A 239,059-nucleotide genomic window follows, 5' to 3' on the forward strand; every position below is an offset into this window, starting at 1 on the left:
ACTGAGCTTTCATCAATGCCTTGGTCTGGCTCTAAGAGACATCAAATCTCAGTTGAAGACTGCACCATTTTCCTGGTGAAAGATGTTCCAAGAGTTTATGACACCTGATGCTTGCACTGAAAAAATTGAGAAGATGAGGCAGAGCTCTGCACAGTCACTGCTCCTGGAGCTGGGCTGTGCTACAACACATCTGAATCACTTCTTACTCTGCAATGGAAGTCCAAATATAAAGGTTCTCAAAGCTGAACCAGCTTGTTTTGTCATAGCCATTCTCTAAAAGCTTAAGGTGCGTTCATGGTTTAGAAGCAGACAAGTTATGGTAACTTCTCACCTTCAAAGGAAGCTGTGGAGGAATGAATAAGGTGCACATTGGTCTGATAATTCTGTCTTGATTGGAACATAAATTACACAACTTGTGAATCAGCCAAGAAGCTGATTGGAATAGTGCAGGCCCACACAAGGATGGTTTGCACAAGGAAGAAGAAGCCACACCTATTTCTGTATAGCAACTGTAGTTCCCTCCATGCCTTGGTTTTATACAAGGCAGCCACTGAACCAACCAGAGCCTCTTGAGTCACCCCTTGACTCAATGCCCTGAGTCCATGGTTTGCACATCACTTGGGAAACTCACTGTGAGTAACCTCAGGAATGAATAAAAGTCTTGTTGGGAACTGATCATCTTTTCTGGGGTGCAGGGAGGTGAATAATGTCAGGATGCAAAAAAACTTTGCTAACTCCATCTCTCAGGTCTCAGGGTACTTCTGTGATCAAGAGTCTTGGCTGTTAGTACTCATTAATACAGATTGTACAGCTAAGGACTGCCTTTCTTCTCTCTTTCTGGCCTTATATAGCATTCCACATAGCTTCTCAGTGCAAACAATAAGTAACAATATTTATAATAAAGTTATACCTTCATTTTATGGAGTATTATAGAACACAGTTTCTCAACAGTGCAGGACAAACTGAATTGTACTGGCCCAGAGAGATGGGGCTGGACTGTTCTGCTGGGGCACAGTAACTGGGAGGAAGTTGCTGAAGACTTGGGCTTGCTGCTCTTATTATCGCCATGTAGACAGGAGGAGTGGGTCTTTCCAGCAGCTGTAGACAGCTGTGTACCTCTGCTCAGAGACAAGACTGTACAGACACCAGGGCCTTGGTGCTGCCATGGTGCTCTGCAATACAATTGCCTAAGAGTTACTAGCAAGCAGCCCAGCCCAAGGACAGGGGATGGACATGTGCATTGTCTTGTGTCTGGGACTGCTCCTGATAATGTAAGTTTTGGGGACAGACAGATCCAAACAAAACACACCTCTCAGAGGCCTCCTTGTCCCCCATGCTGCTTTTTATGCACATCAATGCTTGGGCACATTTTACATCTCAGTACAGGTCAGGCTGTACAGCAGGAGTTGGCTGGCAGAACCAGGCTTATCACCCATGTCAGACTCACCTCTAATGGCATCAAGGCTGCGATGTAAACAGATCTGTGTGCAAAGGTGACCTGCTGTTATCTCCCCCTCCCCCTACACCCCACCCCACTGTCCCCATAGAAATAAGGGAGCTACCCCAGCTGTCCAGCACACCACAGCATCTGCCAGGCAACAGGGCTGTGAGGCAGACGAGTCTGATCACTGCCTCTCTGAGGGGTTTCACTGCAAGTTTAAGTGAAGTCATTTGCATCCATAAGATTCTTCTCCTTCTCAGTGCTGGTATGATGAATAATCCCTTTCACTTTGTCCTCTAGGTAAGAGCTGCCTGCAGCCCATGCTGCATATGGCAGCACACTATGAGCTGGCTGAGGCTCTTGTTTGATGCTGGTATTTATTCCCAATGAGCCCACTGCCCAATCTGCTGGGTCAAAAGGAACCAGTCCTTGACTATTTTACTTACCACACTATGCAAGTTGCATTCACAGAATCAAATAATTTCCTGTCCCCTGGCTTTTAGAGAACTCCTGCCTGTTTGAAAGTCCACCTGTGAATCCTTAAAACAGTTTTAGCACCAGTGCCTTTTAGACAAAATCTATGTGTGCTAACCTCACACATTGCAGGGCTGTGATACAGCACATTTGAATCACTGAATATCTGAATATCAAACATTTCAGGCAGACAGCAAAGGGACACAACCAGTGCCAGATAACCTGGCTGTGGTGCTGCCAATACACACAGTGGAGAAAAGTCAAAGCAAGCTGTTTACAGAAAACTGTCACCATGGGAAAAAAAAAAACCAAAAACCAAAACCCAAACAAAATATTTAAAAAAACGTCTTTCTGGCAGCTCCAAAGAAAATAAGGTATGGTTTGTGAACAGCTCACCAGCACACCCATGATTGAAATTTCAAGCAATTAGTATCTCAAACAAATAATTCTACCAGTTCTACCTGTGCCAGTCCACAGCCTTCAAGTTTAAGCACCCTTACAAAAAGCAACACAGGGAGAATTGCAGTGCAAACTGCATACAGGACAAAAGCTGGAGACAAAAGCTGGACAAAAGCTCTGCTTATCTTGGAGATCTGCCTCAGAAAATTATGGGTGTTGGCAAATAAGCATGATTTCTGTCTGCAATCTTAACAGAAAATTCAAGGCACACACTGGCAAAAAAAATCCTGATGAAAAATTTCAGGCAGGCTAAGCTACAGTTTGTAGCAACTCACCTCCTATACAGAGAGATGGATTCTTGTTAGCATGAAGGCAAATGCAGGGGATGGTGCCTGAAGGGTCTCTGAGAGCAGTTTTCTTTTGCCTTCCCCTTTTCCAGTCCCAGACATTCCTGTCCTGCAAGTCCTTTTCCCTGCTAAATTTCAAAGTGTAATTTTTGGATCAAGGATTAATTCATAATCCAGGAATCTCTGAGAATAGAAGTGTCACTGATGCTGTGACACTTGGGTGAGTTTGTGCATAGAACAAGAATATCTCCTGGAAGTACCTGGGCACTGAGAAGAAATGAAACACAAGATTGTGCTTAAAGCCCAAAGCTCATACCCAGTGCAAGGAACCTGGCCAAGCACCTGGGACCACTGCTGGGGAATAAGTGAAGAAAGCACCAGGCCTGCTGCTGCAGGGACAGTTGAACGGCAACCTTAGTCTGAAATCTACAACAAAATGGAAATCAAAACACTCTGATTTTTTGTGGAGAACCGAGAGAAGGTAATCCCAATGGTGAATACAGTCACTTGGGACATGCAAACATGTATTGTACAGTGATTTAAACTGGTGATTTTTGCATTGTTCTCTCCAACCCTGTGATAAGACAGTCTGTCCTGAGCTGAAGGGGCTTTAATGAAATGCTTCCTTTAAAATAATGAGGTTTTCGAGGAAATTGTCAAGCTTAGGTGCAACGTTTCTGAGGGAGGGAAAAAAGGGGGGGGCTGTACAAACATGTTAGAACATATGTCCTCTATATATCCTGAGAAGTTTTGGCCACCCCCCATGAAAAATAAAGACTGAGGCCATTCAGCAAATTTCCTGAGTCGGACTTTGAATGGAAGGCTGCAGAGTTCTATAAGACTTCTGTCCAGAGATGGGCTCCGTCAACATCATCCTTCTTCTTTGCTAGGAAGGTACTTCCTGTGATTAGGCTCTCAAGCATTTCAGGGTGGTGCTCACTTTTCACTGCCAATGTAAACAACAGAATGAAAAGTCCCTGCTGGGCTACTATGGCGTTCCCTCTAAGGGAACATGCTCTGCTGTAAGCCCTGTTTATTGCCACTGATCATTATGGATTCATCATGGACTGGAATTTATCACAGTACAGACTGGTGTTATAATTAGGGATGGGCATTTCAGCTCACACCAGCTTTTTTTCTCCTGGGTTCTTCACAACCATAAATCAATTTCCAAACATATGCTTATCTGAGTATTGCAAAACAGTGTTAAATCAAGAACTTTGCTTCCATTAGCATAAAGCTGGATTGGGCTTGTTCCTGTCGCATTTGTTTAGATCTGGATTAATAACACACAATAAAAGAGCAATCTGGACCATATTTTGGTTCCAAAGGTGACATAGCACTTGTTATAATTGCTCATGGTAAGAAAGTGTGCGAAACTGCTTTTATTCCTGTTTCTACTGCTATTTATTTGTTGAACTGGTCCTCAGAAAGACTTGAATCCTTCTTGGCTGCTGTCATGCTGCACCTGCTTTTCCTGGGGCACACAGGCTCAACCTGCCATGTGCAGGCTTGCAAAGACCCAATTTAAATGGCACTCCTTTATTAGAGGATACATTCCAGAGGCATAAAATATTATTATCCGATACACATGACTAGAAGACTGCTGATCTCCTGCAGGACTGCAAGCACAAGATGGGACATGAGACTGGGTAAAATCGCTCTCCAGAGCACACCTCACGTGGCAGCTGGAAGCTTCGGATGTGTTGTCAGTACTGAAGCTGAAGACCCTTCTCTCTCAAAATGCAAAAATGAGTCAATCTCATTGAGACAGCAGCTGTCACTTATTCAGTTGTCCCTTCTGTGGAAACATTGTCCTACATTGTCGAAATTATGTTTCCAACACTCTTCTACCTCTTCCGGTCTTCAGGAATTTCTCAGTACCCTCCTCAAGACAGAGATACTAACAGTCCTCTTTCTACTTCCACAAATTTTCCTCATCTTCTCTTTTCAGCAAGTAGTTATGGGAATTTATTAATTCCTAGGTTTTATGGTCATAGGAGAGAAGCTGTTATCTCAATTCACATTGAAACAGAGACATGTGAGTTTTTCAAATTTAGTACTTCAACTGTGCCTGTATTTCCATAGGGAAGTTATAGGTATCTTCACCAGAACATGCTTCTGTCTTGACTTGTTGGGTCAATTGGTTGTTTACAAAGAGACTCCTTTATATGATGTTTGCAGAAAGCAGTGTTCTTTTTTCAATTGGTGATTGAAAAAGTTTGGAGAGAGTAAAATGTCTGCAGTGTGCTGCCTGCTCCCTGATGGTTATGCTGGGGATAACCCAGATCTTTGCTCTGTTCATAAGGAAGCTGGCACAGACTGAAATTGGAACCCTTTTTTTCTCTGCACTAGGATTTTTTTTTACGATCTTGGCCAAAAGGTGCAAGGTCTATCTTGCTCAAATTCTGCTGTTAAATATGGATTTTTATAAATAGTAGTTATTTATCTCTTTCACAGTGTCTTTCATCTGTATCTTGTGTTAAAATTATAGCATTTGTGGACTTGCTTCTATTTTGACACACAGCACTTCAACAATCTTGATCAAGTTTCTCATCTACATCCGTGACCCTGGCACAGAATTCCTGACCATACAAATGTCCCCACAGAAAAGAACAGACCAGATCCACAGAGAACAGTCACAACACAGACTCAATACTTCTCTTCAGAAACCATTTGAAAAAAAAAAAAAACAGATACAAGGGTTAAAATAAGCCAGACGTCACACTTTCTCTTTTGCCTTGACTCTGAGTCAGTTAAGAACAGACAATTGTAAAAGCTGGAAACTGTGGCTGGAGTCACAATGTAGTTAGAGACACACCATTTATCAATAGTTAGAATAAGAATAAATATTTGAGCAATATTACAGAAGCAAAAAGTCATGCCTTACAGCTCATTAACAAGTATTTTCCAATTTTTTTACGATCTCTCACTATTCTTTAATCTAGGACAATCTCTTAGATTGCAGCTTTCTTCTCATGTCGGTTTAAAGCAGTTTTCAGCACCATTCATGGTTATTTTGTTTATGCTCCCATTCTCTCAGAATAGGAAACTTTCCAAGTTTCTCACTTTTCATTAGAGATCATGCTTCTGCAAGCAAATCTCTAGCCAGACACACCTTTGCCATACAAACCACAAGTGATATGCTAATTCCAACCCAAAAATGTGTGTTCAAGAATAAACAAAGAGGAGATTTTTGACCCAGAAGAGAACAGATGAGTGTGAGCCCTCTCATATTATTTCCTTCTGCCTTGTAAGAACAGAGGTAGAATCCTAGAATCACAGAATGGTTTGGGTTGGAAGAGACCCTAAAGACCCTCTAGTTCCAGCCCCCTGCCATAGGCAGAGACCCTTCCCACTAGACCAGGCTGCTCAGAACCCCATCCAACCTGGCCTTGAACACTTCCAGGGATGGGGCATACACAGCTTCACTAGGAAACATGTGCCAGTGCTTCGACACCCTCACAGGAAAGAATTTCTTCCTAACATCTGATCTAAGCCTGCCCTCTTTCAGTTTGAAGCCATTCAGCTCTTGTCCTGTCACCACCTGCACTTGTCATAAGTCCCTCTCCAGCTCCCTTATGGGCTCCCTTCAGGTACTTGAATGCCATCATTAAGTCATCTCACAGCCTTATATTCTCGACCATGCGGTCTCTGAAATATCTGTCCAAGTCTGCTGGTATAGTAGTAGTAAAAAGAATAGTAATAATAACATAACAATAGTAAGACCTAATATTATTTGTTTAGAAATCATGCAGCTCTTTCATGCATGGCAGTCTTACAGTTAGCTCACCTGTAGTAGGAACTCAGACAATCCTAAGTTGATGCATCAATCACAATTCATTTAACTGAGCAGTCACTCTTCGCCATGATTAAAACGACAATGTTAAGATGACAACTGTAGGACCAGCTCTCCAATATGCCAGAGCCTATGGAGATCTTTTTTCTTTTCATCAAGACTCATTTTTGTGCAGTTAGGCAGGAACACTTTTTCATTTTCCCTCCTGACTTCTTTCACTCATTTCTCTGGATGATCCCAAGCTGGCTGAGGGTCACTCTGCCATGCACAATGGGGGTTTTCCTGGAATAGCTCACTATTTTTGCTAAACAAGTATTACATTTTGCTAAACAAGTATTACCATTTCAGTTGCAATGAGCAAAGCAACAAACACATAAACAAGGAATATTCAGAGAAAATACAATAAGCAGCAGCTGGCTTTACTGGAAAAGCCTCTACATAATCTGGTTCCCAAACTGCAAGCAACTCTTTCACTCCTTGCTCTCCCCAGTCAGGGACAGCAGTGGTTCTATCACTCCTTCATACAACTTCACCTGTAAGAGGATCTCATTTTACAAACCAGCTTTTCTCCAGTACCAAGAAGGTATTTAAAATCAAAAGTAAAAGGATGAAAGATGGCATGATGGCAAACGCACTGTGTTCCAGCTGCTCAGCTGGAAGGGCAGAACCCTGGTGAAAAAGGAAGCTTTCCTTTCCAGGACTTGATCACTGACTTCAGACTAGCAGATTATTTTTTGTAAATAGTTCTGAGGAAAACATTTGGAAGTGAACACTCAAAACTTGCTTCCAAGCTATTTAAGTTGCCTCTGCTTCCAGTTTCTGGCAGGTTTTCTGACTTGGCTCTGAACCTTTTGACTGTGCCCATCTCTATATTCATGTCTCTGCTTGAAAAATCCTGTTTCTTATCCAAAGCACTAAAGTATTGCCTTTTCCAAAAGCCAGGTCTGTTGTTTGTCACTTCTTCTCAGCAAGATGACTGGCTGGAAACTTAGTTGTTACTCAAACTTTTCATTTCACAGCAATTCAGATTCTCATTAATTTGCTTCCATCAGAAATTTGTCTTGTGAGACCTGTGATAACACGCAGCTTTCTCTTATTAAAATCAAGGCATTCTGGGCTCATCCTCACTCCATATGTTGTGTATTTCAGACATTCCTGCTGGCATGGAGCCTTTTGGGTATTTTTATTGTTATCACAGGGTTGCCAGATGCATGGTATGGTGGCTGCTTTCCTTACTCAGTGCCTGCAAAGGTGCTTTTTGGATTCTACTTTAATAACATCCATGATTAAAGATGTCAGCTGAAGGCCTTGTAACTACAACACCTAAAGGTGTTTTTAGTTTTCAGCATAAATTAAAGAGTTCAGAACAAAATATTTACACCTCCTCTCCAAATATTAAGATTTATATTAAGAAATCATTCTGTTAGGCACAACAGAAATATAAAACTAATAGATAAAACACAGTATAGGAGGTGATCTGAAGTGAAGTACCCTCACTAACAAGTATTGTAGTACTGAATTCCAAAAACCTACAATAAGCTTGTATTTTTTGGAATTCAGTACACTGACTTCACTGAAGCCATTTCATTTTGAAAGACGAGGCCAAATAAGAGCACTGATCCTCTGTTCCCACTTCAGTCAGAACAGCATTTGTCTAAGCCTACAAAGAAGAACACTGTGAGAGTCTTATACACTTACTGTGATGGTACATGTGAAATTTCAATTTAAAATCACACAACTGTGGAAATTAGGGCTGAAAAGGCCTTCAATGAGGTTTCTTATCCATCTCTCTGTCCTAAGCTTACCTCCACATTAATTATTCCTTACAAATTTTTATTTAAAACACTTTTAAAACTTTCCATGAGGTTTCAGAGCCTCCTGATGTGATCTGTTCTGTAACTCCCATACTTGCTGTTAGAAAACGTCTTGAAGTTCCAAACAAGTATCTTAGCCAACAATCACTTCCTTTCTTCCCTTTTCAGTGTAACTCATCTCCTTTCTTGCTGTCACCTTTTATGTATTTGAATGCTGTTGTCACATATGCCATGAGAGTTTTCAACACCAAACCAAGCTTCTCCTGTTCCTGCAGCTTTCCTCAAACATTGAGTTTCCCAGACCTCCCAACTACCTCCAGCCTTCACAGGGAGTACCCATGTACTTAAAGCTACACACCTTTTAAGTACTGGTCTGAGCTGGGGACTTCATTTCTACTGTTGCCCAAGGCTGTCAAACACATGCTGGTCTGGTTTAATTGCATGACATTTCAGTTAATTACTGTTTTGATGATAAATCTGGCAGTTTTGCAAATGACTAAAATTGTAACTGCAGGTAAAAACTACCCTATTTTGCTAATGAAGGACAAGCAAGCAGTGCCAAACTGTTGTGAACCTTATCTACCTGACCAGCAGGCAGTGCTTAACTTCTAGTTTTGTAAGGTATTTCCTTAAAAGGGTAGGCATGAACAGTGTGTATTGGACACTGGTGTTCTTAAAATGTCTGGAACCAAATTCATTTGCTAATAAACAGCCATGCCCAATACCTATTGCACAGTGAGACACTGATACACACACATATCCTCATCCATGAAGAGGTTCAATCCCCTCCATCTGAGTACCCAAAATGTAGCAGAACAGCATCTGTGGCAGCTGACACATGCCAAGTGTATGCAATCAAGCAAAACATAAAGAAATCAACAAGCCAATACATGTGCATAAAATATTATAATGAAAACTCAGGCAGACAGAGACCAAGTGGGAATAAGATGGAATGGAAACAGAGACTAGGCAACTGCCAGAGTCAAGAGCAATTAGCTCACAGGTGGGAGGGCAGTGAACCATGGCTGGGCTGGTGTTAAAGGGGCTATTAGAATTACACGCTCCTACTTCTGTTCTGTTTACTTAACTGTAGCTATTTCCAGTGTCAGCAGAATCCTTCAGCTTTTCCTAAAACTAATGCATAGTGTTTGCACAATGAATGAACAACAAACAGGTAAAAAAAGACCAGCATCTAGAAGCAATAGAAGTCAAGTGCATGATAAAAAATCTACAGTTCCCAACACAAAAACAACTTAGCAATAAGCAAATGTATGATCCAACACAACAAAACTGCTTGTTGTGCATTGTGTGAATGTGCAATATTCATAGAATATGTCTGTGTCAAGTATTCAGGAACTGTCAGGGACAAATGCAAACAGTATTTTAAAGAATTAGGAAGAATGTACTAAGAGTGTCCCTTCAACACATTTTTTAATACTTTACTTAGGATCTCCATTTTGTAAAATCAGTGGAAAAATACACTTAACATTCCTTTGTGGAATATATTCTAAAGATACTCTGAACACACACCCATCTTTTCATGAAAACCTTCCTGATCTGGTAACCACCCCTTGGGATTCCTCCACCTAAGCTGATGAAGTCACAGTTTAATTACCTACAGCACAGTTTGAACATGGCTGTGGGACATAATTGTGAAGGGAATAGTGGAGTACAGCTGCATTAATTCTAGCAATGGCTTTAACAGACCAAAACACTGAAGAAGGCTGAATCTCCTACACAGCTGCTTCCCACAAAAAAAAAAAGCACTTGAGCATTCAATCTTACCTCCCTTTACTTACCCTTCTTCTGCCCAAATTATGCAGGTGAACAAAATTCTTACAAATTAATTAATGAAATTAGTTGTTGATATAAAATCATCATCTAAGCTAAAGATGAAAATGGCCCATGTGGTTTTGCTGTTTAAAAAACTAAATGCGGCAATAATTAACAGCTGCAATAGAGTTTGTCATGGTAACCTCAAGAGTGCGAGGTTTGATCCTCCACATTTGGATGGTAAATCATTGCAACTTCTCCATCGTATCTGTGGGGATGGTTCTTGCACGTAGGTTTACCTTAAAAAGTAAATACTTCTTTGTAAGGAATATGTATGAGCCACATCTTTTTTATCATGTTCTTCCTCACTGGTATTGCTCCCATTCTCTTGGTAACACACCCAAATTATAAAAGTGCATCACTGAATGACTTCACCCCTCTGGCCTGCTCCTGAGGCTTGGCAACATGCATGGCAATCAATCTTTGGTGGACTAGAACTTAGATTAAAAGGAAAACTTATTGATTATTTAGCTTCTTGAGGTTCTTTCAGCCTCTCCACTGCTTGGTGGACTCTTCAGAGCACTGTACTTCAGGCTGGCTGGCATCAAAATCAGACTGCAGGTTTGACTGTGAAAAATCTAGAATAAAGAGGCTGGCAGAGCTGATGAAGATCTGGCTGCAGCACTGAGCAGAAAGGGTAATTTCTTCATTTGCAGTTTTCCTGGCAGTGCTACGCAGCGACTCTGACAGCATAAGATTGCAGCATCTCTCTCAGTGTTGGCTTTTGAGATGTATTTATACTTCTTGCCTGCAAGATATACCCATGTTTATCTGAGAAGCTGGATATAGGTAAGGAGCACTATTTATTTGTACTAAATGGAGCCTGAAACTCCTTGAGAAGGTAAAACACCAAGACCTTTCAGTAACAGATACTGGCACAAACAGTCTCTCTGGGGAAGAGATCCTTCTCTGTTGTTATATTATTGCAGGGGTTCCATACTGTTATCCCCTTATCACAAAGGTTTCATAGCTTCTTGGTGGTTCTTGTAGGTAGCTCCTCAGAGCACCAACTCTTTAGTCTTCATAAAGCAGCCAACTGACTCCAGTTCCCTTCTTGACCACCCAAACCCACTCTTTTATAGCACTCTTCTTCTCATTAGTTACAGCTATGGCCCATTAAAGTCAGGCCTGTTCCTGATCTTTGATAATTGGCCCAGCTGCAACTCCTTAGGGGAAAGATTAGTTTCTACACTATCTTTATTTTTTTATATTCTATCCCCCTACACTCCTCTCATTGTACTTTCTTAGCTCTATCTATTGCCCTTTTTTTGTTTGTTTCTGCTTTGTTTTTCCTGCTGTGTTGTTAAACAGATCTTTTGAAAATCAGCAGTTACAGCCAGGCACATTAACTGGTTAGGTAAAGCAGAAGTAGCTCTTGCATTGTAGTGGTATTTGGGAGAAAACCTTAGGACTAGGAAGTGTTAAGCCAGAGAGTTTCACAGCTTCTAGGCTTGATTTTACATAGTTAGAATCCTGCTTTAAGGAAAAAAAGTCTGACCCAGAATTACTCACTGAGATGGAAAAGAAACATGTCACCAAACAGAGCAAACTGTAGGGAGGAGATGATGATATCCATGATTAATCTTTGCACCCACATGTCACACATGATTAAGCAGTGTATACCCATATGTGCACTGTTGATCCTAGGAAAATGAATCCCACATAAGACTTCCTATCCAGACATCATGTGAACAGCTTGAAGACTATCCATGCCCAGTTTCACAGTCTCAAGAACAGGCAGGATGTACACCATGTAAAAATTAAGAGTGATCTATCTGCCCATCTAAATCCTGAGGAGCCTTTCAAGAAAAAACTTGTCAGTGCATACCCATGTGCTGAGTTACCACCATGCATTTAACAGTGATGAAATTGCTTATTCTGGCATATGTTACCCATGAAATGCTTGTAATTAACTCAAGGAAAAAATGCACTGAACTTTAAAGCATCAAAACCAGAATAACTCTTTCAGCTGTGAATGAACTGCAAGATTTCTCATTTCAGGAGTGTCATGTAATATGGTATGGCATGGCTGTCATCAAAGAGGCTGATGACAAAGAGAGCTTGTTCAGTGTCTGTTGAAGTGTGTGGTGGAGGTCACTGCAACCAGGACAAAGACTTGAAGTTACCTGGCATACTGAAGGGAAAACATCCCATCAGTTAAAGCAGGTGGCATTCCCTAGCTTGGTTCACTTAGCACCAGTTCAGTGCTCCTGCACTCCACTTAAGACAAATGTTCTTCACCCAAAATACTGTTGTGTTAATGTGTTGAGACTGGTGGCTTTCCCACACAGTGTGAAACACACTCATGAGGCAGCTGCAATTCCAGTATCCTCAGCACCACATGAAATAATAACATTAGCTGACTCCATATGCCACGCTTCCACTAAAGCTCCATCAGGACAACAGATTCTGCTTCCCTTCAGTTCAGCAGGAACTTTCTCAATGACTTCAAATGTCACAAGGGCTAAGCTGCCTTTCCGCAGGAAGACAACACAACAACAGTAAAAATAATATGACAGTAGTCACTTGAACCCCCAGAGGTTGTAAGAAAATATTACACACTCATCAGTAAAGCTTTCTGTATATTTCTGTATACTTTCTGTACACTTCTGTGTAGAGAAAAAGGCTTAAAACACAGTTATTTCAGATAGGAATATGAACTGAATTTGCACTGAAATTGCTTTAAAAAGCAATACAGGTCATAAAAAATTTATTTTTTAACAAGCCATGACGAGCATAAACAGCATATTTCACTCAAGAAAAAGGCAGAAGTCAAAGAAGCTTCACTGTCCATTTTACTTGCTAAAGGAAATGGCACTGAAGACAATTATGTTGTCTTCCCTTTAGCTGAGTATTTTGGGAGAAGGGATGATAAAAGAGTATTTATTGAGTTCCTATTGGTTTTGAGTATCTTAAATCTTTTGAATTTTAAGAATTTGCCTCAACCTTTACTTTAAGAAGTGACAGTTTCATACTTGCTCACAAATTTTGGTGAATTGCCAGCCTCACAATTCTGAGGCAGCTGTCCTTAGACATGTGATTTGGTTTGCATAAATATTCGACAGACATATCCCCCATCTCACAACAATCATGCACACTTGAAACGTTACACTGGTCATTAACTGTATGGAAACCAGGGGAGAGCTTTAAGCCAGCTCTCACTCACTTGTGAGCCTGATTTGCCACATAAGGTGGTGGTAGTGCCCAATAACACTGCCACATTGAAATCTCAGCCCTCTAGATATGACTTCATTCTCAGCAGTATAAGAGATGGAAAACAGCCACGACGAGCATTTTAATATTTCATCCTCAGGAAAAGACTCCTAAAATTTTACTTTATAAGGCTTTCTCTAGCCTCAGGTAAACGATCTAATTAATTTCCAGGGAGGAAGTTTATTTTTAAACTTTGCCTGCTGATGCTGCAGTTTGGTAGGGTGTGCTCAGTAGAATGGTAATTCTAAAACAAAAAAATAACCAGTGGTGCTGCTGAGGTGATGACGAACACTGGTCACTCATGTCTGCACTCAGAGCAACAGGGAAACCACCAGAAGTTCAGGAAACAGGAGAAGTCTCCATCTCTGCTTACATGCTCACTGGACGACTTATTTGGTACACCAGTTTAATACACTGGGTCCCACGAAGGCCTCCAAACTACAGGTAACTGCTCAAAGCAGCTTGTCTGCGCTTGCAAATAAACCACGTTCACTTTTTCAGCTTCACCAATTCCAGCGTACAGATAAATGTGAGCAACCCAAGAGTTATGTGCACACAGCACAGAGTGAACTCTTATAACAGGTATATGAGAAAATGAAACAACTCTTGAAGCTCTGTTACAATTAAAATACTTTTAACACAAAAATGTACTCAGACCATCAGAGATGGCAAAAGCTGTACTGGGGACTAGTTGGGGCAAGGGCTTAGATTTAAAAGGCTTGAATTTTCTTAAAATAATGATCAACCAGTTCTCCAGCAAAGACAAGAACAATGAAGGTCTGTTTATTGTTTCCTTCGTCTGCTACAGTCTCATAAAGACTTCACACTGTAATCTTTGACTTGTTATGTCAGAGAAGATCCCACAGGCACAGAAATAAGAGACAATCGTATGCTGACCCCTTTTATTAGCACCGTGCCTCACCCACTTGGTTATTCACACACGCAGCAGTGAGAACTACACTGCTCATCTCATCTGGCTCTTACATTATCTTTTGTAATGGCAAATTGCTGTGCCCCTCAGCTACAATAAATCCAGGCAGTTTTTCTTTTCAAGACAGGTACCTCAAGAATTGCAAGCCACAGATGTAAAGCAGACCAAAAAAATTTACTTTTGGTTTAGCTTATGCTGATGTCATTCTAGAGACTTCACTTTTAGTTACTGGCCATTTGCACCATTATGAGAGCAGAATCCATCTCCCAAGGACAAGTTTTGTTATAGTAAACTGGTTTTACTCCAGCTGGTCTATAAAGTCCTTCCCTTGGTATATCTACGTGGCTATAAGCAAGTCAGAACATCTTTCAGAGAAGTGAATTGCAGCCAGCAAAACCACAGCCCTAGGCTGATGCAGAAGTAGGTAGGGTTTTAAAACTCTCTGCAGCAGTTGGTGGTTAGGCACATAAAAGCACCCCACCCTCCTGCCCCAGGCAAGGGAGAATATGCAGACAGTGCAGAGTGTACCTCGTGCATCAGGATACATCACTTGGCTTTAAACAAGATCAACAGATTTCAGAAAATGAGAGAAGGGGTAACACATATGTGCCTTAAGACGTGTTGACTAACATCCCAGATACTCAGTGGCAATGTTTAGGGGGAAAAGGCCTGGTTGTTGTGCCCAGCAAAATGCTAAATGGAAGTCTTGTGATGCCCCTGACACTCTGGAAGAGAAGGACCCATAAAGCTCAAACTGGAGTTTCTAAACTCAAAGCCAATATCCTTTACTATTACTTCCCATTTTGGCTTTGCTACTACACAGGATGCCCATAGGGGAATTAAAACATGTCATTGTCCTGAGAACACTGATGTGTCAGCCCCAGTGCTCTTCTGGTACCACAAGATAATTGACAGGGTACATAGATAATATCTTTCAACTGTGCAGCCAGACTGGTGTACACTTGGAAGAAAAAATAATCTGATCACTAAAATGTCAACACAAAAATACCAAAGAAAATAAAACCAAGGAGCACATTTTCCTTTTGGTTCCTTGGGGAAACTAATTTCTCTGACGGGAAGTGGTATGTTCAGCAAATAGAGATCAATAATTTTATTGCCCAGTGCAGAATTTCCTACACTTTTTTCAATTATTTTGCTTACCCCAAACTATTCTGTCACAAGAGAAATCAAAGAAATCAAACAATAGCATTACAGTGCTTAATAAACACTGTATTGCTATGAATGTTCTACTGTGTGCACATACCGATGATCTTAGCTGAACAGCATGAGAAACACTCTGCAGAGGGCCATAAACATGCCAGAATCAATGACACATGGATAATCTGTTTTCCTCAAGGGAAACAGATGAGCAGTTTTTGAGAGGAAGGTTTCAGTCTGAATCTGGCTTGCCAATTGAAGAAAACATAATATCCATCACTATTATGTTTCTGCAATAGAAATACTGGATAGTGCCTGATGAGACTCCAGTTGCCAGCTCTGTCAGAGGCTTCCAGCCAAATGTTGGGTGAGCCATGTTTTTGCAGTACTGTGTAAACACCAGGTAAATTCACAAGTAAATGGAGTAAACACAGCTAAACACTTAATACCAACCTGAACAAGACCTTTTCCTAGAGTCACTGCCCACTAGTGAATACTGATGACAATATTTCCTTTCCTCTACTCTAGATGTAGCACACTAAACTCACACACCCAACATGTGGCACCATTGCTCTGTATTCCCAGTCCCAAACAATCTGTCATCTCACTTGGGGTGGGGCACACGGGCGTTGCTCTAATTAAGGGCAATGATAATGCACAGGATGACTTCTTCATGTGTTATGTTCCTGTAAAATCTTACTGGAATCTCACCTGGCAAATGATCTAAAATCTCAAACTTGCTGTTTTTCTTGTGCAACTCATCTGTTAACATGTCTGTACAACAGAGCATGAGTAATTTAAAGTAGGGACCATCCTTGAGATTGAAGGAAATACACTGTGAACTTGGAGACATGCCATCACAAAGCTCCAGAGTATCTGAGATCCAGCCTTCTTTATAAATTTGCAGCAGAAGTTCTATTAGCACTTTTGCTGTTGCAACCAGGAGTCTATTTTTAACATATTTAAAAATTAAAATATTTATGACACTAAATTAAAGGGCTAAAAAACAAACTCAAACCCCAAAAAGAGGCAGATTTAAAAAATGCTTCCAAACTGCCTCAACACGTGGGGTATTGTTCAACAGGGTTTTTTTGGTACATGGTTACAAACCATAGTACAACACCACATAAGGTAAATTCCCACATTTGCTACTGAGATTTTTTCTAAATCAATTTTACCCACAGATAAAATCTTATACAAGGTGTAACCTTGAGGCCTCAAGTTCTCAGATTTCCCAAACCAGCTTGTTGCAGATGGGCTTTGAATGCTTTAATACCCTTTACTGTAGGTAAGTAAAAGGGTGCTATCAACCCTGTCAAATCCTCTTTGAAGTGTGTGAATCTATGAAAACTCATGGTAAAAACCTCAGCAACTGCTAACATGTTATCACACCTACAACACTCAATGCTTACTCACCTCTCAGCTCAAGACTGTCTCTGGTCTCAATAGACATAGGGTTTACACAAGGTGAAGAGAAAATAGAGTGTCCTCATTTGCAGCAGTGAGGACGAACCAGGCAGGAAATTAATGCAGTCCTGACACACAAGCCAAGGGCATGATCCAGGCATGTGGGTGCCTGTACCCCACGTGCAGCTCTCTGCACAGCTGCGTGAGGCATCGAGGCACAGCTCGGGGCTGTTCGGCTGTGGGCAGTGTGGAGGAACCACTGGGACACCATCCCTAAGGGCTGGGAGCTGTCGTTGCTATGGCTTCCTCAGCTCATCCTATCAGTCCTGACTGTTACAACTGAAAAACATTTTGTACAAATCAGTTTTGAGAAAAGTAAATCCACATGGGCAAGCCAGGTGTGCAGCTGATAGAGATGGAAGATCACTCTTGCTTCAGCAGCATCTTTGAGTTTCAGGGAACTCTCTAACCCTGAACTGCACAGCGCAGCCACAGCTGGGATTGCTCCTTGTCACGGTCACAATCTCCCTGTTTCTCCAGTCAAATTTCTTCATTTTCTCTTCTTTCCCACAACCATGACAGTGCTACTCAGGTCACACATCTCCCAGTAAGTCCCTCAGTTACGCTTTTTCCACTTATGTGAGGAGACAGTTCCTGGGATAAAGGCTTTTGCAGGTTGAGGTGGAGAGCTGTAGTTCCATGGCTGTGACAAAAGGGCCTATTGTGCTATCCATGCTGAGCCAGAATCCCCCTCCTTGGCACAGGGACACTTCCAGGGACATTGTCTTATCGTCTTCAGCTAGGCCAGGGAAGGTTTAGGTTGGTCACTAGGAAAAATTTCTTCACAGAAATGATAAGTGGAATTGGAACAGACTGCCCAAGGAGCTCCTGGAGTCACCACCCCTGGAAGTGTTTAAGACTGAACAATGGCATTTGGTGCCATGGTCTAGTTGACATGGTGGTGCTGGGTCATAGGTTGGATTCGATGATCTTTTCATCCTAACTGATTTTGTGAGGTGACATCTGACCTCGGCCCAGACCTCAAACATGGGTGGCGGGCCCACGCTGGCCTAAGAGACACAGCACCACCTGGCAAGCCCAGATGCAACACGAAAGCCTACGAGGCCCCAGGGGACGCTCCGCGTTTGCCACTCGCGGGACCGAGACCGGGACCGGAATCCCCCTAAGGCTCCGCGCCCGCCCCTCAGCCCCACAGCGCCTCCCGCCGCGCGCAGGCGCAAACAGCCCGTGCCGCCCGGGCACGCGCGGTGCGCACGCGCGGGGCCGCCCCTGCCCGGCAGCGGGAGCTTGAAGCGCTGAGGGGAGCGGGGGACGGAAGGGCGGTTCCGCCGGGTTCTTTCCTCTTTCTCCCGGCTCCTTTGGGGTTTGTCCTCCCCCAGGGGCCTCACTTTGCTCCTCAGCCCTGCGGGTCGGTGTTGTGGCTGCGTTTCTGGGGTGTAGCACCTCAGCACGAGCTTCACAGGTCTGTGGCCGAGCCTATGGTCTGCCCAGCGTTCATCCTGCTTCTCTGCGGGTGGAAAACTAGCAAGGCAAAGCTTTAGTGTTAATAGTATTGTGTTAATAGAGTGTTAAAAGTATTGAGTGTTAATAGAGCCTTTTGTTGTTGAGACAGTAAAAGGAGTGAGTGCCTTTATATGACGTAGCTATAAGCAAGAAAACAGAGGACGTAGTTACAGACTACTCAAAGTGCAAAAGTCAAGTAAGTACTGAAAAGCAAAATTGTCTTTTCCCCTTCTAACTCAAATTTTCTTGCCGGACAGAATTTTTTGTGTGGTGAACAGCATTACTGGTTGAGAATGCCAAGGATTCTTAGCCGAAGATACAGGAAAAGGATTTTAAGAGTGCAGGAGATGTGTGTGAATATGCTGCCAAGTAACAGCATTAGCAAACTAGTGGAAAAAGTATTAGTTATGGTCATTTAAAGACGAATTTGCAGAGAATCATAGGATTGCTTGGGTTTTTAAAGCTATCTCTTAGGCTTAAAATAATTTTGCTCCTTGGAAAGACTTACAACATATTTGTGATATACAGTGTGCATAAGAATGATGTTGCTTTTTCTAGGCTCTTCCTTAGAAAAATAAATAATAGTATTAAACCTCTATTATATTTAATGGATGCTGTGGGCTTCCTGTTTAATTGATAGATTGCTAAAATACCCAATTAACTAGACTCTTTGCTAAGGTCTGTGGTTTTTTTTAAATCAAGTACCATATGTTCAATTTTGAACAGCTGGGGAGGAATGTTGACTTCTAAGATAAATGAGGACCTCCATCCTTTGGTATCAAGCCAGGAAGACCAGGGTTGCTGGGCTATTAAGGTTCTGGCATACTGAAGCTTTGGCGGTTTTCACCTGTGAAGAGGCAGCCCCTTGTGCCGGCCCTCTGTTGCCTAGTTTTGGTTTGCAGGATTTTATTCTTGAGAGGCTTCTGTTTCAAAACTTGTAATTGCAATTTGCAGGTGAGTGGAGGTATAGCTGTTGATTTTCCAGCTGCATTCTGGTCATTAGTAGGTGGTTCACAATTGCTAAATGAAATTAAGCATTGCCAAATTGATTTGAAGTTGGTTCGTGCTGGGAGGTGTGACTTAACCATTTTAATTAAGGAGCCTTTCTGAGTGAGCTTGGGATGTTTCCTGTTAATCAAAACTTCCACCTGTATGAGTAATTACTTTTTTAAGCAGCACCCCCAGAAGGATCAAATGAGACTGGATTGTTTTCAGAGACCTGGATACCCAAGTATATTGTTCTATAGAAAAGATTAATTGTTTATATTTGTGGACAACAAAAACCATCCTGGCTCCACAGAGCTTTAGGAGTGAGGGAGATAATAATATATAAAATGGATAGTAAAGGATTTTGTGGCAGTTAGTAGTGTCATGCATCCTCTCAAAGAAAAGCTGTTTGCAAAGCAAGATGTTACTTAGCACATGAAACAGTTGTGTAACTTATGCAGATGTCCTTTTTGAACATGCCAGTTAGAAAATAAGCCTTAGAATTTAATATTAGAGCTTTTTACTCATTTCTGCAACCAAGGGCTCATTATAATCAGGTGACAATGACACCATAATTCATTCTGTCATTTAACAGAAACAGCTATTCATCTTGAGATGGAAGAGTCAGTGCTGGATAAATTGCCATCTTTGTGCAGTACTCCAAAGGATTCTGGGGCACCACCTGCACAGGGGACCAGTTCAGGGAAACAGGTATGAAAACGTCTTACTTTTCCAATAATATGATTGTTCATAGTAACAGAAATGCTTGTGAAATCATCCAGGAGTCAGAAGTCACTGAGATGCTGCTTGCTGGAAGGCTAGAGACAGGCACCTTACACCTCTAGCTAGGAGGCTGTGAAGGTAAGGAAGGCACCTGGGGTACTTTGCTGTGAAAATGCAGATGCTTGCTGTGAATACAAAGTGATGGAGCAACATAACCCAATGTCATACTAATAAATTTAAATACTATATAGGGTGTGGGGTGCATTTTTTTGCTTTTTTCTTTTAACCTGTCATCTTCAGTTTTCTCAAATCCTGGTTTTCTGTGTTGCTGTGCATGCAGGATGACTTTCTGTGACTTCTGCCTGAGTGGAACAAAGTACAATGCTTTCAGTTTGTATATTCTCCATAGTGCTGAGCTCTGCTTTGGTCTTATCCTGGGATGTGAAATGGTGATACTGTCACACTCAGCATCCAGATCTATGCAGGACAGGCCTGGTTTGAAAGTATTCCATAACTAATCCCTCACTCCAGTATTTTAGTGCATTTTTATAAATAAAAATGTTAGACACAGATTATAAAAAATAGTTATTTTGAAGAACAAAAAATCTTTTTAGATGGTTGTGAAGTATCTCAAAGCATGAACAGGTCAAAACCATACAGGTATTTCTAATATATTCTAGAATACAGAACATACCTCCATTAAACCCTTATCTCCATTAAACTAGAGGGGAAATTGATAGCATATTTCAACTTGGCTAATTTTATTCTATATTTCTTTTACACAAACACTAGATGAGTAAGTTTGCCTCAGTAGAATACAGGATTTTGTCTAAGAAAATATGGAGCTACACCTTTCCAGATCTTGCAGCTGTGTGTGCAAATACATGTGAGAGGAAGAAGTTGACTTTGTTCAAGTTTGTGAAGGCTATACAGAGAATTAGGAAGTCTGGCTTTACAATGATAGTTAAATATATTACACATTCTATGTAAATAATAATGATTGCTAAACAGTTATTTGAGATTTGATGGAAATTTAAGAATATTCTGACCGCCTGGGTTTTCTGAGTTTATTGATTTTGTTTTTTCAGCAAATGAGTGCAGCTCTGAGGGAACGATTAAGGAAAACAAGACGTTCATTTAATGCCAATTTTACAGTGGCAAAGCGGCTCAAAATAGACACTGAAGAAAAAGACACTGCTGGTGCTGCCACTGAATGCTTGCCAGAGACAAGTGCAGACTGTTCCAGGTTACAAGATGGTTCTGAAAACCTGGAAGGAAATGGCACTGGACATACATGTTTCAAAAGTCCCTCACAGGAGAGTGATCCCTGTGGATCAGCAGAGAATTTGGATGTGCTACAGATTGATCTTGGTCAGCAACAGTCCCTTGAAGAGAAAGTAAAGCTAGAGAAACAAGTGCAGGAGAAGGAAGAGCTGCTTCGTAGGCTCAAAATGGTGAAGATGTATCGATCCAAGGTGAGGCAGTACTCACTGGTGTTTACTGTGGTGCTTGTGTATTGTCTCAGTTTAAGGCATTTTGTAAGAATATCTGCTGTCAGCAGGTGAATACTCTTTTTCTGTCTGTCCCAATTTCAGAACAACCTGTCTGAGCTGCAGGCTTTGATAGTGAAGTGGAGGAGTAGCACCCAGCTGATGCTGTATGAGCTGCAATCGGCCTTTTCTGCAGATGGCAAGAAAGTGAGTCTCACTCAGCTCATCGACACTTTTGGGTTAGAAGACCAGTTACTGCACTACAGCAGAACAGAAGAAGATTTTGTAGATGCATAATCTACAGCTGCAGAGCTTTCTTTGCACCAACACAAAAGCAGAAAAGACTGAATAAATTCTGATTGTGTCAGAAGTGTTGGTCAGACAATGGACTTTATGCTTTGAGGTTAGGAGGTTTTCTCCAGAGATACTTGTAAAGCTGTGTGCATACATACAGTAGGCACTGTAAAAGGCATTACTTAATGGAAAAGAAATCAAACTGGTGATGTTTTGGAGAATCTGGCTTAATGACTTGGTCAGTGAATTTTTATTTAATAAAAATAAAGTCATCGTTTAACAGGTAGAAAGAAGTCAATTTTTTTATTAGTCTCTGCATGGTTACTTGTATTCAAATAACTCAAATTGTCAATTCTGTTTATGTTCAGATGGGGATGAGTGCAGTTTGTTTATAGATACACCCATTTTACATGTCTTCCTGGTGCTAATGACAGCATTTTGTGAGTTAAGTGAAGATAACTGATTTTCATGATGGTAATATTCCAGAGCTGAGATAAGATGTTTTCACTAGCTTTAACTCCTACTGAGGAAAACATGTCATAATGCAGTTGCTTTCAGGTTCTGGTCCAGACAGTCTCTGCAGAGCTGCTGTCTCATAAGCATTCTGCCACAGCCTGAGGTAATAGAAGGGAAGGCAAGAAAATTGAAACCAGCTTTCTATTCTACTACATCTAGAGCCAAGGTGTTTTCTCTCTTCAAATAAATAAGAAAAACAAGGCCTTGTTTAATGGGATTGCTTCAAATACAGCATCATAAAGCTGAATAAATCTTTACAATTCCATTTATTCTCCAACAAATGCCTTTTTTGAAAGTTGTTTTTATTTAACTTGAAATTGCTTTTTTTCATTATGGTACCTTTTGTTTTTTATTTGCCCTAAAATCACTGCTTCTCAAGTGTAACAATACATAAATCTTAATGACTATACAACTCTCCCTGCTAGGACTCTTGTTTTCTTACTGGTTATACCCTACCTTTTTTGTTTGCAGGTGCTATATCCTGTTACCTTTATAAGGGAGTAATTTCTTAGACAGCTCAAGAGAAAGAAAATCAAAGATCATACAGAACCTTTTAACCATTGGTAAGGCTCATTAGACTTCAGCCTGTACCTACAATTTGCTCTTAAGAATACTGACTCTTGCTGTCCAGGAAGAATTAATGCAGAACAGCCTTTATTGCAAATCACATTTTGAGTATTAAAGCACTGTTTCTGTGCCTTTTTAGGCATGTGCAAAAAGATGATGGTGCCTGGTGAAGAAGACAGTTATCTTCCCTGAAGTTGGAATGATGCTGCTTCTTTTTCAGCAGAAGACAAAAGGTCTTCTAGTGAAATGTAATTAGAATCCTTACAAATCCCAATTAGAGATGGCAAAGCAAAAAACATGTACAGGATCACAACTGACATAGTAGAATTTTAAGCTAAGATATCAAAGCTGTTGTTGCTCTCACAATGAAATGGGTTAAAATGTCATGTGACTTTTATGAAAGGAGGAGGATTGACCCACACCATGGAGCAGAGAAATAAAAAGCAGGGGGAATGCCCGAGAAGGTAGATCAGGCTCCAGCAGTAGTTAACTTTATCATGGGTTCTTTATTTTTCTTAGCTGTCGTGGAAGGAGCTGGCAGGAAAATACATTGCACCACAGTGTAAATGGGTGGAAGATGCCAGCAACTATTTCAGGAGGCCAGATGCTTCCAAACCTGGTTTTCCTGTGATTCTGCCCATGGCAGCAGCCACAGTTCCTGCTGGCTGTGGGTGATTATACCACAATAAGGCACAGCTGTCTTTGGGATGGGGCCAGCTTGCATACATGGCTGTTTTCTATAATGAGCTATATGGTTTATATAATAAAACCAGTAGAAATAAATCTCATCAACTGAAATATAACGGGGTTAAGATCAGGTGTAAAAAATACAAATCAGACAACTATGCATCTTTCAAATGGAAGTTATTTAAAGGAATTACAGAAGAAACAATTTGTGGAAAGAAAAGTTCAGGGAGAAGAATCAGCTGTCAAAACTCTTTTCCCTTAGATAAGACCATGTTATTATTAATCTATTATTAATCTCTGATTTTTAAATAATATGGAGTGTTCTTGGATTCCAACTTTCAAGTTCTGACTGAAGAACTGCAAGCTGTTTTTCCTGTTCCCTTATAAGGTTCCGTAGATATTTCTGCTTCACAATCTCTCGGTAACGCTGCCTTGTGATCTTTTCAGAAATATCCCGTGTGTCTGCAGAAAACAAAGTGTTAGTGTTAGCCTGTGCTCATAGGGGATGTAGTCCACATGGGACCTGTCCTGGGGTTATTCCAATTTCTGTATAAATAGGCAAGCATTTTAAAAAAGGCTCACAGTTGGGCTTAAGAGCCTTTATAGTACTGAATAAAGCAAAGTATTTCTAAAAGGCACTGGGCATGCTTTCTTTAGCTTCTAGCAAGTATCCACCGTGTTGCAAATCTGTGACTGTTTTCCACTAGTGGAAAGATCTCTGTAAGTTTTGCTAATAGTGAATACTACTCTTAGGTACACATTACTTTCTCTGTTCTCTTGGAAGGGTGGAAAGAAGCCCATTGAACAGCTCTTAGAAAAAAATGAAATCATTTGCCTAATGAAGTCATTATTGACTGTAATATTTTGACTTGAACATTTCCAGGAATTCAGCTAGCTTTGGTTACCAGAGCCACAAGAGTCTCCAGGTAACTCTTCAGTAACCATGGTAGGTTTTGGCAGGAAGGACTCTGCTCATTGTGTAAATACATAACAGACAGGCATTCCTTGTCCCTCAGCTGATGGTGGAGAACAGCACTGTCCAGCCTTGCAGTTATTTTCTGAATGTTCTTTGCTTGTGCCTTAAGTGCCTCACTGGACTCACCAGCTGCCTCGAAGATGTGCATCCTTTCTGACACAGAGACAAGCATTTCCTTCAGCTGCAGGCCGAGTTCGTAGTTCTCCTGCTCTTTCAGACGGATGCACTTCTTCAGCTCTCTGACTTTTTTCTGGTGGTTTTTCACATTCTTCTTGTGCAACTGTCCATTTTGAGATGAATAAAGCAAATATATGAGGTCATACAAAAACTGTTCAGACAAATTTATAATTAAAAAAAATTACAATTTTAAGCACTGTGTCACACCTTGATAAACTCTAATGTATGTTGAATTGACTAGTAGCACATGATAAGATTTACTTTGGAAAGTGTCTTTCACACATGGTTTCTCAGTTAATGGAGTTCTAATTTAAGGAGCAGCCAAGGAATAAAGAGGTATAGGTCAGGAAGAAAGAGATATTAAAGATAAAACTTGAAAGGCAAAGGGAGAAAAGGAAGTCACTGGAATCAGTGAGTTAAGGACATGCTCTAAGCTGCTGAAGCTGATGGATGGGCTGTAAAGGGACAAGATAAATACTAAAGCTCGAAGAGGAAGCTGATGCCAACTAGCACAACTTGGAGAAAATTCAGTGAAATCACTTTAAAAAAAAGACAGTCATAATTTGAATGATGAAATACATGAAGTAGCCAGCAAATCAGATTGTTGTGTCTCTTATTTTGAACACAAAGGGGAAGGATACTTTGAACAGGCTGGTGCTCCTGGAGAGAAACATTAAACACTGAAGATGGAAAGAATGCTTCATTAGAAATGGAGGAGTGACTTTTATAGGCAGTGCTGTGTAAGAAATGATTAGCACATCTGCATTCAGATGTTCAGGGTAGGAAAGTATTTAATTCTAGTAACAGAGCAAGAAGACAGGCTTCATCTCTGCAGCAATCCACGTGTGATGACTGCTTCCAAACACTAGAGAGCTGCTGCTGTAGACAGCACAGCTCAAGCTGAGGAAACTATTGAAAGCCAGATGGACAAATACATGATATATCTATATTTATATCTATATATCTATGTGTCTCTCAGATGTGGTGGTTCCCTTGGATTTACCTTATCCATGACGCTGAGGCTCTGCTCCATCCCTGCTAGGTGCTGAGCAATGTGGGTGTCGTAGTTATGCACAGTTAGGAACTGAAAAAGTAAAACCAGAAAGAAATGATCTTATGCCTGGTAATTCACAACAATTCCACCCTTCTATGAAGAACATCATACTATGTGGAACTCAAAACACTGGAATTCTGCAGTGGTAAAGCTTACTAGTGATCATAAATGGACCTTGTAAGGATATGCTTGGATGCTGTGGGAGTACTAGACTGTGCAGCTGTTAAAAAGGATGTTATCTATTATATATTTGTAATGGAAACAAGGGCCAAACAAGTTCGCTGAGGCTGTCAAAAAGCCCAAGCTATGCTTTTGCTTGTAATCTAAGCTAACATAGCTGGAGGCCTAAGACAGTCTGTCTTTAGGCTACAGAGGAAATTTATTATTTTCTGTCTAGTGGCTTCCTAATCATTTTTACTTCTGTTATTGTTCTATTTGCATAGCAGCTGACATATCAGTGAATTTATTGCTTTTTTTGCTTGAGCACACTGATACTAAAATACCTCTTTATCAAATGACAAATGGTAAACCCCATAATGTTTTATGGATCTTTAACAGCCAGTAGACAGGTTTCTGTAGATGTAGATTCATCCTTCCAGAGTACTGTCCCACCAAAGTGACAGGGAGAATCCTGTGGACTGTTCTAGTTACAGGAGGAGAAACAGGAAAGGCCCAGAAGAGGCTCCTTGCCTACAGGATTAAACTTCTTTCACTCACTGCTTCATTAACAGCCCTCATTCCAAATGGTCTCAAGTCCTTGCTCACACACATTTTTATAAGCCATCTTTCTTTCCATTCCTGTTGTTGGGGCATCTGTTACCTTGTCTTTCCCACTAACTCCATATTTCTAATCCAAAAGTGACCTAAGGCAATTCCCTCAGGGCATTCAAATTCTGATTAAACTGGTAAATGCCTTTACTATGGGCAGTTCAACTCTGAAGGGCAAGAGCTCTGCTCATCAGTTTACTGAATGGAGCTAATGGCAACACTGGTGATAAATTCACCACAAGAATTCTTCCATGCACTAAAATAACACCTCTTTGGAAAGCTGTTCTGGTGATTGGCGTTAGTCATGAAAGTCCTGTGGCTGTGATTCAGAACAAGCATTTTGTAGAGCAGCAATACAAATGAAGATTAGGCAAAACATATGTTTTGAATTTTCTTCTAATCCTTTGATTGAATGGCAATATCCTTACCTGCTGTCCAACACTTTCCTTTTCCTCTGTGCTTTATAGCTGTCCCCACTGCTGTATCTTCAGCCTACCCATCCTTCAACATCCCTTACTCCAAACCTTTATGCCACCCACATCATCAGCATATGACTGTAGGATTTCCCTACAGTTTTCAACATCCCATACTGCAATACCCCCAGGCTTTCCCTACAACTTTTCGTCTTCCTCCTTTCTTCTCCCAGTGGTATCCTTGGCCGTGTCCCACAACCTTTACCTCTTTCTCCTGGCCTGCCAGCTGGGCTTGTTGGAAGATGTGTAGGTGCTGACATGCTGGTGGCTGCCCCTCCTGCCTGCCGGGCAGGGCACAGCTCCCTGCTCTGCTGCTGGGCCAGCGAATGGCAGCGAGAGGGTGGGACCCGCTGAGGCTTCCGCAGGAACGCTCAGGCCCCAAGCAGGGCAAAGTTAAAAAATGTCTGTGCGATAGCAGCTGGGGGCACCTCAGGCTTCCACTTAAAAAGGACTGTTCGATTTAAGAGATCTGTTCCTTGTGGCTGCAAAATTCTGATTCCTTATTCAACGCCAATTTTGAAACACTAAGAGTTAGGACTAATTTTGCCTTAATTTAACACTCTAACATCCCAAAGAATTTCATCACTGCTCAATCTCATGAGTAAGACTTCCCTTTGAAAGCTGAATTGTTGACCTATTAGGAATCATGTTTCTCTGGTAATAAGAGATTTATGAGGTATAAATATAAATGATCTTTCTTAAAGGTGTAGGCAGTATAAATTTCTGCATTTGAAATATAAATCAGAAAAAGCAACTCACTAGCTGGCAATCTTTTGAAATTGGTAGGATTACAATATCCCGAGCCTTCTCTTTCAGATCTTGTATCTGCATTTTCATTTTCTTGTGTTCCCATTCCAGCTGTATTATCCCTTTAGAGAAGTCCTTAAATTCTACCATGGCAGTAATTTTTTTTTCTCCTTGAGCCTAAAAAAATAGATCAATCTTAATTAACACACTTAACAGATTATGGAATAATTGTTTGCAACAAGATGGGCAAGTTTCCAAAGTCATAATTTTAGTCAATTAAACATGCTATACTGCATGCCTCTTGCCAGACTTTACTCCAGATGGTTATCTTTTAAGGAAGTTCGTTCTGTTTTATGCTCTGTGTCACAGCTTTAGATCACAGAAATAGATGAAGAAAATGACAACTAAGCTCTCCCTCCATCTATCTATCTTACATAACAATGGAAAGGTATTTTAGGTGTACAAAATACAAGCTTGCTCTGTTTAAGGTATTTTGCATATGTTACTGAAGGCTTTGTGCAGTATCAGTAAAAGACAATTTTTGTACAGGTAGAATGCCTTAAAAAAGAACATTTCATGAGGGTATGAAAAACTGTTTTAAGTATCATCACCAATTTCACCTTACATAAGAAACTATGAATTTTTAAATTTAATGTGAACCACTATTTGAATGCTTCTTAACATGGCAGTAAGTTTGCCTCAAGGGAATTTTTGGACTGGTGCCCATGATATTAGCATTTTCTAGTTACAATGTATGTGTAAGTGATGGTGTGTCTAAAGACTGTCACCATTTCATTGACCTGAACTGTATTGATCAAACATCAAGAAAGCAGTCTGCACTGCAATCTCTACATCGTGAGAAGAGACATTAGAGAATGCTTAATAGCTTCTAGATTACAATTGAGCCTGCTGGTGTGTTGTAATGAATTGAAACTAGATGCCAGACTGGAGAAAAAGCTGAGCCCCTGAAGGACAATACATTTGTTTAGGAAGCTTAAATATCCTCTAGATAATGTAAATTACCGCAACAGTGCGATTCAGTTCCTCAACAATGCTCCTATCAATGAGAACAGCATCACTGTACTCTGGGATCTGAGTACTATCCAATTCCACCTGTCCTTGTTTTAGCAAAAACTGGACAATCAAATTCTGCTGAAGCTTCATCTTTTCCTCCTTCAGCCTAAGATGGCAAAAAACAAAAACAGTGTTTAGTGATTTCAACAGGATTACAGAAATCCTCCCATGATTCCCAATGTTTATATTTATTACTGGCAGGTGGTATGTTCATGTAGGGCTTACTCTTTTCCAGACTCTGTCTTCTGTTTGCTGCTGAAGTGACTACAAAATCTGGAACTTATGGTATATATATACATAAAGTTTTCAAGCACTGGATTCAGTTTAACATACACTAGCAATGTTCTGGGGAAAATGTCATTAACTGAAATGAAATCTTAATATCAATTGGAAAGAAAACAGAAGAGACTTCCAGCCAGGGTCCATTTTCCTTTATATTTTACTTTGGAATTTATGAAACCTAGATAAAAGAGTGCAGAATAACAGAAGTGAATAATTTTGTTTGTAACTTTTGGTTCTGTGTTAGTGGAGTATTAAAGATCAGCTGAACATAGGAAAAGATAAAAAATTACCAAGTGAGTTCTTGGAAAGTTTTCTCCAATTCTGACTTCATCTTATCATTTTCCTCTGTTCTTCTATGGAGACAGGCCTGCATCTCTGCCAGTGCTAGGGCCTTCCATTTCACCTAGGCAAGCAACATTGTGACATTCCCAAGCTTTTCAACTTTGTCCGTATGTCAGGGCAAGCTTCTTTGAGGACAGAAAAGCCAAGTTCTTAAGAAGATATCTTTATATATAAATATGCAGCCCAGTATTTTGAGAATCTCAGTACAGCATATAAGACATAAAGGTTAAGCCTTATACTGTGCTCAGGAAATTATTCGTTCATATATAAATATTCATGTGGAGGGAAATCATATTTTCTTCTCTTTTGGTCAAATTTCATGTATATCTGTCTCTGGATAATTCAGATTTATTCATTCATGCTTTTATAATTAACAAATACATCTCCAGAACCATCTTTTGTTAAGAATTGCTCTTTATAGTCTAGAAAATATTGGAATGCATTGGTGCAAGTGTAGAATGCTTATGGGAGAGGATGACTTCAACAGGTAATGGGAATCAAATACCTTATAGTTTTTTTTGGTATGGATAGAGAAAAGGAAAATGATGGGTTTTTATTTTTAATGAAACCATATCAAGGTCACAATCATTCTGATCAAATCCATCCATATTAATATGCTAATTTTTCCTCTGAAGAACTACAGCTAGAACTAGAGAACAGGTTTACCTGTTATTCTGAATTGAATGTAGCCAGAACAAACTTTCAAAGGCCAATGGAGTATATGTACCCTGCATTGTTATTTCACCACTAGCTTGACTCTACATGAGAACTCCACTAAAGTTTAAGACTCAAAAATATCAAGAAGTATATGGGCAAAATAAAGAATTTTACATACCAGCTCCTCACTCTCCATTTTATTTCTTCTAGCTAGACAAAAATGTTCCCACATAGACTGGTCTAAGCCACTAGGCATGTGCTCAGGACGATCCAGTTCATCCATGGCTTTCATTAAAAGGGAAACTGCACCTTGGTAATCCTCAGGTGATCCCTTCACATAGGGGTTAGCTGTGTCAAGGAGGATTTCTGTATCTGGGGTCCTAGAGCACACACAGAGCACAGACAGGATGTACTTTGTATTTTCTGTTACATAGCAGAAGGTCACAAAACACTAAGAATGTTTCATACTCTCGATCTCTTGCAAAAAGCAAGAGATAAGACTATACCAAATAAGAATATCGTCTTGGAACCTGATGATTGCTTAGATTGCATTTAAAATAGATTTTGTGGAGTAAATAAGGAAATGTATATTCAAAATAGCAATTTTTAGTGTGACAGGAAATTATCTATTGTTAACTATTCCATAAAAAGCAGGCAATACAATTTAGACTATTAGAATAAATAGTATTCTCATTCTTGACTCACAAGGAATATCAGTATGTAAATAATGGAATCAAAGGGGATCTTACTCTGGTCGATGTTTGTAAAGTTGTAAAAGCTCCTCAAAGAGATTGCCAGGTGTATGAGCAAACTGCTTCATAAAACCATGTTCCAGGTTCTGGGGGTGGGGAAGAAAGCTTTCTTGTTACCACAATATTATTTTTTAAAAAAGCATCAACTTGCCCATATCTTAGAAATACAGAATACAGTGCTTTTGCAAGTGCTCCCAAACATCACAGGAATCTGCACTATTTCATAAATTCTTCTATGCACACACTGTCCTTTACTGCCTAATTTCATTGATCAGTGAATTGGCCAGAATTCTTGCTTACAGAGCAGTACATTCTTCTCATTATGAAGATATAACATTAACTTTTAATGAAACTATGAATTCTGAAACTCCTTGTGTTTTCAGAAGTCTCACCTTCTCTTCATGTAATGCCTCTTTATAGGGGCCTGTGCAAGCCTCAACAGCATGTTTTGCAGCCAGGATTTTTCTTGCACCCTTGACCTATAGTAAAACCGAGAGATTTCAGGAATGAAAAAGCCAGCAGAAGCAGTGAATGGCTATTCACATACAGTGATGAAGCTCACACCTTCTTATTTCTAGAGATAACCTGGTGAGCTATTTTAAGTAACCATACAGTGCCTTCTTCAGTGGTCACTTACAGGTACTGCTAGAAGATGAAGAGCTGTAAAATTAAACTACCTGCTGCGTAAGAATGTAACAAATTTCAAAAGGCTTGTAAGAAATGCTTACAAGCCTTTTGAAACATTGAATGTAATTATGTATGTTGATATCTTTTTTTCTATAGAGATTTCTCTTTACTTTCATGTCATCTCAGGTAAGACCAGTCAAAAAATCCCAAATGTTGTTCAGTGGAGAGTTCTTAACTTTAGAATGCAATTTCCCCATTGTCATGGCAGAGTTCTGCTATGTATAAGGATACTAAAGTCATGTTTTATAGAGGCTGTTAAATGCTAATACTTTGCTGGGGAGACAGTTCTGTTGTATGACAAACTTCTTGTTGTGACAGTTTTTGACGGTTTCCATGGACCAAAAGTTGTACCAATGGGACCATTTAGAAAATGAGGGGGAAAAAAATTTGAAAATTGTAAGCTGATATACACTTGGCCTCAGATGGCTTTAAAACTAGTCCAGCCAATTCAGTGGTGGGGGCTAGATGCCCGTTTGGAATCCCTCCCTGCAGCTCACAAGGGGTTGCTGGCAGCTCCAAACACACACAGGCTGAGCAGGAGAGCTGACATGTGGAGGCAGCAGTATATTTATTATCTGAGGACTCATGAACAGCTCCATGAAGACAAAGTGGGCAAATGGGATAATATTGTCCCAAAAGCCAGAAGCAACCTGCAGACTACCACAGTAAGAGACTTGCAGTGAAACATAGAGCTACTGCTGTACTTTCAGCTTGATACCAGGTAGAAAAGAATATTCTTTGTAGCAAACAAATGGCAGCATGCCCTTCTGAATGCATGAAGCTTTACCAAAGATGAACTGAGCTAAGACCCTATCAAGAAAACCAGAGGTATTTATAATGTATGTCACCTGTACAAATTGAAAAAAAAAAAAGATTGTAAATTGTCAGAAAGTCCTTTATGGCAAGAGGCAAGATTTCGTTTTGGAAAGAACAGACTTCACATGAAACTGTACTTTAAACATTACATTACTCCTAACAACAGCATTCCAAATGACAACTTACTTTTTCTTTCTTCTTTTTCATAAGGAATTTATGAAGTCCAGCTTCTCTGGTGTCCAACTCTTCATCCAACAGTAAAGTGTAAATGAGATTGACTATTTTGAGTTCTTCCTGTGAAATGATTGTAATAAAAAAGTTTAAATTTCTGCTGCACAGAGGTACAGATGAAAAATTAATGCTTTTTGCAATACCTGGTAGATGACCATCTGTGATTTCAGTCTCTTTTCAGAGAGTTTGCGGACAATCTCATCAAAATTTTGTGTTGTTTCCTTGATGGAAGCTTCAATTTTGTTCCATTCATTTCTCAGAAACTGGGGAAGGCAAGGACAAGAGCAGCAATATTACATCTGGAGGAATAAGTAATTTTTTATGTCTCTCTCAATATATATCTATATATATGAGATGATGAAGAATGCACAATATAGAAATGTATAACTCAGCCAAAAAGCCACAGAAATTACTTGTTTGGAAAGAGAATTCTGCCAGGCTACAAAGTTATGTTGTTCCAATACCACTTTGAAGAATAAATATAATTTTATTATTTTTGTATGGCATCAGCAACTCTGGGAATGAACCTGAAAAACACATTTTAGAAATACTGGTACATTTGTGAAGGAAAGTTACCTTCTTAGGATATCACATCTTTTACAGGTTTTTGCCCATAGTAATTGTTATAAGTGGAGACTGCCTGATTCTGTCTGAGGTAGGATTTATTAAATATGCCATATGATCTTTGATGATAATTTATTCTTAGTTTATCCTATTTATTAGCATTCATTTTTAGAAGTTGTTTCTGAGAAAGACTGGAAGCTTTAGTCATGAGCACTGTGAACTAACCCATCTTTTCCTCATTTTAATTTACCTGTCTATAATCTTCTTTTTCTTCATTCAATTCATTGACTTTTTTTTCATATTCTTCAAATACTTTTTTTTCTTCTTCAGTCCAAAGATCCTCAGGTCTGGATAAAAAATCAGGTGGAGGAATATCCTGGAAGTATTGAAGAGTAAAATGCTTAAAAACAATATTAAGTCTGCATCAGCACACTAAGAAACTACAGCATGCACTACATTTAACAAAAGGTATTTCTTAGTAAGATTCAAGTCTTAATTCAAAGTAACATATATATTCTGTTGCTTTGGTCTGTTACTTGCACCAGTAATTTTACGTATATATATCATATATATATATATATATATATATATAGACTCACTGGCTTACAGGAATTCACTACTGGATCTTGCAAATTACAACAATTTGGTACTCAAAAACTACTGTCAGTGTGAGATACACCACATTTTCTGTTTCAGAACCCCAAACCTAACTCCATGCTCACGTAAGCTTCTATGTGGAGTCCTATTTTTCCAAAACAGATTGATTTCAGAGGACTGCTTGGGTCTGCCACACCCTTTTTCTGTGGCCCTCCTTCACATCTTTTCCTTTCTCTATTGCCGTAATATCTATATTTGGTAATTTAAATGAAACACACTGTTTTTCTGTAAGATCACAGCCTTCCCACATCAATACAGTTGTTATAATGGTAATATATTAGATGTACATTAAATAGATGATGTTCCTACAGTATTCCACTGGGATAGGAATAGGTGTTGATAGGAAATTCTACACAGGCAGTAGAATCTTGTACTATTTTTTGTGTATGCTCTCTTATGGAGTCTCTCTGGTCATAATGCAATTCTACAGTTCTCCAGCTTTCTTTGGTCACTGAGGTTGGAGATTTTTGCTGGTTGAATTTCACATTGCCAGAAGAGCCCACAGGTTTCCTAAAGGACATGGCAGAAACACATCTCACCATTTTCAAAATGTCTTCCCTCCTAAGTTCCAGTACTCCGCCCATCATGTCATCAAGAGCACGCAGTCGTTCATCATCCTGGGAAGAACCACAAAAAATACTTGAAAGTACAAAAGGAAATGTAGCAATTGCTAGTTTTGGGGATGATAACAGTGTTTACCTCTGGATTATTCAGCATGTAAAAGCAGATTGATGCTTTTTGGGGACATGTGTGGAACATGCTAAAAGTTTCAGTTTTTTCTGGTAAAGTTACTCATATGCCAAATAACTTACTGCCATTTTGGCAGTTTTGGAAAGAACACAGGCATAGGTTACTCCTGGCCAACTGACAAGCTATGACGAAGGAAGTTGTAATTCTGCATCTGTTTTGGGGCCAGAACCATCTTAGTTTTTTTACAGATGCATTTTGAAGCCAGAGGAAAGCACCACAGTCTTCTAGTCTGAACCATGGAGAACAGAGGCTGCTGAATCAACAAACACATATCAAGCAAGAAGACCTTGGTTGAGGAGTAACATGAATTTGGACATGTATCTACTTCCCAGCCACCTGATATGGTATTTTAAATTGCCCCTAAGCACATGTTTAAAAACTCTGAGTCTAACACTCTATCTATTCTTCCCCCAGCTGACCTATGTAGTTCTGATTGTAAATAACAATAATAATGAAGAGGCACATATCATCAACACCTACCAGTTTAGATTTATTCTCCTATACTACATTACTGGAATGTTTCAGTGCTGCAATGATTAAACAGCCTAAACAGAGACAATGGGGATGTAAAAGGGATGTTTCTTTACTTACTGTAGCACCAAGGCGTCTTTCCCTTTCAAGCTTAGCCAGCATTTCTGCCTGCTCTTTCTCCTCTTGAGTCATGTATTTCTCAGCTTTAATCTGAAGGCAGAAAATGAAGAAGTTTGTATCAGGGTTCTTTTCTCCAAATGTGATCACAGGGACTAAGAATCTTTGGAAAAATGGTAGTCCTGGTTTTGGCTGGGATGGAGTTAATTTTCTTCCAAGTAGCTGGTGTACAGTGCATCCCACAGCCTGGGGGTTGCTATGTTGGTGGTGAGCAATTGTTTTTCATTTGCATCAATTGGGGTTTTTTAGGGTTTTATTCCTTTCTCTTTTCATTATTTTCCTCTTAATTACATTTATGATTATGTTTTAATTGCATTAATTACATTATGATTATCATTGTTGTCATTATTATTATATTTTATTTCAGTTATGAAACTGTTCTAATCTCAAACCATGAGTTTTGTCACTTTTACCCTTCCAATTGTTTCCCTCATCCTGATGAAAAGGGGCAGTGAGTGAGCAGCTGTGTGGTGCATAGTTGCTGACTGGGGTTAAACCATGACAGTGGTGTAATATAAATTCTCAATGTTTGCTGTATCTCTGCTCTATGACAGTATTCCTCAAGTTGAAAATTCTCCTTTCGAACAGCAACAGAAACTACATTTAAATATCCTAAAATATAAACCACCATCACTTTTGTTGCTATTAGTTGTCTTTTGTGTATGCCTTCTCTTAAAGTGGGATAACATGGACTGGTGAAAGAGCACAGAAAAATGGGAAAAGATTGATCACGAGCAGATAAGATCAGTGGAATTTATTGCATAAGAAAAACGCTTTTTCTTTGTAAATAATTAATTGAATTTATAAGTACATTACTAAGTATGCTCTAATACTTAGATTTTTAGTTTAAAACTACTTTGTTTCATAATGGCACTCAGAGAAAACAGACAAACCCTTAACTATGGAAGCAATTCCTGAAAGCCTGGTTTGAATGTCAGGAACAAAGAACTTTTATCTAATTTATGGGCATTTTGAAAACTTTTAACAGCAATAAATTAAGTTTGCATACATTTTTCATTTCAGATCGACTTATTCAGGCTTTTCTCCCTAAAAAGGAAAGGGAAGAAAATGGGCCAAAAAGATGATTTTAAGTATACAGACATATCTGCTTGAGGGTTTTTCAGTACTGACACAATGTGTGGAAATGACAAGAATTAGAAAGCTAGGTTTGAATGGGTCAAATACAAAGATGCATTTTTCAGACACCTCTGAATCCTGAACGGTGAGCACTCGCTCTGGCATCTCATCATCTGTAAGGACTGGCTCCCACAATTCCACTTGAAGGTCAAGCTGCTCCAAGATTTCTTGGATCTTTAGGTTTCTTTCTTTCACTCGTGCTATCTCCTGCTCCTTTTTTTGTACAACTATGTTAAATTCCTCATTAAAAGCAGCCTTCACGTTGTAAATGACATTCTGGAATACCAAAAAAGGAAACAGTACTGTTCAGGTCACATCCATCCATGTTTACATACTACTCCTCAAGCCATCAGAATCATGAATATATTTGTGTGTGTGACAAGGAAATAAATGGTAAAACCTTTTTGTGAAAATTGTAAGCATAGAGTTCAAGTTTGTTAAATGGACTTGGGTAGATGATGTCTTTTTTCTTTTCTTTTCCCTAGAAATTTTTATTCATTTTCTTCTACACATTTGGCATTTAAGAAATAGACTGAAAGGAACATGCTGCTTCCAAAGCTAGATAAAACATTAGGCTGTCCTGTATTTGCCTCTTTTTTGGCCCTCTCCAGGTGACAGAAGGAGAAGCTTCAAAGAAAAAAACATGTGCCCTGTAAATCTAGAGACTAAATCACAGCTGCAGGGAGACAGAGCAGAGGGTATACTTTCCTGATGCAACCTGCAGTTTCAATATGCTTACATCTAGGTAAAATGTGCCCAATAAACAAACAAACATTGGAAACTGTCTTTTTAAGAACACTTCAGACCTTACAATCATCTAAAAAAGCATGTATTCTTAGTGGATAAATTCTTCTTTTAGCATAAAGAATTTATCTCAACAAAGAAAAGCAGAAATTTAAAGAGGGTAAAGCGTATGTCTCTCTTAGTGTGTCAATTTACTAAAATGCATGGTGAAAAGGATACAGATACCCTGAAACTGGATAACCAATTTCATAAAATCTTGTTCTTGCACACCCAAACTGGCAAAGCCACAGCAGTTTGTGCATGTATCAGCTTTTGTCTCAGTTACTCAGAGACTGGTGCCATTCTCCATTGTTTAGTGTCAGTATGTCCAAAATCTAACAGTGGCTGTAACTGGTGTAAAAACCAACAGATACAAAAGTGTCACTGCAGTAGGACAGATTTCAGAAGATACCACCTTCAGTAATATTATCTGATTGAGTTTCTGCTCCTTTGTGTGCAGGTCACACTGGCGGTAGAGGATAGATGTGTCCCCACCATACTGAGAGCTCAGGCTTCCATTTAGACAGAGAGGTGCACCATCATCAGTCACTCGCCCTGCTGCCCCCTCTCCTTCTTCCTCAGATAAAGCAATCTCAGAGTCAAGATTTGTCTTCTGAGCCTGCACATCAGAAACATGGCAACTGTGTTAAGTTTGTACACAATCCAGTGGCACACAATGAAGAAAATTCTAGAGGTTATATTCTTCAATTAACTCAGTGATCAAAATAATCCAAGTTGAAATGATCATATGTGGAATACTGGGTCCATTTGTAGGCTCCTCAGTACAACACTTGGAATACTGAAGTAAGTCCAGTGATAGGGCACTAATATCAGTAAAGATTTTAAACATTTTATATGTGAGGACAGACTGAAAGAACTGGAATTGTTTACCCTCAGGAAGGAGAAGGCTTGGAGGGGGTTCTTTCTCCTGTGAGGGTTGCCAAACATGAGAAAAGGTAGCCCAGAGAACTTACGGATTCTTTCCCTATAGAGATATTCCAAGCCTCACTGGACATAGCCCTGAGTAAATGCTCTAGGAATGCTGGACTAGATAACTTCCGAAGGGCTCTTCTAACCTCAGCTATTCTGTGATTATTTATGACTGATACATTTTTTTTAACAACATTTCACCTTGATTTATGTTTTTAAAATTTTTTGGCCAACTTCTAGAGCAAGAAAATGGGCCTTAGGAATGTAACTAGATAAAGAAGTGATAAAATGCCAACTGAGAAAATCATGATCTGTACCTGAAGATCAGCTGTCCGCTTTAACTGGCAAACTTCCTTCAAAGTTTCCAGCTCTTCTTTACTACGCTCCTTCAGTGGAAAATTCCTCACTTCACAATCCATATGGAAGCACTGCTCAAATTTAAAATAAAAAAACCCAAAGTAAGAAGTTCTTCATCATGCTTCTATCAGTTCATTTGTTCAATATCTGAAGGCTGAACAGTTACAGACTGCTTCAAATCAGGAAAAAAATTGAGGAGCTATTAGTACAGACAATGTATTAAATACATTGTATTTAATACATTGTTTTGTGATGTTTCCATCTTCTTCTATCGCCTGTGCATTAAAATTGTATTTTAAAAAATCACCCATGGGTGTGGCCTCTTTATCCACCTTCATTCACAGAATTAAACCAGAATTAGCATGCTTGGTTTTTTTGTAAAATTACTTGGTCTTTCACTACCCTTGGGATAATTCAGTATCATCAGTTTGACTCATCTCCCTCTATTTAAAATAGGCAAAATCTGGGGTAAATTTTGCCTTTGTGTTCTCTGTAGCAGAAGTCATGTGGGCTGACAAAGAAAAATAATATTTACTTCTCCTTTTAGCAATAATGTGTAAATATATTGTCTGAGATCAAGGAATTAGAGTTCCCTATTTGCTTATCAGCACTGCTTTCCACTTTAGAAGGTAAAATCCATCAGGCTCAGACAAAATTAACAGAATAAAAGATTTCCCCAAGCCTTGGGAAGAAGTGAAGTTTTTCCCACACCATAAGCAAATCAGAAATGTGTTATTTTGTCTCTGTACCTTAAGGAATAAATAAACTACTGCAGAAAATGTCTTAGAAAGCAGAGGTTACCTTAACTGCACGTTCTTTTACACACATGTTATCCCAGCACTCAAATTTGATTAAATCCTGCAAATAGCAGTAGGATAAAATCTCCATCTCAATCTCCCTTCTCGCCTTTCAAGACAAAAAAGAGAAAATAACAGGATGTGGTGCAAAGTAACAAAATATGGACAATTTGCACTGAATTACTGAAAGAAGACTAACAAATGAAATGAATTATCAATATTTCATCATCTTAGACTATCACTGCTATCTTCTCCAAAAACTATCTGCATAGTACTGAAGGCATCATTTTCTAGAAGAAAAGCATTCTAGAACTTAGGCAACAATCCCAAGGCCACAGTGTGAGATTTATAGTTTCTGGCATAAATCATATTCTAATTTGCCTTGTCTGCCTCAGCAGTTTCACCTGCTTCAAAAAGTGACTTTAAATACTTTTCTGGTTTTCTGCTTCTCAGCAGTGAACAGCAACTTTGAGCTAATCCTCTGTTATTTAATAGCTTTTCTCCTTTCCACTGATAGTTTTAAAATGTTCCCCCATTCTGCCATACCCTGGCCACATCTTCTTCAGCCTCTGCTTGCACTTGTTCCTGTTCTTCTAAATCCAGGTTGAACTCCCGGAGCTCAAGTTTCTCAATGTCTGGCACCTGCTCATTTTCATGCATCATTTTCTGAATCTAAAAAAAAAAAAAAGGAATAAAAAGTAATTTGAATGTGAATAGAGGAACTGCTATTTTTAACTTGATATCAGAGAAAATTATTTTAATTACCTGCAGTTTTAACTGCCTTATGGGAAGAAACAGAAGAAAAAGGAGAGGGCAGTCTTTTTTATAATGGAAGGTTGTTAGACAGGCAGAAATTAGCTTGCTGAGGGGGCAGATAGCTCAAGGTACGAGGCTGGCACAAAATATTCATTTGGAGCAAAGGAAAATGAGAAGCAGACAGTAGCTCCTGGCAGTTTCAGCACTGGTCCCTGAAGAGGCACATCTCTTTAATACCTGTCTGCTCAGAGTCTATGACAAAAATGTAACTGAGCACTAGAGCTCACAGCCATAAAGGAAGTGTTCTTGTAAACAAAACTGGGAAGCTGAGCCATTACACTGATAAGAAACTCACAGTTTCACGCAGCTTTCTAATTCCCATTTGCAGCTCTTCCTTCTGGTTAGCAAACCTCAGAGTCTCTTCTCTCATAACCTGACATAAAACAAATGCATTGTTGAAAGCCAAAAAAAAAAAAAGGCAAGAGAAAAAAAAATCAGAAGTAATCTAAAGGAACATTATCTGTACAGAAAATAAAATGCCAGAGGGGTTAATAACTGAAACAGACACAACCCTAATTCAATAGGATGATCCTCAGAATTGCACAAGAGAAAACAGGTTTTACACCCAGGTCACATTGTAAACTGGTTGTACAGCAATAGCACTTGAAAAAAAGAAAATACTAAAGAAAGATGTAATTACAACTGCAATGCTTACAGACACATTAAACTGCATAAAGCCTACTCCCAGAATTTTTTAATCCTTAAATTTTTCATTGTGGAAAATTTTCACTGTTTTCACTTTTCATTGAGTAACCTGCTTGGTTTCTGGTAATAATCTCCTTGACAACTTTTTGACATATAGTATAAAAGTCTTTTAAGTTTCTAAAATAAGTGAATTTGTCAAGCATTTTCCCCCTTGTTTTTATTTGCCTTTTTTTTTTTTTGTATACTCCTTGTATAGAACTGTTCTTCTGGTCTTCAGAGCTCCTATTGTGCTAGGCACCTTCTCTGATGTGTTTATAACCTTGGCCTTTGGCCTAGAATTTCTACAAGTCTAGATCACAATGGTTAAAGAAAGGGTCACGTGAGAAAAGCTTTTGAAACTAGATCTGTTTACAACAAATACTTTGGTACCCCAAGAGACTAATGACCCTTGAAAACTCTGGCTTTGATTAATACTTTACATTTGATTAATATTTTTTGAAAGTACCTTCTGTATTTTCTGGCCTATCCATGTCATGCCATCAGTATCTGTGACATCTCCATCTTCTTCTGTCACCTGTGCATGAAAAGATTTCAGTGGTGCCTCCTGATGTTTATATTATGGATATAAACATCTAGCTCAGGTACTATAAGAGTGAGTGAAAGAAAGATGGAAATGAAAGAAAAAGTGGACTCCCATGAGAAACACCACCACCACCACCAAATTAGAGGGTGCTACAATTTTGTTGCCTAACTAGTCCCCAGATCTGATCCTGCAAACTCTTGCTATTATGAGCAGCCTTTTGACTGAAATGATTGACTGGACTAATCTCTGTAATCCCTATTTTGATTGGTTTCAATGAAAAACCATACAGTTAGTAACACACAATGTATAGCAGTAACATCTTACTGGGAAGGACATGTAACTTCACATGAGGAGAAACTGACTTTCACAGATTTTTCTGTGGCTGAGGAAACCAAGTGAAACTCAAGATGTCAATGTCATCTTCACATAAATATCCTATTTCTTTGATAGTACTCTTTCACAAAGTACTATTTAAGCATATTCAGCCTATCCTCAAAGGTATTCTTCCACTTTAACAAAAGGATCAGTGTATTAAGGACAATTTTTATCAAGTAAAATTTTAGGATAATGATCAAACCTTCCCCCCCCCCCCCATAAAAATAAGGAAAGCACTTTAAATTTCTTTACTGAAAGTGATTTTGATGTGGATTCTGGGTCAAAATTCCATTCTGCCATAGATTTTAAAACAGCGTCTTCAACTGAAGTAGACTTTTTCAGTATATCACGTAGAGATTGCCAGTAAAGAGCAGCTTTTTCAATTTCAGTTTTCTTTATCTCCCTGGTAAACAGAAAGGGAACTGATGTATTTTTTGTATATTATGAAAAAGGACAAAGTATTAAATATTCTTTATAACACAATTATAAACTTGTTAAAAAAGGCATATTCAATATTTTTGTATTGTTTAAGTTCTAGAATTGCACAGAAATAAAAATTCTGAAAGATGGATTACCCATATTAGAAATATTAGATGCTCTGACAGAGTCATCTTTATTAATCTACCTGAACAGTTATTTTCCTGCAAGAAAGCTGTACTTTCAAGTGCCTCTTACTCCTAATGTCTGCTAAGAGCTCTCTACAGCCACAGTAGAATTTCCATTAAAGCTGTGATGCCTCCTTTTTGCTGAGTTAAAATAGTATCTCAGATTACATCCCTTACATGTCCAGAAAGCCCTTTCCAGAGCTGATGTGAGAATGATAAGAGGTATCAGGTTATGTTTAGTAAGTCCAAGTGCCAAGTCCTGCATTTGGCCACAGTAACCCCCTGCAGTGTTACAGGCTGGGGACGGTGTGGCTGGAAAGTGCCCAGGCAGAAACAGACCTGGGGTGCTGGTTGACATGAACGTGAGCCAGCAGTGTGCCCTGGTGGCCAGGAAAGCCAATGGCATCCTGGCCTGGATCAGGAATAGTGTGGCCAGCAGGAGCAGGGAGGTCATTCTGCCCCTGTTCTCAGCACTGGTGAGGCCACACCTTGAGTACTGTATCCAGCTCTGGCCCCTCAGTTTGGGAGGACGTTGGGACACTGGAGCGTGTCCAGAGGAGGCAACGACGCTGGAGAGGGGCTGGGAACACAAACCCTGTGAAGAACCACTGAGGGAGCTGGGGGTGTTTAGCCTGGAGAAAAGGAAGCTCAGGGGTGACCTTATCACCATCTACAACTCCCTGAGAGGTGGTTGTAGCCAGGTGGGGGTTGGTCTCTTTCCCCAGGCAGCAACTGATAGAACCAGAGGACACAGTCTAAAGCTGCACCAAGGGAAATACAGGTTGGATATTAGGAAAAAGTTTTTATGGAAAGAATGATAAAGTACTGGAATGGCCTGCCCAGAGAGGTGGTGGAGTCACCGTCCCTGGTTGTGTTCAAAAAATGATTGGATGTGGCGCTCAGTGCCATGGTTTAGGGCATGGGTTGGACTTGATAATCTTGAAGGTCTCTTCCAACCCAGTGATTCTGTAATAATTCTCAAAAGATATTCCTGTATGTTGTGCTGCAATCAGACCCAAAGTGTAAGACTTTTCCTGAGCTAGGGAAGTCAGGCTGCCTCAAAAGATGAAAGGAGTGATTTTATTTCTAGCCAATTCTTCTCCTTACTTTGAGACTAGGAAAAAGAAGTCTAGAATCACAAGTAGAGGCAAAAATTTATCAGGATACAAGAAATGACACAATCAATATTAGTCTGCCACTTTATACATACTTCCACTTCAGACACACCAGGGCACAATCATTTTCACCGTTAACTAGGATGAAATTGCCATCCAGGGAGAATACCATGGATCTGATTCCCCCTCCTTGATATGAGTGACAATGGTTTTGAGCAAGAACATCCTAGAGAAGTTATAGAAGCAGTATCAGCAAATATGTTTTTTATAATGGAATATGTCTTTAAAATATTTTTATTACTTAAATTTAAAAAATATTTAAATGTTTCTTTATTTTTAGAAAAAATTCAATCCAAAATGGCAGTACAAAGTACATAAAATACTAGGGTTTTTAAGTTTAAAAGGTTTGACTACACATGGGACAAGTTTGTAGTATATTGATTTTGCAGGAGGTGAGAACAGTAGCAAAATTATCTATGCTAAAATTTACTGAAGAAGGAAGTAAGAGGTTTGTATGCTTTTTTTATGTATACACACTCATTATAAAAATAATTGTCTTGTATAATGCTATGCCAGTTCATTTTCAACATAAATTTTTCTCACACACCTTCTGTTCAAGTGAGGAAAAGTTTACAGTTCAAGGAAGTAATTTCCACACTTTTGTCTCACGTAAATCAAACAAAGCCTGTGCCCAGATGCCCACCTACCAGGGTAGAAGTATTGTAGATAAACAAAACACCATCCTTGGCTGCTGCTGCCAGCCACTGGCTGTTGGGTGATAAACAGAGCAAACCTGATCCAAACTGTCTGCTAGGAATCGTCTGTTCTGATGAAAATATTGTTGGACCTCCGAATGTAGCCTGCCAAACAAGCAAAAGGTTAGCAGCAGTTCAGATGATATCTATGCCATTTTGAGAAAATTAATGAGACGTTTGTGGGTTACCACATGCATTGCCGTTTAAACTGTTGTTGGATTACTGAGCTGTGGAAGTAGTGCCATCACTGTGCTGCTGATTGCTTCTCATGTCTGCAAAAGGGTCTGGATTCAGTACGTTCGAGCCTGAATTTCTTGGCTCAGAAAGGATGGGACATGTCAAGAAAGAATCTGACCTTAGAATTCACCTTTTTACCTGCCTTGACTCATAAACTCTGGGAGACCTATGAGCTGCAGAGAGCTGCAGCTCTCAGCAGGCAGTGAGAGTGGCTTCCTGAAGCCCCCACTGCTTCCTTGTGAGGCTGGGCTGGGAGTGCATTTGAGAGTCCTGGGCTGATGTTGGCTCAGTCCCTTTAGGAGCTGCACGTCCTCAGAGCAGACTGCACAAACCCACAGCTCCAGCACAGGACCCACTTCTAAGTGCCTGCAAGCTGTGTGGATTTTAAGAACCAAATAATAGAACAAGGACATTATTTTTGCCAGTTTTCTGAGCAAGTGGTAGGATACTGGAAGTTGATGAGTATGTATGGAGTAGGTATTTTGACCAGAGAGAAGATTTCTTTCAGATAATATCCTGCTATATTAATTTCATCTGCAGCCTTTGTTTATATTTAGCTGGTATTTAACCACCACCCAAAATAATGGAACTTCAGAGAATTACCCCTTCAGAGAGGTGGTATTTACAGATGAGAGGTGCACAGGAGCAGTAGCCATACACAATGTTACTCTTCAGTCTGACTGCTGAGCTCAAAGGGTAATCCATATCATATTGCTTCTTTTTCAGGTCACTAGCATTAAACATTCCTTGTTCATTCACATACTTATCATTATCTAGAAGATTGACAAAAGAAAGAGAGAGGAAGAAGAGGCATGATTACCATTAATACAGGTGCTTTGTCTATCATGTAGTTATGAAAATGATCCTCAGCAAGGAGTGAGCATGAGGTGAGTTTTCAGGGAAGTGACTGGAAATTAATTAATACTTAGATTTAACACCAGCTCAGTGAGTTGTGCTGGTGCAGGACATTGCAGCGAAGCAGAGCAATAGCTCTACTGGCTCTAAAGAAGTACTGGAAACAGTTTAACCACCATGATGTGACTATTTGCATGCACTGATTCGCTCTGCTTCTTGAGTATTACGTCAACATAATTAGTGCTAATTAGTTTGCATGCAGGTTCATGTCACCATTGCCTTCATCTAGAACTTGTTTTAGGAATCTCTGCCATGAGGAACACACAGCCTGGGTGGTATTGGTTAAAGAACTGCAGTTCACATCTTCAAAAGGGCATTTTATTTGTTGAGAAAATTGATATATTTTATTAGTTAATAAAAGTTAGTAATATAAAGGTAATATATTTTATTAATTCCCTAATTTGAGCTTTAAAGGGACACCAGAAATTAAGACTGACAAGGCACCTGATATAAAACTGAAAAGAAGACAATAACTGTAGCTCTTTAGCAGCTTTGAAAATAAAGTCCCATTTTATATATCTACACAAAGGCACAAAAATAAGTCCAAAATTAGTGAATATTTAAAGAAAATACTAACTTTGTTGAAAGCTACAAAACTACTTTTTGAAAAGTTTGTAAAATGTAAGGCCTTTTAAAAATTAAATGTAAATAACTTGAAAATCTGACACTAGCCTTAATTGCCCTAGAAAATGTAAGTATCTATTTCAATTTTTACCTGTTATCATTTCTGAAGACAGATGAAAAATTTCCAGTCTTGCTTGTTGGACCTCTGTTACATTAGGAAGTATCATCACTTTAACTAAGTCAGGCTTTAAGTCAGGAGTTACAGAAAGATGGAGCACTTCATCTTCCAGTACTGAAGCAGGTAAGGAACATCAATGGAAATTGTTACTGTGGCGTGGTAACATTGTTTTTATTAAAATATCCTGTGACAAAAAATGAGACCCCTGTTGGGAACACAGCTCAGGAGTGCTGCATGCACTCAACTCCCCTTGAGGCATTGGGTGCTGGGAATCCCTAAACACCAGCACATTATTATTACGTTAAATAGTCAAATCTGAATTTACCTCAAGCTTGAATTGTAGCAATTTTGAGGCTATCTGCTGATAACTGCCAGATAAAGAACAGAAAAACCCTCCTCTAACAAGTCCTCCAGACAATGAGAATATATATGATCAGCCAAATTACATAAGTTATTTAGGGAGACATAGTTCTGTTTGCTAAACCAATTAAAATGATAAAATAATGTCCTTTATACTGAAAATTATGGTGAAGATCTATACACACAGATATGATCTGTAAGAATAATGCTTTTGGAAAAATACATTCACAATCTCCATTTTTTTTTGTGTGAATTGAAATTCATCATATTTTATTCCTCACTATCAATCATCAAAGCTGACAATTTCATAAGTTTCCATGTAAAAGATGTCTGTGGTAGAAATTTGAAATAGGAGATTGCACAGAATGATTACAACCTACAGTATTTTAGTCCAAATTCTCACAAAGTTCTTTAGTTCTTTGCCATCACTATTAATTTTATGCTGGAGCTGTGATCAATTTGTCAGTTTGTCCATTCTTTTCCCTGTGAGTTATACATACTCTGAAAGAAAGGTAATATTGGTACATTTGCTAACTAAAATTACAAAGAGGAAAACAAAAGCAAAAACCAAAACTAACCAATCAAACCCTCCAGAACAAAAAACCCCAAAAAGAACTCTGGCCCTTAGAAAATGGGTAGGAAGATTATGTTTAGTCCTCCAAGAAAATAAATAGAAGGAAGGTGGATGGCTTAGCCTGACTGACAAGTATACTTTAAATGCAGAAAGTAGAGAAAAGAAAATGTAATTAATGTTGTTGCATGTATTACCTGTATATCCCAGAACCTGGAATAATTTTGATGGACGAGCATCTAGAATAAAGATGTGTCCTTCTGTAGCTCTTGCAATGAGGAACTGGCCGATCTGATCATAACTAGGTAAAATGCAAATCCAAGGAGAAATCAATTCAATACAGTCAACAAAAAGAGTCAAATAATTTCACTCCCATAACTTGCCTGAATGCATAAACATAATTTCAGCTCCTGGGTTTACAGTTTAGGGTCAGATATAAAGCCCAGTACTATGAGTGCAGTTTCTAATTGAGTGGGAGGTCAATTTAAAGCTGATCATACTCCACAACAGTCTGCATTAACAACTTCGTTAAGTCGAAATTTATTTTACATTCCCTTTTTTGGAAATAAAACTATTACACAGGTCTTGACATTATTTTGAAAAAAAAAATTTGCATTGATTTAATTTTGAACAAGTTGCTTTCTGTATTTATTTTTAAAGTTCTGTCTTAGGTAGCTGTGAAAAGAGATACATCTGAGTCTCAAATAACAGGCAGATTTATATTAAAGTTTAACAGTTCAAAATCCATTCTATCTTTTGCAAAGTAGAGTAAAATACTCTCAGATTTTTCAATAATTGTGGGGGGGGGAGAACCCCAACCAACAGAAAACCCCAACCAAACACAAAAAGCCTGTTAGATAACTAGAGCTAATTACAAGAGGACTGGTAATCTCCAGAATTTGAAGTAAATTAATAATTAGCAATAGTAACAAAAATCCACCATATAGAAAGAGATGACCAAAAGGCTTACATTTAACTTCACAAAACCTTAAATTTATATTCAATGAGAAATAACCCTCCAAAGTCAGATACATGGTATTGTGCATAATTACTGCATATGGTGATTTTTCAGAAAGGATCTTATACATCAGTATCTTCTGTGTTCAGTTAAACCTTCTTAAAATATAGATTTATTACATTTCTCTCATATAAATCCTGCTACTGCCTCTTGCAAGCAATTCAGAATATGCTGAAAAAAACGTAGAAGCTATTAAAATATTTTAATTTTTTATTTGTAGAATAAAAAAGTAAAATTTTTTTGTTCAACTAGTATCATTACTCAAGGAATAAACTGACAATATCCCTACCCTACTACATACTTACTGCAAAGACAGCACTGGAAGTTTGGAAAGAAAAGTTCTGTGAACAACTCGTGGAGCTTCAGCTTTGGTTACATCAAGGAAATAGATTTGACCTCTTTGGGTCCCTACAGCAACACTCTTGGAAGAGGGACTGCAAGCCATAGAAGTTGCCTAGTTGAGAAGTAGAAGATACTTAACAATTCAACATATTTTTATATATTATGCTATTTGTTAGTATGCAATTTCCTTTGCTATTTAAAAGTCCCTAAAATTTGAAGAAGAAACCACAAGTGGTTTATTTAAAAAACATGTTTTTAACAAAGAAAGTATTTAGAGACATAATGGAAGTTTTATCTATGCTTTGTAGCTACACATCAAAACTTAATTCTGTTCTTTACAGAGAAAAAACAACCATTATATCCACTCTCCAGATTTTAAGTGAAAGAAGTTTCATCTAAATAAAACAGTGAGCGCACTGTTGTGTACAGCTGTTATAGAAAGGGGTTTTTTTCTTTACTATGTCAGATTTCAGGGTCTGAATGCATCTTAAATCAGGACAAAGCATTACCAGTTTGAAATACTTTTATCAATTCTATTCTTAAAACCTGTTTTTCATTATCAGTCAAGGCATTTAGCTTTTATACTTTTGAAACTTTTCTGTTACTCATTAAAAAGAAAAAAAAAGGAATACCATAAAAATTTAGATATTTTTTACAAAGATGTGCTAAAGATGCATCATGAGGACATTTGGCTGAAATGTTTCCTCTGCTTTGAAGTCAAGATAAAAACATGACAGGATTAGCTCAAGGAAACATTCTGAAAGATAATCTTTAAATCTCATTGATGGGTTGCTCAAAGAAATTACTGAGCTTTCCTCTGCACTGATTGATGCAAATCTGTGGAATATGATGCTATCAATTTAAAAATATAGAAATTTTTAAGCATCAGTCATGATATAAGCTCCTGGTTACTTGTACCTCAGTACCAAGGTTTATCTTGCTGAGGAAAGTTCCATCTTCCAAGGACCAAACTTGTACTTCACCTGAAATTGTTACAGACTGTTGAACAGAGAAAAACAGAGTCAGAAGAGGATGAAATAACCAAATAGTCTGGAAGTGATTAGTGATCTCCTATAGAATATAGATTCAAATAATCACTGAGCATGGCAGATTAAGGGTTACTTGGGATTATTTAGCTTTTCATTAAATCCAGGTGCTGCAAGGTACACCAGCTTAAGGAATACTTTCAATAATTTTTGTGCATTCCTGCAGCTTCTAGCAGAATGAGACAATTTAGGGCAAAATTTGTCAGCTTGATCAATATTAGCACTCCTGCCATCCTGCCAGCAATAGAACAACCTGCTTATAATTTTATTTGCAAAGGAAGGGCCTTGAGGAGAGGTCTCATTTTCTCACAGGAAAAATGATGGGTATCAAAACAATTGAGTTCTTCCTATATCCAGGTAATTTTGTAATTCCATAATTACAAGGAGTAAGGCTTACAAGAAGTAAGGCTAGAGATCACTCAACCTTCACACTACTCATACACAGTCAGGTAAAATTTAGCATTCCTATGCTAATGGTGAACAAAGAGATTCAGCCAATTTAAACTCCAGGTTTTCTAGGCTGGCTACCTGGAGAATTCATGGCCTGGCAATGAATTGGTGGCTAAGATATATTTCTTGTAGGAGTAAAAGACAGTGAAAAGCAAGGAATTTCTAAGAATGGACAGGTGCATGAGTAAAGGTCTTCTTTGTCCCTGGACTCAGCAGAGAAGTATCCCTCAGAATGTTCTAATCTGTGCAGAGGGCTGAAAAGATCAGTAGCAATTGTTGGACAACATCAGTTCTCTGAACTGAATCCATCTTTTGCTCAGCTATCTTCCTGAACAATCTAAGTCACACAAATCAGCATCAGAACCAATACAACAAGTTATCCAACCTGAAATCCAGTATAAAAGTTCTGACCCTTTTATGGACTATAGCTGAATGAATGCCATTGACTTCCTTAATGAGAAATTACACAACTGTAACAAATATCAGAACAATCTGATTTCTGCAAGGCTTTTCATTTTGTGCCTTACAACATATTGGTTACCTGAAAAGAGCTATAATTCTATATTAGAAAGAATACAATTACTTACCACACAGTAGTTGTTCCCTGGAGTAAGAAAATCAGCTGCCAGAAAACAACTGCTGGACGCATCCAAGAGTTTGACAGCTTCTCCACTATGGGCAGGTCTGTAACTATAGACTGTCCCCTGACAAATACAGAGAAATAATCCATCACTGGCATATAAAACTCTTCATTAGAAGCTTTTGAAGACTTCAAAAAAACCTTCCCATCTTTCTGAGCTTCACTCTTTGAACTTTTATATTTGACTCTAACCTGAAGTAAAATGTGCCTAGTAGGATTCACCAGTTTGGTGGATTATATTAATTTACACTGGCTAATGTTAGTTCCTTTTAGAGCACTCCAGCTAACCATATTTGCAAGAAGTTTTGTTTCTCAAACTTGCTTTAATAAAGTAATTTAAACACACGCAATTGCATGTTACTCAAGAAATGAATAAATATTCTACACCAACACAAAACTTCACAAAACTTTGTCTGTAGAGAGAACAACTCTACTGAAGAGTCACAGGAGGTCTGATACACCAAGCTACACTTTTCTCCCTCTGCAGGCACACATCAAGCCTGCAATTCATGCCCAGCAGATCCATGACTTGGACACATGAGAGCCCCTGAATATGTACTCAACTGAACACACACAAGGATTTCTGATGGGAAATCTCAACATTAGGTACTTTATATTCCACCACCTGTAGGAGACAATTGTTCTGTGCTTCATTAAAAGTCTTTCACATTTTCAGTAAAAACACAGAATGGACTATGTTCACTTCTGATATAATTTGTTGATTTGTGTGATTACATTAAACATTTTGTACTTGTGTGATTACATTAAATATTTTGTACTAGTAGTATCAGCATATTCATACAGAATCCCAGGAACATCCCATTATGTAGTGCTGTTGTCTCAAATGTTGTACCTGGTCAGTGACAAGCAGCAGACTGGTGTAATCAGGAGAAAACATGAGGCTGGATATGGGCTGTGAGATATCAGCACAGATTTTTATCTCATACTGCAGATCTTTGATGTGATAAAAGATTAAAATGCCCTCCTGTGCAGAAAAGTACAAATCCACATGAGGTCTATGTCAGTTATACTATCTGGCAAACTAAACTGCAAGATCTTCAGAAACTCACTAGAACAGCACAGTTTAAATGCATCCCACCACCAATGGTGTCATTTGTCTTTAGTTAAGTTTAAATAAAAAGCACTCTAAACTGAGATAATAAATCAATTGAACATAAGGTGTTCTTTAATACAATTCTTAGTGACAGTCCATGTTTGATAACAACAGACTCTCTCATTAGATAATGCTTTTGATTTCATATTGTTGTTTTTGAGACTGTAAAAATTTGTCTCCCACTTGAGCAGGAACGTACAATGGCATTTTCAGATTGGGTTAGATATTGAGTTAAATTTTGCACAAAATAATTTGGCAATTCTATTGGCCATTTTCTCTCCTTTCCTATTTTTTACATCCTTCATTTCTGTTCCTCTACAATATTCTTAAATAAAACCAGGATTATCTTTTATTGCTTCTTTGAGTACAAAAATGGAATCCTTTCACACTCTGCTCCCTTGTGTCAAGCCCTCACAAAGTAATATAGTCAACACCAGAGAGGAACTTTATGGTCCTGCAGCCCCTCACTTTTTCCTAACTCTTGTCTTTGCAGTGAACTCTGCAAATATACTCCATTTGAATGCGCATTTTCACACACTCAGAGTAAATCAAAAGCACAAAGAATGCCTTACATGTCCAGCTGCATACAGTCCCTCATTACAAAATGCCATGGCAAGTAAAACTGGTTTTTCCAGATTGCTTGGTTTGCGACCTGAAAGCACAAAACCAACATAAAATATCAAATTTAATTTATTTCAACCATGTGTTGCAACTCCAAATCTGGGATAATTTACTATTTATTTGTGAGTAAAAGCATCATAGAGTCATTTAGATTGGAAGGGATCCTAGAAGTCCTCTAATCCAATCTCCTCCTCAGCACAGAGATGATTTCAGACTCAGAACCAACATCAAAGTTGAATTATGCTGCCCAGACTCATATCAGCTAAGGTTTGAATATACCCAAAAATGGAAATTCCATATCTTCTCTTTGTTCCAATGTCTGACTACCTTCACCGTGAAAGTATTTATTTCCTAAAATATACCCAGAATTCCTGTTGATGCAAACTGTGTTCTTTGGTTTTATCTTCTCTGTAACCTTTCATTGGATAGCTAAAGCAATAGTCAAATCCCTAATTTCCTATTCTCCAGGCTGAACAAACAATTTTCTCACACCAAATTTGTATGTAATGTACTAAGACTGTAACGACCTTTGTGGAAATGTGCTGAACTTCATCCATTCTTTTTTGTACTGTGATGCCCAAAACAAAGTGCTTGAGACAAACCCCTAAATCCTAACTCAGATAAATTATGAGTGATTGCAGTTCTACAGAAATGCTAAAACTAAGCAGTAGGGAACCTCTTCTAGCACCACTTATTCCAATTTAAATTAGAATGAACGCAATTTTTTCCACTGTCACTGTTTCTCCTGAGGCTTTTAATTTGGCTGTTTCTTAGCAGAAAAGCTGTTAATCTTTTGTCATGTAAACACACACAAGATTGCCAACAATGTGTCTTGCAGAGGCCAGTGTGAGATGAGTTTTTCTAACCAGTGGCTTCCAGCTGTACTCACATATTATTACTCCCAGACATCAGCAGTGCTGCCTAAAAATCTATTAGCTTCATTTGAACATGGAAATACCTTTCTTTTTCTGCACTTCACTACGAGCATAGGACACCACATCTGCTATTTTCTGCATGAACTCTGCACAAAAGAAAACAATTTATAATGTCAACCTTGTTTGTAGATCAATATTACAAAACAAGTCAGTTGTATTCCACTCTATTCAACAAAAGGCCAGGTTCAGTATGCTAAATGAAAAATGTGCATTCTTCCTGAATATCTACCATTTCTGCCATCTATGCAACTGAGCAAGCACAGGTCTGTTATTCAGTTTACAGCTGTAACAAGGAGATAACATGGACCTCCTGTGGAGAGTGGCTCAGATGCAGATTTATCTTCCTTCTAGTACCAAGTTATGGTATTCTTATTTCCAACAATGATTTTTTTCTATACACTTAAAAGGAAAATTCAGCCACTCTGAAAACAATGCCTAAGTGAAATGTTGTGGCTGCTTATGATTCTGTGGCTGGTTACGTTTGCAACACCATTCAGGAATTCAGCATGTGCTTAGAGCTGGCCATGCACTTAAGCATTCTGCTGAATAGATACAGATTGCAGTCTGGTTTAAATTAAGCAGAAGCTTCAGTATAATATAAATACACAGCATTTTGTTACACAGTTTTAGGACAGGACTCAAAGATGAACACACAGGCCAAGAACAAGCCCAAACAGCCAATATTCTTGTTGCCTTCTACTCAACTAACAAAAACAGTTCTGGTCACACCTCAGGTTTTTATTTCCTGATGATTTCCAACTCTTGATTTGCTAAATTTAACAGTCTGATAGTTTTTAAAAGAGAAATAATGCTGGTTTGTTAGATTGTTTTAAAAGCAGCCTTCCATTTTGGTGTTAACTATCAAAAATGAAGTCAGGGTACTTGCTGCAGCTTAAAAAATCGTGTGCTACATGTAAACAGAAGAAAACAGGATTACCAGGAGATTATCTATTACCACTAATTCAGTGTTTGTTAGGGAAACAGCTCTATGTTAGGGAGAAGTATATTCCAGTACTCCTCCTAGCCCTGACCAAGGTATGAACTTCGTGTGCACCACAGGATTGACACCTTCCATCCCATCAAAGGATGATGGGGTACAGATTGCCTAAGAAACAATTTTTGCTGGCTATGCCTCAGCATCCTCCATTTAGGAGGTCTCTTAATGGGCACAGAAGGGTAGTGGCATTTAGCAGAGGAGACAACTCAGGATTCCTGGAAACACAGTTAATTCAATACATTTTGATGTATTTACAGTTTTTTGGGGTTTCTTTTTGGGTTTTTTAATGAAGAAAAATGAAAGTTAATTATTGGGTGTTAAAAACATCCCCCCAGAATCTCAAAAGACATTCTCATATGTTTTACTAATTAAAAAAACCAGGGTTCTACAAACCAGCTTTATAATTTCTGTAAGGTACCCAATAGAAGAACAGAAGAAAGCACAAAAAGCTTTTACCTATCTACTTTCTTCCCTGCTTGAATGAAACACACTCAGCTATTTCTTACCAGGTGGAGCTTTTTGTTGAAGAACAGAAACACTGTATTGCTCAGCATCAATTGCCAAAACAAATCCTTCTTTACAGCCCATGTATATTTCTGAGGCTGCAGTCCAGCAGTGGGCAGTGGGATGCACTGAAGTCTTAATACAATTTCTAGGCTTCAGCATGAAAATAAACAAGTTCAATCAACAATGGACAAATATCTGTACAAGCTGTTACATACATTTCAAGGTAAGGAAAAAAAAATCATTACCTCATAGAGTCTGACATCATCATGTTTAACATCAGCATTATTTTATTCAGCCATCCCTTCACTGAAGCCAGTAACTTGACAGAGAACATTCTCCAAACAAGTGTATGTCTGGAGACTGTGGTGGAGAACTCACTTCTCCCTCTAGAAACTTGTTTAAATGATGAATCATATTTTCAATTAAAAACTATGTATTTTTAAATTTGCATTTATCCGGATTTATTCTCCAGCACTTGCATCTGTTACAAGTTTATCTCTAGTTGGAAATCCCTTCGGTATCTTCCCTATCCTCACAAATATATTGACCCACCATAACAAGGGCATTTCCCAAAGTTTTAATGATAGAATTATGATAAAATTCAATACACTGAGGCCCTTTAAATGTCAGAAGGGCACTGGAAGCCCAAATTTAAATGGTTACTTATTATGACCTCACCAGAACAAATGCCCTTCAAACTGCTTTTTAGAATATTCTTCCACTTTATAGCCAAAATGTGAACATGTGGTTCTTGCATACCTGGCAGTACTAAACCACGTTTTGTTTGAATAGCTTATTTTATTGTATAATCCAAATTGCTGTGTAAAACAGCTTTGTCAATCTTTGTGTCATCTGCAAATAAGTGCTAGAAATATCCCTGACCTGGACTTCCCATGTGTCTTGAATTTCATTTTGCTAAAATAACTCTCATAAATCTGTCCTCCATAAAACAGGAAGAACAGAACTTCTCCAGCAGATATTATTAAAGACAGAGAGTGGCCTGTTCAGATACAACAGTAACAGAGGTCATAAAAATACCATGACAGAAAGAACAAGATTAAAGAGAATTCAGGGAGGGAAAGAGGGGGACAAAACACAAGAAAACTTTGGGAGAACATTTAAAAGAGAGGATTTAAAGCACCATGCATGTGTGCAGAAGTGGTGAGGATCACTAAACAATATGACGGATGAAAAAAAGAAGGTTGTATATATGATTCTGTAAAAAACCTGCTGTCTCACTAAAGGTTCTATAAAAAGAGAAAATATGGATGGACTTGCAATGAAAACATAGGGCAGATATCCATAAGTACCTAGATTTCATTAGCAAAATATACCAAGACTTTGTTATATGATTCTGGGTAAGTAACTTACATTCTATTTATTTATGCCTACAAAGCGTTTTTAGTTTCTCAGGGGAAAAATGTTACAGGAATAAAGTATATTAATATTTACTTTATAAATCAGATATGGCTGACAGTAACAAATTTATAGCAAATAGGGCTTTACATCACCCAGAAAAACATCTAATATAGGCATTTTCACTGATTTTATAAGGCTTGAATGTCACAAATCTTTGGGAAGGTCATAACTGAACTTCTGCAAAACAGAAGCTTTCTGGGTAAACACAATTTCTGCAGTGTTCCTTCGTACCTTCTGCCATGATTTCTTTACACATAAAAATATGCTAATCCTAGGATGAGATTATGTAAATCCCAAACCAGATTGCTTCTTGGACTGTGCAATGGTATGGTGGTGCATAGTAATAATAATAATAATAATAATAATGCTGTCTTTCTTTGACTTATCTCCCTTTTGAGTAGTACCTCATCAGGGGAAAAAAATCCATGATGGATCCTTGCCACAAAGAGTTTTATAAAAAGACAATAGAATAAAATTGGTGCTAGAGATGAAATCAATTCAAGTGGGCTTGATTGTCCCACTCTGATCTGCAGTGGGGCTGCTTCACCTGAATATTGTGAGCAGTTTTGGTCACTGCAATATAAGAAAGATAATAAACTATTAGAGGATATGCAAAGGAGGGCTAGGAAGATAGTTAAGGCTCTAGAGGGGGAGTTGTACCAAAAGCAGCTGAAATAATTTTGTCTTTTCAGCCTGGAGAAGAGACAGAGGGGAGACCTCACTGCAGTTACAACTTCCTTGTGAGGGGAAGAGCAGGGACAGACACTGATCTCTGCTCTGTGGTGACAGTGACAGGACCCGAGGGAATGGCCTGTATCAGGGGAGTTTAGGCTGGACATTAGAGAAAGATTCTTCACCAGAGGCTGGCTGGGCATTGGAAGAGACTCCCCAGGAGGAGGTCACAGCACCAAGGCTGACAGAGTTCAAGAAGAGTTTGGCCAACACTCTCAGGGACAGGGTGTGACCCCTGGGGATGGTCCGGTGCAGGGCCAGGAGTTGGACTCCATGATCCTTGTAGAGCCCTTCCAACCCAGCATATTCTGTGATTCTGTGGTAAAGCACATTTAGAAAAATCTGATCTAGAAAAATCTCATGCAAGGAAAAGGATGGAAAGCTGTGGGATATTTCAATCCTTTCCCTCTGCTGCCCCGCTGTGGTTACACTTGGGTACGTAGCCAGCCTCAGTAGGTGGCTCTGGAGCGTGGAACACTGACACATCTCCAAGAGGCAAACAAGCACACGGGGCTTGCTTTTCAGTGCTGGGGCGTTGGAAAGAGGTGCTTAACGTGACAGCACAATCACAAGCATGTGATTTCCCTCCAGTGTCAGGGCTTAGAAGATCTAAGAGGGCTCAGTTTTTCTGCTTGGTTAGAGATGGGGTTTATGTGCACAGGCACAATAAATTCAAGTCCTAAAAAAAATTACTCAGTTACCATCTCCTGGAGCAAGGTGCAAACATGCCAGAAACAGATTCATTGCCTCTCAGTGTTAAACTGTGAGTGTAGAACCTCACAGTTTAGTACACAGGAAACAACATACCACCACCACCACAACAAAAGGGACAACAGCCTGTATTTCTGAAAAAAATCCATTTCATTTCTAAACAACTTGTTCATTACCTACCAATACTGACAACCAAAATACATCCATCTAAGAAAAAAGGGACAGTAAATAACTATCAAAATATTTACCATATAATTTGAAAGAAAAGTAAATCTTCAATGAATACTATTAGAACAGTTTACTCTTACTCCAGAAATATTTCTATGGATAAGGAGAACATAATCACATTGAAGGTGCTAAAAAGAAATCTAGGTTTTTCTGAAGGCAGCTGGGAATGCAAAGACCCTATAACGATCTCTAGAGTACATATATCTAGCATGGCTGAAAGCATAAACTTTTTCATATGAAAAAGTCCCCAACATGGTTCTGCAAGTTCAGGCATAAGAACTTACCACTACTGCACAGCATGGCATCTATTCAAGGACAAATTCTATTAAGCCTCACAGACCTAACACAGGAACTGTTTTTTCTCCAATACTTCTTGTAATTCACTTTACAGAATAAAGAACAATGTGGGTTTTGCAGAGTTCATCATCTGCACATAACCTAAGAGGCAGTAAGGCAGAAGAAAATGGCAAGGCCCCAGATGAGTATATATTATCTTCCCTTTCTATGTTCTAAGTGATCTCAAATATGAACAGTTCACATGTATTTAGAATCAATAAAGGATTTTTTTAATAGTTCTTGATTGTCCTGAAAATCATAGGAAACTAGTTACACAGTTAAAAACCTCTACCATTGTGAAAGCATGAAGCAACAAAAAGATGATGAAGTCAGGAAAACGTAATTTCCTGGTTTTACTTTTTGACTCTTTGTACACTAATACAGAAAATCCATTTGTCCATTGAGCAGATGTAGTATATAATGCCAGTGTCATCTTATGCATGCCAGTTTTGGTGTCTCATACATCACAAGCCACCAAATAGAAACTGATGGCCTTAATCTAAGAAGAGAGTCCCAGATTTATAAATTAAATGTTTTCACACTTCTAGCTGGTAGTCATGTGAAAGTAAAATTTCAAACAAAATGAGAAGACTTTTGAAGCCTCTAAAAAGAGGCACCTCAAGGGTGGATAAAAAGTAAATAATCAAATACAAGTGAGACAAATTGCAAGGTCCAACACTTACAGTAGTATGGGAATGTATTTCAGAAGCAGGGGTTTCTGTCTGGAAAAAAGCCTTCAATGTTTTCATAGCTTGAAATATTTTCAATGCCAAAAAGAAAGCAATCCCAAAGGGAAGTAAGAATACATGAGGGTTACCATCAGTTTAGCATGGGAATAAGTTTTCAGGTTTTCAGCAGGTCATTTTAGCTTGGGCACAGTTAAATGCTGACACACTTCATATTGCTTCTGGGACAGAGATTCAAACCTCCACTGCACAGAATTATGCTAGGAGCTGTGTCAAACATCTCAACACTGTACTGCACTATGCAGCAGCATTGTGTCTTCTCAGCCTCCTGGCAAAATGGAATTCAAAAATATTGTTGAGGTAACAGATCCATTTACTGGGTTGTACCTATTTAATATGCATTAGAATTATGAATTTATTTACAACTATTTCTATAGAAAATATAGTGACTTGCAACAGTAAAAAGGAAAAAAATCAGTAACTACCACAAATGTTTCTGCTTCATCTCCTTCCAGTCCAGCAATGGCTGAAATGGGCAAATCAGGGCCATAGTATGGATCATCTTTACGAGAAGTTGGGAAAAACAAATCCTCATGAGCAGTCATGACCCCCTGTTCATCAGGGAGTTCCACAGGGCTGTGAAAAGGCAAAAGACACAGTCAGAGGAGAAGAAATATGAATAGCAACCACTGATACAAAACAGAGAAGCCGTTTTCAAAATGGGCTTTATTTCTGCAAATTGAATGGAGGAAAAGTGAGTATGCCCTATGTATTTATATATGCATTCTGTAATGCCAAAAGGCAAAAAACCCTTTGGTATTTTTTTCAGATCACAAATTAAGGCCTTGTTTATACTTTCATTAGTGTAAGTGTGAATGAGGCAATATGTTGATTATATTAATAGTTAATGAGATTAAACACAGCTGGGAATGGTAGAGTAGCTGCCACGTCGAAGCACAGGTTTTATATGTCAACAACTCCAACTTGAGTGGTACATGCTACTTTTCTACCAACCTCAAAACACATTTTGGCATAAATAAATTCTAGTTTTGCTGAGCTCAGTGAATTGCATTGACAGAGGCATGGTCTCTGAACCTGTAAATTAGCCACAGAAGTTGTAAATCACACTGAAAACTGATACAGCTTTTGGTACAATTTGTGATTACAACAAGATATTGTTTAATTATGCTTGTACAAATTGATCTAAATTTGATGGTTTCATAGCTACAAAAGCAATGCTCAACATAGCCATGTACAGAAAAGCAGTCCAGGCACTATCTTTATTCAGTCACACAGCTTTTGATCAACACTGCCAAAGCAGCTGATTAGTATTAGCTTCATGGTGTGCATAATCTGGTCATGTGAGTACTAAGATATGAAATCATAAATTTAATTCACTTGCTTGACTAGACAGATTTATAGTGGTTGTGATTTAGTAATTACTGACTGCAATGCCTAGGTGAACTAAGTGAGACTAAATCCTTTGCAAATAGATGTGTGTTGCTAGTCTTTAATTATTAAAATATACTTATAGATGCTGCTCCTAGCCTGAGGAGTGTTCCACTCACTGTCGTGTGAGGAGATGCTCATCCTTGCTCTTTTCAATGCACCAGATGGTAACAGAGCTCTCAGCAACAAAACACAGCTGCTGCCAATTCATGGGGTTAAAACTCAGAGAGGTTCCTGTTAGCCCTGGCTGAGACTCACTGCACAGGAGGATATTTTCTTGCCAGTTCCTTCATTAAGGAGAATAAAAGAAAATTAAATCTATTAAACAGGTTAAAAACATTGAAGCCAAAGGTCTGGATGTGATTAGGGCTGATGTTCAAGATCCAGTCTGGAAAACAAATACTTTGTCACTGACAAAAAAATTCTGCTGTCAAAACAGTAAGGTCCTCTTGAGAATGAAAAGGATGCGGTTAATTAGCCACACAAAATTATTACTGCTATAAAATGATTGAATAACTGCCATTTGAGAAACATTATCAGTCACTCCCTTTTGTGAAAAGACCAGTGGTCACAAGAAATGGATTTTTTTGTCATTAGCTCCATCAGCAACAACTAAAATGGGCCCAAACAATTAACTCTTCAGTACCCCAGCCTTGCTTTTCCAATCTGTAATGTAATTACTGTAGTGCTTGCGCTGGAAGGTGTGATAATGAGGAAACAAACCACATTCAGCCTCTGATTATCTATGGATTAATTATCTAGATAATACAGTAATTGTGTTATGAGTGCAGACATACAAGCTATGGCTGCATTAACCAACTTGGCCACAAACCAGGCCAGAGTTTGTGTGGGGCTGTCGTGTGTAGCTAACAGAAGCCTGGGAATCTGCTTTCTGCTGACTTTTCTTTTCTCCAGTATAACTTATTTTATGATCTCCTCATCTGATTTTCATATTTTTTCAATATTCAGATTAATATCTGATGGAATTTGCATTTTTAGGTGCTATCCAAGAACTGATTAACAACATTTGAAGAAAATGGTTAAAACTGTTTTTTACTTTATTGGACAATCTATCTGACTGTTAATCTAAATAACATTTATAGCTTTAGTATTTGTCATTATTGCTGAGAGGAGAAAAGTAAAATGCATACACTGCTGTAAATAGATTCAGTATAATCCCTTAGCCTGGCTGTAAAAAATTCACTTACAGAAACAATCACGAAGCAAACAATAGTTAACGTTTATAGCATATGCAAAAAATGGGAATTATTCACACATATGCAGTTGCCCTCATTAAAATTACAGGAAGCTATAAACTACAATTCTGACTTTTACAGATATCAGCTTATCTTGCTTTCTAAAGATCTGTCAGCATGTTCTTGTCTCATACCTACCAGATAACGCCAACAGGATTTTATAGTAGATAATTTACTAAGATCTGAAACTATGGTGAAACATGTATCTGAAAAGGAATCTGACATTAAGTTTCTCCTTTGAACAGCAAAGAATAAATATTAGGGATAAAGTATCTCAGATGAAAGGCAGCTTTTATTTATCCACAAGCTCTTTATATTTTGAGACTGACATCTTTCAAAACATCTCTTACACCTCTGATTCCAAACCAGCTGCTTAAAGTACTGGGGCTGTGCAATTGTCATATAGTCATGACATCTAATGCTCTACACTGTGATTTCTGACCTTTATACACACATATATCTTCAATGAATGCACAATATAATCCAATTACAAAAATGAAGGTCCTGATTTCACAGTAAATTCACATAACTCTGTTCAAATTATTGCACATTCTAAGCTTAATATTCTAATGCAATTGTATTTTGTTACTAAATTCTTTGTGACTTAGGACGGTTTTTATGACAATTACCTGCTGACAGTTGTAACACGCTGATTCAAACTGGTTAAAATTGTTTGACCTGGGAAATTACTACTACTTTAAAGCATTTAAACACTTCTAGGTATTTCTGGTTTTAAGAATAATCTAGAGAAGTCTTTCAGGATGGTGAATTTTTGTTTAAGAGCACACAATGAACACATTGGACCATGTGTGTTACTTCTGCTGTAGGTGACAAGTGTGTCAGCTGTCAGGCCAGTGAGCCTTTGCTGGTGTGATATGCACAGACATCCTTCTTGAACTACTGTGTATGATCAGAGTTCACAGCAAACATTGTTCTTCTTCAGAAGGGATAAAGAAGGGGGATCTGTAATAGTATCTACTCTCATTACTGAAATTCTGGAATTCCAGAAGTTTCTGCATCTTCACTTATAATTGTACAAGAAAAGATCATCAGTAAACTGAGACTATACTGACTATTCCTTACATGTCCTCGCTTGCCTTTCTCCTACTCCACCCTTCACATTTATTTTGAAGTGCTCAGACTCCACAGCCAATGGGAGCTTGCTGGCAATGAAGGCAAGAGTAGGATTGTATTTTATAGCACAATTAAAATATTAAATATTCTACCCTTCTGTATCTGCGCTGCATTATATAATACTTCACATCAATGAGCAGAAAATTATGATCTAACCCAGTGATCCAAGTTAGTGTAATCACTGAGCAAAATTATAAGCCAGAACTAAGATCAAGCAAAAGTAATTAAGAGGACCACTGAACAGTCCAGGAGGACAAACCAGTGCCAATCGGCTTTAGAACCCTTCTCCTCTTTTCAGCAGGCAACTTTCTTCCACAACCAGCATGGTGCTCAACCTCCAACAGCGAACAGATAATTAACTGATGCTGAAGGCTCTGGAAGCACTCCAAAAAACAAAATTTGAAAGAAGGTGAAAGATAACTTTGCTACAGCTAACAGCCATTTTGACTAGTGTCTACTAATACTAGAAAATGAACAGCATTTTTGGTACAGAAAGTTTGCAGAAAATGATCAGTCAGGAAAAAAAAAGAAGAGATTAAGGCAACCAGTATGTGTTCCATATTTGTTAGCTTAATCTATGCTAAAACAGTAGTCACACAAAAATATGAATTAAATACAAATGGTATAAGAGAATTTTGGTTTTTTACTCTTACCATACTGAAAGAACAAACTCTGGGATTGAAGAGTAACTGGCCAGATATGGGCCTTTAAAACTTAATGCAAGTAAGGTATAGTCCAGCTGAGCATCACCTGAAATGTAAAAATAAAGAATATGGTCTTTGATTGTCCCAGACTTTATTTTATAATACCACAGATACTCTTCTCACTTCCTTTATATCCATTTAACTCTTTAAATATTCTTCAGGCCCTTGATTTCTTTGCTTCACTGTAGATTATTCTTTTGATTTGATCATAAAAATGCTCCCTATGTATCACTGCTTGGAATTTTTTCAATTTCCTTTCCAATAATACCTTGAAATTGTAAAGTATTTTTCCCCACGTCCCATGAAATCCTTTGCAGTCATAATTTTATTCAAATACATGAAAAAGCAAGTATCATGATCCTTATTTAAATGGCAAGGGAACTGAAACATGAATAGGGTAAGCAACTAAACCAAAGAGAGAAATTACATGAAGCAGGCAAAACCATACATTAGATCCTGGACTCCAAAGTCTAACTGCAAGAACCCTCACCCCTCACATCCTGGATTTCTCATCTGGCTTTCAGCAGTCTGCTTGGCAGTCTACTGCAGTATGATTTTATTGCTTATTCTGACTACATTTTCCTAAAACTAATTCCATTTAACTCCTTTTCTTTTCCTTTTAAATTAACTTCATTATGTATGGCCATATTCCTCCCTAGCTTAAACCTAAATAAAAGTAGTGCAGTGGAAAATTCCTTCTACTGCTTTCTATGAATCTCTTCATGAGACAGGGCATGTGACAGGGACAAACAGTCCCTGGTTTTCAAGTCTTATAAAAAGGCCCCACAACTTCAGAAACTGATGATTAAATATTGTTTTAATGAAATGATGATGATGATGAGGGTAACCACATCACTACCTTTTAATTCAGTCAGTTTTCTCAGTTCTGGAAAAGTGTAGATGTGTATGAGGGGATTCAGCTGCCGGTCAGAAAAAGCCACCACTTGGCTGCTGGCACTTGCTGCAAAGGCTCCCACCTGGCCTCTCTGACACTGCACTGCTCTTGTCTTCTTTGTTTCGATGTCCAGGAAGAGGATGTAATTACCACAAGGGTAGCAGACAGTTTGATTGTTGACAAAGGCCAAGTTCTTGTTTGAGAACCCCTGAACCCAGCTGCAAACAGAATAACTGAATGTTAAAACATGAATCAGACACACATTTCTCAAAATACTGTGCAAAAGGGAATGCTGCAGCCTAAGTTACACTGAACTGATGATTGGGATTTGTTAGACTCATCCTCAAACCAGTGTTGCAAAACCACAATAACTGAGATCTGGTATTATGAGTCACTAGTTCACTGTTTCCAAAAACATACAGTCACAAAATGCACAAAGGACTGGCATAAGAACATGGAGAGATGCTTTTATTTCTTTCAGTTTTCACTAAAAAGAAAGTCAGCCAAGTTCACAGGCTCTGGTTTCACATATCCCTGCAGAGGATATAACTTTATTTGAAAGAATTGCATGGGTGGGATCTGTACTTGGGACCCAACTGTGTTTGCTTAACCTTTTTGCACTTTCATAGTTCATCTCATACACATAAAATAAAATATATAAAGGTACAGCTTCTGTTTATATAAAGCAAACCAGGAGGACTGTTCTGCTTTAAAGACTCCAGTACTTTAACATGGTAAAACTCTGGAATGTAAACAGGATGTGTTACACAAGGACTGCAATAAATTACTGAGGAGGACTCTGTTTATGAGCTTACGACATGTCAACAAATTCATAACTGCTAGCAGATGTTTTTACTTTTCAAAAAGTGTGTGGACAAACATCAGGGCGCTCTTACCAAAGGGATTTGCATTTACCACCAAATGAGGATGTCAGTTCAGCCTGCTGGTACCATGGCAGGAAAGCTCCAGCAGTGTAAGAGACACCCTCTGTGTACAACACTGCTATTGGCATCCTCCCTCTGAATAATCTGAATTGCTATTCAGAAACATCCCATCTCTGCTCTTTTTCCAAATCAGAGAATTTGACTGGGAGAGACCTTCGTTCACTGCAATGACCAGAAATATTTTTATGCTCATTTCACAAAGTCAGTCATAAAATCAGCTCAGTTGCTGATCCTTTGTACTCTTCAGAGAAGATGGTACTAAAGCCTCTCATACTTAGGAACGTTTTAAAATTGCTGGTCTTGAGATAAATTTATTTCCAGCAATAACTTCCCATTATCTTTTCTGAGGAACTTCTGCTCTTGGCTTCTTTTACTACATAGGAGTCAAGTGGAGCCAGAGAGGAGTGGGAGCCCTGACAATGTGCTTGTGGAGATGAGCTGAAAGCCATGGCAACAGAGGAGACATTCCAGCTGACAGTGTTTTTCTGGGCCTTCCTTCATACAAGAACAGGTTGTATGGGGTGCCATGGTACATGAGACCTGTCTGAACATGCTTACAGAACTAGCTCTGTGCTTTTCTGCAACATTAGCTTTAAATCAGTGGAAATGAAGTATTCCTAACTTCTGTTTCCGGAGGTAAAATGGAATCTAGAAAACTTGTACACAGGGATAAATTAATGGGGGTGACAGTGCAATTTATCATTCTTACACATCCACTAAAGCCCTAAGGGGATGAGGGTTCAGGCTGTTACATATTAAAGTGATAGAAAGGTAGGTAGGTAGGTAGGTAGGTAGGTAGTAGATAGATAGATAGATAGATAGATAGATAGATAGATAGATAGATAGATAACTACTGTGTGAGTGACCACACACTGGAACAGGTTTTTTCAGACAGGCTGTGGAGTCTCCCTCACTGGAGCTCTCCTAGAACCGTGTGGATGATTATTCTCTCCCCCCGCGCTGTCCTGACAGACTCTCCCCTCCCTGTCTGACCGCCCAATTCACGGGACCGCCGCGGGCTGAGCACAGCTGAGGACACGGCGCCCCCCAGGCGGGCTCAGGAGCGTGTGGGCGCGGTGCCGGCCGCCCCCACCTCACTTCCAGGGCGGCTCCCTCCGCACCGGGTCCCGCCGGGCCCGGCTCCGCCGCCATCCCCGCCGCCGCCGCGGGACCCCCGCGCCCTGGCAACAGCAACGGCGCCCGCCATTGGCCCGGCTCGGAGCACGCAGCTGATTGGCCCGCGCCCCTGTGCCAGCCAATCAATGAGCACGGGCGGGTATTTAAGAACCCAGGTATGTGGGAGCATGGCCTCTCACTCGGGCAATGAGGAGTGTGAGAGGTGTGGAGCTCTTGCTGTTAATAAGATGGGGTAGTTCTGCCCCTGAGCCACTGATATCATCTGTACCCTTTCACCTGGGCAATCATTGCTGATGAATCAAATGTAGGAGTGCATCACAAGAGAGTGCGTGGGTTCCATCTCTTGGTCACCCTGCGTGTCCCTTCATCTCGTACAGTGCCAATTTTCTCTATTTTCATCACGCAAAGTTTTGCTGAATCTTTACCAAGGATAGGTACTTAGAGGAATAAAGACTATGTCCTCCAACACAGTTTGGATTTTTTTAGGGTAGGAGAAATTTTTTTATTGGCAAAGAGTACCTTATGTACAGGCTCTGTTTGTCTAGGGCATGGCAGACTTGTGCAACAAATTACCACTCCCTTTCTGTGCTGAGCTGCTTAATGTATTCATAATCAAGCAGCAGTGACTCAACAAAAATCATGCCCCTCCCCTGCAATGGATAATGTTGTCAAGGTCATGGTTATGTTACTAGTGATCATCCTGGCGTTTATCTGCAGGTGAGATCACCACAGAAAATACTGGTCTTTGTGACCTGGTGTCTGAGGGCCAACTCCAGTGACAAAACCAAATCAAAACAGGTAGGACTTGTCCCCTGTGCAAGCATGGATCCACTGATGGGACTGGAGAATGGTCTGTTAGCCTGGGGGTTTGACAAAGTAGGCATTGCCAGGAAGGCCAGGATTTTTCCTCACTTTGGCAAGAGCTGTGCCAGCCCGCTGGTCCCTACAAATGTGCTGTTTCTATTAATGTACAGCGCCAACCTAAGATTGGTGTGTGGAGCCACAGGAAGGGAATCACTTTACCTCTGTGGTCAGAAATCAACTTGGACACTGTGTGAATATATGAAAATCATTAAGAGGAAAACACCTCCATTTCCATTTTTATACTTCAAGGAAAGCTGGTACAAGGAAGGTCCTAGTGCCCTAGTCTGAAGTGAAGAGGGAGCAAAGGGATGGGGGAGACTTCAGTCTGTGGTTTGGCTCTTTCTTTTGCACTATGCACACACTGATGTTCCCACAAAGATGTTTGCAGAAGCATGAATCCTTCTAGAACTGCACTGTGGTAATTAAGTTAAATCTAACTTTTGCTATGCTGGGTTAGATTTAACTTTTGTTTTCTGGGTTATTATCTCCTCTCAGGGTTTTTATAATGAAGCAGAACAGCTGCAGGAGAGATAAACCCTTCTAGTTACCCTCAAGGTGGGGTTGGATGGGATTTTGGAGGGTGGTGGGTGATGCAGGAAGAGGCACTGAGGGGAACCTGGTACCTCAGCAGCTGCTGGAGGCACTGCTTATAGATACACCTGACCCGTGAGGTGGAGTTTGCATGAGTGTCCTATTTCCACGGGAATGCCGGAGGTGGTTGTGCAGTTATTTGTAAACGAGGAGAGAGAGAGGGAGAGCAGCTGAGCAGTGCCCGTCCCAGCTCGGTGGGGCGGGCAGCCATCTCAGGGAGACACCACCGGGCAGCTATCGGAGCCACCAGCGGCAGCAGCGCTGCCCCAGGTTCGCAGGGAGCTGGAAGGGGAGGGAAGGGAGGCAGGGACAGAGGCGGGGCCGCACACCCGTCCCCGGCGGGCGGTGCCAGCGGCCCTGGGCCGGGCGCAGCGGAGGGGCCGTCGCCGATCGGAGCCGTCGCAGATCGGAGCTTATCGCGCCGTGTCGGGATGTCGGGCGATCACTCCCGCAGCCTGGGCAAGGGTAAGCGCCGCAGGGCCGGCGGCACAGCTCTCGGGCCGGGGCAGGGCCGGCGGCACAGCTCTCAGGCTGGGGCAGGGCCGGCGGTCACAGCCCCTGTGCTCTCCCCGCAGGCAGCGCGGCGCCGGGCCCGGTGCCCGCGGGGCTGATCCGGCTCTACAGCATGCGCTTCTGCCCCTACGCGCAGCGGGCGCGCCTGGTTCTCCGCGCCAAGGGCATCAGGTGAGCTCCGGCGGGCCTGGCTTCCTCTGTTTCCTACATTAAACATCCCTGAACGAAGTGCTTGGGAAGAGGCTTCTGTGCGTGGTTTTGCTCTGGAGCTTGAATGAGTGTGGTGTGTATGAAAGCAGCTGCATAAAGGCCCAAAGTAAAAACGCCAAGCTGATTTTCTTTTATAATTTTTGCCCTGAGTAAATGTGAGTAGAGACATAACATACACTGTTTGTTTTTGATGTGAGTGGCTGTGAAAATTCTGGACTCTACGGATATTCAGTTGTTTCTGTTGTGTCACTGCCCAACAAAACACACTAGAGAGTGAATGACCTTTTTTAAAAAGGAAATGTACCGTGTTCCTATAACATTGTCTTGTTCTTGTGCTGTAGTAAGTTAATAAAAGTCAGCGTTTGTGTTTGTTTCTTTTTCAAGATAGCCATTTCAGCATTCTTGAATGGTGTCTAGTGTCTCCTTCAGGTACAAATTAAAATTAACCATTTTTCTATCTTTTTTGTGGTTCTGTCAAGTCCAAGGCCTGCCAGTGGTTTGTTAACCAGCACAGGGCTGGGAGTTCATGTTGGAATAGGGAGTGTTAACAGGTCTCTTGAAAGTAAGATGAGAGTAGAGTTAGTTCATTTTGTTTTTTACATGGGTGTTTTGGTTTTGGAAGAGTAGATGCAATAAAACTTCTGGGTCAGTTTAATTCTGTTTTTATTTCGTGTCTTTGGACTGATGTTGCAGCTGGAAGGTTTGTTGTAGCACAGTGATTTTGGAGATGTGATAGTTGCCTTCTGATAACTTCTTAGTTGTTTTGAAGGTTCAGCTGTGTTTAGCAGACCTTTGGGCTTAGTAGGAATTTTCTGGGGTCACACATATAACTCAGCCTATAACTTCTGTTTTTAAATATAGATGTATTTCCCATGTATTTTTTAATCAATATCTATTTGCCTTTACCCTAAGCAGTTGTTCCTTATGAGGCCATAAGTTGGGAAGATAAGTAGGAAGGATGCTCTCCTGATTTGCTCTTTGGTGTAAGGGCAGGTTAAGGTTCAGGTGCATTTCTTAATTGAGGTGTAGCTCATTTGCAGTCAACTCCTTCTTTCTTAGACTGCCCCTGCACTCACATGTGGTAAGTGTGCTGAGTTCTAATTTTTGTTTTTATTCTGGTAGTTTGGTGCTTGTTAAACTAATAAAAGACATGCATGCAGTCTGCAGACAGCCCATTGCAAGTCAGTGCACGCTTTCTCCAGCAAAGTGTGGCAGTACTTCGGTGTCGAAGGATTAGTCCTGCAGACAGCTTCAGAGAAAACAGGGGAGTACAGGGGCTTGAGGGTTCAGCCTCTCAAGTATTGAACTGTAAAGGTGACTGCATTCCACCATGGTATGGGGTAGACTGGAGCAGAACTGAGCCTGTCTGGGTCTTGTTTCTTTTGCTCTTTTAGCCATGAAGTAATCAACATCAATCTGAAGAACAAACCTGAGTGGTACTTTGAGAAGAACCCCTCTGGGCTGGTTCCTGTTCTGGAGACCAGCAAGGGCCAGCTGATCTGGGAGTCCCCAATCACCTGTGAGTACTTGGATGAAGCATTTCCCGGGAAGAAGCTGATGCCTTCAGACCCCTATGAGCGAGCTTGTCAGAAGATGCTCTTGGAAGACTTCTCGAAGGTACTGTGTGATCAGAGTGGGACTGTTTCTGACTTCACCATTGCACCAAAAGCTGCAGCTCTGTTGCTGATGTTGCTTTCATCCTTGAAGGCATGTTTTGTGTCTGGGATGAGCATTTAGATAAGCAGAGGGCGTATCTGGGGCCTTTTGCTGTGAGCACATACAATCCACTGTGTCTCTGAATTGCTCCCAGATGTATGTGCAAGGTTGGATGCAGGAAGGCATCCAAGCAAGTGAAAGTCTGTATGACTGAGGTCGGGTTTTGAGCATCCTACAGTAGAGCAAAGGTTAGCAGACCAAACCAGCCAAATATTTGAGACCTGGGAAATAACAATTGCTGTATTTTATTCTGGTCCTTTCTGGGGGAAATACTGAGTGAATGCAGGATGTGGGACGTGCCTGACTGAGAGAGCCTAAAACCATGGACAGGAGATGGCACGTGGCTGTAAACACTGGACTTATGTAGGGAGGCTGGTTTTGGCTCTTATTTGGGGTTGGAGCTGGCTGACTGGAATTAACCTCTCTGTACATTCAAACATACAAAGCATGTGATTTGAAGAGTCTAGGAAGTGAAAGTCACATGGATATGAGACAGGAGAGAAAGAAACAGAAGATGCAAAGGATGTGGACAAAGAAAGGGAATAAAAGGGAGAATGTATTTGCAACAGGCTTTTGTAAATAGACTGAATGGAAACAGGGAAGTGTGTTGCAAGAAAGAAAATGTGCAGATAGGAAACACTTTTCACTTTTCAGTTCATTTGTATTAATTCTTCCTCTAGGCTTTTGCTTGCCTTTTATGAAGTATAGAAGATTTTTATCAACGGACTTTATGTAGCTCTTTAATGTCAAATCTCTTAAGATTTAATTTGCATTTAAGATCTCAATATCTAAGTTAATATTTTAAGTTTTGAGTGACTAACTTGTATTCTTGTAATAGGTGCATTAAAAACTTTATACTTTCCTTTGTATAGATAACATCCTTGCTTTTCAAGCACGTTTTGGCAGTCAAAGATGGACAGGACACCACTGCACTGAAAGCAGAGATTGCTGAAAAGTTTGGTAAACTTGAAGAGGTGAGAGTATTTCATGATAACAAGATTGCCAGCCTTTATATGTTGTCTTTTTTCCTTTCATGCTGTGGCATTAGGAGGTAGATCTCTCATTTAATTGGTAGTTACCACAAGAGACAATCTCTCAATTTATTACCCTCAGCCTAGGATGTACAATGGCACCATTGGAATAAATTTCAAGGACCAAAATTAGCTAAACTAAACTGACTGAACTTTATGTAATTATAAAGACTGTGTAGACTTGTAGAGATTTTTGAATTCTAGCAGACTGCTGTTGTCTTGGATATCTTTGTTCTGCTCTAAGTGAAGGAGACCTTGCAGCATGTGCTAAGAGCAAGGGCTGAAGCATGAGCTGCTGAAAAGCATCTGTGCTGAACCTAACCAGTGGAGGTACCTTGGTGATGACATAAAATCTTTTTCATTCTAGAGCTTATCTTTGGGGGTGGGTGGAAGCAGAATGTAATGTGTGCTTTGTAGAAATCCAACCCTGGACCATGTTCTGCTACTGGTGGTGTAATGCAAGTTCAGTGGAGCTCTAGGAAGTGTCAGGTGGCTTTGATGCTGTTAGCCACTTGACAGTCCGTGTCAGTAATGGTTATTGGCTAATCTGAACAGCTGTTGCACTTGTCTCTGTCATGAATCCATTCCTTCTGTCTTTAGCGTCCACAGCCAATGCTTGGGTGGATCAATGAAGAACAGTTCCTCCAGAGTATTTCTGTTCTGGTGCAAAGCTGCCAATAACCTTTTAATTCTTTCCTAGTTCTCCTAACAGTTCAGTGCATCCTGCTTTCCCATCCCCTTGGGCTTGCAAAACACAATTGTTTCCAGGGTAGTCTTGTCCATCTGGTCAGACTGAGGCTGGAGTAGTGTGGATGACGAGTTCCTGGGGGAAGTTGTGTGTTTCACTTCCCTGAAATACAGATGTATTAAACATAAGTGAAGGATTAACCTTCTTCCTGCTTGATTAATACTGCAAAATAACTTGCTGTTCCTTCATTGTCTCTATTTGACTATACCCTGAATGATTTTACAGCAGCAGCTGATGGTCAGCTGTGAATGAGAGGCTGAAACAGAGCCATGCAAACTTCCCTTAGTGTATTGCAAGAGATATTCCAGAGGGGAAGTCCTTTGGAACACTTCTGTATTTCGATTTCTGCTGCCCGACAGAGGGGGCTGTGTTCCCATCTCTGCCCCTGTGCAGCTGCTGGTTGTGTTCTGCCAGACACCTGGGAGCTCAAATAGCTCCATGCTTCCTGAAGGGCTGCTTCAAGATTTTTACTAGTTATGGACAGGCAGTAAATGCCATGTGAGTGTATAGGGGGTGTGTGTTCAAAAAGACCAAGACTTGTAAGGTATTTTGAGTTCCACCTTTGAAACACCAGAGTGCCTGAAAATAGAGCCACTAAAGAATCTAGAGCCACTAATCTAATGAAAGAAGAGAACAGGCTCTGGAGGGTCCTTAAAGCGTATTAAACTTGTATGACCATGGCACTTAATGCATCAGAGTCATAAATGTAACAGGAGAGCTTGCTGCATGCTTTGTGGCCCTGCTTTCTGTGCTGAGCTGTGAGTAGGATCTCTTTCTGGTGTAAGTTACACTTGTTTCCTGTTGCCTTTGCACCTGGAATCAAATGCTGTTTGAGATGTAATGTTAGAAATGCTTCCCTGACACCACTTGGCCTCAGTGCCATGGGAAGAGAGTCCCTGCTAAAATGGTGCTCTAATTTAGCAGGATGATTAATTTAACTGGATTTATTGCTCAAGAAATGAGTGTTTGCTGCTGTGTTTGATTAGTCAGTGCCATTTATGCTTTATGACAAGCAAGAAATCACAAACATTCTGAGCTAAGCTCCTCTTTGTGCACATGCTGCAGCTTGTTAGTGGTTCATATTTCGTGACAGATTTTGATCCTCTGGAGAAGAGCTGGGCTGAGTTTGTGAAATAGCAGCTATAGTATTAATCTTAACTATATTGACTCCGCTAATACTGCGTGCACAAGAGAAATGTTCTGTATCTCCTTCATTTGCTCACTGATCCCTGTAGTGTGCCTGCCCTCCACTGTGCAGTGGGGTTTTTGTGTAGTGTTCTGCTGCACTTTTCCTTGGGGGTAGCTGAGACCTCTCACCCTTCCCAGGTTCTGTCCAAACGCAACACGGTGTTTTATGGTGGGGACTCAGTCTCAATGGTTGACTACATGATCTGGCCATGGTTTGAACGTCTGGAACCATTCCAGCTGAAGGAGTGAGTACTTTGCCTGGCTTCTGGTGTGTTCTGAAGTGCCTCAGTATCAATATTCCTGGTGTACCCTGCAGTAGTGGGCCACTCTTGGGGGCTGCTGAAGAAAGCTTGTATTGTGTTGCAGTTTGGGGGAAGCATCCTGCTTTAAACTGGACATTGTACTGGGACAGAGAAAATAGTAAAGTGGAACTTTTCAAGCTGTTTTGTTTCCTTGATGCCCTCCGAATTTTCCATTTGGGTTACTCAGTCTCTTTCTTTTTCCTGTAGCTCTTTGAATCACACTCCAAAGCTCCAACGCTGGATGGAGGCCATGAAGGAGGATCCTGCTATCAAGGCTACAATAACTGACCCACAGATATACAAAAACTACCTCCAGCTGTATCTGAAGAACAGCCCTGAGGCATGTGATTATGGGCTCTGAGGTGCTAGTAGGAACGTGCTGGCTGAAGTGTTAGTGCTGTTTTTCAGTGTGGGAAGTCAGTGTAATTTGGTGGAGGCTCTTCTGTGATTGCATTCATAATGGGGAATAAATCTGTGCTGAAAAGGCTGAGAAACCTTCTGTGAACTCCACTCCTTCCTGTTGGGGGAAAGATGTGCTGGCTTCAAGCAGGAGATGGAAAGTCATTGTTGGCCATGAATATTTCATAAAGGAGAATGTATCACCACTCAAGAGGTGATGGTCTGTAATCTCTGGGCTCTTTCTAGGCTTTGCAGCGGGCAGTCCCTGAACTGATGCTGTTACCTGATTTAAATATTGTAATACTCGTGTCTTGAAAATGAATAAAAAACAAGCAATGCCTTCAAACAGTTTTTCCTTCCTGTTTCTGTGCAGCTGTTAGTCACTGGACTGGTTCTAGTAACAGCTTCTAGTTTTTGTTAGATATGCTAGGAGAGTGTATGGTTATAATCCTTCTCTGCCCTTCTGAAGTACTGGTGTGTTTATTCTAGGTTCTAACCTAAAGGCTGGAGTAAGGAGTAAAGCCAACAAAAACAGTATCCTGAACAGAAGGACATTGATTTTCTGTTCTCAGAATTTGAAGCATTGCTCTGCTTTCAAGGTGTAGGTAAAATTAGAGAGCAGAAATGAAAGGAATTTAGTCAGAACATTATACTGGTGATGTCTTGCTGCTGGTGAAGGAAAGAGTGTGTTCTGTTTCATCAGGTAAGTGGCAGGATCAGAGCTTTTTAGTTGAACATCTCTGAAGCTATCCTGTATATTGCAGTGTTAATATAGCACTGTGGGGACAAGATTATTTGAAGCACAAGCAGTCACAGGAAAAACTTCTTCCTCTCCTGTTTTTTCCTTTTTTTTCCTGTTCACATCTATGACTCATTCTGATGGTACTCAGTTCTGTATGTCTGTCAGAGCACCAGCAACCCAAACTAGCCATAATTCCAGGGGATAAGCACACAGAAAGAAGTAAGGCAAAGCAGAGTGTCCAAGGGCAGGGCTGTGGTTCCTGTGAGGATGAGGTGGTTGTCATGAGAGATCCAAGACTGTTCCTGTCTGCCTCCCATTGCAGTGAGGTGAGGTAGCATAGCAGAATATGGTGGTTCATGGATTTCATGGTAATTGAGATGCTGGGGTCTTGGAGCTTTTCTGGACGAAAAGTAGACTGATCTTTTTCCTGTAACATGTTCTGCCCTAGCATGGTAACTCTGAGGTGGTGCATGCTTGTGTAACTTCAAGTAGGAAAGAGATTTGATGAGGAAAAAAGAATGAGCAGGAACTTGGTCTGTCAGCCTGTGGCTGTTGGAGGGGCTTGTTTATGCTCTTCCTAGCTTTAATTCAAAGTATGCAGCTTTTCCCCTCCTGTTTATCTTTGTGGCTTTTAAACACATCTGGCACTACTTAGAAAAATAATCATTATACTGCTGTTCCTTCTAGAATACTGTAGTTTTTAAAAGAGTTTCCAGTTGGGAAGTGATGCTACACATGTTTCATAGATTGTCAGAGGACCCAGAGGGAGCCAAGAGCTGTGAAGTGTTGTCAGGATGTGGATCTGGGCCCTTTCATTAGATGAAAGGAGGGTTTGAGCTTTATAAAGCCAATGTCTGTGAAGTAGTGTTGGTGGGATCTCAGTGGCAAGCTTCCAAGAATTAACTGCAGAGCATTTTGGATTTATTAGCAGCTCTGCTTTGTGTAGGGCTTGTTAAAAGCTGTTAGGATAGTGCTAGAAATATATTACAGTTTGCTCCAATGTGTTATTTGACTGTAGTGGGAGATGTGACATTAGGGAGATCCAGTAATAGGTTAAGAGCAGAGATCAGCATCCAAAAACTGAACTAGCTCCAGCCAGACCACAGTAGCCCAGAGATTGTGTTATCTGAACAGAAAGAAATGCTCTCCCCATCTTTATTTAGTGCCCGTAGTGTACCATTATAAATGTGCTACTTCAGCAGAAAAATAGTAAAATGAAATATTCTGCCTTATAATTTACTGTTAAATATCTGTGTTCTAAATCCCCAGGCAGACAGCTGGGGTCTTGAACTCATTACAGCACAGCAAGAAATGCAGGCCTCAGGCAAAGTGTTTTTAATGTGGTAATGAATATGCAATACTGGCCCAGTCTTGAATGGAAAAGACAAGTTATGTGGAATGGACTGGCTCTCTCCTTTCTGGGTGGATGGGTGTAAAGGAGACATTTGCATTTTCAGCATTGGTCAACAGAGGAGAAAGATGGAAATCTGTAAGGAAAGGATCAAGCAGATGAACAGCTCTCCCCTTTGGTCAGAGCTCTCCTTAAAACCTTCTGTGGATCAGGCAGTACAGTAAGTAGGTCTTTACCTGCCTTCTGCTCCAGGTTTTGCCCTTGAACATGGTTAGTGCTCTTGCTTTCAAAAAAAGAGGATGCTTATTTGTTTGTTTTCTGTCATTGTGCCACCAAATATAACTGCTACTAGCACAGGTTGAAAAAAATAAATTCAGTATCAAGGAAACAAGGACAGAGTCTGTCTTATAAAAATAGTGAGTTTAGTAGCATGATGGATAATAGATAGCAGGTTAGCAAGGCACTGGGCCTTGTTCTATCCTGCATTTGTAGCATGTCCCTGTATCTTTACTGACATCCTTGAGGTGTTTGGTACCCTCAAACAAGATGTGTTCCAGTGTTTGTTCATTATAATTTTAAGGTCGCTTATATTGAAGCTAAGAGAAAGGTAGAGGGGAGCCAAGACAGGAGGAAGGAATGGGGATCCCAGGTTCTCAGATCTGGGAAGTTTTGCTGAGTTTTGGTTGAGTGGGAACCTGGGTGAATGTGACTGCAGCTATAACAGAAGGCCCTTGCTTAGGGAAATTGTTGAGAAGTTTCTGTCTAGGGAGGTATTAAAAGGGCCAGTGTTTCTTGCACTGAAAGTGGTAGTAACTGGATATACTGGTTTGAAAAGTTTCAAAATTAATGTACTACAGACACATGGAACACTTGTGTCAACTTCACGCAGATGCCTGTGGATTTGTTGCTTTTTCTAGTTAATCAAAAAGGAAGAGAAAAGGGAATCTCAACTTTTTGCTGTTTCACTTAATCTCAGATTCTTGCCATGCTTTATTTAGCAGCTGTCTGTCCTGCTCAGCAGACAGGCCTGGCTGTGCGTGCATGTGTTGGGCATGAGGTGTTGGCACAGTGTTACATGTCCTGGGACTGTTCTCCCCAGTTTTCCACTGTCATGGCATCTGTAATGTTCTCCTGCATTAGCAGGGTTTGAGAACTGGCTGTTTGTTTTCCTCTCTCATGTCTTTACTAGCAGCCTGATTATTTCACCACTGTTCCTTGGACACGGATTTCACTTGAGAGTGGCTCATGAAAATGCAGTCCCTCTAAAGTCATGAGGGCAGGGGCATTTTACCAAATCACTCCCATTGTCTGTAAGATAGAAACAGTCTTTTCTACTGCTGGTCCAAAGCCAACAGGGATGGCAGTTGCTGATTTATCTGAATGAAGTAATGATACCGTGTGATGTCATTAGTATTTTTCCCCTTCTACAATTTGATTTACTAAAACAGGAATTTCAGAACTTGTCAGTGAGATGCAACTGTGCTTGGGGTAGAGTGTGACAGCTGTTTAGCAGTCTGCAATAACACTGTATCTGAGTCCAGGAGGGAGTGAGAATGCAGCTGGAATGAAGGGCTGATGTGTGGAGCGTGTTCTGTGCCTCTCACAGCATCTTCTGGCGAGCAGGAAGCAGCTTGTGAGAGCTGCAGCACGTGCTGCAGGTGTGTGTCTGAGAACCACCACCCCTGGCAAAGCTGATGGAAAAAGCCATCTCTCCAGGGGAAAGGGAGCCAGGAATAGGGGCACTGAGCAGCCACAAGCTGGGTAGGGAATAGACAGTGTTTCCTGTAAGCTGCAAACCATTTGCATGAGTCACCTATGTGACTGCACAGCAAAAGCATAGGAGGGCTGAGAAAAAAGGAGGAAAAATGCTGTCAGCTTCAGACTGCCTGAAGAATCAATGAGGACCAATAGAGACATTATGAATTAATACCGTCCTTCCTGCAGTTCTCTGCAGCATTCCTGCTACCCCAAAGGATGCTTTTGTGCCTTTCCTTCTGTCACTCAAACCATCCTCAGAAGGGATTTCTCAACAAGAATGTGCTTTGGGCCAATCCACAGGTTGGAGTGTGGGTGTTTTTTCCCCTATACATTCATCACAGCTCTTTTCTGTGCCTGTTTAGGCTTGGAAGCAGAGTTTGTCTCCTCTTACTTGTAGTAATTAAGGTGTGGTAATTAATCAGCTGTTTGTCTTTGTGGGAAGACAGTTCTGATATAACCTGTGCATTCAAGCCCACAGATTAGGTGCCTCAGTTCCTCTTCATATGCTTTATGTGTCTGGCTGTTCTCTGCTGGTCTGTCTCTGCTCTGGATCAAACCTTTCACTTCCAAAGCTTTGCCAGGTGTGGCTCTGGCAGGGGAGTCAGTGTGGGCCTCTGGTAGACAGCTGCATGTGGGCAAGCCTTGCTTTTCTCTTGTTTTGGATACAGGAGGTTTGTAACACTGACATGATGTGATAGCCCTGAAGGTGAACTGAACTGGCAGGAATATCCTGCTGAGAGTGCAGAACACCTCTGTTCTGTGGGAACACCCAGGTGATGGAGGCCAGGAGGGGCTGCTCTGGATCATCTGTGCTTACAGGCACACACAGAACCATCCAGGGCTGTCCTGCCCTGCCCTGCCTGGTGTGAGCAGGCAGGGATGGGATCTGCAACATGTTCACAAGCTAATACCATCTCCCTGAGGATTTGGGAAATCCCTCTGTGCTGCCTGATTCCCAGCAGAGGGCTAGAGAGCAAGACTGAAGGTTGTGAGCCAGGGAATGGATTTCTTGATGCACCTGGGCAGGTGAAGTGACTGACGAGTCAGGCTGTGCACTGTGGTTACTGATCCCAGACCTGCCTAGCTCTGCCCCCCAGGCTGTATTGCACTCTGTGGGATCCTGAATGTTGGATGGTCTGCACAAAGGTGCCTAATTGGACTTCCAATGACATTATAAGTGTCATGGCTCTTCTGCAAAGTAGGACAATACAGACAAAACCTTCATATTGTCTCTTTACATGATAAAGTCTTTGAGTTGAGACTGTTACTGGCTGTGGGCCCACCAGTGGATTTGAAGATAGTTTCTCATCTAAAATAGACTCCTTTTACTGCAGAGTGCCTAAGACATCCTTAAGAACTTCATTGGTTTTATTTTTATTTTTGGGCACAATTTTTAACATAGTGCCACAGTCAGAGATTTTACAGGCACTCAAATATCTGAACAGGCTGTATTTAAATGTTTCACCTCAGCACTTTCTGTGCTTCCCCCTCAGAGCAGATCAATAAAGCTAATACCTTTTTTTCTTTCTCCCTCCTCTAACATTCTGGGTGAGCTCTGGTTTTAGCTAGACAGATTTATAATTACTTGTAAACTCAGAGCCTTTATTTGCAGAGGTGCTGCCTTTGAATAATGACTGAGAAGCTTTGTTCTGCTCTGCCTCTGCTGCCAGAGATTTTATTTCCAGCACTTGTGGAGTCTCAGATGATACTCTTAAATTTAACATAACTGGAAAATGAAGTTTCTTTTGAAAAACATTGTAACCGTAATTGATCCACAGCAGGGGCTTGCTCAGATTTCCATTTTGATACCAGACTAGTCCAATAGCTATGATGGGAATAACTGCTTGCATCCATCTTCCCTTAAGGCTCTGCTGCAAAGTTGGGTGGATCATTTTGAGAGCAACAGAAGCAGTAACACAACTGCATTTTCTCACAGCATATTTCTTCAGGTCACAGAAGACATGAGACTACCTTTTACTGCACTGGGAACATTTAAAATACCTCTTTTATGCTTTTGAAGCATTATGAGAGTCTCTGTCTCCTGTCCATTTGCCTGCTTGCCTAAAGATTATCAGAGGTTTTTCTGAGATCTATCAAATTGAGTGAAAGTTCTTTGATGGATTCAGAACCTACTTGGAAGGAGATGAAAGCACAGGTCTTCTTTCCCCCTGGCCCAGATGTGTGAACACACAGACTGCTAAAAATAACCTAGTTTATGTTGCTATAAGGAATTTATTATTTCAGAAAAGGACAGGACTGCCTGGAGTTTTACTTCGAAGGGATGCAACAGCTCACATGTTGGGTTGAGCCCAATGACCCAACACCTTGAGACATCCTTTTCCCAAACAAATAGAATCCCATTAAATATAAGTTAAAATCTGATCCTGTGCCAGTGGCACCTGGGGACAGAGCTGTGTTAGCTTTTAGTCCTGCAAGCAACAAACCATGATGCAGAGTTGAGCAGAGGGGATGGAACCTGTTCAATATGTGGGCAAATCCTGAGCTGTATCCCATTCTGAGACCAGTGTTACCAGTTTGAGCCCTGCTGGTACCTTACTGAATTCATGTTAGCATGCTTGTGAGTTTCATAGCCTCTGAGGTTGCTTTGCTATTTTTTTTAATGGCACAGGTATTTCTGCCTGCTTGAAATAAAGGAGATTGTGTCTTTGCTTACAGCTACCCCATGAGTGGTAAAAAGTCATTAGATACCTTTTTAAGCTAAAAACCAATCTCTAGTGGGTGGCTTTCTCTTTCTGCTCTGCTTACTTCATGACAGATAATACTGCAATAATGGTCATGACATGGTCCAAAAATCTGCCAATTGCCCTTCTGAAAAAGGATTTTTTTTAGGGAAGTTACCCTTCATGTTCCACAGCAACACTGAAGCAGTAAATTGAGGTAAGAAAAAAGTGTTGTAGAAAATCAAGAGCTCAATGGAGAAAATGTTGCTGAGCTAGTCAGATAGCTTTGAAGAAGGATGGGTTTATTTTTCTTTGATTTGGGTTTTCTTGTTTTAACAAAGTTGCACCAAACCAAGACTGATGATGATCCTGAGCTACAGAATTCCCTTTCCAGCAGTGTGTGGTTGACTCTGGGAAATTCTAACTTCTGGCTGCAGCTCTTAAGCCAGCTGCTTCTCAGACCTAACAGTGGTGATTCAGCCCTAGTGAGCCCTGGAAGGCAGAGTTATTAAAGGTGTGCAGGGCATTCTGTGGGGCTGGAAGACATTTTGCTAAGGAAACAGTGGTGCTTTTATTATATGAATTAATGACTAGCTCTGGGTGTGCTGCCAGAGCATATTAGAATGTTAACGTGGAAGTGCTGTTCCCTTAAACCAGGCAAAGGAGTTAAGCAGGGTGTGGGTGGTTGCTGAACTTGGCTGTGGATACCCATAAAATCAGCAGGTAAAGAGGATTCCTCTGGGTGAAATGGAAATTCAGGAGATTTCTTGTTCAGCCCATAAGGGCAAAATCTATCAGCATTATTTAGGGCTTGCCATGAAAGGGTGTTTTTGAGCAGACATATTCAGAATAATTACTTTGATTTCCTGTGGATTCATATTCTCAAGAAGAATTACATCCCTGGCATTATTCTGGAATAGCTCTCCCACTTTATGTTCATGTTGCAGTTTATTCTGGAATCATTTCTCCAGGAATTCTTGCTGCTGGGCTCCCTGTGCTGGGATCACACTGGAAACATCCCCACTCCTTCCTTCTGGTCTCTAAGAAACATTTTGCAGGGAACTAGAAACAAAGGAGACTTCATGCTCATTGAGATTTTGTACAAGACTTCCTTTATTATAAATAAAGCTGCATGAGAAGATCTATACAAATTCAACAGTGTCCTGCTGTGGTTTAAGTACAGCATTGTCCATCAAGGAAGACCTTAGTCTGGAGAGTTCTGGTGTTATTGCCCATCTTGGCTGCATTGCCAAATTCATCTCTGTACTACAGTTTTGCTTCTGAGCTAACACATTACACACAGACCCCCAGTTCTAAAAAAAGACAAGTAATAAATAAAGCTGTTTACCAGGTAGGTCCTATGAGAGACAACTCCTCACTGAGCAGCAGCAAAGCTGTTACAGGTGCCTGAAGTCTCACTTCTTACCACAGAGAAAACACTGCAAAGACTTTGCATTAAAAATGGCTGGTGAACAATCACCCAATCCTCCTGCTTGAATACTGGATAAATTTTTGGATCACTTGGCTAAACTACATCTTTATACTCCTGTATATACCTGTATACAGAGCATCTTGGAAATAGAGAAACTCTTTTCTGTGGCTGCTTAACAGCAAATACCCAACACCTCCCCTTAGCAGACATTCAGCTCCTGTACAGCAATAATAACCTTAGACCAAGACATTTTCTAAGGGCAAATGGCTCCTGAGGCTATGCTGTAGATCAGTGGTTGCTATCAACCCACCACTAATTCCACTGCTTTGACAGAGCCTGTAATAAAATACTAAAACCACAAGTTGAGGGCTCAGGGAGTGGCTGGAAACCAGTGGAAGGCACTTGGAGTTCATGTGTTGAATTCACCTGGTTAGCAAATGGCAGGAACAGTATTGAGAGTCCAGGACAGGCTGTTTACTTTTCTTTAGGATGTCTCACAGAGATACAGGCATTGCCAAAGAGATGTTTGTTACTCAGGTGCCATAAGCAGTTTGGTTTTAAAAGAACGTTTTTCACTTTAAACCACAAAATCTCAGTTCTACTCCCATCCTTTAAAGCTACTTCCTATGATCACCCACCCAGATTTCAACCAAGGCAGAACTGCCCATGGGCAACACTAAAATGTCTTAAGACTTTTTTAGTGGCTGGCAGCTGATGAAACTGAATTGTCTTATAAACCTTACTTTGTGAAATTTGAGCATGGGCTCTTACTAATAGGCTAGTATTTGGTGGGCAAAGATTTGATCCTGGAGAGACAAGGAAGTCCAAGGAATGATGTGCTTCACATCATGGCCTCCTTGTACCATGGCAGAGGTGTGGTCCAAAGAAACACTGTGTACCAGGCTCTCCTCTGATGGGACATGTCTGTACCTTGGTTTCCAAGGAAGATCTCCACTCTGAGGCTGACTGAAGCACTCTTATAATCACAGAAAACATTTCCCCCCAGCAGGGATGAGTGGGTCCCCTCACAACCTAAATGCACAGACCAGATCACTTTAAAGGTGCTCAGGGCAAAATGAGCATATTGCATGTAGGAAAACTAAGCCAAGCAATTTGCTTTCAGTGGGACCAAATCCATAAATTACTTGATTCAGCTCCAGCTTCTGTTCAACTAAACCCCGTGGGAATACTTCAGGGTCAGTTTGGGCATAAGAGAGAACAGGCATACAAGTACAGAAAACAAAGAACAAAAGATTCAATCCACTTATCAGTTCAGGTTCCCTTTGAGTCTGAGCAGCAGTGCTTGGGGCTGTGTAAAGACGAGTTTGGGCACGTTTACAAGCCCTTTGCAACTGGTGCTGCAAAGCTTTGTTCTGACATTTTAATAGGGGAGTTACCTTATTCTGTTCAACAGCCTTTTCTTCTCATGGTCCTCCTGCTCAACCTTATATAAAAGTTATTTTTCTACTCTGAATGTCATTTCCTGAGAGACCTGGGTCATAAATTTGTTTCTGTTCTTTGGACAGTCTAAATTTAGACTCCTGACAGGAAATGGCAGAGAAATTCTAATTTCTCTGCGGCTGAGCTGGGAGCACATTTAGAAGCAACTTCAACCACAAGTGCTCCAGCGTGACCTGCCTGCCAGCAGTCCATGTAAAGCTGGGTCTGCTGCAGGCACTTTGCAGTAAACCTGGGCAGGTAAAATTGGCAAATCACCTGGGTTTGCAAATGACTTACACATCTTCTGAGGTAGCCTCCAGGCTCCAGTAGTGACCCACCCCCCTGTACCTCTGCTTGTCACTACCTGCTTGCCATGGCCCTTGAGATTGCTCCTGCTCTCTTTCCTACTGGGGAAAGCCTTCTTGGCTGTACTTGGAAAGCCAGGGATTTACAGCACTCGTTAGCATCAGCAATTAGTCCTGCCCTGTTGCTCTCCTGGCAGTCTCCCAGGCACTCATCACCAAGGATGCTGAAGCAAGCACTGATGATCCAAGACTTTTTCCTACTGTCGTTACCCACCAGCCTCTTCTCCCCATTCCTACCTACCCCTTACTTTCTGTTCAGAGACCCTACTTAACTACTGTGGTAATAAAAGCCAAGGGAGGCAGCACTTAGGGCATAGCTCTGCCACCATCTGTGCTTTCTTACAAACCAGGTGTGGAGACAGCAGTTACAGCTTCCTCTGCCTCTGTGTGTGAAGTGTCCCTCAGTGGTGGCAGGACAGAGAAGAGCAGACACCAATGAGGTGATGAAACAGTTTTTACCAGGAAAAGGGAAGAGAGGACGTGTCTATGGAGAGTTTGCTTAACAACTGGATAAGGCAGGATAACAAGCTTCATGCTGTGTGCTGTTCCCAGCAGTGAGACAGGATTGAATCTTCTCTCTGATGTGATCGAGAGGATTGATAAAAAGGGACCTGTGCAGTGATGGTAAAAGCATCCCTGACAGGTCTTACCTCACAGAACAACCACCCTCTTGTAAACAGGATTAAGGGAAGCCCTAGTGTAAAACTTTGCAGGGAATCCTAGTGTGAGAAAATGGTGGGAAAGCCCCCCTAGCACTGGACGCCAGGCTTCTGGGACTAGCATAAAGCAATTATGCACTGGGGCCCTGGTTTGGACCCCACACTCAGGAGGGTGAGGATCTCCTGAGTCCTCTCCTTCAGCAAACCACCTTGCTGGGGCTGGGCAGCCCACTGGCACAGCACTAACCTGCTTCCTGTGGGATTTCAGGCATTTCCATTTCTGCATTTTTTTTTTCAGCACATGCCTCAAGACTCTCCCCTGGCCATAAAGGCTGCAGCAGCTCTCCTCCTTTGCTCTCCCAGCTCAGCAAATTACAGTCTACTAGTGCAGGTCCTCAGAGCAGCAGTCTTTAAAAAGATTGAGGAGAATGTATAAAGTAGCTTTTGCCTGCATATGTGGAACAGAAGGGATGCAACATGGATCATAAGGCAGCTGCAAGCAGCACTGCCCAGATCTACTACATGTGCATCTTTTTCATCCCTTCCTTCCCTGCTGGCCTTGGCCTAATTAAAACCATGTGCAGAGAGTCACTCTCATTTGGAGGGTGATCACTTCTGCTACCAGACTTCTGAGATTGGCTTCATTACAGGATAATTTTGGAGAACTGCTTCTTTTATGAAAGCAAAACTTACAGCAGTCATAGAATCAGAATAGTTTAGGCTGGTAGGACCTTCAAAGATGATATAGTTCAAGCTCTGCTTTTCCTTTCTCTCTAGGCTGTTCTCACGCCTTAGTGCCCCTAGGTAAGGAAAACAAACAACCCAAAATGTCAGAACCCAATAGTGGTGTTTCTTTTATCTAAGATAATAAAAGTTCCTGTTCATTGATCCATACAAAATGGGCAGGAATATAAACCACTAGCCATGTTACCATGGAAGACTTGAATGAAATGGTCTGAAGACACAGACCCTGCTCTGCTACATCCTCCCACAGGAGAAAAAATGTGCAGGGGTATTTTTGAAGGATAGGACAAGCCATTTAAGTTAGTGCTGCAAGTCCAATCAAGAAGGCTTTTCTTCTTCTTCTTCTTTTTTTTTTTAACTATAGTTCCCTTTTGAAGCTGTGCTTTATTTAAGGACCTCCATCCAGGTCAGACCTTGTGCATGACCCTCCTCCTCTCCACACCAGCATGTAGACTTATGTTGCACTTCCCATTGGTGAAAGAGCTCCTGCTGTCTGCAGACAGGCTCCTTTGATCCCAAGATCCTGTCTCTGATTCCCCCACCCTCTTCTTATCTGCCCCTTCTGAAGGAAATGAAGTATTTGGCCACCATCACACCCCCACCCCCATTTGCATTGCAGGCATCTGAATAAATTACTTATATTTGTTGCTCACCACTGCTGTAGCATGACTGAGGCACAATAGAAAAAATATATTCTTAGCTGCATAAAACCAAGCTCAGCAGTGGAACAGAAACCTACTTCACCACGACATCTTCCAGTTTCTCCCTGTTCTCCCCCCCAAGCCTCTTCCTTTCAGCAGGAACCATGGCTCAGGACTGGTTCAGCTCCAGACAAGAAGCTCTACTGGCAAAGTCAGTTGTCTCCAGGAGGCTTCAGAAAGCTGCCCTCTGGACTTGTGCTTAGAGTTTGGCTTTGGTTAAAGGGGTTCCTTACGGATCCCATTGGTGTGTGCAAGGGGAATGTGCACTGTGTACTCATTTATCAGTGCAGACATGTTCCTGAGCATCTCGTGGAACGTGTCCACCATCTTCCTGTAAATGTCCCTGCGTAGCACAAAGGGACGGAAAAGGTTGAGAGGCTCGGCCTTCTGAAATATGATGGGGAAACCCAGCTCTGCTGGTACCTTCCCATTGCCAATAAAGAAGTGATAAAGCTTCTTTTCATGCAAACATTTCTCTAGGAATTTCAGCATGTCCTGTAGGCGGGCCTCCAGCTTTTCTGGGGCCCAGTCCTGGCTGGGACGTGCCTGCAGGAGATGCAGCAGCACTGTTTTCAGGTGATAGTTGGTGAGCCCGCTGGGACCTGTGAGGCTGCACTGCTTCCCATGGAGGAAGGAGAGGATCTGAAGGCAGCTGACGTGGCAGGCATTGGCAGGCAGTGTTTTGGAAACCAGCTGGATGAACCTCCTCTCATACACTGCAAAGGTGAGGAACCAGTGGGTGCTGGAGGGGACGTCTGCTGCCAGGCTGCTCCGAGGGAAGTGGGAGATGAAGTAAACATCAGAGTTCTCATACTGCACCACAGGGGTGAGGTTGAAGGCAATGGATTTCCCCGATTTAAATTTTATCTTCAGGGCTCCTGGCGAGTCCAGGAGGCTGAAGGAAAGGTCAAATTCATATTTGTGGGAGATTCTGTTCCAGGCCTTGGTGACGGCAATCTGGAACCACTTCATGACTTGGTCAGCATCCAGATATTGAGTATTTTTGAAGCACAGGAGGTCTTCCATCTCACTGCTGGGCTTGGTACTACTAACCTGGCTATGGAGGAGGCACAGCATATCTTCCCCTAGTTTAGTCTTGTCACAGATGCAACCTGTCGCATCCTCATCTGCCCTGCACACCTTGATAGTGCCATAACCTTGTTCATCTGGGGGAAAAGAGTCACCAGAGCACCAGGTCTGGCAGCGAAAGCAGTAAGGCTCCGGGGGAGCAAAAGGCACTATCAGATCGCAGACGAAGGGTTTGCGCACTCTCCAGTTCTCATACATGCTCCCCACACCCATGCAATCTTCCACTTCCATGTCAGCATCCCGGTTACAGACGCTCCTCAAGGCCTCCAGCAGGTCATCTGCAAAGCCTTCCACCATCTCCCGCATCCTGGCCATGTCTCCGGTGGTGCCCAGGATACGCTTCTCATAGAAGCTGGCCAGGACAGCCTTGTTGGGCAAGGCCACTCCTTTAAATGCTTTCCCCAGCACTGCCATGTCATCCTCTTCTCCTCCTATGTCCTGCCAATTCCCTTCCTGGAAATCCTGCCTCCAGAGCTCAATCAGCAGGAAGACGACCATGGAGAGGGCAGTCCACATATCCCATCGGACCTTTTCCTCTTTGCTTTCCTCCACTACCACTGCAGCCTTTTCCAGAGCCTTCTGTGTGGCTTCCTGGTCTGCGATTTCCTGCTCCAAGCGCAACTGCTCCAGCCGCAGGCTCTCCTCCCGCTCCTTCATCTTCTGGATGATTTCCTCTGTGTTCTCAGGGACGGTGCCATTCTCCTTAGGGAAGAAGAGCGGGTGGTTGACAATAGCTGTGATCACCAGTAGGCACACCCGGAAGAGTCCCACGGGCATGGCAGTTCCTTCCCTGGAAGAGAAAGAAAGGTGAAATGACCCATGATTTGGAATATTTTCCCTCAAGTACAAAAATAAAAGAAACTCGCCACTGCAATAAGAACTTTGACATCCTTTCCAGCCCTGGAAAATATGTTGGAATCTAAAACCACTAAGTGCACACCCATTTCTGCAAGTTATCAACCAACTTTCCAAAGAGGCTTTATCAGCTGGCGGTGAGGACAAAAGTGACTCTTATCAAATGAACTTCAAAAAACAGAACTCTGAAGGCACTTCCAGCTGTCAACCCACTACGATGCTGTTGGGCAGTATGAGAGGGCATGTCCTTCCTTTGCCTCTCCTTTAAAATTCCCTGGACAGAAAAGGAAAAAAATAAGCAGGCAGAACCTCCCCAGCTGTATAAAAGCAGGACTGGAGATGAGCACTGCTTTTCCTCAACGTAAAGTTAATATTTCAGATGTGGCAGTGGCACAGGCAGGTCTGTCCTGGCCACGTTTCATGTTAAGCATGTCTGGGAACCCACAGAGCCTGCCTGGGTCAGGGCAACCTTTACTGCCCTGCTGGTGAGCTGCACCTGGGTGGGAACAAGCCTTCACAGTTTTGTGCTACTAAGCAGGCATTAGCTCCTCCTGCCTTTCAGCACCATCAGGATCAGGCTGTGGCAAACCCTCCTGGCCCCCAGGATGGCTCATGATGGCAGTTCCAGAAAAAGGGCACAGACAGAGACTCTGCTAAAGTGGAAAGGGTTTCCTTTAGCCCAGCAGTTCTAAAAGCATCAGGGTGCTTATTTTTGGTGATTACTACACTACTGACCTGTGGAGGACATAAGTAAACACCATGGCTTTGATCCATGGGGCTCACAATGAAAGGATTTGATTCCCAACTTTCTGGGACATGGTCCCATTGTCAAGGCCTCCTAGAGGGCTGGGCCAGATGGTGCTCAGGCTAAAGCCTGGGCTATCTCCTCCCAGCTGGCATTTTTGTTTCTGGAGGGCTGGCATCACTGTCAGGAGCCCAAGTGCCTGCTTAGGGCAGTACAATCTGAAATTTTCACCCTTTGCTGTGATGTTGGAAGCTCACCAGTCCCCCTTTCTAGCAAAATCACCTCTCAGTCCTAGCACAGGAAGATCAGAAGGACAAGATGGACAAGCAAGGATATTTCTTCTTCCAGCTGGGAAATTTTAGGATAGCTGCTTTTATGCCTCAAAAGTGCTTGAGAGAGAAGGGTTTCTGTTACAGAAATAAAGTCTACCAATAACATACTTCATCAATCAGACCAGAAATAGCAATCTCATTCCTAAGTAATGCTGCTGTGGGAATGAAGCTGTTTCACAGAGAGCCAAGAGATGGTGAGGCACTCTGTGTGCTCCAGGGGCTCAGGACTGTAATTCCCACCCCCTGGAATACCTCCTTCCTGGCTTGAACCCAGCATGTTTTGGTGCCACAGCAATCCTGCCGTCCCAGCATCTGGGCAAGAAGGAAAATATCTCTGGCAATCTCATTTATGCCTCCACAGGGCACACAATAAAGACAGATCCACCCCAGTGGACCTTGTTATTGTAACTGCACAACAAACTGCTGGTTTTGATTGCAGGAACCTGGATTTCCTCAATGTGAGCAGTTACTGTACATGGGAACTGTATCCTTCAGCACACAATTATCTTTGCTTATGAGAGGGCTGGGACTGGAATAACAAGGGAAGGGAACAGGATTGAGATGCATTGTCCAAGCAGCAAGAAAATTCACACGGTGCTCAGGATAATGCTCCATGCCCCTCCCTGTGTAACATTTACCAGCTACCCTTTTATTTTAGGTCCCATGCACATGCATAGATGAATGTACTTATGCAGACATTGCTCTGGAAACAGTTTGTGGCCCTATCTTGTCCTTTTTTACATTTACATTAACTCTTTAATTCATCAGGCAATGAATTAAAGCTGAATTAATGCCCAAATCTGGGTGTTCCAGTTATTCTGTGAGCTCCACGCCTGGCCACTTTTTAAAAATAAACTGGGGTCACTGTGCATTGCAAAGGGCTTTATCAGTTTGCTGGGGCAGGGCAGGAAGTGCTGGTGAGTTCCTTTCCTTAATGCTACCCTCCTGCAGACCACGTGTGCCTTCCAAGCTTAAAAATAACATGGCCAGGGGCCAGGTGCCTCCTTCTTTGCAGTCTTGACCAGGATGACATCACTGCTCTGCTCTGCTCGACCACTGTCCCTGCAGATGAAATGTTCTATTGTTACCACATTATGTTTCACTGTTACCAGGTGTGTAAGGCTGAAAGAAGTCAGCTTCCTCAGCATCTTCTTTCTCATGCCCAGCTGCCCATGGTGACACTGCTGCCACAGGCTGCCCATCCCAAAGCTCTGCCAGCAGCAGGGGTTAGGCCAGACACCCCCAGGTCCATCAGTGGCTGGCTCAGCTGAATTCACTGTGGGTCACATTAACATTCTGGGATACCCCAGCTCATTTTGCAGCAACCTCTTCCCTCAGCAAGCACTACAGGCATCAGCCTCTGGAAACTAGAAGTGACAAGATCTTCAGATCACATTGATTTGCAAGAGGCATGTCTGTTTTTGGCTCAGAGCAAGTTCTGCTGGTCAAAACTGCCCTTTTGCTACTGCAGCTACTCACTCCAGAAAACGAAGCCAAACATTAACCTCAGTTAAGGTTTAAGGTTAATGCTGCTCAGTGGCCAAAGTCAGTGGAGCCTGCCCTTGGCAGCAGCCAGGGTGGCACAGGCAGAGCATTCCCACACCTCTCAGACACAGCTTTCCTGGCTAATATGAAAGACTCAATAAATACAGGTGAAACCAGTAGCACTGCCTGCCACGGCGCTCCAGCATTCCCCATAACAAAGGCTGCTCTTTTCCCTTGCTTTTAACTTCAGCCCAAGCTATTTAAGTCTGATAAAAATATTTATGCCTGCTCAGGCTTAGACAGCTTTTGTGTGGGGAAGAGGGAGAGAGTCCAAACCTTTCCAAGCTTGATACTAAGAAAGAGAAATGGCAATTTTTCAATCTATGCATCAAATTTAGTAATGTTTCAAATATGGGGAAAAAAAAGAAAAAGGTATTCATAAGTTTTAAAATAGCAAGTTCTCAAAGCAATCTGCAACCTTTCCTGAATTTCTCACCCTGACAGTTTTTTCCCATTTAGAGTATAAACAACATCTGGACTCAGTAACAGGCTTACATCCTACCTACCTTCTGCAGACCCTCTCGTGGCAGTCCTGGGGCTCCAAACACCCCCCAGAAGGTGCTGTGGTCACAGGTAGGCCACTCCTGCCAGTAGCCAAAGTAGCCCTTGCTCTGCTCCCTGGGCCAGGTGAGAATGCAGAGACCCCTCTTTTCTCCTATGGGCACAAAGCAGGAAAGGTGCAGGAAGACCAAAGAAAGCTGCTTGGGAAATGAAGAAGGACCAGGGTATGTGAAACCTCACTGTCTTGATGTGAAGCTGTCTCTGCTCACTGCCCAGCATGTGATGCTACTTGTTCAAACCTGCCTCTGGCACTAGAATTTGTTTCCTTCTGGGCTTTTCTGTGGCCCTCACTGCTGTAGTGACTGGGCTTCGCCAAGGTTAGGGTTAATGACCACTCTGCACAGCCCTGGGAAGTGAGGGGGCAGACACCATCCCACCCTCCAGCTGGGAGTGAAGTTTCAGAGAGATAAAAACAGCTGATCACTCTGTTGCCTGATTACAAACAATCAGCTGCATCCTGCAGCACTTGGCATGTTCAAAGGGTCCACCAAGAACACCCACAACCCTCCACCCTCAGCTCCCAGGCAGGTTAGGTCTCATCCTTTCAAACTTGAAGCTGCCTCCCCAGCTGGAGGATCCTGACCAGCTCCAGAGCAGATCCTGGATGATGCAGGAAGCCCCAAAAGAGGAAAGGGAATGATAATGCTGCTGTCATGCAGTTCAGGTTGGTGCCTTGAAGCCACAAGAAGGAGGTCAGCTCTCACCCTAGCTGGTCTGAGAACCCTTTGCTGCACAATTTACTGATGTTTGGCTTGCCTGGAGCACAGTTCCAGGTAGCACAGCATAAGGAAAGGGAAGCAGCACAGGAAGAAGCCTTCACAGAGCCAGGCAGCAGCAGCTCCACCTTCAGCTTCTTCTCCTCTTCACCTGGGAGCATCACAGAGCTCATACAGGGTCTGTGTGGACCAGCCTGAAGCAGCTGCTGCCCCTTCCCAAGCCACCCTGTCACAGGGGATTTCCCTGAGGGGCAGCCAAGTCCTTCATGGGGATGATGACAATGTCCTGTCCCTTCCAGCTACATGTGCTTAATTTCTGATGTTCCTAAGCCTTCCTCACACCCTTTTCCATATGAGCTTCAGAACCTCCTTCTCAGCCTGGCAAAGGAAAGAAAGAGATGGCAGCTTGCAGCTTGCCTCTGCAGGCTGCTCATGTGCTCTGAGCCCAGATAACCACTTGCTCTGAAGACAAGGGAATGTATTTCCCCTTCATTAACAGTGAACTTTCTTTACTCAGGAGTTCCTCATGCAGCTTTATTTTTTCAGCCATTTTATTCCTCTAAATTTTGAATCACGGTACGCAAAACATGCTCTGGCTGGTGTTCAGCAATAAACCAGGCAGGAGTGAGCTGAAGCTTTGATTCTTAAATTGGAAAAAACCAAGTCAAGCCACTGAGTGCAGTTCAGTATTACACTGGAACACGCCAAGACATCACTTACAACACACTTGATTGCTTCCTGCAGTCTGGCCGACACAAAAGGCAATGAATAGGTGGCTGCTACATTGTGTTTTGCTTTGGTAGGCTGCAAGAAAAGAGGCATTTCAAGTAGATGATAGAAAATACAGCTGGTTGGGAGGCTTTTTTCATTGAAAGCTGCCAAATTTTGAAACCAGAACTTTCATGGGAACAAATATGATTTCTGACTCTCTTATTGGGAAGGTCCTTGAGGTTTGGAAAAGACTGTGTTACTTGTTTTGACTGCAGAGACTAACAGGTCAAACCAGGCACTAAACCTGGGACTTTCTTACTGGGAAGATGTGAACCTCAGTCTGAGGGGTTTCTGCCCAGCCCAGCTGTGCTTCCTCATGGTTGCACTTCTGGGAGCTCTGCGATGCCTTCTCTTGCTGTACAACAGTGAACAAATTACCTTCTGGCCTTTGAGTGTTTAGTCTGAAAAAAGCTTCTGCTGCATATATGAAGGTCTAGTAAAGAATAAAAGTTTGCTGAAAGCCCTTAGTAATGCACCATATCCTTCTCCAATTTGCAAGTATCACTGCCACCTCTGCAGGTATTCACAGATATGATCCAGCTGCCACTGAAAGAAATCAGTTTCTCTTAGTGGGGACTACAAGATCTGATTTGTAAGAAACTTGCACAATGACAGAAAAATGGGAATTACAGAGATGCATGTCAGTATTATTGTAACTGCTCAAAACTTGAACAGATGCAGTTTCTTAGACAACCCCACACTCAACAGCACAGTGCACCCAGGACAGGCTCTTGCTCTCCCATGTCCTGAACACAATCAGCTGCAGCACACACAGCCCAGACAGGAAAATAAGGGATAAAAATCCAATTCAGAGCCTGAGCAGCACAAACTTGTGCTGTTCTTTCAGGCCCTATGAATTAAGCTCTGTGCAGGACATCAGTGGGATGAGATCTCAACTGGGACAGAACAGTGCCAGCCACAGCAGCTCTAACTCATGTTCTGACTTGTTTTTCAGCGTTCAATTAGTGCTACAGACTAAGTACCAAATTCCAGCTGCCAGCACTATCAAAACTGGTTCAGCACAGACAGGTGGGACTGGGCTCTGTCTTTGGCTCTCTACCAAAGCCTCAAGTGGGGAAGGACCAAATGCACCAATACATGAGGTGCAGTAGCCTGGATTTGAGACTGGTAACACAACCACATTTAAAACCAGAACAAACCAACTGGCCTGCACAGGACTACGGCAGTCAGGTATGGCAGAGCAACTGCCTTCCAAACCATGCCTGGAAGCCACACCCCAGATTAGCTGCTTGGCCACAGCACAGCAGTTGGACAAGGCCACTTGCCTGACAGCTATTGTTCTGCTGTTTGACTGAGAACATGAGCCTTTTGTAATTTCCATGGACATCCTGTCCCAGGCCTGCTGCTGTGCCAACGGGGTCAGTCGCGCAGCCCGCCTCGGACATCCTGCCCAACAGGTCTGCTGTGCACTTCTGGAAACAGTATTTTCCTCCTGGGGGTCACCAGATCAGGTATTTCCAAGGAAATGCTGATGCTCATCCTGTGTACAGGACTAGATAGCCCTCCCTTCCCACGGGCAGGAGGATTCAGGGGGAATAAGCACGTGAGGGGCACTGAGAGTGCTCTGGAAGCAGATATTGCTGTGCAGCCCCAGGTCCAAATGAGAGACTTTGTCAGCTTCTCTCCAAGCAGAGGAGAGCTTAACTGGCCCTAGAAAAGACAGGTAGTCTTATGTCTTCCAGTCATGTACTGCTTTTGCCATCAGGAAGCTTTTTCTCAGGCCTTGCTAAGTCTCCCTTGCTGCAGTTTGAACCCCCTAACTCCAGTGCCCACTGTGGGTACAAGTAGGATGGATTCTTTGTTTTCTCCTTGCAGTAGCACTCAGGATGTTCAGAGGCACTCCTGTCCTGCCTCAGCTTTCACTGTACACAGGTGCATTTACAAGCTGTTGCCATAAAATCCCATGGTCCCCCTTACCCCAAAGCCTAGACAGTACTTTTCCTGTATTTTTCCTGGCTCAAAGGGAGCTATTTGCCTTCTAGGGCTCTTTTCCAAAACCCAAAGAGATGTGGCACGTGTTAGATTTTCAGTTTTATCATCAAGTGGGGATTTACTGGGCCCATTTCTAAGTCATTGTTTCTCAGTGCATACCGGTATCATGCCACTAATCAAAACACTGATTAAACACGATCCTCCTCCTGCCCCAGGAGCCAGTAGCCGCCATTAAAGGCAGCTTTAACAAGTAATGAGTAACAGAGACACCTCATGTCCCCAAAGCACTCACTGTTTACTCCTTGCAAGGCTGGACCCAAGGGAGGGTGCCCATGGAGACCAGGAGACAGCCAACAGCATGAGGAGTGTGTTACTCAGCATCCTGCTCATTGCTTGAATGTGTTTTCATTGCTTTATGACCATGCAAGCCAGCTCAGCTCTCGTTAGCAAGCAGGACATATGCAGTCTGTGGAGTGCCTTGGGTTCCCTCTGCTACGGCCAAGAAGGGGATTTACAAATTGGAACACAGTGTTGGCTGCAGGAGAGGCAGGAGGGCAAAGGTACGAAGTGTGTATGTTATGTGACTCCCACCCACATATTGAGCTGTTGTAGTAGGACCACAGCCAGGAACAGCTTGTGTTTTTAAGCCAAATAAATTTTGTTTGGTTTTGTCTGTTAATAGTGAGGAAAACAACTGGAGTAAACCAAACTTCTGTGGGTTTTGTTGGTTTTGGGTTCTTTTTTTTTTTAAGAGAAGAAAAGACACAGAAAAAGGAAAAACCCCTTAGCTTACCACCCTTACCAGCACCCTCCTCCTCCAACCCAACATGATGGGAGCCTGGGCAATAGTTGGTCATTCCCTTGCACAATCCTTCCTCAGCACAGATGGACAAACACCCCTGCTGCTCCACCAAGAGCCTGAGAGTGTCAACCACAATGGATGGAGCACTGCCACTGCACAGATCCTCTCTGGCCTCCACCTGGTGCTCATGTTGGGCCCTGCTCTGGCTGTCACCCCCTCAGCCACACAACAGCTCCTTGCACGTGAGGCAGCCATGGCTCATGGGTCCCACCTGGCAATCACCTCAGGGAGAGGTGCTGAGTAGAGAAAGAGATCAATTGACAAGATGTTTGTTTAAATCTGCCCTCCTTTTCCCCATTTACTTCCCAGCAAGGTGGAAAAACCCCACACCAGTGTTGTTAAATCAGGCAGTGGTTACCCTGGCTCTCCTCATCCTGTGGTAAGAATATGCATCCTTGTACATTCAACTTAATCGTGCACCCACTGGAACAAATGCTTTGGTATTAAAATAATTGGTGGAAGCATTATTAGAAAGTTGATTTCCCAGCAGGGATACAACACTCCAGCACATCTCAGAAGAGCACATGTGGATGTTGGCAGGGCTCAGACATGACTTGCAGAGCGATTACATTTTACACATGACACTATCAAGTCCCATTTCAGCCATGAACAATGAGCACTTACATATTACAGACAGTGGAAAACACAGTAGTCACCAGACATTTCCACACTGAGACACTGAACAAAAACACAGCAAAAAGAAATTATCATCTTGGGTTGGGAATCTGGCTGATCTGAGATCTTCTACTCCATCACAGTCTTGACTCAGTGACAAAGCCACACTCATAGGTCAGGAAACCTGCAGGCCCAACTATCTGCTTAACCAGGACCCAAAACCACTGGATGGGATCGAAGGTTTGTGTGATATTGGACCACTGTTTTGCTAACTAGTCACTGCTGTTTGTATTCAAACAATAGGGAAAGAACTGCATTTAAAAGCTGGCTATTGTTGCCAAAACGTCACCACAGAAATCAAAAGCAACGCTTTATTCTGTTGCCTGAAATCCCAGCTTTTTTTTTTAACACAATATAGTACTTTAAATAAACTAAAAAACAAAACACAACCCAACTGACTGTGAAAGCCCCTGCAGGGATGGGTAGAGGGTGTGGAAGGAAAAGAGAACAAGAGCACTTTTACTGCATTGCCCCATTTCCTTGCCCCTCACCAAGATGACTCCCTGATCTAAGCAGAGACACTGCATTGCACACAGCCTCTGAGGAAAAATCAAATCCTCTTACTTCATTACCTAATGACTCTAGAAAAGATCAGGAGAAACAACACAAATACTTTGGGAAGCAGAAATCCCAGTCTTGGCTCACTTGCCATAAACCTAAAAACTGCCAAGGCAGACGCATGCACAAAAATATGTTGGCTGCAGAGTACTTCTGGCTAATCCTGCTCTTCAAAATGAGTTTGAACAAATAAAAAGCAGCACAAGAAAGCAAAGTCATACAAGAAAACAAACTGCCCCACTTCCCTATAATATTTCCCTGAAGCTCATTCTTTCAGCACCCGTGGCCACCAACCCAGAGCCATTTTCACCCAAGGGAATGACTCAGAGACAGGCTATTGCCACATGCATTCATATTTAATAATTTCCATGCACTCTCTGCTCAGTCCCCTCTTCTTACCAAGAAAAGGAAACATCTCTAAGCTCTTTGTTTTGCTGAAGAATTTGTAAACTGAATGCTGGGAAGAAAAACACTATAAAGACTCAAGGGGAGAGGAGCTATGTAACTTGCAGTGCTGCAGCAGAAATATCAAACACACACACGTATTAACGTTGTGAAGCCACGTGGTTTTCATTTGGGATGTGTGGGGTGAGCACATATGGTTGCTTTCTTCATACCCTAAGCACAACAAAGGAAGGCTTTGTTTGAAAGCCAAGGGACAGCCTCTCACTTAAAGCTGAGTTACAACGTCATGGGAGCTGTGAGTCATGGCTGGGGCCCCTGCTCACAGGCACAAAACCCCTCTGCTGCAGCAGGCAAGGAGCTCAGCAAGGAGTACAGCATCCAGCTCCGCATGGGAGACCCAACGCGTCCAGGACTAGCAGCAAACACAGGGCTGAGCTGAGAGCACGTGTTGTGGACACCTTAGCACACAAACACATCCCCTTCAGTCAACATTCCTGCCTGTAACTCTGTCAGAGCGTGAGATCATAGCCCTGCACCTCTTCCAAAAGCACAATGCAGCTATGAATCAACAGGAAGGTGGGATAAACATAATCCAAGCACCCTCAGACCATCTTTTGATTTTGGCTGCAGAAGAGCATGGCCATGATTCTTGGACTGAGCATAGCTAGGTGGGAGCTGAGCAAAGTAGCTCACTAGGGGGGACCACACTAGAGCTCTGTCCTTAAGTCACCTACTGTGCCAGATAATTTGTGTCATTGTGTGTTACAGGAGAGGAGACTCAACTGATGGATTCCAGCTACCCAAAATAAAGACATCCCCTCCATTCTTGCCCCTGCAAGACTGGAAGATAGGGGCAGGTTTTAATTACCACGAAGGAGTTGCAATCTGCAGTGCAGAGGTGTCTGTGTGCTGCTGAAACTTCAAGTATTTTCCCTCACATTTCCAATAGTCCCAATGTATTTTGTTGCTAAATCCCCAAAGGGCTTTAGAAATAAAATTCTCCTCTGAAACCAGTGGCAGAAAGGCACCTGAACATCCAGGAGGAAACAGATTAGGATTGAAGCATTCTGGGTGCAGATACAGAACACCAAGCCCTTCTGAGAAGCATTACAGTGTGAATATCAAGTGTGACATTTTAAGCTTGAGAACATCTCCTTAGCTCTGCCTCTGGTACGTGTTAACACTCTACAAGAGCTTAAAAAATAGGAAAAAGAGGTCTGAAAAAGTAATAGAATTTCTTCCCTGCCTACACGCATGGCTTACACTGTGCCTTGATGATTTCTGGCAAGTCTCTGTTTACTTTGTTCTGAAAAACTTCCAGCAAATCTCTGCCTCCTAAGGCAGTCTAGACTACTGCTTAGCTGCCCCTACCTGCAGGAAAGTCTCCTTATCACTGCATGTGCTTTCTCCAAAACAAGCTGTTTGGATCCCTGCTGGGATCCTGGCACAGGCAGGTGGTATCTTGTCTTAGGGAGCTTCTCTACCTCCTTGCAAACAGCGTGGGAACCATTTGCTCCCATTCCTCATCAGGTGCTCACTACCAAACCCTCTGCAACTTGGAAGAGCTGAAAGCAAGGCACTCGAGCTGATTTACATTGGTTTTTCTGGGTCTTACCACAAATTCTACCTTTTCAACTGAAAGCACCCATCATCCCCAGAGGCAACGCAGGGAAAGACGAGCTGAACCACACAGGTGGCTCAGCTGACACCTTCTAACTCACATCCCTTTTCCCGCTCAGGCACAAGAACCTTCTCTACGTGCTCTTCCCCTGGTTTCAAAAGTGAAGGAACATTAACAGTTTTCCTTTGCCAGGCAACCAGAATAACCCAATGAGCTGGAGACTGTGCCTAGCAGGGCTTAAAGTCTGCAACAGCTGGCTGCAATGGTCCTCATCCTTGCCAACACCATGCTTGGTTTTTCTGAGCCACATACATGGCAGTGGGATGCATCAGATGTTTTCCATATACCTGCTGAAAAAGCATCTCTGCCTTGAGGCAAATATTGCTGATACAAATAACTTGCTAGATCAGCCAGAAAAACCTGCCTCTGGAGGAGGGATAATAATGAAACATGGTGAATGGAAAGGAAAAAGAGAAAGAGCTTCATTTACACACAGGAGAATGGCAATGGGCCAGCTCTCACAGCTTTGATCGGGGCTGGCTGGAGGAGCATGCCAGGGAACTCTCTGAGCTGAGTTTTGCTAGAGCAGAGCAGCTGTTTGAACTCTGTGATGGGAAAAAGGGGACAGACACCACCCAACACAGATCCAGAATAAATAAGTAAAATATAAAAAAAAAATCACATGGAGTGCATGAGCTAACAGGTACTCAGAGCTGTAGCAGGACATTGCGGCAGCCAGGAGTGCTTATCTGGCAGCTCCATCTGTCATCAGCTCCAGCTCTTGCCCTCCCACCACTGCTACCCATAGAGCCTCCTGCCACACACATGACAGCACTGCCAGACATCTTGGTTTCACCCAGTTCTTCTTTCAGTGTTTTTAGGGGTTTTCATGCAAACATGAAAACTCGACACGTCGCTGGCTTGTGAAAGCACCATTTCCCTTTGTCTGCCTCTGCTGTCACCCTTGATCATCTGAAGTTGCCCAGGCACTTCCAGGCATCTGCTCCCCCACTAACACTTACAAGAGGGGAATTCCAGTACTTTCCCAGTCTGGTTAAGGTACTTCTGGCAAGTTCTCCTCCACAGCAGAAAATGCATCAGTAACTGATGTCAGCAAAGCTTCGGACCCTTGGTTCCCCTCTGCCATCACTCTCTGACTAGATCTCAACTGTACCAAGCAGTCAGATAGGACCAATTTTATATTGAAAGTCCAAAAGGGAGAGGCTGTTAACACTGATCTTCCACACTGAAGCAATTTCCAAATTAAACCTTCACAACATTGCTACTTTAGCTTTGCAAGAAACTGTCTGTACCTCACTGCTGGGAACATTTCTAAAATATGAGCCACAACAATTTCCTTTCAGCTTTTCTGCTGCAAGGCTCAAGATCTCCTAGTGAGAGCCCATCAAGAAGCTTTTTTAAATCACATCAAATATGGAAGGAAGAATGACCCCTGGAGCACTTACCTGCTACACAGCTTTGCAGGTGCTCATTAAACTTCACATTACTACAATCACCGTGATGCAGAGAAGACTCAATTCAGTCACCCGCCACTGAAGCACAGCCAGGAAGTCTGCAAAACACAGAGAATGAATGAGGAAGTGCAGGCAGAAGATGGGTAAATAATGCAGTTATCTAAATTATGGATTGATTAAAAGAGAGATTAACTCACCCCCTTACCTAATAAAATGATCATAAAAGCTCAAGAGACCAGGAATAATCCGTTTGAAGTGATCGGGGAAGAGTTAAAACTCTGCTTCTCCCATGCGTGTCAGCAAGCAAGGACTTCCCTCCTCTGATTCCATCCTCACCCACCAGCACTCTCCTTTTAAAATGGATTAGGGTCAAATGAGCAGCTGCATAAGTGCAAGGGCTGGGACAGTTTTGTCTGGGATTGGTTTGTCTAGAAAAGGCATCTAGCTTCTGTAAGCAGCTTGTAAGGTAGAAATACTTGCTCGGGGAGTTGGGTTTACAGAGCTAATGGAGAAACAGAAACAGAAGAGGCAGGAAGCAAGGGTAAGAGCACAGGAAGATGTGAAACACAGAACCGCAAAAGATAAACTAAAATATTTTAGGATAGAGAAGTGAAGAAATTTTATATGCAACAGGAAATAACCAGGAGGAGGAGAAGACCAAACAAGCTGGTTGCAGGCAGAGAACAGAGACATTCTTCTTCCCCAGCTGCATACAAATGGGCTGGGGAGGAGGAATGCACCTCCCTCATTTCCAGCTACCACCACTTCAAACTTTCCCACTGTCCTTGTCCAAAGTCTGATGAAACTATCAGTGTGGGCTGAGCTGAGCCTGAAGCCCATTTTAAGGGCTCAGCATTAGCTTGATGCATCCTTGCTCTCTTGAACTCCTTCAGTTCCTCCCACGTATCTGCTTTGACCAGACAGTGTGTACAGTTTCATTTCTCTGTTTCCATCTTCCACTGTGAGGCCAAATTGGGCAAATGGGCTCTGCCCAGCCCTCCCATCCTGCAGGGCTGTTGGTACCTCTGCTCAACCAGTGTGCCACAACACCAGCAGCAGCACAGACTGCTGAGCACAGGAGAAAGACACCCCAAGCCCCAAAGGTCTGGATCCGCACTGTAATATCCCAGTGGATATTTGTAAACCCTCAGGGCCTGCAATGTCTGGTCTCATGGTGGCTCAGGGCCAGTGAGGTAGAGCAGGTGTGTCTGCTTGGAGGAAAGGAGCTATTAAATGCTGGGCAGGAACTGCTTCTATGGGACATACAATTCACTTGTTCAGATAATTTTTAAATCTCAAAAGAGAGGGTTTTAGTTAGGGTCTCCCTCAACTTTGTTTGTAGATGTTGGAGAGACCCTAAATAAGCTTTATGGGTTAGTCAAGGTCTGGAAGGCCAAAATGATGTCCCTCCAGAACCTTCAGGCTGAACAACTCTCTCAGCTTGTTTTGATAGGAGAGGTGCTGCAGCACTGTGATCATCTTTGTGGCATCCTTTGTACTTGCTCCAAGAGTTCCATGTCCTTCTTGCACTGAGAACCCCAGAGATGGATGCAGCACTGCGGGTAGAGTCTCAGCAGAGTGGAGTAGAGGGGCAGAATCCCTTCCCTGACCTGATGGCCATGCCGCTTTGGATGCAGCCCAGGACACGTTTGGCTTTCTGGGATGCAGGCACACATTGCTGCACTGATCCAGTTTTTCATTCAGAGAGACTGCTCTCAATGAGTTCTCCCAGTCTGTCCTCATATCTGGGGTTGCCCCAAACCAGGTGCAGCATCTTGCACTTGGCCTTGTTGAACTTCTGAGACTCTTGTGGGCCCACCTCTCAAGCTTGCCCAGGTCTCCCTGGATGCCATCCTTTTCCTCTGTTGTGCCAACAGCACCACACAGCTGTGTGTCATCTGCAAAGCTGCTGAGGGGGCACTTGATCTCACTATGCCACTGATCCAGGTATTAAAGACACCAGTCCCTGAGGGACACAACTGACTATCACCTGGACAGAGCCGATGACCACAACGCTCTGGATGTGTCCATCCAGCCAAATCCTGATCCACTGAACAGTCAACCCTTCCAATTCATTTCTCTGCAGTTTGGAGATGAGAATATCATATGGAATCATGTCAAAGGTCTTACAGAAGTCTAGGTATGTTACATTAATCTCTCTTCTCTTGCCAAACATTGCAGTCACTCCATCATAGAAGGCCACCAGATTGGTCAGGCATGATTTGCCCTCAGTCAAGCCATGCTGGCTACCTCAAATCACCTCTTTTTCTTGCATAAGCCTTCTTAACACTGCTTCCATGAGGAAGTCTGAGCAGCCCAGCACAATGTTTGTTCTGAGCCAGCCCTATATGAGAGCCTCCTCTCCTTGACAGAAATGAAAGCTGTCCCTGCTCCAGCGAAGCTCAGCAGCTGATGTGGCCTTCAGGTCATGGCAGTAAAACCTGTTTGTTTTGCTGCTGGTCAGGGTTGGCTCAGCCAGCTTTGCATGGTCCACGTGTGTGTGGGTAAGAATAAACAAGCTAAAAACAGAGTCCTGCTGCAGCTACACCCCAGGCCAGCTCTCCATCCCTCAAGCTGCTTGAAGGTTGGCCACCTGCCTTCCTGCCTGCCCCAAGGAGTGAGCAGGAAGAAGGTTTTGCTTACACAGCTGAGCCCACATCCCTGCAAAACCTGGAATTCATGGTTGGGCACATGACAGTGCTGCCCATGCACACCCTGGCCACGTTCTCTCCCTCCAGCCTGGAAACCAGAGTCTCTACCTCTTTCTGCCACCCAACAATTACAAGTGCTGATGGAAAATATGCTGCCTGGCAGCAAACCTGCTTTTTCCCCAGTATAAATGGATTGGAATAACACTTGGGAGAGAAAAAGCTGGCCCACCCAACAGTCCATTTCAAAGAGGATCTAAAGGAACAAGCCAGAAACTTTTTTCAGCTTCCTTTTCCATTGCACCATTGCTATGGATTGCAATTGTAATTCTGCAAAGCAGAGTGAGCAGGACACGACAGCACAGGACAGCAGGGAGACTCAAGCAGGCTCTTCATGGAGCTCATATACTGTGTTAATTCATTTGCAGGCAAGCCCAAGATACTGAAACCACAGTCAACAGGTAGACAGTTGTAAAAGCCAGACTAAAATTGTCCTTTGGAAAACCATAGCATTTTACTTAAAAAACAAACTCAGAAATTAGTGAGATCAGTTTGTGCAACACCAGTGTTAGGTTTCTGTGGATCAGGTTCCTTTCCCATATTAGTCATTGCCAAGCAAGAAGAATCACAGGCCCTGGCATCCCTCTGAGACATCATGCAGAGACGCACAGGAGCCCTTATTGCCATGGATAGCACCAACAAAAAAACAAAACAGGAGCAGGACATGCAGCTTTTGGCAGCTGTAGTCATCAGATGGCCCAAATAAATTATTCAGAAAAACCTAATTCCTCAGCCACTGATCAGGGCTATTTAGTCTGACTTGAGGGGGAAAATAAAGGGTTTAAAAAAAAATAAAAAATAAGCTGTTCTTAGTATATAGTAATGCTCCAAGCAACAAAAAGAGAAAGACAGGTGAGGGGCCACCACCTGAGCTCTTGATAAACAAGTTCAGTGCCTCTGGTGTGTACAGGGTGCTTCTTCCTTGCAGATGTCATTGGTGTGGACACAGATAGATCACTGAGTCCTGTACACACAAGTCATGCAAGCAAAAAATAGTGTCATCTACAGCAAGGAGCCAAGAAGCCCTCAGGACTGGTCCCAGTACTCACACTGGTTCTCAGAATTTGGGAAATCAATCCACCTTTCTCCACATTTGTGGCAATCACACTTAATATATGCAGTTCCCCTGTGAGAGCAGCATGAAGTATCTATTGTGCTGAAAACAAAGTTGAAGAGAAGGCTTGAAGCTTTTATTCCTAATTTGTATGCTCTACTTTTGTTTGAGGACTAAGAGAACCCCTTTCACTTATACTAAGGAAAATCTGACTTTAAAAGCAGATGGCTATGAAGGTGGCCAGAATCACTTTAGTCAGAGCTGCAGAAGAGCATTACCATCATCACCAAACCCATCTAAAAAACTTCACACAACACAGTACGCTGCACTACAGCAGCTCTCCCGTCCAAGTGCTGGTTCCATGGTGGCTCAGGTCCTTGCCTGGCAGCTCATGGCAAACTTGTGCCTGAAGGACACGCACAGGGTATGGGTGAGGCCTGTAGCCCTCATTAAAAACATATGAATAGTAATGTTCACTCAGAGACGCTGCTCATTTTGCCTGACCACGTAAGAGATGCCAACAGCAACATGTCCTATTTTCCAGAAGGATTTTAGCACGGCAGTTCCCAAGAGAACTGCTTTGGTGGGAGCCTGCCAAGCTGAAGACGCAAAGGCCAGTAAGGCTCGCGTTCTGCACATCGGTTTTACAGCCCATTGACTGCCAATATCACAGTCCTGGCTCACTCTGCTTTGAGCTACAAATACCTGCTGGCCACCTTCAGAAACATGCCTACACACATGAAGAGCAGCTCTACTGAAAGTATCCCTCCAGCTCCACTGAAAGCTTCACTCCTTCTCTCTGTGCTCTTTGGTGAGATGTTGTGTATCTCAGAAGAAAGAAGTTTTAAACCCATGCCGTGTAACACTGAACATGCAGCGAGGCTCAGTGATGCATTTTGCATGGACTGTACATGTCCGAGGTCAGCGCTGGCCCCAGGACACCACGGGCTGTGTCACCAGCAAAGGGCGATGGCCGAGAGGTCTCTGCTCACTCGGCTCGGTCCCGCCGAGTCCCCGAGGGGCTGCGGCCGCTCTCCCGCCGCCCGGCGCGTCCGGCTCCCGCCTGGGCTGCAGGGAGAGGGATGCCCAAAGCTCTGCAGAACTTTGGTGGGCGCAGTACCCCCTCCCAGGGGCCCGACCCTGCCGGTGCCACGGTACCCACCGAGATGGAGCGCACGCACAAAACAAAAGTTACCCCGTCAGGAGAACCGGGGGACAGCCACACCAACGCGACCCGCCGCGGGCAGCCCGCACGGCCGCTCCATCCCGACCCGCATCCCCGCACTCCCGGGCGCGCTCCGGGTCCCCGGACAGACTTACCAGGCCAGGCCGGGCCGGGCCGGGCCGGGTCGGCGGCCCCGCTCCGGGCGCTCCGCGCACACCGGCGCTGTCGGCGCGGCTCCCGCTCGGCGCGGCTCGGGGCAGAGCCCGCCCCGCCCGGGCTGCCGCTGCTCTCTGGTTCGCTGCTTCTCTCCTCCTTCAAGCCACCCCCGCCAGCCCTAGGAGCCCAGCCGTGCCCCGGCGGGCGGCAGCCAGCTGTCTGATCTCGTCCTCGGCTCCCCCATTAGCTTCCCAGATGGTGCTGGACCGCGGGCACGGCGGACGGAGAGGAAATGCGCTCATCTTGCTTCTCGGATGTGCTCTGACCTCCTGGTGGTCGTGCCTGAAAGTCAGGAAAGCAGTTGAAACGCGGGACCTCGTGTGCTGTTCTTATCAAAGCAAAGGAGTAGATCTCGGAACTGCTGGCCCATTTTCGTGCTCTAAGCTGGCGCAAGTAAAAAGCTGTGGAGCTGCTAACATCCTTCCCCAGAAGTGGCCCAGAAGTGGTACTAGTTTCTCTAGAATCATTGTGTATCCTGAGTTGGAGGTGACCCACAGGGTCAACTCCTGGCCGTGCACATGACAACCCCACCATGTTCCTGACAGTTTGTCTGAACGCTTTTTGAATTCTGACAGGCTCGGTCCTAGTAGGGATGAGGGAAATGAGGCACAGCAAGTGTTAGCTAATGTTCGGGGCCACAGTAAAGGATTTTTGAAAGTGTTTTCAAACACTACCCTCATTCTAGAGTTAAAAGCCATCTTCTTGTATTTCTCACAAAAATAAGTTTTCTCAACAACCATCAGTTTCACAGGAAGTTTAAGGGCACGAGCATAGTAACATCTATGTGACTTAGGGAACTATATCGTACCCCTCCTCTTTCAACAGCATTGCAACAACTGGTTTATATTACTACTGCTCTGGCATGTTGCATGTTCTCCAGCACCACTGCTTTGATTATTTTTAAGCTCAGATGGTGGACATGTGCGGTGGTGGGTGACAGTCTGTGTTTTATGTTGCACTAAGACTTTGCACTATCATAAAGGAACCAGACAAATGTGGTGGCACAGATTTGTTCTGAAGCTGGCTAGCTCATGAGTGATGTTAAGTCATCTTGTTCTTTGTGTTTCCTGAAGTGCTTGTCGAATGAAGTAACAGTTTTAATGTTGTTCCAAGGGTTTGTGATTGTAATTGTGTATACAGGCATTATTTCCTCAGTGTCCAAAGCAAGTTTATTCAGTTTTATTAGCAACCTGGGTGTTATTAGTACATTCCTTCCTCATATGCCCTAATCTATGGAAATATCTCTAGCAAGAGCAGTACTGGAATCTCCCTGCTTCCCTGCTGCAGGACCCAGCCTGTCTGATGCATTGTTTATTTCCCCTGGGAACTTCAGAGCAGCAGGAGGAGAGAAAGCAGCTCCTTTGCCTGGATCACAGCTATTCATCACCTCACCCAGAGGAAAACATCTATTGAATATCACCCACATAAAGCCCAATAAGGTAGAAATTACTGATTCTGAATGTGTATCTGTATGGATATACACATTGGATTATACAAATCACTATAGGTCACAGTGGCTATAATTTATATGTATCTGCAAAATTTCTCTGGCATACAGGGAAAAGACCTGAACATTTTTCATAGGAAGGCTTACATATCAGCAGATTATATTACATACCCACCATCCTAGATTCAGGATCTACTTTCTGTGCCACCTAAGATGGTATAAAATTATTATAACAATACAATACACATAAATGGAAAACTCAAACCAAGACACATTCATTTGATTTGTGTTAGGGGGCTTTTGATGCAGTTCAGCAGTCTGAAAGAGGGAAAGCTAGAAGCAACTGACAACTCTAGGTCATGATTCATTGTTTGAGTATTGCTGCACTGCAGAAGGCTTGAGATCATTATCTTGCTAAAGGTAGTAATTTATTTGATAATGAGCCAAGCTCCACAAACCTTACTCACATGCTGGGCAGGACCTGAAGCTGCAAGCAGTGGAGTAACAGTACCACAGTTCTTCACACACTGGGACTTAACTTTGGCTCTGTGATGTGGCTACTACTGCAGCAGAAATTAGATATAATAATACTGTTTCTAAAATAGTAAGATCCCATCAGCAGGTGCAGGACAAGAGCAGGATTTGGGCTGAGACTCAAATTTTAGGTACCTTTCCCAGCTGCTTTCAGAGATGTTAGATGATTGAGAACTTATTCTTTTCACTAGAATTTCTAATTCATTACAAAACCATCAACAGTTCCTTAAACTATTAGAAACAGTAAATTAAAAAAATCAAAGAATACTGGAGACAACCTCAAGCCTGGAGTACACAGGGGAATTACATTAACACTTCACAGAGAGAAAGCAGGAGTGATAATCTTGCACTTGTCAGGCCTTGCTGGGGCCCACCCTTGTGTAAGCCTGAAGGAGACTGCAGCAGGATGGTGCTTTAGCAGGCATAGCAGGAGCAGATCAAGGGAAGAAGGGAGTGGGAGATTCCCACCCATGGACATTTCACAGCTCCTGCATATCATGCAAGGACATGTGCAGGGAGATGGGATCACCTCCTCACAGCTCACCATACAGTGTCCTCATCTGTCCCCTACAGCTGACCTTATAAACATCTTAAATCTCTGTGACTTCTCCACCCTTCTCTGGGTGTTAAGATTTTCTCTAATAGTCTCTTCCTTCCAGAGGAGTCAGGTGTCAAATAGTGAAAGATATCTGACAGACTTTTCATCTAGGGAAAGCTTGGTGGCTGAGAATTAAAAGGCTGGAGAATAAAATGTGAGTAGAACAGGAATATGATATTAGGGCCTGGATTCTGCTGCTGGAACCAAAAGGCTGTTGGAAAGCTAATGAGCACTCCTTACATATTTGAAACTCATTTTTAAATAGACCCAAATATTCCTGATTGAGAAGACAGCCATGTGTCAGAACTGGTAAGCAGGTAATGGAAATAATTGATTGAAGAAACCTAAGAGCTCTGCAGGACCAAGTGTCTTTAAAAGCCTTGTAGGCTTTCCTGTATAGCCTCTCCAGTGATTAATGATGCTGGCAACAGGATGGGAGGAGTTACTTCTATCAGACCATTCCTTCACATATATAGGAAGAAAAGTCCCCCCATCTCACTCTCTAAAGGTGAAGGCCAGACTTGTAGCATAAACCATAACACTGGTGATGGCAGGAGCCCACAGTGGGCAGTGATGGTGATGGGGATCTGCAGAGCATTGCTTTCATCCAGAAGTCTTGGAGAAGTCCTGTGTTTAGCTTGGAGGAGGGAACAAGAGAGGAATTTTCTAACATGCCATAGTAATCCTGGTTTCAGAACCGGGAGGAAAACCTGGGATGGAAAACTGTTCTGCAATTTCAAACCATACTGGGGAATAGTAAGTTCAACTTAGTTTCAGGATTATTGAATAAATTTTATTCTCATCTATGTTATTTTTTAGGTAGAACATGTAATTGTACATTATACACAGACCACTTGTCAGCTTTAGCTTCTCAGAACTAATCAAGGTCTTTATTTAGGTGTTTCTATTAATTAAAGCATTGCTATGATTTAACTTCTTATGAAAATGGTAATGTTTCCTCTCTTGAGATCGTTAGCTCAACTCTGGTGCCAAACATGATCAAAGGTTACTGTTATTTGAGATCTATTGCATCATCTTTATGAACAAAATAGAAAGTCTCAATCCAATTTAAACTGAACAACCGTTCTTGTTATAAAACTATCATTAAGTTTGAAAATAACAGAGGACATTAGAAAAGAATATAGTAAAAACATCAGTTAGATAATTAAGTAATTGAGAACTACATAGAATTTCCTTGTCACCGGAGAAAAAGGAGCCTTTTCAGTAAGGAGCATTTCAGTACCTTTTGTTGCTTTTAATACTGCAAGACTGATGTAACTCTGAGAGGGCAATCTGGTTTGCAGGGTACGTCCCAGGATGTCAGCCCACTGACAGTGCCTGAAGCATCTCTGCTCTTTGGGGCCATGAGGCTCTGCTGGATTTCCATCCTGCTGGGCAAATTACAAGACTTTCAGTTAGATTAAGTAATATTTATGTAACATATTTGTAATGTACATCAAACAACAATTTAATATTAGGTGGATAAATTTTGCATTCCTTAGCGGTAATTTTCCATTGATGATGTTATCTGAGTAAACGGAGCAAATCCGAATTGAAAAGCAGAGCCTCGTGCACGGGCACGCGTTCACCCCGCGTTCCATCCCAGGTGTTTCGGGATGTTTGTAGCCGTGTCGGGGGTCTGGGGTCAGCTCAGCGGGCACGGCCGCGGTGCGGCGCTGCCTCCTCCCGACAGCAGCGGGGCTGGAGGAGCCACCTCAGCCCCCGCGCTTTCCTTCAGCACTTCATCCTCTCCTTACAGGGCTCCTATTACACTTTCCAGAAGACACGTACTGTCATGGTCCCTGCCCCAGATGGCATACATACTCCTGGGTCATCTTATGATGAGATTGTACTTTATTATTTATATCTCTGCAGCAGCCCATAAATCCTTACATTCAGGAAGTAATGGCTTATCATTTTCATGCTACTGCAGTTTAAAACGTGATTTAAATTAACTGCACAAGGGTTGTGACCTCAAATAAATCAGTGAGCTAACATTTTTTCTCTAGTAACCCTTTCTTCATGCACATGAACACACTCCACTGATGCAAAACTCTTTTATGCAGCTGGTGAGACAAGTGATTCTTCTTATTTACCATAAAGTGCATGTGCATCTTGAACAAAGACATTCAGGGAAATAAATAACAATTTTTTCAATGAACTGAAACTTTCTAGGTCTGGCTTGTCCTTGCTATTAATGGAGATTTATTTGTTTTTATTTAAGGTATTTTTTTCTTCTGTGGCCATTGGAGTTTTTTGCTCTTATTAGCAGAAAGGTTTTTGCAGAGCTGGGGACATGTGCTCATCTTAAAAGGGAGTTAAAAAGTGGCTCCACTTGAAGAGCTCCACCTTGTCCAGAGGTTCTCTCTATGACATGAGTGCATCATTTATATCCATGACAGTCACAGCAGCATTGCAGGAGGGCAGATGTGGTTATTTACACTTCACTGATGAGTCTCAAGCACAGAGAATTTTAAGTGGCTGGTCCTGAGCTAAAGTAAATTCTTGCTAAGTTCAGAAACTCAGGTGTCCTCTTGAGTGTCAGTGCAGCTCCTTGTTTATGAAGCCTTTGAGGCATTCTCTTGTTGTTAATACAATTTGTTGCAGAATTAATTCAATGTGAATATTTTGGTCTATTTTGGTCTATACAGTCACACAGATTTGTGTTCTGGTTGCACTTATGTGCTATGAATTGTGATGTTTTAAGGCTTTAAAATAAAATGGGCTTTTGCATGAGTTACATGGACTCCTAACACTCACCCCAATATGTCTGCACTGCAGTTAGAGATGTGGCTGCCACGAGGGTGAACTTGAAGAATTTGTGTGAATTTGGCTCAAATGGAAGTTGTCATGAAGACCAGTCTATGCAGTCACACTTACATAGTCTCAGAGGACACAGATCATGAGGGCTTTGAAAAACATAAGAGTAGAATCATAGAATAGTTTGGGTTGGGAGGAGCCTTTAAAGGTCTTCTAGTCCAAGCTCATGCAGTGAACATTTTCAACCAGACCAGGAAGCTCATAGAAATGTCCTAACAAATGGGTATAATTTTTAAAGACATTTATACTGTTTCCTTCAAGCCTAAGCATGAACCTGAAGCCCAAAGGTGACTATCTCCCTTCCACTCCTGTTTTCTTTTTAAAGACATAAGAAACAATATTAAAATATCAAAGTTATATATTTGTGATGTAAATTGGAAGGCCTTTTTTGTTTATTGTATAATATTATTTTTTAAAATTCTGAGCATGTCCCTTTCCTCCAGCAGTATTTTGCTTATAAAATTAAAATTGTATCATTTGGTATTTCATTACATGTGCAGTTGTTTTATGTTAAAGGTCTAGAAGTTTGGTCCTCTTGAGAACTGAAATCCTAGAATCAAGAAATTTATCATAATCATCTTCCTTGTAATCTTATTATGTAAGAAACATCAGTACAAAAGAAAATGAGGGAAAAGGGGAGTACAAAACTTAGAAAAGGAACTTTATTGATTTTTTTTATTAGAAGTGTGCATTGAAATGATTGAATATTTCAGTGTGCAGGGTATTTTGTAAATTAAGTCACACATAAAAAGAATACATTATAAAATGTGTATTATTCTCCAGTTCTAATGGTAAAATCAGATCATTTGAAAGCATCCATTTGAAACTGCCTATTTTGCCACGTAATCAGTAAAATGAAGTGCTACAATTCAGGCTTCATTAAACCAGCACGAGAAAAAGTTTTCTGTCATCATTATTTGTTTCAAGTGGTACTTTAAGGTCTTAACCAACATGCATGCTGCTAGGGAGTGTATACATGGTACAGTACATTCCCTGCCCTAAAAAGCTATCAGATGGAACAATTTGTGTGCTTAGAGAGATAAACCCCACCATTTCAGGGGTTAGCTGGGAGTGGAGAGAACAGCAGTGGCTGATCCTTGAGCTGCTGTCCTGCCTCCCCTTTTCCTGCACCATGGATTGTGCCAAAGCATCCACATGCACAGACAAGCTACTGTGAATAGTTAGGTACGATGATATGGCGGAAGTCAGGCTCCAAATGCCATTCGTCATGTAGAGACAGGACATGGGGAAATGGCCTTTAGCTGAAGAAGGGTAGATTTAGATCAGATTTTAGGAAGAAATTCTTTACTGTGAGGGTGATGAGGCACTGGAACAGGTTGCCCAGAGAAGTTGTGGATACCCCATCCCTGGAAGTGTTCCGGCCCAAGCTGGATGGAGTTCAAGCAACCTGGGATAGTGGAAGGTGTCCTTGCCCATGGCAATGGGGTTGAAATGAGATTATCTTTAAGGTCCCTTCCTACCCAATGTATTCTGTGGTTCTATGATTTTTGCCCCCAAACTGCACAAATCCCTGTTTATTGCCTTCCACAGGACCCTGGTGGACTCAGTACAAGAAAGAGAAGGAGCTACTGGAAAAGGTCCAGTGGAGGCCACAAAGTTGATGATGGGTCTGGAGCATCTCTTGAGTGATGAGAGACTGCAGGAGCTGGGCCTGTTCAGTCTGAGAGAGCAGAGACGACTGAGAGGGATCTCAGCAATGCATATAAATGTCTCAAAGGCAGATGCCAAAAGGATGGTGCCAGGCTCTTTTCAGTGGTGCCCAGTGACAGGATGAGGAGCAATGGCCATAAACTAAACCACGAGGCGTTCCACTTCAACATGAGGAAGAAATTCTTTACATTGAGAGTGGCAAAGCACTGGAACAGGCTGCCCAGGGAGGTCGTGAGGTCTCCCTCTGCGGAAACATTCAAAATCCATCGGGAGACATTCCTGTGTCACCTGCTCTGGGTGTCCCTGCCTTGGCAGTGCGGTTGGACTGGATGATCACCAGAGGTGTCCAACCCTAACAATTCTGGGACTGAGCTGGCCCACCCTGCCGGCCGCGCTCAGTCGCTCTGCTCCGGGAGCCCTTTAGGCCAGAGGGGAAACACTCCTCGGTGTCCAGGTAAAAATCCCCGACGGCCGAACTTCAGCAGCAAGATGGACACACAGATTTTGGAGGCCAAGTCACCCATCGGCAGCGGGGTGACTGGGCCATCCCCGTACGCCGCCGGTCCCGTGGGTAACGGTGACCGGGCCCAGCGCGGCCCCGCCCGCAGCCGCCGCCGTTGCTACGATACCAGAGCGGCCTTGGCTGCGAGCGGCGGCCTCGGCACTGCCGCGGGCCCGGGCCGCCACCGCCCCGGCACCGGCACCGCCCCTGCCCGCGGCACCGGCACCGCCGCCGGCACCGGCACCGCCCCAGCACCAGCACCGCCACCCGTGCCGGCACCGGCACTGACACCGACACCGACACCGACACCGACCCTCTGCGCCGAGCCCGCCACCTCCACCCGACGGCAGCATGGCTGAGGTAACCTGTAATCTGTCCCTGCCGTCCCTTCCTGTCCCTGGACGGGACGAGGGCTGCACCTCAGGAGAAGCCCAGCAACATCACCCGTGTATCATCTGTAGCCATATACCACATTTATGTGTCACCTGTGTGAGCAGAGCTCAGTTAGGTTCTGTGCTGAAAGTAGGAGCAATCAGGCTACTTGCACCCAAGCAATAGTAACTCTTATATTTTAGGAGTAGCTGCTACGTATAAGATCATGGGTATGACTCCCGGCCTGCCTCCCCCCTCATTATTGCTCGTCTGAACTACCTGAAGGGAGGCTACATGAAAGCTGGAGAGGGATTTTTCACAAGGGCATGTAGTGGGGACAGGACAGGACAGAGGGGAGCAGATTCAAACTGAGAGTACGTTTAGATTGGGTATTAGGAGAAAATTCTTTACTGTGAGTGTGGTGAGAAACTAGCACAGGTTGCTCAGAGAAGTTGCAGATGGCCCATCCCTGGAAGTGTTCAAGGCCAGGTTGGATAGAGCTCTGAGCAATGTTATTCCACCACAGTCTAGTGGAAGGTCCATGGGAAGGAGTTGGAATGAGATGATCTTTAAGGTCCCTTCCAACCCAAACCATTTTCTCATTCTGTGCTGTGGAGGGGAGGATGAAATGAGAAGAAAGCCTAGAGCCCCAGAGCAGGTTTGAAGGAGGGATGCGCTAAGTTTCAGCTCACAGCTCAGATTGTTCTTTGATGCCAGCCAGAGCATGGGCTGCAGCAATAAAGTTGCCCTTGAGGTCTTCCTGCTGACAGGAGGGCTGCTTCCCTATCCTAGTGAGAGCACCTCAGAGGTGCATTTGCAAGGATTTGGCATCAGAACTGAGCTAGATGAAAAATGTCTTCTGGGGAAGTTTTAACAGTAGCAATTCCCACAGAGGGAGGACTGGATTGTGTTGGCATTACTGGAGCTTTGAGATGTGCTTGTCAGCATGTCTCTGGCACTATCTGGATAGAAATCATAAACTAATCAGACTTTAGAGGGTAGAGAACTGGGCAGAATTAGGGCTAAAATCCTGGGTTTCCTCAGTGGTTGATGCATTATTCAAACACTATCACAATTATGGTATTTTATAGACTTGTCTTTAAAGCAGTTGTGGGACTCAATTATAAGAACTCTGGCTGGTAAAGCACAAGTTATTTCTGTAAAATTAGGAGAAATGTGTTTGAAAAATAGCCTACAACATGCATATTATATGCTAGCAAAAGAACTGTTATTACAGAAAATTTTGTCATGATTTCTTAGTAGCTGTTATACACTCAGTATATTACTTTTTTGTATTCTGGGGTCATAAGTGAGATGTTGAATTCTTCCTGTTGATTATTTCACTCAGGAAGAGTCTGACAAACCATATGTAGAAGAAAGTGCCTTTGAAGCACTGGAAAAAGACTCCCAAGAATTCATCAGTATACTGAGTAGAGATGAAGCTCTGGAAAAATTCCGTGTCGAATATGAGAAACTGCTTGCTGTTATGAAGAAGTCTCGTGAAAATGAACAGCATCTCATGGAGAAATGCAGGGAGCTGAGTGCTGAGCTTGTGGAGAAGTCATCCAAAGTAGCTGTGCTCACCAAAATCACTCATGATGATGAGGAAACTATATCATCATTGAAGTCGGTAAAGTTTTGAATAGAATGAAGTATGATCTGAAATTGTTAATGAAAAACATGGTAATAAGAAAAGCACCTGAAAGAGCACTTGATTTTATGTAGAGAACTACCTGGAGGATTAAGCATAGAGGTGGCATCTCCAGTTGTTTAACCTCTGCTCTGCTATCTCCAGTTGTTTAACCTCTGCTCTGCTTTGTTTGCTCAGCCTGGTATATTTACAGGTTTTAGTAAATTTCTGTGCTTATTTGCGCTAAACCAACTCCGTCAGCTTTCAAGTCCTTGCTAATAGTTTTTGTTTAAGCTTTCCCTCTGTAAAATGGCACATTTTCAACTTAATGTACTGGTTTTGATTCATTATAACTTTTGAAGGATTGCTTGGATGTTAACTATTGCCAGAACATTAAAAAAACGTACTTTTTTTGAAGTATGGATTTTAGGCCAGGGAAGTGACAACTTATATAAATAAATGTTTCACAGTGCTTTTGGAAAGGAATCCTATATAGCATTTCAGTGTGGTTTCACCAATTTACTCTGATGTGTTGTTTGTTATTATTGATTTAAACTCTGTCAAATCAAAGTGCTTGGCTCCCAAAAAAGAGTTGATGTTTTTAGCTTACAGTGAATTTTCACTGTCAGAAACCTAAAGCTGCCAAGTGATCATAAGACTGTATGTGGAACTTCTTCATTCAGATGGTTAAAAAACTTAGCTTTGTGATACCTAGATAGGGTTTAATTTAGTACTTATTTGGGAAACCTCCATGCCTTACGATAAAGTGTTTTGTTCCAGTAAAATAAAGCCAGTGTAGCAATCCAGAGTGATTTTTGAGCACTACAGAAATAGTTCTTTGAAATGAGTTTCTTGTCCTTAGAATTATGAAGAAAATAAATTCAGAGTAAATATAAATAGCAGCACTGTCATCCTATGGCTGCTGCTTGCAAACCTGTGCCCAAAGCCTCTTCAAGGAGGAAGAAAAGCATGGAAAATCTTGTTGATTTTCACTGCTGCTAATCAAAACCTGGTAGATGAACATCAAGAACCACAATGATCCTTAAAATTTCCTTTTTGCTATCACATGGCAATACTCTGTGTATGAACAGTAGGAGAGGTGGTCCTTCAAGATGTTCTCAAACTGAGGAGACATCTCAGTAATGTCATAAAACTGAGGAGTGAAAATGTTGGGAAAATAAGAGCCTTTCCAATTTCAGCAGCTAATTTTAAGCTCAAGCAGGATATGACTGAACCATACTGCCTACTATTGAACCCATTAAGTGATTTTCTAGTGAAAAAGCTGCTTGACAATACGATCCTGCTAGAAATGATGTGCAATGCACAACATGTGACATTTCATTTCTAGTGGTGTGCTGTGAGTCAAGTATACAGCTGATACTTTTTCAGTTTGGTTATGAGAATTAGTCCTCTTAAATGTTCAGGAATTATTTGGATATTGTTAAAAATGCTCATGTCTTGTTTGAGGTTTTGCTTGGTAAACCCTTTATATTCCATATTATTCTTCTTTCTGAAGGAAAGTTCGAGAAGAGTTGTAGTATTTCACTACAATTTTGTTAATATTCAAACAATTTGTTTCCCGTGTATCCAAGCTAAGTGTTGAAGGAAGTTCAAGTGCTAAAGTAGCCAAGATGAAATTCTTTCGTGCTAAATTAAACAAACTATCTGTCCCACAGTTTAATTATTTATAATCCATAAAAGAATCCTGATGGGGTGTTCTTGTAAAAGTGGAACAGTTGCTGTAAAAATGGAATAGTTGCTCCAAATTAAGGCCCTACATCTTGATGACTTGATGGGTCATTAGGGTAAGAAATAAAAGTTGCAGAAGAAAATTTTTTCTCTGTGTGAAGCCTGTTTGTAATCAGTAGAGTTTGTTTAGGGCAAGGGTTAAGCACACAGTTCAGTGGTTGGTAGGAGGTGAGTCAGTGATAATCGATAGCTGTTAACTGTCAGGTGGCAGTTAAAGGATCTGTTTTGTAGTTTTAATAAACCGGACACAACAATCTGCTGTTTACAGTAATATCAAAGGAGCAAAGGGCCAAGCTAATCATGAAGGGAATTCAATTCTGTTTTTCATGGCTAGACACACTGATCCATGAGTCTGCGCTGGAAGTACTCTAGAAGAGGAATTTATAGGAGCTTGTACTGCCCTGCTTGAAATTACCAAATTTTCAATTTCCAGGCGTATCAATCCAATATAATAAGAAAACGTTTCATTAATTCTCAGTTTCTGAGCAATGAAACTGATGTGATCTTTTGGGGTATTTAATGAAAGCAAAGTAAAGCAGTCACACTTCATAAGTTCTGCTTCACAAGTTCCAGTGTTCAGTACTTCTCCAAAGATTTTTGAATTATTCTAACAGCAAACATCCAGGGTACTTCCTTTAATTATGCAGCAGACTGCCATGCATTACCTACCTATCTTGTACTGCAATCACCCCATGTTGCTGACACAGTGCAGTCTTTCACACTGAATAACAATGTGAATATTTCCTCTATGAAGACTTCCATCATCAAAATTTTGCTCCTTTTTACTTCTGAAAATAATGAATCCATTGATCCGCTCTTACAGCAGAAGACACAACCAAGGAGCAGCTACAATGAAGCTCAGTTTTGCTGATGCTGAAGTCTGTAGAAAATTATTATTTAGATTTTGCTTATTAATGTGGCCATCACCCATGTCTTCTTACTTTTTTGATAAAAATTGGTATTATCAATACAAATTCAATACAATAGTTTTTACAGGCCAAAGATAAAAGTTCAAAAAGCACAGCTTAGGGTGACCTGAAACCAGTGCTTATCTGAATGGTCTTATTGACTTCAAGAGATCACTTTTGCAAATACTCATCAGAACAAAAGACTCTCTGAAGCCACTAAAACTTTTCAGAGGCTTATTGATTTTATTCCCCAGTCCTATTCCGCAAAACTCTAATCGTAATGATTTAATTCACCAATTTTAATCACAGTCTAATCAGCCAGCAGGAAGCTCTGATGTAAGTAATCAGCTTTAATCTTATTTTCAATTTGCATTTTTTCTAGAGAAAGGGTGGTTGCCTCTTACTGGTTGACAAATCTGAAACATGTTTATTTGCAATTATATTTTATGCTTTTCTGCAAGTCAATATGTACACTGTGTCTTTGTGCCATTATTTCAGCCCAACATGCATTTATTTACATTTCAGAATTTAGCTTCTCTGTGTGAGATATTACTTAATGAAAAACTTATAATTTATTAGATAATGCTTAATGCTTTATGTATGATCATTGCTGCTTTGAATGGAAATTAGAACTCACAATGTATGACATAAAAATTGATTTTATATATAAAGCTGTTTAAAAATGCTTAATACATAAGTGAAAAATCATATTTTTCAGGCTAAATTTTGAACTAAGTAATTTATCAAGTAATGAAAATACTGTTTGTAGGTAGTGAGTTTAATTGACTGTAATTTCAGAATTTCTGAGCAAGGAAAGCTCATCGTTTACCTCTTTATTAGTATGTGTGGAAAAAAAGGAAGAGCAAAAATTCCTGATCTTTATGTTCCAGATGGTTTCTCAAATTTGGATATGCTGAGCTAGTTAAATAAATAAAATGGAAATGTATTCCCTCTGCATTTTGAAGAGGCTACAGATGTTATATTTTGTGTTACCATTCAGCAAAATCTGGTAGCCTGTTACTTCTGCTAGTTCTATAGTTTGAATTTTTAATTTGGGCAGTAAACAGCTAAATATTACGTATATTTGATTTTTAAGGTTTCCATAAGCATATTAACAATATAATGTAACATAGCTGTCATAATTTAGAGTTTAACATTAAATAGTTTTTTTTTAGGAACAAACAGAGGTGTCAATTACAATAACGAATTTTTGTAAACAATTTGATATAAATTAATTTTTTTAATTTTCTTCCTTGTGGAGATGGTTTCTAAAATAGTTTTTTCCTGCCCCAATTTCATATGATGCAAGTAGGAGTTGAAAGGGGTATTATGGCCTGATATAATGATGCTTCTATTTGGCTTTCCTTGCAGAGACCCTAGAGCTAATGTAGAACTGCACAGCCACACTTGGGGTCTAAATCTGTACAAGTTCATGAAGTCCTGAACTCTGCTATGAGCCAGCTGAGAAAAGAGCATCATGCTGTGATTTGAAGCTCAGGGACTCCTAGTGTAAAAGTAGTATCTTCATAATTTACTGAGACTTCAGGAACTTTCCTTCCAGTCCAGTCACTTGCTGAATTCAGACTTTTTTTTTTAGCACAGGATTCCAGAAATGGTAGGAGCTTTATTTGAACCTAGCAGGGAATAAACCTTGATTTTGAATCAGATCATAAGGATCTGATTCAATGGAGAGAGATGCAGAGGAAGTTATAAAATGAAGTGAATCCTCCTCCCTTATCCTGTTTGTGGGTATCAAACCCTAGGCTTGTGAGAGATGATACACAAATCTGTCATTTAAGTAACTCCATGTGCTAAAATTTGGCATAAGAATTGAGCATTACCTGAAAAACTAGTTAAAATCAAATTACATTAAGTCTTCACAGATGAAAATGAACAAAGAGGAAGAAAAGCTGAGTAACATCTTTTCCTCATCCAAATCAAATTGAATGCTCATTGTCCTAATAGGAATTTTACAGACATGAGTTATTTAAGTAGATGATACCTTTGTGGGCACTGAATAGTCAGTAAATTTTTACTGATATTGGTGGTACTCATGTGATCAAAGCCTCACAGAGTCCATGCCCTCAGCCAAAACCAAAGATACCAAGTGAAGGGAACTGTTGTGAACCTAATCATGAAAAGGCACAAAAATCTATTTTCTCAACTAAGTAAAGTGCAAGGCAATTAATTTCTAATTTGTGGTTATTTTAAAACACAATTTAATTTTTGTAATTATTTTCCATTTCATTCCTAGGAGCTTGAAAGGGCCTGGAAAATGGTGGATAAAGCCCATGAAAGGGAACAGAAAACAAAGGAAACAATTGATTCACTAAAAACGGAAATTTCACACCTAAATAATTTAATGAAGGAAAGAGCTGGACAGGATTACAAGTAAGTTTTCCTCAGGGAGAGGGAAAGCCTGATCTGATTTTCTATCATTCTATACCTTGTTTAGCCATGTAGACACTGTGGAAAACATAGATCTTTTCTGTCTTTTACTTTTCTCATGAATACACATTTATTTTTCTGTGTGTTTATGCAGTGAGTAAGTAACAGAATCAGGGTCTGACTGAGTTCATTCAGTATTGGATTAAGCTAAAAGATCAAATAAAATGAATCCTATGCACTTTCTCAGTATGTGTCATATTGTTTTATCTGACAAACTCTTCAGCATACTTTGAGAATAGGATCCTGTCAACATTTTTACATTTCACAGCAGCAAGGTCAAGTAGATAAATCAGGAAGGCAGGACACTTGATTTCTCTTCTGTTCCTAGCTTTGTTATAAGGCTTTAACACTCTCTGTGTATTTGTTTGTATTTTATACACTTTCAAGATTATGTTTTGGTTTTTTTAACCAAACACATTTAGGGGGACCTAGTCTGAGATGAAGCTTCTAAGCCATTGCATTGTGGACATTATAATCACCCTCTGGAGCCGCTCAGAAGCTCTCCAGAACGTACTGTTTGTAGTATCAGGTCCTCAGAGACTGCTTATGCTGTAACATTAAGTTAAACTCAAACATATTAGGAAGTGTTTTGACCATATAGCCTGTGCACTTTCTACTAAAATTGCTGGTGGTTGGTCTGCCTGATTATGGCTTGAAATTTTCACACTGTTTAAGGTATTTATTTATAATATGCATGCAGGATATGTGTGGGACATGCTTGTCTCTGCACTCTCTGTGTATCCAGGCTGCAAAAACAGGAGGCCTTCAGTGTGCTCGGCCACTTCCCCCTCCAAGGAATGTGCCAGCACATAAAGCACCTGGGTCCATGACAAATCCTTCACCTTTTGTCCTTGACATGTTCTAGACCTGTTTAACAGCTTTCCTTGGATCTAAAACCTTGGTCATCCAACCTCCTCCTAGTATAACTCTCCTTAAAGTCTTTTCTCTTAGCTGCTTTTTGCATTTTCCTACAAGAGCCAGGAGCTGTTGCTTTGCTAACACCTCACTCCTGTTTCCAGCTCTGCCCAGGCTGCTGCCAGCTTGCAATTTCTTCTTGAAGTTCCCTCTGTATTGCCCTCAGTTCCATGCTTAAATACCCTGTCCAGTGACAAAGCCATGAGACTAAGTAACTCCTTTACAGATTTCAGCCTTGAAAACCCAATAATCTTTTAGAACAATTAGGCTGCTTTTAAGACAGAGCTTGAACACACGCTTGGACTTCCTTTCATATTGTAAATGTGTCAAAACAGAGTCAGCTTTTATTTTTACATTATATGACTGTAAGAAATAACCTAGTTAGGTGTCCAGTCAGGTGAGGTGCAGAGAGACAGGTTACAACAGTGTAATATTTTTGGTCCCTGACTAATTTTGCAGTGGGAACAAAAGAAGAAAATTTTTTCCCTGTTACCTTTCTGGGAAATTGAAGGTTTATTTAGACAAGAAAGAGTTTTGACTTGGCTGATGGTTACTCTGTTTACAGTAGATAAAAGCATATAATTCAGTTGACCATCAGTCTTCATACAGAGGAGTTTAAAATGAAAAAAAAAAATTAAACTCCTCTTTCTCACAAAAGTCTTTGTCTGGCATAGGAGGAAGAACAGAAATTGCCTGTGACACTGCTTGACTATTATTTCCTTGATTCCAGTGTTGAGGATTTGCTAAGACTTCAAGAAGAGGTAACAGAAGAGCGAGACCAACTGTTGTCAGAAATTGTGGAGTTACGTCAAAGTCTCACTGAAATCACAGAGCAGCAGCAGGAAACAGAAAAGGCAAAAAACGAGGCAGAGCAATCCGTTTTGCAGGTCTGTACTGATCACCAGATGGTGATTTTAGGCTTTGCCCTGAGCCTTTCTCCACACTTACAATTGATCTCCAGTCTAGCTGTTGTTTTGCATCTTAAACGTTTTCAGGAGTGCTCTGAGTGGACTCTGCAGTGGATGACTTTTATATTTTTCTGTGTTTTAGGCTATGTACTTTGCAAAGTGTATTGTCATGTACCAGCTGCTTCCACAGCTTCCCAATACCCCACTGAGGCCAAGGTTGTTTTTTTGAATTGGAATAATCTTTAATGCTGAAGAAATGGGATGTTTTCTGTATTGTAAATCCTTATGCCTCAAAAAAGACACTTAGAACATAGACCTGGAATGGAGATTCTTGGTCCCTTGCTGTTGGCAGTGGTTGCCATATTATGAGATACCATCATTCTTAAGAATCTATCAAAATCTGGCTTAAAAATAATGAAGTTATTTTCTCTCCTTTATGGGAAGCCTTTTCTAGATTTTTGCTTTTTTCATAGTCAGGTACCTCCTACTTTCTTCTTTACTCTGATTCTGGTTTACTGTTTTTCCACTTAATTTTTCCACCACACAATTGTCTGTAGAGAGTAGTCATACTCCATATCAGCTGTACATGAAGTTAGGCTTTCTATATTTCTGACCATCTGAGTAGACAGTTGTTTTTTGTGATCAATGTGTATGGCTTTCTTGAAATGTATAGAGCAGCTAGCCATTGAGCATCAGAGGAATAGCCACTGAATGGAAGGTAGAAAAAGATGGAAGATGGCATACAGAACTCTTGATATATCACATATATAAGCATAATAATGAGAAATGAAAGAATTAAAGCAGAATATAAATAGGGGCTGGAGCAAGACACGTGGAGAAAGGAAGAGTAGAAAATCACACTTAAACAAAGAACAGAGAAGACGTTTTGGCTTTCAGTTTTTTATAAATCACACATAGGAAAGTAATGATCAGTCTAGGTTTCATGCACAGAAATTGTTTCTATTTATAAAGAAGATGACTGGTAATGTAGAAGAAGAGACTATAAAATCTTTGTTTTTCTGACAGCATTGTGGGCATGAGAGAAAAGAGTCAAAACTTGTTGAATCTTGGCAGCCTTAATCTTCTGATACTCACTTCATCAACCCTTAAATTTACAGAATTGTTACAGCATTTGTAATCACCTCCATTCTTCCAGTATGAAAATATTCTCCACTTCAGACTGCTTAAATGACAATGTCTCTTTGAAGATCCTGTTGAAGACCCTGTTAGTTCTGGCAACTTTTCATCTGTGGGCTCAGAGGGGGAGGGATCCTTAAGCAAAGAACATCTTTCAATTGCTGGTCCCTGGCTGAACTGAATATTTCCATATGGATCAGCCCCCTGTGTCTTCTCTCTGCTGATTCTGCTCCATCAAATTTTTGTGGAGGATGAGAGCAGGAGTCACAAGACAGTCTATTAAATATGAGAAAAATTTCCTCTTTCAGAGTTTCCACATAGGAACTTTGAGAGTAGAAAGATTGAGACCAGTTGAGAAAATGAACACTGGTCTAACATCTCTCTCTTTCCTTTAATATCAATGTAATAAGTGTTTCTGCTAGTCAGAGAGAATAATAAAAAGAAAAATCCTTGCAATACAGCATCAAGCCCCGATTAATTTTAATTCCGCATTCAGGAAGTACTCCTTTGCAAGTAACTTATAACAGTAAAGATATTTATGCCACTGCATCTCCAGGGGAATGCTTTTATGTTTGGACTGTATCAGACTGTACTTCTGTCTGGGTGAACTGACTAGTGTTTAACAAATTTTTGTCATCAATAAATAGGGCCCTCATGCAGAATAATTTTTTGTTCAACCATTAGAAAACATAGTTACTTCTGAGAAGATCTGGCATACAGTGATGGTTGAATAATATAGAAGCTCTTGTTTTTAAAATCAGGCAGAATCAGAGAGGTGAGAGGACTTGTTTTCCTGAGTAAAAGGCAGCAGAATTTAAAATTGTTTTCTTCTCTATTATTATAGCTTCAGCAAGACATCCAGCTGCGTCAAAGTGAGGAATTACGAGAGCTACGAAAGAAGGAAAAAGTGGAGACTGAGCTGAAAAATCTTCAAGCTGAAATGGATAAGAAGCAAGCTGAGGTCCAGAAGTTACAGCAACAAATAGAGAATGACAAAGAGGAACAACTGAAAATAGAAAATAATCTTAAAGAGCAGAAGGTAGGGTACATGGCACACTGTATTTATCAGGTCTATGATTAGAGTAAAATCTGTAATTAAGAAGAAAATGGATTTTTCTGAAAAGAGAGGGAGGGAAAGTTATTAAATTTTAATAAACACTTATTTTTATACAAATATTAATTTACTAATAAACAAGTATGTAAAGCTTGCTGACAGATTTCAGATAGATTTCTCGCAGAAGTCAGTAGTCGATCACAATGATGTTGTCCATCTTGAAAAATCACAGCACATGAGACACAATCTGTGAAGAACATGGATGATCTATAGGAGCAGGAGACTGCCAGGTTGGACTTCTGACTATATTGCCAGCTTTGCTATTGATTGTGTCTAGTGGCATTGGTAAAATAATTTTACCTCCATCCCCTTCTTTCTTCTTTTTCAAAATAATTTTTATCTGCCTCTCAAGCCTGTGAAAGGGCAAGGAACTGTCTTCATAAACCTTCTTGATTGATTTCCTCATTCTGTTTCTAAAAACATTATCTGGACATGTCCTAACATAGTGTTCTGCAAGTGTGTGAATTTTCAGGTTTTCAGTCCATTTCCCCTGACTTTGAGAAACTCTCAGAGAAGCAATTTCAGTAAATGGCAGGGGAGATCTCATCACTGTAAACCAGTCCTACCTCAAGGGAAACTTCCTTGTGAGTTGTGTGTATCTTGTAAATTTATAACTTTTATAGCTTTTTCTTCCCTTCTGGTCTCTGAATTTGAGGAGGTAGAGGTTTGTGCCAATTTTTAGTCAACACAAAGTCTTACTAAAATACTCAGGAAAGAGATAGAGAGAAGACTTGATTAATTTTCTGAATATCACTGATTTGATCCAGCTTTTGAGGGCAGCTCCATCATCTGCCATGGCAATCACATTGTATATACTGGTTCTGTTCCATTCTTCCTCCTTTTTATAGTCTCTTCCAGGTTTTCAAAGTGTAGATTTTAGGGACATTCAATTATCCAAATTGTCCTGCAAAATAAGAGTTCACATAAAGTGCTGTGTGTGGGCTAATTAACCAGACTTCTGCATTGTCTTCCTTGCCTGTGCTGGCTTGAAGGTGTCTGTGAATCTCCTAAATGGTCTTTTGCTTGAAGTCTGTCCAAAACACAGGCTATCCAACTCTGCAAGGGTCAGGGTAGAAATCTTCAAAAGAAGGTAAGAGAGCTACTGCAATTTCATCAGGTTATTGTCTCAGTTGAATAGTTGTTGTGATGCCTGCTGTTCTTTTATTCTTACTCTTATTTTATAAGAAATTTTCTAATGAAATACACTTTCTTGCGTGACATTGAAAATGGTTGGATACAGCTGCTGTAAGCTTTATCCCACCCCCGTCCAAAACTCAATAAAGAGTTGCCTGAAACAGTGTTATCCTGACATTTGCAATATAAAAAGGAGTATTCCTTGTTTTTTACACTAGGTTCTACTTATCTTCCTTTAATGTTTTCTAAAGGAGCAATGTATAATGACTTCATCAGGAGTGAAAGATATGATGGTTGTTTCTTCATTTGTATATGTAATATCTGCGAGGAAATTTCCGTCAAGCAGAAGATAAATCTGGTAGCTCCAGTATTGAAATATATGTTCTGTGTAGAAACCACAAAACCACTATTCCATATGTTTAACTGAAGACAATTTAAAGAGCAGAATGCTTTTGTCCTGGTCTCAGCAAACCAGGTACCCAGAGAAATGTTATCAGCACATTAATGGAGGATGCTTGATCATAAAACAGAGCTTCCCTGCCCTCTGCTGATTGAAGTGATTTGAATCTCATACTCATTTTCAGTAATTGTATGTAGCAAGCTGTATTATGTGCTGGTTGCCAGATGCCTAACAAGAAGGAAAATATCTATTTACCACCTGCAATAAACACCTGCTAAGCTTCCAGGAAAAACAATGACACTGGATCTGTTGTTCATTAGACATTATGATTTCTCCATGTCATTATGACCACGTATCATATTTAATAATATTAGTAATTTCATCAGCAGCAAAGGCTGGTTTTTAAGCAGACAACAATCTGCAGCAGCTGGGTAGCAGGAAGGTTTGGTCTTCAGATGTACACAGGTATTGTAATGAGATTTAGAATAATTGATAGGATTGTTCTTTAATCTAACAGACCTTGAATGAAAAAGCTGGTAAGGAACTTGAGCAATTGAAGATGAAATATCAAAAGCTCTCACAAGACAATGAGCAGCAGAGTGCAATGCTTGATGATGTGATGAGGGACATTGGTCAGAAGACGGCACAACTGAAAGTAAGTTCTAGAGGGTGAATCTTACCAGCTGTATCATTCCAATGACATCTTACCACTTGGGACAGGGATGACTTCAGTTCTTGTCCAGATAGTTCCCCACGGGTGGTTTTGGAGGAAACATGAGTAGTTTTTAGGAATAGATCTGGCTGATGCTGGAAGCCATTCTTTCTATGGCAGATAGTCTCCAAGCCTCTCATCTGACATTTTTGCACTTGTTATCCTGGAGGAGTTGTTTCATAAAACACATGAACCAAAATGTTCAACACTCTGTTCATAAAGGATGGGTGGTCACAAACATGGGGTCTCTTTTCAATCCTGAGATCTTCAAATAAGAGGAATGATTTTCTTACAATGATTAACGTAATTTGAATTTTGCCAAAATCCATTGAAAAATGGTTATAAATTATAATAATGGTGTCCTGGATAGTTTCCACTGAAAGGAGTTGCTTTCAACACTAAAATTTCTTCCCCCCAAGTATCGATTGAGGAAGTTAAATATAAATAACCAAAATTGAGGAAGTTAAATATAAATAACCAAGATGGTTTACTTCCAGATCTAAATGGTTTTGTTGCCTGACTTCACATTACTCAACAGTAATTTTATACAACTCAGAAGCAGATGAGTTTCTGTTGAGGAGGAATTAAAGGATTCCTGCATATTCTTATTAGGGTATTTTGAGAGCACTTGACGAAGGGTAATGTATAGATGTTGGATGCTATTATGCTATTTACCATATCTTGCATTTTGTGTCACCATTGGGGTTAAAATAGTAAACATTGGAAAATTCAGGTAGAAAATAATTATCTTCTTGAGTTTTACTGAGTATAACTAATTCACCTAAATAAAAAGCTTGTTTGCTTTTTAGTCTGATAGAAACTAACCTCTGACAGATTAAAAGCTTAGTTCACAACTGATATGACATGGATGGTTCTGATTTGGATCCTTAATGAAGGATGATAGGAGGTTTCTTTCTGTTGTATTTTATTAGTCAAGCTGAAGGTTGTTTTTCTTACTTATTTGAAAAACAAATTACTGTCTTTTCCAGATTATCCAGTTTTATCATTACCAATGTCATCATTATTTAAAACTTTATAAATATGACTTATATGTGGGACTTTAGAGTGTCAGAGGATTTTGTTTCTATGATCTTATCCTGATTTCAGAAAAAGTTGATGGAACTTTAGAGTCATGTTCAAGGACTTCTGGGAACAAAAAAATAGAAGATACTGCCCAGTTAGCAGTTAAGCCAGCTGCTAAAGGTTAAGAGCCCTAGTCATGATCTGGGGTGCAGGTTTTGTAGGGATTGTGCCTGCAGTACCATTCTACAGTGTGCTGTGTGCTGGGCAAAGTGAATTGTCAAACTACTCTTAAACCTCTTGAAGCTTATTGTCAGTGAGAACTAAGGAGATTCCCATTCTCCCAGAGGATGCTTCATAGCAGGATTCCCTTCTCACAGAATCAGTATCTGAGGCTGTCAGTGGAACACTGTAGTCTGTGATGACTGTAAAACCTAGCAGTGACATTGAATTATACAAAGTTATACTTCTTAAAAGGAAAAAGACTGATTGCTGTTGTGATTATTGGTTATGTTTCCCAGTAACCAGTTATGTAGTATTTTGATTGGTTATTTTTTCCCCTCTATTGTATAGCAAATGAGACAGACTCTGGATTTTGCCTTTTCTTTAAAGCCATAGGTTATAAAAGAGATAGGGATAATACATACCTGCTATTTAGGGACATGCAATCAGACCAGACTACAGATATCTTTCTCATCACAATCACCGTGGCTAGTACTTCAAATGAAAATAGATCTGCCTGTTTTTAATCTACTGGACTAATTGAGTAGTGCTGTGTGAGGTTTGCAGCTCAAGGTTCTTTGTTGATCATCTTCAGCCCTAAAGTGTAAGATTTGATTATCATTTTCATTTCAAGTTGGCTTTGTTTAAATTATATTAAATATTTTCAGTTAGCTAATTATGTTTCTGCAGCTGACCCACAGCACTTGTATGTTTTCTTCCTGAGTTTCATTGAGTAAATGTAAACCAAATAAAAAAAGCATTTTCTTCCTTCTTTCTGTGGATGCTTTCTCTCCCCTTTCCTTGTTGCTATTCTGTAGGAGATAGAGGATGAATCTGCTCATATGAGCCTTGAAATTTCAAAGCTGAGCAAAATGAGAGATGTTCTCCAGAATAAGCTGCGTACTGCAGAGGAACAAAAAGTTGATGCAGAACATGAAAAAAACATGCTAAAAAATCAAATAATCAGACTGGAGAAAGGTAGGTGCCTAAGAGATAGGTGGATCTGTTTTCTGAGTTCTTTTAAGTTATTCTAGGTACCCAATAAGCATTAGCATCAGTTAATACATAGGGTTGTAAAACCTGATCAAAACTACTTGAACTGGTTATGTAATGTAAAGGCTTTAAAAAAAAGTCCACTAAATTGTGGACTTCTGCATTTTTAACAGCTGTACAAGCTGAACAGAGAATTCACTCTCTTTCCTCTTTTTCTCTAGAGTTGGACACAGGCAAAAAGCAGGCAGAGAGTGACAAGAGAGCCATAGATGGGCTTGTGAGGGAAAGGGATATGCTAAACCAGGTGAGTTTGCATTGGTTATATTAATGAGCCTCACAGCTTGAGAATGAAATGCCTGTAGCTTAAACATTCACAGCAACACAGAAATGTAGAATTCATAACATTAAGTTAAAGCCTTCAGATTTCCTTAAGCAGCTGTACAAACTACTTTTCTGTGTGCTGAAATAATGTTAGTATCCATAAAAACACAGAAGATTTCAAAGTTTTAATGTATAAACCATCAGGGAGTTCAAACTGCAAACCCATTATTTGGTATCCAAAGAGTTTGCTATATCTGTGTTTTTACACAGATCTTTTACTCTGTATCTTATGAAGTTTGGTACTAATCTAGGGAAAGTAAGTCTTTGCTAAGAGAAGACAACCACAGTGTTGATACACTGTGTAGCAGCTTGGCAGGTTGTTTGAGTAGTAATCCTTGCTTTTAGATCTGTTTCTCATACTGGTTGTTTCCCATCAGCCCAGGGTTCTTGTACTGTAGTATAGCATCTCAGGTTTATGGGCAGACCTGAAATGTTATCTACTAAATTCAATGCTAAAAGATGATTTCTGACGTGCTTTATTTGGTGTAGATTTACTGTCCTGTGTCTTGAATCTAGCAGGGGTTCTGATTTGATAGGTAACAAATATTTGTTTTGTATAGGGAAGGAAATTTTAAAGTGGGACCAGGAGGCTGATTTTGTAAAGATGATATATTGATGTTTTCTGTTTAATCTTTATGCAAAATTTTAAAGTAAGCTTGGTTAATTTCAGGCTTGAACTTTCTATTGAAGACATGAGCAAGAAGTGTATTTGGCTTTATTAATTACGTTACTGGCTATTGGCATGCTTTACAATCAAAATGCCTTAAAGCTGGTAAGGATTTTCCAGTCATTAGTTATATCCACTTGTAAACAATCCTATCAATTTTATTTTTTGTAATGCAGACACTAGTGTTTTAACGAAATCAGAAAAAGCTCTATTTAGCAGCTGTGCTAGAGATTTTGTTTTTTTAAATCAGATATAAGGTTCAAGTATTTCAACTGAACAAATTAGATAAGGAATAATAACATTGAAAAGTCCATAATCCGCTTTGACAATGGCATGCTTTTGTCATGGTGGTAACAGTGTCGCATTTTCAGCTCAAGACTCATTAATTTTTGTTCCCTTTAGAATTTGATCAAGGCATCAAATGCTACTCTGAAGCAGATTGATTTGGTGAAGTTCCATGAGCAGTCAAAACAGAACTTGGAGACAGAAATCCAACATTATAAAATAGAAGCTCAGAAACAAAGGAAGATTATTTACCAATTGGAGAAGGAGAGAGAGAGTTTCATCAAGGAATTGAGTGAGCTCAAAGAGAAGGTAGGAACAGCTCTTTGTGCAAGGGGTTCTTTCCCATCTTACTCTCAGAACTGTGAAGATGATACATTAATTTTCCTAACATGCCAGTGGGAGAAAGCTTGGATTGGTGGTCTTCATACAATGTACAAATGTTTCTTGCTGTCAGTGCATGTTACCTGCTACTGCTTCAGCTCTCTCTAGGAAAATTTTATCAATGGGAGAGAGACTTGGTAATTCTGTGAGAGACTTGGAGTCCAGCCATGTACTGCCATTTCTGGAGTTCAAACCAAGGCCTGTTGACTTCTTATACACAAGTCTCACAATTGAAACTCTCATATGCACTTGGAAGTTACACTTTGATTGTCCTGTCTTATCTGCAAAAGACCTTATCTTGCAAATGACCACTGTCCTAAAATTGAGGCCAGTGAGACGCTACAGTGCTCAACATCTTTGTAAGGTACTTAACATTTTGAAGGCTTACTTCAGTATGTGAAAACAGCTCAGCATGTTCAAAATAGATTGCAAAACAAGTTTTCCAGGAGCAGCTGTAGAGGCATAAAATTCGTGTTGCCTAGTGCCCATTATTATGTATAACTTTATTCCTGATGAAGTAAAATCAGGAACATGTTTTTAACATGTTCCATTAATTGCTGAGTATCACATTGGAGAGCCCTCCAAGGAGCTCATTGATTTACTGGGATTAGCTTCCAAGCAGTTTCAACTCAAAAGTTATTTGCTATCTTTTCACAGTAAAATTATCCTTCCAACTTCATTTGACCAGAGGCTTTTAAATCATTTTAGAATGGTGTTTGCTCCATTGCCTGGAATACCTCTTGTCATTTCCTTGTAAATAATATTCCACAAAAGTGAGATTTGTCTTTGTTGTAAAGTCATATTTTCCTTCTTTCCCTCATAGTGCATTTCTAACAGTGTAGATATGAGTTAAGAACATTGTAAGCTAGGGCCAGAGAGTAATTCATAACACTGAGAACTACAAGGCTCTTTCTTTTAATTCTATTTGGGGCTGCCCATAGTATTTTGAGGGTGAGAATGACAAATGTTTGTTTGCTTACTTTTTCTTTTCTTCCTCTGCCACTTTGGGTGTAAATTTTCTATCATTTCTTATAAGGCAGAGGCTCAGTAAATGGCTTATGATACTAGAGCTGTTTGTATAATTATGCCTGCAGTGACTGCAGCTTTCTAAAGGACTGGCAGGCTTCCTTGGATCACCAGAGGGGCAGTTCCTGACTCTACTTATAGGTGAAGAGCAGCAAAACAGTTTTGAGCACGGGAGTATGTGAGACAGCAGTCTTGTCCTTCAAGTCCCAATGCAGGGTAGGACAACATAGGATCAGGATTATTATGTAAATAGGTAATATTTAGGTTCGCTGTTTGACGTATTCAGACTTGAGAAGCTGTGTCAAAACTACAGAAGTCATTTCACAGCTGGTGGGGAATGAGCTACTGATGGTAGTAAGGCTATGGCCAGTCAGTGCTCTTCTCTCACCTTTTGCTACCAACCTGGTTTTGCAGGAAGTTGCACCCCTCCTTTGGAATTGCATAAGAGCTGAAAAAGAACCAAATCCATCTAAGTCCAGAGATGCAACTATTCTGGCTCTGAAAGCTGCCTGGCTATTTATAGCAGCACATACTCTACAGAGCTGCAGAATTCATCTTTCAAAATCATCATTTACCACATCACACAGTTTGTGGGGATTGGGAGTGGGGCTGTGGCAGAGCCTCATCCCCAACGGGTACAGCTATGAGCAGCATTGACAGCAGTGAGCCATGCCGTGCCCAGAGGCACTGACCAACCACCAAAGCGAGCAGAGGGCACACAGGTTCAGTGCATCAACATGAGGGCATAAAAGATTTGGCTGAAGAACAAGAGGAACAGACTTCTGAAGTGATATGATGTTACTCTGCATGGGCAGATGCCTGAAGCCTTCTAGTGTGATATGGCGTTACTCTGTTAGGGCAAATGCTTAAAGCTTTCTGAAGTTGTATGGTAATACTCTGTGTATTGTGACAACAATCATTTACTATTAACTGATAAACAGAGTCAACAAAATTATATGCACAACAGTAAAATAGTTTTCGGGTGGGAGTTTGTGCATGATTTCCTCTCTAACTATTGCCTTGGCTGACTGCTTATTTTCAAGTCACTGCCACTTGTTGAAAAGTCCTACTTCTAGATTAACCAGCACAAGTAACACCATCTGTTTCTTGCTCTTTGTTATGTAGCCTGTATTACTGGGTACAACTTTTAGCAGATTTTTTGCCTTTTTGAATTGAAATTCTTAAATTATAAAATACTGGTTTATCTGTGTAAGGTTTAGGCTGCTGAAAAGAGGTAGTGAAATTTTCACTGATACCTTTCAGTTCCATCTGAACCGTTCCTTGGCTGTGTTTTCTGAGGAGTCCCAAAACCAGTCTTTAATATGTTGGCTTTTTTCAAATAAACCCTTTTAAAATGTTGAGTGTGCAGTTAACAACCTATCCAGGAAAATGAAAAGATAAATTTCCTTTTTTAAATTCACATAATCTTTTGGAAAACCTGTTCTTCAATAGGCATATCACTAAGGCCATGACAGCACTTCGTGGAGTGATCAAAAATGGAAAAGCAAATAAGGACAGCACCACTACTGACATATTAAGTAGGTTTATAGAACTAAACAGGTAACCAGTAGTAGATGATAGTGAAGTGTACAAATAAAAGAGCTATGAGGACAGAGGAAAAACGATGAATCCCAAATCCTTTTTGCTTAGCTTTATGCCCTCATTGCCAAATCTGAGAGGTGTAGTGTGCCTGTTGACTAAACAGGAATTGAGCATGCCCAGCCTCCCATGGGGCTGTGCTGTGAAACACTGCATGTATCTTTTCTGTGTTCATGAGAAAGAATTATTTGAGTGTAATCATTCCTGAAAAAGCAAAATCAGCATCTAGCCTGTGAGCACAACTCAGAAAACTTTGTCCACAATCTTACTGCACTTATATTGTATCAGAAACAAGTAAAATGCTTATAAATGCAGTGACCTACTTTCAAAGCTTGCTCCAGCCTATTATCACCATAGTGCAGATAGAAAACATGCCATATTGATTTCTTTTCTGTGCTATTACTATTGGCAGATTGTTTAAACAGCAAAGGAAAAGACAGGAGTAGGTTATAAAGTGGGATTATGTTTTTGTATTGCATTGTAAGCAGTTCCTGGGATCACCTGAAGTCAGCTACAATGTGCTGGAATTGTATTCCTGCTTCTGTAATAAAATTTTTGACATTTAGTTCTCCCCCATCTTCAAAGTTGGTTGGAGGTACCTGGTGGAATATTTAATTATTTAAGCTCCTGTCCTGTAGTTAGGCCTCCCCAAGACTTTACTGCTGAGGAAGGGACAATGCTGTCAACTTCAAACTTTGCAGTTATTGACTATTTGATGTAAACATTTGTTTTCTTCTTCTGCTTTGACATGCAAGCATGTATTTTAGCTCAAAACTCTACTTTCAAAAGTGGAGTCAGGAGAAGGGGATATGAACTGCATCTGGACATTGACTCCTCTCCTGGATTTTGTGATTCCTCAGATTTTTTTTAATGCCTAATTTTTTTCCTAGCTTTAAGAATGGCATTATTTTCTCCTCCTGGGTAGTGAACCTGGTAAACCGTGTTTTTGATGTGTATGCTCCTTAGTATTGTTTTTTTTTTTTTTTTTTTTTTTGTAATGCTGGATTCTATATGAGTGCTGCAGTTTTGAGCTTTGTATAGGAGGAGAAAAAGAAAAAATTATTAAAAATATTTTTAAATAAAAAAAATTAGAATCTCCTCATAATGATTAGCAACTATTTGCATTTTTGCCCCTGTAACATAGCAATTATTATGTGTTATGATAGTAACTGCTTAATAAAGGTGTCTGTAAAATTTTGTGGTTTTGTTTATTGATACTGTATGTGATCATCTTGTTTCTATAGTCTACAATACTCCATTCTCCTTAGCTAATCTTCACATAATTATTTTTAATCTTTCATGAAGCAACTAATGGTGATTACCTACTTATTTAGACCAAGTGTAAGTTAGACCTTACCTACCTTACCTACTTATTTCGACCAAGTGTAAGTTACATTAACTGACTTTCTTATTATAGTAATTATATCTGAACAGTTTGTAATCATCAACTCCATGGTCACATGCTGATTTAAAAAATTGGGTTGTTAGAATGTAGGAGCACATGCAGGGCTTCTGGAAAAACATGTGTGTTAGTTTATCTTATCATACAGCTGACATCCAAAACAACATCCAAAATCTAGACTTGCTTTATAAGTGAACTGAGTCTATTCTTGATGGAATCTGTTTATGTTGATTGTATTGCAACCAATCTGTGGCAATATTTTCTTTCAGTAGCTTGGTGTTAAATATGTGCTCCTCTATAAGTTTTAGTCTTCAGTGAAACCTAGGTATCAGATTGAAATACAGTTTTGTCCCACATAAGCAAGTCAGAAAGGTTAAACTTGTATTTCGACTGGAGCAATTTTCAGCTGTAGTTAAAACTGCTTATCACAAGGATTTGAACTTGTCATTTTCAAATCACAAACTTTGTTCCATCCTTCTAATCTTGTGATGATGGTCTAATCATGTTAATTTCTTTCCTTTCCTTTTGCTCCAGGTTCTCAATCACATGAAAGATCTTGAAATGCATCAAATTCAGATCTGCAACTATGAGAAGGAAATAGAAGGGCAAGGGGTTAAATTAAAACAGCAACAAGCTCTTTGTGAAACTCTGAGAACAGAGAGGACCCTGTACAGTAAAAATCTGATTGAAGCTAAGGTAGAAGGATACATTTTTCCTTGTGCTTCTCTCTCTGCTGTTATTTTTTTCCTGATTTAATTTTAATTTGTTAAAGGGAAGCTCAGTGGTTCAATGGCAGAAGTGGTTTCTTCATTTCTGTGGGTTTTGGGGAAATGAATGTTTTAGGTCCCTGAAGTTTTATCTGCACCATTTGTATTTGGGCTGGAAATAGGAGTCCTCAGTCATCATGTGGAAATATCCCTGCTGCAAACCACGCGTAAAATCATGGTACACTGGAGCCACAGACTCATAAAGCCATCCTGCCTCCAGTCTGTTTCATCCCTTTAGGAGTTGTATGCATGTATGTGAAATAGGGTATGAGGGGAATAAGATTGCCTCCTTAGCCCTGAATGAGTATGCACATTACTGTGAATAATGATTTAGGAAGCAGAGAAACACTTTCCCAGCTGAAGTGGGATTTTCTGATGAGAACCAAATGCTTCCACCTTGCTTGTTTCTTTCAGAGAGTGTCATTTTCCTCAGGAGATGATTCTTTCCATTCATGTCTCCTCCTTGGGGATCTCACTAACAATACTAGAAGAAGAGAACAGAGCCCTTAAGGATATATTCTGTTATTCTGATGTAAAGAACTAAAATACTACACAAATCCTATTGTAATTGGCAGATATTGGGACCTTTGATAGCTGCCATTTTAAGCCTTGGGTTATTTCCAAATAAGTATTTATGACATAAAATATATAGTAAATTACAAATTTATACTTAGGTTTGGAAAGGTAGGTGTTTTGTTTGAGAAGCACATGGGAATGAACTGTCAAAGTTTCTAACAAGCTGTGTGCTGAACTTTATGGAGAATGCACCATTCTGCCATTTATGTGGGATGTTTTACTTGACCTTAGTCAGCCTCTCATCTGGTGGATTCAGTGTTGGGATTCTTGTGCCTCTCAAACAATCTGTCAGGAGAAATAAGGTTGAAAAATCACAATGCTGATTTTTTTTCCTAGTTATTTTTATCTTAAAACACACTAAATAAATTTGGTTATTTATAAAGAACAGGCATCTGTTTGCTGAGTTAGGAAATGGAGCAGCCTTTTGGTCTTTGGGTTTTGAATGTTACATGGTGGTAACACATGCTGTTCACAGTTCCAGTTGTTAGAGGCCAATATTTAGACTTTATTAGCTTACTTGTCATACCAGCAAACTCTTTTAGCAAGTCCTGTGTGAGAAAATAGCTGACCCAAAAAGATCTTTTGGCCAAGGCAGTGTTATGTTTAGCAATGAGAAAAATAGCTATTCAATGTTCAGTATCAGGTCATCCAGTCATGAAAGAAAAAGAAACCATAAAATATGGTTCTTTTAAACATTATGGCGAATACTTTCTTATTTTGGGAAGTAAAATTTGCACGAGTCTGTTTAGATAAAGCTGGAGGCAACTATTTATGGATTGCTTAATGTGAAATGATCTTATGCCCACCTTGCCAGTGGTCTTCAGAGTACCATAATATTCAAGTCATTAAAATGGAAAAGGCATCCTGGCAGGGTGTTATTATGATATAAATAGCTGATGCTTTCATCCTGGGGCTTTCTTTTGGTGTTAGGAGTTGATTTATTTAAGCAAGTTGATTAGGAGACCAGTTTGCAAAATTGTGTATTCTTACTGTTCTGCATTAAATAAAGAATTAAGAATGTATTTGGGTGTGTTTGGGCTCTATATGCTAAATCTCTGTCATCTTTTACAACACCAAAGAGATTTATAGGCTCAGGCTATTTATAGGTATAGGTGTACCAAAGACAGCTTTTAATAACTTATGCTTTCATGGAAGTGGCTGAATGTGCAAACAGCTGGGCCTAGTGACATATTACTGCTAATCAGTCCTCTCTCTGTGCTGTTGGGTGAAGATTGCCATGATTCAACATCTTGCTTAGCTACATTAAGCACTTCATGCAGGTAAAAATCCCTCATTTTTCGAGTAAATCCACACCTATGGTGGATAGGTATCTTTAAGCTACCCTGGTTTGGCACAGGAAGAGGGTGTATTCACATGAGAGATTATGATGTCTTCTCTGTGAGGTGGTAGGCTCTGGCAGAGGAGTAATAGCCTCTAAAGCTGCTTTCACTACATCCAGAAGAATATATCTGTCTAATCATTGACTCTGTTACCTTCCATTTCCATAGCATAACATGTGCTGTCACTGTGCAGAGCTGAAATGCTAATTTTGTACCGGCAGGCACCTTTGTGCTGTGAATAGAAGTATTCCTACTGACCTGAATCTATCTTCAGTGCTACCAACGTTTTTGCTCTGTGTTTGAACTTAAAGTATGTGCTAAATATTTTCACAGAGTCTTCTCAAAGACTGAGCCCTCTTTTGAACTTTGCACCTCTGTGCAAACTAGTATATATTGGTATCTTACTGAGGGCTATGTTTGTTTGCACAAAATGAGCTTCTCTCCAAAGATTTGTGCTCAACTGTGCATGACCTTATTGGAAAAGCATTGTTATTAGAAGCATGAAAACAGGTGGATATGATCAGAATCGCAGTGATTTGGATTTACTGCTAGTTCTTATAGTGTGTCCAGCACTAAAATTTAAAAGTCTTATTAAACTCATGATTGATGATCATTATTTTTGTCAGTGTATCTTTAAAAGGTTTTTTTTATTGCAATGTCATGCTGGCTTAAACAAAAAACTGTCGTTTAATGAAACTGTTTTGTTCTGTTGGATTAAAAAGTGATGTCTTACAGTAGGTACAACAGATCTTTCATGCACCATGGCTACATTTTCCAACACCTAAATAGCTTGAACTCCACATCACAAACAACCTCTTGCTTTAACCCTCTCTGTGATCATACTTCCTATTCTATTAGGATGAGATGGCAGAAATGATGATGAAACTGAAAAATTCCACACGCCAGGTGGATCAGCTGAAAGAGGAGATCAAAGAAAAGGATATAGCCCTTGAGAAAGTACAAGTGGAATTCCAGCAGTCAGAGGATGAGAAAGAGTCGATGAAAGTAAGACCCTTGACAGATACTTTCTTTCAAAGGGTGGACTCCATGATTTCCCAGACTGCATTGTGTTCTGACCTGTGGTAGTTGTTTTGCTGTATTTTAATAAACTATTCTGTACTTGAAGCACAAGATCTCAACACCCTCTAGAGATAATAGTTGCAGAAATCTGTCTCTCTGGCAAATTTAATCTCTGCCTATAATTATAATAAAAGAGTCCGGAGTTGTCTGTTGGAAGCTTTAAATCTCTTGGTGACTGAACATTTTTTTACTAAAAAGTTCCACTTTGCTTGTAGAGATGTTGATTTTGTGTATAAACTGATTCTAGCAAACTTTTAAATGTAGACCCTTATAACTCAACTTTTTATTTTTAAGGACTTTTTTCTTTCTACTGTTTTGAAGTGCAAATCCCATTATATTGCACAATGTTGTATTTCTATGTAACTAGCAAGCATTAGTCTTTTGGGAGTTAGGCAGTGCCTTTTAGTAGGTCCCTCTGCAGAGAAAGTTATTTTAATACTGTGGTATAAAGCTGCAAGATTCTGTCTTAAATCAAAGGAAATCTAAGCGTGATGCTCGGGTTCTTCTTCTGAGTCCTGCTGCGGCCCATCCTTAGATAAGCTATTAGATTTGTGGTGGTATCTCAACCCAATTTGCTGTATTCTGAAAAGATTTATGGAGTTGTGTTCACAGGAGTTTATTTTAATCTTCACTAAGCACTAGGAAAAAAAAATACCAGGAAAAAATGCAAACAATACCCCCAAAAGACAAAAGTTCCCTGTCACTTTTCACAATGTTTTCTTTTGTCAGTTTATTGCTTTGCTGCTATGACTCCTTAAATTTTCAGCCTCTCTCAGCACATAGAGTTATGACAAGATGTCAATAGGGCTTTTTAAAAGGGTGATGAATTTGTATTCTTGTACCTGGTCTGTCTCAGAGATGTTCTATCAGTGATGGAGAAGTCAAACAGCATCTCATTCCCTGTGTGCAGCTTTCAGCCTTAACTAGTCCCCAATTCTGTCCCATCACCTCAGAAATGTCTGTCATTTATTTGACAAACATATGATTGCTGCATGGTTTACCCACTCAATTATTCACCAGCAGGTTTGTCCATACACTGACATGACATTACTGACTTGCTTCAGGGCGTTGTGGTGTTCTACCTGAGTGTCACTGCTGAGTACTAAACCAGAAGAGAATTCAGAGGCAGCTGATTGTCACGGGCACAAAAGAACCCAATTATTTGTGTTACAAACCAGCATCAATTTGTCCTGTTCGCACTGATGTGAAGGAAGTAAGAAAGCTGTTTCTGGGAAATAAGTTTAAAGAATGTGCTAAATCATGGAGGGCTGGGATTCATAGGAATGAGGTTATACAGACATGCTCACCTCAGCTGGCATAAAGGCCTTAAAAATATGTAATCATGGTAAATCCAAGCTCTGTTAAAGCCAGTTCAATGACATCTTTTGGCTTCAGTTGGCCTTCATGCAGGGCTGCAGATTAGAGTTGTTAGACAAAGGATCTGAATATTGAAAAAAAATAAAAATCTGTGGCCCTTGAGATTGGAGCTGCTGGCAAGTCAAGTGACTTGTATAATTTTGTAGGTGTTTATGCATACTTTTTCTGGAAATCTGAATATAAAATCTGACTTGTTATTTCGGTATTCTGTGTTCAGTCCCTGTTACTTTCATAACAACTCCTGTTTTCCTCCCAGCTCTAGTATAGCATACCAATAAAAGTATCACTTGCACTAATATTTCAGAATCTAAGCAAGAATTTAGTTTGAGTTTGGTTTGAGATATTGGTGTAGGTTCCATATATGTTATTTTTTCTTGTTGACTGTTCTTCATTTCTTACAAATTCTCTGAACCGACTTCAGGTGAGCTGTGCTGATTTACAGCAGTTTCAGACATGACCATTTTTCTGCTTGCACAATGACTGTGTTTATTAATTTCCTTTTCTCTTACCTGTTGTACACAGACCCTTGTACTGTGGTTCTGGGCATATTTAATCTAACTGAAAATCCTTGTGTGGCTTTAAGTATTTATGTTCCTTACTATACAAGGCAGCTCAGATTTATTTAAACTGAGTGCGTTCCAGTGACATTTGTTTATATGAGTGTTTGCTGACCACATCTAATGCCACTTCTTGTTTAAAATGAATATTTTTCTGACATAAGAGGACCATAGATTTGTGATCTATTAAAAAAATATTATCAGCAATGGTGAACACAAGAACAGTTTTACATTTGTGGGCAGCTTTTGTACAGTGTTTATTGAATTTCAGCATGAAGTGACTTGCATTTTTATTCAGCTGATGAATATCTGACACTGACTAAGAGAACTATGTCTTACACATATAGGAAAATGAGAATTTTATTAAAGAAAATAACAATAGAACGAGCTATTTTATTATTATGATGGAACTGTTTGTCTTAAATCAATGTTTTTGCGGGTGCACCCTTCATCACAGGCTCAATCTTTCAGCATTGGATGATGCTTATTTTGAACATCATTCTTTATAAGGGTCAGAGTTGTGGTGAAGTCTTTGAGTTGAGGCTTGAAAGTTTTCAAAGCTATGAAAATGAACTGTGGTCAGCTAGTTCCACCTTGGCTCTAATTGCCTAATAGTGATAAAACCTCTAATAATCCAGGAAGACCCTATTATTTCTATCTACATACATGCCTTAAATTGCAGATTTTGTGACAGTGGGATAGAATGACTGGGCAGATTCCAGTGTTAGTTTGTGTTGGTGCTGGGCAGTTGCTGTAGCGGTACATTGCTCCTCCTTGCTTTGGAAAAGCCCCTCTTTTCAGTGTCTTCCTCATTTACACATCCACTAAACAAAGTGCTATGACTCTTAAATCTTGCTGGTTGCCACCAATCCTTTCACTCCAGTCTGAAGCCTTTCTTGAGTTGATGCTGCTTTGTACTATACAGCAGAGATTGTTGCCCTTTTCAGTGAGAGGAACTGTTCTTTCTCACCTCCCAGACTGACTATGAATAACAACTCCATTGAAAAGCTTTCTAAATATGTGCAGTATAATTAAAAAAAAAAAAGAGGTATTCCTGAATTACAACTTGAACGATTGTCATAGATAAAAATACTTTCAAATTTCTATTGTGTATAAGACAATTACATTAAAATAGTATTTATAGTATTTCTTTATGGGTGTTCATGCTTGCTTATCTTGGTGATTAGTTCTCAAAAACTAACAAAATGTGTACCTCTCAGGAAGGTAAAATAATGTAAGAAATATTTGTAAGTAACTCTTAATTGTAGGTTTCTGTAATGGGAAGTTATTATTTAACAGTTGCTCACCTATATTCTTTAACTCCATCAGGCTGAACTGCTTAAGATGACAAAACAGGCTCAGGAAGTCAGAGCCTATATTGAAAATCAGGAGGCAGAAGAGAAAAGACTCCTAAAAATCATTGCTGAAGCTGATGCAGAGAGACTGAAGCAGAAGAAGGAATTTGACAAGGTTGGAATCCCTAATTTGAATTTTCAAATACCCTGCATTCTGTTCCCTCATTTGTCCAGTGTATTTTTAAGATGAAGATTCGTAGCTACTGTGAATGTGGGAGTACTAAAGCTTTATAAGGCCATTGAAAGCAAAATGTTAAGATACTGAAGTGAACGAAATCTGCAGTTTGTACTCTTCAGGTGATCAAACTCTTGTAGGGGAAATTATTAGGTTCTTGCAATACTTCTTTAATTAATAACAGTGAAACCTCTTAATGTCCATGATTTTGACTGATCCAAGCATAGTCATGATACTCTGGGATTGTGTGAAGGAAGTGTAAGTGAGTTGGTGGCTTTGCCCCATGCCCACAGGTGCTCGGTGAGAGACACGCCCTGGGGACGCAGCTTATTCGCCGCAATGACGAGGTGGCGCTGCTCTACGAGAAGATCAAAATCCAGCAGTCCATCCTAAACCGGGGCGAGAGCGAGTACCGGCAGCGGGTGGAGGACATGAGGATTCTCAAGCTGGAGATCAAAAAACTTCGGCGGGAGAAGGGAATACTTGGCAAGAGTGTGGCTAACGTGCAGGAGCTCAGGTAGGAAACCCAGTGGAATACATTTCCATAGTGACTACAGCCATGGTTTTGTGTTTGAGACAGAAAATATGGTTTATACATAGTAAAGACTTGTATCAACCTTGGAGAAGGGTTTTTTTTGTTTGACCTCGAACACACACTGGATTAAATTCATTAAACAATTTACCGACAATTAGGAAAATTGAAATATCATAATAAAGAAAGAAGAGATCTTGGCTGAAGTTGAAATAGTTTTCATATTTCCCCTTGTACTGTGAGTTACTGCCTACAGAATAAACCTGACAGCAGCAGAAAAGGTGTTCACAGTCCAGTGGGCTCCTAAGTGGTACAGTGGTTCAAGGCCTAGATTAGTGGAACTACTTTTGGTTAAGCAATCCACAGAGTATGGGAGACACTTGACATATTCAGAACAAAATCCTCTTTTCAGAGCTCTCTCCTTCTAGATTTAGATGCAGATCTTATGATCTCTGAGAAAGTTTTAGTTAAATTTTCATTGAAGATTTTGTTTCTTGAAAACAGCAATTTAATAGCCCAAACCTGATTTATCTCCTCCTTCTCCAGCTTAATTCTTCCTTTCTTGTTTGCCCTTCATGTATTTGAGGTGTATTCTTTCCTGATGGGAAACTCTGGATATTGTCTAAGAATCAGTCTTGATTTGCAAGGAGAAGCAGTTATGTTTTTAGCAGATAACCATTGTACCAATTTGGTGTAGCTATCACAGTTTTGGGTGAGATCTTTATCAGTGTGGTTCTGTGGCTTTCAGCAGAACAAATTAACTTCAGTCCATGGTCAGTCCCATTGACTCCAGTGGAATTATGCCAGTTTGATTTGGTGAAACAGAAAGGAGAACTGGGCACACAGCATTAGCAATTGCAGTTTTCATCGACTGACTGCAGATAGGAATGGAATTTGAACTTGCTGCCCAAATGCATTCAGCTGAAAGTCTGTTACTGTATTGAAACTCAGTGATAATATTGAAGTGTAGTGTGCTGCATGCCATGATGGGTGGATCAATTCTTGCTAACTGCAGCAGCAATCTCATACTTTAATGAGGTCCAAAACCATCATGAAAACTGCCTGTCGAAAAGATTCCATTTATCACTTGTGCTGCTAATTAGCTTTCCCGATTTGCCAATTGGAAATGTGAGGTTTTTTTCCCTCTTCCATAACCTTGTCCAACCTCACAGTTAAAAAAAGACCTTTTTCTCTCTAGTGAGCTAAATGCAATTCTGAGTTTAGTAGGAAAAGATTCAGTGGTGGAGGAGGCGCATCATAATTTTTCATCCCCTTTTGACATTGGAAAATTTAGAGAATCCCACCACTAAAGTGATAAGGGTCAGATAATTACAAAGTATAACTTTTTTTCCGGCCCTTAAACCTCCTATCCCCACTATAAAAGCCTAGTTGTCAAAGAATCTTGGTAGTGCTCAGTTAATTTTAAATTCAACAAGTCACCTCCGAAATTCCTTGAGGAGATGTAATAAAAGAAATCAAAGTTCAGTTCTCTTAGGAAGTGTCCATCACGCTTAGGTCCTGAAGTGTGTTTTATTTGATGGGTTGTGTGAGCTATGTAGATTTAAAACCTTTCAAACACAAGCTGTTAGATTCAACGCAGGAGTAACTGGATATGACCCATGACTAATTTGTAGGTTTATAAACTAACTGTCCTTCTGCCCTTAATGTACATGGGAAGATGTGAAGAGTGAGATCCAGTAGTCTGTGGAGTAGATTCCCTGGGAGCTTCTTTACTGAGCCATTCTTAATGAAGCAAGTGAAGAGGTCCAAGTGTGTTATTTTATGGTTCCACCTGTTTAGTGTTGACACATTTTGCCACCACAGTATTGCTGCAGTGGCAAAGTGCCTCTTTGTTCTTTCCATGTAGTGCTTCCTGTGCACCATAGTGCATGGGAGAATGATTTGTTAATGTCCACATTAGTGCCTTGATCACGTTGAAGTATTTTTGGTGTGTTTTTTCTTTTTATTTTATGCTGGTCTTCAGATGGGAGTTTAATCACATGCAGAAGGAACTGTTAAGGGAACAGACTCGGTGCAAAATTTTGGAAGAAGAGCTGCAGAGGCCCTTGCAAGTTCACAGATGGAGAAAATTAGAGGTGATGTGTGAGGATTTTGTGTTTTCAAAGCCCCTATTATCACATCAGTGACCTAGCAAAAACCTGTTTCATTTACTGTTATGCAAATGATGTGGAGAGACTGGGCAGACTGAAATTTCTATAGTACCAATGGAATCCTTACCTGCTGAATGCTTCCCTTGCACAATGCAATCAGTGCTATTTTTGTGACACTTTCTCAATGAAAAATTGCAGGGGGATTTGTAAAGAGACAGTGAAGTACTAAAGAAAATAAGAATGCATTAGGTGAATTTAGAAGGGGGTTGATTCCTTAACATGGATGGTGAGAAATAAGATGATAGAGGAAAGATACAATCCTTACATGGAAAGAAAGCCAGTAATTAAAAGGCTAATAGAATAGGTAGATTGGAGAATGAACATATATGAAATCAGAAGGTAAATTACATCTGAGAAAAAACAGAGTCCTCCACATAAACAGTGGTGGACTCACAAAGATAGTAATTCCAGATGATGTGAGTTCAACTGCTTTACATAAACAGCAAATCTAAGTTTTCACATGATTTGAACCTGCCAAGTGAAGGGGAAAAATAAAAAAATCCATCAAGCATAGATGAAATATATGAACATCAGTTGGCATCACTGGATATTTTTGATGTAAGTCAGTGCCATCTGAGATTCCTCAGTTGCATGGATCTCTGATCTGATGCCAGCCTGGGTTGCTTGGCTTCTCTAATATTGAGCGATAATGTGCTCTGTCCCTGCAGAAGCAGAGCTGAATATTTTGACAGTGCTTACTAGCATGATAGTGAATTTCTGATCTTTCCATGCTGAGCTTAAAGGTGGATGGTGTGATTAGCTTTTCTCATGGAAGGGAGATATAATGCAGGATGCTGAAGTAGGTTAAACACATCTAGGTACAAACTCTAGCAGCACCTTGTAACAAAGAAAAATCAGGCCAGTCAAAACATCCAGTGATGGGAAAATGAATATATGAAGAGACTGGTAATGGCAAATCATGTCTTTCCATTGTAGGTAACTGGTTTGTATTTGGAACACAGAAAGGCCAGCAGATGGCAAGATCCATATGAAATAATCCTGATGGGGTTTTGGTTCAGTTCCTAATGAACAAACACTCTCATATCACTACAGTAGTCACAAATTGGCACCATGCTTGGGCAGTGCTATAAAAAATCAGGGACTGAGTGGATCATGAGGACTGATCTACTTTTTAGCCTGGTTTCTCAGGAGATGATGTTTTGTTGTAAGCACTGCATGTGTATCTGTGTCAGTGTCCTAGTTATGCTTGAATTGATTAGTCAATTTAGATAAAATCAGACAAAAGATTAAGAACAATGAGATACTGAGTTCCTTATAAGCTCAAGTGAATATAAGAGAGCAGGACTTTATTGGAGCCTTTACTGCAGTGTGAGTTTAATCCTTGTGAGGCACCCCATGAGAGAGGAAAAAACAGATGGGAGAGAGCTGATAGGAGAACCCTGAGTGAGGAAAAGTTGCAGGCAGAGTTTGCCCTTCACTGAAAGATCCAACAAGAAGACACAAAGTACTGGGAAAGTAATCTGTACTGGCTCCTCCTCACAGAATTATTTCTTTGCTCCTTAAAGCAAAGATAGAACAATTTCTCCAGGTTCAATCTATGCTGAAAGAATGAAAAGGAAGGGATGGAGAGACAGACATCTACTAGCTCCTGTTCTTATGAAGTGTGTAGCTAGAAGGCAACAGTACAGTGCAAACACTCTGTCACCATTTTAAGCATTTAATTCCATTGAAGAATAGGATTTCACATGTATGGACACTTTAGAACCCCATAATAATTCATCAGTGTACCCCCCAAATCATCTTAAATACTCCAGCTGCTCCAAGACTAGATTGCAGTTAGTACTTTGTTCAATAGAAAAATCTTCTTTAAAAACTAAGTTGGCACTGATTAATGTTCTTGAACAGCAGGAGATACTTGCACTGCTCTTAATTTGTCAGTGGACAGTTCCAGTTGTTGCTAAAATAGATATATTAAGTTCCAGGACTGCTTGTATACATGCAATTTAAAAAAAATAGCTGGATGCATCTTCCCCTAGCCCCTCTTTTACACTTGTTACTTTTGAACACTGAGATATTATGGTTTTTATTTGCAAAAAAAGAAACAGTAACTTGTTGTCATGTATAATTTTTGAGACTCCTTTGCTCTTTCCTAGGCCAGTGACCCCACTACCTATGAGCTGATTCTGAAAGTTCAAAGACTACAGAAGAGACTTATCAGCAAGACAAGTGAAGTGATAGAGAAAGAATTTCTCCTTCAGGTACTGCAGCATCATTATTTTGTTGCATCTCATTGATATATTTGACTTTGTCTACTGACGTGTGCTTCCTGAATGTTATTTAGATGCAGACTTTGGATTTCTTTTGCATGCCCTTTAGGTAGCTTTAGATGGCAGCACTGACTCACTGGAAGAGAACAAACAGCATCAGATTAGTTGATTTTTTATATTCTGGTTACTGATACCTGGTCAGCTCTGGAAAATACAATTAAAGGTTGGTTTAGTTTATTCATGTCAGAGATTAGTCTTCAGATCAGTCTTAGACTATTTGAAAAGTTTTTCTGTGTTGTTTTAAACAAGTATGCTATGACCAGAATATGAAGGAAAATTCCTGATTGATTCCATTTGTGCTTAGCTTGGCTTTTGGCAGGAAGAATCCTAAAGAGTTTGTGTGATTTAGATATGCTGCTGGCTGGGGCATGTTTGATTTCAAGGTTTTTGTGCTGAACTTCGCAAAAAAAAAATTCTGATAGCTTATCTTTTTTTGAACTGTATGAGATGTCCCTTAACCCCAGTGATAACAGTAAGACTTATGCTGTAGAATTAAGGAAAGACTGTATTCCTATAGTGCAAGCATTTTTATCAGATATAACAGAGGAGGACTTCAGAGAGTCCTGGCTTTAACCAGAGGTGTTAATCTGGTCTCTCTGGTGGCTGTAGGGCTAGCTATAGATTACCAGCTCTAGGTGTGATTTTAACATCTTAAATACCTTAATAGTCTTGTATATCTGTGTTGGGTATCACTCACTGGAGAATAAAATGTGACCTGAATCTCCCTCTGTCTTGAGAAGAAGCTCAGCAGATCTTATCAAAACAGAGTTTGTCTCTATTTGTTTCATGGGAAAACATTGATCAGAAATTTCATTTGAGCGTAATTTATGGTGTATTATTCCTCTGCTTAGAAAAATGTGATCTTTGTTGCATAGCACTAAAATGCTGTCAGTGAAATAGTTAGCTTAAAATGTAGCAAAAATAGCTCCAAATTTACTGTGCTTTACCCATGCACAAAACAAATTCTGCTAGATTTTAGATAGTCACTATTGCATATCTGGCCTTATCCTTAGTATGCTCTCATTTTGCTATTATTTTCAGCTGAAGAACTGAGATATAGAGGTATTAAGTTGCCTGCACAAGAAAATCTTTGAAATAGTAGGTATTTGAGCTTACATTACTGTACTAGCCATTGGTATAATCTTTCTGTCTCTGCAGTGGTCCTTCTATGGCAACTGTATGATGTTTTTATTATTTTTCTAGATTTAAGACAGGGTTTGGCTATATAAAATCTAATTATTATAGCTAGAATTGCTAATGAGTTCCTTCGTGTTCTTAATTCAGGCACCAATTTCCTGTATAACAATGCTGAAATTAAGGTTTCCCTTGGAGAAATGATAGCGAGGGCCAAAAATACTATGCTCCACATTGCTTTCAGGGATTTAACATCAATGTTTCTGAGCTCTTTTCTGTTTTTTCAGGGTTTTGAGTCCTCCACCATGACTGAAAAAGGGCTCTTTCATAGCAGGGTATGGGTATGAGGAGGTAACCAGAGATGGAGGACAACCCCCAGCTCATTCCCTTGAGGGGCTCTAAGTGCTACTGATTAGCTCACTGGCACAATTATCACAAATTAAGGGTGCTAGCAGAGCTGCTTCTGCTGAGTGTCTGGATAACCTGGTATGAGGCATTTCATTATTCTTTGGACTGGTTGTCCTTGCTATGATGGTAGCATCTCTTTTCTAAAATCATACCCTGATACTCACCAATACAAAACCCTTCCTAATAACTTACTAAACTGATGTTACCCAATTCCAAACTGCTGTGGTGAAGGAGTGAGCCAAAGGAACTTCCAGAAGGAAATAAACAGGACAATAACATCAGCTTTCTGGAGAGAGCTGAGTTTCACACACCAGGAGGGTGGCTTCAAGAGTCCACCTTCTGGGCAGTTTGAAAGATTTGAAGTGTATTTGAAGTGAACTATTTGAAAGGTAATGCAGGATTTGATCCTGATTGAACTTTAGAATTATGGGAAATAGCAGTAATTTAGCTCCAATTTCAGGAATTTTTAATTTTGTTCCCTCAATATAATTTTTATGTTGAGAGAGTTCTTCTCTTTTTTTTTTTTTTTTTTTTTTTTTAAATCCTGGTAAACTCTTCATGCTTAAAGGCATTCAGCATCTTTTTAATATGGGTCTCTCCTGAAGTCAGCTCAGCTCAGTTGAGTCACTGCTCATTTGCAGGAGTGGGGGAATTTCTGATGACTGGCCTGTGGCTGCTTGGCAAAACATCCCCCATACTCAGAGTTGGAGCCTGCAGACTGAGGGATACAAACTTATTAGGTCAGAGAGCCACTGCTATCCCTGTGGTATGTTTGCTTGCATAAGTCACACTTCCTCACTCCCAGTCATCTTCATTCACATCTTGCCCTGTAACAAGGGCATAGCCATTGGGTGTATCAGCTTTAAAATTATCTTAATCTCTTGCTTGCCATACATAATCTTTTTTGATGTGTGGGTGGCCATCATGCCATCAAATAGGATATTTGTTAAAGATGAAGCTTGTATCTGTGTCTAATGTGCATATTATGTAGCATAAATTCCCTCACATCAAAGTTTGTTAATAAAATAGAGTACAAAAAACCCCCTGTGTTGAATACTGAGTATTAAAAACAACTTTGGAGTTTAGAAATAACCCATGTGGGGAAATGGTTGAGCCCAGTGTCAGCAACCTACAGTTTGATTTGTAGGGTATTCACCCTGCTGCATACTCATGCAGAGCCATAATGTTTTTATAAGGGAAAAATAATGCCATTTGTATTGTATGCACTGTAACTCTGTCTTCTTTTTTACTTTTTGGTAAATGGTCTTTTAAATAAAAGTGCAGGGAACAGGGTTTCAGCTGGATATATAAATGGAAATTTTCACTAAGTAAGGATCACAGTATATAGATTCATGTAGAAAAGCATCTGCTTACTTTACCTGCTCGTGATGTGCCTTTGATCATATCCTTTTTATTAGCTTTTTCATTGTTTCTAACCTGTCATTTCTTTAAAACTGAGGCAGATGTAGAAGCAAGCTACAATCCATGCTATGTGATTAAAAGAGTGATTTGCTGTGTTTCAGTCAGAAAATTTAGATTGCTGACAATACGGGGAAAACCCAGCTTGACTCTAAAATCTCATGCAAAAATTCATCTTAATCTCTCTTAACCAGTCATCAGGGCACATTTTTTGGATCAGACAGATGCTGAGAGATAGAGAATATGCAGCATGCTGAATGTTGGGTTTTGCTAGAACAGCTTTTCAGAGTTGAACATTTTAATAAAGGTGTAAAAAGATTTCCTCTGTTAGAGAAATGACTGAAGTCTTTTCTAGTTTCTGATTTATCTATGCCCTGTCACCACAGCATCTTGGGTTATAAGGTATCAGCTCTTATATACCAAATAAATATGGTCATCCTGGGATGCTACTTTGAAGAGTAGCTGCAAAGTAGGTGGTCATACTTTCTCTTTTAATTCAGGCATTCTCACAGTTGTGAGCTGCTGTGCTGATGAAAAATGCTGTTTTAAAAATCAGATCCAAACCCAAGGTCTTGAATACTTATGGTCAATAAAAATACAATGGCATTTTTTCCAAACGTAGGAAATGTTATTTCAGGGATAGCCAGTTTTCCTGTCTGAGTTGTTACCTTCGTTCTGAATTTGTGCAGTCAAGATAGAGCACAGTTTTGGTTTTTCTCTAAACTGTTGAGTAATATTGCAGGGCTTTGTGGAGCAATACATTGTGTATTGTCCAGGAAATCTCAAGGATGGTTGAAGGTCTTTGTGAACACATGTGGGATGAATGACGTGTTGTAAGACCACAAGGAATAATTATTAATAAACAGGAGTGTTCTGCAAATCCTGACTGCAAAAATACAGTTGCTCATTTTGCATATGGGGCAAATCCCTCATGTGACTGAAGCTCTGCTCTGCTGTGTACTGTACTGAGCAGTGATGTGGTAAACTCACAGTGGAAAGTATTACCTTGTTAGGATTATGATTAGTGTGGTTTTAGAAACTTATCCCATTAAAAGTGAATTATGCACTGCTTTATTTGTTTCAAATTTAGTTCTTTCTCTTCAGAGCGAACTCCTCTAATTTGATTTTATGTCTGACTGAGCAGAATTTTATTCAGCTGCATGTCTTGGAATGGATAACAGCATAAAGATTCACATTATATGTCAGTTACCTCTTTTGTCAGTCATCTCAGAAGATTGTTCATAAATGTAAAATGTAAATGTAAAAGAGAGTGCAATCTAGACTATTTGTTCAGGGAGGCAAAGGCAAATGTCTTAGTTAAGCCTTGCATGTAGTAGTGAAAGCGTTGTTTTTCTGTACATAAATATTTTTAATGGCTATTGTTTGAAGTTGTCAGCAAGGAAAGCCCAGGATTGGGCAGTCAGGATGTGATGCTGTGCTGGCTGTGTCTTGAGCTCATAGTTCAAAGAGTGCAAGGGCAAAAGGCATGATTAGCTCATGTATCTGACTCAGAGTTTACAGCCAGATAGCACCCACATGTCCTTGCATTGAGCCAAGTTTTGAGCTAAGTTTCAATCCCTCCAGAGAACTGACTGTCCCAGTGACAGAGAGTAGGAGGAATTGAAGGGATGCTGCTGTCTCCAGCCCTGTTCCATTTCAGGTATTGTGAGATACAGGGAGGGGAGACTGAGAGACTTTCTCTGTGACCTTGGCAGGCTACTTAGCTTTTGCATGCCTCACATTAAGTAAAAAGGGAATAAAATAATTTCCATTCTTTTTCTGGTGTGTGAATGAATATATTAGAGACATGGCTCAATTCAGTAGCGAAACACTCAAAATAGGCAGATGTTTTATTTTATTTGTGCTAAGTTAGTAGTAGAGCTGTTCTATCCAGTTTGAGGTGCTCGTTGCTATAGTGTCTGAACATATACATAACCATCTTTATTTCTCAGAGCTGGTACTATAGTTTCACAAAGAAATCTGCTTTAGAACAGTGTGTTACCATGTGGGTTTATGCAGGTTGGCAGCTATTGAAAACAAAGTTTTCTCTCAAGAAATGAAGGAGCTTGGGGATTTGCTTCCCTGTATTTGTTATGCATTTCCCCCCCCATTCATTATATAATTTTTTAATGTTTTTTTTAATCTCATGAGGTTTTCTTCAGCCCACTTTATGGGAGCCTAGTCCTTCTGAAAATCAGCTCTTTTCCTGACTTGGGAGTTTCATAAGGCATGCTGCTGCTAAGTTCTTCACTCCTCTCAGTGCTCAAGTAGCTTCCACATAAATGTGTGCTCAAATGCTGAGTAAGAGATTTCCTCATCAGACAACCTGCTAGGAAAAGTGAGAGAATACTCTCCTATCCCCTACCTTTATTTTGGTATTATTAAGGCCCAGATGAGTTTTATCTTAGATGTTATCTTTGCATCTTCAAAATGGCTGATTTCTTTTACCCTCTCAAATTTGGCTTTTTTTTTTTTTAGTGCAGAGTGTAGATTCTACTTGGATTTGAGAGTATAAACTCCTTGCATGTTACAGGTAGGGTATAGAGTCCGAGCTGAGGATTTTTTGGCAGAATTGTCTATTTTCATAAAAAATAACTGCAATTCACTTCAGGGAACTAATGACTGGAGAATCCCTAAAAGTCTCTTTTGACCTGCCCATTATTGTTCCTCTGTCATCTTGTCTTTAGAGAGATTTCAGCAGAGGTAGCTTGGGATAGTGCTTTGTGTGCACTGAAACTTACAGGTGAACTGCAGAATCCACTGCCAAAATGCAATCCTTTTTTTACTGCTCCTTTTTCATTTATATATGAAGTCAGCCTTTTGAAGGGATTTTCCATCCAAAAATGAAAAGGGAAATTTTCTTTTTAGCTTTTTATAGTGTAGTAGGACTTGGTGCTTTTCTATCTCTGTTTCCTGGAGGATTTGAGTTCCTCTGGAAGCACTGGATTAATACCCTATCTTGCAGCTCAAGCTAGCAGTTCTCTCAGCCCTCAATTAAAAGGGTGAGTATATTGAGCTCTAGGCCTTTTTTATGCTTAAAAGCCCCATTTCTACCAGCAAAAAAAGTCACTTTTCTGATTTAGCTTATAGCAGCTCTTGAATGGCAGAATAATTTCCTGCCAGTAAAATTGCATCTAATTGCATAGGCAGTAGCTGGCATAAACAGATCAGCACAAAGGAATTGCACCACTAACTGAACTGAAATTGGCCAGACTCGTCAAAAACCACAAAAAAGCGCTCTTCAGGTATGTAAACAGCAAGCAGAAACAGAGAGAAATATTGGCCCACTGTTAGATAGGAGACGTGAAATAGCAACAATACTTTAAAAGAGTGAAGTTCAGCAAGGACAAGTGTAAGGTCTTACAGCTGGGAAATTCAATGCAGGAGTGCAGGACAGGCTGGGATCTACCTGGCTGGGGAGCAACTCTTTGGAAAGGGACCTGGGCATCCTGGTGGACAACAAGCTAAATATGGGTGAACATTCTGCTGCTGCAGCAAAGAAGGGCCACAGGGTGCTGGGTTATGTCAATAAGGGCATCACTAGCAGAGGTTATTTAACTCTATTCAGCACTTGGCAGGCCACACATAGAATACTGTGCTCAGTTTTGGTCCCTGCTATATAGAAAAGATGGACAGGCTGGAGTGGGTCCAAAAGAGGGCCACAAAGATAATCAAAGGATTGGGAAGCTTGCCATAGGAGGAAGGACTGAAACTACTGGATTTGTTTGACTTTGAGAAAACAAGGCTTTGAGGGCCTTATAACCATGTTCCAGTATTTAAAGGGTGGTTAAAAAGAAGGTGGAGATTTTCTTTTTACAAGGAATCACATGGCAAAGATGGGAGTAATAGGTGCAGGTTACTCCTGTGTAATTCTGATTGGACATGAGGAAAGTTGTTAACAATGAGAACATTTGGAAGGCATGGCAATAATCCCCCTGAGATTATTGGCCAGAGTACTGGGCCATCTTGTCAAGATGGTGCTTTTGCTGAGAAAGGCTGGACCGAATGATCCTGGAGGTCCCCTTACAACCTTCTTTTCTATGATTCAGAGATTTAAAAGGTGTCAGTATAAGATCTAATCCCAAAGTCCTTGCATGAGTGGTCCCATTAAAGGGACAGCAAATTTACTCTTTGCTCTCATAGATGGTCACCAATATAAGCAAATGGGAATGAAAGAATGGTTGGATCAAATGAATCTTGAGGTTTACTTCCAACATGGTATTCAATGATTCTGACTGAGAAACCTAAGCTGCCAGAACTTCTAGCCATTGATCAAATGGTTCTGGGAGGGTGGGGGGGAGGAAAAAGGCAAAAAATGCTTTCCTGTCCTTATAAAAAACTTAAGTGTTGCTATGTACGTTAACGAAACAAGAGAGAGAAAACAGTATCGGGTGGAGTGTGAGGTTTGAGGTTATGACTCCAGTTCTAAGTTGGTGGCTGGAATTTCAAGGGATTTGCATTGAAATATAGAAATAGGAAATACCGTGAGGACTCAGACCTAACATTTACTTTTTGGCTTTCAGCTGGATATGAATCATAAAGAAAAAGTTTACTTCCCCAGTGTCATGCAGAATTAGGCAGATGTGTCAAAGGCACACAGTAAGAATAGCCTTGATTTAGACTCCAAAGACAAGCTCTGTTCTTTTTTCAAATGAAAAAATAATGTGTGCCCATGAACTCTGGCTGCAACCCAATTCTAACTTGTGATGGATAAAAAATATCTCATTACCAGCTCAATATTATGATGCATAACAGTCTACTGAATTAGTGCCATCAAAATAATTTCAGTCCAATACCTTGAAACTTATTTGAATTGGAATCTCCAATGCAGTATGAAGGGACATATGGAGGTACCTAATGCATCAACTCACCCTTTAGGACTACTCTTAGATTATTTCCTTCTTGTGCTATTATTTTGTTTTCCTTTTCTTGTGTTTGAAAGGTTCATTGCTAAACTAGGACTTCGAGTGAAGATTTTAGCTTTGACTCCAAGTAGAGATGTTTTGTATTTAATATGGGTTTTAAATTGAAGGATTAATGTCTTTCAGTGGTTGTATATCTGGCATGATGATTTTTCCTTGCAGTTAGAATATCTCTAGTGTCTTTTGTTCTAACACGGATAATTTTTTCCAAATTAATTTAATTATTTAATTTTTAAAAAATTGATTGTGTAGCCAGCAGGGTTCTGTGAGCAGGGCAGAACCACTCACACTAAGCCAATTGTAGGATAATTATGTTAAATCTTGGTGCAATTTACTGGGGCTCATATGCAGTCCTGTGATGCTGTAGTAAGGAATCATATCTCAAAAACTTGAAAGTTATGAGTCACCTGTGTGAAGGTCTCTTGAAGGTCTACATATCTACCTGAAAGTTTTGTGTAAGATGTAATAATTCAATAGATATCTGAGGGATGTTCAGTTCTTGCCTTAGCTCTCTTCAGAAAGGAGCTGATTTTGTATTTCTGCATATTTCCCATACACTTCTTGGTGCATTAGTTTATTTTAGACCTTCTAATCTCAGTCCATCTAGAATTAGAAGATGTTCTATGCTATAGAAATTTACAGCATGATAAACTGCTCTTAAAAACACACTGACATTTAGATTCTTTCCCTCCTCCCACATATGTTGCAATTCAAGTGGAAAAGAATAAAGTCTTCCCAGAAAAATAGCCTTTTCTTTGTATGTTTGTTTAAACAGGGTTTTGAAAAAATGGGTAGGAAGTATGCTGATCACTTTAATGTCATCACGTAGAGATAATTGGCTGCTCTTTAGGGTGAGAAAATAATTTTCCAATAAAAACAGTGCAAATATTTCTGGCACTGAGAAATGGGAAGTAAAGCAGATTACCTAGTGAACAAACAAAATATTTCTGGTGAAAAGTTTCCTTAGTGGAAGAGATAATTTTTACTGACTCTGTGAAACTACCCCACCCTCATAAACAAAATATATTTCCCATTATAAATGGTTCTGGACAGAAGCAAGGTGCAAGTTTATTTGAGAAAATAACTTCTGGGGATCTGCACCATTTTTAGCTTATCTAATGATGTTTTGGTCAGAAATATTCAGAGGTTATTTACAAAGCTGAGGAAGTTGCGGGCAGAGTAAAAATCCCTTAGGGTTTATAGGTGGCAAGTATACATGAATGCTGAATCTGTCTTACAAATTTCTTAAAATAATTGATATGTTTACTTGAGTTTCAGCTTGAAAGAGAACTCTAGTGGGTCATCAGATGTCACCCCTCCTCATCATGCAAGATTGTTTTAATTACATAAATACTATCCTTCATAGATGAGTGCCGGGCATAGTTTTGTGTCCTCCATTCCAATACATCTACTCCCAAGTCCACAAAGTTTAGCATGTCTGAAGAGGTTGTTATCTACAAGTACACTGTGGCTTATTGTGAGTTTTATTCCACATTTGTAACCTCCTGCTGTAGTCCAGGCCTGCTCTTTCTGAAAAGCAAGGAGCAGGAGTATTGACACAGGCACCAGCATGGTGGTCCTGGGGGACTGGGAGACTGAGTTTCATTCCTGTGTGTCTTCAAGGAGTTTTAGTGAACCTTGGCAATTCATGTAATAACTCTTTGTGTCCAGAACTCTTGTAGAATGAGCAGAGGATCACTGCCCTGGCTGGAAGCAGTTATTCAGCATGTGTACAATAAAGATTTAATACCATTCAGATACTGAAGCAAGGGTGCCATGTAAGAACCTAAGATACAGCACTGTCATCTGTAATCTGCGTCAGCAAAACAGAAACAGCGATCACCAAAGTGTTTTATTCAAATACATTACGTTTGGTTTGAACCCAGAATCCTGAGCATGGATACCTTGTATCATTGGACTAAATATATTTTTAAAATGACCCAATCCTAAAGTTCTCAGTCAGAATTGCCCTTAACTTCAACATTAGTTTGCTAGAAAAAAGCTTGGATAAAAAGTTCAGGAATTGTTCCAGCAAATAACAACTGAAAACAACCTTGTTTACTCCTCATTCCTGTGTTCAGCATGTATCTGAGAAGGAAATAAATCTGCTGTGCACCCCAGGGTAAAGTATATTAATCAACCAGTTATCTTGTTAAGGGAAAATAAATGACTTGCTGTGCTGACTGAATACATTGCAGCGCACAGACTTTGCAGTGCTGTGGCAATCCGATACTGACTGTCAGCCATCCAGAATCTGCTAGAGAAGCTGAATTACTGCAGGAGTGCAGCAGCAGTGTAGCAAAACATTCACAAGCCCATATTCTATAAGGCAGCCCAGAGCTAGAGGTACATCTTTAGTATTCACCCTTTGGCAGGTGTTCTTGTGGTAAGATAAGGGGTGTTCTGCTCTTCCCTCAGCAGCAAGATATGGACAATCTACAGCATCCCAATCAGTGATGGGTTATTATCTTGTATGACAGTTGCAGCAACAGCAAAACCCCATAAAAAAAAGTAATTCCACAGGGACAGACTAATTTTGTTATATTCCAGTTCTCTTATTTTCATTCTTACTGTGAATGGTGCTGTTGTTGAGGGAACACAGGCAGAAAGGTGCTGCAGCTAAGGCTGTTTTGTAGTGTTGGAAGAAGTCAGGCAGATTCACTGTGTCTGGTTGGGTTTTTTTAGAAGGGCGGCTTAAAATGGGACATAGGAGGACACAATCAGGTGTAGAAAGAGTCCCATTTCTCCACTCTTCTCTTGAGACATCCAGAAATGTGCTGCTGAGTGCACAGGAGCCATGAACCTCAGTAAGGAGAGTCTCTGCCAGGTGGGGTGCATCAGTCAGCCAAGTGCTGCACCTCTTCTTGGAGGCTCAGAGCTCAAGGCTTCCCATGCCTGTCTGAGTAGATACAGCTTAGAGGGGATACAAACAGGGGACAGGAAACTTGAGCACAGTAGTTGTCTTTACACGGACATTAGGATTCACTTTCCCCTCCTTTAGTCCTGTTTCTTTGAATTTTAAGAAGCAGGCAAGGGGAGCTGAAACAGAACTCCTTGAAGAATAGCAGAGGCTCAGCTCTAATTACAGTGAGCCTGAAGGAAGCCATGCATTAAAACATTCATGATTTCAGAATTGCTGTGTGTATTTCTTAGATGTACTGTTATTTCTTAATAGGTTCCAAAGTGTAACAGGAGACTAGTCTTTCTTCCCTGAGGTACTTGATGTATGCAGGGGAACTCTGCTGTCCTGTCAAAAAGATGTATGTAGGCTTTACTGCCTTGTTAGACAGGTATTGTAGATTTAAGTGGTGGCTTGACTTTGAGACAGCTGTTCAGAGGTAGCAGTGCCAGAACACCAAAGGACTTGAAGCAAAGTGCTCTCATCTTTCAGGGAAATCTAAAGATCTAAGTCAAGCAGGTGACTAAAGAGACATAGGTGCTTAACTTAAAAATAGGTATTTCTAGAAGGAGCTCTGCAATCCCTCTGACCCTTCAAGGTCATCTGCCAGATCAGTCTGAAGTGAGAACAGAAGCTGGGTCTACTGGGAATCTTCATCCCAAGCTGTCACCTGCAGGAACAGCTAATGATTATCAACAGAGCTGTGATAATTCTTTGATTCATCTAAAATTTTAAAAATCTAAATGGCTATTGAATAGCTGAAATACATGCTGTTAAACTGACATTAAAATACAGAAGTTTTAAAGTCAAATAGTCTAGATCTGAAGAAGAGGCTTAATTTTTTTTTCTTAGAACCCTGCATAAAGTAATTATTATACAGTAAAAGGTTCCCCATAATTTGCTTTGTAGACTTATTCACTTAGAATATTTAGAAACCTTGTTGATAAGATTTGTATCAACCTCTGATCTCCTCCAGGTCACTTCAAGACAAACTGCTACTAGAATGCAAAACAAAGGTTTACTTAGAGCTCTCTTCAACCCAGCTGTCAAGCTGCAGGCACTGTGGAAATAGTTGGAATATTTACATCAATCCATGTCGTGTCAGGGGTAATTCTCACCTTCAAGGAACAGCTCACTTTCATATGTGTGTGTGTGTGTCTATTTCTGCTCACAGATACAGAATAGGAGATAATTGTTAATCTTCTGCAATGCAGAGTAGAAACATTGTGATTAAATGAGCTGCTCTGATGAATGATTTTATAAACTCTTGTGTAATGTCAATAGTGAAAAGGGTACTGTAGCTGTTATTTCAGCAAGACACATCCATGCCATTTCCTTTGGATAGATTCTTAACCTCGTGTTTCAGAGTTCAGAAGTTGAAAGGAGTATATGTATTTATTTGTTCATTGGAAAAAATACTGTTTTCCTACACCCTTATTAGGGAAGATCTAATAGTAACCGTTCCTAGCAATAATAATAATAAAAATAACTTGCAGCTGCACTCTAGGTGGAAATGTTCATTCTTTGTTGTTCCTGGAAGATGGTGATGCTGCAGCATTCAGCTCTTGCTGTTGCAAAAAGCAGCCAAGGGTGAAGACCTTACAAAGTGCTTTTTTTGTTTTGAAGTTTCTTTCCTCTCTCACTAAGCTGTTTTGAAAATGCCCGTCAATTTGGTGCAGTTTGCTCTGTGCCAAAGGAAACAGAATTGCTTTTGAGAAGCATTATTATCAACTGGAGAAGTAAGTTACAAGACAAGTTTGGGTGGTGCAGATTTCACCAAAGGTGAGGCTATCCAAGCCTTTCCTTCAAGCTGATGGTTTTCACAGGAAAACCCAGAATATCTAACACAGTGTTAGTGTTGCCTCCCTGTGAAAGGGCCTCAGTGTCCTCTTTCAAACTTAATTAGTGTTTCCAATAAAAAACTCACAGTGGTGAGATTAAGAAGTGTCTAGGTGATAATGAAAACACGAGCTGTTTTAGGGAACTGCATCCTTGCAAGGGTGTTTGCTGATGGATGTGGAGTAGACAGGAAAGAGCAGGAGCTTTTGGAAAGTGTTTACAGAGAAAGATTATACTGCACATTTCTCATAGTGCTGGAGGCAACTTTCTTCTGTTATTATAAAATTTCTGAAGGTTACCATATGCTAATTTTTTTCTTTACCTCATAAAACTTTTAAAGATAGATGTACCGAGCCAACAGCTACTGCTAGGTGTACACAACAACAAATAAACGTAGGGCTTGTACAGCGAAAATTACTATGACTAGATATGTATGTCTGTGTATGTATTTAATCCAGATTTCTGTGTCCTGTTTAACACTTATGAAGAGGAATCACTACCCCTAAGGATGCTCTGCTGCTGCGTGGCATCATAAACAAAATGCCTCTGGAGTTCAGCACAGCACTGACATTTTGGTTATAGTGCCAATAAACAAGAAACCCCCGGTGGCACATTCACTGACTTGTTATCCCCACCAAAGCCATGAGGAACTATAGAGTGCTTGCACAGTTACTATATTGTGTTCTTCACCTTACTAATTAAAATAGAATTTTTATTTAGGTTGAATGTTTTAGGGACTGCTGCCATACACTACATCACACACTTCTGCACTACATCTTTATCTTGTTGAGTTTTTTCTTCAGCCCAGTTGCTGGAGACAAGAACTTGCATAAATTAAATTTACTGTGATGCAAAGTCTTTTGGATTTTTTGTGGGGTTTTTTTTTGCCTTTTTTAGTTTTGTTTTGTTTTTTGTATTTTTTTAGTAATTCATGTGATAGAAAGCTTTTGGTGCATAATAGGATTTTTGTGGGTCTAGTGGAGAAGGCTCTTGGGGTACTGCTTTGCCAGGTAAATTTGTTGAATTATCTATTTGGAAAGAACTGATAAAAATGAGGAAGCTGGGACTGCAGGGCCTATTTCTGCTGTGAAATCATCTTCATTAAATGCATGGTCATCCATCATCTCTGGTTCAGAAGAAAACCCTGGGCTAACTAACAAGATGTGCCATTTCCTGCTGTCATGGTGGGGGACAGGATGACAAAATGGGGTCACATCTTTAGAGCTCTATTCCAGCCTGGGACTGGTGAATGCTTCCCATTCCCTGTTAATGGCTGTGAATACCTTGCTGCCACTTTGAGAATGTGTCTGATGGTACTGATGGTCCTTCTCACATGAAAAAGCAAATGGTGCTGTGCTGGTCAGCAGCAACAGCTTCTTTTGAAGTAAGGTTTTGCTGGCAAAAGTGATTCTTCTTGCTGAAGATGGAGGCAACTGAGCACCACCTAATCCTGGACAATCAACTGAAGTTTGCCAAATGCTAGCCAGTCTTCTGCAGAAGAAAAGAATTTTGTCTCAATTTGCTGTAGAGCAAGCAGGCCAGGAGAAGTACAGAATATGGCTGAGACAGCACCTAGTTAAATTTAGGGGAAAGCACCACTTACTTCCCCACCCTCCCTCTCCAAATAAATGGGTGAGAGACCTGGGATGAAGAAAATTACTGTAATGGCTGGGCCTAGAGAGAGATCTGTGAGCTCCTCAGAGATCCCCTGGGAAACAAATCTAAGACAGGAAGGGCTATTCTAAAAATAATATGCAATTTTATCTGCAGAATTTTTACAGCAGGTGTTCACACAGGTCCTGAAATTCTCTTTGAGATGCCTGAAATTTAACTGTAATCCTCAGCCTGAGTGTTCCAGCATGCCCTACATACACAAAATGAATGTGCCACCATCTCTCCACCATCATCTTGGCTTAGTTTGTGTCATAGACCAGTGAAGCTTGTTGATGTTATGGGCTCAGTCCTACAGTGAAGCATCCGCTGAATTCCATGGGAATTTTGTGGTGGAAGGATCCCATAAAAAGCTTTGTTACTGGCCTAGACCTGATCTGAACTCAGGTGCATTACTCTTACCAGTGGAGGCTTAACAGCGTGGGTTTGCAGAGATTTGATCTTCCCTCACCTCAAGAAGGAGAGTTGTGCCTCGCAGTGTGTTTGTGACTCTAAGTTCCTTGATCTCAGAACCTCAGAACTGTGGTAAGATGTGTGTTGTGATGGCAGCCTGGTGTGAGGATGGAGGGAAATATGAGGGGAGGCTGTTTGGGATGAGCCAAAGAAACCCAGTCATAATGGATTGACTTAATCTATTACAGAAAACAAATTTTTTCTTTATGAATTTGTGCTGACATTTTTTTCTTGATAATTTCTGATTTCTTATATTTAGAGATGGAAGTACCTGCAAATGCACCTTGTGACTCACACAGATTTACTCTTATGGTTGGTGTTTTAAAATTAGTTGAAATTAATTTATTTCTTTTTAATTTACTTTTTGGATCCTGGGGTAAAATTTCAGAAATTAAAGAAATGCCAACCTGTGAATACAAGCTTCTGCTGAGGAGGAAAGTATCCAGGGTTTTCTCTTAATGTTTTGCTGACATATGGTGTTTCTAACTCAGTGACAAATTAATTGACTAGATGTAAAAGAGATGGACAGTGCTCAGTTAGGAAGGACAAGATATGCATTATAGGACATCTGGTTCTGCCTCTGTTGGATTATGGATACAATATACATTGGACACCTAACGAGTCTCTGCTGCATAAAATAGATTCTCCTTACAATAGAATTGCATGCTTTGTCTCTAAATGAGGTTATTATACACACCATTGCACAGCGTTTGAAGAGCTTGGCTGGCCATTGTAGAGAGTAGGGAGAGAAAAAAAATTGGAAAACAATTGCACTTAAGACCTTCAATCTATCAATTGCCCCATATTTATCCAAGTTACTATTACACTATTACAAAATACAAATATATGATACATTCAGGGTTGAAATGTTAATATTGACTGGCCAGATTTTGACAAGGTGGATTTTTCTTTTGCAGTTGTTTTTATGTTGCAGTAAAATCTTACTTCCTCAGAAGTAAGGAAAGCTGGTAGTGGGAATACCACTATGATGTGGAATACTTAACTCTTTACTCAGACTGAATTCTCAATTTAGTATTTGCTGCTATCCAAACCTCAGTCCGAGTCTCAGGAGGTTTTGATTTTTCCAGAGATAAACTGTGAACAATTTCATTTATAGGGAACTCTTCCTCAGTAATCTGCAGAGTTTAAGGACAATTCTTGCAAAAGTAAGGCATGATTTGAAGTGATTCCATTTTGGGGTCCCAACTTGTGACCATTGTAGTGCATAGTTTTTAGAAAATGATGAGGTCTAAAAGCTCTACACTCCTTATGTTCTTGAAGACTGGACACGTAAAATTTTACATCTTCAAAATAGCAAAACACTTCTGAAAACCCCTGCTCAACCACTGAGAAAGACCAAATGTAGCAATTTTAGATGGTGTGATAGCATCATTTCCCACATCAACAGATGAATTCTGTGGTAAGAGTTGTAGAGAGACCTTATAAAAAAGACAGTTAAAAGGGGCTTTGCCAAATCCAGTGTAAATAATCACCTATCCCGCCTTCTTCTTGGCATTTTTGTCTTCCTCAGTTAAATCTTTTGTCTGCTAGTCTCCTTTTTATTTCCAGTTTTCATTGTACCAGAAAAGGATGTGATCTTACTAAATCATATTATTTAATGACCTTAGTTTTCCAGGGTAGATAGTAAAACTATTGTAATGTGCAAAACTATGAAGGTGGCTTTTTTCAGAGCTTTATTCTTCAGACTAAAAACAAGTACACTCTCGAAACACAGTTGAAAGCAGCATTTCAGTACAGAAAGCTGTAAGTGGGTCCGTGGTGTGGTTTCTTTTCAGGCATGGCAATATCCAACTCCTGCAAGTATTACTGTTCCAACATAAAGAACAAGGAGACACATGACAAAAATTACTTGGTAATTGTGCTAGTCATAATTGTTGCTGTTTAAAATTCCTTTCCCAGAGCCCCTGCAGTTAAACTGAAAGGTTATATATATATAAATATCTGTGTTTGTGTACATGTGCTTTGCAGGATTTTCTTTGGAAGAAGTAACTCTTTTGTACAGTCCTTTGCTGACATTTCTATAGCCAGCTCACATCCTGTTGGGTAAAGCTGTGATCCTTAATGTAAGGCAATGTGACTCATAAGAAGAAAGATTGCAATAAGCACAGTTTCTAGTGATTAATTTCCCAGCTCTGGATACTCTTCCAGTAAGTGCTGAGGTAGAGAGTGCTTGCTAGTGATGGTGTTTAAGAGCATTTCATTCATGGTTTGAAGTAGCTGGATGTTTATCTTAATGAGCTCTCCCATTGCTATCACAACAACTTTAAATACCTTATGGCTAGTGAGGAAAGCCTGACACACAGGCAGATTTGTTTCTCCAAATACCTTCCTGAGTGAGTTGCAATTTTCAGTGAGGCTGATTTCCTCTCAGGCTGTGCTGCTGCTGTAGTAGTTTAATAAGAGCTCCTCCTGTTGTCCCTTCCTTAGGAAAAGGAGAAGCTGTACGTGGAGCTGAGGCACGTGCTGGCCCGGCAGCCTGGGCCCGAGGCCACGGAGCAGCTGCAGCAGTACCGGAACATCCTCCGCGAGAAGGTGAAGCAGATCAAGGTAAGAGGTGCCCACTGGCCCTGGGGAGGGGCTGCAGGGAGATCCTCAGTGAACTGATAACGCAGGAAAGCAGGGTTATCGCTGCATCTCCTCAAGGGTCAACACAGAGCAGCAAACAAACTTTTTTTGCACATTGTTCTACTTTGTTTAATTAAAATAGAGGAAAAGTCTTGTTACAATATGAGTTAGCAGCACAATGCTGTAAATAAGTATTTTGCATGGGCATTCTGGGATGCTGCCAGCCTTTCATTCAGCTTATTCTCCTTCCCTTTATCTTAAGCTGTTAATATCTTTAAGAAGCAAATCAAAGCCATTTTGTTTTCTTTTTAACAAACCAGTGAGAATATACTGAGAATCCAGTCTTAAGTTATTGTTATTTCTCTTGCCATGTGTACATGTATATTTAGATTTGCAGATTTTGTGGAGATGACAGGAGGAACCTGTTCTAACCCCTTGTCAGTTGGAGGGAGGGGTTCCTGCTTCCAAAAGAATCTTGTAGAACATTTAAAAAAGCATAATATTAAAAAGCGATTCTTTGATAGAATTCAATGATATTCTATGAGTAAGCTGATCTACTCCTATTCTTGCCTGCATGAGAGATCAGTCTCCACAGGAGTTCATCTACTTCTGCAGCTTCTCTCTCTGTTGAAGTCATCATCTCCTGTTCACTGCATCATAATCACGTCTATACTAACCATGAGGAAAAAAATGCAGGAGCAGATGGGCCCTTAGGAAACAAAGAGACTGTTATGCAAATCTTAGCTTTCCATGGAGAAGAAAAACAATGTAGAAAATGTAAAATAGAAGCCAGGGTTTAGCTAAACTGAACGTGATTTGAAGTTCTCCATACGGTCCTTATTTGTCCTTAATGCAGTCAATTGCTGCTTTGCATTTCAGGCACAGCATGCTGTAGCATGATGGCATGCATGCCCTTTTGGGGTGCCAGGTCAGGCTATTCCCCTTTTGAAAGAAAGAAGGTGCACTATGCATGTTCCTCCTTTTTCAAAATTTTACTGATTCCCATATAGGTAGCTTTGTATTCATATTTGCAGTGCCCGGTACTACTTTGCCTGTGTGGATTGAATTACTCCACTTAGCAGTGCAATCCTGTGAATAAACCCCATTATTATAAAATAATTCCCTGATTTATTAAGACCTTAACTTTGGATTTTTGCCCAGCTTTATGTCCCAGAAATTAAGAGCTAATGTAGCTATTAATGCCATTCCCGTAAAACTTGGAGCGTATTTTACATGTTGTATTATGGTTAAATGGCATAACCTTTATTTTGTAAGATGTTTTTAAGTGAATGGAGGTGAGATCAAATGAAACATCAAGTGGGAAAAAGAATTGTGTTAGAAAATGATCATGTCTTATGTCATCAAATATAAAAAGAGGAAGTGCTTGTAAAAACAGTCATTTATGAAAGTGATGCAACATATCCTGTTTCTGCTGTTTGTGTTTTGTTTATTAGGTTTTGTCCTCAGAACTGACTATGTGTGAAACACAGAGCAAAGAATACAAACATGAAATTGAAAGACTTAACAATGAGCTTCTGGAAGTGAAAAAGAAATATCTGTCTCAGAAACGCAAGGAGCAACAGAAGAAGTATGGGAAAACAACAATTTTGTCTACACAACTTTCTGCATAAGCTAGATTTTTGTTTTAGACCCTTTGGATCAGAATGTGGCCAAATTTGACTGAGGTGATACAGTTTTGTTGCCTAATTTTCCTGAATGTTATCCTTCATGTTCCTTCAGTCTGGTCTGGATTTACCATGATCTATGGCCAGGACTCGAACATCCATCAGAGATGTTGCTGAACATGTTCTGTAGTCCAGTTAAATTGTTCATACCAATGAGATGGTGCCCAGAGAGCACAGATTAGTGTCTTGTCTCTGACATCAAAGCATAGAATTATAGAACAGTTTGGGTTGAGAGAGACATTTAAAAGCCATCTAGTCCAGCCCCCCTGCAATGATCAGGGACATCTCCATCCAGATGAGATGCTCAGAGCCCCAGCCTGACCTTGAATGTTTCTGGGATGGGGCATCTACCACCTCTCTGGGCATCTTGGGCCAGTCTTTCATCACCCTCATAACAGAAAATTTCCTTCTTATATCTAGTCTAAATCTACCCTCCTTTAGTTAAAAACCCTTATCCCTTGTCCTATTGCAGCAGGATTTCTGGGCTGTGAGTGCCCATGGCTGGCTTGTGTCCAGCCTCTCACCCACAGCATCCCCAAGTCCTTCTGGGCAGGGCTGCTCTCCATCTGCTCATGCCCCAGCCTGGATTGATGCAGGGCTTGCCCTGACTCAGGTGCAGCACCCCACACTTGTTCTTGTGTAACCTCAAGAGATTCCCATGGGCTCACTTCTTGAGCTTATACAGGTCCCTCTGGATGGCATCCCATCCCTCAGGTGAGTCAACTGCCCCATTCAGCTTGTCATCTGAAAACTTGCTGAGGGTGCTAAGGGTGGGCTTTAACTTTAGCAAGAGATTTCTTAGATTTCTGCAGTCAGATGATGTGATCTGTTACCAAGTTTTTCAGTATGCGCAGAAAGCCTTTTGTCTTTCCACTTATTTCCATCCTCAGCTCATGCCTTCCTCACACACTAAAGCCAATGGTTCTGTAGCATTGCTGAATAGAATTCAAAGCTGCCTTTATTAATTCTTCCTTAATTTCAGACAACAGATTATTTGATGACTAAATTAGCAAAATAATCAGTGATAAACAGTGACTTTTGTCCATCTGCAAATTGCATAATGTTACCTTAATGTTTGGAATTAGCCACAATTGTGCAGTGCTAATTGCCTTTCTGGAGCTTTAGGATCAATATGTGAGGCTACCATAATGCCTGATAATCCATTTCCAGCAGCTAAATGTCTCCTTCACAGTAGATTTGGCGTTTCCATTTCAGACTCTGGCATCATGTCTCTTTCTGTTCATAGAAGGAGAAGTTCACCCACATTTTGTTGTTATATCTCACCTAAAATTAATTCCTCTCATAAAAACTCCACTTGTTAAGGACATAATTGCTTTAAAATAAAAAATATTGTGTGAGTTGATGGTAGCTGAATGGGGGCATGCTATACAGCAAAAAAAATTCATATTGAAAGTAATTTAGTGCTGGATACACTGTTTATAGGGTCAGGATAAATACCTACTACTGGGGCAGCTTGTCAGGTTGTTCTTTTGGGCAATCATGCCTCTAGTCTGATGAGCATTGGTGTCTCTGTGACATCTGTGTTTTGGAAGCACATTCAGGTACTGTTAGTGGTGCCTCTGCATGCTGGCATCGTCTTGTGGTCCCCAGCAGAGCCTCAGAAGGCACCAGCACTGTGCTGCCAGCCCTGGCTTCCACCTCTCCCGTCTCGTGGCAGCTGAGGGGTGGTGCTGGGCTTTGCTCTCCTCTGCCCCTATTGCTTTGTACCCCAGTCAAGCCTGTTGGACTGCATCCTGCTTTGAGGAACCTAGAGGCATAACTGGCCATACCAGTCCTGGGTAACTGCAACTTCTGCTGTCTCTAGGCTGTGCTTTGTGTTGGCAAGGGAAAAGAATCTTGCGCAGCCCTCCTTCTCCAGCCTCCCAGGTGTGCAGGACACATTGCTGGCTTTCTGCAGCAGAGAGAACCTGTTGTGCAGTCAGGTTCTTCCCCCAGGAGTCCTCTTCCCTGCCATCCAGCCATCCCACACCCCTGCTGCCTCAGGCAGGGCTGGGCCTGCTGTGTGGATGCTGGCCAAAGAGCCAGGGCCATTTGATTCATACAATCTCAGATATCTCTAAATCCCAGCTGACAGAAAACCACTGACTTGATTCTCTATCTTGCTGGCTAATGTTAACATCATGTCTGAAATAAATGTAGCTGGTTTTGCTAATAAAAAGAGGATCCTGTCAGGACAATAGCATTAACAACATTATTGACTACCCTGGTATGAAAGAGAATTAATACTCTTGAATAACCTTACACAAAGTTATCATCTAAAGCTTTTATTGATTTGCACAAGATAGCTTTGAGTTGTGGTTTAACATCGTGGTACTGAATAAATGCAGCTTTGCATGTGATGCTGAAGGAACATAGTAACAGTGGGAATTTAGCTTTGTTTTGTGTTAAAAATGAAAATTCAGTGTTGAAGATTTTGGTTGTGAATTTGAAATCCTCTTTTTCAGCTCTCTGAATCTGAATGTTGCTTTTCCCAGTTGTCTTAGCTGTTCTTGTTCTATCTCTTCCTATTTTTAACTTCAGCTCCTTGAACCCTTTCTGCATCACTATTTTCTTAGTGGCTTCTAGCACCCAGATCCCATTTTGATCTTGATAAGGATTTGTGAGAAAATATGAAGCTTAAATCCACGCCAGAGACCTAATCCAGCAGTCCTATATATGTAAATAACTGCACTGAGGGATGTCAGTAGTAACTGGGAGCTTTTGCACGTGGCTGGTTGCACATTACTTCTGCATAATATATTCTAGTATTCAGTTGCATAGAATTTTCCATACTGATGAGCACATCTGTTTGTTGTCTCCATGGGAGCACGAGGAAAAAATGAGCATGGATTCTGGATCATTTTCTCTCCCCAGACTTGGAAGCCAAATAGTGAGATGGGATAAGCCATCTAAATACAGAATGTTAGTTTCTCATCCTGTCAGCTGGCATATCCATTAGGGCAGCACTGATACAATTAAAACCAGTTAGAAATGGTTTTTGTTGTTAAGTTCATCTATGCCATCTTTTTGCTATTCTCCTACCTCTGTATGGGTCAAGTTTGGAAAAGAATGCATAACTAGACATCTGTCACACTTTCTCTGAACTTCTTTCTATGGTGACAGTTATTTAGGGGCAGATAGAAAAGTAATAATTACAGAAGTGTTTTCCCTTGGTGGGGACTGAGAAAAGATACTCATGTGAGAAGGCTAGATTTTGTACAGGTGTGGTTGCACTCACATTTGTTTTTCAATCTCAGTGACTGTGAAATAAAGTAACGTACTGACCTTCTTTGTAAAGCCTTGAGACTTCTGCTGTTATGATAAACTAGAAGTTCATAAAGCTTCACTTGGTTAATCTTAAATATCTCAGGACCTCTCTCTGAAGCACCCAGGTATATTGCAGTGAGGTTGGAATATTGCCCTTTGTCTTTGTAGTGCTCTGCTTACCTCCCCAACTTTGGGAGAGTGGAACCAGCTAACCCTTGTTCCCTCCTCTTGAGGCCATCAAAGTCAAGACCTCCTGGATTCTCAGATGAAGCAGCTCCCTGGGGCTGTCAGTGCACCCACAGCACACTGCTAGCTTTCTGCAAATGTCACAGACAGGGCAATTATCATTGGAACTTTGTTAAAATGTGAAGACAGATAGCACTATATATTCATTAAAATTCAACAAAGGAAAAAATCCTCCCCATTGTGCCTTTGATGAATGTGGCTGTTTGTTTGAAAACAGGCATATTCCAGCTAGAACAGGATGGTGATTAGAAATCTGAAGTCATGGAGCTCATGTACATACTTGCTCTAATGAGGTGCTCTGACCATTTTGGGGAGCACAAAGAAAGCTCATTTATTTCTAATTTTTAATAATTCCAAACTCCATCAGTGGATTAGTAATTAGATCCAAACAGACACCTAGTCTTGGAGGTTTAGCCTAAAAAGTGTTTAATCAACATTTTTAAAATGATCTCTTGATATGTGGTTGTATCAAAGAAACTCTGGAGGACTCAGATTTCCTTAGTTTGTAAACACCTCTGCGCTGCAGAATGAAATATGAATTTTCTGTTTCTTTGTTTCTATTTAAAGGGAGAAGGAGCGATTCAGCACTGGTATGAGGACAAAATTACCACCCCTCAAGACTGATGTACCTCACTTCAACTTAGGGGGCTTTCCTTCAAGCAAACCCATTCCCAAAATTGCAGTCTAGGAATGCACTCATCTAGTTGCATTCCTGCTCCCAGTTTCTTGTTTGAGAAACTGTAATTTTAAAAGACATTCAGAATCTGCTGAAATCACTGTATCACCTTCAGGAAAAAATGGTATATTGCATGTAATCAAACACATTTTTACATTGGAATTACATTTTATATTGCATTTATATATTTTACATTTTATATTAGAATTAACATAGTTCTTTTGACAATCTGTGTACCATATCTGCCCATTTGATGCCAGCAGATGCCTGCATGGATGTAAATGGAAAGTGGAGATATTTCTTCTTCAATATTGTGTCTCTATTTAGCACTGTAATGCCACAAAATGCCTTAATATGTAGTTATTTCTCTTTTATCTACCTCAGTTGTAAGCACACACTCCATTTATCTTCTGACTCAAAGCACCTGAAAGAAATGAGAATACAGAAAAGAAGAAAAATTAATAGGCTGATGTTTCAAGCCCTGCTGAGCAAATGCAAAATTAACAAGTCTTTACTTAGATGTACATATGTAGCAGTTCTCTGTGTAGGTAGTGTATAATAGGGTTTATGCAGTGTTAGCTACAGTTGTTAGGAAGATCAAGGAAGTTTGTGGCCACAATGTACATTATTAAGAGCACGATTGTGTTTACTCTGGTAGATACAAAGTGACATAATTATGTCTGTTCAATCTGGGGGGACTGTGCACACTCACTGGGACATGCTGTTCTCCCACACAAATCCTTCTGAGCGATTAAAACTTGGACTCAAAACATGGCAAACTTTATGCTTTAATTTCTAGACACTTGGGCATTTTTGTAACTTTCAGAAATTGTTTTTGTAATACAGCAGGAGCCCTCCAACCTTTTCAGCCAAAAGAGATTTAATTACCATTCATTAACAAGTGAAATAACAAAGTCACGGCATGAGGTGCTGAAGTATAGAAAACTTTCAAGCTGTAAAATAAAATGTTTTGAAACCGATTCGAACGTGGAGGAAAGTTTTTTTTCCCTGCCTGGGGGATAAAAATACTTGTCCAAAGAGATATGCTGATAAATATTTCACATCCAGAAAAAAAAAGCCCAAAAAACCCTTTGCAAAGATTTTGTTCTTTTCTTTGGTGGAATACATAATTAAATATTAAAGCTACTGTGGGAAACTTTAATGGAAGTGTTTAATTCAAAAGAATCAAGTTAAATACGACAGGGATCTACTTTGCTTTTACATTGGAGACCAGAACACTTAGTCATCAGATCCATTGTATTTTTCTTTTGTCCCCAAAATAGCTATTATTACTTTTCTCATTGTCAAGTGCATTATGCTAAAGTTATCATTTTGGGGCAGTCATGCTGTCAGAATAGTGTCTTTTGTGAATCTGACATGTCCTTATAGATGGAATAATTGACAATAACTGACATGGGCACTTGAGTCTGATGGAATCCCAAGTAGGTTTTACTGAGGCTTTTAGAAGTTGGTATTTTCTAAGGTCCCAAGAAAGTATCCTGCCTGGAGCAGGATTCTGCTGTGCTTACACTGGCAAGTAATTTGTATTGAAATAAATCATCAAAGACACATTTATTAATTCACATGGACTAGAGGCACAGTTGGACTCCAAGAACCCTGTCACTCTGTAGAGAAGCCGCTGATGTATTACACTCCAAAATGTACAGTGTGCCCCCTAACTCATCCAGAGATAATCTGAGTCTGTGTACATCTCCCACAGAATCACAGAATCATTCAGGTTGGATAAGATCATCCAGTCCCACCTTTGGATGAACACCAGCATGTCAATTAAACCAGGGAACTAAGTGTAATGTCCAGTGATTTCTTGAGCAACTCTTGAGCAGATGGTGGCTCCACCACCTCTCTGGGCAGCCTCTTCAAATGCTTAACCACCCTTTCCATGAAGAAATTCTTCCTGGTGTCCAACCTGAGCCTCCCATGGCACAGCTTGAGGCCATGTCCTCTTGGCCTGTCACTTGTTACCTGGGGGAAGAGGCCAAGCCCCAGCTTCTGTCAGGTACAACTCCTTTAAGGTAGTTGTAGAATGATGAAGTCACTCCTGAGGGTTCTTTTCTCCAGGCTGAGCCCCCCCAGCTCCTTCAGCAGCTCATTATAGGACTCTCTAGACCCTTCCCCAGCTCCATTACCCTTCTCTGAACACACTCCAGCCCCTCAGTGTCTTTCTTGGGGTGAGGGACCCAGAACTGGACACAGCACGTGAGGAGTGGCCTCACGAGTGTGGTCTCATTTTTTCTCTGTTTGTTACCAGGGTTTAGGAGACAAATTGTCCCAGCAGTCAGGAGAAAGGAGAGGAAGCCAAGCAGATGGAATTTGTTCCCTACTTCCATATATTTTTATGAGTGCTGTAGTAAAATGGATACCTTTCTGTCTTTAGTTGTGCTTAATAATAGCTTGTACAGCACGAGTAAAAAGCTTTTCTGTAAATTATTCTTGACCTGAGTTTTTCCTGTCTTTAAAATGGTTGGGATGGTATTTGCCTAAAGACTTGCAAAAGTAAATTCACTTACATTGAAAAGGTGGCTAGTCTTCTAGATTAAAAAAAATAAAATGTAGGGGACTGCAAAATAATGTGATTTTCTCGTACAACGTGTTCTTCCAGCCTAAAGAGCTGAGAATTGAATACAGTAAATTTCACCTACAACATAAAGAAGCTGTTACTTGTTCATCCACAATTTCAGGCATCAAAATGTGAATGTGCTGGCTACTATCTTCAGTTTTATTGCATTATTTACTTACTACCACAGAAACTAAATTCACAGGTTAATTTGGAAAAGAAGAAAAAAAAAAGACAAGAAAATATAGTAATCAAATTATTGCCAGTAACTTTCGGCATAATCAGGAATAAAATAACTGCAGCCAGTTTAATTTATAGTGCTAGAGAGCGAAAACCATTTCTGAGTTCATATAATAGAACGGATTAAAGCACACCAAATCCCTTCCCCCCTGGTCTATAAAAGTCAGGGAGCTTGAAAAATTGCTCTGGATGTCTGTGAGCCCAGCTGATGCTGAGGTGCTTTTAGTGTTCAAGGATTTGGCTTGCACAGCAGGGAAAGGCAGAGCGCTAATGAGAATATCATTTGTTCACTTGCTTCTGCATTGTGAGCAGCAGCTCTGAAGTGCTTCTCTAAGTTTTGTTGCAGAAAAATGTTAATTGAATTCCAGTCTGTGCAAGATGTAGCAAGTATATCTTTAACTTCTTGTTCCTGTAAAGATATGTGAAAAGATGGAGGTGAAGGGCTATGATCCATGGCACTTAAGTTAGAGGAAATCTTTCTTCACTTTAATTGCTTTGGATTGGAGCTTGCACAGTAAATCTATCCTGGAGCCTTTCTTAGTGAGCAAAGCATGCAATATTGTTCACTTTCAGAGCTCTTGCAGTATGTGGATAATATTTTAAGTAATTTCACATCAAAATTAAGCTCTGTCTGATCTTGTCTGGCAGGTCTCTGTTCAGTGTATTGCATGAGCAGGACACAAAAAAGACACTGTACACTGAACTATAAAGTTCAAACGTGGGACCATGACCCTTCTGGGATCACCTGTCAGCTATGAAAGACAGAGCACAAGAATCCAGTCCTTAATTTACATTTGCTTTGTGAATCTGGAGCAGCAGATTCACACACCCAGTTACATGTCCTGCTGCTGTAGATCTGGGAACCCTTTGAGTCAATAGCAGTGAAAGCCGGGACACAGCTCAGACCCTGCTTTGCTGAGATCTACAAACCCCAGGACAGGCTGGGGAGGCAGGAGAGGGGCTGAGAACTTGGCACGTGCAGACTTTTACCAGCAGCACAGAGCAGAGGCTTGGCTGTGAGGGGAGCAGCAGGTGCTGGTCCCTGGGGCACTGGTGGGTCTGGAGGGCCCTGCTCAGCTCCCCCTGGGCACATTTAACTGGCTCAGCCCTGCAGCTGAGCTCCCTGTGCTGTCCTGTCCTTCAGGGAGCCACTGGTGTCCCGACAGGAACAACTGCAGTGTGTCTCCTGTGTGCTGACCAAGCCCAAGCTGCACACAGGATGAAGAGGGATGGATTGCACTGCCAGAAGAGGGATCTGTGGGTGTAGAAAGCTCAGGTGAAGAAGGTGAAAGGTTTTTCTCCCAGAGCTTTCAAACAAGGAGCTGCTCCAGAGGCTTCCAGCAGCAGGGGCCAGAGCACTGCCTGCAGCTGGGTTGTCACTTACTGTGTGAGTCCACAGTGCCTGGTCTCAGGTTGCTGCTTTGTACCTTTGTTTAGTGTGACACTGCTGTGTCCTAAAAAAGTTGCAAGGTAGAGCAGAGAAAGAGATCCCCTTGCCTTATTCCCTGTTGCCTGCATGAGGTTAACAGAGGGCAGAGGTAGCAGGGGAGTCAAAAAGAGAAGCTGGGCAGCAAAAGCAGCTCTGAAATGTTAATGCCTCTTCCTGAAAATTGGCCCATCCCAACTATCTTTACCCAAATTAGAGGCTCTAAATCCTGTATATTTGTATTTAGGCACTTTAGCAATTGAGTATTATTTTCCTTGCTGGTGGTTTAGCTGTTGTGCCATCTCCTCTAGCAGAATGTATTTTTAGTGTGTTTAGTGCATTTCTAAAAGCAGACACTTGATTTTGATGCTCCTTCTCTTCCCTACTTGGGTGCTTTGTAAGCAGCCCCACACAGATCAGTAATTTGTGCTGTTCAGCATACAGAATGTCAGGATCTCATCCCCTGGGCTTGTCTGAGAGCCTTGTTTTCCAGAAGGGAGCTGAATCCATGCCTGTAGCATCTGAGGGTGTGGGGAGCAGGGCAGGACCTGTAGGACATGCTGCAGGTGCCTGAGGTCAAAGCAGCTGCCTGCCCCTCTAAGCTTGACCCTTCAGCTTGCTTTCTCCCTGAAATGGAGCAGCTGTGAAGGTTTACTGAGACTTTTAGTCCCTCTGCAGACCTCAGTATGTTTAAAAGCCTATAAACGTCATCATAGGTGTATAGAGTCTCTTAGATGAGTGGGTTGGGTTGTTTGTTTTTTCTTTTGTTTGTTTGTTTGTTTTTGTTTTTGGGGTTGGTGGTTTTTTGGGTGGTGAGATCTTCAACTTACCCAAGACCCAGGAAGAAAAAAAAAAACAAAGTGCAAAAGTTGTTTTGAAAGATGTTATATTTGCAAAATGGATCTCGACAGATCTGAGCTTCCTTCCATGGTGGCCAGCAGCCTCCCTTTCTGGTGGTGGGCACTTTAATATGCCCAGGTGTGAAGTGGATATAAAAACTACGATTTCAGCCAGTCTAAACTGATTTAAACTTCACAGTGCTTCACAGCAAGAGCCATTTCTCAGGGCTCTTTCTTGGCAGAAGACTAAGCAGTAATTTAAAGCCATTTTAATCTGAAATGAGAATCTCTACATGGGGTTTGAATGCACTTCAAGTGAAGTATGTATTTGCAACTTTTGTTGATCCCTCTTAATTTTCCAAGTGTCCCTGTAGAAACAAAGCATGTTTGTGAAGTGGCAAAATACAGTGATAGCTCAGACTTATTGAGAGCCATAGGATGATAAAAGCATAAGTACTAAGGGAGTGGTATATCCCAGGCATCACCCTGGGATGTTGCTGATTAACCATTCTTTCCTACAAAACATATAGACACCGATCAACGTGACCTCCTGTCTTCTCTCCCCATGAACAGCCTGAAATTACATCCTAAGAACAGAGTGTTTCTGGAGGAAAAAAGTGTATTTTGTTGAAAGAATAAATAAGAAATTTTAGAATTCTGTGCCCAGCCTCTGCCAAAAGCAGTTTTCTAGGATTGCTTTGACATTCATGTGATCACGCCAAAAGCTATTTTGTGGCAGCTCAGCTGCAGGGACTGACCACAGGTACTGAGCTGTCCCCAGCTGCAGAGTAAAATGTGTTTGCTTAAACCATCTTGCTCACTTCAAATGAAAAGGTGCCCAAAGCAGCAGTTTAAGTAAGCTTGTTTTACTTTGCAGTCAGGGCAGGCTATGAGCAAAAACCCAAAGGGTGGTAACTCACAAATTTGATAAAATCCTTGGAAGGGTTTGGTTTAGCTCTGTAAAGGCTGTGCCTCTCTGCAGCCCCCTTTGATGAAGGAAGTTCAGAACCTCATGATGTTGTTGAATGACAGGGCAAACTCTGGGAGTTACCTGGGAAATAAATATTCTTGCTTCTGAGCCCCCAGCTGGGCTACCTCCTCCTGTGCAATTTCTGTGCTATTGTTCAGAGGTATTCCCTCTTGGCCAGTTAGGAAAACTCATCACTGGAGTGTTATTTTAACTGAGTGTACACAAGTCTTCAGAAATTGCCAAGTCCCTTGCTGATTCGGGTGCTGTAGAGGAAAAAGACAAGCAGACCTGAAATGTCTTGGAGCAGACTTTTTTATCAGCCCTGCATTGATTTATTTGCTCAGTGGTGAGCTATTTGCTAACTCCTGATGCTTCCAGCACTCCTGAATTTGCAGCAGCTTTGCTAGTCAGCTTCTCTTGCCAAAGTTACCTTCAAAATTCCTTAGAGCAACTCTGTTGTGGCTTGGTTTCAGAGTGGATTCTGTTGTCCTTGTTGCAGAAAAGCTGTTTCAATTGGTATGCAGCACAGAAGAGGAGTGATGTGCATTAACTGGAAGAAGTGAGCAATTAAGTGAACTTTGATTACAGAACTCAACAGATTTCTGCCTGGGTACATGAGTGAGGGTTTAGGGTATTCCATTTGCATCTAACCAGATCCAATTTCTACTTTGCTTTTAAAATGGTGTGGGCTTAGTGCATCCAAGTCTCCTTTTATTTTGTTTGTTTTCTGAATTTCACCATTGATATTGAATGTTGATGGCATGCAAACCATTCCTAGGCCAGAGAGACCCTGACAAATCAGAGAGATGGGCACTCATCAGCTGTATGATTTTTAACACGGACAAATGCCAGATTCTGCACTTGGGATGAGGTTGTGTGTATAGATTGAGGAATGAAAATTTGGGAAGCAGCACTGTAGAAAGGGAGCTGGGGGTCCTGATTGATGGTGAGCTGAATGTGAGTCAGCAGTGCCCTGGCAGCCAGGAGGCCAAGTGTGGCCTGGGGGGCATCAGGGACAGCATGGCCAGCAGGGCAAGGGAGGGGATTGTCCTGCTCTGCTCTGCACTGGGGCAGCCTCACCTCCAGTGCTGCGGGCAGTTTGGGTGACATAATATAGAAAAGACATTAAACTATTAGAGAACATCTGAAGGAGGCCACAAGAATGGGGAAGGGTCTGGAGAGGAAGCCGTGTGAGGAGTGGCTGAGGTCACCGGCACTGTTCAGCCTGGAGAAGGAGACTGAGAGGGGATCTCACTGCAGTTACAACTTCCTTGTGAGGGGAAAAGCAGGGGCAGACACTGATCTCTTCCTTCTCATGAGCAGTGATGGAGGGGTCAAGGAAATGGCATGAAGCTGAGCCTGGGAATGTTTGGAAAAGGTTCTTCACCCAGAGGATGGTTGGGTACTGGAACAGGCTCCCCAGGGAAGTGGTCACAGCACCAAGCCTGACAGGGTTTGAGAAGTGTTTGGACAATGCTCTCAAGGCATGTGGTGTGGCTGGGTTAATTATTAAAGATTGGGAGCAGGCCTGACTTTACCAGGCCACACCTGTGGCCAATTAGAAGAGTGTTATAAAAGAGTGGATTTGTTGGTTGAGGGGAACTGGAGTCAGTTGGCTGCTGTGGGAAGAAGGAAGAGTCAGTGCCTGGAGGAGCTGCCTATGAGAAACATCAAGGAGGTATGAAACCTTTGCACTAAGGAGACAAAAATTTGAAACCTTTGCAATATAATGACAACAGAGAGGTGTCAGAAGAATGGGATCCATAACCCTGGGAGATCTTATCCTTTCCATGGCTAATTTGAAATTTTGTGTAATATGAGCAAACACTCGTGTTCACAAGGCACCAACAGGCCCCATGTGCCCAGCCCTGGTGGGGAGCAAAGGGCTGCATGGAGGAAGGGATGAGCTCTGTCCTCCTTCCCCAGATGTGCTGCCTGTCCCTGCAGCTCCAGCAGCAGCAGAGCTGCCATGGGGATGCTGGTGCCCAGGGCTGTGTGCTCTGCTCCTGCACAGGAATAGATGCCTGCAGCTTCCAGAGCTGTCAGTCATGCACCCTTCACAAGCACTAAAATTCAAATCAGCTGATATCAAGGGGAATTACATGCCAGCATTGCTTGTCTGATCAAGAGCTTCACCTTGTGCTCTTGAGGGATGTGTCTTGTAATTTACTTCAGGCTGAGGGATAACTGATTTTTTTTTCTTTTCTATCTTCTTTAGTGCAAGCTGGCAGCCAACTCCAGAGCCCTCTGTCCCCCACTGCCTCTCCCCTGCCTGTTCCCTTCACTGGCAGCCTGCAGATTCCTGCTGGGCTTTGATCAAGTTTTGCAGCTGGGACCTTCCTTTCTTCACTTTCTTTTATTCCATGTGCTACCAGTTCTGGTTTCCTCAGCACCATCCTGTGTCCCTGAGCTGCACCCACTTTGCCCCTGGCTGCCTCTGGTCCCTGAGCTGAGGCATTCAAACAGCCCCAGGTCTGCCTGGGGAAAGAGTGATGGAAGTCACTGTGTACCCCAGGACTGGCCTCTGCCTTGATCCAGGTGTCTGCCCTGCCTTGGTTGGAGATGGATGTTAGGGAAGAAGCAAAGCATGATGCAGTGACCATCTCTGGTGCTCTGTGAGCACCATGGGCGAGACAGGTCACTAAGATATTTTTCTTTTTTTTTCTTTTTTCTGGAGTTGAGGTAACTTGAGAGTTTTTGTGTCATATATTCAGCTAAAATTCACCTGGTTACAGTGCAAAGGAGCACTGGGGTCTGTGATACAATCCTGCCTCCTGATATCAGATAAATCAGCTTTCTCCTGTAACCTGCCCAGTTCCCTCCTGTCATCTCTGCCCCCAGCCTGGTGCATGCATGGACAAATTCCCCCAGGTGACCTGGGCAGGGTTGCTGGGCCACTTTGCAGAGTGCCCCTCTCCTGCCCTCTTCCCCAGCTCACCAGGACAGGCCAGTTTTGCTGACAAGCCAGTGGAGTAGCTCTTTTGGGAAAAAAAAAGGAAAACATTGCTGCACAATGCTTCCATGAGGAAATGCCTACATTTCAAGCACAGCCCATACAGTGATGTGCTGCAGGCAGAATGTTGCTCAGGGAACAGACAAGCTTTGGGAGCAGAGATCCTCAGGGTGGATGAGAGGCTCAAGTGTTGTCTCCAGCCTGACTGTGTGGTACCTTCATCCCTCTTCTCTCTGAGCACCTGCATGGAAGAGAAAAGCAACAAAGTTTTCACACCATGGCTCATATCTTCCTTGTTTTTGTGTTGGACTCAAGCTGAGGGAGAAGGGAATTTGGAATAAAGGTTTTGTGTTAATTGCCTGCTGGGAGAAAGGCTCTTAGCTAGGATCAGACATGGTGAGGTCTGTAACAGTATTTCACCTTTCTCTACACAGTCCAGATGGAGACTACAAGGAGAGGGGCCAACACCAAACACATCAAAACAACCCTGCTCAGACACTGCATCACATCTGGGACAGGCAGCTGGAAGCACAAGGTATTTCTTCCCTATGGCAGAGCCCCTCAGAGAAGTGTTTCAGGTGTGCAGGATCCAATCATCCTCCCAATTATCATCTCCCAGCTTTTGGCCCAGCAGAGATGAGGAGAGGCCCCCAGCCCTGCTGCACAGACAGGGCAGTGGAGTGAATCTGGGGAGGGAGCTGGGAGATGCTTTGCAGGCAGAACCTGAGCCAGGTCCCCCATACCAAGCATCCTGGCTCTGGGCAATTTTTCTTTGATATGTCAAGAAAAGAACCCAGTTTCAATGCCAAGCCTTGGGCAATCCCTTGCTGGTTCAGAATATTACAAGCATAGCTGCAAATTTACCAAGAAGTTTTTCAAGTCTCTGCTTTCCCTCTGGAATCAGCCCAGCAAAAGCCACATCTAGGTGAGATGTTTCATCCCTTTTTTGAATTTTTTTCACCTAATACCCTTGTCAAATACTTGCAGGCAGCTGCAGCTCAAATCATCCAGGGCTTTTCTTGAGATTGCTTTGCCTGATATCATGGTGAGCATTCATATCAAGTCAGTGCATGATAGATGGTTAGATTTATGCTTTATGTTGTGATCTGGGGATATAAGTGTATTTAAGTGACTTATTCAGCTTAAAAACCAGCACAGTTTGCTGCTCTCTCATCAGCATTACAGGCAGAGAGATAAAATAGCAGTGGTAATTGTGACAATGGAGTGTCACTGACAAACAATATGAGCACAAACCCCACTTTCAGAGACAGATGGAGTACAACTCCTCTGTAATTTCTCTAGAATTATTTTTAGAGTGGGAGAGACTGAAAGCCCCATGGGGAGAAGGGCATCATGGAAGGTGAGATGGGCTGGGGCCGTAAGAGAACTTCAGGACTTTGATAAGTTTATTGCTTATTTAAAGAAAAAAAAGAGGATGAGAGAGAGAGAAGAAACCAAAAAGTACAAAAAGTAAAGGCCTGCCAATCTTAGAAACATGAGCCATTTTCCAGGGAAACTGCTCCCAGAACTAGAGCAGGGTTTAGTGGGTGCAGTGGTGATTAATGGAGCTGTCTGCATCATGGGATTGTAACCACAGCTCAGGGCTGTGCATCAATCACTGTGGGGCATTTATGGCTCTTTTATGCCACCCCCCTCCTTTAAACCCAATTTACTGTGCAGATCAGTTGCCAAAGCCCCTTTGGTCCCACCTTGCCAGGCTTTCCTGCTTTGCTTGCAGAGCTCAGGGGTGGCAGAAGCTGCCTCTCCTCTGCAAGGACTCCAGGCTGGTGTGGCTGCCAGAGGGGTCTGGGCTGTCCCAGGGCTGCCTTCAGCAGCTCTGCTGCTCCTTCCTCGTGGCTGGTGCTTCCTCCAGGGCCAAGTGAGCTCTGCTGCTGGGAACTCTGGGGAATGTGTGAAGCTGCAATGGGTGTGAAGCTGCAATGGGTGTGAAGCTGCCCTGCTCCCCTGTGATGGAAGATCTCTGGGGAGGGTGGGTGCGTGTTGGTCATGTCTTGCTCCAAAGAAGCACTAAAAACACAACCCATGGGTTTGTGCTGACCCAGGGCCAGACCTCTGTACTGAAGGGTTTGAATTATTTCTTGGTGAGTTTGGGATGTTGTTCTCCAAGCCAAGCCTGTTTCCTTGGATGGTGAGCACCATGTGGGAGGAGTTTCTAGGTTTTGGTGGGGAGTTTTTCTGAAGGCCCAGTGTGTTTGCAGGTGCTGAGAGGTGGAGGGAATGCATGGAGCCAGGCTGTGCAGAAGCAACAATCCCCCTCCAAGTGGTGTCAGTTGGGGAAATTAAAATAAGGAATGAGAAGGAAAGGTGCAGTGAGTCTTTCTGGCACAGAAACTGAGCATGAGGGAGCAAGCATTTTTGCACTGTATATGTGCTAGCTTTTGACAACTGGATGACATTTTGGCTTGCTTGGTGAGCAGGGGATAGAGAGACTAATGAAGAACTGGAATAATTTGGGATGCAAAGCTAGAGACTCCTGGGAGATACAGGAGGAACATATGCATAATCTTAACATCTTTCTTTGTCCCAGATCCTCAAGTCTCCTTTCTGGGAACTTCACAAACTCTTCCTCTGAATGCTGCTGTAACAACACCCTCCCCTCCCCTCTTTGTGCTTCCCTGGTGCAGCAGCTTTGGGTTTTTCAAGGGGCTCTGCTCCTCTGCTCCCTTGCTGCTTGTCCAGGTCTGCTGGAGAGGAGGCAGGGCTGTGCCTGTGACACAGCCTGGTGCTGTGTTTATCCAACCATGTGTGTGTGAGCTGTGTGGAGCCAGGGTCAGCTCTGCCTTGGTCTGTGGGGTCTGCTGGGGTGCTCTTGGATGCTCCTTTCTGGAGCCACTTGTGGTGGTGCTGGAAGGGTTCTGGTGCCTGTGATGGATGCCCTGGTCACCATTCCACCAGGTCCTGAGCAGCTCAGCTGGAGCCCCAAGGACTGACCTTTGCTGCTGGAGGCTATTGCCATTGCTGGGGGGGCACCTGGTGCAGTATGATTGCTCCTGATTTATCCTGAGCTTATGTAAAGCTGTGCTTGCTAAAGCCAGCCTTAGGTAGGGAGGGCTCTGTGCCTGTACCTGTGCAATGGCTGGATTTGATGGCAGTGCTGGCAGCAGGATGTTCTGGGGACAGGTGGTGGCAGGGGGAGCCCTGCAATGCTCACATGTCTTGGGCTGGTGCCTGCAAGCCCAGAGCCTGCAGCCCTGCTCAGGCACTGCCAGAGTCTGCCCATCTCTGCTTAGCCCAGTTTGGTTTCCAGTACAAAACTGTGTTCCTTATTTATGGTGCAATGTGAGAGTGTGATGATTGCATTCCACTGGGAAAATTAAGCAGGGATCTTTGCTGGGGGAGAAGGAGAAGGGGTAACGAGGTGCACAGCAGGTTTAGTGCAGCGTGGAGCATTGGAGCATCTTTCTCTTGTGCTAGGGCAGCAAAGTCTTATCCCATGTGCCAGATATCATGGCATGGGGAAATAGCAGAGGAGTTGATTCTTGAAGTGAGCAGCATCACTTTCTTATCCTCAGAGAAAGGATATCAGCGAGTCCTAAACTCTCTCACATGGGAGCTGCCATGCCAGGGCAGGCTCTCCCCTGGTCCTGGAGTGCCAGTTTCCCTGATTCTTGCCTGGGGATCAGTGGTGACAACAGCAGACTTCAAGGCACCCAGGGCCACATTACCCTTGGGTGAGAAATGACTGCACCATGTTGCTGCTGATGGGATTTCTCCTCCCTGACTGCTCAGGCAGGGGCACAACACACTTTTATTCTGAATGTCACTTTTCTTAATTTAACCAAAAGTGTGTTAAGAATGCAAGGAAAACAGCACAACTATGCCAACATGCTGCTCCTCAGCACTGCTGTGTGTTTAGGATGGGAAAGCTCTGATCTACAGAGCTGAAGATATATTTTCCCATCCTCTGCCTAATTTTTATTTTCTTGCATTTTTGCAACTATCCCCTCTGGGGATATTATTTTTCTTTAATATCTAAATCATTTTTAAAGGCCAAGTCATCACTGTTTTGGAACTATGAGTTGTTTTTATTTTTATTATTTTATTTAATACAGCAGTCATAAGCAATTTTAAAGCACTGCTTTTCTGTATAAAATGATCTTCCCTTATGGTTTGATGTTGATGCTGCAGTCTGATTTATTGAGGAGGGCTGTAGCAAATGACATAAATACTTAGAAGATAATTTTGTTGGTGATGAACCCATGCACAGCACATATTTAAAAGACAGGATGCCTCACATTGTGTGCTGCCAAGATTCCCTGGAGTACCCAGCAGACAGGGGTAACTGCATCAGCCTTGGGCTTGTGACCTTCCAGCCTGGATCTGGGTGCTTGGCACAAGCTCAGCCTGGCACCAGTTTTAAAGCAGATGGCAAAAGTATTTGGATCCTGTCTACTGAGACAGATCCCAGTGGGCTGTGTGGGTTCTGCAAGGGTGGCTCAGGCCCAGATGTGGAGGGTTTAGTGAAAGAGAGGGGAAGGACAGAGCTGTGGGAGCCTGGAGGAGCACAAATGGAGTGTCAGGGCCTGCAGCAGGAGCAGCTCTGCATGCACAGAGGGGCCCTGGGCTTGGGCCCCCACCTCCTCCTCTATTGCCTTGCTCTGCCTCCCATGCAGACACCACCCCAACAAAGGTTGTGGTGGGCTGAGCTGCTGCATCCTCATTAACATCTGATTTGTGGGGACATAAATGGGCTGGCAGCAGTGATCATCTGTGCTAAAGGTAAACACAGAATTTTAGCCAATAATGTGATTGTTGTACTTACATGCAGTGCAAGTTGCTGTGGAAGCCCTGCTGCCAGTGGCTGCATGCGCCCCTCTGCTCTCATGGTAAGGCTAGGGAGGCTGGTTTTATTTCTTCCTCCTGGAAGCAGGACTCACACCCTTGTCTTCTGGTTCTTTTATCCTTAATATCCACCAAAGTATATTGTGTGGAAGCTGCAGGTTGGAGGGGAAGAGAGAAAATGAGATGGTGTGAGGCGGGGGTAAGAGTGCAGGGAGGAGCAGCAGGGACAGAGATGTGATGAAGAGGTGTTTAAGCAGTAGGAAGGTGGCTCTGTGCCTTTGTGGTGGAGCTGCAGAGTGCTGCTGTAAGGGGCTGAGTTTCACTGGCCCTTGCAGGGTAGGGCTGTCTCAGCCCTGTGGCTGGGGGCTGGCTGTGCACCAGCTCTTTGGGATTTCCTTGTGTCAGGTGCCCCTGGGCAGGGGTGGGCTTGGAGGTCCATCCCTACTGGAGTTGTTTCTTGGGAGGTTTCTGGAAGCCTCTCTCAAGCTGAAAGTTATTTTATTACTTTTTCTCTTTTTTTTTTTTCTTCCTACTGGTGGATGAAATGCAGACTGGTGGTGATGTGACAGTGATGTGTTTGTTTGAAGTTTGCATTAAACCTGTTTGGTGTGGAATTCAAAACTGCAGGCTCTGCTCTGGCCTGCTCTCCCCTTCCAAGCTCAACAGTTTGGAGTAGGGCAAACTGCACTGAGGTAGATTAGAGAAGTTCGAGTGGTTGCACTCAGTTTAGCATCTCCAGTCTCAGGTTCCTGCTGCTCCAGCATCCCCAGAGAGCTCTAGGGCAGGGAAGGAGCTGACCTCTTCCAAGAGCTGCAGTCCTGCAGCTTTGCTGGCTCTCCCCTCTCATAACCAAGATGAACACCCAGGCACTGCACTGAATATCCGTGGAGTTTTGTCTGTCTCAGCCCTGTCTCCTTCAGCTTCTCTGTGTGATGAATTTAGCAGAGTTAACCTCCCCTGCCTCTGCCCCAGCCCTGTGCATTCCTTGAATGGAATATCTGTGCAAGGAATTGGACATGCTGCTGACATAACCCTCGGAAAAATCTGTTTTATAGCTAAAGGTCACATAAAAAAAAATTATGAATGTACTGAGGGCTTCTCCACTGGAAGATGAATTTGCATAGGGCAGTAATGGACAATTTTACTGTCTTTGTGGAGGATTTTTGTTGTAATTTTCCAGACTCCTACACTGTGATGAGGGGCAGCACTGTTAAAACAGAAGGATGACTCCTTGGCTGTCTCCCTGTGAGGTACTTCAGGCTCAGTACAAACTGTCTAAGTAATGGGATACCTCACACAGTGGCTTCATTTTCCTGACTCCCAATGAGTTGAGACAGCAAATACCTCACCAGCTGTGGCAGGCTCATGCAACACATCTAAGGGTGATTAATCCCGAGGAAAAGCTTGGCCATTTATCTAGCTCAGCTTCCAGTTGCTGTATTGGGTTGTCTGGGCTGTGCAAGGTGTAGAGCAAAGGAACTGCAGGCAGGGCAGGGTGCTGGTGCTTGTGTCAGCTCCTCTCTGCAGCCTTGCACTGGTGTCACCTCCAGAGCAGAAGGTGCTAGCCAAGGAGCAGGGAATGAGGGTGCTGCAGTGTAAGGGGTTGACATCCTGCCCAAGGTGCTGCCCGAGACAGAAAATGTCCAGGACCTGGGGCAAATGGTGGGGAGCAGCCTTGTACCACCCATGGGGGAGCTCTTCTCCATCCATCCTCTAACACACAGTGCCAAGGTGTGTCGGCACATCACTGTGCAGCTCCTCCAAATTGTCTCATTCAGCTCAAGGGGATTGTTTAGCCCTATCAGACTGAAGTAAAACCTATAGTGCTCTGTTCTGTTTTCTTCTTCTCCTGATTTGGTGCAGCTGGGCTGTCCTTTCTCATGTCCTGACCTGCATGCCCTCTTGGAAGTATGATTTGGATGGAGGTGATGGGCAGTGCTTTCTAAACAAAGCCCCTGAGCCCAGGAAGATCAGGAGCTTTATCCTGAGGCTGCTGTGCACAGGTTGGGTGCACTGGTCACTGCAGCCCTGGCAGGATGCTTCTTTGCCCAGCATGGTGAAAAGGTTGTGACACAGGAGATGCTCAGTCCCTTGCTGAGGCTGCTGTGGAGATGGCACATCCTGGAGAATGGCTCATGGAAGGCTGCAGGAGCACCCTGAAACCAGGGCTGCAGCAGGAGTGAGGGACACTCAGGCATAACTTGTGCTGTCCAGGCTTTTGTCCCCTCTGGTTACACCGTGCACAAGCAGGGGGCACTGATGCAGATCTGCCTTTCCCCAGACTCAGGGCAGTGCTGATCCCTCTGCTCCAGCAGGGTCACTGCCTGAGCTGCCCCTTTTGGTGTTCAAGGGGCTCATCCTGGGAAGTGCTGTGGTTGTGGCAGCCTGAGGCAGGGCTGTGTGCTGGGAGGGAAAATCGCTGCCTCCTGGGCAGCTGCTGCTGCTCTTCCCTCAATGTCTGGGTCAGGGGCTGCTCCCTGTGTGGTGCCAGGGATGTGCCCTCAGTGCTGCCCTGTGCCCAGCCCCAAGTGCACAGAGGATGTGGCTCTGTGTGCCCTGCAGGGAGGAGAGCTCCGAGGGGGACCCAGCTCTCCTGCCTTTACTCTCCAACACGCCTTGGAGGGAGCTGCTGATGGATTAAGTCTGAGCTGCTAAAGCAAATACTTCTCCAGGACCTTGCCCTTTACTTTGATTTGCTCCCCCTGAAACGTTTGTCTGGGTAGAGGCTACTCGGGCTCCTGTTTTGATCTATTGTGCCAATTCCTCTGCTGATAATTGCTGTTTCTGTGATTTGAGTACAGAGAAAAGGCAGAACCACTCCTCTGCTTCCTTCTGCAACCAACTGGAAGCAGCAAAATGCCTCCATTTAATTGCTAGAGATTAGTTTATTCTGGGTGCTTGGGGAGGCTTCTGAAGAGCCCCACACATGTTTGTGTGCTCTTAGAGACCAGGAAAGCTTAAAGGGGAATAAGAGCCAGGGAAAACAAGGCATGAAACAGAGCAACCTCAGAGGGGGGAAAATTCTGGAGATAAGGCTCTGCCACTGGCTATGTGCTGGAGTACAAAGAAGGACAAAGCTGCTTTCTCCACAGACTGACACTGTTGCTGCATCACTGCTTTAGCTTGAAGATCCCACAGAAATAATTTGGGTGTTGACAGGAACTAATTGTGCTCTTTTTCTCAGCAGTCCACCTAATCTTTTCCATTGATGTTCCTGCAGCCTTTCCCCTTCCCTTTTAAAATTAAGGCTACTGTTTTTCCTTCTGGGGAGCTGCCACTAAAGGCAGCAATGTTGGAGGCATATAAACTTTTCTCAATCACTTTCTAACTTAAAAATACTGGCAGTCTTTATGAATGAAAAAGAAAATTTGAAGAAATTTTGAATGCTATCACAGCTGGTTGGGAGTTTTCTAACTAAATGCATTTTGGCAGAATGTGTCAGCTTCTTGAAACTGAAACTCCTCAAGTGCTTATTTTAACAAAACTTGCAACAGCGAGGTGCTCTCAGCTCCATGACAGAATTTCTGGCTAGCAGTGGGGGGAAGGAGTAGGAGCAGCTAATGCCTTGGTGCTGGAGTGTTTGCTTCTGATGGGGGAGGTCCTGGCCAGACCAAGCTTTGGGACACTGGGTGCCTTGAGGAGCTGCCTTGGTGGTGGGAAGGGAATGTCCCCTTCAGCTGCCACTGAGCCTCAGTGCTGTCTCATGCCTTGTCCTTCCCTACGGTGTCTGCAGCTTTTGCTGTGATGTAATGCTGCACTGGGATGCACAAGCTCCTGGAGGCCCCGTGGATCTTGTGGGGGCAGCAATTTTTGGGTCACATGAAGCTGTTTCACAACATGCCAGATCTGTGAAAGAAAGATTTTTAAAATTTTTATATATATTTTTAAGGCCAAGCTACTTTTCCTCATGAAAGAGAAATGAAAAGGAGGCAGGGGGCAGCTACAGAGAGAATGCACCAGAAAGGCTGTTCTTTCATTTGGGGTTAAAAGCAGATTTCTGTGCATTTCAGGCTATAAGCCCTGGTAAGTGCAGCTCTAGGCACTCTGGAGCTCTGTGACAAGCACTAATTTTGAGATTGTTCCTTGCTGATGGACAATTACACACCAATCACAGCAGGAATCTGAGCATGGCTAATGTAAATGGCCTGGCATTTTGCTATTTGGGAAGTAATGCTTTTTGATTTGTTAATGCTATATAGCTTTTACCCAGTACAATAAAAGTTCAAATGTTCTCCACATGTTTCATTATTTCTCAGATTTACTCAGTAAAGGCAGGAATGAAATACATAGGCACTGACATTGTTTACAGTTACAGAAAATTGCCATTTTACTGCAGGTAGCCACTCCTGTGCACGCCACCTGTAGGGCTTGGAAGAAGGTAGGCTCTTGTCTGGGGATTGTTCCTGATGGGTCTTGAATTGTTAAATCCTTGTGCTAGAGTCCCACAAACCAGCAGGACCTGCTGGTGGCCCAAGGGACCTGCACCTCAAACAGGAAGCTCTTAGAGAACATGGTGTCCTTGGGCCTGTGAATGTGTCATCATGGCATGCAAGCTGTAGGGAAGGTGGTAGAAAGACAAAATAACATGTCTGAGACACGTTTTTTTCCCCTGCTAATGTACTGTAGCAATGAGAGGTTCTGGACAGAGGTCAAACTGAGCTGTTTGGTGTCTGTCTGTCAGGGCTGAGAACAGTTTTCACATTCAGATGTTGCTCTGAGTGTGCACTTCCCTCTCAGCAGCACTGCCCAAAGGTCAGTGCCATCTGCCACAAGTGCAAAACCTCACACAGCTGATGATGCCTTTGCTTGGTGCTGTGAATTCCACTAAAAAGATCTCACTGATATTTGGCAGGTATTGAACTTGGAAATCTGCCTGGAAATTGGCCGCCCCTTCTCTCCCTCTCTCAGGGATTTTGTATTTGGATCAGATATCTGAAAGTTTGGTGTGAGTGCTCCAGGGTCTGCCCAAGGAAATTATGCTACCCAGAGGTGTCTCACTGCAGAATTGTGTCTCAGACACCCCTGATGACAAGTGCAGCACAAATGCTGAGGGTGCCTGGGGGTGGCTGCTGCTGCATTGTGCAATGGACTGGGATCCAGCATCACCATGCATGATTAAGTGGGCTGGCCAATAAATCCTTGGCTAGTATGAAGCCTCCAGCTTCAAGGGAATTTCACTTCTTGTGCCAAAGAATCCACTCATGAGCATCCAAATTCATCTGAGAGCAGCTTGTTAGTAGCACCTAGATACTACAGTAATTGGTGAGCTATAAATAACAAGGGCAGACATAATATTAAACAGGCTGTGTCATCAATTAGCTAATGACAGAAGCATAGAAACATTGGATAAAAATAACCTGTAACAGCACAATACTTCTTACCCCCCTCCTACTCTCCCTCCTCCAGAAATGAACAGCTCTGGGACACCTCATTTTTTGATATTAATAATTTAGGAGCTGTAACGTTCTGCAACGAGCAGTGTCTGATCTGCAAAACATTCACTTTTTCAGATTGATTTACACTTCCAATCACTTGCAAGAAGTAAAGATGGTAAAAGCAGTGGGATTTGACGCATGGGATTGTTTCAGGTCATGTAGTGGAGCCTGTGGCACAGCTTCTGAATGGAACTTGTTTTGTTCAGTGGCACTTAATGTGATGGCAACAGCTGCCCATTGTTTCTCAGTGTGACACAACAAAGAGCACACACAGACACAAGGCATGGAGGGGGACCCCAAAAACTTCACTTCTGGGCTTGGATTTGCAGCTGTCAATCAGCTGTCAACCAATGCATCTCAGATCAATAAAACCTGGACTTACCCTGATGGAGACAAGGTGGTGTCAGAGTCTGTCTCGTGCTTTCATTGCACAGCAGAGCCCTGATCCTGCCTGGTGCTACAAGTGGGTAAGTGCTGTCATGGATGGGGAATTCTGGCTCCCTGTGGAGCACTGGCAGCAGCTCCTGTGTTTCTCCTTGTTCTCCCCTGGGCAGAGGACACGGCTGTGTTCCCACATCAGCCTTGAGCAGCCTCGTGGCATTTTCCTGGCCTGTAGGAATGCAGAGGGATTGAGAGGACTGACCTGCCCATCCCTAAGGAGCAGAGCCCCTTTCCCTCTGGATGTGTCTGTTGTAGATGAGCAGAAGCTTTGTAAGGCAGGGATCTCTGCAGCCACAGCTGCATGGCTCTGGTGAGGGCAGGGAGCAGATTTCCTTCAGCACTTCTTTCAAAAGGGCTGAGCTTAAAATGTTGTGGAGGAGGATGCAAACAAGGTGGGGTGCAGACAGCCTGGCCCACAGTGTGAGCTTGTAGACCCTGTCCTTGAAGTTTATCAGCCCAAGAGAACCCCTTAGCAAATTTACAGGAAATAAAACAGAAGCACAGAAAACTCTCTTGAGTCCCTGTTCCAGCTACTAACCCCCTTATTAAGCCTTTTCCTTTTGGCAAGGAGGTGTTCTGTGTGTGTGTGTGTGAGGCTGATCTGAGAGCTGGAGTCTGGGAGCCTTTTTCTCCCTTCTAACTTTGTCTCCATGATTTAATAATTGCTCAAGATGCTTTTTATAAAGCAGCAAGACAAGTGATCCATGACTTTGTGTGGATTTTTAGGTGGGTGCAGAGCTGACTGGAGGCTGTGGGATCACTCCCTGCCTCTGGAAGCCTCAGTGCTCAGTCTGGGTCATGGCTGAGCTTGTCCTTGAGCTTCACATGGAGCCCTGGGCTCAGCCTGGTCCCCAGGCAGGGAACACCAGGGGCTTTCAGGGCTGAATTTTATGATGTTTTATCTGGGATGGTGTGTAGCACAAGCAAAAGTGGTTCCCGCTACTCTGCTCTGTCCCAGCTATTTTTATTCTGTTTGCTTGGTAGGGCTTGCAGCGACAGGTTAAGATTTGGGCTGTGTGGGTTAAGCCCTGAAGCAAACTTTGTGAGACACTGGGGATGAGGATTCACAGAGGAAAACTTGCTGCTGATCTTTCCAGTTCCTTTTGTAGTCAGAGAGCAGCCATCTCCTGTGCAGGGTGATTCAGAGAGGCTAAATCCAGCTCTGCCTGTGAATCAGCCTCTGGGGCAGTTCCATCCCCACAGCAGCCCCGGGCGCTGCAGCAGGGCCAGGGCCAGAGTCTGCAGCACCCCTGGGAGCAGCAGGGGCTCCTGGTGCTGGAGCTCCATGGAGCTGGGCCAGGGCCATGGTTAGTGCTGGTGCTGTGGCAGTGAGCCCCCTGAGTGGGGAATGGTGCACTGACTCCATGGTTGCAGAAAGCTGAATAAATGCTTCATTAAGCTGTACTGTATTACACTATACTGCTCTACTCTGCTACTACACGGGATTACTAAGGAAAAACCCATCACCCTTGCCATGCAGTCCAACACACACACGGATCCAATTGGTCAGTGAATCAAAACACCATCACCAGAGTCCAGTTAAGAAATCCCCTTTGGTAAACAATCTCCATAACACATTCCACGTGTGCACAACAACAGGAGCAGCAAATACAGATAAGAATTGTTTGCCATTCCCTTCTCTGAGCTTTCTCACAGCCTTCCCCAGGAAAACGCCTGGGAAAGTTGTGCCTGCTGCTCTCTGAGAAGAGAGCTGTGGCCACATGCTGGAGAATCTGAGAGTCCCCAGGGGAACTGTGAGTTGGGGAACCTCCTGGCAATCCTGCTTCATATCAGGGAGTCAAGTCAGGAGAGCCCTGCACAGCCCTGAGCTGGGAGACTCAGGAGCCAAAGGTGGCAAGAAGGAGAGATGCTGAACCTGAGCAGAGGAGAGAAACAGCCATGATGCAGCTTTTGTCTCCACTGAAATTTCCTGCTGTTTTTTAACAAACTTAAATCTAGTTTGTTTCTATTTCCTGCTGTTTTTAAACAAAGTTTAATCTAGTTGGTTTTTTTTCTATCTAAAAAAAATTGCATTGTAAAAGTTGAAATTCAAACATTTTGACTTTTTACAGCTTTTTGGGGTTCATTTCCTGTATTTTTCATCACCTCGTTTACTCCCTTGCAAATTGTGGAGATTAGGGTAGGGTTTTATGCGGATATCTTGAAATACTTCAGTGTTTGAAAATGGAAAGAAAATCTTTTTGTTTGCTTGCTTCTTTGGGAACTTTAGGAAAAAACCAAGCAGCCAACTCAAAACAACTTTCAAATATTGCACCCAAGTGCTCTGTTTGTTCTTTTCCCCTGGCTAAAACACCTGTGTGCAAGAAGCAATGCCCTTGTCTCATTGTGGGCAGCTTGAGCCTCATTGATGGGCAGGCTGGAGAAGCTTCCAAAGGAAGGCTCTGTCTGCCTTGTGCTGCTGGAATAGCCAGGCTTACAGCAAATCAAACCAGCACAGGGGAAACCACGGTGCAGAGGTGTGAGAAAAGAGCAGTGGTGGGCACACAGAGCGAGGGAGAAGGGATGGAGCTGGGAAAGGAGGGAGGGTGCCAGCTCCTGCCAGGACTGCTCAGAGCAGTGGGAGCTGCAGTTCCCAGGAGAGCAGGCGGGGACTCCTCTCCCTGCTCCTTCTTCCTTCCCACCTCTGGCTTTTGTGAAGCTGCAGAAATTGCGAGCGGGGGTGATTTAGCATGTCACTGCTGAACACGGGAGGCTTTGTGGTAATTAGCTTACTGCTAATTAGGAATATCTTTGGGTGTTTCTTTGCAGGAAAGCACTGATCCATTTATAACAAGTCATCACTTGTGAAGCAATTATCTGAAATACGTTTTCCCCTTTTTGTATAAAGAATTATCTTCCTTTTTTTCTTTAATTTTTATATCAAAACATGTTGAATATCCCTGTCAAGGATGATAGGTCTTTGTAATTTAAATGTTGTGAACATGTCTTGTGAAATGTCTCAATAAGTAATTTTATTAGTTAAAAAATAAAACCCAAAAACCCCAAAACCCCAAACCCAGAAAAAAACCACAACATAAAAGCAAGCATGACTAACTCCTCAGAGCAGAAAAGGCACATTTATTTATCTAAGACTGTGGGAAACTTTTGAAATTCAAAGGCCTCTGTGTGCACACATTTCCATGTAAAATGCCACAACACTTGTGGTGTTTTGCCTTGTGCTTTCTCACCATTGATTTCCATGGCTGGCTGTGTGTACAGGTGATGGAGGTGACACTGGTCTCTTCCTTGCTGTGTGTGAGGAGCTGCTCTGGAGAGAAACCTGTGATCTTTAGGTGCCCAGCTTGTTTCATGCTATGAATGTTGTGCTGTTAAACTGCAGATGTTTTACATGTAGCCAAAAAATAGAAATTGAACTGGTCTCAAAGCTATTTCATATAGACTGAGTAAAAATCCCTTAGAGTGAAGCAAAATAGCAATGGTTGAACCAGAACAGATTTTAAGCAACAGATTCATGGTAGTGCAGAAAACTGATCTGAGATGTGTGAACAGTGCCTGAGTGCTATTTATTCCCAGATACTTTAGTTACAGGGCTGATGTCCAGCTCAGAGGTCTCTGCTCTGCAAGGCAGCGTGGTGGGCAGGCACTGCTGCCTCCTTTCCTGCTGTGCTTCTCCAGCCCCACTGCTTGTTCCAGCAGCTCCTCTTCCTCTGTTTGCCTGTGGGCTGCAGAGCACAGCTCCCACCTCTCCAGGCTGTGTGAGCAGGAGGGAGTGGGGTTTGCTGGGCTCACTGGGGTGCCCCACCTGCTTCCAGCTCTGCACTGGAACCTGCTCACCATGAGCTGAGGGGAGGAAGCTAAATGCCGTCTTGTTCTCCAAACCTTTGTAACAGTCAGGTTATATACATATATAACAGTATGGCAAGTTTGGCTGAATAAATTAAAAGATGTAAGAGCTCAAAGGGGAGGAAATATTGTGTTTATTTTGAAAAATACATACCACTTGTTACAATGTTTTCATGTCTCATTAGGTTCTCTTAAATTTCCTTCCTAGAAACTGTATGATGTGCTACTCACTGCTCACACTCAAAATGGGATTTTCATCATTGTTGCTATCTGTTTAAAACATGTTTGTCAGTAAATTCCTCTTATTTCTCCTTTTCTACCCACCCCTGGGTTTAAATAGCTCATAAACAACAATGAAATCAACAAAAATTGTTTTGTTATTCAAATGAGACTTCTTTTTTCCACTGCAAATTCCTTTCTCCCCCAAACTGTGTTTTTTAACAATAACAACTGCCTAAAGCTCTCTGATTTTTCTTCATAGGCAATTGTTCTGGTCAAAACCAAACAAAATAGGGAGCCTATTAAGCTGGAGCCTCTTTTGCATACACCTGCAATAATTATTTAGTTATGCATATCAAACTGAATAAGTTGTTGCACAGCATAATTGGTTAATTTTAATTAGGCAGGAGCTCATCTTGCTGCTTTGATACAGGAAGCTCTTGCTTGTAGGCTGGGCAGGGATTAGAAATGGACAGGGCACTTCACAAATACAGGACAGGTGCCTGTGAGGCTGGGGAGGCTTTGCCATCTGTCCACAGATACCTTTTGGTACTTTCCCTCTTGCTAACCCTGTGCCTGTTGCTAGAGACCCTGAGATGTACTCAGTCAAGGGCTGGCACTCATGCAGTACAGTTTGCCTATGTCTGTGCATATAACAAACATCTAGAAATCTTCATGTACATTAACATAATTAACTAAGCCTTACTGTGACTTAGTGAGGAATTATCAACATCATTTGACAGATCATTGAAGCAGACATGGAAAGTTCAAGTGATTTGACCGACATTGACTTGCTCTTGCATCTGACTTGGTGCAACCAATGTGAGAGGGGGATCCTTGCAGGCAGCACTGGGGGGAGCAGGCAGAAGGACTGGCTGCTCTGCAATGGTGCTTTGAGGGATGGGACACAGCACAGAGCCAGGGGAGGGTTTCAGGGCAGCCAGTAACCCAAGCAGGGCATGAGTCACCATTTTCCAAAAGTTCTGAGAGTTTAAAGTGCTCTGTGGATGAGGAAATGCTTTCCCTTTCCTTTACTGTGTGGCTGACAGATGCTCCTCACATGGCTGCCCCAGCCCTGAAGGGAGGGCTCCCCTGAGCTCCCTCTGACCTGCCACATGGAAAGCCCACCAGTCTGAGAAAATGCAGCCACAAAATGGGCTCCAAACTCCTCAGGCTCAATTTCTATGAATTGGCCTAAGGGAGACTGTAAAGAATCTTACTTTGGGACTGTGGCACAGGCAGGAGAGCTGGCAGGTGGAAACACAACCACGGGATGGGAACCTTCTTAATCAGCGTGCCTGCCTGCGTATTTCTCCTCAGTATCTCCTGCAACCACTCTAATTGATTTCTTGGCAGTGGAAATCCTTTTGAACTCAAGTTCTTAACAAGCCAAAGAAGAGAACAGAATCAGTTTAGTGCTCTTAATTAACCAAGCCCTTGCTGGGGTTGCTCTATCCAGCAAAGATTCAGATCTGGCCATAGAAGCAGCACTATTACCAAGGTGTGGGGGGAGCCCAGCCCCAGACAGAGCTGAGGCAGCTGCTGAAAAGGCAACAATGCTAAAACAGACAGTGAAATTGGTGCCTCTAGCTCACTGTGTTTGGCAGTGAATGGCTTCCCCTCACAGACTTGCTTTCCTGGACAGAGCTGTGTGATGCTGTTAGCTGCTGGCTGGTCCAGGTGTGGTGTGCTGAGGCCAGCTTCAGGCAAGATTTTGGCTGCTGATGGACAGAGGAACAGGTGACCCCTTTGTACCTGTGTGGGAGGGTTGGGGACTTGGATTGAAGAGATGCTGAGCAGGGAGAGGTGAGGTAAGCATTTAAACCCTTTTCTCTTCCCTTGCTCTGTTGGGGTTATTTTTGTTGCTTTTTTTTTTGTTTGTTCCAGAAGAAGAGGGCTCTCCTTTGCTCTGTGGACAGATGACTTCAGCTTCAGGACAAATGACACAAACTCAGGGGCTTTTAGGTGTCCTTTGCCAAGGCCTTGCAGAACTGTGTGATGTGGGGACAGGCACATTCCAACAAACACATTTCAACAAAACACTGATTTCACCAGTATAGTGACATTACTTCTGTCTTTCTAGTTAGAAAGAATGTGATGGCATTGCTGAAAGGATAGAGAAGGGGAAATCTTTCCCTGACTTGCCATATGTTTTGTCTCAGCTGTGGGAGACAGGAGGCAGCTCTTTCAGTTTGGGTCACTCAGTAAGAAGAAAGCCATGCTCTGGTTGGCAGTGTCATGAAGGAGGGGCCTGGTTAATGAGAGAGGAGGATTTTTGATGACAACTCAGAAGGCAACGGCCAAGTTTTGTCATCTTTTGTGTGCTGGGTATTAAAGCCACAGGCAGGAGTGGGGCAGGTTGTGAGGAGGGTGAACAAAGTTTCAATCAGGTGTTGTTGCATTGGCTGCTCTTGGATGTGCACTGCAGAATTTGGGAAGCAAGAACTGGGAGAGGGAACTGAAATTCCTGGTGTGCATGCTGACCTCAGAGCAGAACTGTCTGTACACAGTGCTTTGAGATTTCTCCACTTTGATGTTTAGCACAGGCCTGGGCCTTGTTATCACTCTCTTTGAGCTATTCTATATAAAGTACCTTGATCTATTTAAGAGATAGATATTAGCATGATGTGGGTGTTTTTTTATGTCCTCTAATCTTCTAATTCTGAAATGAAAGAATTGAAGTGTAACGTGAGAATTGGTGCTGCAGGAATTACTCTCATCCTGTATGAATTTACAGAAGTGAGTATATCTGGATAGCTGAGCCCTGTGGGTTTCTCCAAGGGGAACTTTTAGGCTATCTGAGGTTTTCCCACTGCTCCTTTGTTGTAACCCCATGTTCAACACATGGATAATGCAGTGAAAGTTAATGAAGTGAAACTTTTATTGTAATTTTGATTGTTGTGCTTACCTATAAGGTTTGGCTTTTTTTTTTGTTGTTTTTTTTTTGGTGTGGCTGGGGTGGGGTGTTTAAGACTCCAAAAATCTGTTGTAAAGGAGTGTGACAGGAGACAGGCTCTGTCCTGGGAACGCAGAGCTGGCTGTGAGGCACGAGGGATCACAAACAAATGATCCTTGGGCTTTGCTCTGGGGTTAGATGGGTTTTGCAGTTTGCCATGGAGATATAGTTGTTTTCCCTCTACCTCAGCTGCTCCTACTACTGCTGCTGTCCCAGGAGCTGTCCTTATGTTTTCTTGCAGGGCTGGCTGGTCTCCCTAATTGTCACAGAAGGGAAATGTCACAGCCCATGACTGCTGAAAGAAAAGGTCTCAGCTTGGGCAGTGGAGTTGTGTGGCCTGGGAAATGGAACTCTTCAGCCTTACCCCTGCCAGCTGGCATCTTTTCCACTGCTCCTTTTCTCTGCAGTGCCACAAATCCATAAAGCACACAGGCCTGCCCATTGTCCCACAGGCTCTAGGGCTTGGCATGAGCCCCCAAGCTGCAACCATGGCCTGGAGGGGCTGGAGGGTGTGAAACCACCTGGGCACTGAGGGGCTCTGATGGAGCTCTGAGTCCCAGTGCCAAATTCTTGTCCACTGCTTGGTGGCCCTCTAGATTGAGCATGGCATTCAAGGAAGGGGTGGTGAAAGGACAAACAAGCCCAGTGTTTACTCCAGAGCTGCACAGAATAGGGCTGGAAGGGACCACGGGGGCCATCTAACTTTTTTGTGCATTTGGTTTGGCCTAAAGCACCAGATATATTTGATCTGAAACCTAGTCATGTTTGCATAGAAAGAAGCTTGATGAGAGCCAGGATTTCATTGTCTGAAAGTAGGCAGAGACCCAGATCTACTTTGCTGAAAAAGACAAACTATTTTAAAAGATGATTTTGGAAATCTAGACAGTCGTCTCAGTGCTGTGTAATGTCTCAGAGTAAATTCAAAAATCAATTACTTTCTTTTACACTAAACAATGATTAAGCTGTTCAAACCACTTGGCAAACAAACAGCTGCAGCATCCACAGAATGAGAACTTCTGGAAAGGACCATAGTGATTGCTTGGATCCTTGTTTTTGGTTAAATTAGAATACACATATATTTTTCCCTCCTCCTTTCTTCCAATGCTGAGATGGGTTATGCAGGAAGCTCTGAACTTGTATTTTACATTCTTATGCATACCTCTGAACCCATCAAATATAAATATTGGAAAGTTTGACTTCAACTGCTCCCAGTGGTTTCTAGATTCCCAGATGAAATGCTAAACTGCCTAAAAGAGAATGAAGATGAAACAAACTCATCAGTAGCAAAGCAGACCTGAAGATTACTATTTTGGTAATTGATAACAGCACCACCTTTTCAGACCCTTAATAAAAGAAAGATTCTGTGTATTAAAGCCCCAGATTACCTGGCCAGACTCTGTAGCCATAGAAATCAAAGGCAAACTGTCAGTTCTCCTTCTGTTTTCCTTTCCTCTCCAGGTGGCAAACTTCTCTTCAAAAAGTTTTTTTTTCCCCTATGGGAACCTAGAAGGAAATCCTGGATAACAAATAGAGGTTGATATTCTTGATTGGCAGAAAAAGCAGGGGCAGAAATCAAGGTATTAACTTGTGTAAGGCTGAGTAACCTGCAGGCAGCGAGGTGATGGTTTGTCAAGACCTTGGGAAAGTGGCTCTTAATTCCTCACTGTTTGGCTTGTGCCTCTTTTCCTTGTGCAAGAACCCTGCATCCCTGCATGAATCAACCCCATCCTCTTTGTAGTAGATGGTTTTTGTGAATGCCATAGTTATATTAATTTTTAACATGCAATATGTTCTCACCCACAGGCTGAATCCATGCTAAGAGGCAGGGTCTGCTTTAGTCAGGGTACTTTGAAAGCCCTGTTGCTGCACATGATGTCCCTACAGAACTGTTTGGAAGCAGTTTGCTGTTGTTTCTGTGACCTCTCTGGCCTGTGGCTGCATGGGATGCCCTGCAGTGGGTCACACAATGCTCTGCATCCAAAGGGGCTGGCATCCCTGTGGGACTGGCTGCTTGGTACCCACACTGCACACACACCATGCCTCCCTCACAGCTCCTGCTCGTGAGAATGTTCAGAATACCTTTGTGCCTTCCCTGCTCTGGGGCTGGCTAGAGAGCTGCCTGTCCTGTGCAGTTCAGAGCAGCTTTCCAGCTGAACACAGCCACTGGGCCACTGTGGGAGACAGCTCAGCACAGCAGTGCCTGATGCCTGCAAAAGGCAAATATTCTCTGGTTGTGTGTATGGTCCCCAAAAGCTTATTCTTTTTGTCAGCTCTCTTTTCCCTTCTGGATTTTAACTTTCTACTGCTACTTAACTTTGTAAAATAATGAATGACAAAAAATATGTTCTTAGAAATTCATGCCTGAGGCTGGGGCTTTTTCTAAGTAGTTTTCGGCTCTTCAGAGGGAAGCTACTACTAAGCAAAAATTACCATAATTAACTATAGTAAACTGCCTGCCATTTGATGTCTGAGACTTAAAAGCTTCTGTTGGGATCCAGACGGTTTCCAAAAACAAGGCCTCAGTGGCCTAATTAAAAAAGAAAGTGGAGAGAGAGGGGGGAGTAGGAAGGACTGGTGATAAATCTAAATAAATCACAATGGGCTGACAAGAGGAAAGGTAAGTTCAGCCTGATTTCTAGGTCCAAAAATGTAGCCTGGGAAGCCTTGCCCCATTATGTTTTTCCTCTGGAGCAAATGGTCCCCTGTTGCTCTGGATCCACTTCAGTGGAAAGAAATTTTGGATCAGTGTTTCACAGAGCATTAAAATAGAGACATCCCCTTTAAGACTTCCAGTCTTGGGAAAACACATCAGATTTTGAGTAAGTTCACCCAGAGGCAGCAGCAGCCCTTGTGATGAATGTGGGCAGCACAAATATTTGTACAGCAATTAACTGCTCAGTGCAGTGATAATAATGCAAATATGTTTTTAGTGATAGTGCTTATAGCAGTTTAAATTGGGGCTGTAAATACACTGATTTCCTGGGGAATGGGTATTCACACCAGCAGAGAGCTTCTAGGTTTTTATGCTGCTCCTGCCTCAGTGGGGTCAAGCCGGTTTCAGAGAATCACAGGATATGACAGAAGGTGCAGTGCTGGTCACACTGTGCTGGTCAGGCACATTGCACCAGGGAAGGCTCTTCCCTTGCTCTTCTGCATGCTCAGACTGCTGCTCTGCCCAATGAAATGGCAGGAGTGAGCCTGCTTCTCATCATCTTGTGCTGGAAAGAAGCCTGAAAAAGGAGTTCATGTGGTCATGTTAATGGACAGTGACCTCTAGAAGTGACAGTGGTGGGCTCCTGCTGCTTTCTAGATGCTTTCCAAGGGCTCTGAGTGATGCAGTCAGTTTGTGTTGACGTGTTGGAGGGTGTTTTCCTGTAAATGCAGAACTTGTGGGTCATGTCCTGGCTTACAGCACCACAGGGCAAACACCAGCCCCACCCTGGTGCTGTCTGTGCCTGGTGGGAAGGATCCCTTGAGGCCATGAATTGCAATGTCACTTGTAACATGTCACCCAGCATGCCACACTGTTCATACAGCAGCGTTTTGCACTGTCCCTGAGGCTGTGGCCAGCTTTCCAGCACGGTGCCATTGGACCAGCTTTGCTGCTGGGTGTTTGGTGCTGGGATCTGGCAGGGCTGCACAGCTGCAGAATGGATGCATGGCCAAGTGAATCACAGTGGGAATTGCTACCAAAACCAAGGGTGTTCCATGACTGAGGACCTGGTGGTACCTGCTCATGCTGCAGGTATGAGGGGGGGAGCACAGGTACAGGCTCTGGCCCCAGGCTGTGCTCAGGCTGTGTCTGGGCTGAGGGTGGTGATCTCTCATGGATGAACGGAGCTCTTAGGAGGGATAGCACCACCCAAAGGGGCAGTCAGGACACAGCTGCCCTGCTCAGCTTCTGCACCTGCACCTGCAGGGTTTGTGGGACTCTGTCATGTCACACTTGTGAGGGGGAAGCTGACACAGGTGAGATGTGCCTTCCAGGCTGAGCTCTACCTTGAACTCCTCTCACAGCCTCCATCAGTGCTGCTGGAAGCAGAGAGTTAGAACCTCACAACATTTAGAATCTCACAACTTCTGGCTGAAACAAAATAAGGAGCAAAGAGAATTGCTTGAAGGAGTTTTGCACTTCTGAAAGAATAATTAAACTTTGCCCTTGAGGAGAAAGGGCACTCACTTGCAGTGATGAAGGTTGGTTATTTCCCTATGCCTTTTAATGAAAGGGATTGAGCTCAAATTTCTCAAAGCCCTGATGCAATGATGTTTTTTCTAACTGTCCCTTTTGGCATTTTGGGTGGTGGGAGAAGCAATTTATTTTCCTTCTGATGTTGACTCATCCCCAGTTGAATCTCTCTGATGTTCAAGCGAGCTTTTGAGTTTGGCTCCGTGGATCCTGCTGTTCTCCCTAAGTCCACAAACAAGGCTGTAACCATGGCAATTCTGTGCTGCTCACACAAACCATCAGTGCTGGGAACTCTTGGCCTAACATCCCTAAAGGGAGAAGCAAAGCTTTCCTTGCTCTGAGCGCTCAAAGCAGAGAAGGAGGGAGGAGCCAAGCAGGGCTCCTGGCCTCTGTAGGGTTGTGTCTGCAGGGTCTAGGCCAGAGCTGATGGCGGCCCTGCTGGGTCAGAGCAGAGATCTGTGACAGCCCTGTGCTGTCACAGCACAAGCACCTGTGCAAGAACAGGATGAGCAAAGAGTGATCCCCTCTCTTCACTGCTATGCTGGGCTTCTGGTGATCCCAGAGGCTTCCAGAACCAGCATTGTGTCTCCTCCATTTATCTATGTGTTAAAAGTCCTGGGTCATGTTATGGCTTCCTTAAGGCTGCATAAATGCAGTGTGATTCCACTTACTAGAACAGGATCACCTTGGCAGTCCTTTCCCATGCTGTTACCATTACAGATGTCATAGCTGCATCCTGCCAAACTTCCTCAAGGCACACTCCAAGCAGAAATGAGAAAAAGCTACTCCTTTGGCCAGTAGAGCCAAGAAATCCAAACTAGAATAAACTAGACCAGTGAAAATGTGATTTCTTGTATCCCGTGGACTTTAGGAGAGAAATCACCTATTTGTCTAATATAAAGAAGTGCAAAATGAGATGTGCCATGTTTAATGGAGGGTGTAGCTCAGTAGTGCAGCTGAGCTGATCCAATGTCTTAGTGATCCTGATTGTTTTCACTTTCCATTTACGTATCTTTGCTGGTAGAGCTATTGTCAGCTTTGATTCTGGTAGTCAGCTCCTGCTGAGACAATTTAACTCACTAAGTTGGCACAAAAAAAAAAAACAACCCCCCAAAAAAACTTGGCTAAAAGTTTTCTCCCAGGATAGAATAAAGGAAGCATATTCTGTGAGATTAGTGAGGTGAACTGGCTCTGTGGAGGGTGTGACACAAAGACACGGGAGGACAAGGACAGGTGGCCAATAATCAGGTTCGGGGAAGAAAGGAGGAGGGGTAGGAAGACTAGGACTAACTTTTTTGGTGTGGAAAAAGAGTTTTTAAAGTAGTCTTGTATGCAGCTGAAAGGTGCCATTAGCTGTGATACTTGGCATTGTGGGAGGATAATCCTGTCCACAGATCTTCAGCCACAGTGGCTGGGACACACAGACTGTGTTAGACCCAGTGCCAAAGCCCAGCATGAGGACAGTGTGGTTTCTTCTGAGAAGGGAATGGGCTTGGAGTTAGGAATGGTTTTGTCCTTCTCCCAGAAAGCCTCTACAAGATTGTTTACATGATTCTGCCTTGAACCTAATTATTCAGCAGAAGCTCCACATGGAGCTGCAGTGTATCCTAGCAGAAGCAGAGGCACTGCTGGGTAGACCTATTTTACCTCCCTAAACAGCATTAGACGTGGCAAAGAAAGCAGCTGTCTAAGCTACAGTTGTTACAAGCTGTTTTCCCACCTCCTACCTGCCCTTTGAGATGATAATGTCTGCAAAACGCAGCGGTATATGTACAGTATTTATGTGCTATAAATTACAGCACTTACTGTGCAGAGCACTGTGGAGATGGAGCTCCCTTTTCTTGTTCTCTGTCTATCTGGGCCATGCATTGCCTTTCTTGGTGGAAAGGCAGGGCAGCAGCTCACACCTGCAGCAGCAATTTCCCCCAGGAAGTCAGACCCAGGTCTAGATCCAGTTGTAAGTGATTGGTAGCTGGAGAAAGTACTTTGGGGTAGTGGTGGCAACTGCTGGAGGTTTCTGGATCCCTAGAGATCCAGGTTGGTGTAGAGGCCGAAGAGATTCATTGTACTTGGTAATCCTGGGGTGATTTGGGTGTTTTCCCCTAATGACCTTGTTGTTGGGAGGAACTGGATATGGGGAAGGCCAGGGTTCTTGCTTTCTCTTGCCACCTGCTGGGGACTGAATCAGTTTCTGTGGCTTTGTGTCTTGCAACAGTCTCTGCCCAGCATGAAAGGGGCAGTGTCACGAGCTCTGGCAGATGTCTGTGAGTGATCTTGCAGGTGAGACCTACTGTGGGCCCGTCCATCAGACGTGCACCCAAGGTGGAAATGGTTACCACAGGCTCCATGCACAGGCAGTGCTGGAAAAGGGCTGTACCTTCAGCACCTCCAGACTGGGCATCTGGACCTGGATAGCCCTCATGTGGCTGCTCAGCAGAGCAGTGTCAGGAGTTCCTGCACATGCAGTGCTTGCCCTGTTCCTTGCTGTTATGTCCTGCCCATGTGCCTTGCCTTGGAAGATGATCTGCTCTGTGCTTTATGCCAGAAATGCCCAATTGCACCCCTAACACAACATAAACTGCAGGTTATTGATGTCAGCTGGCTGAAATGTCACCAAATTTGAAAGTCAGGGGCAGACCTGCCTTCTCCCCAGCACTCTGCCAAAGCGCCTGCTTCTGAGCACCATTCCTTCCCCTCCTGAGCATCTCGTGCCAGAGGCCATGCTGTCTGCAGCTCCTGCAGCAGCTCCCTAAGGCACACACTGTGTGTGGATATGTCCTGACATCTCCTCTTCCTCCTCTTCCAGATATATGCAAGTCCCTTCTCTCATCTTTTCTCACACTTTGTCCTTTCAGCAGCTGAAACAGCAGAGTGAGAGGTTTTTGAACTCTGGCTGAACTGATGGGATATTTTCATAATACTCCACATTTCCGCAATTAGTTGTGAGAGTTTTTTAAATCTAATTCTATTTATTTTTAACAGGCACTGCTCCTAGATTTACTGAGCTGAATGCAATTGCTTAGCTTCATTATTCTGTTGCAATAGGTCTGCTGGCAATTTTATTAAGAATAAGAGATGAAAGGCAGCAAGTTTCTAGGTGGTTATGGTGTGTGTTTGTAGTGTAGATAAGGCACCAGGTCAAAAGCTCAAATCTTTAATCACTAGAGGAAAACACCCTGGAGAGACAGGATCTTATTGGTATAATGACACAGAAGTGAGTCATGAAAAAGGAACTGCTATCAAAACGACTCATTTCTCTTTGCCTGGAGAAGCTGATGCTCAGGAGAGATCATTTGTAGAATTGCTGTAATGTTACATCTATGGCCATCTTCCCCTCACAGGTTATGGGCCAGGTGTGAACTTGACATGGGAATCCCCCAAGCCAGCTCCTTTCTATATGTGCTAGCTGGAGAGAGCTCCAGTTTTGTTGACGAAATTTGTGCTGAGGGGCTTCCTCTCCCTGCAGAAACCCTGGAGCTCTCTGTGTGTGCAGGGGACAGGTCAGATCTTGTGGAATCTGGCACGCTGCTGGTGGTGGCCCTGCCAGTGTGGCTGTGGCTTCACCCTGTGCTGCTGCTGTGTCCTGCATGACTGTAAAGAAGCATCATCATCATCCTTGGGCCTGGCTGTAGCTGCAGCCATACATGTGCATGAGGACTCTGCTTTCCCTAAGCAAGCAGGTCATGGAATGCTGTTTCTCATTCTTTCTTATCCATATGTGCTGATGGGAAAGCAAATTTTCAGGTTTTTACTTGTGTGTCTACTTTGTCACTGTAGATGATGATGATCATCCCTACTATGAAGTCATAGCCACTGGTTCCAGTTTCCCATCCTTACACACCCCCTCTATATCTGGGCTAACAGTACTTCATAGCATAATCCAGGCATTCCAGGGTGAATTAATAATTTTTGGAGCATTAGAAAGGTATTCTTTAGCAATGCCAAGTGGTAATGTTGTCTCCTTGTGGAGGCTGTTAGGAATTGTAACATTGACTGAGGGAAAGCTACCATTAGAGCAACACACAGAAGCCAGATGGGCAAGAGATCCACACAGCTTATGTCAAGAAAACAGGAAGCATCTGTCTCTGTGGGTAATGGAAGAAATAATTAATGGATCCATGTACAGGCTGGGAGATTGATAGCTGTAATTTAGCAGTGGCTGTTCAGCACTTCTATCAGCAGTGACAAAGGGGCTTGCAGTGTTACCTGTTTCTTAATCAATCTCTTGATCACAGTATGGAAGGGGGCTGGGGTTACCCTCTGGAGAGAGAGCTCCTATAAAACCGAGCTGCAGTGAAATCCAACCATATGGGACACCATATGTGAGGACAACATCTGCAGAGGGCTTCATCCTTTCTTTCTCATATTTTTCCACTTCTCATCTTATTGAATTGTAAAGGGTTATTATATCAATATATAGATCAGCTTCACAGTCATAGCTGAAAAGCCTGCTGCTGTGAATTAAACCCCTGTGGCAGGGAAACCTGAGCAGCAGAGGCCCATGGTGATGTCAGAGAAGCAGAGGATTGCTGATTTAATGCTCCAATGTGCGAAGTCTGGCCCTGTTGCAGGGGATGGAGGCTGGTGGGGAGCTGTGCATTACGTGGTTCAGTGTTGTGGGGCCACCAAGGTCGGTGTAAATTTCTGGCATTACAGGGCACTGTAAAGTCAGAGTGCTCACCCTCATTTCATAGTTCTCCATCTGTTGACTGAAATAGTCTGAGCCTTTTGTAGGTGGAGTGATGTGACAAGGGTTAAAGTGCTCAAAAACTTGTCTGTTACCCCAACCCCACATCCCAGAAATTTAGTGTGAGAGATCACCTCTGGCTGCTGCTGTTGCCAGGTGTATCCAACACCCTGCAGTGCACCAAGCCACCTGCAGCATGCTGCTTGCTCAGAAAACAGAGCTCTCAGGAGCTTTCTCCACCTGGGCTGTGGGAGGAAGCAGGATATGGCAGAGCTGAGCATCAAACATCGGAGCTGCAGGTCTGTTCTTGATCCTGGTTCCCTGTGGCAGAGACCTCAGGGAGTTTCCAGTGATTCAGTGAAAAGAGGAAGAGCAGGAAGATGAGAGAGCATCTCCAGGGGGGAGAACCCAATGTCATGGGCACCAGTCTGGTCCTCAGCTGAGGATGTTTTATGCATAGGTATTCATTGGTATAAGTGCAAGGTATTCCTGAAGGCTGACTGGTTCAGACACAGCTTGAAAGCCTTGCTGATGAGGAGTAGATGTAGTAGAAGCAAGCATGGAGCCTCAGGCTCCAAAACCCAGCACCTGTGCTGCAATCCACAGAGCTGGCTTTGCATCTGGAGAAAGTATTTAGACAATGTTCTCAGGTGACTGAGGGGATGCTGGGCCTGCCCATCTATGAGCTCTGCTTGCTGATGTGGCCAGTGAGTTATACCTGCCAGGTACCATCAGGTTTTGTGCTTTTTTGTCTGTGTAAGTCAGCAATGGAGGGCCTTGCCTTTCACCTGACATGGCCCCAGTTTTGAAATCTAGTGTTGGAGAGAGGCTTATTTTAAGGACAGAAAATTGTGGATTACTGTTTTATAAGTCTGATTCTGTTTATAGCCCTTTTCTTGTTCTGTTCAACTTACTGAAACAGATTTTCATCTGGAGTAAATAATGTAACTGTTCCCTCCAGTGGAACTGTGATGATTCACACCAGCTTGAGTTTGGTTCCACTAACCTTAACTCCTAAATGCAATCAACTCTAACATAATTGCACTCTCATACCCATGTTTCACATCTTTGAGACTACTGCAGCAATTTTATATAACCTGGGATAGGTTCAAACCTGATAAAACTTCTTTAAGGCCACCCAGCTTCTGCTGGGGATGGAGATGATTGGAATTTGATAAATCTTGATTTCCATATGATTCAAACTTCCTGAATGTGTAGGGTTTTTGGTAGCACAGTGGGTACCTGATGGCTCTTTGTTTGGGAGCCTTGGTGGCTTAGTGAGGTGCCCAGGTGTTGGCAGCACTCCTCCAGTGAGGAGCTCATTGGGAGGGCTGTGGTGTGGCTCTGGCTGAGCTGCACTGGAGACAGCTGAGTGGAAGAAAGGCAGTTTGGAAACAGCCCAGCATCTGCATGTTTTCCTTTGGTGTGATGCTTTGGTGCTGTGGTTAAACTGCAAGGATTTCTGGACAGGGGTTGTGCAGAACCATGGAAATCCACCCTGTGCTGAGCAGAGTAAGACAGCTGGAGCTGACAGGGGGTGATGGGGAACCACAGTGGTTCCTGGGCATGGATTGAACTGCATTGATCAGTTCCATTCATTGAAAGCCCTGAGTCATTAGACAAGAAGGGATATGAAAGAAGGAGGAAGTGAATTGACATTAAGGCAGTGGATATTTCCTTGCCTTATCACCTGGTTCCTTCATCCACCTCAAGGTCCACTTGTTCATCACACAGCCCTTTAACTGAGTGCTCTCTCTTGCCACATTCTTTCCTTGATGGCTTTGCTGTACAGTGAGGGTGTACAATGAATCTTTCAGAGGCTGCTGGCCTCAGTGTCTCTGGCCAGGAACCCATGCCATGGCCCTCTCACCTCCAGGAGGGATTGGAGTGAGCAAGAAAGAGGCAATGAGCCACAGCAAATTGAGACTGTGATGTACTGCAGAGCTCTCTTCTCTAAACGGCCTCCCTTCGCTGAGGAAGGCAAAGTGGTTTGGTGATGGATTTCATGGAAAGGGACACCTGAGAGCAGCAGCTATTTGAGAAGAGAGGTGTGCTTTATGGAGAGATTGTGTTTTTGTTTAAGCTTGCTTGGGTGTCAAGGTGACAGCTGGGTAGAGATTGTGTGGACAAATGAAGTTAGAGCTAATGCTTGGCTAGAGCAGTGCAAGCTTCCCAGGGGGTATGGGTTTGCAGAACTACATGAAATCAGATTTCAGAGATCAGCCATGCTGAAAAGGTATTGACTGAAGATAAAACACAAGTGCTTACCTGCTTGTTTTCTGCAGTGCTTTATTGCTCACTTTTGTTTGGTTTTGCACTAAGTAAAGGGATCGCTGTATTCTCTCTCAGTCAGGTCTACCCTTTGCAGGCCTACAGAGGTCATCACTCTTTCCTTATAAAGGCTGAATTACACAGGAGAAGGCAAGGCTTCATATTCTGAGTGTGCCAACAAACAACATTTTTCATGATTTGGCCATGTCTGCTGTGGACTGATGTGACTCCCTTCGTCCCTTGAAGGATTTTTTCACACATTTTCCATTATGGGGTGAGAGAAGAAATGAGGCCAAAGAAATGATGTGACCAAGTATTACCTGCTGTACTGTCCCTGGCAGTGTAGGGGAATCATCTGGTTCCTCATCCACATTGCTGACCATGGACAGATGCTGCAAAGGGAGCTTTTTCTGTGGGGGGCAGACTCTGCTGTGCCATGGAGGTTCTGAAGGTTTAAGTTGATTTAAATGACAATCCAAAGGTCAGGAATTTCCCAGAGGACCCCAGGGTGATCTTCTGAGGAACTTTTTCTGTGTTGTGAATGACTACAGGCATGTGGAGACTGTGGCTGCTAGCCATGGACCACTAAGCTGGCAGAGGCTTGGAATGTGAGATCTGCTGGTATCAATCCCGTCTGGGAGAAGGCAAAGCGGTGGCTTGGAGTGGTATCAGCAAATTCCTGCCATTGGTGGCAAAGCTGAGGGGTGGCTTGAGGCCTTTTCACCCTCTTTCCTGTGCTACTTGGCTCTCCTTTCCCTGGGACCAACAAAGTGTTTACGAGGATTGCACCACAAGGCAGAGCCTTGCTTTGTCTGTGTGGGGAGGGAGGGAGGGAGGGAGGGGGAAGTCTCTGTGGCAGCCTGGACCACGAGACTTCTCACATCAGTAAGGGCGTTATGGGTATCCTATTAGACTGCTAATCTTTGACATGCTCACCTGGGAAGTGCAAGATCCAGCCTGTGTTTCTGGATACCCTCTGAACCCCCTGAGAGCTGAGAAGGAGAGGGTCATGCCTCCATTTCCCTTGGAGTCAAAGGAAAGCTCCTGCTGACCCCAATAATTACAGATCAAGTACCTCTTCGTTCTATCCCTGCAATCAGGCTTTCCATCTGTTTCTCTATAAAAAGCATCAACTACCTCAGAAAATCCCATTCCCACTCTTGGCAGCTGGGGTCATGCAGGACTCATTGAAGAAAGTAAATATAGGATGTGGGCATGGCTGGCAGTGACAGCTTTCTTGTGGTGCCAGCAGGCCCTCTGCCAGGTAATGCTGAGCTCCTGGTGAGAGCTTCTCAGAGCACCTTTGGGATGTGTACAGGAGAGTTCTGTGGTGAGATGAAATATTTAAAACCACTTTGGGTTGAAGCAAGGTGGGAGAGCAGCAGCCTCTTTAATCTGTGCACAGCTTTAAGACTGCATGTGAATCATTGATGAGGAGGGAAGAGTGTTTCTAAAGCTCTGGCAGGTCATTAAACCTGGTGATGGACTCATTAAACAGGGAGCTGCTTGGAAAGCCCTGGACAAAAGTACCGGAGTATTTCACATCTATTGCCCTGTGGAGTGCCAGCACTTTTTACCTGTGACTTTCAGGGCATTGTTGCAGGGTATTTTATTAATAAAGGCAAATGTCTCAGGCCAGTGGATCGTGTTACATAACAAAAATGTGCAAAAATCTTTTTGATCTGTCAGGCAAAAACATAAGAAGACTCAATAGTTGGAATTCAGGACTCGTGGTATTTCTAAACATCTGATTGCACTGCATAGGGGGGTTGGGTAAATCACCACTGCCAAATCTTTTATCTGGGACTTAATTGGGCTAGGGAAGGTGGGGGAGTGTTGCAGTGTTAGTGTTCCCATGGCTTCAGTGGAAGAGAAGTAGAAAATGACACTTTGCCAAGCAGTGTCCTCAAATCCATGTGTGTTGACAGTTTCTGCTGGCCCCAGTGCCCACACCACAGGGCTGTTTGACCTCTGCTGTAGCTGCTGGTCTGTGCCTCAGGCTTTCACTGACCCACCTGCAAAGGCTGCACATGCTGTTTGATGGGTTGGATAATTTTCTGGCCATGGCAATGACAAATGCAGAGTCCCATGATCTCTTCAAATGGTTTGAATTTTGTTCTCTTTGGAGAGAATTTTGCTTTTCAGCAAAACTGGTGAAGTGTTGGCCATAGATCTGAGTAAACCTGGACTTGCTTACAGGCCCTGTACTTCATTTCTGATTGTTAAGTACACAGATCTAGATACTTGAATGCATTGCCCTCTTGGCTCTGGATGGGTTTGCAGGATTTGAACAACATCCCTGATTGCTGTACATTTACATAGCTGTGTTCCAAAGCACTGTGCAAATGTCACACAGAGGAGATGATCTCTGCCTTCCTCAGGGGGATGGACACTGTCCCTCACCTGGCAAGCAATCAGCAAGTGACCTTTTCTGCAGAAAGCTGCAGCTGTCTGCCTTGCTTCTGGGGCCCTCAGGAGAGAGTGGGAGCAGCTGCAGAGGAAAAGAACCTTCAAATCTGCAATGGGGAGGAGGAGCAAGAGGTTAGCAATGTGGAGGATGCTTCTGGATTGAGAACTCTGGGTTCCTCTTCCCTCTCTCTCTTGGTCTGGAGGAGAATGAAAGGAGCTGGAGGCAAAGGACTTGTGGCAGAGGTGTGAGGATTTCTTACTCAGATGAGGCCTTAAGGCTCAGGTAAGTCCATGGATTGCTTGCAGCCATAGGTGGTGCCAGGGTGGTGAAAGAACTTAATTCCCCTTGCTGGGTGTAGTAGCTGCATCTTGCTGTTTATAGCTTCTTCTTCAAGTTGTGTTGGGACATCTTACTTCTAAATGCAATTGCTTCTGGCAGTGTAGAGAGCTGATGCTACTTAATATTGCTTAGGAATTCAGAAGAGGAAGTGGAAAATAATTAAATATGAAGTTCTGCTACTGCTGCACATAAAGTTATCAAAGCTGCTCTGGTTTTATCCTCAACTAAACAGTAATTGAGTTGTTCCCTTTGCTTTTTCTTTTTTGTTCATTGCTTGAAACAAATAAGCTCTCCCTTAAATGAGCTATTTCCAGAAATCCTGTAAGCAGTGTGCTCATTGGAGGTGGGAAGAGGGGTATGCGTGAGGGTTTGGGAATGCACAATTGGGTATAAGGAGTGCAGTGGGAAAGAACAAATGAATTCTGTCACTGTAAGTGAAGATTAAGCAGTGAAGAGAGTGCAGCTTCAGCTGGCACTCATTGCATGAACAGCTTGGATATTTCAATAATCAGTTTAAAGTTGAGTTTATCAGGCTCTTCAAGGTGTGTGGTTGTAGCTCAAAGCCATTGAAAGTCAAGAAAGATTATGATGGTGTGGAGTAAAAATGCATTAATGAGATCTCCTCCACTTGTGTGAGGAGGAGACAGAGCTGGGGTTGCCAGGAGCAGTTTTCTGTTGCTTATGATCCTCAACTCCTTTTCTTGAGAAGAGCAGAGAATGCAGTTTATCTGTTGAAAGCTCTGATGCCACCCCCTGAAGCTGAACCACCTCTGGACTCTCCTAGCAGTCTGTGGCTCTCCAGTCCCATGAAAGCATCTCTTTTCTTTCCCTTCCAGTTGAACGAAGTGGCCTGCAGTGGATAGGCACAGACAAGAGCTCACCCTTGCCCAGGTGTGCTCTGGCTGGTGAATGTCACTCCCCTTTAAGTCAGTGGGGCTGCAGGGAATTGCCCATGTGGCTGTGCCCATGTGGCCATCAGATAGAAATCTGCCCAAGCTTCTTCTCTCTGTGGGGCTGGACTACTGTGTAGTGTGTTTTGCAGTATTTCTGCTTGGGCAAGTCCATAGGCAATTGCCTTGAGAAGAACTGTCTCCCCTGGGAATCTCTGCCTGGGGATACCCAGAGGCTGTGCTGGCTGTGGCAGCCTCTGCCTGTAATTACAGGCAGCAACTCTGTTCGATGCTGCACTAAGAAATTAATCTTTATTTCCTGCTTAATCAAAACCATCTTGTTAGAACAGTTTGTTCCATTTTGGAGCTCTGTGGTGTGTGACCCTCTGATTTCCAGCCCTCAGACTGAAGGGATTCTGTCCCTTCCAGTGTGTAGCCAGCTGAAATTTTTGGCATCTAGCAAAGGGCAGCCTTGACCTTGACTACAGTCAGCTGTCCCACAAGCAATTAGTGCAGCTGCTCTCCTTTTCAGCCCATGGGGAGGTTGAGACTTGACCTAGAGGGAGGAGTGGTGCTTTGAGATCCAAATCTCTGCCATGGCTGGATGTAATGGCGTCAGTGGGGAACGTGCTTGCCTGGGAGTGTTTTGTTGTGTTCATGCTTCCCTTTTTACTCTGTACCAGAGGTTGGCCTGATCCTTCTGCTAGGCAGGTAAATCTGCATTTGCATAACACCTCTTACTGAGAGAGGAGTGAACAGCCAGCCAATCTTCCATCCCATTGTCTCAGGAAAGAAGAAAATTGTCTGTGTTCTATTTCCCCTCTGGAATGACTTGGGTGCACTTGATATTAGTCCATAATCATTTGTATCTTTTTGTCTTACTACTTTCAGCAGATAAATGTAGATTTTTTTTTTTTTAAGTCCAGTGGGACAGTAGAACATAGAGACAGGTGGAAGGGAAGTTCAGGGGGGGAAATATCCCAAAGGAGGCTACCACTTTTTCCTGAATCTAAAGGGCTGGAAAAAAATGCATTTGAAAAGGATGAAATTACTCAATAGATTTTATGTGGCTAGAGGATAAGGAAGGATGCATGTGCACTTGCTGAATGTGTGCTGGAGAATGGCCTACAAAAGGTTGCTGAGAGCAGCAACATAAAATTAAGAAAAAGGGAAACTATTAGCTGGAAAGAATATAAATTGTCCTGATGAGAGATATTTAACAAGCTGTGGGTGATTTCCTTGAGAGAATGGATAAACTCTCCATGCTGGGGCTTTTTAAAAGTACAGTGGATGAAAAAGTAAGAAATATACTCTAGGAACTAATCTCCTGTCAATTTGATGGATTAATGACCTAATTGGTCCTTTGGTTTCCTTCCATCTCTCATGCCTACTGTTCCATGAGCAGCAGCTTCTAGTCATTAGGAATAAACTAGGTGAAAGGAATATGTTACTGGAAATACTCATTCACTTTTAATGATTTGGTCCTTTTCCAGACCTCTTGGTCTTGATAAAGCTTTGGTGCTGCTGGAGATAGAACGGATCTGGGGCTCAGAGCTTGCCAAACCAAAACTTGCTTTTTGCTTTTCCTATAGGGCCATGAGTTGTTTCTGTCTCTTGGATAGGATATTTTTCAGAGACCTGGCTATTCTTTCAAAGCTGTGGCAATTCATTGTCTGTTCTACATCTGTAGGCTGGTCTGTGCCACCTTGCCCTCTCTGCAGGCTCCTTGGGGCTTCTCCAGAGCACAAATAGGCTGACAGATGGTTTTTGCACCACATTTCATGGGTCTGGGCCATCTAGAGAGGCAAATCAGATAGCAAGTTTTGAAATCATCCTTTTCCCTTCCTCATGTGTTTTCCACCTTCCAAGTTTCCTGTGCTGCCTAACTTCCCAGATGTCCCACACAGAAATCACACACATGATCAGGGAAAGAGGGAGGGCATGATGGCTCTCTTTTGGTATTGTTGGTTCCTGGAAATTACTTTCTGTGCATTGGAGGAAACTTCAGGATTGTTTAGATACTTGAGAGACTAGAACCCGCTGGTCCATTGAGAACAACAAGGTGGTTCTGGGTAGGCACAGCAAGACACACAGCTGTGACATCTGCCTAACCTATTTCATCCCAGTAACAATGAAGATTTTTTTTCCCTTCCCATTCTCCCTGACTGTTCACTCTTTCCTTTGTCATTTTCTGTACCATTTAGGACATGGGGACCATGGCTATGTCTACTGTGCTGCTACACTCAGGATTTCAAGTACTGAGAAAGCTGTCTTGTTTCTGGCCTCCTTGTCATCTCTTTCCCTTTGTACATCTGCTGGTAAAACAACCTGGCAAGAGATGAAACTTTAAATACAGTAGGCATTCATTTACATTTGAAGAGGGAAATAAAATATGCATGACTCACCATAATTCAGATTCATAGACTGTTTCCAGATTACATTTCTGCAATCAAATTTTGACTTTTTAAAACAGTTTTAATGACTGTAGGTGGTGGTAATTTTTTCCTTTTTTAAGGTTTAAATGGTGGAGTTCTCAGGGCATTCAATGAACACTTCCTCATTTGATAGGGATGATCTTTGGATTTCATGATTTCTTTTCAGAGTCTTCAGGTTTGGTAAGTTGTGAGCATCATCAGTCCCTCTAACCTTGTGTGAGGTTGCACAGACTGAGCCTTGGTTGGAATTGGTCCCAGTGTTTTTATGTTCCTGAACTCAGCTCAGTCATAGCCTTTCTCTTATCTCAATTTCGATGGCTGCTTTTCTCAAACTGCTTACAGGTGTCTGTTCCCTTGGAATGCAGAGTGCATTTACTGGTTTTAAATTGGCCAAAACAACCTTGGCAGATGCCACTTGAAGCTGCAGCTCCTATAACCCCCTTATGTTTTATCTTTCATTATTTTGGTGTTCATATTACTTAGCACTGTTCCATATTACCCAATTGTAAATTACCAATAAGGAATGGCAGTGGAGTGGAACCACTGATCCTCTGTCTATAGTTCAGACTAACCTCAAAATCATTGGTATAAAGAGCACAAACTTCATGCTGAAAGGAGACTTCTGACTATAGGAACTGTTTCTATATCTTTTTGAAGGCTGGCCTCCATGGAAAATGGCAGAGCAAAGCTGGAACTACCCAATTGCACAGAACTGGTAACTGTGGGCCCTTTTCACACTTCTCAGATGAACAGATTCAAGGAAATGAATAAAAAAAAGTCTTCATAATGCTGAAATTTGTGTGGGTGCTGCCTCTTGGAACTGCTCCTGGGACATGGCCAGCTGTGGGCTGAGCCTTCAGGCTGTGTAGGTTTGTGGTGCAGGGGCAATGGTACATGGCATACAAGGAAATGGTGTGAGCACCATATGGATAATGGCTATTTATTAATATTCCCTGTTCTCTGGATGACATTTGGCAAACTTAACAGCTGGACTGCCCTATAAAGAAATCCAAATGACTTGGAATGGAGACATTCACTTGTTCTGTGAAGAGTTTGTAGAAGACACATTACCTGCAAGGGTATGCTGTTTTCCACAGACCCTGATCTCTCGGAGTTTTATTTCTGTCGTGGATTCATGTGAGGCTTAGGAAAACCATGTGTAACCCAGCAGGTTGTTGTCAACTTTATCGTGCTGGCAAGGTGTGGCAGCAGGATGAAAGTCAAGAATTATCTTCCCTATTGATTTAATGTAACCTCTATCCAGCAGAGAGCACAGCTGAAGGCAGATACACAGCTCTTCCTGGCTGTGTGGTCCTTCTATTCCCTAACACGGGTGATAGTGAATAGGAATATAAATCCTAACTGCCAGGGTGCCTCCTCTTTTGAACCTGTGCCATTGTGTCATGTTCTTAAAAGTTCCTTTGTGTCTCAGTTAGAAATTCCAGCTGTGGGAGTTCAGTTCACCTGTAAACGAAGAGATTGCAGGAGAGGGGAATAGCTACAAAGTGTCCTTTTTTTTGTCCTGAGATGTTTTCTGCTGTGCTCACTCACCAGCCAGGGTTAAGTGGTAGACTTGCTCCCAGCTGAGCTGAAATGTGATAGTACTGCACAGAGCTTTTTAATCAAACAGATGATCTTGGTATCAGTGTTGGGATGTTATGTTTTGAAGCTCCTCAGTTTTATTTCCTAATGCCCTTATGATGTCTGTCCTTGCAAAAGCTCTGTGGTGTGTTTGGAAGTGGCACAGTGCTTTTCATGATCTTAAGCGTGCCTATTAAAACAAAAAAAAGGCCATATTGAAAATCCATTTTCTCCTTGCAGGTCTTGAGCAATTTTGTAAGATATAATAAGATGAGCAATCTGGTTCTGGCAGTGAAAAGAACAGATGCCAAGCTATAATTTCCCTTACCAGAAAATTCTGTGGAGTCACTTTGTGTTGTAGAAAGAAGAATCTGTGTTATTAATAGAGGACAGTTAAAACTTGGAGTCCTGAGAGCACACACTTCATCTGGTCTGTGCCATATGGAGGATGGTAGGCAGGGAGACATCCTGGCCAGCCAGGAGAGATTCCAACATGGAGTGTAAGAGGTTGTCTGTACCTTGACTTAGCAGCAGAAACTGCTGGGTAGCACATTTGATAGCACCAAGGAGTTGTGTTTCTGACTATAGGAAGTCTTTCTATATCCTTTGAAGGCTGGCCTCCATGGAAAATGGCAGAGCAAAGCTGGAATTACCCAATTGCACTCAACTGGTAACTTTTCACACTTCTCAGATGAACAGATTCAAGGAATTGGTTAAAAAAAAACCCTCTTCAGAATGCTGAAATTTGCCTTTGAGGAAAATGTACTTTTTCTTATTTCCAGAAATATTCTGGGTGCTTCATTATCCCCACCTCCTTGTCAAGGTCAGACACCAACAAGCTTCTGGAACAATACATCTGCCCACTTATTCTGTGGATACAGATGTGCAGCACTGGTGGTTGGTGCTCAGGGGTAAATTCACACCTGAATTTACTATGTTTTAATATCCCTGGGCTAGCAAGCCTTAACTCGTTTAAGCAGTTTGCAGCTTGTTTCCTATTCTGTCCACCTCTCTTATTATGATTGTGTTAAGTGTTGGGTCACAAGTAACCTGTTTTTCTGCAGGCTGTTGCAGAGATAACACAGCACTCTTGGCATCATCAGATTTGTTCTTCTCCATTAACTGATGGGCTTATGCTTTTCTTTCCACTCTTCTTTTAATGTATTTATAGAGCCTCCTTTGTTGCCTTTATGTCCTTGTTCGTTGTAATTCAACTTGTGCCTTAGCCTCTCTGATTTATCCCTGCTTGCTTATGCTAGTCCTTTATACTTTGAGATTCTTGTCCTTGTTCCCACTTTCTGTACAGTTGCTTTTTGATTGTTCAGTCTTTAAAGTGCTCCTGATGTAACCATATTGGTTTCAAGCTATGTTCACTAGCTTCGGTCTGTACCAGGATAGGCTGCTATTGTGCTTTTTGTACGGTCCCTTTCAGCCCTACCAGATCCTCTGCATTACTCCCTACCTTAGATTATCTTCCCAAGAGACCATCCCTCACAGTTCTGAGTGTGTTCAAGTCCGATGCTTTTTTTTTTTTTAAGTCCACTGTCCTCATTCTCCTGGACTCTTTCCCTTCCTCTGCTCTCTTATGATCACTTTCATCTGCATTGCTTTCCACCTTTCAGTTCTTAACAGTTTCTCCTCATTGGAATCAAATCTAAACTCGCACTACTTACCTCAGCTTTTAAAACAAAGACTCATCCCCATCAGAAAGAACCTAGACTCTGTTTCATGCTGCACTCTTTTCAGTAACCAATATCCTCCAGAGAAGGTGATACTTCTGCTATTTACCCAGAAAAGACTCATCCACTTGCTTCTCTCTGGATAATTCTCTTCCCACTTTTTCTTGGGCAAGAGATCTGTAACAGGACCTGACACTTCTGCTTCTGAGCTGCAAGCAAGCACTGCTGCCATGAAGTGAAGCACCCCTTCTCTTTTTCTATTGTTATTCCCCCAAATATATGCATTTATAACTTCCCTTTTTTTCTGTGTTTTTATTTCTTTTAACATCTTTTGAAGTAGGGAAAAATTCCAATGTTAGATGCCAAGTAAGGAAATAGCTTTGCTTTAAATGTTGTCTGCCCCTCTCCTTAATAGGCTGTATGACAGAATGTATTTCCTGTGTCATTTGAGGCTTCTGCTCTGATACTACCTATAGATGATAGGATGAGAAGAAGCGACCTGTGCATTGCACAGGTGAAGTCTAGATTGGTTATTAGGAAAAGTTTCTTCACAGAAAGGGTATGGAGCACTGGAAAATGTTGCCCAGGAAAGTGGTTCACCAGCTTTGAGATATTTGGAAGATATGGTTTGGTCATGGTCTAGACTGTGTTAGTTTTACAGCTGGATTTGATCTTAAAGATCTTTGCAACCTAAATGATTCTGTGTTTCTGCTTGTTTCTTCAGAGCAGAGTTCCCTGGCCAGCTAACTCTGGGAATCAATGGACCATATTAATTCTCATTTGTTTGTCCCTCACAGGATCTCCAGTCTGGCCTCTCATGGCTTTCTGTTAAAATAGTCATTCCCTTTCCCAGAGAAGGAGATTTGCAAGCTTGGCTGTCTCAGGTGACATGGATGCCACTGATTTAATAGCAGGAACAGGTAAATGTGCTTATGAATAGGCACAAGCATTTTCAGTAGAACTGATGCATAGTTAAATGAAGAAACAGTACAGATGCAGAACAATAGTTTTTATTGGACTTACAACCCTCTGCAGTATTTGATATATCCATGAGTACAATCCACCATCACTGGACCTATCAGCTTGATCCCATTACTTGTAAAAGCCACTTTTTTCTTTTTCTTTATTTTTTTTCTCTGAATTCTTAGGCTGGAAGTATTAACTTATTATATCAGATGTTGCCTCAGTCTTGCTGACTTAGGATGGTTTCCAAGAAGTTGTTTACCTAAGGTGAGAAAGAGAAATGATTCTATTATAAGAAGCTTAAGAGATCATTTGCCTTTCATGTGAGTTGATTGATTCAGCTAGTGCAGATCACAGATAGGCAAATGATTTGACTACCAGCTGAGCTGGGATAGGAGTGGTAGGTTCAAGTTTCTACTCTGCTCTAGAGTTAATCCATTGCCAAAATCAGAGGTGTTCAGAAGCCTAACTCTGAAGAGGGATTAGAGATGCAAGTGCTGGATTTGAATATCACAATCTCTGAAGTTCCCTCTTGTTTGAAGGCATATATAGACATGGCAAGGTAAATACCTTTCTATCATGTCTGGAGCCTGGAAACTTTAAAGGTTCTTTAGTAATAAATAGCTGGGACAGAGTTTTTCTAGAGAACAAAACTCATGCAAGGTACAGGTTATCAACTATTGGAATAAATTAGCCTCCAATCTCCTGTGAATGCCCTCTTTCAGACATAAAGTGGCCTTATGTTAGAGGAATGAGTGGCAGGGCTTTAAAACTTCCAGGACAACGATATCCATTTGGGAATGTAAGGAACCCTAATTCATGTGTGCTGCCTCCCTGCCACTAGCTAATCTACCTCATTTTTCTGATAATTCTTATGATGAGATGACCCACAGTTCAGTCTCCTAGGCAATTACCTGAGCATAATCCTCACAAACACTGACGGCAACAAATGCAAAACCTGTTCTCCACAACTGTAACTACTGTCAATATTTCCCATCTCTGGCAGCAATCCTACCTGAAGTCTCATTCCCTCCAGCTGTGCTATTCAACCACCTGTGCCAAGCTTCAAAGGATTCTTTGCATCCTCCTATATCTGTTTGTCTTTCCTACATAGATCTATTTTGAGGCTCAGGCCCTGTCTCACAGGGGCATTCCAGTGCTGTTGCGTACCAAGGCAGGCAACTGCAGCAGTGGGTTGTGTAGATGTCGATGAGAGCAAGGCCTATGTATTGGACTGTTCCCAGGGAAAAATTAGCAGTGAATTGGTCTTCATGTTATCTTTTGCACCTCAGTAATTTTTCACCTACACGTGAACAGACAGATCAGCACTGAGCTCTGAAGGAAATAATTTGTTGCATTAACACATAATTATTGGGGAAGCCTGTATCAACACATAAAGTATAAACCTGCTTCTGTGTGCAACAGGATAGCCATCTGTCCTGGGGTATTTAACCTCTAGACCTAATAGCACAAGGACAAAACCAGAAAAACCTTCATATTGGAGCACAGGGATGAGAGGAGGCATGTGTAATTACTAGCCATTAAATAAAGTATGCCCCTAAGTCTTCAAATGCCAAGGCACATGTGTAATTAGCTGATAAATAGCAAATGAATAATTAGCCAGCAGCACAATGCAGAGGAGCAGAGGGGTGCTGTTCACCTTCCCTTTCTTCTTGCAGGGAAGAGCACTGTGCACATTGCTTACTTTAATGAAAAGTTGGTTATTGGGTTAAAGGCAGAGGACTATCAGAATTGGGACACTGCACTTCACAGCATGTCTGGACTGAGGATTTGCTGTCTTATGAACCACTAGTGATATTTAAATAGTTTGGAGATGAATGGTGGTCATGTCCTCAGTTATTTCATGTGGGTTGTGTTTGCACACACTCTGAGGGAGGTGGAACAGAAGCTGCTGCTTCCCACCCATGGAAATTATCAGCCTTGGGATGTTTGTAGGACTGGATTTTTGGGCCCAGCTCTGTAGGATTGAGGCTAGATTTCCAATGCTGATGATACAAGGATTGCTCCATCATCCTGACTTACAACCCTTGTGATGATGGCAAGGAATGGACTCTTATTCCCTTATTCCAGTCACTGTGCTGAGCTACAGCACATCAGCTGAGTTGCAGTAGACTGTCCTTGACTGCTGGGTTAAAAAACAAGCAAACAAAAAAAGTCAATTCATTTAATCTCCTTTCTTTGCAGTCTAAACTGCGCTAGATAATCTCACCCATTTTATGATGAGCTTCCATGGACATTTACAGTACTTCAGAAATGTCATCAATCAGATGCCTGTATGAGCTTCTTCTATTTTAATAATTACTAAATCTTTAAAAATAGTTTCCCTTTAGACACATCAATATTTCTAGATTTGATAAAAATTGGAGTGAAACAAATAGAATCAGACTTATGAGCTGGAATAGGATTTCTTTCAACTAACTCCCCAAACTGGGAATTTTCACATCAAAGGGTGTATTGAAAGGTGTATTGATTGTTCTGAGTGCCTGAAAACCCCACCATGTTTAGGAATGTAACTCTGGTCTAACAATCTGAAGCAGACTCCTCGCACAGTGTCCAAGAAATGGGTTGTTGAATGGAATTACTTGTTTGCTTGCAGTGTGTAACTCAGCCTTTAGATGTCTCCTGCTGCTGAAATCAGCTTGGAAAGGGCACTCTGTGGTTATCAAGGAAAAGGGAATCGAAGTTCTGCTGAAACCTCTTTCTGTTACCTTTAATGGATGACTTTATATGTGGCATTCTTTTTGAGAAAATATATAATTCCATACACCATGGCACATAACAAGGGTGGGTAGTAATGCTTCTAGCTCCCAAATCAGTTGAAGCATTTCTTCCCAAAGCAGCTTTTTGGAACTCTGACGCTTATGATTATGTCTAAATGATTATGTCTAAATATAACATTTTCAGCAAAGTATATATGTATTTCTAAAGTTTGAGCACATAGAAATTAATTCGTGATCATAGAACAGCAGATTTTTTTAAACATTAGATTAATATAAGAAGAAATAGAATTGGCATGCTGGAAGTGACTTTAGAACTACTCTTTTATAAGTACATACATAAAAATTATTTCATATGCATAAGCTTTTCCTCTCAAATAATCCTGCAGCATTTTGCAGATGGATGTACTAACTATAGCCAATGAAAAACTGAACATTAAAATGCAACCTGAGAAGTGCTAAGATTCAGAAAAATTTGCAGATTTTGAGAAAATTGAAGGCTTGCTTGCTCCAGAAATTGTTTTTAAATGCTGAGTTTTATTTTCCTCTCTCTGGTTTGTATAAAATTGTCCCCACTAAAGATGCAATTTTTTTCTTACAAAATTTTTTGAGGATCTTTTGTGTTTTGCATGATTTTTCCTTTCCCCTCCCCCAAAATACACTGATAGTGTTGAACACAGCAGTGACTCCACCACACAGCTTTAACTTTTGGAGTCAAGGGAATGAAATAGCAAATCAGAATCAGGAAATTTATGTGAGCTGTGGTTCAGAGGGTTAAAATCTTTTGGGAGAAGAAGGCTTATACCCTGCTTCTTTCAATTAGTGCACTGCTGTTTTGATTATCAGGATTAATGATCTTGACTTTTGGCTCTCAATCAAAGAACTATGTCTCCAGTGCAATTCATTTCTCCTACTGAATAGCTGGTTTAGAAGCCATTAAATAACCTCCAGAATCTCCAGTGTTGCTAGAAGCAGCTAAGATTGAAGCTGCAGACATTTTCTGGTTGGATTTGATTAGGTAGTTTCTTTGTCCCACTGCACTTCTGGAAAATTCCAAAGCTTTCTGTGTGGAGAACTCTCTCGATATATTTGTGCTGGAATGACCAGTGGAAGGGGATGTGTGAAATAGGCAGAAATCATCATTGCAGAGTGTTTGGCCAGAGCCTGTCAAGCTGAAGGAAACTTGTTTTAAGATGTCAGCCTTCACCAAGAGTATAAAAAGTTGGAAATCTTACAGAAGGAGCAGTTCTTTAAAGAACTGACCTAACTTTTCACTCCAAAAGCTTTGGAAGCAGATGCATTTTTAAACAATTTGAAAGACATTGTTTATATCACCCTTAAGAAAAATTAAGATCTATTGGGATTGGTTTAGATCAAAGTGGTCATTCCTGAGGGTATAGAAATAGATCAGACAAGGTCATTTGCTAACTGGATCTTCTGCAATTCTTTGATTATATCTCATTTCATACTCTATCCTGGGATGTGAAAGCATTGAAATATTTGGAACTTCTCCTCAATGATGTTTTGCTCACTTGTGTGATGGGAAGGTGTGTGCCAAGAGGCTGGACCATGTTATGTTGGGATGTTAATGAGCTGACCTCTACAGAAGACACGATATGTGGTACATTGAACTGTTGAACTCATGCCTAGTTTTTAATTTGTATGAGTTATTAGGGTTTAATTTTAGACCACTCTGAAGATGGTGAATCTAAGTGCTAATTTTTAATTGCAGAGGCAGAGATGAAAATGCTTACATATTTAGAGTAGCTGAGTTAACTCATCATACTTCTCAATGCAGTTTCATCTTTTCAGTTAATACTGTCCTCCTAGTAGTTTTGACTATGCTGGAAAACTATTATTGTTTCATTTCCTGAGAAGAGCTTTGCACAATATGTGTGGACAGAGGGAAGAATTCATGCTTAAAAAACCTTTGTTTGAAAAAGTCAGTTTGATTTACTCTTAAGGTTTTCCAGGCCAGCATTCTCAGCCCAAGGCTCTTGTGATCATGGAGTATATGAGATTTTCTGATACTCATAGTCATGGAAATTCAGGGAGTTAAAAGTGAAGTTGGGACTGTGCTATTCTCCGAAATCATGAAAATGAAAAGCACAAGGGGTATTTTATGATTTCGCTCTGAAATCATGACACAAATGGTTGCATAAATTAAGTGACAGAACTACCAGCTGCTTGATGGATACCATGAGCTCCATCAGGCCAACAGGATTGTTTCTTCTTTGGTATCATGCAGGAGTGAGAACGAGTGTAAATGGTGTTTCCACTGATTTTCTTGACCAATCACTTAAGCTTTCTTTCTGTAGTCTCCTAGCATGTTGAGAATTGAAATCATTCTTGGTGTCTCAGATTTTTTGATAGAAACTAGAGGTTTGGGCTCGGATCTTGACCACAGCCATAAATATTGTATACTGCTTCCTTGGAGAAAAATCTGCTGTTGGTAGATTACTGAGCTCCTTCCAAATAGTGGTAAGAAATTATCACAAAACAAGCTCTGTCAATTCTGGTCTCTTCAGGATCAAATTTCATTCAGGACAGGAAAAAAAACTTTGTTGTTTTCAACTAGAGAATCATAATCTAGCTGAATTTTAGCAAGCAATAGGATTGCCTGAGGAACAAAGAGAAAGGATGGGGAAATGTTGGTGTTACTGGTGTGCTCTGAGTAATGATTGATGCTGTCCTTAAAAGGAAACACTTCAGGGTCTGACTTGTAGGAAAGTGCAAAGAGGATTAGGTCTCTCCTGAACTGATTCAAGAGTGTCTGGCACCCCCAGGCACTTTGAATGGAAGTGCAAGCAGCTTATAGACAAGAGTCACGGCCCTAGAGAGTATTGTGTGTGCACATAGGTCAACAACAGACTCTAGAATTTGATGGGTGCAGAGTCTCTTCTTTTGCAGGTAATGCTCTACAGGTGTTTGAAGATCAAATAAAACTTAAATCAGTAGTGAAGGCAGGGCTGAGCTCTAAACATCCTCCTATAGACCCCACATCTGAAGCATGGGAGGAAGATTTCATCTTGTTCTTACCTCGCTCCAGTTTTGTGCCACAGCTGGAGGCACAAATGGTTTCCATAATGTATCTTGATTTGGTCATACACCATTTCACAGGCTTCAGGTTTCTTAATCTCATTTTCTGACTGGCAGTAAATTGCATACTATCTGTCTAGCTATAGGGATAGACAGGCATGCCTTAATTGAGCTCAGTCTATGGTTGCTGTAGCTTGTCTTATGTCTACCTTCCCTTTCCATCCAAGCTTGAGGATCTCAGAGATGGCAGTAAACAAAAGATAAGCATGAAAGTCCTTGGAGGACTGAAATGGCTTCTTGTCAGCCCACACTAGATTGCCTTTAAGAGTTACATTTCATGAGGAAAGTAGGCTGAGGCCTCCAAAGTATTAATCTAAGCCAGTGCTATGCATAGGGATTATCAATCTCTGCAAATGGTTCTACTGGGGGATGAGAAACCAGGTGCAGATCCCGCAGTGCATCACAGAATCTCTCTGCTGTTTGCCACCACAGCAGTTCACAGGGATAGCCCTTCATGGCCTGACCTCCAGGGAGACACAAACAGGGCAGGGAAGCAGTGCACCAAGAGCTACTAGACAGATCCCAAAGTTCCAGTAGCCAGAAAGGGGAGGTTGCTCATCTTTGCATTGCAGTGAATCTCTCTGCAGAGATTCGCATTATGAGAAAATCTCTGGGAAAGGGTAAATCTCAGTGTCTTCAAAAGCCAGGCTTCCATGGAGCTCCTTAGAGTGCTTTCAAAGCAAGCTGTCTTAGGCTATTTCATGGGTGCTCATCAGCCCAGAAGAAGCTTCTGGAGAAAGATTTCTGCTGAAATTGCTGTCTTTGTTAGACTCTTGGCTGTAAAAGTTTTGTAAGGATGTCCTTGGAAGGCCTTTCTGGAGACAAAGGATTTAAAATACCCAAGAAAATGTAGATATTTGTAAATGAAAAAATTACCAAAGTCTTTCGATAGCTCATGTGATTGGACCCTACAAATATACTTTATATCCAGCCCCTGTTATGGCAACAGTCCACCACACATTTCCTTTCATGGATTTCTGAGGCTCTTCTGGAGCTTGGTGGGAGCCCCTCTGGTGTTTGGATCCCCTCTTAGAGACTGCAGTGACTTGTTTTGTGTTCACAGACTTCTGACTGTCACTAATGGCCAAGCAGCAGGGAGCTAAGAGCAGAATGGTGAGGAGGGTGCAGAGGAAAGGTCTTTCTCCCCGTGTTCCCGAGGTTGTCTTAATTAAGGCATAAAGGGCAAGCAGGGTTTTTCCTCTTATGCACACTGAAAACAACTGCTTGTATGTGTCAAAAACATTTCATTCCCTTCATGGCCTTCTCTGTGTATTGATTTGTTCAATTAGTAGTGCGTGGTATGTTTTTCTTTTTAACAAAACGGTGTGGGACTTTTGGCATTCAAAGATTGGACAATGCACAGGAAACACACAAGCTGTTGGAAATAGTCTTTGGTACAGAGATCCCTGGGTCTCTTTTCACCCAATATTTACAGCTTCTACAAAGCACAAAGTACTCCACTTTTCCTGTCTTTGCAAAGTATTTATGGCAATAGAGACATACTTTATTACCTGTAATTGTTGAGACCCTCATAATGCTGCTGACTGAAAGACAAAGAAATGAATTCTATAAAGAAAGAAACCAAATTCAAACAACTTTAGTTGTTTTGTTTCTGAAGTGTTGACATCAAATACCAGACATCAAATGGAGTGAAACAAAGTCCCTAATGTCTTGTGTTTTTGAAAAGATATAATGATCTCTCCCTCTCTGACAGACAATTTATTTTTGGTCACATTCAAAGCTCTGTTTCCTTTGCTCCTGGTAATGGGAGGATGTGCCCCTGAAATGTGTCTGTATGGAACAAGGTTGGAGTTTGAACTGAATGTTTTAAGAAGGATAATCAAACATTTGTGCTGCTGTGTTCTTCCCACTCTGCCAGATGTGAGGCAGAGACGCTGCTTGATCAGAGCACAGAGGCTGAGGTCTGGCCTCGCTGACTGGCTGATGGCACAGCCACGCTGACTCTCCTGTACCATCACTGCCTTCCTCCCTTTTATCCTGCTATGTTGGACTGCAATCGGACACTTCTTCAGCCAGATTCCAGAGGAGCTCTCTGGGCTCCTCTGTTTCATTTTCACTGTTCAGAGCTTGAGGTTTTATAGAATTAATATGACTTCTAACTGGAACGGGCAAAGCATTTAAGGAAGCTATAAAAATGTTGGTAACTCATTTCCCTCTTTACTACATTTTCCTGCTGTATAGATTGCTCAGATGGGAACTCATGTTGGTGGAGGAATGGAACCTGGATGTTTCTGCTCAGAACTGGAGGGGTCTCTGTCGGACTAAAGCAAACCTGAAAGGAGCCCTTGGCAATGTGTGAGGGTTGGGATACTGCTGGCTTTGGGAAGCTGTGCTGACACTTGTCAGCTTGGCATAACTCAGTAAGGCTGGCCGTGTGCAGTTAAAAGTCTTTGTAAATCACTAAGCAAATTTTGCCTCAAGGTTAAAGTGCCAAATTCCAGTAGAATTTAAATATATCTTCATTAGCATCTTAGAAAATCCCATCATCAGTGACCTGCTGGGTAGCCTCCTTTTACTGTATGTTGTTTTACCTGCCCTTTTGCTTTAATTTTTTGAAATGAACTGGGCTGATGCTCATCAGGAATTAAATGTCTCATTTCTTGGTAGAGACCTGGAGATCAGTGATTGAAACATTTGCTCTGAAAGAGGTAGAGGAAATTCCATTTTAAAATTTCATGAAACCAAAATTACATGTACTACAGGGGTTTAGCTAGGCCAACTTGAGTTCTGTAAGTCTCATAAGACGCCTACTTATTTCAGGTTGGTCTGTATGTGGATTGCTAGTTCCTGATTTTAGGAAACACTGACTAGTCAGTATCTGAGGCCTTAAGAATTGTTTGGGTTAGGTAAAAAAAAAGCTGGTGCAAATAAACTTTCCTGATATAATTGCATTCATCCAGTGCATGTAGGCCGGCCTTTCTTTCAGTTAGTCTGCCCCAAAAGTCCCTCTCTTTTGAAATACATGCTCACTGGAAGAACCTCCCATGCATGAGTAAACAGTCAATCTAGTTTGAGTCATGATTTCCTTATCTTTCACTAAAAGGGAAGTTTCATTCTTCCCTCCTCCTACCCAAAAGGAAGAAGGCTGGAAACCATTGCCCTGGAAAGTGGTATGAGCACTTACAAATCAGAACAAGGTAGCAGTGAGACAGAGGATCTCAAATATAGCCCTGTTTGGACTTTGGGAAGTAGAAAATGAATTTATTTCCAAGGCTATTTGTTTAGGCAGCATATAACCAACATTTTCCTCTTCACACTCAAAATACTGTCTCATCCATTTTTTTTCTGTACCCTTGCTTTTTTTTCTCAGTGTGCTGAATACTGTGGTCCCCAGAAGAACGTGGGACAGACATCCATTGTCATATGAGCTGTGAAGGACCCTAGAGATAAAATTATACAGTTAGAGCTGTTGCTGACAGCTCATTGAATTCTGACAGCTTTGCTCAGGAGAGGAATAAATTTATTGAGATGTATTAAACTCTTCATCCCTATCTTGGAAAGGGAGTCCTCTCATGGCTGCAGAAGGACAGTGCTGAAAAGGATTTAAAATACCCAAGAAAATGTAGATATTTGTAAGTGAAAAAATTACCAAGGACTGTAGATGGCTGTACAGTGTCTGAGAGAGACTGGGCCCCAGCTGCCCATCTGACAGTAGCAGAATTGCCTGGCTGGGTTTCCCTTGTTGTGCTCAAGGGAGTTCCCTTGTGGAATTGAGTTCCAGCAGCTATCAGTTTGAGGAAGGGCTGAAATCCTCTCCCTGCTCCTGCTGGGGTGCTCATAGCAGGACCCAGGTCTATGTGCAGGATTAGGGTGGCCTTGGGCAGCTTACAAGGGGCATAACCCAAACAGCTGTAACTCCTGATGTGTGACAGGAGGATACAGCCCACTCATCTGAGGGCATTTCTGGCCTGATGAATACTCCAAACATGGTAGTCTCATAGAGAGGCCTGTGAACCTCTTCACCAGAGCAAGTTCTGCTCTGAAAACAAAACTGACCCCTCTTTAATGGGCAGATCTGATATAACACAATGACCTTGGTGCTCTTGGGAAGCTTCACTCAATCTTCTGCTGAAGGCGACTGTTCATTCACTCTGCAGCATAATTGCCCTATTTCAAGGCTGGAGCCACCTTCCCTTGGGACAGGTTTCACCTTTGCTCAGCTGAGCATGTGTAGGAGTGATCCACAGGAGCACATGGAAAGCAATTTAGAGCAGCAAATTCCCTGCTGCTTTCAGAAGCTGTTAAATCAGGCAGCTCTGGAGTGAAGAGGGGGTACAATGAAAGAAATTCTCCCATTCTGAATAGTTTTTTCTGTTGTGAGCTGACATGGCTATTTTCCTCCAATGCTAAATTTTTCCAGTATAAATTTTTCAACAAGGATTTTCTTTTTTCTTAACAGCAGTGGAAGAAAAAAAAACAAGATAAAGGTGGGAATTTTGATGAATATGCTATGTATTTGTAGTCTGGCATTTCCTCTAACTCGATAGATCTATAATAATAATAAAAAAAAAAGATGTTTAGATACAGACAAGCAATATTTTTACCACTTGTTTGGCACTGATTGATGGAAAGACTGTCTGGCTGTTCTGTCTTGAATGACAGAAATAGGTCATGAGGCTGAGTGAAGTTAATAAATGATAAAGGGTACTGGTCCAGATTCTGCCTGCCTCCTTCACAGCAAGGGTTTTAATTCAGGCAGTAAACATCTCCCTGTGATTTGCAGTGGGCTGTGCTGGTGTGTGACCCACAGGATAAGGCAGCTCATGCTAGAGAAATGAAGATCTTTGTTCTGGTGGAATGTCCAGTGGAAGGGGTCCTTAGACACTGCTATGGTGCACTCTTCCCATCACTTCCAAGTGGTTAAAAGTTCCTTTGTTAGTTGAATGCTTCAGCATCTGTTGGTTGTGGATGGTTTGGTTGAGATTTTGCTTGCCCTTAATCCCTCATGATGTCAAGTTAACCAGACCTGGCTAAAGCATCTTCAGTTAAAACACTTGGCTTCCTCAGCCTTGTTTTGCTACTTACCACGTGTACAGTGAAGCCACAGGGGTGATTTTATGCATGAACTGGTGGGTTTGATTGGTTTGATTTTCTGGGGACCTTGAAATACTTTCACCCACATGAGTTAGCTCCTTCTGATATGCATAACAATTTCTGTTGTGTTTAGGAGAAATACCCCAAATAGACTGAGAACAGCTGTGCATGGAGGACCAGTTTGTTCTGCTTTTTATTGTTAATTTTTGATTAATGGATAGACACAATCTGCAAATCAGTACACCCTGTGCTACTTCTAGAGGTCTGTAGAAATAATCTGCTGGATTTCTTGTTTGACCTATTTTACATAAAATTCCTGGGCAGTGTAATAGGTATTAAATCAATAAAGATATGTGCAAGTAGAATACCATAAATTTCTCCCAACTCTAATGAAAAAGAGAATACTCTTTCAGATTTTTAATTTTGTGTTTTGCTAGCTGATAGCACTCATTACAGAGGTCTCTCTGCTCTAAAATTGGACAGAAAGATTTCAATTGATTAATGCTTAAAGTTTCCATTTGTAAACAGCTCATTAGCAATTTCTTTCAACTAAATGTTTACTAAAATATTATCTTCGTCTCCATCAGATCAATAGGACCCTCTCCAGAGGTGTGTGTAGCCAACTGTAACAAACAGTGTTCATATTTTTACTGAGCCTGTGCTGTTCATGGCTTGTCTATGGTTTGCTAGTGGTTAATGTCCACAGCAAAGATATCAAATAAAATGTGATTTATCTCTTGTGCCTGACCAGTCTGTTGGTGTCCTGTTATGGGGACTCCACTGAACAATCTGCTATATCCAAGGGTGGCCTGACTGACTTGATCAGGGGCATGTACCAACAGTGTAAGAGAGCTGAGTTCTTTATTATAATTTAGGAAGAAACCCTCCCCACTCCCCTCCTGGATATCTCTGCTTTCAGGTGATCATGTCATCTGCTGCTGGCAGCTGCATTTAAAGCAATACACAGCCAAGCTCAAACCACTCAAGAAAGTTGCTCAAATAGTCATTCAGTGGGCACCAAATGCAATTCTTACCCAACAGGAGTCCCTATGGGCAGAGAACAGTTTCAGCCCACTGACTGATCCCAGAGGTTGCAGTGGAGTCTTCCCTGACTTGTCTCCATCCTTAAATTCACCATTATACTATTTCTTTCCTTTTAGGTAGACCTGAGTGACTCCAGTCATACATACTTTGTTTCTGATTGGTGTAAAAGTCTCTTGCTTTGCTCTGAAAAGTGTAGTCAGTGAAGTAGAGAGCATGTGCTGAGTGAGGAGTGGTTGTACCTCGGAGGCAGGTAGCTTTGGGGTGGAAATGTGGGTGCACCAAGCTCATCTGCAGAGAGCTGTTTTGCCACAGATGCTGGTTCAGCAGCAAGACACCTCCTGTCTCCTTTGGTTGACAGCTGCTGTGAGATTTATCAGCTACGTGGTACCACTGACTTCCCATCCTTGCAAGAGTTACAGCAGAGCCTGGCTGCCATGTCTCCAGCTGCTCTCATCTTCATCTCACCCTCATCTCACCCCTCTTAGGCTGTACACAGGGTTTCGGGCTGTGTTGTGTGGGGAATCATTGTGGAGTACATTTTGTACATGCCAATTGCATTCCATACTATAAATTCTGTGCTAACTTCTACTGGAATGTGAATAATATAACTTCCCAGTTTTCTCTAATTTTGCCCACAGTCATCATCCCACACAGGGATAATTGTGCTAATTGCCCTTTTTAATATAAAATTTTTTTATATTAAATTTATTTATATTATAATAAATTTCCTGGAACATTAAGTAATTTGTTTCTCAGAGAGTTGTTTCTCTCTGTACTCCTGGTTTCAATCACTATATACTCAAGTCCATCAGTATCTTGCAATATAGCAGAGGGATTAGCTTGAAAACTCCTAACTACCTGTCAGTGGAAAGACAGGGACAATATTTAATTTAAGCCCTTCAGTAGCTTATCATTCATCATTGTTTTGATTTTAGATGCCACACTACAACTCTAAGATTGTTTTTCAACGCTGGAGGGAGTACTGTGAACCTGGCCCTTGTGACTTGCTTACAGGAAGCCAATGTTACAGCAAGGAGGAGAAATTTGATCTCTCAAGTCCTCGACTGGGCTAATAACTGGGACCCTGCCCCCATTTGTGTCAGCAAACAGCTTTGGTTCCTGTTTTCTGTCTTATGGATAAGAAAGAGATTCACTAAGGAGAAGTGAAGCCCCCAAACCCTTGGGAGATCAATGTTAGAGCTGGCACCAGCTGTAAGCCACAGAGAGCTTTTGATGCAAGATGTTGCCTTGCTGTTTTTAAATATGTTCAATTAAAACTGAGTTTTGTGCACCTTTCTTTTTTATCTAAATTATGTGCAGCTTTCCTCTGTTACCTGCTGCATAAATTGCCAACCTGGCATCCCCCAGAAGCTGCTTTCTCTGGAGGATGAAGCTTTTAAAACAAAACAACCCACCATCACCACACCATCTACAACAAACCAAACACCCTCACCCCAAGTGCAAAACAAGCAAAAACCCCAAACTGTAAATTCATGTGTGCAATGCCCTTGGAGGCAAAACTGCAGTGATAGCTGCCCACTTGCCTTCTAGACTCACAAACCAAGTAGGTTTCTCTGAGAAGCCCAAGTGTGTTTTTGTGTGTCCTCATTCCTCTCTGTGACCAAACCTCAGGCTGAAGTTGAACCTTTGAGGTCACTATCTCAGAAGTTGTCTTAACTTTCAAGAAGTTGCACCAGGAACATCAAAATGTGTGAAGACTGCTTTCTAGCATGGCTGTTGACTCTTTTTGTCTCCCATCTGTAAGACTGGGAGGGAGAGAAAGAGCTGAATTTTCTGATGTCTAACAGAAAAACATTTCCCAGGAAGAGACATTAATTTGGGGGTATCTTTTCTGTTCAACTACTTGTACTGAAACTCTTTGAGGAGGTTCATGTCTCTGAAACCTCCCCTAGTTCATGAAACTGGTTTGAAAATAACTAGTTAATGAAAAAAAAAATTAGGATGAGTGGAAGGGGCAGGAACTCCTGAAGGGATTTCCAAATTGTAATGAGCATGTCAGAGGGCATATAGATCTGTGAATTAATACCATTAAACTGTACTGCCTGGAGTCAGATTTGCTGCAGAGATTACTTTCAGAAATAGGAAGTTTTCTTCTCCAGATATATAGATATTGGGCTGTGCACTGAGAATGGAGATAACGAGGTTTACTGTAGCTGCCTTTGCTCCATGTTTGGGTTGCTGCAATGCATTTTCTGCAGAGGTGTTAGTATAAATTAAACTGAATTCCTCAGGGGTTGTGCTTGCTGGGATGACATGAAAGTCAACCCTGGCTGTTGTCCCAGGAGATGTATGTGGGAGCAGATTTGTCTGTGTGATTTTACTGGTTTACTTTGAATTAAGCACTCAAACTCAGTTCACTTTGCTTAAAGCAAAATATGTTGCAGCACTGCTATAACTCGAGAGTTAAAAAAGAAAGGTGAGCTCTCAATACTGATTGAGAGGTTCCTGCTCTGCCAGAGGGGTCTAACTGGAGTGTTGGACTGACCTTCTACCCTTGTAGTAGTGCAGCAGACAGCATGGACTTTGCTTTTGAAATCAGTATTGCTTGAAATGGTGGAAAGCTAGGAGATGGAACTAGTGGAAATGTGCTACTGTCATTACTCACATGGTTGCTCCCTTCCCTTACAGACATGGCTTTTTTATGGTCTAAGCAGTTTGTTAACTCAACTGAGGCACTAGGTACATGACAAGAGCACTGATGTTGGTGTAGTTATAGACTGCTCCCAATGTTTGGTGGATCTAATGAAAGTGTGGGTCAGCATCTTCCAAAAATTTGGTCTTGATGGTCTTTTAAGAGGTGCTTGTGCTTCAGCACCAGATGTCATTACGAGAATTTAATGAATACCTATATGGTTACTTTACAGCTGACACCCAAGATGGAACAGGCTGTGCACGTAATCAACTCATGGGTTTCGAACAGTTGAAGAAAAAAAGTCCATATTTGGTTCTTGGAGTTCTTATATAGGGAAAGAAAGAGACTTCACATTTGTCTTATTCTGAGAACTGTTTCTCCAAATTCTCAGTATTTTTCCATTCCCTGCTCACCCAGTTGGGAAATGAGCTAAAGCTTGTGTTAACTACTCATCATTTTGAAAGTTCTTTTTCTCCCCATCTGTGTTATTTTATAATGAAGAGACTTTCAATTGTTTCATCTTTGCTTTGTAGTGATACAACTGTTAATCAGGTGTTAACCAGGGGAACTTGCTCATTGCTTTCCTCACGTATCTTTGTCTTGTAGGATAAGCAGCCAGATTTTTGTTCTCTGATTGCTCCAAATTTCCTATCACAGACCTCTCCAGCAATTTTTTTTTCTGATTTTACCTCTATGACGGCTTTGCTTTTTTTCTTTATTAAATGTTGTGTTTAATAGGAGTTGTTTTATTAGCAGCACTGAGAATTGGGCTGCTTTACCCTAGGGTTAGGGACAGAATTCATTAAAAAAAAAACCAAAAAAACCATCCAAGCAGAAGAAAATCAACATGTTCACATTCAAAGAGCAGAGACAGTTGGCTAACTGGTTTTGCTTGGCACATGGAGTTCTTCTGCCTGCCACCAGTTTGTACTCTGCCTAGAAATAACATTCTCACTCATGCTGCACCCTGATTTGGCTCTGTGGCTTTATTTGGTAAAGAAACTGCTGGAATATCTGACACCACTCTTCAGCCTGGGACATAACACTCCTGTGTGAATTGGCTCTTATTCCTAACTCTTGCTGGGCCTGGGCTTTACTGCCAGGCTACATGTTTGCATTGCAACTTGCCACTGACATCTGGTAATAAATATAGAACTTTCTGCTTATTGCCCTTGTTATCTAATTATATTCTGAGCTGTTTTTCTTCAATGCACCTCATATGTCATGCTGTAAAAGATGAGGGAGACAAGTTTTAACAATTCCCTGCTTAAAAGATGACAGTCACAGTGGTGAACAATCCTGTTATGTTGCTTCCGTTACAATTCCTGGTGTGTACTCAGTGGATAATAAGGACCACTGCTCGATGGCCAAAGATGAAATTTTTATGCTCATATCCTGGAGATTTGATAGTTTTCAGTTTCCCATAAAGGATGATGTGGTTTTAGTGTGCTAAGCACATGTAGCCCCTGATGCTTTCAGAACAGGGCGTTTAATGGGGTATCTCAGCAGCTGTGTCCAGCCAGAGGAAGCAGGAGGCACTGTAGCAGTGGGTTTTGCTGGAGTTGGGCACAACATATGGAAGGCAATGGTGCTTCAGATAAAGAATGGAAACTTGGGATGGAAAAGCATCCTGCAGACTGGCCAGCAAAGAGGTGAGTGTACACCTGTAACCACTGCAGCATGGCTGGATCTGCCAGGAAGGTCATTAAAGAAATCAATGTGACCTTGACAAGTACATGGCCTGGTCAGACAATATTGATTCACTGATGACATGCTGTTGCATAATCCTCTCCCATTTGGGTCTGATGGTTTCTAGGCATGATTGATTTCAATGTTTGCAAGGAAGGACATAAGAAACAAAGAACTTAAATTATTCTGTGAAAGTGGGTTCTTGAAAGTAAAAATGTTTTGGACAGCAGAGGAGAATTCTGTAGGAGGCTGACAGACTTGTGTATCCTTTTCTTTTTGTTCATCATATTCTGAATCTTAATGCTAACTTCTCATAGAGTCACAGAAATGTTTGGGTTAGAGAGGACCTTAAAGCCTTCTCTTCTGCAGGCTGAACAGTTGCAGCACTGTGTCTTCACAAGGGAGGTGCTCCAGCCCTCTGATCATTTTTGTGGTCCTTCTCTGGACTTGCTCCATGTCTGTGTTGAGTGCTCCAGAGCTGGACACAGTGTTCCAGAAGGGGTCCCAGAAACCAGAAATAAAGAGGCAGAAACACCCTCTTTTTATGTTCCTCAAGGATGATGAAAGATCCACTCTTCCTTCCCACCCCACATTCACAGAGTCCAGTTCATTGCCATAGACTTCTGGTACCAAATACCCAATTTATTTGTATGGCAAAGTACTAGAAAACACAGAAGACCTCAAGGTCTTTCCTAAAATTCTGTATCCATGCAAAAATTTAATGTGCTCAAAGAGCTTCAGAATGAGGACAACATCTTCTTTGGAGAGGATTGTTTCTGGCGAGGAGCTGAGGAAACAGTAGAAAATGTAAGAGTTGAAGACTCTAAATCTCAAAGACTTCCATTTTGTCTACTTCAGCAATCTCTAAGAAGTTCCTACCTGGGTTATTTCAAACATTGCGTGGAGCTTGACCTGACTTAGCAATTCTACTCCTGCTTTATTGCCTTGTACATTTTGAGGAACTTCAACTCAATCCATTTTCTAGGGTATATTTTTCTTTCTATAACTACCTGTCAATTTGTTAGTTTTGGATTGTGTTTTCAAGGAAGCTCCTAATTCAGGCTTGTGCAGCCATTCATCAGGTAAAGGACATGGATGAGAAATCTATATAGAAAATAGTTTAATGTCTTCTAGCTGGCTCCCTCCTTTCCAGCACCCCATGAAGGCTCCAGTTCTCATTCAGGTATGGTTTGCACCACTGAATTGCTCAGGTTTGTCTCAGGATATACTGAAAGTTTTGGGAAGCTGGAAAGCAACTAGTAAGGGAATATGGAATATATAATGATAATGGAAGCATTTTTATAATTTAGTGTCTTGAGTTTAATCAGAAGTTGAAAAGTCATCCCACGCATTCAATGCAGAATCAATCTGTACCTGTAAAAACTGAAGAGCCATTGGTTTCTCGGTTCGAGTCCCAGCTGGGCATTCTTTAACTGTATGAAACTCCTCAAATCAAATAGGAATAGAAATGTTACATCTTGGCTTAAAAAATTCATTCAAAATGTTTTTCTATTTGTAAAATATTTAAACATTTGCCTGCAGTCTCAGAAATACAAGCAAAATTGTGCCACTACATGAAAATCTTATGAACTAGCTCAGAAATGGAAGTCTAGATGCAACTGTAGTTTAGTGGCTGCCTTGTGTACATAACTGTAAATTATTCTGCAGAAGAATTACTTACTGAGAAATGTTTTATTTCATGACAATTCCATAATGGGCATGTAGGAAAGAAATACATATCTCCAAACACACATATATATATATAATGTTATCATAGAAAATAATCTACAGCAGATATTTGAACCTGCCAAAAGCAGTCCAGGGCTCTGCTTTCACTGAACCTCTGGGCCTTTCCATCCTCCTGGGTGTCTCTTCATCCTTCCTTCTATCTCTGCTCCTTTGACCAGGGCTGTAGTTTGCTACTGACCGTGCTTTTGCAATGCATGAAACTGAGTGTCTCCGTGCTGTCAGCCAGTGAAGACAGTTTGTGTTCAGGAAACTGTTCTCTAAGTACTGCCTGCCTGAACCCCTTTGCAAAAGTTTTTTACTTGACTGGGTTTTTGCAGCTTCTTGCTTGTTTGCTACCTAACTATGAACACATGGGAACACCAGAGGGTTTTTTTTAATGTTCTGTTTCGTTTGCTTTTCTTAGAAAAAAGAAATCAGGGAGTGGGTTAGTTCAGGTATGATCTGGATGGGACCTGTGGCTGAAATGGACAGCTAAAGACTATTCTTCATTTTTCTTCATGGCCAGTCCTCTTCAGAGGACCTGGGCTGTGTTACTTCCCCACCCAATGGCCTCATCTCCCCCTGAGGGACATCTCCAGCTGTCACCACCTCCCATGTTGGCCCCACGTGGTTTAGTGATGGCCCAGGGCACATCAGGGGACTTGTGAGGCTGTTGTGCTGGTGCCTGTGCACAGCTGCAGGTGCGGGGGCAGAGCAGGAGCCCTTCCCATGGAGGTGTGTGCTCGCCTTTGCAGCCGAGAGCAGAGGCTGCTGTGGAGCTCGGCAGGGCTCAGAGCAGGGTGCATTAACATATTTATGTTGTTCTACAGCCCAAAGAAGCAAAACTATGATGTGTTAAAGCTACTTATCTATTGCTCATGACTACTGCACTGCTTCTGTGTAATCAGCCATAAAACTATCTTAGGAAGCCCTATTTTGCTTCTTTTGATGTCAAGAAGAAAAATCCCATTTACAGCAGTGGTACAGAAACAGGAAGGACCAGATGCTGGAATAAAATTCATTTGAAAATAATCTTGAGGAGGGAGAGAATGTGTAGAAGGGACTATAGAATAAATTTACCACATTTGATTAGGTATGTGACACAAAAAGACCAGAAAATGAAGAAGCCTTTTAAAAGGGATTGTTATAGGGCTGTAAACATTGAAGACTAATTTCTGAGGGCTGGGGGTGACATTAGGCAGAAATTTTTTGAAATGTAAAGAATCTTTGTCCTCTAGCAGGTGCTGCTGGGACTCTGGTGACTCTTCACTAAGTCTTGTCCACATGAAGGCACCACAGGGCTTAACATCATCTTCCCCCAACACGTGCAGGAGTCCTGTGTGTAAATGGCCAGCAGCTCCACCAAGCATTATGGCAGGGTTTGAACCTTCATCTGCTGCAGCCTTGGACAGAAGGTTTTGGGAGAGAGGCAGCACAGTGCACAGCTCCTGGGGGTGAGCATGCAGCTGTTTTCTATTTGTCTCATAGTAAACTTAGAGGCTTGAGTTGGGTGCTCTGGTTTGGCTGGGATGGTGCAAGGCTGGGAATCCACTGTGTCCCTCTCCTGCCATGCAATCTCTCATGCAGGCTGCCATCCCCAGCCAACTGCCCCCAGATTTATTGTTCAGCAGGATGCTATATGAGCTGGAATGTCCCTCTGTCCAGCTGGGATCAGCTGTCTTGGTTGTGCCCCCTCCCAGCTTCTTGTGAACCCCCAGCCTTCTCACTGGCCAGGCAGCAAAGAACCTGAAAAGTGTAAGTGCTGCTCAGCAACAGCTAAAACATCACCATGTTATCAACATTATTGTCATCCTAAAGCCAAAACACAGCACTGTACCAGCTAATAGGAAGAAAATTAACTCTATCCCAGCTAAATAAAGGATAAGCAGTGCCAAAGGCACTGATAAGTGCAGAATAAAGTGACTACTCTTAGCCAGTTTAGGGCAGCTTGCACAGCATGCTGGCTTCACAGTAACACTCTGGCCAGCTGCAAGCTTGAGAGAGGCATTAACTTTGCAGATCTCTTTTTGCTGTGTGAGTGTTGTGCTCTTTCCTTGTCTGCCTGCTCCTGGGAGCAAGGGGTAGCCCAACTGCATTTCTTTCCCTGTCTATATTGACTTACCGTTAACATTTTTCAAAGCTTTTTAAATAAAAGTAAAAAACTCCCAGCCCCTTTGGGAATACATCTGATTTTTCAGGTTTTATCTTTATCATTGATCCCTTTCCAGTTACTTCAGCCAAAGGTGAGGAAGTGATGTGTGAATGATGGATCATCTCTTTTTGTAACTAGGCTGTATGTAAGGGTCAGCTGTTAAGCTGAGGTTCTTACAGAAGCCCAGAAATAGGTACTTTCTACTTTTGTGCAGCCAAGACAATTACACCAGGGAGAACACTCTACAATGCACTGAATTCTCATTTTTGCTCTTATACTTTTTCTATTCCCCTCTTGCCCCCCAGAGAGTAAACTGGACAAAGACTGCATCAGGGATGTATCCTGTGAGGTCAAACCCATTGTAGACATTTAGTGTGGCCTCCACAGGAAGAATTGCTCAACTCCAGTTGCAAGAAAGTGTCTATAAAGGATTCCTGTACAGAGTTTACTCTAAAAAGCATTTGAAATTGGTCCTGAGCTGACTTGAAGTAGAGCATAGAAGAGGAGAATAACTGACCTGCAGTTCCATCTGATAGGGGTCTTCAGGTCATCATGAAGTAGCAAGTGGGCCTATATTTAAGTGGAGAACACTAAGAGAACAGAGAAAGCATCCTGTCCTTAGTTGTCAGTCATGCTCTAGCATTGCTTGTAGTTATTCTGTTTCTCTGTTAGTTGTAAATTGGTCTGATAAAAGGTCCAGTATTTTGGTGGAACAATTGGCGGGAGAAAATACATTTTTCATGGTGCAGGCCAAAAAGGAAATTAAAGTTTTTCCAGAAGTTTGCAGCAAATATTTCCAGGACATTATAATGCCACCTGGCATAATGCACTTCCTAATTCAGAGAAAGGAGGCACAAATAAATGTGCAAGAAGGTTATGGTTTGATGGTCAGTTCCAGGTTTGTTTCCTTGGTCAACCAGGTGCCACACTGGACAGTGTTTTGCACAAAACCATGATTTCAAACCTAGGAAACACAACTGCCAGGCTTCTGAGCATTACAGAGAGAAGAGGATGTATGTAGCTGATCTGCCATCCTGCTGAGACCAACCTTCATGAGCAAATTTATTCCTTGGGGTGAGGATGTAAATAAGCTGTGTTTCTGGATGTTCAGCACCATGAGTTCAGCTTCTCTCTCATACACAAGGGATGGGGGGTTTGGCCTTCAAGGACTCAAGGCAAAATTGTGCACTTGGGATTATGTGATGTCACCTGTTTGGCAGGACTTTTTTCCCACCTACCCATCAAAATCCAGCTTACACTGAACAGTCTGATTTTTCAGTGCTTTTCCATTGCCCTTTAGGCAGTAGTTATTTCTGTGGGTGCTGTCTGATCATCTGCCTTGTAAAACATTCTCTGACATGGGTATGAGGGCACAGT

The 239,059-nt window shown here is 41.8% G+C and overlaps 5 protein-coding genes across 6 annotated transcripts; 3 read left to right on the plus strand and 2 right to left on the minus strand.

Annotated features, from left to right (window-relative positions):
• Positions 1-18,136: 18,136 nt before the first annotated feature.
• SFR1 (SWI5 dependent homologous recombination repair protein 1) lies at positions 18,137-22,505 on the plus strand. 2 transcript variants are annotated; one of them, XM_030951547.1, is made up of 5 exons: positions 18,137-18,299; positions 18,450-18,536; positions 19,923-20,038; positions 21,139-21,525; positions 21,646-22,505. In XM_030951547.1, the coding sequence occupies exons 3-5, from the start codon at positions 19,943-19,945 to the stop codon at positions 21,835-21,837; spliced, it is 675 nt and encodes a 224-aa protein (XP_030807407.1). In that variant the 5' UTR covers positions 18,137-18,299; positions 18,450-18,536; positions 19,923-19,942; the 3' UTR covers positions 21,838-22,505. The 2 variants fall into 2 exon arrangements, with proteins under 2 accessions (XP_030807407.1, XP_030807406.1); XM_030951546.1 differs by having other exon boundaries at positions 18,137-18,536.
• A 1,403-nt stretch (positions 22,506-23,908) lies between these two features.
• CFAP43 (cilia and flagella associated protein 43) lies at positions 23,909-66,321 on the minus strand. Its single transcript, XM_030951755.1, has 39 exons — positions 66,240-66,321; positions 64,167-64,420; positions 63,257-63,353; positions 60,333-60,500; positions 59,250-59,400; positions 54,652-54,802; positions 53,172-53,234; positions 52,165-52,244; positions 51,332-51,463; positions 50,426-50,542; positions 49,261-49,341; positions 48,306-48,454; positions 47,180-47,283; positions 46,025-46,165; positions 44,998-45,167; positions 44,110-44,262; positions 43,498-43,628; positions 41,935-42,085; positions 41,230-41,298; positions 40,375-40,452; positions 39,810-39,935; positions 39,268-39,372; positions 38,427-38,537; positions 37,595-37,798; positions 36,466-36,672; positions 35,203-35,292; positions 34,401-34,478; positions 33,455-33,580; positions 32,784-32,903; positions 32,596-32,703; positions 31,299-31,385; positions 30,904-30,992; positions 30,333-30,534; positions 29,446-29,558; positions 28,823-28,979; positions 27,812-27,976; positions 25,761-25,841; positions 24,707-24,860; positions 23,909-24,066 (listed from the first exon to the last, which is right to left on the minus strand). Exons 1-39 carry the CDS (start codon positions 66,296-66,298, stop codon positions 23,909-23,911), a joined length of 4,980 nt encoding a protein of 1,659 aa, XP_030807615.1. The 5' UTR covers positions 66,299-66,321.
• A 1,739-nt stretch (positions 66,322-68,060) lies between these two features.
• Positions 68,061-74,193, plus strand: LOC115905324 (glutathione S-transferase omega-1-like). Its single transcript, XM_030951545.1, has 6 exons — positions 68,061-68,203; positions 68,314-68,422; positions 69,856-70,078; positions 71,050-71,151; positions 73,283-73,389; positions 73,654-74,193. Exons 1-6 carry the CDS (start codon positions 68,170-68,172, stop codon positions 73,805-73,807), a joined length of 729 nt encoding a protein of 242 aa, XP_030807405.1. The 5' UTR covers positions 68,061-68,169; the 3' UTR covers positions 73,808-74,193.
• Positions 74,194-81,696: 7,503 nt separating this feature from the next.
• On the minus strand, positions 81,697-105,258 carry ITPRIP (inositol 1,4,5-trisphosphate receptor interacting protein). Its single transcript, XM_030951671.1, has 3 exons — positions 104,964-105,258; positions 99,873-99,979; positions 81,697-87,597 (listed from the first exon to the last, which is right to left on the minus strand). The coding sequence occupies exon 3, from the start codon at positions 87,582-87,584 to the stop codon at positions 85,935-85,937; it is 1,650 nt and encodes a 549-aa protein (XP_030807531.1). The 5' UTR covers positions 87,585-87,597; positions 99,873-99,979; positions 104,964-105,258; the 3' UTR covers positions 81,697-85,934.
• A 7,669-nt stretch (positions 105,259-112,927) lies between these two features.
• Positions 112,928-169,523, plus strand: CFAP58 (cilia and flagella associated protein 58). Its single transcript, XM_030951455.1, has 18 exons — positions 112,928-112,956; positions 114,317-114,598; positions 119,510-119,646; positions 121,349-121,505; positions 123,508-123,702; positions 125,829-125,966; positions 128,084-128,243; positions 128,480-128,562; positions 129,709-129,900; positions 134,534-134,695; positions 137,541-137,687; positions 141,026-141,166; positions 141,520-141,743; positions 143,743-143,854; positions 146,044-146,148; positions 163,411-163,530; positions 165,003-165,136; positions 169,314-169,523. Exons 1-18 carry the CDS (start codon positions 112,948-112,950, stop codon positions 169,432-169,434), a joined length of 2,619 nt encoding a protein of 872 aa, XP_030807315.1. The 5' UTR covers positions 112,928-112,947; the 3' UTR covers positions 169,435-169,523.
• Positions 169,524-239,059: the final 69,536 nt, after the last annotated feature.

The sequence above is a fragment of the Camarhynchus parvulus genome, chromosome 6 (genome assembly GCF_901933205.1).
Source record: "Camarhynchus parvulus chromosome 6, STF_HiC, whole genome shotgun sequence".
In the NCBI taxonomy this organism is placed as follows: Eukaryota; Metazoa; Chordata; class Aves; order Passeriformes; family Thraupidae; genus Camarhynchus; species Camarhynchus parvulus.

Excerpts from the sequence above, each read along its gene's own strand:
- SFR1 (XM_030951546.1), top strand. The coding sequence starts at position 19,943 with ATGGAAGAGTCAGTGCTGGATAAATTGCCATCTTTGTGCAGTACTCCA. Across the intron at positions 20,039-21,138 it reads GGACCAGTTCAGGGAAACAG|CAAATGAGTGCAGCTCTGAG; the intron begins GTATGAAAACGT and ends TTGTTTTTTCAG. Across the intron at positions 21,526-21,645 it reads TGAAGATGTATCGATCCAAG|AACAACCTGTCTGAGCTGCA; the intron begins GTGAGGCAGTAC and ends TCCCAATTTCAG.
- CFAP43 (XM_030951755.1), bottom strand. The coding sequence starts at position 66,298 with ATGGCGGCGGAGCCGGGCCCGGCGGGACCCGGTGCGGAGGGAGCCGCC. Across the intron at positions 39,373-39,809 it reads CTGAAGAAGATGTGGCCAGG|GCGAGAAGGGAGATTGAGAT; the intron begins GTATGGCAGAAT and ends TTGTCTTGAAAG. Across the intron at positions 37,799-38,426 it reads AGCGGACAGCTGATCTTCAG|GCTCAGAAGACAAATCTTGA; the intron begins GTACAGATCATG and ends TCTGATGTGCAG.
- LOC115905324 (XM_030951545.1), top strand. The coding sequence starts at position 68,170 with ATGTCGGGCGATCACTCCCGCAGCCTGGGCAAGG. Across the intron at positions 68,423-69,855 it reads CTCCGCGCCAAGGGCATCAG|CCATGAAGTAATCAACATCA; the intron begins GTGAGCTCCGGC and ends TTGCTCTTTTAG. Across the intron at positions 73,390-73,653 it reads GAACCATTCCAGCTGAAGGA|CTCTTTGAATCACACTCCAA; the intron begins GTGAGTACTTTG and ends TTTTTCCTGTAG.
- ITPRIP (XM_030951671.1), bottom strand. The coding sequence starts at position 87,584 with ATGCCCGTGGGACTCTTCCGGGTGTGCCTACTGGTGATCACAGCTATT.
- CFAP58 (XM_030951455.1), top strand. Across the intron at positions 125,967-128,083 it reads AGAAGACGGCACAACTGAAA|GAGATAGAGGATGAATCTGC; the intron begins GTAAGTTCTAGA and ends GCTATTCTGTAG. Across the intron at positions 134,696-137,540 it reads AAAATCTGATTGAAGCTAAG|GATGAGATGGCAGAAATGAT; the intron begins GTAGAAGGATAC and ends CTATTCTATTAG.